This window comes from Strongylocentrotus purpuratus, unplaced genomic scaffold, assembly GCF_000002235.5.
Source record: "Strongylocentrotus purpuratus isolate Spur 01 unplaced genomic scaffold, Spur_5.0 spur5_scaffold_12, whole genome shotgun sequence".
NCBI classification, from domain to species: domain Eukaryota; kingdom Metazoa; phylum Echinodermata; class Echinoidea; order Camarodonta; family Strongylocentrotidae; genus Strongylocentrotus; species Strongylocentrotus purpuratus.
The window spans coordinates 33,352,656-33,625,241 of record NW_022145597.1 but is presented as its reverse complement, the minus strand read 5'-3'; the positions used below and the strand labels follow the sequence as shown (position 1 = coordinate 33,625,241).

The 272,586-nt window shown below is 37.3% G+C and overlaps 12 protein-coding genes and 1 long non-coding RNA gene across 20 annotated transcripts; 8 read left to right on the top strand and 5 right to left on the bottom strand.

Annotated features, from left to right (window-relative positions):
• Positions 1 to 32,090: 32,090 nt before the first annotated feature.
• On the top strand, positions 32,091 to 48,487 carry LOC587097 (DNA repair protein complementing XP-G cells homolog). Of its 3 annotated transcripts, none has more exons than XM_030982490.1 (16): positions 32,091 to 32,183; positions 32,868 to 33,086; positions 33,851 to 34,017; positions 34,488 to 34,603; positions 35,726 to 35,833; positions 36,773 to 36,986; positions 37,819 to 37,971; positions 38,512 to 40,105; positions 40,803 to 40,911; positions 41,513 to 41,567; positions 42,071 to 42,190; positions 42,810 to 43,023; positions 43,537 to 43,681; positions 45,135 to 45,323; positions 46,234 to 46,318; positions 46,976 to 48,487. In XM_030982490.1, the coding sequence occupies exons 2-16, from the start codon at positions 32,999 to 33,001 to the stop codon at positions 47,882 to 47,884; spliced, it is 4,266 nt and encodes a 1,421-aa protein (XP_030838350.1). In that variant the 5' UTR covers positions 32,091 to 32,183; positions 32,868 to 32,998; the 3' UTR covers positions 47,885 to 48,487. The 3 variants fall into 3 exon arrangements, with proteins under 3 accessions (XP_030838350.1, XP_011665118.1, XP_030838351.1); XM_011666816.2 differs by having other exon boundaries at positions 40,800 to 40,911; XM_030982491.1 differs by lacking the exons at positions 32,091 to 32,183; positions 32,868 to 33,086; positions 33,851 to 34,017; ... (1 more) ...; positions 35,726 to 35,833; positions 36,773 to 36,986 and adding an exon at positions 37,051 to 37,132 and having other exon boundaries at positions 40,800 to 40,911.
• Positions 48,488 to 51,275: 2,788 nt separating this feature from the next.
• Positions 51,276 to 75,708, top strand: LOC588791. Of its 2 annotated transcripts, none has more exons than XM_030982489.1 (14): positions 51,276 to 51,775; positions 61,296 to 61,495; positions 62,044 to 62,247; positions 62,621 to 62,672; positions 62,984 to 63,116; positions 64,461 to 64,614; positions 65,332 to 65,401; positions 68,929 to 69,064; positions 70,016 to 70,169; positions 71,013 to 71,056; positions 72,424 to 72,707; positions 73,218 to 73,303; positions 73,668 to 73,793; positions 74,121 to 75,708. In XM_030982489.1, exons 2-14 carry the CDS (start codon positions 61,316 to 61,318, stop codon positions 74,286 to 74,288), a joined length of 1,791 nt encoding a protein of 596 aa, XP_030838349.1. In that variant the 5' UTR covers positions 51,276 to 51,775; positions 61,296 to 61,315; the 3' UTR covers positions 74,289 to 75,708. The 2 variants fall into 2 exon arrangements, with proteins under 2 accessions (XP_030838349.1, XP_030838348.1); XM_030982488.1 differs by lacking the exon at positions 51,276 to 51,775 and adding an exon at positions 57,771 to 57,889.
• A 3,402-nt stretch (positions 75,709 to 79,110) lies between these two features.
• On the bottom strand, positions 79,111 to 85,071 carry LOC115922803 (adhesion G-protein coupled receptor G2-like). The gene is made up of 8 exons (XM_030982487.1): positions 84,859 to 85,071; positions 84,192 to 84,590; positions 83,760 to 83,948; positions 83,256 to 83,371; positions 82,518 to 82,801; positions 81,750 to 81,816; positions 80,620 to 80,878; positions 79,111 to 80,158 (listed from the first exon to the last, which is right to left on the bottom strand). The coding sequence occupies exons 3-8, from the start codon at positions 83,760 to 83,762 to the stop codon at positions 79,913 to 79,915; spliced, it is 975 nt and encodes a 324-aa protein (XP_030838347.1). The 5' UTR covers positions 83,763 to 83,948; positions 84,192 to 84,590; positions 84,859 to 85,071; the 3' UTR covers positions 79,111 to 79,912.
• Positions 84,141 to 91,815, bottom strand: LOC100893241. The gene is made up of 8 exons (XM_030981510.1): positions 91,592 to 91,815; positions 90,307 to 90,546; positions 89,928 to 90,158; positions 89,289 to 89,414; positions 87,941 to 88,057; positions 87,479 to 87,606; positions 84,859 to 85,035; positions 84,141 to 84,590 (listed from the first exon to the last, which is right to left on the bottom strand). The coding sequence occupies exons 1-8, from the start codon at positions 91,716 to 91,718 to the stop codon at positions 84,141 to 84,143; spliced, it is 1,596 nt and encodes a 531-aa protein (XP_030837370.1). The 5' UTR covers positions 91,719 to 91,815.
• Positions 91,816 to 102,235: 10,420 nt separating this feature from the next.
• Positions 102,236 to 129,471, top strand: LOC115922802. Its single transcript, XM_030982486.1, has 23 exons — positions 102,236 to 102,651; positions 112,018 to 112,068; positions 112,602 to 112,919; positions 113,198 to 113,530; positions 114,155 to 114,187; positions 114,569 to 114,601; positions 115,633 to 115,665; positions 116,045 to 116,077; positions 117,386 to 117,418; positions 117,835 to 118,074; positions 119,192 to 119,428; positions 121,759 to 121,887; positions 122,239 to 122,355; positions 122,696 to 122,823; positions 123,317 to 123,460; positions 123,835 to 124,011; positions 124,253 to 124,651; positions 124,895 to 125,086; positions 125,926 to 126,041; positions 126,524 to 126,807; positions 127,456 to 127,522; positions 128,364 to 128,622; positions 129,104 to 129,471. The coding sequence occupies exons 1-23, from the start codon at positions 102,465 to 102,467 to the stop codon at positions 129,341 to 129,343; spliced, it is 3,783 nt and encodes a 1,260-aa protein (XP_030838346.1). The 5' UTR covers positions 102,236 to 102,464; the 3' UTR covers positions 129,344 to 129,471.
• Positions 129,472 to 130,160: 689 nt separating this feature from the next.
• LOC115922801 lies at positions 130,161 to 133,262 on the top strand. The gene is made up of 2 exons (XR_004063625.1): positions 130,161 to 132,176; positions 132,581 to 133,262. It is a non-coding gene; the product is annotated as an uncharacterized LOC115922801 (long non-coding RNA).
• A 3,912-nt stretch (positions 133,263 to 137,174) lies between these two features.
• On the bottom strand, positions 137,175 to 144,860 carry LOC578296 (NF-kappa-B-activating protein). Of its 2 annotated transcripts, none has more exons than XM_030982485.1 (9): positions 144,790 to 144,860; positions 143,505 to 144,174; positions 142,962 to 143,042; positions 142,573 to 142,652; positions 141,647 to 141,728; positions 141,238 to 141,344; positions 140,444 to 140,519; positions 139,596 to 139,745; positions 137,175 to 138,538 (listed from the first exon to the last, which is right to left on the bottom strand). In XM_030982485.1, exons 2-9 carry the CDS (start codon positions 144,161 to 144,163, stop codon positions 138,370 to 138,372), a joined length of 1,404 nt encoding a protein of 467 aa, XP_030838345.1. In that variant the 5' UTR covers positions 144,164 to 144,174; positions 144,790 to 144,860; the 3' UTR covers positions 137,175 to 138,369. The 2 variants fall into 2 exon arrangements, with proteins under 2 accessions (XP_030838345.1, XP_030838344.1); XM_030982484.1 differs by having other exon boundaries at positions 144,704 to 144,798.
• A 134-nt stretch (positions 144,861 to 144,994) lies between these two features.
• On the top strand, positions 144,995 to 160,635 carry LOC115918547 (X-ray radiation resistance-associated protein 1-like). The gene is made up of 13 exons (XM_030982481.1): positions 144,995 to 145,288; positions 146,848 to 147,050; positions 148,055 to 148,199; positions 148,984 to 149,081; positions 151,758 to 151,903; positions 153,219 to 153,329; positions 153,819 to 154,057; positions 154,477 to 154,628; positions 155,257 to 155,469; positions 156,569 to 156,928; positions 157,533 to 157,853; positions 158,371 to 158,538; positions 159,546 to 160,635. The coding sequence occupies exons 1-13, from the start codon at positions 145,192 to 145,194 to the stop codon at positions 159,705 to 159,707; spliced, it is 2,415 nt and encodes an 804-aa protein (XP_030838341.1). The 5' UTR covers positions 144,995 to 145,191; the 3' UTR covers positions 159,708 to 160,635.
• Positions 160,636 to 164,449: 3,814 nt separating this feature from the next.
• Positions 164,450 to 209,758, bottom strand: LOC591674 (serine/threonine-protein kinase 25). Of its 2 annotated transcripts, none has more exons than XM_030982483.1 (9): positions 209,033 to 209,758; positions 200,797 to 201,027; positions 183,475 to 183,640; positions 182,197 to 182,354; positions 174,700 to 174,885; positions 173,924 to 174,069; positions 172,437 to 172,605; positions 171,694 to 171,821; positions 164,450 to 170,679 (listed from the first exon to the last, which is right to left on the bottom strand). In XM_030982483.1, the coding sequence occupies exons 1-9, from the start codon at positions 209,066 to 209,068 to the stop codon at positions 170,640 to 170,642; spliced, it is 1,260 nt and encodes a 419-aa protein (XP_030838343.1). In that variant the 5' UTR covers positions 209,069 to 209,758; the 3' UTR covers positions 164,450 to 170,639. The 2 variants fall into 2 exon arrangements, with proteins under 2 accessions (XP_030838343.1, XP_030838342.1); XM_030982482.1 differs by lacking the exon at positions 209,033 to 209,758 and adding an exon at positions 201,620 to 202,218.
• On the top strand, positions 202,912 to 217,918 carry LOC764645 (zinc finger HIT domain-containing protein 1). The gene is made up of 6 exons (XM_011666822.2): positions 202,912 to 203,327; positions 213,372 to 213,533; positions 214,667 to 214,834; positions 215,319 to 215,493; positions 216,072 to 216,152; positions 216,718 to 217,918. Exons 2-6 carry the CDS (start codon positions 213,413 to 213,415, stop codon positions 216,737 to 216,739), a joined length of 567 nt encoding a protein of 188 aa, XP_011665124.1. The 5' UTR covers positions 202,912 to 203,327; positions 213,372 to 213,412; the 3' UTR covers positions 216,740 to 217,918.
• Positions 217,919 to 220,137: 2,219 nt separating this feature from the next.
• On the bottom strand, positions 220,138 to 246,903 carry LOC764656 (GRIP and coiled-coil domain-containing protein 2). 3 transcript variants are annotated; one of them, XM_030982479.1, is made up of 29 exons: positions 246,810 to 246,903; positions 245,872 to 245,991; positions 245,474 to 245,558; positions 244,228 to 244,412; positions 242,686 to 242,790; positions 241,979 to 242,083; positions 239,707 to 241,350; positions 239,050 to 239,164; positions 238,572 to 238,840; positions 238,283 to 238,508; positions 237,099 to 237,328; positions 236,018 to 236,149; positions 235,307 to 235,376; positions 234,875 to 234,975; positions 233,273 to 233,392; positions 232,413 to 232,468; positions 231,945 to 231,993; positions 230,147 to 230,338; positions 229,717 to 229,809; positions 228,914 to 229,076; positions 227,882 to 228,108; positions 226,742 to 226,873; positions 226,042 to 226,298; positions 224,196 to 224,298; positions 223,011 to 223,229; positions 222,555 to 222,788; positions 221,570 to 221,713; positions 220,978 to 221,086; positions 220,138 to 220,613 (listed from the first exon to the last, which is right to left on the bottom strand). In XM_030982479.1, exons 2-29 carry the CDS (start codon positions 245,944 to 245,946, stop codon positions 220,540 to 220,542), a joined length of 5,514 nt encoding a protein of 1,837 aa, XP_030838339.1. In that variant the 5' UTR covers positions 245,947 to 245,991; positions 246,810 to 246,903; the 3' UTR covers positions 220,138 to 220,539. The 3 variants fall into 3 exon arrangements, with proteins under 3 accessions (XP_030838339.1, XP_030838340.1, XP_030838338.1); XM_030982480.1 differs by having other exon boundaries at positions 238,283 to 238,607; positions 238,734 to 238,840; XM_030982478.1 differs by having other exon boundaries at positions 238,283 to 238,840.
• A 547-nt stretch (positions 246,904 to 247,450) lies between these two features.
• LOC578025 (uncharacterized) lies at positions 247,451 to 253,149 on the top strand. Its single transcript, NM_001242689.1, is given in 8 exon segments — positions 247,451 to 247,531; positions 248,590 to 248,703; positions 249,370 to 249,528; positions 250,396 to 250,529; positions 250,890 to 250,989; positions 251,996 to 252,096; positions 252,400 to 252,722; positions 253,025 to 253,149. Coding segments are annotated over 8 exon segments (1,137 nt in total).
• A 5,723-nt stretch (positions 253,150 to 258,872) lies between these two features.
• LOC115922529 (5-hydroxytryptamine receptor 1-like) lies at positions 258,873 to 260,093 on the top strand. The gene has a single exon (XM_030981509.1). The coding sequence runs from the start codon at positions 258,873 to 258,875 to the stop codon at positions 260,091 to 260,093; it is 1,221 nt and encodes a 406-aa protein (XP_030837369.1).
• The last annotated feature ends 12,493 nt before the right edge of the window (positions 260,094 to 272,586 follow it).

Genomic DNA, 272,586 nt, shown 5'->3' with positions numbered 1-272,586 from the left:
TACATGCGTCATGGTTGACTAGAGCTCATGCCTGCAGACTGGAATCCCCTTATAGCTGGCTCAAAGTTTAATTTCTCCTGTCATTTTGGAAATGAAAGTTGTGGAGTGGGAGGGAGACGGGAAATGTTTTAAGGGTGTCGAGGGATATCCAATCAACTTCTAACAGGTGGGGTTGTGGGGAACACTAACTTGACCAACCTCTCCCATATGAGGGGGGGGGGGCAAGTGAATGTACCGACATAATAAAAAAAAAGGGGGGGGGGGCCTCTTGTGAACATTAATATTTTGCACAGAAAAATTATAAAATATTCCGGGGAAAATCTTAGAATAGGGAGGCAACTTCCTATCCCATATTTTGGCAATGCGTACGTAAGAATATGAGATGGGATTAGAGATGTGATGGTGGAGAGAAAGAGATGAGAAGGGGTGAGCTGAGAGAAGGGGAATAATGTGAGGAGCTGAGGGGGTGCTTGAATAGGAGGCAGGAGGGTGAGAGAGGAGGGGTGGGATGAGGAAGAGAGATAATAATGGAGATGATTGTGGCAACGAAAATGGGGGAGAGATAGTTTGGGTTAATAGAAAGGAAGAAGAAATGAGAGTGAGAGTGAGAGTAACAATGACAAAGAGGGAGAAGAAGAATAATGGAGATGGAAATAATAGCAAAAGGACCACAAAATATTAATTCATAATGTCAAGCAAGTCGAGAACAAGAAAAAAACGTTTCCCCCCCCCCCCCCTCTCTGTCCCTCTCTCATCCTCCCCTCTCCCTCCCTCTCTCATCCTCCCCTCTCTCACCCTCTCTCTTCCTCCCTCTCTCCCTCTTTTCGCTTGCCCCCTCTCTCTCTCTCTCTCTCTCTCTCCCTCACCACACAACTCTTCTTCCATTTCTTCGCGCAGGAAGAGAAACTTCAAATGAAAATATGAACAGCACTCTCAGCACACCAGTCCCACAAGGACGTATGAGAAACCCCGCGCGGAAAAAAGAGAGGAATAATGATGTCAACTCTTTCCTTCCTCTCACTCACCCATCTCAAAAGACGACTGCTCCTGCTAAGCCACAAGGATTACAAGCTTCACTCTCTCGGCATTCTCTTCTGGCAGACAGAAGAAAACATCTGATGCAAAGATCTTCCTCATCTTCTTCAAACTTGAGTGTATCAGCTGTTGGTATTTATCTGTTTCATTTTTTGATAGAATTGTTTCAGATGATGGCCAGACTAACAGGAAGACTTGAAGCTGTGACAAGAGCTCTTTGCTGTCCTATTCGACAAATTCTTTCATAAAGAATCTTTACTTTATAATAGCAAAGGATTAAGTGGAGACTGGACCTCACTACATCAATCATCTTATTTTCTTCTAATCCATACCTTGACACGATTAAACTACTCTTAGATATGTACTTGTCATGTTTGTGTGGGATTTGCTTGCTTGTACCCCCTTCGACGATGAATATGATTCCAAGCTTGGTGACATAATGTGGCAACAGAAACTTGGATTCTTCTAGCTATTGCTTAGGGACTGCTATGTTCTGATTTTATGTCATTGATTTAGCAAGGGAAAGACAGGAGCAATTATTTCTTTAAATGATTTGAAGATTCTTGATCATTCTTGAAATGATTTGAAGTCGAAAAGCGAAGTAGATCGGTACTACCTCTCGTGAAGTCGTAGAAATGAAATTGCACATCGCTCTCTAAACGCTGAATATTTAACATCTTTGGTGGTTTGAATGATCTGTAGATGTGAGGCTCAGTGAAACAATTCAACGTAAAGTAATCTTGATTTCATCTCTTCGACGAGAAACCGTGACTCAGTGAAAATAAAACAGGAAAAGGGAATGAGATACAAGTCTTAAACAATTTTTAAAAACTTGTCTTCTGTTTGTAATAAGCAAACATGTATTCAGCAATAAGAACTTTCATGGAGAGCACATTCAGTGGTTCTACGAGACATTTTCAGCCTCAGTCATATAAACGCTCCAGTGTTACCATGACAACACATCTTCTCTTCATCCTTACTCTCATCATCCTCACCTTGGTCTCGACGTCGACTTCGTACACGCCATCGTCCATACTCACGACATCGTCGAACGAACATCCGAAATGCGTGAGGTATTATCATACAGAGAGGATATCACATCCAAGAAAACCTTGCCAGTCGAAGGTAAATACTCAAATATCAATAAGCAAAGTATTAACCTTCCCGATACACCTTGCCAGTCGAAGGTAAATACTCAAATATCAATAAGCAACGTATTAACCTTCCGGATACAATCATATTCGACTTTATATATTATTTTACAAACAATTACATCGTGCGATAACCAAAAGAGAACCTTAAGAGAAATTAAGGGCGCTCTTATTCGTTTGAAAAATCCTGAAAACTCTGCCTACAAATTTACACAAAGAAGATTTTAAGCAAAAATTTGGTTTAAAAAAACAGTTACATTATATTCCTTAATATCTCATTGATAATGTTAGATAGTTGACCAGCATTGTAATTTTATCATTAAAAGGAAGGAAAAGTAAACAAAGTCATGTTTAAACGAACAATCATGACAATTACTGACAATAACGATTCATGTATTGGGGGAGGGTTTATAAAATGATACTATGAAGTAAATATATATTTATTATGAAAAGTTCAGGTAGCGAGAGAGAGAGAGGAGGGATTGTCGTTTATGTGATATAAAACTGTCTGACACCATATGTGTTACGAGAATGCATTTGATTACTTTGATGCTGTAAGTGATAATTTTACTCCTTTTTCTTTGGGTATTTTGAAATCCCAAAGTTTGGAGGAATATTTTTGTCTAAGTCAAACTCACATCAGGCGCCTAGCTTGGATTGCTTGGATGTCTTTCACAATGGTTTATTTTTCTAGAAAATAAAGAAATAAACTTATACTTTAGACAAATAAAGAGAGATACGTTACTCAAAGTTTGTTTGAAAGATACGTGGATCCCACCTTTCAATGATGTGCTGCTTGTTCAAAATTTCCTTCAAATTCTTGTCTTAGTTGGCTCTTTCCTCCAAAACAAATACATCACTCAGCACACCTCACTATAGCCCAGCCTTACCATAACAAAGTCATGTATCATCAAGGTGATATGTTTGGGGTTTCATCAAGCCCACTGGTGGCTTGTTATGTTACACACACTCTCCCCTATTCATCGTTTAAATCATTTTTTTGATTTTTTGTTGTTGTTGTTGTTGTTTGTTGTTGATTTGATTTGATTTATTTTCCACTCAAATATCCACAAATTAAATGACATAAACCGTACAGTAATACAATATAGATCAAATGAATTATACAAGTAACGTAATACTGACAAGTATGTTCGTATTCAAATAAGTTTACAGAGTACATTCAAGTTCGAGAACAAGACAAAATATTGTATATTGCTTGATTTAACTGAGAGGGGAAAAAAGGGAACCTCAGAAAAGCTATATATATAGGCTTGTTGAGCGAGATTCCCAGTATAAATTAAATAATGGACCATCAACAACGTGCATCAAATCCTGCACATGTCCGATCCCAGAGAGACCATAAAGTGGCATCCTCGATCAGTACTAAAGATGGAGCAGGTAAAATAACGGAATATCAATATTTGGTTGAAATACATTCTGCATACAGATAGACTGATGGAATGATATAAAAATGTTTCCAAAGAGTTAACATATTAGTTTAAAATCTGCATATTACAGGCCGAAAGCAATGTCAACAAAGTTAAATGACTCTGGTATATAAATCAATTAATAATTTATATCTTCTCCAGGTAAAAACTGTGCTGTCTTTTTTTGCACAAATGATATCTTTATTTAGTTTTTGCGTACGGTATCAACTCCTTCTTCCAATGAAGTACAGTCCTCAATGGTGTATTGTCGGACTTAACACCATCCTATCGTAAGCTCTTGAAGTTGCATCGTCTTTCATTATTTTTGTTAGAACATCGTAAAATGATCTGTATTATACAGAATGTAGTGGTAAAATTTAAATTTGGTAGCGAAGATGATACTCAAAACAAAATTCAGATTACGAAAAGTGAGACCCCATTCCCTCCTCTCACAACAGTGTACTGGAGTATCATTGAAACAAGGCTGTGCTCTTACACCAGATAGTAGGAGGGATGATCCATAAGTTGATTTTAGCGATGAGTAGTTGGTTTGTTCTGAAGTAGCACGACTTCCCCCTGTCGCCATTGTATGTTTCTGATTCCTAAATATGAAGAGACTCTGTAACAATTGACTTGCGATATAATTAGAAGAATACTGAAGAGAGTCAGTGTTAAAAAGTGAATTTGTAGGAATGTTATCGTTCCCCAGTGCCGTCGTTCAATTGTTAGAGGAGGAGGGGGGGGGGGGCGGGGTTGAGGCGAATGCATTAGTCGTATTTAAATACTCATGAGGGGAAACCCGTGCAAAGATCAACGCCACTTTTCTTTTCACAAATCTTGTTTCCATGCCATTTGCATGAGAATTATCATTGGTCATATTTTGTCGGTATATTCTGTATACTTCAACACCGAATGAAACAACAAAGGAAAGTACCACTTCAAGTACTTGATAAGACAGAATGGGGGAAATAGGAGCAAAATAGTTCAAAGTTTGTTCATGTCTAATGCTTCGATGTGAAGAAGGAAAAATGTTGGATGAAGCTGCTGTTTCAGCATGTTTCTACATGAAGGACCGGTGTCACAGGCAAGAATCCAAAAAAAAATACAACGGCGTTTTGAATCAAGGAGAAATAAAATAGATTCGTTGTACACAAAATAATGTCCATACAACATTGCAGGAAAAAAAGGATTTATGAAACATTGAATATTGGATATTCTCTGGGGAAATATTCAGAGTTTTGTAATCATAAGGGTAGTAGGTGAACAATGTTTAGGATCGGAAGGCCGCCCACATTACAGTTTTCATGGGTGATGATTTCTCCCCATCGCTCGTTAATTTGTTAATAAAACATAATGGGCTTTTACCAGATTTGAGGAGTCTCACCCCCCCCCCCCCTCTCTCTCTGTCTGTCTCTTCCTCTCTCTCTCTCTCTCTCTCTCTCTCTCGCTCTCTCTCTCTCTCTCTCTCTCTCTCTGTCTCTCTCTGTCTCTCTCTGTCACTCTCTTTCTCTCTCTCTCTCTCTCTCTCATATTGTGTTCTCTCTGCTCGATGCATGGAGAAATTAATTTTTGTTAAGGGCCCCTTTTTCTTCGATGCGCCCATGCCTATAGCCTAATGTTGCCCCTTTACAATTTCGGCCTTCTTCACTCTCTGCCCCTAATTGCTTAATAGTTTCCCATCCCCCCCCCCTCCCTTCCCTATCTCTCTCCCCTCTCCTCCCCTTCCTTCCCCTTCCTTCCCCTCTCCCCCTCCCTACCCTCCCCATCCCCTGCCTTCCCCTCTCCCTTCCCTTCCCACTCTCTCTCTATATATCTGTTATATCTCTCTGTGAAGTGATTTTGATTTACTTTGATGATCTTAATATAATGACTTATTATCAATCACAGCAATAAAGAAATAACTTATCAACACCCCCTTTCAATTTTTGTTTCAATTAAATTTAATTTCAACAAAGCTAAAGAATATAACCTACATGCATAGAACAATACATAAAGAGAATAAAATACATGTATATACATTGTTACAACAATATAGTTGGATGGCAGGTACCAGCCAGAAAGGAAGTGACCCTTTGCATAAGATATGCAAATCTTATAGATGGCCGATCTAAAGATATTTAATTAAAAGATATATATAAGTACCAGATTAATAATAATAATAATAATAATAGTGGGTTCTTGTATAGCGCTCATGTCAGTCAGATTTGACTCTCCTGGCGCTCCCGGCTATTACCCTAGCTTTTAGCACGGCTGCCATACGGCGCTCTAGCATTTCAAGGAATAAATTCCTACCAGGACATGACAAAGTAAAAGAAATCGCAGCTTTACTCGTGATCATGATTTAAGCAGTCCTCACTTCTCAACCCTTCTTGTCCCGTATACTATAGGTTATACAAAGATATGCAAATATAATGGCCTCCAGTGTATACCATGTAGTAAAATATTCTAAATTGTAAGTTTACATTCCAACCAGGGGCGTCGCTAGACCTTTCTCAGTGGGTAGGGGGGGGGGGGTGGGGATGTAGAGGCCACCGAGTACCGACAAAACTAGCCTCCAATTACCGACGACTATATAAATGCCAATGAACCAATATTTACAAATTTAACCCTATAAACCCGGGGGTTACGAACTATCAGGCGCGTGGCTAGGATTTTATTTTAGGGGGGCGGGGGGGGGGGGGCGGTAGTGAGCACGCAAAGCGTGCGAATCACTTACATAGCGCTCGAAGCGCGTTATAGGGGGGTTGCTTCAGGCCTTCAGGATGGGGTTGTTTTCCTTCTCCCGCGGGAGGCGCGGAAGCTTTGACTTCATTCATTTATTAGGGAAAGAAGACGATTCGTTGTACGGTTCTCAACTCTCAGTAATTCTTGTCTGAATATAGTTCCCCCCCCCCTCCCGCGCGAAGAGCGGAAGTTTTAACCTTTCATTGAAATAATGAAGCGCGGAGGCTTTGACGTTTCATTAAATTATTATAGAAAGATAACGATTCGTTGTACCGTTCTCGACTCTTAATCCTTGTCTGAATACAGTTTCCTCCCCTCTCACGCGAAGCGCGGAAGCTTTATCGTTTCACTAATTTATTAGGGAAAGAAGACGATTCGTTGTACTGTTCTCGACTCTAAATTTTTGTCAGAATTCAGTTTCTTTGACGTTTCATTAAATTATTAGAAAAAGAAAAAGATTCGTTGAACCGTTCTCGACTATTAATCCTTGTCTGAATTCAGTTTCCCCTTTTATGCGCGAAGCGCGGAAACTCGAACGTTCCATTAAGTTTTTAGAATAAGAAGACAATTCGTTGTCTCGACTCTTAGTCATTGTCTGAATTTTCAAAAATGTTTCTTTGTCTGATAAAAATTCACAGTTGGAAGGGAAAAAAAAATTTGCCGGCCGACCGACATAATTTATCTAACCGACTTCGAACTTCTGCATTGATAAGTACACGAGGATCGAGCAAGGATACCGACACAGCTGACCCGACACAGCAACATAATATCTATGCGATCTTTCTTGCTCCCTAGACGAGGCGACTCCACCAAACAATCCCCCTAACAATCCCCCTCTCTTTCTCTTACTCCAACCCCTCCTCTCTCAGGCTATTAATTACCCCCCCCCCCTCGCTCTCCTCTCTTTTATTCTCCGTTTCTTTTGTTTCCCTTTTCTCTATTTTTCTTTCTTTCCACTCCTTTCTCTTTCTTTCTTCTCTTCTCTTTCATTTCTTTCCTTTCTTTTCCTTTTTTTTTTTTTTTTTCTTTCCCTTCCCTCTCATTTTCCCCTCCCCTTTTCTCATTTTTCCCGACGGCAGCGCAATTTTACCGACAATATCCTGACAGATGGGTGTGGGGGGGGGCGTCGCATCCGACACCCCAGCCCCCCCCCCCCCTTAGCGACGCCCCTGATTCCAACATGCACTGTGCACTGCTTATGATCGTTACGATAATGGCTTTAAAAAATTGATATATTATGAATCATTCGCATGATGAATACCTATGCCATAATCATGATAATCAAATTCTATCCCGGTATCATTGCACTCATCAACTCTAACACAATTGTTGATACTTCAGGGAAATAAAAAAAAGTGATTGGTGAAAGGAATGATGTGTTTCCTTTCAATTTCATGCAATTTCCTGTGCTGAAATCATGCTAATATCTTTCTTTTGCATGCCATTCAAATTCCTTACTCCCAGAGTTCTCATAAAAAATAGAAGTGAATATAGACCATTTAAAGAAACTTCGTATGAGCGTAAATATCAAAATAATAAACTGATCACTGGAATTAGAGCAAAATCTGACAAATGATCAGTATTTAAATGTTGAGATTAATTTGGGAAACTCCCATTTTAAATACCATAATAGATGACACGGAGAGAGAGGAGAGGAGAAATTTCCGATCTGTTGTTTCAACATAAACACACAAAATTCCTCTTATTTATTTGCTGATAGATCAGACATTTTCCATGATATATTAAAGGTAAGATATCAAATTTCTAACATGTATGTATTCTGCAGGAAAATATGTGTATCATAGGTGTTTTATATAGCATAACTCTGAGTAATTTAGGAATGGGACAGTTCACCCTTTATGAGGGGAGGGGGCTGCCGGGAGTATCTTGTCATTGTGATGTAGATTTCTTTATCTTCATAAATCATTTTCTTCTCCTCCGCCTCTCTAGAATGATCATTCATCGTCACACGGTAATATCAATCAGGCGCGTAAACAGGGGAGGGGGTTAACCCCCCCCCCTTTGGTATTTTTGTGTGTGTAAACCCCCCCCCCCCTAAACCCCCCCTAAACCCCCCCCCCCCCTTTGGATTGTTTTGTTTTATTATTTAAAAAAAAAATATATATATATATATATATTCCCATGGCTGACCTAAAAAAGCTGACCTTACCCCCCCCCCCCCCCCCCCCCAACGGAGCAGAATGTCAAATTTTCAAATTTCGAGACCAAAAAGAAAGAAAAAAGTATTCAGAAAGTCATTTTTGTAAAGAATATTTGTTCGTTCTTCGCGCGGGAATAGTTCTGAATCAGTTCTGCCATTGAACTTACTGTACTTTAACCTTTTGCACTTTATTTCAAAAGTGCTAACCTTTTACAAAGAAGGGGCATCACTATTCCAAAAGTATGTCATATTCAAATGACACAATCGTAAAAGTTTAAACTATAAACATTCAAAGATGCTATAGATTAAACTTATTTTTAGAAAGGAGGCTTGTATAAGGAGAAAGAATAAAGCCAGAGACGTATTGTAGTGATAGCACTCAAATTGTTAGGTACAAGGTTTTATTCTTCTTCAACCATCAAAAACGGCACTTGATATCTGTATTCATAAAACGTCAACCACGATCTTCCCATGCACGCAAATTGCTAAAATACACGCCATTATGTAATTTCATAAAGAGCATGTACCCAATGTTCTGCCCGTACAATATCAGATCGTAAAAGTCTAAATTTGAAGGATAGAGAAAAGGGTTCGTTTCATTTGTCTTCATTTTGTGGTGGAGCGGATGTGATATTATTGAGATGAGGAAAGTGCTGAGAGATGGGCGGAGAAGGATTATCTTAATGCTGCATTTATTGATTTTCAAGTTTTATTGACATGTACTTTTGACGTCCTCATCTTTCGTCGAGTGTACACTCTTCAGTCTATGCTCACAGTCGTAAAATAGAATATAGTGCTGCTGATAGTCCAAATGCAAGCAAGAAGACACTTACATTTAAAAGTACATTTTGTTTAGTACATGATAAATAAACTAGAATAGAATAAAAAAAAATAATAACAAATAATAGAATTGAATAGAAAATAAACGAATAGAATAGAATAGAATAAAAGAAAACAAAAAAGAGAAATGAATAGCAAAGCATAAAATAGCAAAGCATAGCATAGAAAAGAATAGAATAGAAAATAAAGTAACATAATACTATAGAATAGAATAGAACAGCAATCAGAATAGAATATATTTCAATGCTTGGAAACGGATTAGACTGAGGTAGATTGTTCGATTATAAGTAGGGAGTGCATTATAGGTGCCGAAGGGAGGGGAGAGAAGAGGAGAGTGGAAATGAACAGTCTGATGACACAGGACGGGGGGAAGAGAAGGAGAAGGGAGAGTTGAGCAGAAACCAGGACAGGGGACTGAGATGGGAAAGGAACTATGACAGTGAACTTGTAGCGACATTTTAAACTCTTTGTAAAATCACCAAATTGAATCGAGTCACATAATTCAGATGTAAAGTCTGGCATAGGACGTATTACTCAAGGCATCTCATGGACTTGGGAGGAAATCAAAGGGGACTTGAGCATGTTTATTGTCGCCTATAGACCCGCCTCTATACCAGCTGTCTTTCCGCTTCTACAATTCAAATTGTCTGACAAGTAGAATTCGAATTGACATGTTTGGAAAGTACACGTACATGGAGATAAACTTTTAAAAAGCAATGTGTGAACATTTCGTCTCTTCGTAAGAATAAATTAAAGATGATTTGAGGGGGGGGGTGGTAGCAACATGTGCTGGCATGTTAGATGATCATGTCTGGACTATACCACACTACCCGGATATCAGACAGTGGTTATCCGGGTAATTGTTAGGGGAAGGGGGTGGGCCAGGCGCCCTACTCTCTAAAAAAAAGTCGAGTGATCACTGACGTGATTCCTCTGGAGAGTGAAAATGTCGTGAAAATAGAGTTAACATTAACTCTTTTCTTCTTAGAGAGCACTCTAAAATCGATCGATATTCACTCCTGATCACTGACGTGACTCCCAGGGGAGTGGAAATAGAGTGAACATCCCTTTTTTTTCTTAGAAAGTAGAGGTTCTTATCTATGGAGTACTTAAAACGGGTGATAGTCCAAAGATAGTTTTCTAATGGTTACTCATGTAGTAGATCGGGACAGTTTCGGGAGGGGGTTGTTGTCCGGGATAGTTTTCCATTGGTTACGCATGTAGTAGATCGGGACAGTTTTGGGAGGGGGTTGTTGTCCGGGATAGTTTTCCATTGGTTACGCATGTAGTAGATCGGGACAGTTTCGGGAGGGGTTGTTGTCCGGGATAGTTTTCTAATGTTTACTCATGTAGTAGATCGGGACAGTTACGGGAGGGGATTGTTGTCCGGGATAGAAGCCCGGGGGTATAGCCCAATCATCCCATGATCTCACAACCATTTAAGGAAGTATGATGAAAAATTAGGGGTAGTTTGAGATATCCAAACGGAATGATTATCTTGCATCATCAATCATGCACCATTTCAGAAGGAAACCTATTTGCCTTGATATACCGCTGTATTTGTCATTTTATCAGCATCGGGCAGGGACCTGAAGCGGCTAAGGATTACTTTACCTTAAATTGGTGAGAAAAACAGTGCATTTTGCATGAATTAATGAAAAAAGAAAAAGGAATACACTCAAAGATGTCAACAAAATGATTGACAAATCATTACTATATAGGAAGCAACAGATTCGAAACAGATTTGACGTTTGCTAAGAAATGAATCATAATTCCTTCATAGATGGAATGGCTGACACAATCATTATACCACATATTTCAGCATGACTAATTATCATTTATACGATTTATCCCGAAGCAATGGAAAAGGAATTCTTCAAAGACTTAGTGATATATGTTCAGTTAACAACTAAATTATTCATACCCTTACCAAGCCTTTTGGACTCATTTAAAGTTCCAACTACAATTTCTCACAATTTAATCAGTAACTTTCATATAGGCCCATCATATCCCCGTCAAAACGCTTCATTTAGAAACGGGTAAGCCCAATCTATTTATCCTTTCATGTCGACCTCAACAGTTTGATATAATGCAGTCATGCAGTTCATAGCCTTGTTAGATCTTGACTATGGACTTTGAATGAGTCCAAAAGACTTGTGGAAAGCAAGAGCTATCAGAGTCCGTGGAAGGTGATAATCAACACCTACAATAACATCTAAATTATTCATACCCCTTTTAAATTTGATGTTTTTGTGTTTTTCGTAACTCAAGAATAAAAGGTGGACTGTTTGTATTAGGGCCATTGTTGAAAAGTTTTAGATGTATGCTTAAAATAGGTCACATTCTCAAGAAAAATAAATCGGGACGAATCAATTGTTAACATATTAAAAACGAAATGCAAAACTTGGTTAGGGTATAGGATTGTTTTTGTTGTTAATTGTAAATATACAAAGAAAACACTTAAACAATCCATATAGGGTCTATAAATTAAATATCAAATATCAATCATTGTCTAAAAGTGTGTGATCTGAAATAACAAACTACATACCCTCGATCTTTTTTATCACGATTTTACCTTCAATAAAAACATTATACCCTAACTGATTTTTCTGATCTGAAACCCAAAACACCTTTCTAGTCCTTTGCCAAAAGAATAAATTCATAAAAACATTGGCTGAAACAATGTCCTAATAAATGTTACCCTTTTGTTCTTTTTTCTTCATTCTTTTCTACGAAACCTGATTACATCACTTCGTTGTCTATTGTTCATCAATTATGAAGCAAACATAATGTCACATATAATCATGATTCACTTCGTTGGAAGTCAAAGTGACAGCTTTGTGCATAAACTGAACGGATGCCAATTTTATTTGTTGATGTCAACCATTATGATGGGATGAAGAACGAGACATCTTTCTTTTGTATAATAATTTATGTTTATATCCGATAACTGTTCGCTGGTTTGTTGTATGTCAGTCTAACATAGGACTATGTAGATCCTGGCCGAGTTTGTAAATAACTTCCGTCCTCTCATTTGTTTAGTATTTCGCTATTGAAGAGACATAAAATCAGCTCAGATTAGACGCTATTTCCGCTAACTCAAAGAAATTTGACAAAGGGTTTGAAGGCTTTATTTGCTTATATCAAACTGTGCATGCAGCGGTTTTTAAAAATATACTTCTAACACGAATAAGATTCATAATCCAGCTATGTCACATTTTGTATATATCCAGAGATGTATCTATTAGAGTACACTTCCCTCAAACAATAGTCTGCCATGTTCAAGTTATTAGTCTTCCCGTCCGTGTACCTTTAATAAGATATGTTTGAAAATTCATCTTGGAAATTGATGGGGAACGTGAGTCTAAATGATAGTCAAGGTATAGGCTCGATTTAAAGGATGCAAGAACAAAACAAAACGCACTGAGCCAAAATAACACATGAGAGAAACATTATCGGTGAGCAATAAATCAGATCTCTAGACAGACAGGAATTGAAATATATGAGAGCAGGCGAAGAGTTGCTTTGATTTTTCATAAGCAACTGTTAAAGTACTATGCACTTTTCCACGTCACATTGAACAAAATGCGCAATTTCAAAATGGCTGGAATAAATAAATAAAATGTGCTGATGATATTTCCCCACGGCAAAACTCACTGATAGATAATCATAGTTTAGGAGTGTATAACCATCCTTCTTGGTATAAAAGGTTACCACAGTTTTTGTCATCTTATGACTTGATTATTCTTCTTTTTCGTGGTCTCTTTTGATACAATGCTGGTTTTCTGAACCATTATTTACAATACGCCTATGATTGCAAAGGCATTCGAGAAGTCTGCATTCGACAAATTAAATCAAGGGTAATTTCAATTCCCTTTTGGCCCGTAGATATCATACTCGAATTACGTAATGCGTAATTACAATGATCGCACATGACTGTCTCTAGGTGGTGAACAGGGATAGTGAAATTGCCGTAGGTTGATTTTGTTGAGAAAGTCGTTGCGATTGTATTGATTTTTCAATTATTTAATTTCTGATTTAACTCTTTCATCATTATAATTTTATTCATTTATTTTTGTTTTCGTCTTTAGAAGTATAGAAGCAAAAGGTAGAGAGATATTTCATTTGAAGTAAATATGAGAGGTCTTGTTTATCTCAGTTTGTTTTATATACTTATTTTTCTTTATCAATTTTTTTGCCCTAACATGCTGAACATTCCATCAAGTTTGTAATCACAGTTCCGTTCTGCTATTGAGAAGTGTTTCAAGGAATACTCCCGCTATCTTCCGCTCGTATTAATATCAGTCTCACTGTGGTATAGCTAGGATCATGCCGAGCTAATGGTTACAGTTTGTAACAGGTGTAATGAGGAAAGACTACCATCTCGTCTCTCGTGGTTACACCTACCCCCCCCCCCCCCCCTCCCCGCCTGCTTGCTTCTTCTACTCTCATCATAACATGACGAAATATTTTTCTGAGTACCTTTTCTTCTCATGGAACTATACAAGTATGTTATTGGCCTCTTTCCTTGTACTGCTCTTTCCCATTTTTTTCACGTTGTGGTGAAATAGCGTGACAATAAAAACGACTAAAATGTATTTCTCAATTCATAACCCATGGCAAGGAAATGCATTCCTTCATAATTTTATTAGTTTTAAAGACACGTGGCGTGCTTAACAACTTTTGCAAGAGAGAGAATGAGAGACAGAGAGAGAAAGATAGAGAAACAGAGAAAGAGAGAGAGAGAGCGAGAGAGAGAGAGAGAGAGAGAGAGAGAATGCCATAAAGGCAATTCATAAGGCTGATGAAATTAATTTGCAAAAATTACACGTATAACTGTGAAATTATACTCTGCACCCTCTCATTAAACTGCTCTGTTCACTGCTATTAAAATTTTGCTTATTTATTGGGGATTTAAGTCATTCATAGACACATTATTTGTACACGATCCTAACTAAATATTTTATGAGGTTCATTCTCATTTTGGTTTAAGATCGTGGCCTGTAGACGCCTCAGAAACAAGTTTTCACCAAAGCCATGACCTTGATTAAGATTTGTATTTCTTTTAAGATATGACACAACTTGATTGCTAGATGAGACTTTTGCTTTCGTTTAAACTTTCCGACAACGAAAACTTCATTAACGTCATTGCATTTCTTAAAAGTATTTAAAGTATCTAGTAGTGTGTAGAAAAAAGAAGAAAAATTGCTTTATCGGCTCTTTTCATTTTATACGAATTTTGATCATGTGCAAGCAAACATCTTTCTTCTTTTTGATGTTTTCTCTTTTCTCATGAAAAAAAGCATCTTAAAAACAAATGTCAAGAAAAAACTGTCTGGTGGTATCAATATGATGTCAATGGTCAAAGTAATAAACTGGTAATGCCAGTCATTCCTGTATCCTTTCGAAACTAAACTTCACACATACTACAGTGCATCTAGCGGTCAAAATCCCAGCCTTAAGAATCGACATGGAATCCAAACTCCATTCCCTAATCCTTCTGAGAATTCTACTATGACGCATTCAATCTCATTCAACATAATTTAAACGAAAATTTATAAATCAAAATTCTTTATATTACTTGCTCTTTATTTCAATTTCGGTTCATGTTAACGATCACATTACTAATACAGTCTGAATCCCAAATTAATGTAATCATTATTTCAAATGTGAGGAGCAAGAGTAGTTTTAGTGATGAAAATGTTTGCTGTACAGACACACAACTCAGACGTTTAGCTGAAATGCTGGAGGTAGGAAGCAATCATAATACTCATTGTATATTAAACAACGCTTTTCGCCTTTCGCTACTTTAAAATCACAACAATCGAATCCTCTTAAAAATATCATGTTTGCTGCAAGAATACATAGTTTACATGGTTGACCGGTGAGATTATATTAACAAACAAGAGAATTGAAGCCAACCGGGTGCGTAAACTCAAACAAATTGGATTTGATAGCTAGTCAATTTTCTAAATTCATCCCGTTCTTACGGTTGAGCAAATCTTGCCTGACATGAAGAGTAGCAAATTGAACATGACTCCGTAAATGATGGCTTATTTATCATTGGGATGATATTTGTGAACAGGTGTATGAGATGTGATGTTAAAGATGCAGTCTGATGCGTGTAAGGAGAGTTGAAGGTGAGCAACAAGATCAGAAGAATGGACTCTGTGTCATTCATATCTCATACAATCTCAAGTTTGAAGTGTGTAACAAGATAGAGAGAGAGAGAGAGAGAGAGAGAGAGACGGAGAGAGAGGGAGAGAGAGAGAGAGAGACTGGGAGAGAGACTGGGAGAGAGACTGGGAGAGAGAGATAGAGAGAGAGAGAGATAGAGGGAGAGAAAGAAAGAGAGAGAAGGGGGCACTGGTCCGTTCACATCGAAACCGGGCTGACCAAAACTTTAAAAAAAAGCAGAAACACGAAGTTGCAAACCATCCAGAGACTCCTAATAAATTGCATTACTGATTAATTAATTATATCATTACAAATCTTTATTCTCAGTTTTCTTATGTATAACTGATTTTCTTATAAAATTGAAGATATGGCGTATATATACCAACAACAACAACAACAACGTTCACATCGGTTTGGTGCAGTCTGATAGTTGAAGGTTCACATCAAGATGAGAGAAAGGACATGGGTACGTTCACATCAGGCAAAATTACAGATTATAAATCCTGTTGGATATACCATTGTTGCTTATTTAAAGCATGAATGATGATGATGATGATGATAACTTCTTGTATAGCGCCAGTGTCCCCCATTGCTGGGTGCTCACGGCGGTTACTCTTCAGTGTCTCACGAATTCAACGCTCTTAGTCAGTGTTTCAAAATAAGACCATTTTCCATTAGTAACGGTTGTTTAACCTCGCGTTTTAATATTAAAAGGGGTTGCCGACAAGGAGATCCGCTTTCTCCATATTTGTTTCTATTATGTGCAGAAATTTTAGGCATGTTGGTCAGAAAATCCCACAAGATAAAAGGTTTAGTTATAGAAAACAAGGAATATAGAATATTACAATACGCTGATGATACAGTGTTGTGTCTCGATAGTACAGAAAGCTTACATTATGCTCTGGAGCTATTGGAGTTCTTTTCTCAGTATTCAGGTTTAAATCTTAATATAAATAAGACACAGATATTGTGTATCGGTTCCTTGAAAAAAACTGTAAATATTGATTTACATCAGGTTCATGGGACTGACATATCGTTGGTTAACGGGGGATTCATAAGGTATTTGGGAATAGACTTTGGTATTGATTTAGAAAAGCTTCCGGATTTCAACTACGACAGAATATTTGATAAACTAAAAAGGCAAATGATATCTTGGTCGAAACGTAACATTTCTGTTTTTGGTCGCGTGGTCTTGGTGAAATCACTGCTAGTCTCGCAATTTAACCATTTATTTATGTCCATTCCTAACCCTTCTGAACATCTTTTAAAAGCAATAAATGTCTCTTTTTTTAAATTTATTTGGAAAGGGAAACCTGATAAGATTAGCAGAAAACAGATGGTTTGTTCTTACGAAAATGGTGGATTGAAAATGGTTGATGTTGTACAATTTTCTAGAGCTTTGAAACTGACCTGGATTAGAAGAATATTGTTGAACTCATGTGAAGACGTTACCCATTTAATGTACGCTTTCTTACGTCCACTATCATCATTGGAATGGGGTAAAGGTGATATATATTTCACTAAATTATCATTTATGCTAAGAAACTGTTTTTGGAAAGAACTTTTCCAAATACTAGCTTATTTTGTCCGCCAGGTTCAATGTACTACTACTCCTTTTTGGAAAGCTATTTCTATTTGGTATAATTCTGAGATTAAAATTGGAGGAAAGGGTATATTTTTAAAAGAATGGTGTGATAAAGGTATTCGATTTTTAAACGATTTACTAGATGATCAAGGACACATCTTAGCAAGAGAAGAGTGTGAAAAAAAGTTTTCAATCAAAATACAGTTTCTTCATTATTATGCACTCTGTCAAATAATTAAATGCAAATACAAGTCCCAATTGGAAAGTTGTAATATGAAGGTAAATGGACCATTGTGCCCTGCATATATTTCATGCTTGTTGAAAGATGAAAAAGGATGTAGACATATTTATCAAATTATGTTAAAAGAAAAGGATGAACATTTGAATAAATTATGTAATAAATGGCATGCAGATGGTGTATTATTTGATGATAAATATATGCAATATTATTTCAGGGTTATGTTTCGCTGTACAACGCATACAACAGTTCGGTACTTTCAGTACAGACTTTTGAATAAGATACTATATTTGAATAAAGATCTTGTGAAAATTAACATTATTTTAAATAAGAACTGTTCCCTTTGTGGAAGAGAAGAAGAAGATATGGTACACTTTTTTTACTCCTGTAACGTGACCAAATTGATTTGGAGTCGTTTGACTGACTGGTTAACTATTGTAACACGCTGTAGAATAAAACTGTCCTTAATACATGTTTTGTTAGGTTTCATTGAAAAAAGAAATGATGCTTTAAACTGTATAATAATTTGGACTAAACAACAATTATATTTTTCTCGAATACAAAAGTCTGTACCGTCCTTTCGGACAATAAAACAATATATCAAGAATAGTTACACAAATGAGAGGCAAGTTAGTATATTTGCTAACAAAACTGACAAATTCGATAAAAAATGGATAAATTTTGAGAGGATTTTGATCCTTTAATAGGAGTATATTGAATTTCCCATATCATTTTCAGTCATGATGTTGCATTATTATTTAATATTTGTTTTTCTTTCCCTTATCTACATGTATGTTCTGTATATACAGTATTATGGTTGATATTCGTTATGTATATCTTATTATGAAATATTGTATGATATTCATTGGAACATGTGTTCAAATAATTATGTTATCTTGAGATTGATTTTCAATAAATGGCCTGTTGGAGGGTCCAAAAAATGGAAAAAAAAAAAATTGTTCCATTAGTATCATTCTTGAGATGATGTCGTAGCTGGGAAGGCTGACATAAACGTTGACATAGACTCGGCGATCCTGATAGATTGTGGAAGGCTTTTCCACATCTTTGATCCAGAGAAGAACTTAGCTAGGCTTTGTCATCCCAAATGTAATATAGTATTGAGCATGTAGATGGGGGGGGGGGGAGGGATCTCCATTGCTTAATTTGGTGGGAGGGGGTGTTTTAGTGTAAAGGCTTTACGTCACAACGAATATCGTAATCGTAGTCTTAATTGCACTTGTTTGACGGAAGCGTAATACGAATTTACTCTTAATAAAAAAAAAAGGGTGAAAAATAAGTGATTAAAAAAAAATCGAATACAAATTGATATCGAAAATGTTCGCGATGTATATTCAGTAATATCAATTAATGAATTGAGTAGATCGGAGCGTTTGATGTTTATTGATTGAAAGAAAATTGCTTCGGTGACCACCTTTACGAAGGGCTTTACTTAGAATTACACGACCACATTTGTTTTATTCTATTGAAACCTGCACAAAGGAACCTGTCTATAAAGACCACTTTTATTATGTCCTTTGACCGGTCTTTATATAGGTTTTTACTGCATCTTGTCTTTTGCATGGGTATGACTTTAAAAGCAGTGAAAGACTATTCTTGCCATTTGATCGGACTGTGATGTGTAATGCTTGGCGGAAAGAAAATGCATTGTGACGTTTCTCCGTTACCGCAAACTGTGGCATCTCAAGGTTGGAGTAAAATAGGATAACTAATTAGGAAGTTATAAAAAAAAACTATGGAAAGCTATGGAACTTAGATAATCACTACACAAATTGCCAAGATGGTTATCAGTTTGTGACGTCATGTCCTCACTATTTATCAATTACTTTTTATATTTTTATCCCATTAATTTCATTTTTATCCCCCAAAGCTTGATTTCCCCATGCCTTTGCCCACGTTATATATATGATTTGTATCATATTGCGTGCATGACATTTCACAAAATCTTTTATGAACTTTGAAGAATTATACTATTTTCTGAATATTATATATTCATAATCATTGATTTTTTAATAAATAGTTTATCAAAATTCACATTTCCCATGATTTAACTGAAAGAAATTACTCTATATTAGTGCATCCACACAAAAATATATTACTATCAATATAGCTTGGATGCTGGTGTGAGGAATTTTTTAGGGGGATAATTGGAAATTAAAATTATCAATATAAAGAAAACAGTTAATGGATAGTGAGGCGATGACATCATAGACTCATAAGTGAGTTGCTAATTTGTTATGTGATTTTCAAAGTTTTTCATGTCATTAAAAATGTTTAACTTTCTTATTATAGTTATCCGATTTCGCTCAAACTTTGTTTTGATTGGTTTGTCTGATTTTTCTGCTTCTATTGAAAATATTTTATTTTTGAGTGGACTTGCCCTTTAAAAGCCTAAAGAGAAACCTCTTCTCCGTCCATCCTTTGCTTCTCTTCTTGATTTTCTTCTTACTGGTGTATATTGCAAAAATCTTCCCATATTTATCACTCCATCATTATCATCATCACCACCATCACCACCACCACCATCATAATACTTTACTGAGAAGTGTTTTACTTTTGTTTTAAGTGGCCCAAACATTGTGGAGCGTGTGTGCAGCGCTTTGTAACTGCAAGGAAAAGGCGCTATATCAAATATCTTTTGGATTGGATTGGATCATCATCATCATCAAAATTACCATATCATTACTATCAGCGTGTACTTTCTTAGATGGTAGGGAAGGGCCGGCTTTGTCCTTTTTAATACGCTATTGTTATCAACTATATTTTTACTCTGTTGGTGGAGAATACTCTTCAATTTCCATTCGTATTTTTGTGATAATTTGTCAATTTTTTTTTTTTTTTTTGCATTTATAATGTTTTGCTTTTCCTCATATATGTTCCTGCATATTTGATGATAATTCTTAAATGGGTTTTAGTATTACACATAATTTGGTTTGATTAGTATAGTTGATGGGGGTTTTACGGTACCCCAGGACCTCAAAAACTTGAAGATGTGTTTCTTTGTAAGCTAATCTGCGACAAGATTCTAAGTCTACTCAGTGCCCTGCGATATGTCATTGTGACATGTCATATTGAATGTCGCCCCCTGCTGGTTGATGTCTTCCAGGCATTGTTAGATAGCTGCAACCACTGGTCGCTCACTGGACGCGTGCGATCGAGGCGGCGCGCCGCGGCGCGTTGACGAGATGACGAAGAGTGACGAGATTCCGCTTAACCCCTTCATTACTTCAAAATACATGAACACCTGTTGAAAAAACGTCCTTCTATCGATGACTGTTATAAATCATTACAACGAGAAAGGGGAAATATTATTGTTTTAGTGAATAAATCATAGGATACGCATGACTTGTGTTTGATTATTTGCAATAGACAGTATAATGTTGCATCCAGCAACAATTGTCAGTTTTCTTATTCAAATTTTACAAAAATTGTATTCACATGTGATACATTCTTAAGAAATTAGACATCGCAGTAAAAAAATAGTTCAACAACAACAATACAAAATGAAACTTGTAATGACAATGTCTAGTTTAACATAATTATGTCGTCATTGTAATATTCAGAATACTTTATTTGATAGCCTACAATCATATCTCGGTTTTTTTCTTACTTGGCCAATCGATTTATTTGTTTTCATACTGCGAAACAAGTGTCCGATTGTGATGGCAACCTGCCTCTTCCATTAACTAATCAATGTCTGTTTAATCCCAACAATCCAACCTTAAAAGGCTCCTAAAGTCTATTTGACAGAATGAAGAAATCGGCATTCCTTCACGACTGACCTGAACGCAGAACAAAATTACATTATAACCAACACATTTAAATCTAATCTCCTTATACTGGCTGAAAATACAATCGGAAATTGGTTGTTCTCAGGCTAAATTATGAGCGTATTATTAGTACCTTGTGATGTGAGTTGTAAGAGAAGTACCAGAAACAAAACAAATGTCGGAGAGCGACATCGCCATCCGATTATCCCGGGGGCTCGTCGGCGTGTGGATGTCGCTATCGCCGCTTATCAAATTCTATTCGCTGCTGGATATATCGGGGGAGGGATGTTATTTGGGGGAATCTACAGTTACGAATTTCATGAGCATTTTTCTTACTGTCGGTATAAACAAAAAAGAATGATGGTCACCTGTCGAGTTTGTGCGCCTAGGGTAATGGAATGACCGTCAGCAGGAGCACCAAACTAAGAGATGCCGACGGTCTCTATTTTGTTTCTTAGCGGGAACTAAACTATCGTCTGTCTTGTTAGTAAGTGACCTCTGTGACCTCAGTCACGTGACTTGTCCTTTTATTTGAATGGATATGGTTATTCATGAATGACCGTAATGAAGTGTTCGGATTTCATTCAGTAGAGGCATCTGACCAATTGCTCCATGATAACTTCGAGATTTGTGATGTGAGATGTAAGCGAAGTATTAAAAACAAAACAAGTGTCTACAAGCGGCATTGCCATTTGTCGGCGAGCATCATAATAGTAGTAATGAGAGAGAAACAGGATTCCTATAACTTCATCATAGATGATGGACCCTACCTATTATTGTTACCAATAACTACATTTGAATCCAGTGCATTACTATCAACACTAAATTTGGATAAAGGAAAACAAAAATTGCTAATTGCTAGATAACAGCAATAATCGTAATAACATGGGATATTCTTTTGATAGTCTTCCTTCCCTTTTCTATTTTCTATGTGTCGTTTTCGTTTTCGTTTTTTTAAGGGGGCAGCCATTTGATGTGGGGGCGCATGTCCTCAATGCCGCCCCCTAGTTACACCTCTGCTATAAGAGATCCCAAGTCATAAGAGAACTACATGAATATGGCTATATGATTTCATTTATATATAAAGATAAACCTATTAACCAAAAATCTTTCAAATCTAGTGAAAACTTCATCACTAAAAATCCGGAAACATAGTTGAATAACTCGATTTTCTATGGATTGTTTGCTACGACACCCAGGGGAAATCCCCATCGCAGCCAGTGGGAGGTGCCACGTTCTCAAGAAACAAGGGTCATGGGAGCAGAGACATGACAGTAACGATTTAAAGAGACAAGAAACACACTATTTATCTTCTTTGGTGATCCAAGGCAAGACGGATAACACGCGCATTTTTTACCAAACCTGACAGATCAATGCGATGACATCTGATTCATTTCATATTATGAGACCTTGCATGTTTATTCAAATCGGAAGTATAAATCTTTGAAGCGTGGAGTGTGGAGGCGCGATAGCTCCGTCGGTAGAGCAGTGACCCGGTTCGAAACCAAGGCGATGTGCTAGTGCCCTTTGGTAAGGCATTAATCCTCATTACCAGGTCCCTCGGAGAGGACCTAAAGCCGTCGGCCGTCTGGTTGCTTACTTACAAGCATTTATGCTTTCTTAGCAGTCAGTTAAAATAGCCACCACCACCAAATCAAAGTGACAAGCAATAACAAGACAAATTGTCATTAATTGTCACCATGTAACTCGTTTTTTTTTTCCCTTGCAGATCATATTGATGTCACGATGTGCTGGTCAATGTGAGATGGCTTCATCAGCTGACCCTGTGGTCAGCTTCAAGAGTCATCTACGTCACCCATTCAAGTACCGATGTCAAAGCTGCCAGGACCACATCTCTATCATGAAAGCTGTTCTCCTCCGTTGCCAGGGTAACGAGCGAGTTTACGCCACCTACCGGTACATCCTGTCATGCGAGTGCGCAAGCTGTAAAAGATAGGTAGGCTATTCAGGCCCTGTCACATAATCAAGTTGATTATTTCCACCACACTACAGTGATATTATTATTTCCTGTATGTTAACTCAGTCACACCAACAAACCGACTCCAGACCGAATAAAAACCGACGAAATATTTGCTATTCAGGTAACATAACAATTTGTTGTGTCTCTTGTCTGTTTGATATCGATCTTGTCGGTGTGACTGACGTATCATATATTACTTTGTCGGGTATCTCCTTCTTTCCTCGAGACAGAAAGTGAGCCAGGACGACAACAATCAATGTTTGACAATCGTCTTGATTCGGGGATGCCTAATAGTCGAAACGCCTCCGTGAATCCAGACGCGACGCATATAATTTCCAAACCAAACCCCCCAAAACAAAACAAAACAAAAACAAATACAATTCAAAAGATTTCAAAGCAATTTTTGCAAGAGCCATATTGCAAGGGTTTGATTCAAGTTCTACCGCGAATATGAGAGGAGAAATAACAAAACAATATATCAAGACTGTCAACATGGTTGACTGAAAGAGATTGTCACAGTGGTTTTGGGTGCTAATTAAGAAATCCACTTAGTTAGAATAATGGTGACATTATGAGATCATAAAACTGTTACCGAAGGCCTGTATTTCTTGGAGAATCGACCTTTTTGTGAGCTTTCAAGAAAAGTTGATGCAATATCGGCATAGAGGTAGATGAAAATGGGGGGGGGGGGGGGGGGGAGGATACAAACTATGGAGAATATGAAAGCCAAAGTAATCGACTTTCAGTATGTGTTTGATGCCGGGTTCTGAAAGCATTTTGTGACTGTAATATCATCGAGTAAAAACGCTTAGGCCAATAGTAAATATGTTCATGTTTATTCAGGGCCCCATGGAAGACCACTTCTTGTTGGTGAATGGGCTACCCTGTCAAAAGATTAGAAATAAATAAATAAATAGTATTTCGTCGTTTTCTGCATGTTTCGATAAAATCTTATAATTTCACGCTTTCTACCGTTTTCATTTTCAGATACGCCATAAGAGAAACGGACGCCATTGGAGGATCAGTGCTATATGAACTTGGAAAGATTGAGTCCGTTACTCTACGCTTTGTTTGCTTCTTATTAACAATGATCCAGGCATCGTTATTGATATGAGCCCCCCTCTTTCTTTCGGTCTGCCTGTATATTCTCTCCTATTTCCATTCTCTCTTCCTTCCTCTCACTCGCTCTCTCTCTCTCTGTCCATCTCACCCATCCCTAATTCTCTCCACCAATATATATCTCCCTTCTTCTCTCAGCCATGTATACACCCCCTCCCCCTCTCTCTCTCTCTCTCTCTCTCTCTCCTCTCTCTCTCTCTCTCTGTATCTCTTCAAAGCATATCCTTCTTTTCTCCTGTCCACTTTCCACATCTCTTTGATTTTCATCTGCTGCCACCAATCCTCCCCGTAGCTAGGCCAATCATTCTCTCCGTCACTCAGTTCCTCTGATGCCCGTATCATTTTGTACAAAATCTTGGATTAAGTGACATACAAACATGTTATACGATATTCGTTTATGATATTATTGATATGATTCGTGGAACTTTATTTGACGTCAACCTGCCCTTTTACGATGTAATCGTCACCGCAGCGGAGATGGATGGACGAACGAGGCAATAGTGAACTTATTTGTCACATGACTGATAGTAACTATTTTTGCACTGATCATCGAAAGTGTGCTGAAGGAACATTTGAAGCAATGACAGAAGAGAAAAGAAGCGACATGAAGGACAACAATAACTTCATTATGTTTTGAGATGGGTTATCTGTGACGTCATGTTCGAATGTATGAAAACAACCGGGCAAGCCGACAAGAAACGAAAGGAGTTCTAAATGAGATATAAGTTGATATCTTCTGAATGCATATTAATACGTGATTATAATAAACAATGCATGCTAGATTTCAATAAAAATTCAACGTGTGTTTACAAACCATTTTATTAGTGTCGTGCCTGGCACAACTGAATATGGTTTATACAGCCGTTTCATGCATACTTATGTATATACTTGTATTGTATGTTTGTTTTTAAACAAACGGAAAATAATACTACTACTACTACTACATACGCATGTTTGGTAATGAAAAGTGAATTTATTATGTCATTGTTCCAATAGACGATCAAATCGATGTTTGTGTAGAAGTAAAATGTTGCTAGAGGCATGTGACCCAAGTCGAATGTCACCACCCCCCCCCCCCCCAAAAAAAGGGGGGGGGGGATACATAAGTGGATCGGCGAGAAGAGGATGACAAGCCCTCCCCTAATCGACGGCATTGTTAATTTGCATTTCATTCATCGAGCAAGACTGGTGCCCCTCCTTCCTTATACATTTTTAAAAATCAATAAAGTCCAGTTTTGGAGCACAATCATGATTTGATTTTTGTTTTCTGATCTTTGTTTTTTGTTTGCTTTGCTTTGATGTCTTTCTCCATGGTTCATTGGGATACAAATTTATTAGAATTGGCCATAACCGTAATGTAATCAAATTAAGTGCACAAATCTTTGTTAAAGTGCCTCGTTACAAATTATTTCATTCACCTGTTTACGAAACATTATATTTCAATAGTCAAAATTCGAATTGCATACATCAGGTGTTGCTAGGTAGAACAAACATTACGGATTGTCCTATCTAACAACACGTAATGTATGCAAATCGCATTCTAACTCTATAGTGTTGTCAAATTGTACTTATTCAGCTAGTTAAAGAGAAATACGAGTGTGTGCAAGTGTATGATGATGCTATGTCAGGGACAGTACCATACTCATACACACCCTCCTATCTCCCTAACAAGCTGAACCCGTGCAATGAACCTTGATAAACGTTACAGGCCGACAGTACAGTTCCCCAAACCAAGAGCCTATCAATGTGCAAAGAGACAGACAATGGACATTACAAATGGTTCTAATATACCATGTTAGAATTCAGCTCACTTCAACCCATCAGTGTTCTCACCTTGTCATGAATTTCAATGTCCCTCTGACAGGTATCTTGAAAAGACTACCCTGCATCTGGTCCCCATTTCACAAAACTTGTGATCAGTGACAAATGATTAGTTACCAGCAGATTTTTCACTGATTGTTGTCATTTGTCATTGAAAAAAGGGTTTGGAACCCCCCCCCCCCCCTCCCTGGACAGCGAAGGCCAACCACCCCCGGGGACAATCCCCCCCCCCCCCCCCCCCACCCGAAATTACCCCCTGTTCATTAAAGGGGAAGTCCACCCTGAAAATAAATCGGTTTTAACAAAAGCATAATTTTTTTCGGGAGGGAATTGTCCTCGGGGGGGGGGGGGAGGGGAAAGATAATAATTGTCCTAGGGTGTAATATTCCAGGGATAATTTTCTGGGGGTAATCTTGGAGGTTAATTGGCCGGGGTGATTGTCCAGCGGGTAGTTGTCTTAAAGCCGTCCATAAGCATTTTTTCTTTTTCTTCCCCAATTTGGGGTACCATTATAATATTCTTGCCTTACAGTGAAAATGAGGGTTAAGAAAGAAAAATTTACAAAAGAAGAGAGAGAGAGAGAGAGAGAGAAAGAGAGAGAAAGAGAGAGAGAGAGAGGGGGAGAGAGAGAGAGAGAGAGAGAGAAAGAGGGGGAGAGAAAGACAAATGCAGGCGCGCCGGAAGCAGTTTGGGATTGGGGGAGGTGGGGGCAAACATTCCAGGGGGCTCACCTTCCAGGGGCAGTGGCGTAATGAGCAAAAACGTTTGGAAGGGGGGGGGGGGGTAGAAGACAAAATCTGCATCACCACCACTCTTCCACGTTACACGCAGGCCCCGCGGAACGTTTTTCAAAGTGGAGTATGAACGTTCAGGTAGAACGTAAATTGGCGTGGGGTCCAGGGCCTGAGACCTAGACCCCGGAAGGTCAGGGTTTTTAGGCATTACATTACGGTCAGATAAGCATATTTTAGATACCTTATTGTGACACTGGCAGGTCACTAATTGGCGGGGAGTCCAGGGGGCAGAGCCCCCGGAAGCTTAGGGGTTTTAGGTATTCAATGACGGTTAGATGAGCATCCAGGGGCCCTTTTAAAGGCCATCATGGTCCAGCCCCCTGAAGCCCAGAGGTTTAAGATATTTAACTACGGTCATAATTTATTAGCATCCAGGGGCCGCCTTAGGGCCCTTGGTGGGGTCTAGGGGGCAGAACCCCCGAAAGCTCAGGGGTTTTGGGTATTTAATTACGGTCAGATGACCATCCAGGGGCCCGCCTTACAGGGCTCTTGGTAGGGTCCAGTGGGCAGAGCTTCCGGAAGCTCGAAGGTTTTAGGTATTTAGTATGGTCAGGTGAGCATCCAGAGGACCGCCTTAAAAAGGTATGACTTACAAAAAAATTACCGGAAAACCATGTCATTTCAGCAACACTTGTAAATCACTGGTATCGAATAAGAAATACCCCCCCCCCCCCCCCCCATCAGTACGCCAGCGTTCAGAGGCTCATGTCTTCTCACCCCTATAACAAAAAACACGCACGCTTTCCCACAGGCGCGGATCCAGGATTCCTAGGGGGGGGGGTGGCCCACTTTTTTTTGTTTTGGTCCAAAAAAAAAATCGCAACGACTCGGCCGTACGCGCCTGCTCGTCTGAATACAGTTTTTCCCCTCCCGCGCGAAGCACGGAAGCTTTTACGTTTCATTAAATCATTAGAGAAAGAAGACGATTCGTTGTACCGTTCTCGACTCTTAATCCTCGTCTGAATTCAGATCCCCCCCCCCCCCCCCCCCCCATCCGCGCGCGCGGAGCGCGGAAGCTTTTACGTTTCATTAAATCATTAGAGAAAGAAGACGATTCGTTGTACCGTTCTCGTCTCTTAATCCTTGTCTAAATTCAGTTACCCCACCTCCTGCGCAAAGCGCGGAAGCTTTGACATTTAATTTAATTATTAGAGAAACAAGACGATTCGTTGTACCGTTCTCGAAAATAATCCTCGTCTGAAATACATTCTTCCCCCTCCCGCTCGAATCGCGGAAGCTTTTACGTTTCATTAAATCATTAAGAGAAAGAAGACAATTCGTTGTACCGTTTTCGCCTCTTAATCCTTGTCTGAATATAAAAAATGTTTTTTATATGTTTTTTATATTAAATGTCAAAGCTTCCGCGCTTTGCGCAGGAGGTGGGGTAACTGAATTTAGACAAGGATTAAGAGACGAGAACGGTACAACGAATCGTCTTCTTTCTCTAATGATTTAATGAAACGTGTCTGCTCCTTTTTCTTCATATTTCCTTTTCCTTTTCTCTCCTCTCTTCTCTCATTTTTGGCCGGCGTTTTTTTTTTTTTTTGGGGGGGGGGGGGCCGCCACCACTGCCCCCCTGGCTACGCGCCTGCGGTCAGATGAACATCTTTTGATACCTTGTCCGCCCCCGGAAACTCATGGGTTGAAGGCAAATTACGGTCAGATAAGCATTCAGGGGCCCGCCTCAGGGCACCTGGTGGGGTCGAGGGTACGGAAACCCCTGAATCTCAGGGGTTTCAGGCATTATTTTGATTACGGTCAGATGAACATATTTTTATACCTTATTTGTGACATTGGCAGGACACTGATTGGCGTAAGGTCCAGCGGGCGGAGCCCCAGAAACTCAGGGGTTTGAGGCATTACATTACCGTCAGAATAGCATCCAGTGGGGTTCATGGGGCAGAGCCCCGGAAGCTCAGGGGTTTAGGCTTTTGATTACGGTCAGATGAACATATTTTTATACCTTATTTGTGACACTGGCAGGACACTGATTGGCGTGAGGTCCAGCGGGCGGAGCCCCCAGAAGATCAAGGGTTTTAGGCACTAAATTTCGGTCAGATGAGTATCAAGGGACCTGCCCAAGGGCCTTTGGTTGGGTACCGGGGGCAGAAGCTCAGGGGTCTTTATACCTTATTTTGTTGTGACACTGGAAGTTTACTATTTTTTCTTTCTTGCTCTCTTTCTTTCTATTTCTCTTTAAAATGCTCTTCCAAACAAAAATTGGGGGGGGGGGGGGAGCTGGAGGCTCCCGATCCCCGCCGTTCCGCGGGCCCTGACATGTAGGCATCTCAAGAAGCATATTTCTTGCCTGGCTGTTAATTTACAAACCCATAAAAAAGTATAGTTTACTAAAGAAAAATTCGGAAAATTATGTCATTTCAGCATTATGTGTAAACCGCCTTTATGGAATTAGAAATAAACCACGTTTAAATTTTATTTCCCCCGATCAATACGCCAGTGCCCCCCCCCCCCCCCCCGAGGCGACAGCCTAGGAGGCGAGGCTCTTTCGCCCCCCGATCATTTCTTCCCCCTTTTCTTTTCTACTTCCTCTTCTTTCTTTCCCTTTCTCTCCTATTTCCCTTCTTTTCCTTTTCTCTCTCTCTCTCTCTCTCTTTTTTTCCTACTTTTTTTTCCCCCTTCTTTTTTGGTCCTTCTTTTTTTTCCCCTTCTTTTTTGGTCCTCCTTTTTTTTTTCCTTCTTTTATTTCCCTTCTTTTTTCCCTTTTTTCCAGGGGGGGGGGGGCGGCCCCCCTCGATCCGTCACTGCTTTCCCATCCTCTCACAATATTTCCACGATATGCGCGTATCGCTATTATAAAAACCTCCATTTATAAATATAGGTGGAATTCGAAATGTTTAGGTAATTGAATTCTTGTTAACTTTCCTTTTCTTTGAATGGAATTTTATATGTGATTTAATTCAGGTTTTTTAATTTTGTTATGTTCTTTTGGGTTTAAAATACAAACCATTTTCACTCCTTTAGTGCTCTTTTGTGTTTGGAGGGGGGGGGGGGCGTTTTTTTTTTTTTTTTTTTTTTTTTTTTGGGGGGGGGGGGGCAAAAATGCGTTTCGCCCCCCCCCCCCCCACCCCTTCTGGCGCCTATCGACAAATGGATGTATGGAGATTGGAAATGAAGGGTTCGTTCGGTGAATCAGGTATTGGCACATGTGAGCCCCCTGTGCTCTCAAATCTTCTATTACAGAGAGTTTTTTTTTAAAATAAAAATTGATAGATTGGGTGGAGGAATAAAATCAAAGTATATCTATGTGATTTTATAAATGTTCCCTTTCCTCTAAACCGATAGATATCTTTTCGTAAAATTCAGAGTGGCAACTTTTACTTAAAGGACACTTCCGTGTTTCTGAGGACATTTTTTTTTTTTTTTTTTTTTTTTGGAGTCCCAAAAAAAAATCGCAACGACTCAGCCAGCCGAAAAGTCGCTCAGTGGGGGGGGGGGGGGGGGGGGGGGGGGGGGGGATAGTGAGCAAAAAAAAAAAAATTCGTCCTCGAAAATTTTAAAATTTGCACCCCCCCCCCCCCTTGAGCGCCAGGGGGGGGGCCCAACCCCCAAAAAAGGTAAAAATCGCGTGATTTTGCATGGCTTTTTTCTCAAGGGGGGGGGGGGGGGCCGGGCCCCCCGGGCCTCCCCCCTGGATCCGCCACTGGGGGCACCAAACTTTCTGAAGAAAAAAAGTGCACCTACAAAGGGAGATCTCAAAGCGAAATTATACAATTTTGTAGACATTTCAATATACCCCTTTATTGTGATTACATTATCAGGGATGATTTCAATGGTTGTTTCTCTCTTTTCTTCATACACGATATTGCTTAAGCATCATACTTTGCAGTTGGATGTTGTGGTCTGAATATTCATTTGCGAGGGAGCGAATGGAGCGAGAGAATATTTTTAGATTTGTGAGGTCGCAGTGCGAAAAATTACATCTCATAAAGAGGGGAAACAATCATGGGGGTATAAGCACAATCTCATTATAGAAGATTGAGAAGACCTTTAATAAGTAACATAATTATATCATCGATACATGCGAGTTAGTGTAGCGAGTGAGCTTTGGGGGGAATTGCTCTTAGTCGCTTTAAATTAGGGGCACGTTTACGAAGAAAAAGGGACACTTATCAATAGGGGATAAAGACACTTATTAGAAAAGAACATGAGCACGTGTCAAAGTACAAAGGGTAATCCTCAGAGGTGAAAATGGGGGCAGTTCTTGCACCGAAAAGGAGCACTCATTGGAGATGAAAAAAGGCACTTATGAGAATGGGAAATGGTCATTTCCTGACGGAAATGGGGCACTTATCATATTTTGTATAGGGGCATTTATCAGAGGCGAAATGGAGCATTTATGAGAATGGAAAGAGGGCACTTATCATAGACGAAAATGGGTAATTATGAGAAGGGGAAGGGGCACTCATCAAATTAAAAGGGGCACCGCTCAGATATGAATAGTGGCCGCATTATCAGAGGTGATGGGGGCATTTGTCAAAAGTGAAAAGGGGCACTTACTAGAGATTAAAAAGGGCACTTATGAGAATGGAAAATTGACACTTATTGCAAAGGGAAAGGGGCACGTGTCAAAATAAAAGGGGCAACTATATCAGAGATGAAAAGGGGCACTTCTTTCAATTAGGGGCACTTAATTGTCAAAGTTAAAGAGGCATTTTCCCATGATAAAAGGGGCAGCCCGGCTGCCTCCCGGGACTGCCTCTGCTGTGTGGTCTAGCTGCCTAGCTGACGCCCCTTCCTGATGGAAATGTAAGACAGTTTTCATTATTTGTGATCGTAATACATCCACACCCCCTAGTCAATCTGAATAGAAAAGATTTTGTCATAGACCAAAAACAAACAAATAAACGAACAAACAAACGAAATTCACTCGCCTTTCCCCCACAAAAAAAATATATAATATGGGTGCCAGAAAATACAAGATGCAATTGACACATGTCATAATTGTTTTATAAGTTTTATTGCGCAAGGAAGTGCAACATAAATTCTTGGCACCGTGTCAGGTACGATTGAGCGGGCGGCGGCTCTGCGGCTCAGCGGCTACGAATCGCAACATGCATACCGTACGTGCATACACATCAAAGAGTATTATTAGCAAAGACTAGTTACTCCCCAAACTAAGCGTGTGAGCATACTGTGGTACAAGCATCGAAGCGTAACACGTAAAACTCGTACTTTTTGTCTCTTATTCTCAGCAATCCTCGCCTGCCGCCCCGCGCCTTGAACCGGTACTTTGTACTACCGAAGTTAGTCAGAGTAGATTGTCTTGACTGTTAAGTTTTGTTGCCCCATTTGCCGCTGAGCTGACTTTCGTGAACCCACAGGTAAATAGATGCTAAATCTTTATTTACTGTTGTACGTTTTATTTGGATAATATAAACATTTTTTCTGAGCAAAATCAATGTGTAGCACCAAGTCTTCCTTGTTTGCATTATTTGCATGTCTAAATCTTTATGTTAAATCATGATATCGTCTACTCTGAAACCAACCACCACCACCACTCCATTGCCGTCTTCGTACCCCGCCCGAGCGGGCTGGAAGTCCAAACACAGTTACCGTTCAACGAGTTACTAGCCGTACGAATACGAATTACGATAGTAGACTAGACTACAAGCTTCTGTATTGCTATTAGCCTATTACTATTAGCTAACAGTAACTGTTAATTCTGGTGTAAACGTGTGTACTATCAGGTTATGCTGCAGTGTAGATTTCGTTTGAATATTTCATTTGAAAAGATTTTGGGGCCTAACTTTAAACAATGCAATATCAACACCATAATTTCTGCAGTCATTTACATGTACATGATGATTTGGCGATCAAGTTTTTTTGCTGTTTGGAGTGTCCATACGTAATAGAGTTTGTCATTTAATGAGATGTTGAACATGTTGACGGATGCTGAAAAGTTTCGACATAATCCCACATAGGTTTTGTCCTATGAGCGCTTATTCAAATTGTAACTGTAAAGCTTTTAAAGATGTTCTTATTTTCATATATATCTTTTCTTAAAGCAACTCCTTGGCCCGAGTTCCTTACCAACCCAGAGACTGTTTTAATGGCTGCTGGACGCTTCAAGAGACCGGTCCCAAAGAAGGCTCTAATCTAAGATACCCTACTCTAAGATACCATCAAGCCAGGCATCATGGGAGTGCAGGGATTGTGGAGATTGGTAGAGTCTACAGGACGACCTGTGAACCTGGAATCTCTAGAGGGCAAAGTGATTGCTGTTGGTATCCTTTCTCAGATGGCACAGGGGTTTGTTTTTTATAAGCCTGTTTAATCTGCACATGATCAGACAAGGGGCGTTTGTATCAACTTTGTGAAACCAAAGAAATTGATACTGATCAGTTACTGATTAAAGTTATGTAAGCATTATAATTTTTTATACTAAAGATGCATTCCATGTTACACAGGTTGAAGTGTTATTTTCAAAACTGCACAATTAATCATGAAGCATACCTTTCTCTTTGGTAGTGATTTTTTATAAATGTGCAAAGAAGCACCTCTCCATGTTTAATAGATCTGTGGATATTTGGAGCCATTTGTTCAATATGCAAAGTAGGAACTGCCGAACTGGTATATACATGTACAGACCATTGGTTTTACTCTATTTTGAATATTTCCTAACTGCATCCGTAACCTTAAGTTCACAAAAACTTCAAGTTTAATCAACAGCGTAATTAAAATAATGGGGGCTCATATGCCACATGGCACTGAAAAAACCCAGTGTTCAAACCTACATACCTGGCAAACAGTCGTAACTAGATTCCACACAAACCACAAGAGCGATGATGGTTTAAAAACATCAGGAGAACATATATGGAATATCAAGTGAACTTAAAGTTTTAAAACTACGAGTGCACCCACAAAATAAAGATAGCCTTTCAAGTTTAAGACCACAGGCTAAACTAAGTTCATCACTTTTCCTGTGTGAACGTACTTATATCAGTGTGAAGACCATGTTTATCTTTCCTTGACACACTGTTCCTGTCAGATGTGAGTATCTGGTTGAATCAAGCTGTTCTTGGTGTCCATGGTAACAGCCTTTCTAATCCTCATCTTCAGGTTTTGTTCAATCGTATCTGTAAACTCCTCTTCTATCGTATCAAACCAATCTTTGTCTTCGATGGTGCTCCACCTCAGCTCAAGAAACAAACATTGGTAAGAACTTTACTTACTTAATGCATGGATGAGAAGGTCTTGATGGTTTTAGTCTGCTACATGATATCCAGCTTTTTATTTTTGTTTATGTGCATAACGATGCAAGCTGGACAAATAAGTTTTAAAGGGTAACAGATTTAGCTTCAAATGAAGAAATTTCAGATAGTTCTAATAAAAATGAAACAAAATGAATTTGATTGAATTTAAGTGCTTTTTCTACTAAAAAATTAAAAAAAATATTAGCTGTCAGTGACGAAATTGCCATTAATTTTTCCAAATTTAAAATGCAATGCAATTATAAAGTAGTTACATAAATGATATATTGAAAGAAATTGTTTTGTTAATAGTAAATGAAACATTGAGCTAAAAAGAAATTGTAATGTATGGTTACATATGTAAATGCTAATTGTATCATGACTGCACACATATATTATAATACATGACATTCTTTAATTTGTTTGGACTATAAGGCTGCTAGACGTCAAAGGAAAAATCTTGCTGCCGCTAGGACGGAGAAGACGACTGAGAGGATCGTTAAGAACTACATGAAATCACATGCTATCCAGGCTGTGATAGGAGAGAATGGGTAAGGATTCATCATAAGTTACGTATGTGCACTAGAGACAAATTTATAATAAACATTACAGGCCAGCAGACCTGCCAACCAGTACGATTTAGTCGTATTTATTACGATTTTTAGAAGCAAATACGACAGTACGATTTTCCTTAATAAAATACGATTTTCAACAACAACAATTTTTTTTTTTTTTTTTTTTTTTTAAATTAATATTTTGTGTATGCGTCCGCCATTTTCAATGGCAAAATGTCCATTCTGTCCTGTAAAATATCCTACAAGCATCTCACGTCGGCAATTTGGGGATGTTCATTGGTTCATCGAACACACCAGTCATGACGAAATCATGCGTATTCAACCAATGATCAATAAAAAAAATTCTTCCTGTAGGTAGAAACTGTAAGAGGCATTGATCCGCATAACAATCCGTGTTTATTTTCAAGAATACAACTTTTGTCAGTAAAATACAACTTTTGGGACTAAAGAATAAAGTTTTTAAACTCCAGAGGTTGGCAGGTCTGGGCCAGGGCCTGTAAAACTAAGCTTAGCAATTGATCGTACAATCAAATTTTGTGATTGATTGCACATAGTGATCAATGCAATCAATTGCAAAAATCAATCATACGATCATTTGCTAAGCTTTGTGTAATGGGGCCCTCTTGCATAAAAGTCAAGTTGCGATTGATCAATTGCGATTGAAATCAATCACAACTCTTTATGCAATTGAATTGCAGTCAAACGCGAAGTTGCATTTTAATTTTAGGACTTGCGTTTGAATTTCAGAGTTGTGTTTAAACGCAACTCTTTATGCAAGAGGGCCCTGGTCCTATAAGTTGTGCCCATGTCTCTGTTATGTGAAAAAGATATATTATTGTTGCAGATTTCAATGCAATCACTTCAAGAAAATCAGATCTGAATGCACAGTTTCTACTCACTAGCATGAATCATGAAGGTTAGACGTGCAATCCTGACATCCAATAGCGTTTAGTTTTACCTATATACTTTTGAGACACTAATTTTTGAATAATTCATAGTTGTATTTTCTGTAATCATTATATGTCAAGTGGGACCGGACCAGCCCTTTACTCTGCTACCGCTAATTCATTTGTTTCTCTGTTTGTTTTGATACCGTAGTGAGGGAACCTCACAGGATCTTCCTCCCCTCTATATTCCAAGGAAGAATGAAACTGATTTATATGAACTTCCTCCATTACCATCAAATGATCTTCATGAGAACAACAGGTGAGTAGACAAGATTCTTTTTCATCTTCTTCTTCTTCTTCCAGTATAAGTGCTGCTTCAAGGTGATGAAGATAAACGCACTGATTGTGTGTGTATATGTGGAGACTTTCACATATCCTGTTATTCCACATTTTAACTTTTTGTTCTTGTTGTGCAGGTGCATATATACATGTGTAAGTAAAAACATTCCCCGGTCTTCTTCATGTTCGTTGTCTTCTTCCTCTTTACTTTTCTTCTTCCTTTTCCTCTTCTCCTTACTCTTCTTCCATTTCATGTTCTTGTTATTGTTATTGTTCATGTTCTTTTTGCCACCTCAACCCCATCTGACATACCTTCATGCTGTTACCCTGTAATACAATGCTTGGTAAACACTGTGTCCTCTCATGATGCAACTGAACAACAATTTACATAAATTCAAGCTAACGATCATGATCTATTCACCCCCCCCCCCCCCCCCCCCCCCCCCCACTTTATGTGGTCTTTATTACCACTATAAAGATCATGACCCAATGTTCGAACAACTCATATATGTGGTTTAAAGGGATCGTTTGGCAATGTTCAATCTGAGATGCACGGCCCTACGTGTTATCAGTGTTTGTGATATGGAGTTATATTGAAGCCCTAAAAAAAAATTGCGCTTCAAAATGATCAAGAAGTGCCTCAAAAAAGTAAAAACCTTTGAGTGACCAGTTTTACCATACTCGTTTTCCCCAACAGACTTTAGTGTTGTGAAAACTGTTTGGCAAACACAAAAATTGATTTCGATTTTCAATCATAAATATCTTGATAATCAGATAGGTGATCGACTTGTGAAAGTCATGGGGTTCCTGACTGACCTAAAGGTTTATAGTTATCATTGCAGCATGAGCTAAATCAAGGATTTTTTTTAAGACAAAGTTACTGGATCCCTTTAAGTTAATCACATTTTTCTATTCTCAGTGGATCAGAGGATGAGGAGGAAGAAGACCATATATCCATTGCCATGGCAGCTCATCAGGCCGAGATGGAATCGAGATATCAAGACTTGGGAGAGTTAGACATTGAGTCTGAATCATTCAAGGCTCTACCTGTGGAAGTCCAACATGAACTCATCACAGAGCTACAGGAATCATCCAAGAAAAACTCCTGGGCTAGGATGCATCAGCTACCTAAGGTAGGCTAACTTCTGGTCCTACAAGCCTAAACCTAATCCTAACCCTAACCCTAGGATGTATCAGCTACCTAAGGTAGGCTAACTTCTGGTCCTACAAGCCTAAACCTAATCCTAACCCTAACCCTAGGATGCATCAGCTACCTAAGGTAGGCTAACTTCTGGAGGGGGGGGGGGGGTGTTTCACAAAGATTCTAAGTCAAACTTAACTCTAAGTTGGACTTAAACATTATGGAGAGCCATTTGTAGCCTTAAAATAAAATATATTCAAAAGCAAAAAATTAAAGGATTTTAGACTTTTTTCTATAAATTCCTCATCAAGAACATGAAATCTCCTTGATAATAGAAGATAAGAATGATTTAAATCATCATTTTATGCCTTTTGAAATAACTTTTATAAAATATTTTCCTAGATGCTAACTGCTTTCCATAATTGTTAAGTCCATCTTAGGATCTTTGTGAAACACCCCCTAGTCCTGCAAGCTACATCATCTGAAGGGCTAGACTGTAGCAAATGCTTGGGACACATGGGTGGTTATCAAACTCAATGTCCTTACCCATAATTAATTTTAAAAAAGGCTGATAAATTTTATGTCTTATCAAATCAAGTCGCTGGGAAACAAAAAGCATTTTTGTAAAATATTCCCTTTGCATCTCTATCGATCTTCCTATGTATTGTAGAATAATTATTGATTCCATCATTGAGCATGCACACACAAAAATGTAATTGAAAACACATTTCATAATCCCATATATATGCATTGAGGTATGTACATGTTTAGTTACACCATCTGCTTCAATCTATTAACAAACCTATTCGTTTTTGTCCTTGAAGGTATCTCAAGATTTCTCCCAGTACCAACTCAAGAAGCTTCTTAATAAGGGCAAGCTGCGTTTGAGACTAGACAATCTCAGGAAAGAAATGAGAACTAAGATGTCACTCTCTATGACTGCTTTACTTGATGCTCAGAGTATGTCAGGTAGTCAGGTATGTGATAATTTGTTTTCTCTCTCTCTCTCTCCCTCTCTCCCCTACTCTTTATGACTGCCTTCCATAAGAGGTGTCATTGTCGAGTAGATACGTCGATGGACTGTCGATCTCAAGGTCCGCGGTTCGAGTCCCACCGCGGCACTAATGTTCTTTGGCAAGACATTGATCTACATTTGTCACACTCAACCCAGGTGTTGTAAATGGATACCTGGCAGGAAATAATTCCTAGAAATGCTAGAGCACCGTAATGGTTGCCTTGCTAAAGCCAGGGTAATAATCGGGGCAGCGCCAGGAGCGTCACAACGTGACAGACATGTGCACTATATAAGAAGCCACCATTATCATTATTATTATTATGAGAGAAGTTTTCTTCTGTTTTCTCTTTTACCCATCCATCATAGATTTTTATTCTGTTTTCATGTAATCCTTTATCTTTTCTTTTCCGTTTCCTTCATTTTTCTTTGTCCTTCTTGAATAACGAATCATATGTGAGTGAGTAATTAGTTGTTGTTATTGTTGTTTCTATGTTATTTATAGGTAGATGCAGGTCGAGTAGCATCAGAAGACACCCAGCACTACATCCTGATGAAGAAAGGAAACAAACCAGATGAAGAGTCTGAAGATGAGAGTGGTGATGACATCGTCGTTGCATCCTACGCCGAGAGGGCAGGCTTCGCAACCAGTATGGATCTTAAGATGCAGAAGGTGATGAGGAAACGAGGATCTGCTACCATGGCAACAACACCATCAACATCGTCAAAGGATGACATAGAGATTGTACTTCTTGAGGATGATTCCACCCCTGCTAGCAAGAAGAGGAGAAGAGACCTTGCGGGTCAGGACATGAATGAGAGTGAAGCAGTAAGATTGGATGACAAGGCAAGCAAGGATGAGGCAGTCAAAGCAGAATTGAAGAAGTTCTTTGATCAGCTCGATGCCAAGATATCACCATCACAGAAGCAAGCAGGTAGTTCATATGCACCCGTCCCTGATGATGTAGTGTGTCTTGACAGAGTACATACTTCAAATGCAGAAGCATTGTCAGAAACTGCAAAGAAACTAAACTCTGCCCAATCTTTGTCTGCAAGGAAAGTTCAGGGTGTAAGTACGTTAACGGACGTTGTGATCATGGACGATAGTTCCACAAAGCATGAGTTGACTGTGAATATAGAAACTGAGGAAGGAAATGAAAGTGAGCCTTTGAAGACTGAGATGGGTGATTCTATTGTCAGAGATCTTTTTGCTAAAGAACCCTCAAAGGCTACAGAAAATGATAGGACCACAAATGAAAAGCTCCAAACAAAAGAAGAGAAATGTGAAATGATCTCAGTGAGTGGTAAGAGTAGGACTAGGAGCTTGGAGCACGTTGGACGAACTGAAGAAAACATTACCAACATAGATCCAAAGACCGTAGAGAGAACTACCACAGATGATTCACCAACTGCTGTTGCAAGAAAGGTGTTCAAGGAAGAAGACAGGGCCATGACCCAGAGGCAAGATATTCTGAAGGAACTCTTGAAGAAGAAGGAGGATATGAAGATCATAGAGCCAAAGACTGTAGAGAGAACTACCACAGATGATCCATCAATTGCTGATGCAGGAAAGGTGGCGCAGGAAGATGACAGGGCCACAACCCAGAGGCAAGATATCCTGAAGGAACTTCAGAAGAAGAAGGAGGATATGAAGAACATGATGAAAGCCTTTGAGAGTCGGATGGACGACTTCGATATACTAGATGTTCCTGATGATGATTTAGCATTTGATGCTGAATTCACTTCAGGGATTGGCGCAGAAAGTGGTAATCCTGTAGAGATAAGTGCAGAGACTTCTGAAACAACATATGATGATACAGGTGTTGGCACAAAGACTCTTGATGATGAGGTTAAAGGCACTGAGATTGTTCCAGGTTCAGACTTTAGTGAAAAGAAAATTCCTGATGCAGAAGTTGGTGCAAATACTGTTCATGATGTGGACGTTGGTGCAAAGAATACTATTGATGCAATGATTGCTGCTAAGGCTGGTACTGATGCAGAGGTCAACGTGAAGAATGATGTTGATCCAGGAAAGAGGGTTGTTGTAGAGATCACTCTTGATGAGCCTATCCAGGTGAATGGACAGACAGCAGACTCTGGTGAGTGCATCAATAGATGAGGATACACACTTGATTTAATGACATTGAGAGAAACATTAATTTACCGTTACCTTAGACAGCCAATCAGCGCTCGTTATATTCGCCCCTTGTTCCTTTTAGTTTCCGTTTATATTGATCGATTTCGGCTTTCTGTTTCATTCTTGTGTTTTACTCTGATGAGTGCAAGTCAAAAAGCTTTGGTATGGCTCTTTTCAACGCTATTCTCCGAGAGAGAAACGTGTAACATGAATGAGCAGAATTGGATTTCTAGTGAAACTTAGCCATAGACACATTAAGGTAGATTACCATGATTGAATGGATGAGACTGAGGGATCATAGAAATCATTGACAATTAGAAATGTGAACAATTGAGACATTTAGAATTTGAAAAATGACTATTGAACAGATCGATGTAAAGCCTTTTTTACACCTGAATTGGTAAACTGCCAACCCCTCCCCCCCCCAAAAAAAAGGGGGGGGGTTAAAGAAGGAGAAGAAATGGTGATTAATGTCTTTAATGTTCACGATTTGCAAGAGGCTGATTTTACATCTTTTAAACAATTTACAAAATATACATTTTAGTGAATGGATCCCTTTTCTTAGCCTTTAATGTGTGCTCTCGCCGACATATATTATTGTGGTTCTGGAAATCTTTTGCAACTTAGCAACTGCTCTAATATCTTTCTTGATGCAGAAGATCCTGTTAATACATCTGACCTATCTTTCATGACACGAACTTCACTGGACTCTGAATGGACATCGACACCATACCAGGTCGATAGTGATGATGATGTCCAGCGTGTCTAGTGAGTAATTCTCTGCATTTTATCGTGCAGCGAAGTCTGTTTTGGGGATTGTTAAACTATTAAAAAGTAATGGTGATACATAGTTACTATATTTACTATAGGACTGCAGAAGTCAGGAAAGAAATAGTATGGAGGTAAAAGCATTGTTGAAAGACTGCCTTCATCCTTCTATCAATTTCTAACTTGTATGAAATCGGGGGGATGAATTTCAAATGTAAAATAAGTATCAATTTCTTGTCCTACATGACAATTCAAGATCACATTGTCGTACATGTACAGCCCAATTAAAAATGTCCATATTTATCACTCATGGCAAAAGAATGCTTCATTGACATGTGATCTTTCTTCATAATATAAATAGTTACAATAACTGGTCTTTGTTTTAATAGAAGTTTCACTGAAGTGGGGTATGCTGTATTTTGACATCAAAACGTTATGCACAAGCTTGCTGTCTCTGTTGACCCCTAGGCTAATATTAGCTGATAGTTTCTTGTCTTTATGTGCCTCCTATTCTTTGTTCAATTGTTATCATTTTGTGTTTCTGAAGATTGGAATTATTGTAAAAATGTTTCATATTAAAGATTATATTTTGTTTGTGTAGCATGCAAGAATCTGATCAAGAGCCTGAGATAGATGAATGGCATGGAGTATATGTAGTAAGTATTCAAGATTACACTATCATTTTATTCACTATGCAAAAAAAAAAAGAAGGGGGGGGGGGGTTCGTTATTAACTCAGTCACACCACAAGCGTGACTCATAACCGACCCAAAACCAAATCCAAGTCTACTGAACTGACTTATGGCCTTTTTTCGTATTGTCGTCTAGCGACAGTTTCATCAGTTTGACTAAGATATGAATGCTGCTGAGTCAATGAACTATGAGGACTTCATTTACAAAGTGTGACTGTGCCTATTTTTAATTTTAAATGGAACTCTTAATAACTGTGGACAAACTACTCGGAGTATTTGATCGCATTCAATATGTGTCATTGAATGAAGGATGTATTAGCACTCAGTATCTGCTAATATTCCTGCTACATTTCATTGAAAATGATATGTCACAACAAGGGTAGAGCATACTAATACGGGTATCTATTTGTCAAACGTATATTTCTGTACGTTTTCAACTTTTAGTGTTTTGTGTAATTCTTTTGGTAGGATAAGATGAATGAGATGGAAAAGAAGTTACATACAGAGAGACTTGCTTTGGAGAAAGAGAGGAGGAAGCAACAGAAGAAATCATATTCTATTACAGACACCATGTATGCAGACAGTAAGGTAAGAACAGTAAACAGTCAAGATGATTTGTGCTGTGGTAAACAGTCAAACCTGTCTGTAAAGGCCAAGCAAAGGAAATAGGAAAGGCGGCTATTGTAGACAGGTTGCCATACTAGACAGATGGACAGTTAGAGCACGTTCTTGCAAGACAGTGACAAGGAATGGGATAGATGGCCTTTGTATAATGGTGGAAATTGTTTGGTTTTACTGTATTTTTTTGAAAATGTATCAATTTATCATATGGGGTGTAATGCCTCAAAAGTGCTAAGGATAGACATTCATTCAATCCTATTCTGTAATGGATGAAGGTGAGCAGCATTAAACGTGAGACTTGATGGCTCAGAGAGAAAGTACATCCGTCAGTTTGGCGGACATGTAGTTTACTGCTTAAATATGTGTATTTTCTATTTTATTGTCTTATCCATATATTTGTAACATTTTTTAACCATATTCTTTGACTTTTCATGTTTTTTTATGAAGTTGGTGGATAGATTCAATTCAATTCTGTTAGTAATTTCTCTATCCTTTCATGATGCCACAAATGACTAAAATCAAGTGAGTCAAAATGTTGCGGCGAGCAAACTACAAAATGATATAATCGTAATGATTCTATGTACAGGAGATGCTACAGTGCTTCGGTATCCCTTACATAGAGAGCCCTCAGGAGGCTGAAGCTCAGTGCGCTTTCTTAGATCTGACCAATCAAGCGGAAGGTACCATAACAGATGACGGTGATATCTGGCTGTTTGGTGGCAGACGAGTCTTCAGACATTTCTTCTCTAAGAAGAAGGATCCAGAATACTTCAGGGTGGGAGACATTGAAAGACATCTGTGTGAGTAGCTTTCAAATTTATACAAATCTGGCATGCCCTGTACATGAGGGGAAAGGCATATGAAAAATGAGGAATAGTAAATACAGGTAAAATTCATTACATGCTCATTTTCATAAATTATATTAATAAAATATATGAAATTATTTGAAAAATAATTTAGATTAAGATCATCATTTTTTTTGCTTTTTTCAATGATGAAACACCTTTAGAGGTTCCTTCCTGGAATTATATGTGTTGATTTGTGACTTAATACTTTAGTGTTACTTTACTTAACTATAAGAAACTGTTCACTCATTTTTGTTTCTCTACAATCCTAGTCGATATGTATATTTGATTGTTAGAGTAATAAACCATAAGAAGCGAATGAACTTTGTGCATCGGTGCAAGCATTTTTGACATAAGAATTGATATTTGAATGTTGCAGTATTTGACTGGAGCAGACTAATGCACCTAACCTATATGTACAAGTATAGTTGATACTTGATAGTGACTCCATATTTTTGACTGTTACAGTATTGGACCGCAAGAAGCTGATCAACCTGGCCTATCTGGTCGGGAGTGATTACACCCTCGGTATCCAAGGCATAGGGTCAGTGGGTGCCATGGAGATACTAGCAGAGTTTAAAGGTCATGGGTTGAAGACACTCAAGGATTTCAAGTGAGTTAAGACCCTTTTAGTTTAGCCGTGCCTACGTAAACATGGTATTAGAAGCCACTTCAGGGATATCACTTGGTCAAATGACCCACAAATTACATCCACAGATATTTTACATTTGGAGACGTCTCACTTTGTGCATTTAAAAATAATCACTGCAAAGTGATGGAGGTGCTTCATGATTACCATTTGTTTGCCATTTTGCTTGTGGAAGAATACTTCCACCTGTGTATCATAGAATATACCGCCAGTGCGTAAATGAATAATGATTACATAACTTTCATGAACATGTATCTAGCAGTCGTCCCGATGGGTTTTTCAGTTTTGATCAAATAACCTTTATCTGCCCATGTTCAGATAGTATCTTGTCAGTGGCTAATTGCAAAGAAATATTGATACCACATTGATGTTTTTGTATTTATCACTACTGTAGCATCTCTATGCATGAGGAATGATAAATGACAGCCTTCTATCTATTTATCAGGCTTTAGTTCATCCAGACATTGGACAAAGCCCTCCTCATAACACTTCCATTCTCTTCTGTCTCTAGCTATCCCAGTCCAAGCGGCCATTCTCATGTATGATGTTAGGTCATCTCTCCATCTTCTCTTCTGCCTTCCTCTTCTTCTCTTTCCCATCCTTGGTTGCCATTCTGTTAAACGATTTGTCCATCTATTGTCCTGAAGTCTTGCTACATGCCCAGCCCATCTCCAGTTTGATTCTCTGACTTTCTCCATGATGTCTTAACCCTTTGTTTTCTGGTGTTTGACTTTGTGATTGAACGAATAAATAAGTAAGCTTGTAAGATTGAATACCTTGGATTCATTTTTTGAAAAATAATCAAGAAAGTGGATCAAAACCATGAGAATGAAAACCATTGGAGGAGCTTGCAGCTAATGGCAGAGCTTATTGTCCCTCTTTAAAGTTGACTTATCTCTTTGAAAGAATTTTTTTATTATTAACACAACAATTTAAATCCTCACTGTTAGGTCATGGTGGACACAGACCCAAACAGAATGAAGGCTAATAGAGGATCTTACAAAGGAGCTAAGCAGAGCATGTCAGCCCTCTTTTTAAGTTTTTCAATATCTTCGAAAGAATAAAATTAGTGTACACCTAACAATTTTGTCTGACAAACTTTCCCATATGACTTTGTTACTATTTTTTTTCCTCTTTACCTCTTAAGAGGGACTTCAAAATACATATAGACTATTTACAAAACAAGTAAAATGAAACATATAAATTATATACAAGATCAACATAATTTCTTAATATGATCATTATAACATTTCTAATACTTTCTTAACTTCTTCATTATCGCAGTATCGTATATTTTCTTTGTGTTTCAAATAACATTTCAATGATGAAATAAAATTATTTATTAACCTCTTTGGATTGGTTGGTACTTCCCCAAAGTTCCGCTTTACGTAATCTCTGTATATCTTTGTTACTATAGATCGTGGTGGTCTAGGACCCAGGACCAAGGTGTGCCATCATTGAATGCCACCAGGTCTAAATGGTGCAAGTTGGTCCTACCAGATGAATTTCCCAATCCCCTGATAGCCAAGGCCTACACGAATCCAGCCATCGATGAGTCTGAAGAAGGTTTCCAGTGGGGATTGCCTGATCTTGGTCTACTCAGAGAATATCCTTTCAAGTTTTCTCACAAAGAAAAGTAGAGAGTTACCCTTTAATTAGATTGTTTACAGATTTGACAGTCTATGCAAAAACGTTTTATAAAGCTTTTGTGAAAGGTTGGTTAAAGAGCAAAGAAACTTTTAGTGCAAAGTATCAGTGTTTTAGGTATCAAAGTCTGTTAGAACATTATTTGTATTAATATTATCTGTTTGACAAGTGCATGCAAAAACTGATGTGAAACTTGCTATTGCCTACAAATTTTACTAATCCTTGTTTTCATAGTTATTTTGCAGATTTGAATATTAAAGGTAAAGACCAGTTATGGTCATGCGATTGCATTGTGAAAGAAACGTTGTGGAATCGATCAGAAAAGGTTGATCATCTAGCATCTAGCATCTGCAAGGTTCTGGAATCATCAAAATGATAAGAAATTTGACCCATTCTTTGTAAAGTTACAAGCACTATACACAGAAAGATGTATATGGGACTACCCTATATCTCTCACAGACCATGAGAGAAACAAATTTACCAAATATATGAATTAGTAGGCGGTTTCCCGGCAAATTTTTTATCATCATGTATTAGTCAAAACATATTCTTTCACATGATTGGTAATGAGAGCTTCCATTTCATTTTTTGAAATTGGGGCGTTTCCAATACTGGTCTTTACCTTTTACTGTGCTTTTAGTTTTAAACACTTCTGTGACAACTAGCCCCCAAAACTATCACAGTGGACAACTACTCCAATCAGAAAACTATTTTTAGTCTGATTACCTCTAAAGTAGTTTTTAGGTAACGTTTAGGAGGTAGATTTTAGACTTATACTTAGAAAACAGATTAATGCAAAATGTCCAAACTCTGACAGCACTGTTATCTGTAGTAAATACAGTTTATATTCCTTGACTGTGACAATGTACGTTTGCTCGTGAGCGGTTCGGTTGGATGAAGACCAAGTTAGATGAGCAGCTTCTCCCGGTCTTGCAAAGGCTCAATGAGAAACAGGTAAGACATGTGTGTAAGAGAGAAATATCCAGTCACACTGGCTTTACCAACTACCTGTGTTGAAAGACCACCTGTTACAAAGATCACCTGTTACAAAGACCACCTGTAAAGCAGGGCTCCCACTTAGCCGAGTTGGAGCCTCGAGTTGTGGCGAGCTGGCTCGATCTGATATCACGAAATCGAATTCTTGATATCAAGAATTACCATTGCTTTACAACGTACAATTATTTCTTGATATCAAGAAATATGTTGTAAATATGAAACGGCTTGCCATATGATCGAACCAGCTCGCCACAACTCGAGGCTCCAACTCGGCTAAGTGGGAGCCCTGCTTTACAAAGACCACCTGTTACAAAGATCACCTGTTACAAAGACCACCTGTTACAAAGAACATTGTTTCTCATTGTAACAATGTTAAAGGAACCAATGCAAAAAGACCTGGCTTTGAACAGATGAAATCCTAACACACTGAAATGCCGGTATAAGGAATTCTTCTTGGAAATGCTTTCTGCCTGACATCTAGTTGTTTTCCTTGTCACGATGATAAACAAGTCATGGTTCATGTAAATGAGCCCACAGACAGCATATTGTGTATGTAGCCTACTAAGATGTGTTTCACATAGATGTTTAATCAATGTATTATTTTACTATTTCTAGGTCCAAAGCAAGATGACATCATTCTTTGGCGTTGCTCATCTTGGCAATAGGAAGAAGATTACCAGCAAACGAATGAGGAATGCGTTGATGCAGATGGAGAGATCATCGGATGAAGAGGAAGAAGAAAGCACGGAGGAGGAGGAAGAGAGCGAGGAGGAGGAAAGGCCAAGGAAAAAGAAAAGGGTTTCTACTGGTTCTGGGAAGAAGAGAGTGAGAAGGAAAAAGAAACTTGTGCAGAAACCTACCCAAGAAGGAGGAGAGGAAAAGAATAAATGTAAGCAGAAAGTGAAGAAGAGAGTAAAGAGGAAGAAGAAAGTGGTACTGAACCAGAACAATAATGACACACCACAAGAGCCCAAACAAGGAGCAGGACAGACAAAGAATGCTCCGAAGATTCAAATGAATGAAGAGGAGAGCGCTTTTGCAGAAAGGACTGAAGTCAAGAAAAGTAAGGCGCAGAATGGAAAACTGAAACCAAAACCCAACCCAAACAAGAGACAAAAGCGTAGAGTTCCTACGGTAGATTACGCTGCGATGATGGAGGACAATGATGAGGACATCCCTGATGAAGTTCTCTTGGATGTTGCGGAAGACATGGAGATGGCAGCATTGATGGAAGCAGGAAGCGGACATAACGTGACCCATGACCTCAGGAACATCAGCAGCTCCGGCTCACAACCAAAGACAGGATCTCACAACTCTAGCATAGATACAGACTTTGTAGAGGAGAGGAGGGGTAAAGGGAGGGGCGGGGTTGTACCTAGACTCGATGGTGGTGGTGGTGGTGGTGGTAGACAGAGAGGGAAAGGTAAGAGGGGAGGTACAAATAAGGGAAAAGCAATCATGAAGAAGAGACCAGGCCAGGGGGATGGGCCAAAATTGTCTTCCAGTGGAACTGACTCAGAGTGATTCCAATAGGATGGATATTCCTCTGAACATTTGATGAAATGCAGATTTCTTCTGTACAAAGGACCTATTTTTCAACAGCCTTTTATCAAACATACCTCAACATTCACCTTTCTGTGAAAACAATGTTCTTGCTGTCATTATACTCTTCTTTCTCTCTCTCTCTCTCTCTCTCTCTCTCTCTCTCTCTCTCTCTCTCTATCTATCTCTCTCTCTCTCCTCTCTCTCGACCTAGCATGCCTTTGTATTAGAATGAGTGTTAGATAGTTTATACAAAATACAGTACATCTATTGCACTCACTATTATCAATGTTATATTCAACATGAAATGATTTTTTTTTGTTCTCAAAATCATTGATACGCAGATAAAGAAAAGTAATGTAATAAACTGAGTTTTAAGTTAGAAAATCTAGTTATTTTGATATATCCTTACTCTACTTTATCTTCTCACTATATGTTTATTGTATGTATATAATTAAGATGAGAGAATGGAGAATGAATAATGGAGTGCAACTATATGTGAGAAAAATACTGCAGCTATATTTATATTCTATTATATGGAGAATTGTATGATATTTTAGCAATAAATTTGAATATGAAATATACTTCATTTATGTTTGGTGCATTATTTTTTGTATTCTTGCATTGATAAACTACTATGCACCCCTACTATATATTGTAGTAACTGAAGTATTTCGATAGATGAGGATTGTATCTCAGGAAGTTTTCATTCTTTTATTTTGACCCATTTCAGAAAATATGTCAACAGCACTACCAAATGTCAAGTTACTCCTTTATAAATGGCCTGTCAGAAAACGTCTTTCAGAAAAATTGCCTTAGCTTGAACGTGAGGTAGAGTGGAAGAGAGAGATTGAGAGAGAAAGGGGGTAAAAATGGGGAATAGTGTGTAGGATTTAGAAGAAGAGCGTGAGAGGGGAAAGAGAAGAGACAAGGAGAGAGGAAGTGGAAGATGGAAAGACAGAGAGGAGACAAGGAAGACAAACGAGGGTGAAGGAGAGAAAGGGTGTGAGAGGGGAGAAAAGGTGGGAGGGTAACAGAATATTCAGAGGAGAGGTTATGTGTATGCAGTTTAATTTGAAATACGAATCTCTCACTCACTCTCTCCCACCCCGTCCTTTCTTCCACCCTCTCTTTCTCTTTCTCTCTCAAAACACTTGATCTAAGTTCCTCATTCCCCTCTCTCGATAATTAAATCCTTCTATTCTCTCACCCATAAGCATTCTCGAATGTTCTCTTTCTTTAGCAACATATAAACTGAAATTGGAACATGGGATTAATGTGGCTTTCTAATCCTTCTTTGAGTACACTGTACATTATGTTGACACCCCGGTGGGCAGATATTCCCTACCTGGAGAGTCAGTCCTTTCATGCCTGTTAATGGATCTATTTAAGACCTCTAAACTCTCGACCCACTGCCGTTTGAATATGTTAATCGATTCTCCAACAATAGGGTTTTATCCTGGACTCGATTGTGCTGATCCTGATTCTCAATGAATGCGGGGTGGAAATCGTACAATGGCGCGTCGAGAGTTGTCAAGGAGACGCACTGGTGGATTCTAATCACAAAGTTTCAGATCAGACAGAAAGATTGATAGAGCTTGGTCAAAAATTGTATGAAATGTGTCTAGCCATTGAGGGGGCGCTGATGTCAGGAGGGGGGGGGGGGGGGAGGGGGGAGGTAAACTCTGTGAATGAAATGCAAAATAATAAGACTCGAGAGAGGGAAAGGGACATGTTCCGGGTATAATATCGTTTTCATTTCATATTGCTTTACTCTACTATACCCCGCCTCTTCTCTATCTCCCTCTCTTCCCTTAAATCTCCCCTCCCTCTATTTTTCTCTCAGTTTTTTTGCCTCTCTCTCTTAATTTTTCTTCAATGCGATGGGGGAGGAACTTATACTCCGTATACCCGCCCACTGCGAATTTCCTTCCTTTAAAAAAAGTGTTATTCTTTCGAGAACAAGGCAAGAGTCAATAAGCCAATGATGCATATAGTTTTAATGGGTGGATTCTAAACCTAATCACGGTCCGGCCTAGTCATGTTTCGGGTATCATATCGTTTTCCTTTCATATTGCTTTATACCCCGCCTCTTCTCTCTCTCTCTCTCTCTCTCTCTCTCTCTCTCTCTCTCTCTCTCTCTCTCTCTCTCTCTCTCTCTCTTCCCTTAAATCTCCTCCTTTCTCTATTTTCTCTCAGTTTCTTTTCCTCTCTCTCTCTCTTAATTTTCTTCAATTCGATGGGAGAGGAACATATACTCCTTACCATCCTACTGCAAATTGTCTTCCTTTAAAAAAAAGTGTTATTCTTTCGAGAACAAGGCAAGAGTCAATAAGCCAATGATGCATATTATTTTAATGGGTGTAACCTAATCACGGTCCTAGTCTTCTTTGAAGTTGGTTACATTATCGACCCGGAAGCAATGAAGAAAACTTTGGAAACACAATGAATATACATGTACCAGTAAAGGGAATGATCTGTAAAGAAAGAGGATTGACTAACAAGCCGTGTGAAAATATAATGTTACACTATATCTTATCGTTACTCAATAATACGAGTGTAAGCACAAGAAATCAAACTCGAATTTGCTTTAATTTGGTAGTCAACTTTATTTAACTGTATTGATCGTAAACTAAATGAATTCAATTTGTTCTGAAATGAAGGACTAAGATGAATGCTATCTTCAAAGTAATTGTTATACTGTCTGTACGATCGTACATACAGTTATAAATACATTGTTGCCCTTAAAGTTTGAGTAATTTTTCTTATCTTTTTTTTTTTCATGGAATGATTGAGACAATATGATTTATTTTTGGTAGACAAACTTTATATCTTATCAGAACTTTACAGATCAATGTCTGTGAATCTCGAGATTGATCAATAAAGTTCTAAGAACATGAAAAGTTTATTTATCAAGAATAAATCATATTGTCACAACCATTTCATGAAAGAAGGTATGCCTAATTATTCCAACTAAATGGGTAACAGTGTATATCTCAATGCAAAAAATTATCTTGAGCTTGTAAAAAAATAGCCAAGTAATAAAGCGCCTAAACTATATACCTTAAACATTTACATGAATCCGAAAGCCAAGTTGCCATGGGAATCATATATTTTATTATTTTACTATTATTACTTTATTGTCTCCAAAGCTTATTGGGCATAATAACTTTAGATGTAACGGTTGTTGTAATATATATATATATATATATGTATCCACCTAAAAATCGGACTCTACATTATTTAAAACTCACTTTTTGGTGTTTACGATCATGGGCTTTCCGTTTCTAAGGTATGATGTAATTTGTAAAAGGATTCTAAACTACCTACACTGTATATTCATAGGTCGATAAGTTCGATAGATGACACAATAACAACCAGACACGGGATAATCGGCTGACCGCACTCCAACTATAGCTTTGAAGGATGTAGTGGCTGTAGCAGAACAAATAATAAAAGTACTAGACATTTCAGTACAAACAGAAACTTATTTGTCCGTGTGTGCTCTATCATCAAAACAATTTCTCATACACAAATTTGTTTGCAAATGATTGACGTCTCTAATTATTGAAGTTTCTTTTGTGAAGATGTTGAAGTCTATACAGGATACTGTGTGAATGAAACGTGAATTCTCTTTCTCAAGAGAAGGAATGACACAAGGTCAATATTGTGGCTTGGACATTATTGAAAAGTTAATTGCTTGCGGCCAAGCTATACGTATAGTGGACATTACACATTGATTTCTTTGCTTCTGCATGATGATGTTCATCGTTTCGTCTTCTTCATGTTCTGGGAGCGATAATTCACAGATTATTCATCACTACTGATGTGACAGTTTGGGTTATTTCGTGGATATTTATCAAGTATTCTGAGGTAAGTAACTATGTCAGCAACTTCTGTAAATTGATTTAAGAACATACTAGACAAATACTGGTCTAAAAACCATGATCTTGTCTATTAGCCTGTATTATAGCTGTACAAGCTGTTAATCATTTAAGTATTTAATTTGAAATGATAATGTATAACCGCTTAAGAAGACATTACCGACCAAAGAACAGGCATAGTCCTATACCATCGCTGGAATAAAGTAAAGTAAGTATTGATGTCTAAGCAAACATTATGTGCAAATATTGTCAAACTAGCCATTCATTTCCACACTGAGCGGATAACGCTTGAATGTAACCACTTTCTAATCTTTCTAAACCTTCCCAAGTTTTAACTTCAATTCTGGACGCTTTAAAATAGGCTTGCGTTTAAATTTTGGAGGAGATGGTTGTTGTTGTTGCTGTTGGTAATAGTTCATTCAGTATTGCATATATACGCCATATCTTCATGGTACATGTGTATTTGTATTTTTATAAAACAATTCTTAATGTGACATAAAATCGTTGTTTATGTGTCAAAGATATAAACTGTATACTTATAGTATTTAAGATCCGCATTCCACGGATTGCTGAATCCGCCTCATATCGAAAACAGGTGTATAATGCCATATAATGTTTATGTATTAAAACCACATGATAAAAGACGTTTATGGCGAAAATTCGTGACCTAATAAAACTGTTGGTTTTGAAACATGAATTTCTTTTCTTCAATTTTTTGCATCATATTAAATTATGCCGTCACATGGACTTATTATCGGATATAATGAATGAATGTTTTAAAACAATATATATTTTAATAAATATTTAACGAGTCATTCGCTTTAGATCTTCACATTTGAGAAAGTAGAAGTTGATTTGACTAGAAATAGATTTTCGATACCTGATCCTCGATCGAAACGGCTGTCGAAAACAACCGCCCTGAGCTCCACGATACGCCACTGAATTAATGCCTAAATATTTTTATACAAAACTTGTTCTCTTCGCTATAATAATTAAATGCCACCGTCGGGTGTATTCTCGTACTCATTGTATGTGCTGTGCAGGTGTATAGATTGACTCAAAAAGGCCTACACAGAACTATATTACTTTGTTACCTATCACTATACTTGTTTATGAAGTAATCAAGATAGAATGTATTGTGCGGAATATAGATTCAAAGTTTCCTGACATCTAGTAATCAAGAATCATAATGCATTTTCCTAATTTATATTCACTCTATTATTGGGATAAATCCCCCCCCCCCCCACGACATGTTCCCGAAATCTCCGGTACAGAGGTACGACTTTTCACGCAACAAAGTGTGGCTCGTAATACACACAAAAATCGGCCCGTATTGACTTTACACACCGGACTTGGGGGTGCTTTCAAAAGGAGGGAAACATGCATAAATGCCGGGGATAAATCCCTGTCAAAAACAATGGGAGAGGAGACAAAATATATTATTTTATAAATCTGATTGCACTGTTTGCACAATCTAAAGGCTCTTGTTTCGTTGATGTTCAAGTCTTCATATCTTAAGATTCCGCTTTGTGATTCTTAAAATGCTAGATGTATCCGTTACAAAGTCCACAGGCAAAACAAATACGATGACAGATGATGAAGTCTGTGGATATTTTTATACAAAGTAAAGACTACTATTTTCCCCAGCCTACATCTGAAAAAATGGGGAAACTGTAAAGTTTTAAGGAGAGCGAGGTAATTGTAGAACGAAGTCAAAACTTAATTCGTTTCGATATTGTAAAGAAACCTGTCTCAGAATGCATTCCCTACCCACACAAATAGAAGGGAGGAGGAGGAGGGAAGGAGAGGGCGAGGGGGGGGGGGGGGGGGGGGGGGGTATGTCCAAGGAGTTAGAGAGGAGGACAGCAAGGGAGAGGATTTATGGGTAGATTGTGTTTTAATAAAAGAAAAATTGATAATTTAAATTCTGTATAATAATATGTTGAAAAATCTGAGACTCATTTTTTTAATTATTAAGTTGGGATGAAATAACTCTAGTGAGCACTAACACACACACACACACACACAAATCATTTTGCTCCCCCGAAATTTGAAAATTGCGCCGACCAATATTTCGGTCATGGAGGGGGGGGGGGGGGTAGGAAGCACTACAAAATAAATTGCCCCCGACATTTAAAAAATAAAATAAAAAATGGTTTACTGTTTTTTTTTTGGGGGGGGGGGGGAGGGGGTCAGCCCAAGTAGGGGGGGGGGTAAACCCCCTAACCCCCTCCCCTAGATCCGCCCATGCCCTGCTCAATCCAGAGAGTCATTACGTATTCTTTTAGATGAAGAATTGAAATGGTCTAAACAAATCGAAAACGTAAGTAAACTTACCCAGAAAAACATTAGCATGATAAAGAGAGCTTTTTCCCTAAAAAATTCTTCAAGTTACTTTATAACAGTCTATAGTGTTGCCATGATTAGATTACTGCTCTGTTGTATGCTCGAACAGATTTCATTCTCATACAACTAAGCTGCAACAAATTCAAAAGAGGGCCGCAAGAATAATATTCACCAAGACATATGACACACCGTCGGCTGATTTGTTCACAAGGATGACACTAGCTACCGGTAGACAAACGGTTTGAGTTAAGTCGCGTTATGGTGATATATAAGTGCGTTCATAACTTAGCACCTTAATACCTTCATAAGGCTTAATCAATCCTAATGATGTGCATGAGCGTCATACAAGGCAAATGGACAGTGGATGTTTACGTGTGCCTAGATTTCACACTGATTGTTATAAGTGTAGCCCAATATGTTTCTTCCATGTGCATGTTCTGTAATATTAACATGACTTATTCACATAATTGCGACTTAATCAATATTTTCCTATTGACATTACTGTTGAACTAGGTTAATGATAATGTTTATTTTGCAGACGAGTATTATTTTTTAACTGTTCTGTATAAACGTTATGCTTTTTGATGTAAATATGTTCATGTTTATTCAGGGCCCCATGGAAATGGAAGATCACTACTTATTGGTGAATGGGCTTCCCTGTCAAAAGATTAGAAATAAATAAATAAATAAAAATTCGGAACACTGGCGTAGAGTGGATCTAGACTAGACCATGGTTTTGATTTTGATTTGTGATTTTTTTTTTTTTTTGATTTTCTGTTGTTGATTTTTTGTTGATTTTTTTAATTTATTATTATTATTATTATTATTTGTTTTTATATATATATATTTTTTTTTTTTTTAATTTATTTATTTTTATTTATTTATTTATTTATTTTTATTTATTTATTTATTTATTTATTTATTTTTTTTGGGGGGGGAGGGGAGCACTTTCAGGGGGAAGGGATAAGGCAAATGTTGTTACTAGGTGGCCATATTAATGTGAATTGACAAGGTCATCATTATTGTGGGGAAAGGGGAACTATCATCTTTTCACGTTCCATTTAACACCTCTCCCTTTCTTTCAATATCTGTTTGATTTCTATTTCTCTTCTTGTTTCTTTCGCCAATTGACTGTGTATAAAGGGCACGTGCCTCCGTGCTCCCATGCCTCTTCGAACTGACTTTACCAGTGATTCTGATATAAGTCCTAGATCAGTCAACCAATTACCCCTTCGTTCCATACATGTAGGTTACTGCTCTGACTTAAAGGTAAATAGGTAATACAAAGTTTTGGGAACTTTTTAAAATTGGGTGGATAGTGATTCTTTACAATTTTGATATATTTGGATGCCTCCTTGGATGTATTATAAGCACTAGAAAATTTTGCCCCTAAAACACTTCTGCTTTCGAGGAAAATTGAATATAAAAATTTACCGGTGCTCCAGATAAATTTTGATAAATTTGAAATAGCGCCTACGGCCGTACAATGGTAGCTGCGACCATGAAAATTTCAGAATATGTAGTTGTGATATATAATTTCCAAACGGGAACAGCCAATCGGTCAAGAAACATTGCTTTATAGCTTAATTCATATCTTGACCTTGAGAGGGAGCTATACAGCATAAAGAGTTTATTATTTACAATTTCATAACTTTACACTCGATTTCAACCACGACAACGATCACTGAATATTGTAGGATCGCATATGCTTCCAATATGTTCATTTGAACCAAAATCATGACCCCATACCAAAACTTTGCATTACCTTTAAGGGGACGTAAAACGCCCTCGTGATCAATTTTAAAAATAACCACTATTCATTCAAAAACGTGTATACCCCACCTCCCGGTGAACATTTTTGTGGTTTTCGTCATTTTTCTTCTTCTTCTCCCTTTCCTCCTTTTTATTTACCTTCTTCTTCTTCTTCTTCTTCTTCTTCTTCTTCTTCTTCTTTTTCTTTCTTCTTCTTCTTTTTCTTCTTCTTTTTCTTCTTCTTCTTCTTTTTCTTCTTCTTCTCCTCTTCCTCCTTCTTCTTCTCTTTATTCTTTTACTTACTGTTTTCTTCTTCTTTTTTTATTTTGTTTTTAGCCTTGTTGTTGTTGTTTCTAGTTTTTGCTGAGCTATTGCTATTGGACATCGATCCCTCGTTTTTTATAGTTCCCCTGAGTAAACTGTATACTACGCACGTATGTACATCTTCAATTTGAATACAATCAAATAAGTAGCTCTTCATCGCTTGGATCTAACTTCTCATTGTTCTTCATTTTCTTTCAATGATGCAATCTAAAAGAAGATATCCCTTTCATTCTTACACCCTTTCCTGTCTAATCCGAACGTTAAACGAAAATATCGACGATTAGACAGCTACGCCACTTGAGGTGTCAGAACTTCAATAAATTTTATTCACCTACAAGAAACAAAACGTTTTTATATCTATTGATCTCTTCGACGTATAAAGACGTCATTGCGTTGTACATGTAGTAGCTTTATGACAGTAAATTGATCTTGTAAGGGAAGATGTACCTCGCAATGAAATACATTTTACAGCTCTTTGGTGTTACAGCTCAAAATTGTATAAAGAGAACTCTTTTTTATTTGCTGGACATATAACAAAAGAGGTAAAGTTGATATATGTAGAAATGGTGACCGTACCGATATTTGTAATATCTTGTATGTATTCATACAATGTACTACAATCCACAAGTACTTTTTTCATGGCACGCAAGTTAGCAAGTATATGTTTACAAGTAACATAGTTCTATAGCCATATGTCTTATTGAGGCACATCGACCGCATTACTTCCGTTAACATGTTTTAATGTAAGCCGGTCGGTGATTACACATTTTACATCACGTCATGAAATCGATATAAGATATAAAAGACAAGATAGGAAAATAAAAGTACAGCGTGCTATAAACAATGTTTTTGCCCCCGAAGCATAACGGGGGTGGGGGGGGGAGGGTCTGACGGTCGCCATGGGGACCCGATATGGCGCAGTCGACTCAGTGGGGGTAGTCCCTTTTTTTGGATGTTTCCTGCGGGCGTCGACTGGAGGAGCCTCTTCTCCCCATCTATATCTTTTTCTCTCTTTCAAGACACACACACGAATACACCACTTGTTTGGCTCTCCTTTTTTCATTTTTCGATGTCTCTTTGTCAACCTGTCTCTCTGTCTGCCTCTCTCTCTCTCTTTCTTTCTCTCACTCTCTCTCTCTCTCTCTCTCTCTCTCTCTACATCTCTCTCTCTACCTCCCCCTCTTCCTCGATCCATCCCTCCATCCACCCCTTTCTCTCATGTCTCTCGTGTTCACTGCAGTACGACTATGCGCTCTTCCTTTCAAAACGATGATTTGAAAAATAATATTATGGACCTAAATCCACCAATATTTAAGGTACTTACCTCATCCACATACCTCATCCCATAGAAAATATCCCTACCAGCTATATACCCCTCGGTGGAACTTTGTGTAATTTGGTATGACGTAAGCATATATGGCTTCATTCATTACTATAACTCGCACATGCGCACAATGAAGGCAAATATCGATGATTAGCAACAGCTTATAATCATAATGGGCCTATAACACCCTCTTCTATAGAAGCATTCGATCATAGTTACTTTGACTCGACTCATTGATGGATTTCTTATTGGAATATACGAGTACATGTGACTTTTATCAACGTTCTTTCGCGAGTGTTGCTGATTTGGTATTAGTATTTCTTAAGAGAGTGTGAAGGATTCGATTTGAAGCAATGGGTGAGTTGTGACTGATCTAGTCCATTTAATAGGTCGATTTTAAACGTTGAAACATCATCATCGTCATCATCAGCATCATCATCATCATCACAACTATCATCACTATCATCACAACCATCATCACCATCAAAATAATAATCATCACCACCATCATCATTATCAGCACCATCAACAAAATGGCTCGTCATGGTATTATGTTTACATAGATTTTAGTTTCATTTTTAATGATGAAGTCCTATCTAATCACAAATGATGATGAAACGGAAAATAATATCATTTTTCATAAAAACTAAATTATTATCTGATTACGAGATTAAAGGGATGAAACACTGATAATCATAGTTGGAAGAAGAAAAAAACAGGACCCTGATAAATTTTCAAATATTTGAATAGCCTCATCAGATATTGTTTCTTTGTTTTCGGCATATCACTTTCATGTTTTCATCTGAGCAATGTAAACAAATCTTAAGATATTTGGTTCTTTGACTGGCATTTACGAATATTATCGATAACTCTGTGCAATTTACGAAAAATGCTATTTCATTTCGTAGCCTTCGTTTGCTGATAAGTTTATTCATCATAACTATGTGTATCTTGTTCGAAGTGCAAATAATTGAGCATTATAAAGACCAAAGATCACTTATCATACATTATATTTATCAACCTGATCAAATAATGACTATTATCTTCAATTAGGGATCCGGTTGCTATCATTTTAACAGAACAATGTCACTGTGTAGGGATACAAGGGAGCTGGGGCTACTGCCCACTACTGAGGATTTTGAAATGTCCAATATTCGGGCAAACGTATTATAGAGCCATGTATTTCTTTGATGTTTTGCTATCTTATCTCATCAGGGTACAAATACAAAATAGAAAAAATTTGCTAGATCGCTCTCAGAATTTCTTAAATGGAAAGTTAAAATTGGGATAAGAACCAGTCTGGGAACACTGCGCCCTTTCGCCCACGGTAAAATATGAGGGAAAACAAATATTGAGCGTTCCTCGACAACGTACATAATCACAAGTGCATTTCGGCTACATAATTAGCTATAGAGATGAAAGTCTGAATCTTATAGACCTATCAAAATGTTAAATATACGTGTTAGCCTACATGAATATTTGTCACTGGTAGAGTTTGATTCCGGGCATCATTATATTCATAGCTTCCCTTTTAACTTGTGATTGAAGCGTTATGATGATATATGACGATAAATGTATCATGTGATCACATAAAAACGCGTGCCTTTTCAAACTGTCAAATCAAAATTTATAATCAGCTACAAAGACTGTTTAAACTCTAAACTGTATAGTTTCACTATTAAAAACGGATGTCTCCTGTCCGAAAAATTGCATATCTACCTTTTGTTTTTACACGCGTACTAAAATATATATGAAAAATGTGTAAGTTGTTTACTCTCATTATTCATATCAATATGAGTGTGTTACTTATCACTCCATTGATGTTCGTTGTCATGCATAACTTAAAAAGACTTAGTATATCTATCTATCGAAGTATCTTCTCCCGGTTCGGAGGTTGATTGCAACATCTCTCCATTTCATTGAATGATAATTGGCATGGCAAAGCCGATCTGCGCTAACTACAATGCAAAGTAAATGAATTCGAATGAAAAAATTCGCGAATTTCGCCGGGACGCATTATGTCTTATATTCATTCTGATTCTAATGTTTTCTTACTTTTTTCAAGATATTTTAATTTTTTTTCGGTCATAGTTTTCTATCTATCTATTTAAGTATCTTCTCCCGGTTCGGATGTTGATTGCAACATCTCTCCATTTCACTCTATCTTCTTCCATTCTGGTGCACTCTTGCAGTTTTAGTCCACTCCAGTTCTTGACATTCTCTTCCCAGTTGATTCTCGGTCTCCCTCTAGGTCTACTTCCTTCCACTCTTCCTTCCCATACATCCTTTAAGAGGTTTTGGTGCCTTTTAACATGACTAAAGTATTTGATTTTTCTCTCCTTAACTAATCCTGCTAGTGCACTTTGTTTACGCCCTGCCATATATGCAATATCTCTTTATTTGTTTTCATTCGTTTCCAGGATATTTTCATCATTCTTCTGTAGGTCAACATTTCAAAAGATGTTATTCTATTTTCCATGGCTAGCTTGTATATATAGACATGCATAATAATTATGAGTGGCTCGTTGCTTAAACACAGCGCCGATCACCTACATTATCATCTCAATTAGCGCTTCTCAAGTACGTACATTATTATCAAAAAACAAGTCTTGAGCAAAATCTTATAAACCACGTAGCAATTTATTCAGACAATAGAAATCAATCAAAAGGCACTGGACAATTTCTTTGTTCCCGTTAGGATTCGAGTATCTTTCGTAGATCGATAAAGGGATGAATAGTTTTTTATCCAGCACTTAGTAGCGAGGTTGTGATGATTCTATACGAAGCGCGTACGTTATAGAGGTGTGTATGTTTATAGAGGTGTCGAGATGGTTCAGTTTGGACTCGCTCTCGAGAATATTGATTTCACGAGCATGGTTTCATATAATTCAGATTGTAATCAACAACCTAATGTTTGTGACTTCGGGTGGACGTAATGAAAGTTGAGACGACATTTACGCCTGATGTCCAATATGCTTAACCATATAATGTTAATTGACAAAGTGAAACACTTATTGTTTTGTTTTATATACAACACATGCTCCCAGTGATAATGCTCCGCGCGGTCATACCCTAATTCCTATTTCATCTTCAAATCGTGACTATATACTATCGTAATTCAAACCTCAACTATACACACCTAATCTATAACTCACTTGCACTTCTAGCCCTAACCATTTATCTTTGACGCAACTTGACGTAAATTTTACTGCAGCAAATGTCTGCCAATTAACAATAAAGTTATCTCGTACACGACACCATTTGGGGGTAACACAAAATAACTCAGCTTAGTTATGCCTGTTTCTCGGAGAGTAATGGTGTAATATTGACTTTATTGTAGTTGTAATTTTTGAGGTAAATGTGGGGTAGTTGTCATACTTTTCTAGAGTACTGTTATCCCGGGTGATGATCGACAGTCGTGATATAGTCTTAGGATAGAGGTGGCTACTGGTTGCAGTGGCCGATCCAGGGAGGGGGGGGGGCGAATTTTCAAATTTTCGGGAGCAAACGCCCCCTTCCCCCCCCCCCCCCCCCCCCCCCCCCCCCCCCCCCCACTGAGTGAAATATCGGCCGGCACGATTTTCAAATTTCAGCACACTAAATTTCAAATTTATTTCAAATTTGGTCCCCCTAAGAAATCCTGGATCCGCGCCAGACTGGTTGTTCTGATTCGGGAAACATCTTGGATGGATGACTGCTGGAACTGGAATACTTTTACTCCTCAAAAAGTTAAATATATATATTTAACATATCAATTTTTCAGAAGACCAATTCGACGAAAAGATGACAAACGCGGACTACCAGGCGCTTCTCTTTTCTCGAGATCGTCTTTCTCTGCTGCAGAAAGGACTGACAGCTGTGATGAACGCTATGCAAGGTGTACTGGCTGTACAGGATGATCTAGCATCATCAGGAATGATGTCTATTAAAGCAGCTGAACATGCTAAGCAACTTGAACAGATCGTGAGTAGATGACGGAAAACGGGACGAAGGGAAATGCGGGATAATGAGCTCTTCAGTACATCCACATTGTAAAATATGCACATTTACATTAAAAAAGAAAATTACAAGAAACAATGGTAATTCATTGACATACATTAAAATAATGAGGTAATAATGCTGAAATGGACAACGAAAAAGGATTAAATGGGAGGAATATGGAAACAGGTATATAGATGAACAAAATATGAGGTTGGATCAATGTTGCGCGAACAATAACAATGAAAGGATAATCACAATAATGATAATATTTAGAAATGAAAAGATGAGAAAAGGAAGAAATGAGAAAAAGGAAGAAACGAAATGAAAAAATGAAGTCGCATTTAAGAGTAAGATCAGGAATGCATACTTTGTAAAGATAATATTTAACTACAACGGTCTCTATTTCTTTCGACTTAAAAAGATAAAAGTTGATCGAAATGGGATGAATGTGCGTCTCATTTGGCAGGTGAGTCGATACTTTAATCGAAATTTCTTTTAAATTAATTTCATGAAACCTTTCTCACAAACAGGATAAAGATTGTTGGGAAAGGATAAGAGTTGAACTCCTGGATGTTTACAAGTCCTTCCAGAAGAGAGCATCTCATCCTCCAGGGTTTGAGATCAATGGTAATGACCTAGCTGCGGACCGTAGCAAACAGTCTGCTGCCGAGTGTCTGCTCGGGCTTACAGAGCGGGTCGACGAGGTGAAGAAGGGACTCGATACCAGGTTAAAGGTGAATATCAATAAGGGAGGATCCAGGATTTATGTGAGGGGGGGGGGGGGGATTATGAAAAAATCTCTGAAAAGTAAGGGGAAATGTCACATTTTCGAGTGTCTTAGCTTCTGGCCGTTCTAGGTCTAGAAGTTAAAAGAACACAATGGAGAGAGTCACGCTTTTTCTTTTTCTTTAAAAAAAGATATATCTCGGATTGGGTTTTAAAAGAGGGGCATGGGCAAGCTGTTCCCCTCCCCTAATATACATATATTCATATATTGATATACATTACCCTGGCAAATTTATGTTTAGTCTAGGAGAAATATCTTTTTTTCTTGATAAAAACGTTATTACAAAATATATGATGATTTCATTCTATATTTCTTTTCAGGTGACGGCCAAACGAGAAGAAAATATGATAAAGGAAGTGAAGTTATTACAAGGTAAGAAAACAGAAACTAAGATCCAGTCTCTCTCTCTCTCTCTCTCTCTCTCTCTCCCTCCCTCCCTCCCTCCCCTCTCTCTTTCTCTCTTTCTCTTCTTTCCCTTCTCTTTCTTTCCTCCCCATCACCCTTCTCCGTCCTTCCCAACGTCTCTCCTTTAAAAATGATAATAATACATGTAGCACAATTAAGAAAATAAAAACGTTAACAAAAATCAGTGCAAGTCCAGTGACTGCATGAAAGGTTATACAAATATTTGTGAAACTTTCTACAGTAAATGATCGTTATATGGCAATCTATTTTCTTTTCAGAACAACTTTATGACGAAAGACAGCAAAGCGTAGAGCTGAAGTGGAAAGCTCAAGAAGCCACAGAAAATGCAGGGAAATACACAGTACCCGTCTTACAAAAACAGCTCAAAGAAAAACAAGAAGAAATTTCACAGTAAGAAAAAATAACTTAGATCAATATTTGTTTCAATTGGATGAAAAAAAGCTTTGCCGCGATGTATTAAATTTGGTATGAATCTCTACCAGGGGCGGGGGGAAGGGTGAAATGCGAGGGACGAGGGAGCATAGTGAACGAGAGGGGCGAAGGTACATGATAACGGTTCCAAGTGACTACCCCCTCATATGTTTTTGAAGTTTTGTTGTATTAAAAAATGACACTCCTTAGCAAAACTAAAGTATAAATACAAGCAACATACATTTTGCATACTTTACTTTTTTCTTTGCCGATAATTAGTGTGCAATCTGAAGGATCGTAAATGTTTAGTAAATACATTTTAGTTAGTAGGGAGCTTCGGAATGGATAGGATTTCTATTTCTCACTCTAGGCCTCTGTCATGTACATGTATATTAATATCGCTTTGGGGGTTGATATGGCAAATATATAGACTATGTGGTAGTGAACTATCAAAACCAACCAATATTACGGAATACCTGTAACATGCAAAATGACACTTTTGCCCCCCCCCCCAAACAAAAAAACCGACTGGTTTTTACATTTCTATAACTCTTAATCTTGTAAACATACAGTGTGAGCTGTGCTTACGTGATACCAACAGAATATAGATTTTCTATAATATTTACTATATATATTTTAAAGGATATTATGCGAGCGAAAAGATTTTTGCATTTTTATTAGTCTAAATGCTGCACTCTTGGGCCCTCCAGAGCCTAAAAGTGTGTTGCAGTCTTTATTCAGTATTTGCTATATATGTTTTGTTGCACTTTTTCAAATTTTCCGGGGTGATGATCCCCCCTAAAAAATTAAGGGGAGGGGACGTGTCCCCCTCCCCCATCTCCTGGGATCGCCGCCCCTGATCTCTACTAAAATAATGTTACTGCTGTAGAGTAGAATGATATATTCGTCTATAAAGAAACATATTTGAAAGTGTTCATTGCACTGTGAAAATAAACTCAGAATTGCATATTATTTAGCATGTACTTGGTATGGTATAAAAATTCAAATGTTAATAACGGCAAAGGAGCATGAATGATGTGAATAAAAAGACATTTAAAAATTCACTGATTTCCCTCAAAATGTCACTTAATAATGTATCTATATTCCAATATTAGATAGAGGAGCGCGGTTAGGGGCATAGGTTCCGGTTCAATTTTTATATTTTTATTTTTGTTTAAAAACTTGATAGGTGTATTGTATGCTTTTCAACAAAGTAAACAAATGGACACCCCCCCCCCCGACTGGATTTACCAAAGACTACCTCCATGTTTCTAGTGAGACATTATTGCATAATGATTCTGTTCTTGATTCGTATTTCTAAAGATTAAAACGGAACGGCACTGTTCAACTTTGGGATAAGGAGAAGACAAAGCTTATGGAAAGCTCCAAGCAGCGTGAAGAGAAACTTACCAAAGAATTAGCAGATACACAGAAGAGATTTGAAGACATGAAGCAGAAATTGACCGAAAAATTACGAGTAAGTATATCCAACCTTCGTAGCTCCCAGTTTGAATCATATTTTGTTTTAAATCTGTATAGATCAGTAGCGTGATCTTGAAAAGTTGGGTGTTAAAAAAAAGCGCACTTGCCTATCTGACGGAGTACTCTGATCCGGTTTCTTAAATTGAAATGCGAGCATCTTTTTTGTTGATGACAAGGATTGTAAGCCCGGTTGTTATCATTAATATTGTATAATTTGCAATGTGACCAGGGGAAACAAAATCTCAAACATTTACATTTAGTTTATGATCAAAATCAATGCATCCGTAGTATGCCTCTGTTCAGTATATGGCTTATAAAGAAAGTAAGAAATTAGCAATAGAAATGGACCCCAGTGTTTGTTTCATTGATTATTATTTATTTATCCTTATATACATCCTGCTCCGTTCTCATATAATAGAATATATCTGCTGGTTTGTTCTTATATACATCCTGCTCCGTTCTCACATAATAGAATATATCTGCTGGTTTGTTCTTTATACATCCTGCTCCGTTCTCACATAATAGAATATATCTGCTGGTTTGTCCTTATATACATCCTGCTCCGTTCTCACATAATATAATTATCTGCTGGTTTGTCCTTTATACATCCTGCTCCGTTCTCACATAATAGAATATATCTGCTGGTTTGTCCTTATATACAACCCGCCCCGTTCTCACATAATAGAATATATCGGCTGGTTTGTTCTTTTAGGAATCCGAAGAGAAGCTGAAAATACAGAAGATGAAAGACGTCCTCGATAAGAAAACCATCAACAAAAACGGTATGTATTTATCAAACTTCAAGAAGATTAAAACATATCACCTTGATCGCAGTTTTACATCATACATTATGATCATGATTGTGAAACCTTCTTTAGACGTTTCAATTGCAAACTTTTGGTTGTTGTGTCATCCAATCTACACACGTTGTATGCTTGGTTCATTCACTCATTCATTCATTCACTCATTCATTCATTCATTCATTCATTCATTCATTCATTCACGATGTTCCCCTAACTCATTTGCATTCATCCTCACATGAAGTATCATTCACCTTATTGGAAATCTTACCAATAAAATGTGTCATGTTTGTAAACGGCAATCTTGAGTTCTAATAATCTCGGGGAATAGATCTCACATAATCATTTGAAATTTGGTCTGTATGTTCGAAACTATATGCTCTGCAAAACAGTTTTGGTAGGAAATGGACAGTGGTATTACCTAATTAAAGCGTATTACCTAAATAAAGCGAAGGAAAGCAAGCTATAGCCCCGACTCACGTTGTGCTTTCAGTGAATGTGATTTGCTGCAAGTTTATGTCGATTTTCAAGTTTGCTAATTAAAACAAACCATCTCATGCATCGTAAATATAATTAGAATTCAATCAAACCATTCAACAATTTCCTTAACCAATGCTATGAGAAGTATGTTGATGCAAGAGCACCTTTTGGTGTAATATAAAGTAAGGATATCAATTTCTTTTTATATTTTTTTATGATGAATATGCCTACTTTTTTTGATTGAATTTCCCTAAGAAAGACGAATTCTAATTGGCTAGTTAGCAAAATCTATTTGATTGCTTTACTGACTGCTTAAAGTTTGATAACATGTCTTATGAATTTTGATTGTTTTTAATGTTAAATAGGTAGGATTAAATACGTATTGTGTTCAGTTTTCAATTATATTTTGGTTTAATGACATTCTAACCAATCGTCAGTTTTCAATGACATTTTTGCCATCCGTTCGATTAATCAATCATCAAACTTTAATTTCAATTCCAACCCAACTAGTTTCCAAATCAATGGCATCAATTAAATCATCGGCATCCGACAAGATTCGTCATGAAGGCAGGTTACACCTTAGGTGTTGGTGTCTGGTGTTTAGATTGGTGTCTAGTATTAGACAAGAGTGCAATCCCATTCGGTGCTTTCATCATAGAGGCACCGCTGCAAAATGTTAGTAATTTTGCAGTGGTGTATCTGTGTTTAAAATGATGTCACATGATAATGGGGATACACTTTTTTCACGATTCTAGTCTAATTACCCGTCTAGATTTGAAATCTAGCACTGAACACCAAACAACCTTGTCGGGTGATTCGATTGTTACACCCTTTTCTTGGTGTTATCTATCCGTTCTTGTATGAACTATATCTACATCTATATTTTCAGACCTTATCACGGAGGCCTCTACTATAGAATGTTTTCTTTTCAGATTTCTGTTAGTATTTTAGTGGTGATCTAAGCTATCTTTAGCTCGTGTTGTTGTCCAATTGATATTTGAACTTTTGTTGTTATACATGTAGTTTAGTTTTGTTGATTTGTATAGTGAAGATAGGAAGAGAGTGGAGAGGGAGAAGGATATAATGATACATAGATTATAGAGGGGAGTAAAAGAGAGTGAGAGATAAAGAGAGAGAGAGAGAGAGAGAGAGAGAGAGAGAAAGAAAGAGAGAGAGAGAGAGAGAGAGAGAGAGAGAGAAAGAGTAATAGAGATCTAATATATTGAATAGTGACATACAATATAACATAAAGGTAACACGTATATATAGATCGAAACGTATATACAGTGCGTCCCAGAAAAAACGAAACCAAGAATTATCGATGTTTTATCATAACTTAATCACAATTATAATTGATAAATGACACATATTTGTAATGCTTAGATCCTCTTCTTTCATTTGATGCAACTCATGTAATGCAAATTTGACGCATGAGTAATTCAAATGAATTTGAAGAGAGGAAAACAAAAAGTCATTTGGCGGACGGTATCTGAATTTCAAAGAGAAAATCACATTTCTAGAGAGTTGAGTTTCTGCCCTTTCATATGACGCCTCAGTCATGAAAAATGAGCTAGGAATCACAAAGTTTTGTTTGTTTAAAGTAGTGCTTGCATTTCCATAATTGTATTAAACGAGTTCGTTTTCACTGGCTGCCTGCCGTAGCAACAAACGGAATTTACAAAAGACTTCACTCCGTTTCGTTGACAATCAGCCGTACATGAAAGACTAAATGTGACTAAGTTATGATAAAACATCGATAACTCTCGTTTTCGTTTTGTTCTGGGACGCACTGTAGAATAACAAAAATTATATACATGTAGATAGAAAGAATAGAAAGAGATTTAGAAGATTTATTTGTAATTTGATAAGAATTTGACACCGTTTGTGACTTTCAGCCTTTAGTATGTATATCTGATCATTACATTTTGATAATATATGTTTATTTCAGTTTCTTATATCTTTCATTTTGTAGCATAGCACTCTTCAGAGGTCGACCTTTTCTGCCTTTACACCATTTTTATTCTCTCTTATTTCAAAGTTCTTTTTTCATTTCGCACGTTTACCTCGATAAAGTATCACCATGCAGATTTAGGATTCTTTTGTTAGCGTGGAGCATGCTGGCTGTCACATATTTAATATATGCAGTGCTAAGAGAGTGTGTCGCACGGTCACTACTGCCATTCTTTGTACTACTTTATCGTAGTATAATACTTTGTGTTATTTACATGTTTTTCCTTCAAACTATGATCAGTGTGTGTTCTTATACACAGTTGTGTGTTTATGTCTAGAACTTTTGCTATGTTGAATGATCAACCTATTAGTAATGCTTTATATTTTGTGTTATTTACATGTTTTTCCTTCAAACTATGATCAGTGTGTGTTCTTATACACAGTTGTGTGTTTATGTCTAGAACTTTTGCTATGTTGAATGATCAACCTATTAGTAATACTTTATATTATAATTAGTTTTCAACAATATGTTTAGTGATTATTATTTCATGTGTATTATTTTTCTTTCGTCGTCTCGAAAACTTGACAGGCTGATTTGTGATTAGTTTTAACAAATTCTGTGTTTCTTTAGTTTTTTATGAAGTTTGTGCTGTCGTTAATAGATTAATAATTGTCCTTTATCACGCCTCTATAACCCTCGAAAATGAAATCATAGCCATATTTTTTTAATGAATTCGTGGCAATTTATTTTCTTTGAAATGTACGAAGATAATTTCGGCTACAACAACTTGTGATGATGTGGATAGATTCATAAAATCATTTTTAAAACAATTCCATTTATGGTTTATAAAGTTTCTATAAACAGAATAACAACCATAAGGACAATTTGATCAAACCAATCCCTGATCATACATAGAATTCGATATGGTATTATTGACAGATATTGGATATCAAAGCAACGTATTTTTACAGGGTAATTGTTAGGCGTAGCTGTCCCTCAGGCTTAAACAGATCATAGAGAATGATCAAAGTATGTATTTACATAATTATAAATAAAGTGTGTTTTAATGGTTTTCTAGAATTGGAGTTAGAGATCGAAGGATTGAAAAGAAAGATCTACTCTAAGGAGAAAGACGTGGCTCGTATTGAGGAAGAGATTATCAACCAACAAAGATTGGCTGTCGGCTGCTTTAAAGGCATTCAGAAAGATTTCAAGTGAGTTGAAAGATTGATATATATAATCATTAACTTGATACCATAGGTTCAAATGATGATGTTGTTGATGATGGTAGGGGTTGTCGACTACCTCAAAAGCATCCAGAAAGATTTACATGAGTATTGATAAGTGAGTTTGAAGATTGGTGATGATAATGATGATACTTACGTGAGGTAGAAAATTATGTATCAGTAAGATGATGTCAATGATGAGAGTCCTTGGTGATAACATACCTTTTCAGGTAGGCCTATGCATGAAGACTTTAAAATGTTTGGAGCCAGTGGCGTAGATAAGAGAAAGGGAAGACTCTTTCATTAAAATTAAAGAGAGAAAAGAAAAAAGATAGAAAGAGAAAGAAGAGTAAAAAGGGGAAGGAAATGCGAGAAGGAAATGGTAAGAATTCATCCCATACCTTTCCCTCATTCTTTGGAAATGTTTTCATGACAAGTTTCTCGTTAGGTCGTAGAATATTACAGAAGCATGCAATTGAATGCTTTAACCGACACATTTCTCGTGCCCACCCCCCCCCCGGCAAAAAGCGGGTGATCCCATGTTTCTCCCCATGAAAAAAAAATATGGTTACGCCTCTGTTGTAAATATAAAGACTGTGAACTCATCTTTGTTTTAACATATGAAAATGTATGATATTTGTATTTTGATAAAAACGTGGAAATACTGTGAACTTTGAACATATAATTCTCTATACGTATCCGTCAAAAACATAACAGAACAAACAAAAGAATGTGGATGCTAAGAGATTGAACTTTGAACTTTGAACTTAGAATCCTATGTATCTGCCAAGAACAGAACAAACAAAAGAATGTGGATGCTAAGAGATTGAACTTTGAACTTTGGACCCGTATCTGCCAAGAACAGAACAAACAAAAGAATATGGATGCTTAGAGATTTAACTTAGAGATTTAACTTTGAACTTTGAACTTTGCACTTAGAATCCTATGTACCCGCCAAGAACAGAACAAGTATAAGAAGGTGGATGCTAAGAGATTTAAGAAGATACTCAACGCTATCTGTGTTGGAGCTAAGGATGGTCGACTCGACATCACTAAGGCAGATCTACCTCTCCAATACATCGCATTACCAGAGGTAAGTTTAAGCTTAAGGTTGCTTTCTTGTCTTTGTGTACTCTACTCATATTAGTATTCAACCAAAGAGTTACAACTTCAAAACTTTTTGTGGAAATAAATTTTGTATGCAAAACGTCATATACCTAAAACATATATAGGCCTAGTTTGAAATGTCTCACTTCATTTGAGTTAGATCAATCTCTTTTACCGTTAAAGGTATAGGGAAAGACACGTTGTGGAATCGGTCAGAAAAGGTTGATCATCTAGCATATCAGTATTCGTGTGTACTGCAAGGTTCTGGAATCATCAAAATGATAAGAAATTTGGCCCAGTCTTGGTAAAGTAACAAGCACTGTACACAAAAAGATGTATATGGGACTACGCGGTATCTATCTAGTACGGATAGATATAATAATTTACTAAATACATCAGTTGGCGGTTTCCCGGCATTTCATTTCATTTTTCGAGAGGGGGACGTTTCCAAAACTGGTTTATACCTTTAATATGTGAAAAGTGTGCATCGATAACGTTATTGCATGAAGTGTATTATATATAGAATAGAATACATGTAGAATAGTTTGTAGCTTATATATGTATTCAATAGTTATTCATATTAATTCATTATATTCTCATTTATTGCTGTGATACTTTTGTGTGTTAGTGATACCAGGCACGATTAGCATTAAATGCTATTTTTTGGTCCCAATCATCCTTTCAATGTTAACCATTCACATTTGATTGTTATATTGATGTACTTTTTGTTTTGGATAATAAACTTCAAACTCAAACTCAAACTCAAACTCATATATCTATATATTTAAAGTCATGGCATCTGTATCTTTCTTTTTTCACCATCATGCAGGATCTTACGGGTCACCCCATCAAGAGGAGCTCGGGCAAAGTGCTGTAAGTGAGAGCTTTGGCTCGCTAGATTATGATGAGGAGAAATAATAATGATAATGATGATAATAATAACAACAATAATGATAATAATGAGTGATAATGATAATAATGAAAATTATATATATATTTATAACGCGCACATATCCGTGATCTTTGATCAAGGCGCGACAAAAATGAATCTCCAAATTACTTAACGAACAGTTCGACAGGTAATCTACATGTACTGAAACTCGACTTTTAGATGAACAGATATGTTTTCACGTATGTTCGGTACTGTTCATATGAAACAGATAATTCAATTATTTAAAATTGAATAAGAATTACTAGATTCTTCAAATAACAATGTTTCGACCTTTTAAAAGAAAACACAAGTGAACCCAGACCGGTGAACCCATAGTTCGATCTCATAATTCATATAATCGTGGCTCGGTGGTCAGAAATATCGTTATGGAAATGGAAGGTCCATGATTCGATAGTCAGTGCATATAATGGTGCCCTAAAGTAAATAAATAGTCTTTTCCTCCGTGTCCTATAACTTACCCGATCTTGCTGTCAGCAGCTCAGTGTTTAGGAAATATATTAGAAAACGGTTAGTACTTGGGCCCAATATACAGCTATTTTCCTATAGCACCCAAGTCATTTCGATAGACTTCCAGCTCGCCGATGCTATCAAACAAAAACATTTATATTTTCCTGAAACATTGCGGGCCGCAGATTGATTTTTCTTGTCTTGTTTGTCAACCTTAGAGTGCGACAAACTGACTCAACACTTACCATCCCAATTATTGCATGGTGAATGCCCCGTATATATATTTTGCCCCTTCCCCCTAACCAGTGGCGGATCCAGGGGGGGGGGGGGGGCAAATTGAAATTTTGTTGAGGATCCAAAAAAAAAAAATGTGCTCACTACCCCCGCCCCCCCCCCCCCCCCCCCCCCCCACCCCCCCCCCCCCCCCCACCCCCCCCCCCCCCACCCCCCCCCCCCCCCCCCCCACTGCGCGAATTTTTGGCCGGCGCGTTTTTCAAATTTTCGGGAGCAAAAAAAAAAAAAAAGAAAAAAAAAAATTGTGCTCTGTACCCCCCCCCCCCCCCCCCCCCCCCCCCCCCCCCCCCACCACTGAGCGACTTTTCGGCCGGCGCGATTTTCAAATTTTCGGGAGCAAAAAAAAAAAAAGTTGGGCCCCCTCCCCTAAGAAATCCTGGATCCGCGCCTGCCCCTAACCCTAACATGGATTGGTGCCCCTACCCACTAGGCCCCGGGCCAGGCACGAACAGAAAATAAGGTTGAATATTTCACGAGTTCACCTCTTTTAATACATACCAAATTGTTCATACCTGCTATTTCCAACATTCTTCTTCTTAACCTACAGGGTTTCGAAGCAGGACATCCGACATCACCTGAGCCCTATAGGTAACGAGGCATCATCACCTCCATCATCACCGGACGCGAGCCCGTCATCAAGCCCGAAGTCGTCGAGGAAGAACATGAAGAACGGTGGTGAGCGGAAACTAGAGCCGATAGACGGATCAGAGGAGAATGAGAAAGAGGAGGCAAAGGATGTAATGGAAGAAGACCCGGGCATGGCATTCAGGAAAGCTACTAATGTCAGGAAACGAAGAGAGTCCAGAGCATCATTAACCTTTCAACATGTTCGTAAGTATACTTTTGTTATTTTGTTTTTTGTCATTGGGACACAGTGTACGTAGGAGGAGGGGTGTGCCCACCTGAAGACCAACTCAATATACGCGTTTAAAACTTTATATCCAGGCATGGTGAAGGGCGTATCCAGGATTGTTTAAGGGGAGGTGTTTTTTTTTGCATAATTCGTGAGAAAATATTTAGCGGCGAATCAGCCAGCCGGTGAATAAGGGGGGGGGGGGGGTAATTAGCACTCCTTTTTTCCACAACATCCACCCCACCCCTTGCCCCCTGAGCAAAACAAAATAAAAAATGAGGGCTTAGAAAAAACACAGATCAAGGGTATCTTTAAAATTCTACCCCCCCCCCCTTTATACGCCCTTGGGTATGGTTATAAAATATACCCATGTCGAGAAAACAATTCGAACAATGCTACATCTGCCCCTTTGCAAACAAAGTGTAAACTAACTCAGTATGCATGATATAATAATAATAATGGTATTGGTTTCATTTATTTATTTGCAGCACATCCAGACTTAGTCGACTTTAGCAATGCCCATCTGGACATCGAATTGGCATTAAAACAATTTCCAGAGCTTACCGAAACACAGGTAAGATCAATCTCATATTTTGGCTATTTTGGCTATTTTGGCGTAAAGTCTTGGTCAGTTCTGCTGGTATGAAAACCAGTATGATATAAAGTAAAACGTTTTGCTTTACAGAGACTTAAATTGCATCAAAAACGGTTGCCGTCGTTTTATTCTTCTATTAAACGTTATGTTCTATTTCAATGAAACAGTTGCGCAATCATTCCATCAATATTTAAGCAAAACAATAAAGTATGCTGTGACATCATGCAATAAAATGGTTTCATCTGTCATGTAGATGAAAGCGCGCGGGGGATAAAAGTAACCTTTCAGATTCTTCACAACTTATTTATACATTTCCTTTTTTTTTCCTTCTATTTGTGTCCAGATCAAGGACCATTACGATCAGTTCAGACGGTATGATACGAGTGGTGATCTTTTACTAGACTTCACGGAAGTGGTTCGAGCTATTCAGTCAACCGTTGGGAACTTTTATTCTCCAGCCCAAGTCAAGGTAAGCCGATCCAAGGGCTCATCAATAAATGTGTTTAAATGTTAGAAAAGGATGGTCATTTACGAAAAATCTGTACCAAGCAAAAACAGCCACAAACAAATCATCAATTTCCCCCAGTGTTTTATTGGGGGAGGGGGGGGGGGGGTAACATATATTTGGAAGAGGAACACTTTTCTTCTTCTTTTTTTTTTTTTTGCAAAAGCAAACGACTAAACAGAGAAATTGAAAGCAGGGCTTGGAATTATGAAAGGGAATAAACGTTCTATATCATTGTTTCCCATGCTGACAACTGATTTATAAATTTTCTTTTGTTCTTTATTTGAACAGGAAGCGATGGGTGAGATTGATAGTGATAATAATGATACTGTGGATTTCTCCGAGTATCTCACCATTGCGCTCATGGTCACGAACAAACGAGGCAGATCCGAAGTCTTCCGAAGTGGAATCGTCAAACATGGCGGACAGTCGGTTTCAAAATTATGTGTCATTCAGTGATGTTCTTGTCTATCAATGATTTTCTTATTTATTATCTTGATTATTTTATTTAAAGTTCGATCTTTTATTTAAAAAAATATAACCTTGAAAGCAGTTGCTTTAAATGAAAGTTTGAAAATCAGAGAAACAGATTTTTGAAAAAGTTTGATCGAATAAGAGATTTATTATTTTTAAAGATGAGTTCACTATAAATCATGCATATTTCAAATCGGCCAATTGGTTAATGGCATTCTAATGTATTTTTAACAGCCCTACCTTTTTGCTCCTACACTCGGAATTACTCAAATATAATGTTGTTGTTTTTTTTTTTTTTTTTTTAGCAGAGCAATATTGATGTAAAACATATAAATATATCATATCCATCATTTTTGTGAACAGTCCAAGGAGCAAAAAGAAATGTATATTTCGGTATCCAGTGATTTTAGTTTCGGCTTCAATTTTAGCTTATTGCTGCATGTTTACCACTGTGCGATACTACTTATAAAGTGAGTGCAGGTGTACAATATAAAGCATGATAATGGAACAGATTCGTTTCTAAATGCTTCATTGTCTGATGACCAATTTAACAGAATTAGATTTACATAATTTTATTTAGTGATCTCATCTAGGATAAGCAGATGGTATAAGTTATTAGGTCTAATCATGACCATTATCAGTATTGGACGATTTGTACAAAACATTTTTTTCATCAAATATGTGCCTTGTTTTTATATTCCACTCGCCAACTTTCACTATGTTATAAGACGAATATGAGTTCTGAACTGAGCGCTAGCTAGTCTGCTTCCTCATAGTAAACGTTGTTATATCACTGTCCTAAAAATACAACATAAAGGAATTCAAAAGAATTCTTAAATGTTTTTATTTGTCTCTTGTTTTCAACGAGCGTTTGTTATATATGTGCTTGTTATAATGCGGGGCAACTGTACCTCTTTTATAAGCCAGTACAACACAAAGTGGGATGAAAGTAGGACGAGTCCGGACCGGAGGACCTGGATCGACTAGACCCAGTAAGTCGGAGATCACGATACACTTGCAGGGAGGAGAGAGGGGTGCAAGAGGGGTGCAGGGGGGCTCTGGGGTGTATGTATGGCACCCTTATTTAGTTTAGTGAATGTGGAAATTGCCTTCTGGCATCCCTCTTATCCTAAAAGATATTTTGCCAAAATAAATTCAGAGAAATTCACCTTTATTTGTTATACTTCCCCCATTCCTCGTTTAAATTATTATTTTTTTAATGCAGATTTAATCAGAATAGTTGAATTGTTACTGTTATCTCAGAGGCTTTTTTGCAGTATTTGTATGCGTACTTAAAATTGCAAGTATTTTTTTGGTTTAAATATAATTTGTTGATTTACATTTGTATAGATTATGTGTAAATAAAGTAAATAAAGTATTATTAAATGTAGCTATATAGACCCTACGTCCCAAAGTATATTGATGTAATTATTAAGTTTAAACAAAAGAGTGTTTGGAGAGCGTTGATAGATAGGGAGAGAGAGGGAGAGAGAGAGAGAGAGAGAAAGAGAGAGAGAGAAAGAGAGGGGAGACAGGAAGACAGACAGAGAGAGAGAGAGAGAGACAGGGATATACAGACACACACACACACACACGCACACACACACACATAGAGTGATATACAGTGCGTAACCGAGAATTATCGATGTTTTATCATAACTTAATCACAATTATAATTAATAAATGACACATATTTGTAAAGCGAAGATCCTCCTCTTTTATTTGATGCAACTTTTATGATACATTCACGCATGAGTGATTAAAAACAATTTGAAGAGAGGAAACCAAAATGTCATTTGGTGGACGGTATCTGAATTTCAAAGAGAAATCACATTTTTAGAAAGTTCAATGTCTGGCCTTTCATATGACACCTCAGTCAGGAAAAATGAGCCAGGAATAACAAAGTTCTGTTTGTTAAAAGTAATGCTTGCATTTCCATAATTGGATTAATCGAGTTCGTTTTCACTAGCTGCCTGCCGTAGCAACAAACGGAGTTGACAAAAGACTTAACTCCGTTTCGTTGACGATCAGCCTTGCACAAAAAGACGAAAGACTTGATGCATGGCTGATCGTCAACGAAACGGAGTTAAGTCTTTTGTCAACTCCGTTTCATGTCAGCCTTGCAGGCTATTGAATAAATGGACAAATCTAGTTTAATTATAGAAATATCGGAGAAAGTACTTTTGGTATAGACATACATTTTGAGTGGATACCTGCGAATTGTGACCTACTGGGAAGCGAAAGACCGACAGTTTGGCTAAAAAAGCAACACAAAGAGAACACATAGATGTAACTGTACCACGGAATAGGTCTGAACTTACTAACCGCATGCGTCATTTTTATCAGCATATAAGGCAAAATCAATGGGAAACGATTATAGATAAAGGAAGATTCTTATTTCAGATCCATCCATATTATAACGAGACTTATCAAAGTATCTGGTTCTTGTAGAAAAGATGAAAGATTATCGCATCAAATGAGAATGGTCAAATGAAAATTAAACCTTTACAAATTCAGTATAAATAAACATGTAAATGGCCTTTGTATAATTATGAAGATCATCTGCACACTCTGTTGGCTTTCCTAAAAGCCATAGATAGATACCACGCATTATAGAATTATATCATAGAGATATATCTCTATGAATTATATACAGGTCTAAACGACAATGTCTACTTTGTCGTTTTTCACCTTCTCTCTCTCTTGGAGAGGAAGGGAAGGAAAGTATAGTTTAGCAGTGCACAGTTTACCTCTATTATTAATAAAATACTCGGACCCTGTTTATGGTCGACACCTAAATAAGTGCCCGCATCATCGAATGAACGGAAGCTGCATGTGATACCCACTGAATAAATCATCAAGCCTGAGAAAAAGAAACAGCGCCATCTAATCATCAGAAAAAACAATATGGCCAGGCGGAAAAAATCTTTTCAGATTGGACAGCCTTATAAACCCAACAACATCAATAATCTGTTTCATTCTTGCGTTTTACTCTGATGAGTGAAAGACGAAACATTAGATAGGAATAAAATAAATCTTGCAAAGGTATTCGAAACACAAGACTCATGTAGGCCTAAACTACAATCAAGACTGCTATACTGGGGCATTTACTTACAAGACTATTCGCCACACAATATATTATACGCCATGAAATATAATCATGTACCTAAGTCATCGCGGCCTCCAATAATACTAAATGGCAAATGTTTAATTGGGTTTTTGAATTGTAAATCTATGTAATAAACATTCTTGATTATTGTAACGTATTTTGCGAAGTGAACTATTATAGTATTGCTATTTCCTGTTAAGCTCAAAGAAAATTCTTTTACTGATAAAAAGGCGGGTATAAGTCGGTGTTGTGCTGTGTAGACGAGCGAGCAAAATGTTTTAGGTCTGTGAGTTCGCACTGAGAAAAATTACATCTTATAAAGAGGAAAAACACACAATCCAAATCATGAAAGACTGAAAAGATCTTTAATGAGAAACAAAAATATGTTAACATGAAATGCGAGCGTATCGCGACCAGGTAGTGTCAGGACGTTCAAACTGCATTCGAGCCGCATTTGAGCAGCAATCTAAAGGTTCCGACGGCATTCGAAGTGCATTCCAGTTGGATTATTTTGGTACCGAAAATAACGAAATAGATTCCGGCGGCAATCGAGATGCATTCTTGAATCCTAGTCGGGACGTTCCAACTGCAGTCGAGCCGTATTCGACTGGCAATCGAAAGATTCCGACGGCATTCGAAGTGCATTCCAGTTGGGTTCTTTTAGTACCGAAAATATCGAAATATATTCCGGGCGGCAATCGAAAGATACCGACGGCATTCGAAGTGCATTCCAGTTGGGTTCTTTTAGTACCGAAAATATCGAAATAGATTCCGGCGTCTATCGAGATTATATATATATATATATATATATATATATATATATATATATATAAATTATAAATACCGGTAGATTATATCATTTAAAAAAATGAAAAGATTCACAAATTATTTTCCCCAGCCTTTCATAGAACTCAGCCTTCTCTTTAACATGGAAAATGAATTAATGTAGGCGTACCATTACGGACATTGAGGCTTCAACTTCGAGGACAACCATCCTCGAAATAAATACCCCCCAAAACACAGAAAAACCTAAAAAGTGGTAATTTTACGACCCTGAATATAGCCTGCAATACAATAGGCTAAGGGAGGAAGTTACAGTGGGAGGGGGGGGGGTAGTGGAGCGCTTAGCTTTATGTATACTATGTACCTTGCAATGGTTTCCAAGTAAGTTCAACGTTACAATAAACGATGACGATTCTATAATGTAAAAGCATCTGTATTCTACATATCACTTTTTCAATATTTCATGATTATACAGTGCGTCCCAGAAAAAACGAAACCGAGAATTATCGATGTTTTATCATAACTTAATCACATTTATAATTGATGAATGGCACATATTTGGAAAGCTTAGATCCTCCGCATGAGTAATTTAAATTAATTTGAAGATAGGAAACCAAAAAGCCATTTGGCGGACGGTATCTGAATTTCAAGGAGAAAATCGCATTTTTAGAAAGTTGAGGTTCTGCCCTTTCATATGACACCTCAATCAGGAAAAATGAGTAAGGAATGACAACGTTCTGTTTGTTTAAAGTAGTGCTTGCATTCCCATAATTTTATCAAACGAATTCGTTTTCACTGGGTGCCTGCCGTAGCAACAAACATAGTTGACAAAAGACTTAATTCCATTTCGTCGACAATTAGCCGTAGACGAAAGAGTTCATGCATGGCTGATTGTCAACGAAACGGAGTTAAGTCTGTTGTCAACTCTGTTTGTTGCTATCTGAAGTCCATAATGAAATATATAAATGTTGGCCATTTTTGTATCCGAGCGTAAGATTCACAAATTCGGTTGTATTCATGGAAGTTTTTTTTTCTCCCAATAGCAAATTATAAAAGGAAATTGTACAGCTATATTGATAGCCCGACCTATATTGAGTCCAAATGGTAACTAAAGCAATTTACACACGTTTGTACATGGTGAGAATATTGGGAGAATGATTTATATTTATATATCTTTTTTCCAAGTGCATTGTATTTCATTTTTTATAACAAAAATGACGCAACAATTAAAATTGCACAACCTATGAAGTGAGATACAAATACACAAATCTAATTGAAATGAGCAGACGTAGGAAAAATCCTCATAAAAGGCAAGTACTTCTACTCATGGGACTCACATTTATGTGAATTAATTAAGAAAATAAGAAAGATGGTGAGCTTTTTGGGAAGGCTGAGACACATTTTAAATGAATCTTTTCTCAATCTAATTTATCAATCAATAGTCATTCCTCATTTTGATTATGCTGGCATTATATGGCAATCCTCACAAAAAACTATTTGGACTAACTTCAAATACTTCAAAATAGGGCTGGTAGGATAATCATTAAAGGGAGTCACTCGTCAGTTTCCATGTGCAGAAGGCCACAATTCGCTGACTCCAGACTTGGTGGAAACCCGTTGGCCAGTCAAGAATTCCCCCTAATCTCTCGGAGAATACTCGAGAGTCTTCGGTTGACGAAAAAGCAAAGCATTACATAAGGTCTAATGGTCATAAAACTCAAAGCATTACACTTCTCTCGTTGTTCTTCTCTTGCGGCTTCGTGCCCAAAGTAGTTGCTGCTGATAGGGACATAGATTCAGGGCTATGTGTGATATTCGATGTGGTAGCATCTTCTTGTCTCTTGACGCTATCAAGACAGGTCAGTCCCCACTGCTTACGAACCATTGGTTTACGAACACAGTAGAGCAGGAAAATGAAGAGTCCTTGAAATGAGTTCAGTATAATGAAGATAGGCTCAACCACCTGGATAACATGGAATAAAGATCATCATGACAAAAATATTGCGGTTGAAACTTTCATAACGTCTTTATACTCAAACGGTTCCCTGTTCAAACACACAACCTCGAGCACACATTCAGTTAACAACTAAATTATTCATACTCTTATCAAGTTTTGTAATTTTCAAAGTTTGTGAAAAATTGATTTGTCCAGATTTAGGTTTCTTGAGGATGTGACATATCAAAGCATAAATCTAAAAGCATTCACCAAAGGCCCTAATTCAACCAGTCCACCTTTCATTCGTGAGTTACAAAATACACCAAAAACATCAAATTTACCAGGGGTATGAATAATTCAATTGAGAACTGTATATCAACTTCAATGAAATTTCTTACGTTTCTGGTCACAGTATCCTATAAACTTTCACAATAGAAAAACGCAATAAATTTATGCTTCTCTTATGGATATTGTTTTTTCTACTTCACCTGACTGAATTCTCGGATCATCAGAAAGTATCCAGTGATCCATGTAAGACCAATCAGAAGGAGGATACAGATTGCATTTTGAACCCGTTCGATGTTCTCTCTACGTTCCACCTTGGCCTCTCTCTTGACCCGACCAGCGAGATTAGAAGACTTCATTAGTTGACGGACGACGAGGGCAAAGATGACGACGTTGAACAGGAGAATGATTGTCATGGGAATAAGGAGACCACCGATTTGAGCCCACAATTGGAGAAAACATCTAGAGATCCAGTAGAAATTGTGAAAAAAAGAAAATATGTAGAAAGAAAAATGAAAATCATTTATCACTCTCAAAATAACCTTGTCCCCATTGTCAAAATGTCACAATACACTAACATTCGGTACACCCCAAATATTATTACTGTTAAGTATTTGGCATCACCTATGCCTGGCAGGCAGAAAGCGATCTGAATCACTTTAATCCGTGGGTCTCATCTAATTGGGAGTGTGAAGGTGGACCACAACACCGGGGTTTCCCCTATTCAAACACGAATAGTGCGGTGGGTTCTTAACGTGCAAAGGTGGTGACTCTCCTGTACAGGGGCCTCCATTTAACGTCCAACCCGAGGGACTGTAACATGGCATGCGTCTATGAAATAGGGGAGGGGCTAGTTAACTTACAACGCCCGCTTCAGTCACCCGCCTCTGGGTCGGACTCGAACCCATGATCTTTGGTACTACAAGCAGATGGTTTGCTGACTGAGCCAACTCACCTCCTCATAATGTACACAGGTATTTGAAATAATGTGGTATGTGTTTTTGTTCGAAAGTAAAAAAAAAACAATATAATTTCCTTTTTTGATTAAGTGAACCATACACGACTGAGACGGTTTTGTGAAGCGAAATTTTTATAGAAGGAGATGAAATGCTGTATGGAATTTAAATTTGCTTCAATCATTTGGTTCATAAATATAAACAAGAAATTTTCCTAGCACTATGCTCCGTCCTGTTGTCGTGATATGGCTCTATTTTTGTTTACTCTTACCTTGTCACTTAAAGGCCCAACTGATCATGTTATAAAAAACTGCAAAACATTGTAAATATATTTCGGTTTGGAGATTATGATATTAACAGGTTCGCAGACTACTCACATATCTCCGTGCGCATATTTGTCTTTGGCAATGGCTCCAGTTACAATGACAATCATTGCAGGAATACCTTGAATTAAAAAAAAAAGGGGGGGGGGAGACAATTATGATTAATTATATTTTCACGTGTCAATTGACAGTTTTAAGGCCTTTCCCTAAAAGGAGAATAAGAGAAAATGTTCACAATTGCCATTGTGTGATTTAAGCAAAGTGAAAGGAAAGGATGAAGATGGCGATTAACAGTACAATCGCTTACATGACATAGCAACGGCAGTCATGAATGCGGCATGCATACATACAGGCATTCACTTAAGAAGTAGATAGATCTCCTTGTATTTTTTCTCCTTCTAGAAAACAACTTTATGATCAATTTGTGGATCACTCGAGAGATCTTTGTACGATTTTATTTAAATGGAAAACTGTTTTGAACAGTAGACAACAAAACATATCTTGCCTATTAATCCTGTTAAAGGGAAATTAAGTATCAATAGTGTTGGCAAAATTTCCCTTCCCTTCTCAGATAATCATTTGTCTGCCCCGAAATGTCGCATATTTTGATAAAGATGGTGATGAAAGCCTTTCACGAAGAAGAAATCATGCATATTGCTCTCTTTCAAATGCTGGCAATTTAATCTTATGGTGGTTGATGTTTATTTTACATGTATTAATTATATAAATCATTCGAAATTATAAATATTCTTTATAGAAAAACGCATTATCTTTTAATGATCAATTTCGATACTACTGATAACAATTTTGAAATGGTTGTACCCCAAGCAACGGCACCAGCTTTGACCATGAACCGTGGAATGTAGGTATCAAAGATCTTGACGATGATGAGATAAGTATTGTATCCCTCCACACCCATCCAAGTGAGCGAAGATAGAACGAAGTAGTGAACGAGCGCCGTAATGAACCCGCATGGACCTGCCTTTACTTGGTATTGACGTTTGGCGCTGTCCAGTGACATCATGACAATGAACGATAGGTAGAGACAGAGTAACGTCAGGCACAGGCAAATGAAGATCTGGTTGGTCTGTTTTCCCCTCAGAACTCTTTCAGTTTAATAACAAAAATGTAACATAAATTTGTATTTGATTAATACATTTATAAATGTAGTGCATATATCATTATTTAGCAATACAAATGTTGGTGCTAGGGTTTATAGATTAATTAAGGCGGTAGCAATATATTCAGCATGTCAAATTTGAATATTTCCCGTGCACTAGCTTGATTTAACCTTAGATCAAATGATAGTATTAATAAATCAGTACATGCTGTGAACTAGGCTGTTACTCATTCGAACAGAGACAATGCCATCATTTGGCAAAATATTGTTTTTTCATTCAGTTATCAAATGGATATTCAAATGAAATTCCTGACTCAATGTGATCACGTATCTGAGTTTACAAAACATCTGAAGGAATTTCATGATCTATGTGCTCTAATATAATCTAGTAGTTTTATGAGATGGATAATTATAAAAATTGAGATAAACAGGACTCTTACCTGTTTGATATATATGTTGCGAGGGTGACAAGTAGGCATACTACTGAAATACCACATCCTATGTACGTTAGAACTTCGTATGCCTGCTCAGAAGACCCATCCTCCCTGGAAATATCCTACAAATAGAATAAATTCATCACAAATTTGTTATCCAGCTCATTCTTCACCCAACCAAAACATAGAGCTGTATGAAAACATAACATGTATGTGTGAGCTCTGGTAAGTTTGGATTGCTGTCATTAATTTTTCGCCGAAGATAGACACATATTATAATACATTCATGAGAATGCATAGTGAGTGTGTTATTCAACTTGCCTGGAGTTAGTCATCATGTGAGCAGCCCCCCACCCTCCCCCCAAATAAAAGAAAAAAGTTCCACTCCTAAAATTAAAAACAAGAGAAAAGAACAAGGAAAAGATAAGAGAGAAAAATACAAGGAACAGGACCAGGCGACGTGCTCTGAAAATAAAAGACATACTACTAAAAAAGAAAGAAAGATCTTACCATAAGGACGGCAAAGTTGGTGAGATGGTTACATCCACAAACGATCTCCTCCTTCTCATCAGATGGAGGATCCCAGTTGTTATCATTTGATGAGCTAATGCCAGATGATGAAAGAAGCTGACACCCTTCTTGAGACCAGTCGCTAAAGCCAATATCCCAGTATGAACACGACGGGTTCGTCAGATCAGTCTTGTGAGAAAATTCAAATTGAGAACATAGTGCATACGACTATAGTTGTTTTCATAGGTGGTCAAATAATGCTAATAACATGTCCTTGTCTGATACACTGTATATAGTGAAATTGATTATAAAACAGAAATAATTATAACACATTGGAAATAATACTCAAAGATGACAATTAAGATGCACAGTTTTGTACATTTATTTATATTTATGCAGTAACTTTGAAAATGAAATTCCTTTAGGGCCTACCTCTATCGGGGTAAAAGTGAAATTGATGGGTTCTGTCAGATCTTCTATTTTCTCGTCCCCGATACTCAGTGATATAACAGGTGTTTTAGCAGATCGGTTGGTTCCTACACTTGTGTTCTTCAATGATTTAGAAATGAAAAGGGCTGGTGTGGAAAAGACACTGAAAATCACGCGAACAAAGCCGTTAGTATTAGAACTTCCTCCAGATATCAACGGTAAAGCGGAAGAAATCGCAGATGGTATGTTGACAACAGCAATGGTATCTGGTTTTGTAGCTTCAGCTTGATTTTCATTTGAAGTTTGGATGTTGGTGTCAAATTTCGTCAGACCAGAATTGCTGTCTCCTACTAACGAGAGGACTAGACCATTTGAGATGACATCGGTAGGTACGCTTTGGACCTGAAAAGTTCAGAAAAACAGAATTGGTAAAACAGTCAAATAAGAACGTTGCCTCGGTCATGAAGAGGCATAGTATACTACTGTGGAAATGAATTTCATCTTTGCACGGGTCATTAACAGATATCTTATTTTGAGGAGCGTTAGTAAATGTCAACTATAATGACAGTTACTATTACATAAATGTTGGTCTTTGCTGCCCTGCCAAGCGGGAAAAATTCGGATATAATCGGCATTTTATTCAACAAAGAATATCAAAACTTCTACGTACCTGCACGGCAATATTTGGTTGTTGAAAGCTAAAATTTTCACCGTCCTCTACAGGTACACTTTTGATCTGCTGCTCAAATACTTTAACGACATCACTAACAGAGGCTGATGCTGATTCAAGTGTTTCTGTGTCAACATCAGCGATGTTACTTACTATGGCAACGATGGATGCAGTAACCTGTTATTCAAAATCAAGTAAATACATTCACTTACATATTCTGAAAGCAGTAGCATAGTATGAAATAAGAACTTCAAATACAGGTGTGATTTGGGATAAAATTTGGACAGTCGGATTTGAAAAGATCTTTAAAAAATGGCAAATACTATTTTCACAATGAATTGACCTACAATTAAATGGTCTTTATTTTAGTAATATAGCCGGATTCAGTTGGCCAGTGAAAAGTTAAACACTTAAGTCGTAATAATAATTGTATATGTACGAATTTACTGGACACGTTTCACAACAAATAAGGGAGTTTACAAATACAATCTGCGCATGGGCAGATAAAGGTCATTTGTACCAAAAAGGTAAAACCCACAGAGATGAATACTGGATATGCGCTCATGAAAGTTATGTAACATTATTCATTTATGCAACAACGGTACATTCTATGATACGCAGGTGGAAGTATTCTTTTCAAGAGGGCAAACAAAAGGTATTCATGAAGCACATCTAGGACTTTGGCAGTTATTATGTTATGCTCAAAGTGGAACTTCTCCACGTGTAAAAGATCTGTGGATATTTGGGGGTCATTTGTACCATGTGCTATCTGTAAACTCCCTTGTTGAATTAAAACTAAGAGACAAATTACATAAGATATTTTTGGAAAGTGTTGTATTCGCGAGACTAAATTAAGAAACATACCTTTTCACTGTAGTTTGTTCGAGCACTTATATTTGAAATTATATTTGCAATCGAAAAAATGTCATCAGAGGAAATATCACCAGTGTTACTTGTCACCAAACTGACGTCTTCACTGAGCTTAGCAACATTCTCATCTGAAACGATAACCTTGGAACAAACGATTTGAATATCAGTGTTTGTTTTTATTGTTTTATAGAGTCATTCAAACAAAATGGATGTTATAGATTTTTTTACAACCATCTGCTTTCTACGTGACCAGGGGTGTCCACTTTTATGGCAGGATCTACTTTTAATCTATAAATATAATTGCTCACAAGAGAGGCTAGGTACATGCTGCCTTCATTTTAATAGAGAAATTCCCAGGTAAAAAAAAACAAACAGTTGAAACCAGTTGGATATTCAACTGGGTATCAACTGGAATATGTGCCAGTTTATTCTACTTGTTTCAACTGGATTCAACGGGTACCAGTTGAAACCAGTTGACACAACTGGTAAACTTCACATGCACCAGTATATCCCAGTTAAAACACATTGGCCCGAATTCACAAAGGAGGTTTGTCAACCGAGGTTTGTCGACAAACCTCCTTTTGTTATTTACAAACCAAGGTTTGTAAAAGCGCGTCGAAACGCGTCTCACATAAACCTCGGTTTGTCGACAAACCTCCTTTGTGAATTCGGGCCACTGGCTCTACTGGCATGCTGAAGACAACCAATTGATTCCAGTTGAAACCAATTAACCATACTGGTATTAGATTGTTACACCAGTTGATACCAGTTAAAAGCAATAGGCCTTACTGGTATATCTGCCTGTTGATTCCAGTTTAAAACCAATAAAACCAAAGTGGACCATTTGAGACCATTTGTTTCCAGTTGGAACATACTGAAATCCAATGGGTGTAGTTTACCAGTGGATTCCATTTGAAAGGAATAAAATTCAAAGCTACATTGAAATAGGCTTGATGAAAATTGCAATTTCAATTCAATTTCAAATTTATTCATGTTTCCAACAAAACATTACAAATCAATTAAAAGCGTTTAAAACAAATGTAAGAAATACATCTTGGAAACAGAGGGGTTCACTAAAAAGCAATGCTTGTACAAGTGTGAATACCTCAAATGATACTTAGGAATAATGAGTAATTAAATTAACTAATTCATAACTAAAAAAGGAACTACAAAATAAGGGGGAAAAGGGTGATGCCAACAGAGACGAGAAAGGGACAAGACAATGCTTTACACGACAAAGATAAAAGGCACGGTCATAATACAAAGAGTAGACAATGACAAAAAGAAGTGAGAGATTGAGGGTACAGAAAATAATACAAAATGGTGACCTGCATGTGGGGTTGAAAAGAAGATAAGGAAAGAGAAATGCGCGTTAGAAAAGAAATTAGCATGAGAAGGCACAATATAATATATCAAATTACATTTTGAGTCAGCGAATGGAGAATGATCTTGTATTAAACTAAAGCAACAACGGCATATAATTCAATGAGATATATATATGATTGTAATAAAAACAATTTTAATTTTATCTTAAAAGTATTAATCGATGGAGCATTTTTTGTTTCACTACTTAATGAATTCCAAAACTTTGGACCTTCATATATAAATGTTTTTTGAGCTGAGAAGGCCCGCAAAAGAGGTAAATGAAAATCATCTGAATGTCTTGTTGGGTAATTATGAACTGAGCTATTTTTAATTCAAGAAAAGTTTCTTGAAGCGGCTGAAATAGATATCTCAATATTGAAATTACCTTTGAAAGCTGGCCAAGTAAATCTCCGACATTTCTGAATTGTCCACAGTTATCCGTGGGATTGGGAAGCCACGTACTCTGTGAAATCAGATCACCGACGCATATAGCACGCCCGATTGGTTGGTCAGCTGTCAGACAAATTCACAACAATTGAAATTCATGAAATAATTATTTGATTATTTTTGTTAATGGGAAATGTCTTGATAAAATCATATGACTAATGGTGGCAAAAGTGTATAATTAGAAAATCAAATGTATAGCTGTAGGAACTGAAATCCTCTAATGTTCATAGCCTGTAGATTAATGTATATTCCCACCTTACGATTTAGGGGAATACGTCTTCTAGAGTGGCCCATTGGTTTATTTAAGTCAATTAGAATCAGAATATCTAATTAGATTTAAATTTTTCAGAAGGGAGAGATAGAGGCAGGTAGAACGTGCATTAGAAGCATCCTAATTTACCGTTTGCTGTGTTGAATGGACATACTTCAGTTGAGTTCGCCCACGTTCCGTTCTCACCCTCGAGGAAACTGATTAGTCCAAAACGCGATGACATCCATGTCGTAGTCTTACAGATCGCTGGGATTCATGAATATTTAAAAAATAAATAAAAGGAGCACTTTACGTAACACCATTTTCTTTTCTGATGAAATGAGACAATTTTGAGTTCCGATGATGGTCTTGCATTTCTATTAAAAACTGGATTAAGTCATTCTAGAATACAGCAACTCTTATATACGATTTTTTTAAATACAGGCTCATTCACTCACAATCATGTTTAAAAAAGGCATATTTCTTTTGCTCATTTCCTATGACAATCGTAAATGCAGTCAATAATTATGTGTAATCTTTAACCGTTGTAAATTGATTCTGTGCCAATCTATTTTGTTGTTATTAGTCTGTTACTAGAAGTTAAGATTGACTTCTAATAAACTTATAATCTTTTCGTATTGTTTTTAAATGAATCTTTCAAAATTGAGTCGCCTTGAGATAAAATACAATCCTTCAATACCGTATACATCGCATGAAAAGTATACCTATTGGGTCTTCGGATAGAGATATATCTTGATATAGATTTGTTAGCAAGTATCCAATTGGCTGAAAATGTGTCACCTGACACAACGATCTGTGATATATGTGTACCAAATATACAAATAATACATAGGTGTGAGTGCATTATGTCGATGCAACGCATGTGGGTATATATTCATTATAAATGTAGAGGTGTCGTGGTCGAGTATACATCGACGGACTGTCGGTCACAAGGTCCGTGGTTCGAGTCCCGCCGCGGCACTAATGTCCTTTGGCAAGACATTGATTTACATTCGCCACACTCAACCCAGGTTGTGTAAATGAGTACCTGGCAAGAATTAATTCCTTGAAATGCTGGAGCGCTGTAATGGCAGATATAGGCTAAAGCCGGGGTAAAAATAAATGCGCCTCAGAATAGAATTTAGATAGACGGCGCTATAGAAATGTCTATTATTATTATGATGATTATACGGCGCAATAGAATTCACGAGGCGTAGCCGAGTGTATTTTGTGCCATTGTGAATACCCGAATAGCGCTGCATCGCCATAACGTCACGAACGAAAACCTGGGCATTATTTGTTTCTCGATCCCAACCTAGAACAAAAACACCGAATCTGACTTCCATGTTATTATTATTTACTGGCACCCGCTATTTAAACCTGCCACGTCCAATAGGTAATCGACCAATTACAAAATTCAATATGTTATTGAATGGATTTCATTCAATTACATTTTTACTTGATAGACACAATATTTTGAAAACTAGTAAAGACTCACGAGTGGGATGAGGGATGACATCACAATGAGTTCCCTCGTATTGATCATAGCAGTCACATTGGTATTGTCCTGATCCTATATAGCTACATTCACCATTGATACACGGATCATGAACCATACAAGGGTCTGTAGATTTTTTATCCAGAGAAAGGGAGAGAGAGATTTAAAGATTAACGTAGGCATATGAATCAGAAATGGAGATGAGGGAGTGGAGAGCTACAGCCCCCCCCCCCAAGAATCAAGAAACAACCAAAATTCGGTCAAACATCAGCTTCTCATCGGGTAACGGTAAGCGATGAGGAAATCACAATGGCTGTAGAGGGTTAAAAATCCATGACCTTTTCAGAAAGAAGATACAGGTATTTGTATACCCAGGGATATCTTCTGGAACTTACTCCATCTTTCGCCATGGAGATATTGGTTAGGTAAGAACAAACATTTCACAAATATCAAATTGGTTCATGTACATGATGATAGTGCCTATGAGCATGATTATTTTGTTGGTTACATTGCGCTGATCTGCTGAATGTATGCACGAATGAGGTAATAGTAATAATACAATTAATAACAATATTATTTTGATAGAATTAGTATCCATGTATGGATACATGTACAAAGCCTGGTCGCACAGGTCCTTACCTTGTACAGTAAACATAAAAGTACAGACGGCAATGTTTCCAGAAGTATCTTTAGCTTCACATGTGATGCTAGTGTCTCCAAGATGAGAAAGATCAATGGATGTGTGAGAGCAGTTAATGGACGGATTGGGATCTACGTTGTCTGACACAGATGAGATGAAAGCAATGCTAGCAAGGTCTTGATCCGCGATGGATGTTTGGTCACGGCATTCCCAGCGAGGAGGCTCGTTGTCTGCGAAAACAAGTCAAAACTAAAACATTAGAACTTATTGTGTACGTAGCATCTTAAATCCTTACTGAATGTTTAGTTAAACTTCCTCGTTTTGCTTATTTATTCACGGTACCTGAAAGAACGTATATCATTGAAAGTTGTATCATACCTTGTACTGTAACCACGAACATACACCTGCCAATGTTTCCTGATTCATCCGTAGCATTACAGGTAACATTGGTATCTCCAAACTGGAAGACATCACTGGATGTATGAGAGCAGATCACAGGCAGACTAAGATCAGTAATGTCTGATGCATGAGGGTTGATGGTGACGTGGGAGGATGTAGGAAGACCTTGGTCCGTGGTGGAAGTTACGTCAGGGCAGTCCAAACGGGGAGGGTCGCCATCTTGAAATACAAATTTTGGGACAACCAAAAATAAAGTGAGTGGTGGCCTAATACATGGGGCACAAAGGTAATGTAAAGATGTAAAGGTGAGAAGGTCACACAAAAAAGGAGAAACGGCCAAGCTCAAAGTATTTTTTAAACAAAGGTTAAACCTCCCCTGTCAGATATCCTCTAAATTTAGTCGTGTTCTCTTGCATTACATAATTACCGGTGCATCCGGGGGGGGGGGGGGGTACTCACATATTAGGACATACGGGGGTGTGCTGCTCTAATGGGTCACTTTTTACAAAAAATCCCTAAAACATGTAAGAGCGAGAGAGAGAGAGAGAGAGAGAGAAAGAGAAAAAGGAAAGGGAAGAAGTGAGATGAGGAGTGAAGAGAGAGATATGGGGGAGACATATAATGGAAAAAACAAGACTTACATAATACAGTCATATAAAGACTTTTCGAAGTTCACAAACAGGGTTACATCATACCATACCTGTACAGATGACACCAGCATCTTCGCTGTGATCACAATTATTGTCTCCAAGTACAATATTAAAGGTAATACAAAGTTTTGGGGAATTTTCAAAATTGGGTGGATAGTGATTCTTTACAATTTTGATATATCTGGATGCCCCTTTGGATGTATTATTTGCACTAGAAAACTTAATTCCTGAAACACTTCTGCTTTCGAGAAAAAATTGAATATAAAAATTTACCGGTGCTCCCGGTAAATTTTGATAAATTGCAAATAGCGCTTATGGCCGTACAATGATAGCTGCGACCATGAAAATATCAGAGTATGTAGTTGTGATATATAATATCCAAACAGAAATAGCTAATCGGTTGATTTTAGTCAAGAAACATTGTTTTATAGCTTAATTAATCTATTGACCTTGAGAGGGAGCTATACAACATAAAGAGTGTATTATTTAAAATTTCATATCTTTGGACTCGGTTTCAACCGTGACAACGATCACTGAATATTGTAGGATCGCATATGCTTCCAATATGTTCACTTGAACCAAATTCATGACCCCATACCAAAACTTTGGATTACCTTTAATGCGGTCATCGAGGCTACTTTTTGATCCAGTACATTCAAATACATCAAGAAGAATTTTTCCAGAACCCGCACCATATTCAGCCTTGACTGGTGCACGTGACGCTTTGTTGTACCCTGTCATCCTGCATAAGCCATGGGCGTCGTTCAAATCCAATCCATTGTCACATACACTGTTGCACCATACCTCGATTCGACCATCACCCACACGAACGTCAAGATTGCCCCCTAAATCAGGAGTAAACAGGACATTTTAATAGAGGCTTGTTGATTTTTGTGTGTGCTCAATTCAAGACAGTGTTTGACTACGGTTGCACTCGGGATCCAAACGTTTGTATGAAGGACTTCACCCTACTTTCAGGAAAAGGTTTAGTTTTAATCGTTGGAGAACAATTTGCACTTGATGAGAGACAATTTTTTTCTTCTTCTTCAAAACAACATTTATTTAATATTGATCCGACCAAATATGACATCGGCTGTGTTGTTGACTTCTCCAATTTGTGTATAATTACTAAAATTGTTGAAATTTGCTACAGGAAAGAATTATACATGACTATGTAATGTCAAAAAGAATATTTGATTAGAAATAGATACACTGTTGGTCATAAAGGTGGAATCATTATTTTTACCCTAATGTATGGAATGATTTTGGCAATGATTTATTCCTAATAGATCTAAATAATAGTATACTTTCTCAGATTTTATTGAATAAAGGTACTTCGCCGCCCCCACAAATACAAAAAAACAAAGAAAATGCAATCAATTATCAATAATTCATTGCATTTTCCCCCGGTCCCCAACAGGAAAAATTCCTCTGTAGGGCCATGCATTATGGTTCGGAAAAAACGAGGCCTTCTGATTGGTTAGAAGTTAGAGAAAAGTGATCAGTCACGTCGTGACACGTTGTATATGCTTCGTTGCTGCACAATGCACAAAGACGGTGGTCAGGTACTTCACCAGTAGTACTCGCAAAAATTATCTCGAGTGTATAAACTGTGTTGTTATCAGGGGCGTCGCTAGACCTATTTCAGTGGGGGATTGGTGGGGGGGGGGGGTGAGAGTGTAGATCAAGGCCCCCGATTAATGACAAAACTAGCCACCAATTACCAACAAATATATCAATACCAATGTCCCAATTTCCACAAATTTAACCCTATAAACCCGGAGCCAGGAACTAAGTTATTTTTCAGTTTCCCCCTCCCGCGCTTTGTGCGGAATCTTTGACACTTCATTAAATTATTAGAGAAAGAAGACAAGTACCGTTCTGCGACTCTTAATTCTTGTTTCGCCCCTCCCGTGCGAAGCGCAGAAGCTATTTTTTCTTTTTTTTTTCTCTTTCCCTCTTAGAGGCGTTTATTCAATATTGATACAATAACTATTTCATAAGCTCAATGTATTAAGCCTATCCGATATTTGTCAGCTACAAACTGGTATGTTCATGTATAAATGTAAAAATCGCTTATTCCCTCCTTATATTACTGATCTATTTCCTATAAATGCAAGTATTCACTCTTATCAAACTCGGTCTTCTAATGATTTTCATTTCCCCAAAATACGTACATCCTATGCAAAATCTACTTTATTTTTTACCGGCCCAAAACTGTGGAATTCTTTACCAAATGAAATAAAAAACTCAGTGTCACTCCAATCTTTCAAACGCAAACTAAAAAAACACTTGATAAATTCATACCGTAATCAACTCCAACGTTAGTAGAGCTTCTTAACCCGTCCTTTCTTTCTTTATATACAAATTTACTTTGCTTTTTTTTTTAACGCAATTATTCAATTATTATTTAATGTATTAAGATTATATTTAATTGATCATGATGGGTGCCAACTTACTTAAGACTATTTTCCTGTCTTCCAGTTGGCTCCCTCCGCAATAATAACATGTTCTATATCATTACACTTTAATCAATCACTTATGCTCATTTTCCTCTTTGTCAATGTTACTGTAAATGTTCACATTTTGTTTTGGTATTTGTTGCTGTTATTGTATATACATGTATATATCTGTTATATGTAATGTACATCTTTGTAATTTTATTATTGTGGAAAATAAATGAATTGATGAATTGATGATGATAACATAATTTTGCTTACAATTTAGCAAACAATGAACATCAATAATACACACATTATTTTTTCAAATATAACTAAGCGAATTCGCAGGAAATTTCATATTTTGTACTTACAAATGTTCGTTTATTTTTATTCTGTTAGTCATTCCCTTTCGTAAATAAATAAATCAAATTAAAATCTCTATTATCTTAACCATACTTATTACGAAAAATAATCATTTTATAAATAGACCAAAAAGCAATCGTTATTATCAAATCGAGGTTCGGTTTCCGAATTCATTTTGAGTAATAAAACAATATATATCTATATTTTAAGATTGAAAGCATGTAAAACTAATTAAATTATCAAAGGAGGTTTCGTTTGCCTTACATGAAATAAAAGCATGAAGAACATCTTCAATCTCTTTGCATTTTTAACAAAGGTCATCGTATAAAAGACCCAACTAGAACAGATTTTTACGAACTAGCAACTTAGCATATTATAGAAAAGCTTGAAATTAAATTCACGTAGACGAAATTCTTTGATCCCAATCAAATTCCTATTGAAAATAGAGGACCATTTAATGTCCTTCTGCAAGACATTTTCCCAATACAAACAACATTTATTTATTTTAATTTGTTTAAAAGTTATCATATAATACCAATGTTTATTACTCAAAAGACTAGCAGGCTTAACTTATATTCCAAATGCAATGTGGGGGATAAAGAAATTATGATCTTTGAAATCCCAAAACAAGATAACGACCATTGTTGACATTCGTTTCGTTACATTATTAGAGAAAGAAGACGATTTGTTGTATTTGCCCTTGTGTAATTTCCGCCCCCCCCCCTCCAGCGCGAAGCGCGAAAGCCTTGACGTTTCAATAAATTATTAATCTTAATCCTTGTCTGAATTCATTTTCGCCCATCCCGCGCGTAGCGCGGAAGCTTTCACGTTTCATTAAATTATAGAGAATGACGAAGATGCATTGTAACGTTCTCTACTCTTAATTCTAGTCTGAATTCAGATTCCCATGATGTACGTATGGAACGTTTGTTCGCAAATCTGTGCATGCACAGTCCGAGTAGTGGGTAGCATGTTATCTCCCCGAGTGTGCTTGTCTCAGTAGCTTCAGGAAAAGACATTTCTCTTAGTGTTACTGTTAGTGGCCACTAATTAGGCCCATTAGTGACTTTAAAAAACATATGCTCTTCCTGGCTATTTAGGAATGTGTCAGTTTGCAACAGAAATGGGTGAACGCGCGTTGTGTTGTAAATCATGTGATATCACGAACATTTATAAATCACTTGAATGGAATTGAAAATTAGTAATTTTATTTGTGTGTGTGGGGTGGGGGGGGGGTTCTAGCGCCCGCAAGCCCCCCCCCCCCCCACCACCAGTACGCCTCTGATCGTATTCAATTTAAATTCACACATTTTTGGATCAAAAGGTACCTTCATAGCAATTGTAGGTTCTAAAAAGGCACTAGAAATGTCATGAATAAGAATTAGAGTGATAATTATGCACTTTAAAGGCATTTGCGGTCTTCAAGTTCTCGATAATTTCACATAATATAGTTGCCGCCGCATACAATATGACGTTATTGACAGCTGATTGGCTATAATTTGGTAGTGACGTCGAACGAGCTATGTTTGTGTTGGCAGTGGTCCAGCGAGCGAGAATGGAACTCCCGGAGCAATGAGTGTAATATATTTTCCTTATATATTTTCCCGTTTACTTGAACAGGCACAAACAAGAAGAAAAAAAAAGGGGAGGGGATCGATGTTGATTTTTTATTTTAAATAAATAGTGCTCCTTACTCCCCCCCCCCCCTCCTACCCGCTTATTCGCCGGCTGGCTGATTCGGCTTTAAATATTTTCTCACAAATTGCCCCCCCCCCCCCTTGCCGCCTGCTGGATCCGCCCCTGGACTTTAACATTCCTCTTGTAAACAAGATTGTCAACAATATTTTGTTGACTTTTTGTAGAGTCAAGATACTCAACGACAGAAAAAAGCTTTGGCAGTGTTGTAGGCATGTGAGAAATTTCACATTTACTTATACTGGATTGACTTTGAACTTGTAACAGACCATTACCCGCTAGATAAGAGGTATTATATGATACAAATCGCGGCAAAGGCTAATAAAGCGAGAATAATTGAGCGCTGGGTACTCAAATTGATTCCCTACACTTAAACAATAGCGTACCGCCCAGGGAAACACAACATTGCAAATGCTCTATCACAACTCACTATGACGTCTACTAAGTCAAGCACAGAAAAGGTAACGGAACAGTGCGTTCAATTTGTGGCGAAAGCTAGAATCTACACCAAACGCGATGACAACCCAAGAGGTTGAATAGGCATCAGAGGAGGATATAGAATTGATAGAGGTTAGAAGATTCTTAGATGAGGGAGATTGGGGCAAAACAACTGCATATTACACAACGAAATTAGTTAAGCTAGTAAACTAGGCAACGTACATGTAGTTAGGGCACAAGATTAGTTATTCCCAAGGAGTTGAGAGGGAATTGCATAGAATGAGCTCAAAGAGGCCATTAGGGCATAGTAGGAACAAAACAGAGACTACGGACAAAAGTATGGTGGCCAAATATGGAAAAGTACGTAGAAAAATATGTGCGATCATGTCATAGTTGCCAAATAACAGGCTCTACACCTAACTCAGAACCTACTACATATACACAAATGCCGACTAAACCATGGTAAGATCTGGCAATTGATTTGTTAGGGTACCTTATATCTGGACATGTCTTTTAGTTGTGGTAGACTATTATAATCGATACTATGAAGTTGAAATAATCAAGGACAAAACTAGTGAACACATTATATAGATGTTTTGGGAAATGTGTTTTGTAGATTTTTAGTACCTGCGTCAGTCACATCTGACAATGGCCCCCAATTTAGATCTGAGGTGTTCAAAAGTATATGAATGAAAACGGTATACAATCACCGTCGGACAATATCCCCTGCATCCCGCAGCAAATGTGGAAGTAGAGCGGGAAAATTGTTCATTAACGGTTGCATTATTAGGGACTTTCAGATTTGCGTGGACTGATACATGTGACGTCCTTTCAAGGCAGTGCATTAAAAGGACGTCGATCGTAGCAATCCACGTTGTCGTTGTGCGAATCTAAAAGTCCCTATTATGTTGAAGGCAAAGATTGGAACAAGGAAGTGCGTTCCTACTTGTTCGCGTATCGCACAATTCAGCACAATACTACCAGATTTTACGATTTGGTCATGTACCAGTGAAGTAAAAAAAAGAAAACAAAACAAAACACAAACTTGATGTGTGTGCCAAAATAATAAGTTTATCACACCTTTAATGTTTACATCAAATATTGTAATGGAACAATAATTCTGTTATTTTTTTTAAATTATTGATTTGTATGCATTATTTTAAGTACTAATACATAATATGGGGATACATGTTCTCGATATTTTGTTCATGTACAGGTTGATGAACAGATGAAGTATTGTCATGTTAACATACACACATAAATGTTGTATGTCATAGTTGATATGTGAAGGGTTAATAGTGCTTGATAAGTTGACACCATGCAGACTTAAAACGAAAGTATGTAAACATTAAAACATGTGTGTCTTGAATGCTTGAATGCTGTCACACGAGTGAGAATACTTGAAGAAGGTATGCTAACAATGGAACTACCATTAAAACTAATACGCCTTGTATGCTATGCTTACCTATGTGAATTGCCCTCGAGCTCGGTGGGAGTACAATGATGGACAAAATCAATCGAAACGAGACAATTTTCCAATTAGCCATCGTTGGATTACGAGGAGAGAGAGAGAATAATTATGCTGTATGTAGTGATCCGGCTGTGAGCATTGTGTCACTTTCAGGGTCGAAGGTTTATCCCACATCGAACACCGTGCGATACACAAAGAAGTGTGACTCCCTACACAAGTGTCAATTGTTATAAAGAAGCAAAGTGCCGGGAGTGGAATTAAAACAGTATGTTATTAATTATTGTCTTTAGGTTTAGCCTTATTTGCATCTGGCTCGAAACTTGCTTGGTTATTTGGTATTGGTGGATTTCCATGAATAAAATATGGGATTTTCCGGCCAAATTCGCGAGTTTGTCATTTAAATTAATTTGTCTTGCGTTCAAATTCGACGGTTTTAGTGCTGTCAAATATATCTTGGGTTAATATTCCTTCTTCTAGTTTTCAAATCTATGAAGTTTTCGTTAGATTCTGTATATGTTTCATTCAAGTTAATGAATACTGTGCTTCTTTCGCTATTTGGTCATTCGATTTGGTGCAACACGATTTCTGGCATCGCGAAGATGTACTTTTAGCATTCGTATTCATTTGTAGCATTCAAATTAGCACTTTGTGCACTTAAATTGATGGTCAATATACATTTCTCGTTTATTACACACTTTTTATAGCTCATTCTCTTTCTTTCAAGATTGTTTTTTGCATGTGTATTTCATCATATTCTTTATTTATACACTTTATGTACTTTTAGTGTGTGTTGCATTTCTTCCCCCTAACTTGAATAAACATAATTCGAATACGAATGACAGGCGTAAATTTGAATGATAAAAATGACGCATCGACAAGTGACGATTAATTTTAATGCTAGTTGAGCAGTTTCTAAATTAAATGACCGATTAATGAAACCCTTCGACCAAAATTTTAAATTGAGTACCAAAACGGGAAAATTGAATGATAATTGGCATGGCAAAGCCGATCTGCGCTAACTACAATGCAAAGTAAATAAATTCGAATGAAAAAAATCGCGAATTTCGCCGGGACGCATTATGTCTTATATTCATTCTGATTCTAATGTTTTCTTACTTTTTTCAAGATATTTTAATTTTTTTCGGTCGTAGTTTTCTATCTATCTATTTAAGTATCTTCTCCTGGTTTGGAGGTTGATTGCAACATCTCTCCATTTCACTCTATCTTCTGCCATTCTGGTGCACTCTTGCAGTTTTAGTCCACTCCAGCTCTTGACATTCTCTTCCCAGTTGATCTGGGTCTCCCTCTAGGTCTACTTCCTTCCACTCTTCCTTCCAATACATCCTTTAAAGCAGGGCTCCCACTTAGCCGAGTTGGAGCCTCAAGTTGTGGCGAGCTGGCGCGAGCTTATGGCTAGCCGTTTTATCATTAATACATATTTCTTGATATCAAGAATTCAATTCTTGATATCACGCAATCGAATTCTCAATATCACGCAATCGAATTCTCAATATCACGCAATCGAATTCTCAATATCACGCAATCGAATTCTTGATATTAAGAATTACCATTGCGTTACAACGTAAAATCATTTCATGATATTAAGAATCGATATCGATAATCGAATGTGATTTTCCAAATCATTCTCCAAATCAGACATATCGCTGAAATCGGATCCCGATGTGCCGTCTTCGTTGTCGGACGAAGAAGCCATTGTTAAATTTGGATATATAATAATACTAAAAGGAAGGTCTAGAGTCTACTACTACTGGTTTGAATTCTGACTCACTCTGATGGATGTACACGAAGTTCTACCGCCAACACACACACTTTCAGCTTTCTGGAAAGCCGGCATTCTGTGTATGACGTCACATGACGTAATCGATCGATGGACCGATTTTCCAAATTTTTAGGGGCGTTCCCAATTATTTTTTTCTTTTCAAGTTTAAAGATTAACGAATTTAATTCAAATAATTAGCTTTAAAAATCTAGATTCACAGCATAAAAGTCATATAGTTCAAATATACTAGTATTTCCGTAATAGTGGTCCTTTAAAAAGCATTCATGTCAGGGCCTGCAGTACGGCGGGCTCGGGGCTCGAACACCCCCCCCCCCTCACTTTTTTGTTAAGAAAGAGAGAAAGAAAGAAAGAGTGACCTGCAAGTGTCACAAATAAGTGTTCGTTCTGACGTTCCGAGGTGCATTCGGGACATTCTTGCATCCTAGTTGGAAGTTCCAACTGGATTCGAGCCGTATTCGAGCGGCAATCGAAAGATTCCGACAGCATTCGAAGTGCATTCCAGTCGGGTTCTTTTAGTAACGAAAATATCCGACGGCACTCGGAGTGCGTTCGAGGTGCATTCGGGACGTTCTTGCATCCTAGTTGGAAGTTCCAACTGCATTCGAGCCGCACTTGAGCGGCAATCTAAAGATTCCGGCGGCAATCGAGATGAATTCTTGCACCCTAGTCGGGACGTTCCAATTGTATTCGAGCCGCATTTGAGCGGTAATCTAAAGATTCCGACAGCACTCGAAGTGCATTCAAGTTGGATTCTTTAAGTTCCCTAAAATATCGAAATAGATTCCGACGGCAATCGAGATGAATTCTTGCATCCTAGTCGGAACATTCCAACTGCATTCGAGCCGTATTCGGGCGGCAATCGAAAGATTTCGACGGCATTCGAAGTGCATTCCAGTTGGGTTTTTTTTAGTACCCAAAATATCGAAATAGATTCCGACGGTAAACAAAGGAACATCCCTTCACTGCCATTAAGTAAAAAGGTGAATATTCATGTGACACCTGTTTTACATAATAGCAGTGAAGGATGTTTCTTTGTCTACCTGAGGAACTGTATATTTTGTCCGCTTTCTTTGTCAGTCATGTTCATAGTGCCAGCCACATTTGATTTGTTTTAATTGTTTATATATCATTTCTGGCAGTTTATATGCACTAGTAACAATTCATATGACCTATTTTAATTTGAAGTATATATACAGAACTCTTGTTTGGACACTCATGATTATTGTTATTCATATAAATAGACTTTTTCGGCAGTACTATTTTATCGTTATTTTTTTAGATATTTATCTTGATTATTTCTTGTTTGTTGTAAATATGTCATTTGATGTACCATTATCATTTTTTATGTTCATTCGATGTATTTACATTGTTTCACACGGCCCCAATGGAAATCAGCCTTGTAACTGTTTGGGCTTTTTGAACCGTGTATAAATAAAGATATCAATTCAATTAAAAAAAAGATTCTTTTAGTAACCAAAATATCGAAATAGATTCCGGCGGCAATCGAGATGAATTCTTGTACCCTAGTCGGGACGTTCCAATTGTATTCGAGCCGCATTTGAGCGGTAATCTAAAGATTCCGACAGCATTCGAAGTGCATTCAAGTTGTATTCTTTTAATACCGATAATATCGAAATAGATTCCGACGGCAATCGAGATGCATTCGAGGTGCATTCGGGACATTCTTGCATCCTAGTCGGGACGTTCCAACTGCATTCGAGCCGCATGCGAGCGGCAATCAAAAGAATCCGACGGCACTCGAAGTGCATTCGAGGTGCATTCGGGTCATTATTGCATCCTTGTTGAAAGTTCCAACTGCATTCGAGCCTCATTCGAGCGGCAATCGAAAGATTCCAAAGGCATTCGAAGTGCAATCAGGTTAGTTCCTTCTATTACCGAAATAATCGAAATAGATTCCGATGGCAATCGAGATGCATTTGAGGTGCATTCGGGACGTTTTTGCATCTTAGTTGGAAGTTTCCAACTGCATTCGAGCCGCAATCTAAAGGTTCCGAAGGAGTTCGAATTGCCTTCCGGTCGGATTCTTTTATTTAAAAAAAAATAATACAATTAACTTTAAAATAAGTTCGAATAAGATTCCGGCGGCAATCAAGACGTACCTATCACACATTTTAAAGTTAACATCTATAGATTGTTATAAATGGCTTTGAAAACTTTGACGAAAAATGCTTAATGTTCTATTTCACTGAATACTTTATCCATGAAAGATGGCCAGTGCTTGAAAAACATCCCTTTCTTAGGAAAACGTCGACGACGTGGTATAGCTGAAAAAGACATTCTTTCGACGCTTTATTCCAGCCAATGCCAATGTCGGCTTTTTATTGGCTTGTTTCGTGTTGGTTATAATACGCACAAACAGCCGGCCTGTGTATTATTATTAACGGTCACCGTATTTTTTGTTATATATAAAGTGGAGCTAAATTGGTATGATCGGATTTAATCTAATTTCGCACATTTGGGGTCTAGAATTACCTTAATAGCAATTTTAAGTCCTAAAAGGGCACTAGAAATGTCATAAATAAGAATAAGAGCAATAACCATGCACTTTAAAGGCATTTTGCAGTCTTAAACAAGAATTCAATTGTCCCTTTAAGATCGCGTGCTCGATCTTGTAATTGAAAACGGGTCAGAAAAGAATCTTAGAACCAGTGAGATCTAATGAGTGCAAGCATAGACGTAATAGAATGGTGCAAGCAAGAAATTTCAAACAACAATTGAAACTTCTCCCAGGAAGCCTGACACTAAGACATTTTGTTTATTCAAATAGCATTGTGGGACGATGAACAAATAAGAATAATAATATTACATCATCATCAATGGTGGGGAAGATCACTTCTACCCCTCTCTACTTATTCCTGCGAACAGTGAAATAAACCGAGTGGAATCAACTGTTTAACAAATTTGTCATGAGTCCCGAAATATATTTATTTGCTACTGGCTGTCATTATAAAAAGCAGCAATCGACGTATTGTGTCTTAATTTATTCATTCTAATTCTAATGTTTTCTGACTGTTGTCTAGACAATATCAATTTTTTCGGTCATAGTGTTATCTAGCTTTATTTCTCATGGTATATTTTAATGTACTGGTGGATTTCCATGGATAAAATAATACTGGTGGATTTATACGCTGTGAGCATTGTTTCACTTTCAGGGTCGTTATTATGATGCATACAGTATAGGGAGTAGGGAGTCATGTTTCTGTGTGTTGATGTTCAATGTGATGTGGGTAAAACCCTTCGACCCTGAATGAGACACAATGCTCACAGCCGGATCACTACATACAGCCTCTGTCTCTCTTCGTGATCCAACAATGGCTAATTGGGAAATTGTCTCGTTTCGATTGATATTGTTCATCATTCTTCTGCCACATATTAATGGTGTATTAAATATAGATTCAGATCAAGAGGACTATGACACAGGGAGCTCGAGTTTTATTGACATAGGTAAGCATATCACAAAAGGCGTATTAGTTTTAATGGTAGTTCCATTGTTAGCATATCTTATAATTGTAGCATTCTCACTCATGTGACAGCATTCAAGCATTTAAGCCACACTTAACAAAGTAATGCTAGTTTGAGATGGATGTGAAAGGTATGTCTTCACTTTATTGAGGTTCAATCAAGACTGCTTTACAAACAGGGTCCTCTCTCTATATAACATTGAGAGTGATATATAGTACATGACAGGTGTAGACACTATTATGACACCTATTATTGCCCATTATGAACATTAAAGGATTAGGGTTTGTGCCAGGCTGCCCGCCATTAACATTTAGAGTTGGTCTCCTCCCCTCTTTAGATTAAACATTCAGTAAAATACCTGTGTACAATCACTTGGCACTTTTCTTCAAGATACAAGACTTGATTATAAGTGGTCTCGTCTCTACATGAACATAATACTAATAATGAGTTTCAACACTCTATTCAAAGGTTTGTTTTCACCTTACTGTTGGCATTTACTGAAATTGTAAACCCTTCTAATCCTCCCTTTTTTTCCTCTTTTCTTTTAAACAATGAGTATCTTTTGAACAAACTATAATGGTACATTATGCTGTAATTAGTATCGGTTCTCTATCACGAGTGTTTATTTTCCGACCATTTAATGTTTAAATACTTTCGGTTTAAGTCTGCATGGTGTCAACTTATCAAGCACTATTAACCCTTTACATATCAACTATGACATAAAACATTTGTGTATGCATGTTAACACGACAATACTATATCTCCTTCATCTAAGAATCTTCTAACCGCTATCAATTCTATACCTCTCTGAAGCCTTTTTAACCTCTTGGGTTGTCATCGCGTTTGGAGTGGATTCTTTTGCAACAAATTATACTGTTCTGTTACCCTTAGTAGATGTCATAGTGAGACGTGAAAGAGCATTTGCAATATTGTGTTTCCCTGGGCGGTGCACTATTGTGTAAGTGTAGTACAGTAACGGTACACCGCAGGCCGCGATTGTGTATCATATAATGCCTCTAGCGGATTTATATTGTCTGTTACAAGTTCAAAGTCTACCCCGTACAAGTAAATGTGAGACTTCTCACATGCCCACAACTATGGAGCGCCAAAGGGGCCAATATCAACAGTCACAAAAACAAACAAAGATGCATACAAACAAACAAAGAAGCATACAAACAAACAAAGGACAGAGCAAAATAGACAAAGTACCCAGAAGAAAGGACCAATTAACAAAGAATAAATCAAAGGTCAGAGCAAAATAGACAAAGTACAGGTCAGAAGAAACAGAGGGCGTTTTGGTTTACGGTAAGCAAATAGACATCAGGCACGAAAACGAGAAAGGACAAACTCAAAAGGACATCACCTCAGCTACGAAGTGACCCTCAAAGGACAACAGAGGGCGTTTTGGTTTACGGTAAGCAAATAGACATCAAGCACGAAAACGAGAAAGGACAAACTCAAAAGGACATCAGCTCAGCTACGAAGTGACCCTCAAAGGACAACAGAGGGCGTTTCGGTTTACGGTAAGCAAATAGACATCAAGCACGAAAACGAGAAAGGACAAACTCAAAAGGACATCAGCTCAGCTACGAAGTGACCCTCAAAGGACAACAGAGGGCGTTTTGGTTTACGGTATTAAAGCAAATAGACATCAAGCACGAAAACGAGAAAGGACAAACTCAAAAGGACATCAGCTCAGCTACGAAGTGACCCTCAAAGGACAACAGAGGGCGTCCTCGAGGTTTTTTTCTTTTTAATCTAGGGCCTACTCCAATATAATACGCTGTAGGTCAATACAACAAATATGGGCTTTCATCGAAAGGGTGCGGTGCGGTGCGGCGCGGTGTGGTGTGCTCAACGCACCCATTCGATAAAAGAGGGGGGCCTTTTCTCGAAAGGGTGCGTTGAGAGCGGAGTACCATTTTAACACACCCTTTCGATGAAAGCGGGGGGGGGGGGGGGAGGGGGGGGGGGGGCTTTTCTCGAAAGGGTGCGTCGACTAGTCTTTCGCATCAGTCGTTTAAAATGAGGATCTCGGACAGAAGGTAATAGTTGCCAATTTAAGTATATCGAAAATGTATTAAGTGAAATGGAATGGTCTTGATTACAGAGTGGTCTCTTTGATGGGGGAGACAGAGAGAAGGAAAAAAGGGAAAGGGAAGATAAAAGGAAAGAAAGAAGAGGAAGAAGAAGAAGAAAAGAGGGAAACGGGGGCGAAAGGCTCTTGCCTCCCCCCCCCCCCCCGCCAAAAAATAAATAAGAGAGAAAGAGAGAAGGGAAAGGGAAAGGGAAAGAGAATAAAAAAGGAAAGGAAGAAGAATATGAAGAAAAGAGGGGCTCTTGCCTCCTCCTCCTCCCCCCGCCAAAAGATAAGTAAGAGAGAGAAGGGAAAGGGAAAGAGAAAGAGAAGATAAAAGGAAAGAAAGAAGAGGAAAAAGAAGGAAACGGAGGCGAAGGGCTCTTGCCTCCTAGCCCTTCTTCCCCTCCTCCCCCCCCCCCCCCGCCAAAAAAAATAAATAAGAGAGAGAGAGAAGGGAAAGGGAAAGAGAAGATAAAAGGAAAGAAAGAAGAGGAAGAAGAAGAAAAGAGGGTAACGGGGGCAAAGGGCTCTTGCCTCCTTTCTTTCCTATTCTCCCGCTTTTTTGTTTTTCTCTTTCTTTCTTTTCTTTCTTCTCTTTTCTTTCCTTTCTTTTCTTTTTTCTTTTCTTTTTCTTTTTTTCTTTTCTTTCCCTTTTACTCTCTTTTCCCCCTCCCCCTTTTCTCTTTTTCCCGACGGCAGCGCACTTTTACCGACAATATCCTGACAGGTGGGGGGGGGGGGGTGTCGCACCCCCACACCCCCTTTGGAGACGCCCCTGCCTTCGCCACTGTTGGCGACCACAAGGCTATCAATACAAATTAAGACATATTAATGAAGATTCTTTTTTAATGTTGCAGAGAGATAAGTATTTTCTCTATGAACTTGTTTAATGGAAAATAAATAATATTAAAAACATGAATACTATAGCGGTATAATGATGAGAGAGATGATTTAAGTCATACTTTTTTTCAATGTGATTGGAGTGGACTTGAGGGTGGGGGGGGGGGGTCCTCCTAAGATCTCGGCCGTTTCACAGCCGATCGCCGCGAAAATGCATATTTATGGTAATTTATGCAAACAAGGTCAGAGAATTCACATTTTTACCCATAAATCATATATAATTCATATTCGAGCGTTCTTTTTCACTTCATATATTCGTTAGAATAATAATACGACAACAAAGTTGGAAGAGCCAGTTTATCCCTATGTTATCTCTTGTTTTGATTATTTGTATTTATGTATTATATTATTTTGTTATTTCATTTCATTTCTAACCACAATTCAACTATTTTTACCCAAAATCAAACAAATTTACTTGAAACAAGACCAAATAACCAATGTTTTCTCTCTTTTTTAAAAGAATAAATGGTATTTCCATATGTTTGGTACATAAATCACAAAAATGAGCGATTTTAGATTTTTTTGACATGCAAAAACAAAAGGTCACGTGACTCCGCAATTATACGTCCGATTTTCAACAAAAAAATGTTTCAAAAGATGCGTAAGACTCGAAAGAAAAAAGTCATGAAAGAAAAACTGCCGCGGTTCCGGAGTAGTCGCGAAATTACTAGAAAGCACTAATCTTTTTTGGGGCCCTCAAAAATTTGAAAAATCGTACCCCCCCCCCCCCTTGAACGCCAGGGGGGGGGGGGTATCTCCCAAAAACGGTAAAAATTAACGTGTTTTTTTTACACGTTTTTTTCACAGGGCGGAGCCCTCAGAAGCTCAGGGGTATTAAACATCAAAATTAACGTCGGATGAGCATAATTTTATACCTTATTTGTGACAGTGGCAGGACACAATTTGGTGTTGGGTCCAGGGGGCGGAGCCCCCAGAAGCTCAGGAGTTTTGTCCATTAAATAATTATTATTTTATACCTTATTTGTGACACAGGGGTCACGAATTGGCGTGGGGTCCAGGGGGTGGAGCACCCAGAAGCTCAGGGGTTTTGGGCAATAAATAACGGTCAGATGAGCATATTTTTATATCTATTTGTGAGACTGGAAGGACACAAATTGGTGTTGGATCCAAGGGGCGGAGCCCCAAGAAGGTGAGGGGTTTTATACATCAAATTATCGTCAGATGAGCATATTTATATATCTATTTGTGACACTGGCAGAACACAAATTCTTCTTCCTCTTCCTCTTCTTTCTTTCCTTTTATCTTCTCTTTCCCTCTCCTTCTCCAACATAAGATGCAAGACGGATATATATCGACTCACCTTCTTTCCAAGAACCATAAGGGCCTGGAATTTACTTTCCCCCCCCCCCAGCATCTTTGCCTGCGACGCAGTCGAAACCTTCAAAGCCGGACTCTTATGGGAAGCCATCCAAGGGGGTAATATAATCATAGTCCCTCCCCACAACTGCAATTTGATGGGACTTAATTCTAAAATGTTCTAGAAGCAACAAACACTCTCTCTCGAACGATAACGTTCTTATTGGTCATCTTTATATCCCTCTTGAGGATCAGGACCAGGATCAGAACAGATTCTCTCTCTCTCTCTTATTTATTTTTTGGCGGGGGGGGGGGGGGAGGGAGGAGGCAAGAGCACTTCGCCCCTGTTTCCCTCTTTTCTTATTCTTTTTCCTCTTCTTTCTTTCCTTTTATATTTTCTTTCCCTTTCCCTTCACTCTCTTTCTCTCTCTTATTTATTTTGTTGGCAGGGGGGGGGGGGCAAGAGCCCTTCGCCCTTCCCCCGTTTCCCTCTTTCCTTCTTATTCCTCTTCTTACTTTCCTCTTATATTTTCTTTCCCTCTCCCTTCTCTCTCTCTTATTTATTTTTGGCGGGGGGGGGGGGGGGGAGGGCAAGAGCCCTTCGCCCCCGTTTCCCTCTTTTCTTCTTCTTCTTCCTCTTCTTTCTTTCCTTTTATCTCCTCTTTCCCTTTCCCTTCTCTCTCTCTCTTATTTATTTTGTTGGCAAGAGCCCTTCGCCCCCTTTCCCTCTTTTCTTATTATGCTTCTTTCTTTCCTTTTATCTTCTCTTTCCTTTTCCCTTTCCCTTCTCTCTCTCTCCTATTTATTTGTTGGCGGGGGGGGGGGGGGAGAGGCAAAAGCCCTTTGCCCCCGTTTACCTCTTTTCTTCTTCTTCTTCTTCTTTCTTTCCTTTTATCATCTTTCCCTTTCCCTTCTCTTTCTCTCTCTCTCTGATTTATTTTTTGGCGGGGGGGGGGGGGCAAGAGTCCTTCGCCCCCACCTTATTCCCTCTTCTCTTCTTATTCTTCTTTCTTTCCTTTTATCTTCCCTTTCCCTTTTTTCCTTCTCTCTGTCTCCCCCATCAAAGAGACCACTCTGTAATCAAGACCATTCCATTTCACTTAATACATTTTCGATATACTTAAATTGGCAACTATTACCTTCTGTCCGAGATCCTCATTTTAAACGACTGATGCGAAAGACTAGTCGACGCACCCTTTCGAGAAAAGCCCCCCCCCCCCCTCCCCCCCCCCCGCTTTCATCGAAAGGGTGTGTTAAAATGGTACTCCGCTCTCAACGCACCCTTTCGAGAAAAGGCCCCCCTCTTTTATCGAATGGGTGCGTTGAGCACACCACACCGCGCCGCACCGCACCGCACCCTTTCGATGAAAGCCCATATTTGTTGTATTGACCTACAGCGTATTATATTGGAGTAGGCCCTAGATTAAAAAGAAAAAAACCTCGAGGACGCCCTCTGTTGTCCTTTGAGGGTCACTTCGTAGCTGAGCTGATGTCCTTTTGAGTTTGTCCTTTCTCGTTTTCGTGCTTGATGTCTATTTGCTTTAATACCGTAAACCAAAACGCCCTCTGTTGTCCTTTGAGGGTCACTTCGTAGCTGAGCTGATGTCCTTTTGAGTTTGTCCTTTCTCGTTTTCGTGCTTGATGTCTATTTGCTTACCGTAAACCGAAACGCCCTCTGTTGTCCTTTGAGGGTCACTTCGTAGCTGAGCTGATGTCCTTTTGAGTTTGTCCTTTCTCGTTTTCGTGCTTGATGTCTATTTGCTTACCGTAAACCAAAACGCCCTCTGTTGTCCTTTGAGGGTCACTTCGTAGCTGAGGTGATGTCCTTTTGAGTTTGTCCTTTCTCGTTTTCGTGCTTGATGTCTATTTGCTTACCGTAAACCAAAACGCCCTCTGTTGTCCTTTGAGGGTCACTTCGTAGCTGAGGTGATGTCCTTTTGAGTTTGTCCTTTCTCGTTTTCGTGCCTGATGTCTATTTGCTTACCGTAAACCAAAACGCCCTCTGTTTCTTCTGACCTGTACTTTGTCTATTTTGCTCTGACCTTTGATTTATTCTTTGTTAATTGGTCCTTTCTTCTGGGTACTTTGTCTATTTTGCTCTGTCCTTTGTTTGTTTGTATGCTTCTTTGTTTGTTTGTATGCATCTTTGTTTGTTTTTGTGACTGTTGATATTGGCCCCTTTGGCGCTCCATACACAACACTCCCAAAGCTTTTTTTATTGAGTATCTTGATTCTACAATCAACAGTCATGTTTACAAGAGGAATGTTTAACGGAAAGAGCTATATTGTGTTCAAGTCCAGGGGCGGAACCAGCCGGCGGCAAAAAAGGGGGGGGGGGGGGCAAATTCGTGAGAAAATATTTAGCGCCGCCTCAGCCAGCCGGTGAATAAGCGGGAGGGGGGGGGGGGTAAGGAGCACGATTAAAAAAAAAACTCAACATCCATCCCCGCCCTTATTTTTTTCTTTGTCAACGGGAAAAAATATAAGGAAAAAGAAATTACACTTATATTGCTCTGAGGGGGGGGGGGGGGGTATTGAGCACTATATTTTTTTAATTTGGCCCCCTAAAAAAAAAATCATTTTGCCTCCGACATTTAAAAAAAAAAAAAAAAAAGTGTTTGACTTTTTTTTTTTTTTGGGGGGGGGGTCGCCCAAGGGGGGGGGGGTTATCCCCCCCGTAAATCCGCCCCTGAAAATGTGTAAATTAAATCTTTGAATGCTCATGAGCTCTTTTCTACTTATTATAAGCATAATATCGCCATGAAAAAATGACAATACGCGTAACTATCGACAGAATAGTACTGGGGCGCGGGCGCGGCCGGACCATAATTATATTGACCCGAACTAAAATAAACCTGATTAAAAGGATAAACTTGGGCGGATAACTTCACTGTCACCAGGATAGAGGATGGAAAGTACATTTCAAACAAATAACAAAATATTGTCCCCCCCCCTCCTCTTCAGTAACATTTCAATCCAGGGGGATGTTTCACAAAGACTAAGACAGGGCTGTCAACTTTGGGGAACTGCTTCGAGGGAGATCGTATGCATTTTTTTTTGCTCATTGGGGGGGGGGGGGGGGGGTTGGTGTTGTTGAATTGAAAAATATATACAAACAAAGTTTACAAAAGACTTAACTCCGTTTCGTTGATGATCAGCATGAATCTAGTCTTTCGTATTCTTTGAGCATGGCTGATCGTCAACATAACGGAGTTAAGTCTTTTGTCGACTCTGTGTGTTGCTACGGCAGGCAGTGAAAACGAACTCGTTTAACCGAATCAAACCAACAGAACTTTGTTATTCCTGGCTCATTTTTCCTGATTGAGGTGTCATATGAAAGGGCGGAAATTGAACTTTCTAGAAATGTGATTTTCTCCTTGAAATTCAGATACCGCCCGCCAAATGACTTTTTGGTTTCCTCTCTTCAAATTGCTTTTAATCACTCATGCGTGGAATATGCATCATATGAGTTGGATCAAATGAAAGAGGAGGATCTAAGCTTTATAACATTGAGAGATATATATACATGACAGGTGTAGACACTATCAGGACACTTATTGCCCATTGTGACCATTAAAGGTTAATTAGGTTTGGTGCCAGGCTGCCCGCCAGTAACGTTTAGATAGAGTTGGCCAAGAGTGTCAAGACATTACACTTCTCTACTACTACACATATATTTAACAAGAGAGAGTGCCATATTTATTTATTTTTTTCAAACTTGGCATAGTTTCAAGTTTATTTCACATTTCACAAATAAAAAGAATTTACATAACTGACAAAAATAGAACATAATATGAAATATACTAAAAGTGTCACATTATATAATCAATTCTTTGAAAAGACGTCGAAATTAATTGTAATGAAATACAGAGTGAAATGTGAGGAACCTATTAAAAAGCTTAGCTTGTAGATTATAGGTTCCCATAAATAAAACTAACATTTGATTGAAGTAGTTGTAATGGTAGAGGACGTAACAGTAATAATAGGTGGGCAAGAAGCCTTAACATAAGATGATTATACAACGTGAAACAAGCAAAAATAGCAAAAATAGCAAATACAGCAAGCAAATTAATTTGTAAACAAAGAGATGAGACAATAGTCACTTTAAAATATCGAGGTCGTTAGGTCATTGAACGAGGTCACCCGAGCGAGGCAGTAGACATGAACAATCATGTTATAGTAGTGTATACAATAATGTAGACCGTAGCCCAGACACAATCCTGTTTCCAAAATGCATTCGAATCCACGCACGTCTGCTCCCAGAGAGCCCCAAGGCACGCAAACGCATTCACCCGCTCCACGCCCCATGCCTCCCCGCAGTATCACCTGCACGACTGTTTTTTTTTTCTTCTCTCGACTGCTTTTTTTTTTTTTTCTCGACTGCTTTTTTTTTTTTCTCGACTGCTTTTTTTTTTTCTCGACTGCTTTTTTTTTTTTCTCGACTGCTTTTTTTTTTTTTCTCGACTGCTTTTTTTTTTTTCTCGACTGCTTTTTTGGAAACTCGACTGCCTTTTTGTAAACTCGTTTGCTTTTTTGTAAAGTCGATTGCTTTTTTGTAAACTCGATTGCTTTTTTGTAAAGTCGACTGCTTTTTTGTAAACTCGACCAATTATGACGGCTGTGGCGTGCCATAGCAATGACCGATTCATGCCGACGACCCCAGCAAGAAAAACAAGGACGCGGCACATCTAGGCAAGCACGTAATGCCCGAGGGCCCCCGAGAACAGGCGCGCATGCATAAGAACATAAGTATAGGAGAAGGCCGGAATGTACAATGTATAGAATATCATATTAATTGAATTTCAAAGTAAAATTTGGTCATATGAATTTAAAAAACAACTGTTTAAGCTTACAAATTAACGACGGGGATTCTGTATGTCCCAATTAGCGGTTTAAAATGAAATTACGCCTCCCCAGTCGAATCTTATCTATTCATACAATCAAACCAGGTTTATTATCGCTTTTAATTTAGAACTTATGCCACAATATGAAATGATACACTTAGCCAGACATTACGACTGTCGTTTAACATTTCAATATTTCGACTATAGATTGGACAGCTATCCGACCTCACATTTGGATCCCGAGTACAACAAACATTGGTAAGAATTTTCCCTCTTTAAATTAAAAAAATTGTAGTAAACTATAATTCTACTCATTTTGTATAAAATGTCAATATTTATTTCACAGACTTTCTCTCTTACATCATTATGAATCGCCATATATATTTTTATTTATCTACATTACCCATTTATCTTCATTAATGTCATCCCCACTCCCTTGGCCCATTTGACAAGTTGTGATATATTTATAGCCAATGTTATCCTGCCGCATCAGCCCGGAAATTGAAGGAACGGGGCACAAAGCCGATAAGAGATAGTACTGGGGTTTATGTCTGGGTGGTAATGCTAGCTTGGAATAAGAAATGAAACAGCTACAAAAATTGATCGGATAAACAGAGACTTTAACGATATGTTTGGCAATGATAATGATTTTTTTTTTTAAATCCACATATCGGGAAATAACCCGTCAAGACATGAGGGCGCTTGGTAACCGTAGTTAATTACACTTGACTTGAGCACACACAAAAGTCAACGAACCTCTATTAAAATGTCCTCCCTTACTCCTGATGTAGGGAGCCATCTTGACGTTCGTGTGGTTGATGGACCAAACAATGCTACAGGTCGAGTCGAGGTATGGTACAAAGGTGCTTGGGGAACAGTATGTGATGATGGATGGGATTTGAACGACGCCAATGTCGTATGCAGAATGCTAGGGTTCTTCAAAGCGTCAAGTGCACCAGTCAGGGCTGAATATGGTGCTGGCTCTGGAGACATTCTTCTTGATGAAGTTGATTGTACTGGATCAGAAATTAGCCTCGAAGACTGCATCAAGAGTGAATTTGGAGTCAATAATTGTGATCACAGCGAAGATGCTGGTGTCATCTGTACAGGTATGATGTAACCCTGTTTGTGAAATTCGAAAAGTCTTTATATGTATTACGTAAGTCTTGTTTTTTTTCTCCATTATATGACTTCTCCATATCCCTCTTTTCACTCCTCATCTCACTTCTTCCCTTTCCTTTCTCTCTCCCCCCCCCTCTCTCTCTCTCTCGCTCTTACTCTATCTAATCGTTTCTCTTCTTTTATATCTGCGTCTTTGTCTGATAGTGATACCCTTGTTCTCTTCCATACTCAAAACCTGAATTCATAATATATCATTGTATTTCAGATCCTATCTCTCTTGATGTTCGTCTTGTCGATGGTCCAAATAACAACTCGGGAAGAGTTGAAGTGCAAGAAAATGGATCTTGGGGAACTATCTGTGACGATGGCTGGGATGCAAAAGACGCTAATGTTGTATGCAGAATGCTGGGGTTCTTCGGTGCAGCATATGCATCTGTGCAAGCTACATACGGTGAAGGGGTAGGAGACATCTCACTCCGTAATGTGGATTGTATTGGGACGGAAAGCAACTTGGGAACATGCTTCCACGACAGACCTGAATCTTTTGACTGTGCTCATGGCGAAGATGCCGGTGCTGCCTGCTTGGTTCTTATCCAAGGTATAATGTGAAACGAATATAATAGTCCTTAAATCTATCAATATGCAAATGTGTACTGCTCTTATAGTTTGAACAAATGTGACTAAAAATATACATGATACATATCTGAAGATAATTTTTAAACAATGTAAGACATATTTGTTTTGCTCGGTTCACCCGGTTTTTGTAATCCCCTCGCCGACTAGCAAATGATAGACGGCGCTATATAAATGCCTATTATTATTATTATTTATATATAGCGCCGTCTATCATTTGCTATTCCGAGGCGCACAAGAAAAATAGAAAGAATGGGGAGTTTGGATGAGTGCCAAGTACAGGTGTTGTTAGAAAAGATAAGATTTCAGCTTGGATTTAAAAGGAAGTTATGATTCTCAAATTAAATGGTAAATTATTCCAAAAAGCTGAAAAGGCCCTCTCACCGCAGGCTACTCGTGTCTTGAGGATCTTAAGAAGATGCTGATGTACGAGCTGGCCGGATATTAGGCATAACAAGGTCTTGTAAACAGTTTGGTGCCAAACTGTTTACAGTCTTCCAGGATTTTGAATTATAGGCGCTTGCAGATTGTTTGTTTTGGCTTGGTTCACCTATATTTTAACACTTCTCTTTCGTTGTAATGTGAACAGATGATTCTGGAAGCGGGGCATCGTCCGTGGATGGTAAGTAAAAAGTAAAAAGAAAATCGAATAGCTGATGATAGCGCTCAACATTTTACCTTTTAACAAATTGATGACACAAGAGCTTTGATTTCATGATAATCAACAGTGATAAGCATGAATCTGTGATAGGAAAGACTTGTCTAGTTTAGCCATAAAAGTATGATTATATAAATATCAAAGATTCCAGAGAGAACGGGACCGGGGGGGGGGGAGGGAGAAGTCACATTGGCCAACTGATACATCAGGCATGCATACTGCTTTCTTAAAGAATGACAATATATATATTTTTCGAATCATAGTCTATTTGTTTTGGCTTGGTTCACCTATTTGGGTTTTAGTTACATATATGTTAACACTTCTCTTACATTGCAATTTGAACAGGTGATTTTGGAAGCGGAGAATCGTCCGGGGATGGTAAGTAAAGAGAGAAAAAGACACTCGAATAGCTGATAGCGAGATGCCCGCTCACCATCTTACCTTTTAACAATTATTGATGCCGATACAAGAGCTTTGGTTTCATGACAATCAGCAGTGATAAGTGGGAATCTATTTTCTAGGATAGACTTGCAGTTGAGCCGTAAAAGCGTCATATATATATATATATATATACATATTAAAGATTCCAGAAAAAACGGGACAGGGGGGACGGAAAGAAGTCACATTTGCTTCGTTCGCCTATTTGGATTTGTGTTACATAATAGTAACACTTTTCTTACATTGCAATTTGAAAAGATGATTCTGGAAGCGGGGAATCGTCCAGGGATGGTAAGAAAAAATAAAATAAGATAATCGAATAACTGATAGCGAAATGCCCGCACAACATCTTACTTTTAAAAAAAATGATGATACAAGAGCTTTGATATCATGACATTCAACAGTGATCAGCAGGAATCTGTGTTCTATAGGATAGACTTGTCTAGTTTAGCCATAAACGTATGATTATATAAATGAGTTAAGTCTTTTGTCAACTCCGTTTGTTGCGACGGCAGGCAGCCAGTAAAAACGAATTTGTTTAATCAAATGATGGAAATGCAAGCAAATACTTTAAACAGAAATTTGTTATTCCTTTCTCATTTTTCCTGATTGAGGTGTCATAATTATGAAAGGGCAGAAAATGAACTTTCTAGAAATGTGATTTTTCTCTTTGAAATTCTGATACCGCCCTAAAAATGACTTGTTGGTACCCTATCTTTAAATTGTTTTTAATCACTCATGCGTGAAATGTATGCATCATATGAGTTGCATCTACTGAAAGAAGAGGATCTAAGCTTTACAAATATGTGTCATTTATTAATTATAATTGTGATTAAACTATGATAAAACATCGATAATTCTCGGTTTCATTTTTCTGGGACGCACTGTATATATTTCTTCGAACCATAGTTATTTGTTTTGGCTAGGTTCACCTATATTTTAACACTTCTCTTACATTGTAATTTGAACAGATGATTCTGTGAGCTCGTTATCATCCTGGAATGGTAAGTAAAAAGAGAAAAAGAGAATCGAATAGTTGATAGATGCCCGCTCTACATCTTACCTTTTAACAAATTGATGATACAAGAGCTTTGATTCATGATAATCCAACAGTGATAAGCATGAATCTGTGATAGGAAAGACGTGTCTAGTCGGAGCCATACAAGTACGATTATAGAGATATCAAAGATTCCAGAGAGAACGGGACAGGGGGCGGGAGGAAGTCACATTGTCAACTGATACATCAGGCATGCATACTGCTTTCTTAAAGAATGACAATATATATATTTTTTCGAATCATAGTCTATTTGTTTGGCTTGGTTCACCTCTTTGGATTTTTGTTACATATATTTTAACACTTCCTTTTCATTGTAATTTGAACAGATAATTCAGTGAGCTGGGCATCATCCTGGAATGGTAAGTAAAAAGAGAAAAAGATAATCGAATAGCTGATAGCGTGATGCCCGCTCAACATCTTACCTTTTAACAAATTGACGATACAAGAGCTTTGATTTCATGATAATCAACAGTGATAAGTGGGAATCTGTTTTCTAGGATAGACTTGTCTAGTTAAACAATAAAAGTATCATATATACATATCAAAGATTCCAGAAAGAACAGGACAGGGGGGGGGGGGGGCGGCAAGAATGCTCAGTTGTAGATCATCTATAGTAATATATCATATTTGTTTTTCTTCTCTTTTTTAATAATATTGGAGTTATTGTTTTGTTACTTTGTTTAATTCAACTCAAGATCGATCCAAAATTGAGTGCTCTTCATTTTTCTTATGAAGTTGTTCTTAAACCACCGTGTATAATTCTGCTGCAATAACATGATTGTAACTCAACTCCAATTTAAAATTTAATGTGGAAACTCAACAATTATGAGAATTTGTGTATGCTCATGGGCACTATACATCACTTTATATGAAATGCTTTAATGATATATTCTTAATGTAATAATTATATTCAACATAATTTGACCTTACCTGTCACACAACAGACACACCTGCATGTATAATTTTTCAGTCTATGGATCTCATGTTAACAATTGCAATATAATAATTTCCTCTCTCTCTCTCTCTCTCCCTCTATATATTATGTATATATATTTTTTAAATAGCTGTTAAATTTAAAGATTATTTGTACTTGCAATAACTGGTCAACATTTATTATCATCCATCTATTATCATTTATTTATATATGTATATAACTTTAGGTATGAGCAATAATTTTAACTTTATCTTTTATCATTTTTATTGTACATTTATATGATCATTCCTGTTTTTATGCACATTTTATGTAAACATTGCATTATTGGTCCCTGGACTACTGCATTGTACATTGTATATGTTGATATTAATAAACCGAAATTGAATTGAATTGAAAGAAGAAAATGAACTTTCTAGAAAAGTGATTTTCTCTATGAAATTCAGATACCGCCCTAAAAATGACTTTTTGGTACCCTCTCTTCAAATTTTCAACCACTCATGCGTGAAAAATGCATCATATGAGATGCATCAACTGAAGAGGAGGATCTAAGCTTTACAAATATGTGTCATTTATTAATTATAATTGTGACTAAACTATAATAAAACATCGATAATTCTCAGTTTCGTTTTTTTCTGGGACGCACTGTATATATTTCTTCGAATCATAGTCTGATATTTGTTTTGGCTTGGTTCGCCTTTATTTTAACACTTTTCTTACTTTTTAATTTTAACAGATGATTCTGGAAGCGGGGCATCGTCCGGGGATGGTAAGTAAAAAGAAAAAAAAGAAAATCGAATAGCTGATGATAGCGCTCAACACCTTACCTTTTAGCAAATTGATGATAAAAGAGCTTTGATTCATGACATTCAACATTGATAAGCAGGAATCTGTGTATAGAGCCTACTAGGATAGACTGTCTGGTTGAACAATAAAAGTATCATATCAAAGATTCCAGAGAGAACGGGACAGGGGGAGGGGGAAGGGGGGGGGGGGAGAAGTCATATTTGCCAACTTATACATTAGGCACGCATACTGCTTTCTTAAGGAATAATAATTCTCTTTTTCGAACCCTAGTGTGTGTATATTATGAATTATGAGCTCATACTATCTGTATCAAGAGATAAAACTAATCAGTATACTGTAATTTAAATGTTGATCTTCACATTGATTATGAAAATGAAGGAACAATGTTCGGGCTACAATGTCCAGACCTCGTATCAAGCACGGATAAAGGTCTTACTACATCATCTACTGTCATCATATCCCCACACGTGCATGGTTCCGTTGACAATCGTAACTTCTCTGTGGGCTGTACGTATACTTCACATGATGTATTTTACTATGGAGACACTTGGGTTGCCTGTGCTGCACGAGATGATCTAGGAAACTACTTGACATGCGATTTCACGGTCACCGTCACAGGTATGTAACAAAAAAGAGAGAATTACAACAACCATGTCAGAAAATTGTGTTAGCAATTCAGTCTGACCGTGTTATTATAGAGTTTTTCAGGAATCGAAGAACATTATGTTATGGTTTAGACCGAAAGCTTGCAGTCTCTGATAGTATGGGGAATGTCGACAAAATGTCAGTTTTATAAAAGAATGACCCATACCAGACGGTTATTTCTGTCTAGTTATGGTTATACAAAAATAGGGTCTATACTTTCTCAATGTTCGAACTCCGTTTCATGTGAATGAAAATTCCTGAATCATAATTGCCAGTGCTGCAAAGTTTACAGTTCAGTTGATTTAAATATTTTATTTGCAAAATATTTCGTTGAATTAATTCCTCTACCTTTAATCCAAAATCCATTATCAACTTTATGATTATTTCATGTTTGTTTGCAATGTTGAGGTCTGTAATTAGTAAAGATATTTTAAGATCCAGTCAGTTACACTACGTTGCCACCCCCCCCCCCCCCCCCCCCAACAAAAAAAAAAAAAATTCCCAATTTCAGTAGTGTTGGGTGGTTCAGCCATTGAGAGGAGTCACTGACATCATGGGTAGGGGAGGGTGCACCACCCGGGGGGGGGGGGGGGTACTCAGATTTGGTTTCGACGGGGTGTGCCGCTCAAGCCTCGTAATCCCTACACATTATAAGGGGTCATTTGGAGCATATTTCTCGTAAAAAGACCCATTTCCCACAATTTCCAGGTATTTTTCCGGTGTGGAATGGCAAACACCCGAAAAATTTGGAAATTTAAAGAAATTTTGAAAAAACGGACCCATTTTTAATGGTATTTTTGTTACAAGTGGGACCCATGTTTAGGGATTTTTGGGTGTAAAAATGACCCATTAGAGCGGCACACCCTGCATTTCCTAATATGTGAGTACACCCCCCCCCCCGGGTGCACCGGTAATTGAGTAATGCAAGAGAACACAATCAAATTTAGAGGATATGTGACAGGGGTTGTTAACCCTTTTTTTTAATACATTGAGCTTGGCCGTTTCTCCTTTTTTATGTGACCTTCTCATCTTTGTGCCTCATGGCCACCACTCACTTTATTGTTGGTTGTCCCAAAATTTGTATTTCAAGATGGTGAACCTCCCCATTTGGACTGCCCTGACATAATTTCCACCACGGACCAAGGTCTTCCTACATCTTCTCGCTTCCCCAACCCTCAGGCATCAGACAATACTGATCCTAGTCCGTCTGTGATCTGCTCTCGTACATCGAGTGATGTCTTCCAGTTTGGAGATACCAATGTTACCTGTCATGCTACGGATGAATCAGGAAACGTTGGCAGGTGTGTGTTCGTGGTTACAGTACAAGGTATGATACAACTTTCAATGAAATATGTTCGTTCAGGTCAGTGGCGGATCCAGGGGCCGGGGGGCCGGGGGGCGAATTTGCGATTCCCAAACCATTCAGCTATGGGAAACATTTTGAGCAACATGATTGGTTAAAAAAGTTATAAAGACACGCCTACATCGACGCGAGCCATCTCATCATGGCGGTGCGAATGTGTCTGGGGCCAAGTCCGAGTGAACCATCAAATCTTCAAAATGATTTTCCAAATCTGCATGTAAGTAGATATTTAGACCCTGTATTTAATTATTTTATTATAAAGTCGCCATGATTTGATCTGTGTCTATGACTTTTGGAATGATGTTTGCATGAATGGGCTGCACATAAACAATGGATAACAGTGGGCCTGTATGTGCCTGTAGCTAGCTCGCGTGTGAGTGCATTGTACCTAACCACATAGCGTATGTGCAGTCCTGAGTGTTTTGTTGAGACTAGCCTAGCCATGACTAATATTGTGAGTGTTTGTGTGTCTGTGCCAGCTGTGAGCGAGCCCGAGCGTGCAGTAAATGACGTAATATTTATTTCTTCTCTCGACCAATCACGTTGCTCATAAAGTCTCCCATAGCGGAATGGTTTGGGAATCGCAAATTCGCGGCCGGGGGCCCGGCCCCCCACCCCTGGCAAAAAAAAGGGAAAAAAGGGGAAAGATTTTTTTTTAATAAATTAAAAAATTGCTCATAATGACCGTGATTAAATGCCCTGAGCTTCCGGGGGCTCTGCCCGCTGGATTTCACCTTAACCCAAAGTCAGGCACCTGGATGCTCATCCGACCGTAATTTAATGTCTAAAACCCCTGAGCTCCTAGGGGCTCTGCCCCTGGACCCCACACCAATAAGTGACCTACCAGTGCCAGAAATAAGGTATCAAAATATGCTCATCTGACCGTAATTAAATGCCTAAAACCCCTTGACTTCCAGTGGCTCTACCCCCGGATGCGTTATTTTTTTCTGCGGCACAGCTTGGGGTTAGGTGCGTGTTGAGCCTATGGGAAAGTTTAGGGTTAGGGTTAAATCAAGACTTCTTTTTTAAAAAAAAAACTCAATCTGTGCCGCAGAAAAAATGACGCCCCCCGGACCCAAATCTAGGGCCCTAAAGCGGATGCGTTGATGCTAATCTGACGGTGATTTAATGCTTAAAACCCCTGAGCTTTTGGGGTTTTGGCCCCCTCCCCTGGACCTCACGCCAATTAGTGTCCTACCAGTGTCACAAATAAGGTGTCAAAATATTTTTATCTGACCGTAAAACCCCTAAGTTTCCGAGGCTCCACCCCCTCGACCTTAGGGGGCTCCGCCCCCTGGACCCCACGCCAATTTGTGTCCTGCTAGTGTCACAAATAAGGTATAAAAAAAAATGCTCATCTGAACGTAATTTATCGCCCAAAACCCCTGAGCTTCCGGGGGCTCCGCCCCCTGGACCCAACGCCGATTCGTGACCTGCCAGTGTCACAAAATATGTTATGCTGATCTGACGATTATTTGATGTATAAAACCCCAGAGCTTCTGAGGGCTCCGCCCCCTGGACTCAACACAAATTTGTGTCCTGCCAGTGTCACAAATAAGGTTTCAAAATATGCTCATCTGGTCGTAATTTAATGCCCAAAACCCCTGAACTTCCGGGGGCTTCGTCCCCTGGACCCCACGTCAATTCGTGACCTGCCAGTGTCACAAATAAGGTATCAAAATAATGCTCATCTGACGGTAATTTAATGTATAAAACCCCTGAGCTTCTGAGGGCTCCACCCTTGACCCCCGCCGAGAAATGTTCAGTGGGGCCTGCATGTAAGAATGGGGTGATGGGAATTTGATTTGGGATAAAACACTCTTTCATAAGATGTATAATAATTTTCTGTTCATACATGATCTTTCAAATAATTAGCAATTGTCTAGGTGTAAACTTTTTTTGACTCACTCGGTATAACTTCTAATGTTGTAGTTTTGTCTTGTTTTATAATAAACCAATCTGATATTTGTGAAATGTTTGTTCTTACCTAACCAATATCTCCATGGCAGAAGATGGAGTATAAGTACGTTCTAGAAGACACTATTGGCTAAAAATACCTGTATCTGTTTTTCTTCTTATAAGGTCATTGGCTTGTCACTTTTTTGTGATTTCCTTATTGATTATCACTACCTAAAAGGAAGCTGATGATTGACCGAATTTTGGTTGTCTCTTGATTCTTGGGGGGGGGGGGGGGGCTGTAGCTCTCCACTCCCTCATCTCCATTCCTGCTTTATATGCCTACGTTAATTTTTTTTATCTCTCTTTCTCCCTTTCTCTAGATAAAAAATCTACAGACCCTTGTATGGTTCATGATCCGTGTATCAATGGTGAATGTAGCTACTATATCGGATCAGGACAATACCAATGTGACTGCTATGATCAATACGAGGGTACTCATTGTGATGTCATCCCTCACCCCACTCGTGAGTCTTTACTACTTTTCAAAATATTGTGTCTATCAAGTAAAAATGTAATAGAATGAAATCCATTCAATAACATTTTGAATTTTGTAATTGATCAATTACCTATTGGACGTGGCAGGTTTAAAATGGCGGGTTCCAGTAAATAATAATAACATGGGAGTCATATTCGGTTGTTTTGTTCTAGGTTGGATCGAGAAACAAATAATACACACGTTTTCGTTTCATTTGCTGTATTCTAGAATGATTTAATCCAGTTTTTTGATAGAAATGCAAGACCATCATCAGAACTCAAAACTGTCTCATTTCATCAGTAACAATTTCTTTTGTTTTTCTTATATTCATGGATCCCAGCGATCTGTAAGAATACGACATGGATGTCATCGCGTTTTGGATTAATCAGTTTCCTAGAGGGTGAGAACGGAACGTGGGCGAACTCAACTGAAGTATGTCCATTCAACACAACAAACGGTAAATTAGGATACTTTCCATGCACGTTCTACCTGCATCTATCTATCTATCTCTATTTAAATGAAATTAGTTATTCTGATTCTGATTGACTTAAATAAACCAATGGGCCACTCTAGAAGACGTATCCCCCTAAATCACACAGCAGGGATTTGCATTAATATATAGGCTATGAACATTAGAGGATCTAAGTTTTTACAGCTAGACATTTGATTTTCTAATTATACGCTCTTGCCATCATTATCCACATGCTTTTTTCAAGACATTTCCCATAAATTATAATTATTTCATGAAATTCAATAATGGTACGGGGATAGTAAATTGTTGTGAATTTGTTTGATAGCTGATCAACCAATCGGTCGTGCCATATGCGTCGGTGATCTGATTTCACAGAGTACATGGCTTCCCGATCCCACGGATAACTGTGGACAATTCAGAAATGCTGGAGATTTACTTGGCCAGCTTTCAAAGGTAATTTCAATGTTGAGATTTCTATTTCAGCCGCTTCAAGAAACTTTTCTTGAATTGTCAAAACACAGTCACGAGACCACTCATTATGAATTGTCAGGGACTGAACACCATCAATTTCCATCAAGCCTATTTCAATGTTATAGCTTTGAATTTTATTATTTATTGGACACATCCTAGAAATAAAATAGCAATTGTAACATCCCAATGAATGAAATAGAAATGAACATTCTGTGATAAGTTGTTATGCTCAGAAATGAAAACAGATGGGCTAATACTTTCTCTAATAAAATGAAGGCAAAATGTATCTAGGCTGTCTTGTGAGCAATATTTAGAGATTAAAAAGTAGATCCTGCCATAAAAGTGGACACCCCTGGTCCCGTAGAAAGGAGACGGTTGTAGAGACATCTATACTATCCATTATGTTTGAATGACTCTAGTATAGAACAATAAAAGCAAACACAATCTGACTGATATTCAAATCGTTTGTTTCAAGGTTATCGTTTCAGATGAAAATGTTGCTAAGCTCAGTGAAGACGTCAGTTTGGTGACAAGTAACACTGGTGATATCTCATCTGATGACATTTTTTCGATTGCAAATATAATTTCAAATATAAGTGCTCGAACGAACAGTGAAAAGGTATGTTTCTTAATTTAGTCTCGCGAATACAACACTTTCCAAAAATATCTAATGTAATTCGTCTCTTAAAGTTTTAATTCAATTTGTTGTGAAACGTGTCCAGTAAATTCATACATATACAATTATTACGACTTAAGTGTTTATCTTTTTACTGGCCAAGCGAATCCGGCTATATTACTAAAACAAAGACCATTTAATTGTAGGTCAATTCATTGTGAAAATAGTATTTGCCATTTTTTTTAAAGATCTTGTCAAATCCGACTGTCCAAATGTTATCCCAAATCACACCTGTATTTAAAGTTTTTATTTCATACTAATACTGCTATGCTTTCGGAATATGTAAGTGAATGAATTTACTTGATTTTGAATAACAGGTTACTGCATCTATTGTTGCCATAGTGAGTAACATCGCTGATGTTGACACAGAAACACTTGAATCAGCATCAGCCTCTGTTATTGATGTCGTTAAAGTATTTGAGCGGCAGATCAAAAGTGTACCTATAGAGGACGGTGACAATTTCAGCATTCAACAGAAAAATATTGCCGTGCAGGTACGTTGAAGTTTTGATATTCTATGTCGAATAAAATGCTGATTATATCCGAATTTTCCCATTGGCAGGGCAGCAAAGACCAAAATTTATGTACTTACTGTGAATATAGTTGACAAGTACTAGCGCTCCTCAAAATAAGATATCTGTCAATGACACGTGCAAAGAATACTATGCCTCTTCATGACCAAAGCAACGTTCTTATTTGGCTGTTTTTCCAATTCTGTTTTTCTGAACTTTTCAGGTCCAAAGCGTACCTACCGATGTCATCTCAAATGGTTTAGTCATCTCATTAGCAGGAGACACCAATTCGGATCTGAAGAAATTTGACACCAACATCCAAACTTCAAATGAAAATCAAGCTGAAGCTACAAAACCAGATACCATTGCTATTGTCAACATACCATCTGCGATTTCTTCCGCTTTACCGTTGATATCTGGAGGAAGTTCTAATACTAACGGCTTTGTTCGCGTGATCTTCAGTGTCTTTTCCACACCAGCCCTTTTCATTTCTAAATCATTGAAGAACACAAGTGTAGGAACCAACCGATCTGCTAACACGCCTGTTATATCACTGAGCATCGGGGACGAGAAAATAGAAGATCTGACAGAACCCATCAATTTCACTTTTACCACGATAGAGGTAGGCCCTAAAGGAATGTCATTTTCAAAGTTACTTCATAGATATAAATAAATGTGCATGACTGTGCATCTTAATTGTCATCTTTGAGTATTATTTCCAATGTGTTATAATTATTTCTGTTTTATAATCAATTTCACTATATACAGTGTATCAGACAAGGACATGTTATTAGCATTGTTTGACCACCTATTAAAACAACTATAGTCGTATTCACTATGTTCTCAATTTGAATTTTCTCACAAGTCTGGTCTGACAAACCCGTCGTGTTCATACTGGGATATTGGCTATAGCGACTGGTCACAAGAAGGGTGTCAGCTTCTTTCAACATCTGGCATTAGCTCATCCAATGATAACAACTGGGATCCTCCTCCATCTAATGAGAAGGAGAAGATCGTTTGTGGATGTAACCATCTCACCAACTTTGCCGTCCTTATGGTAAGATCTTTCTTTCTTTTATAGTAGGATGTCTTTTATTTTCAAAGCACGTCGCCTGGGAATCACATGGGATTGCATATGTTTTTGTTCTTCTTCAGTTGTAGCTAATTGATATAGTTTACATGTTATCTCTCCCCCATTTGAAATACTTCGATATCTATTGTTGGAAGCTGCAGTAAGAGACTTCCCCCATTTAACCAAAGATCCCCATCTTTGGGAAAGACCCGCTCTTATCTCACTATACCAAAGATCTTGTAAAGACAATGTAATCTCTGTCTATGTAATTTTCTACAGTTCTTCTTTAATGTTAAGGATAAAGCATGTAGCGACCGATTGAAGTGATTCCATTTGTGAATAATAAGAGCATTTTCTGTCCTGTTCCTTGTATTTTTCTCTCTTATCTTTTTCCTCGGTCTTTTCCCTTTCTTGTTTTTAATCTTAGAAGTGGAACTTTTTTTGGGGGGTGGGGGCTGCTCACATGGTGACTATAACTCCAGGCAAGTCGAATAACACACTCACTATGCATACTCATGAATGTATTATAATATGTCGGCGACAAATTAATGACAGCAATATCACCAGGCGCGTAGCCACGGGGGGGCACGGGGGGCACGTGCCCCCCCTAAAATTTCCAGGATCGGTTGAAATTTTGTAGACCCCTTTTTTTGACCTCGATCGATTACATGTATGTGCCCCCCCAAACATCAAACTCTGGCTACGCGCCTGAATATCACCAGAGCTCACACACACATGTTAGGTTTTCATATAGCTCTATATGTTATGGTTAAGTGTAGAATGAGCTGGATAATAAATTTGTGATGAATTTATTCTATTTGTAGGATATTTCCAGAGAGGAAGGGTCTTTTGAGCAAGCATACACAGTTCTAACGTACATAGGATGTGGTATTTCAATAGTTAGCCTACTTGTCACCCTCGCAACATATCTATCAAACAGGTAGAGTCATGTTTATCTCAATTTTTATGATTATCCATCTCATAAAACTACTAGATTATATTAAAGCATATAGATCATGAAATTCCTTCAGATGTTTTGTAAACATGATACGTGATCACATTGTGTCAGGAATTTCATTTGAATATCCATTTGATAACTGAATGAAAAAACAAGTATTTTGCCAAATGATGGCATTGTCTCTGCTCGTATGAGTAACAGCCTCGTTCACAGTATGTACTGTTTTATTAATACTATCATTTGATCTAAGTTAAATCAAGCTAGTGCAGCTAGATCCTGGGATCGTTTGTTTGATGAATTGGAAATATTCAAATTTGACATGCTGAATATATTGCTACCGCCTTAATTAATCTATAAACCCTAGCACCAACATTTGTATTGCTAAATAATGATATATGCACTACATTTATACATGTATTAATCAAATACAAATTTATGTTACATTTTTGTTATTAAACTGAAAGAGTTCTGAGGGGAAAACAGACCAACCAGATATTCATTTGCCTGTGCCTGACGTTACTCTGTCTCTACCTATCGTTCATTGTCATGATGTCACTGGACAGCGCAAAACGTCAATACCAAGTAAAGGCAGGTCCATGCGGGTTCATTACGGCGCTCGTTCACTACTTCGTTCTATCTTCGCTCACTTGGATGGGTGTGGAGGGATACAATACTTATCTCATCATCGTCAAGATCTTTGATACCTACATTCCACGGTTCATGCTCAAAGCTGGTGGCGTTGCTTGGGGTACAACCATTTCAAAATTGTTATCAGTGTATCGAAATTGATCCTTAAAAAATAATGCGTTTTTCTAATAGATAAAGAATATTTATAATCTCGAATGATTTATACAATTAATACATGTAAAATAAACATCAACCACCATAAGATTACATTGCCAGCATTTAATAGAGTGCAATATGAAAGGGTAAATGTTGCCAACACTATCGATATTTAATTTCCAATTAACATGGTTTTACAAGGTAAATATTTAAGCTGCATGGTTGCATCTTGGGCAGGATATTTTGTTGTCTACTTTTCAAAACAGTATTCCATCTAAAAAAGATCTATACAAAGATCTCTCGAGTGATTCACAAATTGATCGTAAAATTGTTTTCTAGAAGGAGAAAAAATACAAGGAGATCTACTTCTTAAGTGAATGCCTGTATGTATGCATGCCGCATTCATGACCGCCGTTGCTATGTCATTTTCGCGATTGTAATATCAATCGCCACCTTCATCCTTTCCTTTCACTTTGCTTAAATCACACAATGGCAATTGTGAACATTTTCTCTTATTCTCCTTTTAGGGAAAGGCTTTAAAACTGTCAATTGACACGTGAAAATATAATTAATCATAATAATTGTCTTCCCCTTTTTAAAAAATAAATTCAAGGTATTCCTGCACTGATTGTCATTGTAACTGGAGCCATTGCCGAGGACAAATATGCGCACGGAGATGTGTGAGTAGTCTGTTAACCTGTTAATATCATAATCTCCAAACCGAAATATATTTACAATGTTTTGTAGTTTTTTATAACATGATCAGTTGGGCCTTTAGGTGACAAGTTAAGGGTAAACAAAAATAGAGCCATAATTGTTTATATTTTTGAACCAAAATATTTAAGCAAATTTAATTTTCATACAGCATTTCATCTCCTTTTATAGAAATTTCGCTTCACAAAACCGTCTCAGTCTTGTATGGTTCACTTAATCAAGAAAGTAAATTACATGTATTTTAATTTCGAACAAAAATACATGCCACATTACTTCAAATACCTGTGTATGCGGAGGTGAGTTGGCTCAGTCAGCAAAGCATCTGCTTGTAGTACCAAAGATCATGGGTTCGAGACAAACCCAGAGGCGGATGACTGAAGCCTGTGTTGTAAGTTAACGAGCCCCTCCCCTATTTCATAGACGCATGCTATGTTACAGTGGAGAACACTCCGTCCCTCGGGTTGGACGTTAAATGGAGGCCCCTGTACAGGAGAGTCACCACCTTTGCACGTTAAGAACCCACCGCACTATTCGTATTTGAATATGGGAAACCCCGGTGTAGTGGTCCGCCTTCACACTCCCAATTAGATGAGACCCACGGATTAAAGTGATTCAGTTCGCTTTTTGCATGCCAGGCATAGGTGATGCCAAATACTTAACAGTAATAATATTTGGGGTGTACCGAATGTTAGTGTATTATGACATTTTGACACTGGGGGCACGTTTATTTTGGAAGTGGTTAATGATTTCCATTTTTTTCCCTACATATTTTCTTTTTTTTCTTCACAATTTCTACCGGATCTCTAGATGTTTTCTCGAATTGTGGGCTCAAATCGGTGGTCTCCTTATTCCCATGACAATTATTCTCCTGTTCAACGTCGTCATCTTTGCCCTCATCGTCCGTCAACTTATGAAGTCTTCTAATCTCGCTGGTCGGGTGAAGAAAGAGGCCAAGGTGGAACGTAGAGAGAACATCAAACGGGTTCAAAATGCAATCTGTATCCTCCTTCTGCTTGGTCTTACATGGATCACTGGATACTTCCTCATGATCCGAGAATTCAGTCAGGTGCAGTAGAAAGAACAATATCTATATTAGAGAAACATAACGTAATTGCATTTTTCTATTGTGAAACTTGTGAAAGTTTATAGGATACTGTGACCAGACACGTAAGAAATGTCATTGAAGTTAATATACGTGTATATCATATACAGTTAACCATTTAGTTATTCATACCCCATTTTGATGTTCATGTGTATTTTGTAACTCACGAATGAAAGGTGGACTGGTTGAATTAGAGCCTTTGGTGAATACTTTTAGATTTATGCTTTGATATGTCTCATTCTCAAGAAACATAAATTGGGACAAATCAATTTTTCACAAACTTCGAAAATTACAAAGCTTGGTAGGGTATGAATAATTTAGTTGTTAACTGAATGTGTGCTCGAGGTTGTGTGTTTGAACAGGGAACCGTTTGAGTATAAAGACGTTATGAAAGTTTCAACCGCAACATTTTTGTTATGATTATCTTTATTCTATGTTATCCCAGGTGGTTGAGCCCATCTTCATTATACTGAACTCATTTCAAGGACTCTTCATCTTTCTGCTCTACTGTGTTCGTAAACCAATGGTTCGTAAGCAGTGGGGACTGACCTGTCTGGATAGAGTCAAGAGACAACAAGACGCTACCACATCGAATATCACACATAGCCCTGAATCTAGGCCCCTATCAACTTCTTTGGACGCGAAGCCGCAAGAGAAGAACAACGAGACAAGTGCCATGCTTTGAGTTTGAGTATTCTCATTTCAATAAGATTTGTGTATTTGTATCTCACTTTATAGGTTATGTAATTTTAATTGTTGTGTCATTTGTGTTATATGGGAAATGAAATACAGTGCACTTGGAAAAAAGATACATAAAAAGAAATTCTCCAAATATTCTCACCATGTACAAAGGTGTGTAACTTGCTTTAGTTACCATTTTGACTCAATATAGGTTGGGATATCAATCCAGCTGTACAATTACTTTTTATAATTTGATATTGGGAGAAAAAAAGAAAAAAACTTCCATGAATACAACCGAATTTGCGAATCTTACGCTCGGATACAAAAATGGCCAACATGTATATATTTCATAATTGGGCGAATCAACAATTTCATCGAAAATGGATGTATATACCTACATTCCAAACATATCAACAATGAACATATGATTTATTCAAACGTGTTCCAGAGTAAACTTTTTAGAGAGCATTCCCCCCTCATAAATGGATATAAAAATTATTATAAAACCGGAAGAAATCTATGTTTGATAATAATAATAATACATGAGATTTATATAGCGCCATTATCCATTTTAATTAAATGCTCAAGGCGCTTCAAAATATTAGGAACACATTACATCATGACAAAGAATCGGTACATTTACATAAGAAAGAAAATGCAAAAATGAAAGAATGAATGAATGAATGAATGTCTGTCTTCAAAACGCGAAATTAACAAATGGGATTTAAGGTTGCTCTTAAAAGATGTTGAAGAGTCGGAGTTCTTCAGCTCCTGTGGAAGTGAATTCCACAGGGCTGGTCCGGCATGAGCAAAAGTCGTTCCCCCCAAGATTTCTTTGAAAGCGGTATGTGTAGAAGACCAGAGTTGGAAGATCGGAGGGTACGTGTGGGTTGGTAGAGGTGAACTAAAGACTGGTTGTATTCAGGAGCTGTTTTGTTCATGATTTGATGAACTAAAAGAAGGATTTTGAAAATTATACGTTCTTTTACAGGCAACCAATGGAGATTTTGTAAGATAGGAGTAATGTGACTATGTTTGCTTGACAGAGTAATGATGCGTGCAGCTGCATTTTGTAGTTTTTGTAACTGTGCAATTTGTGAATTTGGTAAATTATAGAGTAAACTGTTGCCGAAATCCAAACGTGAAGAAATAAGTGAGTGAACAAGTTTCTCTGTTGCCGAACGAGTCAGATATTTCCGTATGAAGCCAATATTGCGCAATTGATAGCGAACTGATCTGGAAATGCTTGTGATTTGTTTGGACATAGACATTAAGCCCGAGGTCTCTGTCTTTTTGTTGTCATATAACTCTATCCCTATAGACCCTGTACAATACCTTGTATCTAGTGGTACCATGGATGGAACGTTTTAATTTAACAAACTAACATCAATCCTTTAAATAGATTATGTAATGTAACAATTCCAAAATATTATATTTATTACCTGTAAGTATTAAAAAAGTGGGATATATCATTATGGACTGTTTGTTTTAACCCTCCTTATGCTTTCAAGGGACAAATAATAGCTTGGTCGTGGGAAGTGTTCCTGGTGAGGTATAAATGATATGTTTAAGCCCAGAAATTATCCCCAAAGAAATGTACATGCATTAGGTTAGACTAGGTTTAATGTTTCACTCTTTCGTCTTCACTGAACTTATTAATGGTAAATTATATAGCTAGTTGTTAAGTTTTTTTGTTGGATGTTTTCTTGTCCAAAATTTCAAATATGAAAAAATAATCATTTTGCACAGTACTTCATGAAATATTGAAAATGTGATATGTAGAATACAGATGCTTTTACATTATAGAATCGTCATCGTTTATTTTAATGTTGAACTTACTTGGAAACCATTGTAAGGTACATAGTATACATACAGCTAAGTGCTCCACTACCCCCTTGTAACTTCCTCCCTTAGAATATTAACATTAGCCGATTGTATTGCAGGCTAGGGTCGTAAAATTTCCACTTTTCGTTTTTTCTGGGGTTTTGGGGGTAAATATTTCGAGGATAGTTATCCTCGAAGTCGAGGCCTTATTTAAAAGATAAGGTGTAACTTGCTTTTGTTCTTTATATCTATTCTTATATTTTTAAAAGTGTCCACAATGGTACATTAATAAATTTTCCTTGTTAAAGAGAAGGATGAGTTCTGGGAAAGGCTGGGGAAAATAATTCGTGAACCTTTTCATTCTTTTTTATGATATAATGCATTTATAATTTTTTATATATATATATATATATAGCTACACTATATACAGATGAAATATACAGATACAGTTACCGCACGAGAAAAAAATATACATGATGTACACTTTTTAAAGAGGTTAAAAAAAGACAAATTAGGGAGTAGATTAAATAAGAAAGAATACAGTATAAAGTATCCAACAAGTGATTAAAACCTTTCTAAAGTTACGGTTTGTTATATCTAAGGAAATCCATATTTTCCTGTGAAAAACATAGATTTGCTATAAAAAAACAACACAACCGTTCTACTTTTTGGCAAGTGATAATCATTGAATTGTCTAGTTTTGTATGTAAGTAATGTATTGTGTTTTTTTTGTTTTTTTTACTTCTTCAAGACAAAAGGTATGATATTCTTATCAAGTTTGTATTAAATTGATATAACTGTAATGGATAATGGTCTTTTATCTTAGGAATGTGATTTTGGCGAAATAAAATATCAGCTAGTGCTCTAAAGGAGGTATTACACTTTATTCCCGAAACTAATTTCTGGAGCAGTATAATAATCCTGACATCAGATGGTTCAACGTCGAATAAACAAATTAGTTGTAAGAAATACCTTGACAAAAATGTAAATTCACATGTTGATGTTTATACTAGGTTACTTGTTACTTGTAGAGATAATCCCGATGGCAGCTATCATACAGCTAAACTGGGATGTCCGTGCAACGTGCTGGCATAGTGACAGTGCATGAAGTAATTCAAAACAGTGAATGATGTCTATTATTTACAATAAAGCGGTGGACGTGCAAGTAAAAACCAAGACGTGGAGTCTACAGTAGCTTGGACCCAACAGGAGGAGGCAACGCTCTGATGATGGGTAGAGCAGCCTCCTGGAAGATGGTCACTGTTGGAGATATTACCGCAGCAGCTGATAGGTGGTTCCACGTCCAGATGGTGCGAGGATAGAAGGAGTACTTGAAGCTATCAATGGAAGCTGGGGGTACTGCATACTTCAGAGGGTGATCATTTCTGCCCAGATATGTAGCTGGGATAATGTAAAGGTACCCTTTTACCCTCTCCCCCCCCCCTCTCTCTCTCTCTCTCTCTCTCTCTCTCTTTATCTTATCTCATATCTTTTCTTCTTTCTTCTATACTATCTCTCCTTTCTATGGTGCCATCAATGTGAATATGTCTTGTAGCACTTTCTCTCATTTGTCTTTCATATATTTAAATATACATTTAAATATACATTTAAATATACATTTTATGTAAATAATTGTTAAGGTATTAAATATTTTGTAATTGTAATGTTATTGCATTTTTAAAAAAATATTTCTTTTTGAAATACTGTTTGTATATACAACCTTGTGTTATCTTTTTGTATGTCTATGTCTATGTCTTTATTGAATTTGATTTTTGTACCTTGCAAGAGTTTTCAACTCCAGCTGATTGTGACAGTGATCATGGTCCTATAGAAGCATACTAATCACCAGATGAATATAAACAATATGTGTCACTTACATACTCACCAAATAGCATTGCTAAAAGGTGTTCATGTTTTCATGTTAACTGTAGCAGCCTATGTCGTAACTTTGATAACTTTTTGTTTTGTTAGTTCTTTGTCAATGCAACCTTCTGTTATTGGTATATCTGAAACATGAAATAACGATCAATCTCCGTTATCTCTGTATAATCTTGAAAATTATGACTATGTAAATAATAATATTATATATAGAAAGAACACGCATGGATGAAGTGTTGGTAGTTTTATTTGGACTGACATCAGTTACAAACAACGTCCCGATTTAGATTTGAACACACCTTTTATTTAAAGTCTGCTTATTAACATTCAAAATTGTAACACTTCTATATTACTCGGTGTCATTTGTAGACCTCCTATTTAACAAACAGATGTTTTTTTTTTCATCTCTAGTTACTGATGTATTTGAGATAGTAATTAGAGAGAAAAGTATTTTTGTTTATTCATGAAAACACATATGACACAATAATAAAGATATGACATAAAACCCAGGACAGGGATTTGAATTGCATTGGATGCATCTCAGGCAGGGTTACAATGACAATACACAATAACAATGACGGAAAAGAAAACATTATAAAATCAGTTTTTAAACTAAAAACATTGAGACTTCCTAACTAATAACAGTATCATAATCAATGCAAACTCCAGAATAAACCCTATTAAATTACACGTATTTATATATGATAGCAATAAAATTGAGAAAGAAAGAGAGCAATAGAGTAGTAGTTAAAGAAAGAGTGGAAGTAAGAATGAGAGCAAGGAAGACGCAGATAGAGAGAGGGAGTGAGAGAGAAAGAAAGGAAGACAGAGAGAGAGAGAGAGAGAGAAGGTAAGAGAGAGTAAAGAGAAATCAGAACTCCCGGTATAAACATAATTATGCCTACCAACTTAAACTTAAACTTAAACTAAATAAATACTCCTCCAGGCATATTTACGATGGCTGATTTTAATATATATATGCATGTTGGCAAGGTTCGCATTGTAACAGAAGTTTTAGAAATGTTAATGCTTTACTCAATCTGCCTCTGTACTTGATGATATAATAACTAATGAGGCAATGATACTTGTGCGCAGGCGCGTACGCAGGGGGGGGGGGGGGTGGAGGTTGAACCCCCACCCCCCTTTCATTTTTTTTATGTGTGTTTTGGTGGAAACCCCCCCCCCCTTTCATTAAAAAAAAAAAAAAAAAAAAAATAATATATATATATATATATATATATATATATATATATGACCCCAAAAAGCTGACCGTACCTCCCCCCCCCCCCCCCCCCCCTAACGAAAGAAAAATCGAACGGCCAAATTTTCAAATTTTGGGACAAAAAAAATATATGAATGTCCTCTTAGGTTGCATTAAGAAAACATTAAATGTTATAAAGTTTCCCACGGCCATGATAGAGATAAGGTGAGCCCCCTTCGTTGGTAAAGTGGAGGCATTATGACTGGATACTCTTGTGTTTGACCTTACTATTGGGATACTCTCTGTAATCAACCCTAATATCATTAGATTTTTTTACCATAGCGTGACATCTACATGCATAGCATAGATCAAGGGACCACCTGATATTGTTAATGTCGATGTTTAACCCTCAAGTAGGTATATTATTTCATGATAGACAACAACCTGACTTGTAATTCTAAATGTGTATGTATCGGGAAAGCATCATTGAAAATAAGATAAGATTAAAGATAAGATAATTTAATGCGTTTCCACAATATCTCATTTTACAAAGAGTGTAACAACATATTGAAGAATGATTATAATATAGGCCTAGATGTATACAATACTGGTACACACTATTCTGAAAATCGTCCTTCAATATTTTGAACTTAAGAGATGTAGCGGTGGAGCCTATGGGGGAAGCAGAGCATGTTGTGGATAGGCTCCTTAAACTACAAATGACATAATTAACCAAAGAAAAGTTTATAAAATACAAAATACACGCTAAAACAGGGAAAGGGAGATTACAGGGATACATGAACGGATACTCACAATTAACTACAAAAGACAAGGGAAAGGGAAGGGAATATATCTTAGCATAAGAAAAAAAGGATCAGGGGGGACCAACATGCACCGTTTAGCCATCGTTTTCTATATAGAGGGAGCAGGTAGCTACAAGTAGTACAGTGGGGCTTTAAAGAGCTAATATTGATTGAGTGGTTGAAATTATTTTTGCCCTCCCCGCCCCTCTCTCTATCCTTCTGTCTATCTCTCTCTATCCCTCACCCCCCCCCTCTCTCTCTCTGCCTCCCCCTCTCTATCTCTCCCCCCTCTCTTTATCAAAATTGTAACTGATATATGCTATTACTCTCATAACAGTATTAAAGCAATGAGAATGAGATAAAAGCATTCAATGATGTCTGCATTGGGCCAAGGATGTTTTCACAATTTCAATCATAACAGCAATACATGTACATCATAAAATACTGAACATAACACACTGTATTTCTCATTTTTATGTTTTTTATTTTTTTATTTACAGACCATGAAGAAAAATAATAAACAGCAATATCTTTACCCAACTACAGCAACACCTGTAACACTATGTCAAAACTGCTTAAGAGGAGCAGTCTGTATATGCAGGTGGTTTTTATGTACAACCTAATTTAACAAAGGTTCCAGTGAATGAACAAAAAAGTGCAGGGAAGCAACAAATCTAGTCTTTATAGACTTCTCTTGCTTACAGGTCGTTGTCAAAGCTGGGTTGGTTGTCCTTTTATTTCTAATTTTCATTTACACTGTCTTTGACGGATATATCAGACAAAAGAAAACAGCATGTATACAAATAGCAGCCAGCCAGAGACTGGTACAATCATGTACCTCTTGATTTACAATTAAAAAACTTTCTCCATCTGAGTTTATTTTCTAAAGGTGATATAGACGCATTTCGTCGCTGTTTTCACGAAGTGACGGTAGTGAAAAAAAATTGCATTCCCTTTGCGTTACGATTTTCCTCGCTACCGTCACTTCGTGAAAACAAGGACGATTTGTTGCAATGTCCTTTTCACTTGCTGGAGGAAGATTCAAATCCCATTAATGTTCCTTTCTTGATAAATTGTGAATTCCAAATCACATACACTAGATTTCAATAAAACATGAAGACATTGCAGTTCTATCAGATATAAATACTGGTACATATTCAGACAGAAAAGAGGTCTATTAAAAAAAACTAAAAAACATATACAATATGATGATAAAATAGCATTTTATGAGAATAAACAGACAAAAGGCACAGAATCCTGGTATAATATGTCTGTATACCTGTTGCTAGACGTGAATGGGTACTCTCAACAGGACTGTACTGTATACAACTGCTACACAATTTAAAAAAAAAAGGATGACATACCAACCTTTTACAGACTAAAATGTGTAAACTTACTTTAAAGGGATAGTTGAGTTTTGTTGCAGAGGGCGCTACTCAAAATATTTTTTTTGGTGAGATAATGAAAAACTGAGTATTAAATTTAAAAGAACATATAATTTAAATGAAAAAAAAATCATCTTTGTTTGATAAAAATCAGCTCAGAGATGATTTCTGATATTTGTTGTGCCCCACAAATATTTGATAATTCGAACCAGCTGTTGAAAAAAAAAATTGAGTTAGCTCTTATACCTTTTATTCCAACCAATGCTGATGTTGGCTCTTTGTTGGCTTTATTGTGTTGGTTATAATATGCACAACCAGCCGGCCCATGTATTGTTGTTATCAATTAATCAATTAATTAAAGGTCACCATATTTTTTTGACATTGGAGCTGAATTGGTACGATCGTATTGGCTAAATCTCACACATTTTGGGGACTAAAATTACCTTCATAGCAATTTTAGGTCCTAAGAGAGCATTAGAAATGTCATAACAATAATAATAATAATATTTAATTTTTATATAGCGCTTAATACAAATGTCTCTAAGCGCTTTACAAATATACTAATACCGCGGTCATTGGATTCAGTGCTTGCCCGCACACAATGTGTGCACAATCTCCACTCCCTGGGGAGCATTCCAGCTAGGGGTTACTTGACGCTCACAAGCTGTCTGACCAACAATGACGGCCGCATCCTACCGGGTACCCATTTGACACCTGGGTGGAGAGTAGCAAGTGCAGTTAATATCTTGCCAAAGGATATTAGTGCCATGTGAGGATTCAAACCCTCGACCTTCGCATCTCCAGTCAAGCGCCTTAAACCACTCGACCACGGCAATAACCATACACTCTGAAGGCATTTGCTGTCTGAAACAGGAACTCAACTATCCCTTTAATAACACACCCTTAATACATGGTCAGTCAATTGTGCATAGGTAGAAATAATAAGCAAAGCTCTAATGTGCACATAAAATTTGCAATTTACAATCGAATGTAGCAGAATTAAATTCTAAAGTACAGGAAATCATGTACATGAACAATATGTATGCAGAAATTAAGCGTACCATTTCATTTGCTAACCATTTTATTATTTGATGCAAACATATGAAAAATGATTTTGTGGACAGTAGTTCTTAATACATCATAATTTGCTAAAGATCTTTTTAAAATTCTGCCAAATTCTTGTCTTTCATTTTCCATCTATTGTCATAGTGACAGCCTATGGCAAATACAATCCCAATACCTTTCAACATCATACTAGGTCTCATTCCTGGGTATGGAGTGGCAACTGAACATCAATACCTTTCCATTGGAGAGTAGTACTGCAGGAGCAGGAGTCGAATCAAAGACATACATATCGCAAGTAACAGATAAAGACCAGTTCTGTGCGATTACATTGTCAAAGAAACCTTTGGAGCGATTGCAAAAGGTTGGTTATGCAGCACATAAAAGTTGGTGTATACTGCGAGGTTTAAGAATCACCGAAATGAAAAGATTATGGAGAAGTTTTCCTAAAGGTCATACGCACTCTACACAGAAATGAGTATATGGGACTGACTCAAACGTGAAAGTTGTGGTCCGTGTGTAGCAGTTACTTGTCAGATGTCGAATATGAGTGCATTTGAAAAGCCATCCTTTTCATGGGACTCTTCCACAAAAACATAAAAAGAATTAAAAAGTTCACATACTATTTGTTCACCTTTCTCAGAACTCAATGTTCTCTTTGAAGCCTTTCTGCACTAGTTTGGCCAGGAGGGATTAGACCTCCCTGCATGGTCACTGACAGGTAGTTATCTCATCAAATCAGCTCTTAATTAACATAAGACAAAGTGGACCATGGGGAATCACCGGGTACCGCTTAGGCATTGTTGGCTGTATAGTCCCGCTTTAAATCATCCAAGCAGTCGACTATGCCTGGTTGAGCTATACCATGTCTCTACATTTACTTAGACTTAGTCGTCTTTTTGTGCACCATATCCTTGAAGTCTGATAGGATCTTAGTCTCCCTCTTGCCGCGTTCCTCTTTGTTGAATGACAGGAGAGCCCTCTTCTCATCCGCACTGTAGATCTGGTTTTCCTTCCTCAGACGAACAGCTTCCATACGTCGATGTCTGAATAATAACACACACAGACAGGGATGTATTAGAGTGATAGTGAGGAAAATTACGATATTCAAAAATAATGATGTACATAGTACCAAAGCAGTGCACAACATCATCATTTATTAAAGTCAGCATTTCACTTCTTACAAGGGTTTACTGACTTTTGCGCCTAGAAGACACTCCCTCCATCTACTACCTGTCTTGAGCATCCTCCTCATTTAGACCAAACTTACAGCTTTCTTTCTCCACCATATCTTTCCATGAAATCTTCGGTCTTCCTTTCCCTTTTATGCGATCCACTTCTCGATTCCAAGCTCTTTTCAAAGGTTCATCATCTTCCCTTTCCAACACACAACCCATCCAGCTCAATTCACTTTTCATTACATTAAAATATCAGCTTCTCATATTACCCTGTCTTAAGAGAAATTGCAAAATCTATCACTTTAAACAAAGGGGCACCTGTACGTTGATGCAGCAGTGTGTCAGCATTTTATGTAATTCCTTTGTTTTCCTTCATGTTTTTAAAATGTTCAGCCATAGAATGCCAAGTAGAGATATATTTAGTTGATCTGGGCCCCGTCTTATAAAGAGTTGACATTAATTGCAACTTATTTGTGAGTGATATCAATGACAACTATGTGCATAAGAGACAGGAGATTGCAAACTTGCGATTGATTTGGATCAATAAGATGGGGCCCTTGGGGGTGTTTCACGAAGATCCTAAGTCGAACTTAACTCTAAGTTGGACTTTGGAGAGACATGTGTAGCCTTAAAAAAGAATATATTCAAAAGTGATAATTGAAGTATTTTAGACTTTTCATAAATTCCTCATCAAGAACATGATATCTCCTTGATAAAAGAAAATATGAATGATTTGAATCAACATTTTATGCCTTTTAAAATGACTTTTACAAAATATCTTCAAAGATGCTAACGGCTTTCCATAATTTTTAAGTCCAACTTAGACATAAGTTCAACTTAGGATCTTTGTGAAACACCCCCCTGGTTTACATGAATTATTGCAGAATGAAAGTAAGATTCTTGGGTAAGGATGATGAAGACTAACCTGCTACCGCTCATGACGTAGCCAACATCCTCATAGCTTGAGATCTCACAACTAGTCAGACCAATCTCACCACGGCGAGGGATTCTCTTACCATCCTGAACAAAGGCAGCCATAGCAGCACCTTCACCAGGTAGCAGGGCTTTACCAAAGCTACACAGAGAGAGAGAGAAGAGGTGGGCAAAGAAAATTACTCAGGGGTGATAGTAAGCACTAAAAAACCATGCCCTCCTTGAGTAAAAAAAAAAAAAAAAGAGGAAAAAATGGCATCTAACAACATTCCCCCCCCCCCCCCTTGGAGTAAGAAAAATTTGGAAATAATAGGGAAATAATAGGGAAAAATAGGGAAGAATTGAGAAAATAAGGGAAAAATTGGGAAAATCAAATATAAAATTGGGATAAAATTGGGGGAAAAAAAAAAAATCTGGAAAAAATCTGGAAACCGATTTAAATCAGGTTTTTTTTTAATCAGGTTTTTATCAGGCCTGATTACTCAAGATCTTGCTCAAGGCATACTCAAATAAATGCCATAAAACTCAGGTATTCAATCCTCCTCTTTGGTCATGTCTATCCAGTCATTGCCCAATAATATCATGCCCCCACCACCAGCCTCCCTTGTTTAATGTATGCTGGCACAATTCATGTTGTTGACTTAGGAAAAGAGGATACAACCTATTCATGATAACTTTATGAATCAGAGCAATATAACACTGAGCTCCTATAGGAAATCTATTCATTCAGATGGTCATATCTTAGCCAATACTTCACATTTTCAACTGGTTTTTGACATTTGCACATTATTTGTTATGCTCTTTCGGAAAATGTCACAGCTTCCGTACTCTAATACTTACTCCATGTAACTTGCTGCTGAGAATGAAGCGCTGGCCGGCATAGGACCAATCATCTCACTGTCTCCTTGTCTCCCTGCTACAAAACAAAATGAATAACATTCAACACACTGCCTATGGTAACTACATGTACGGGGTCCCTCTACTAATGTGAACCGCTAAACATTGTTGAAAGTTGATAACAAAAACTGTGTAATTTTGTTTGAAATGTTACTTATTATATTTCTTCTACTGTACTTACCCTCTAACATGAAAAAAATCCTGAGAAAATTCTCAAACCACAAAGCAATTTATGGTTTTCTTTTAAGGTGTCAATGTGTGACCCCTTTAACAGTAAATTCTCCCAACCAGTTTTAGAATTTTCCAAACCATTTTTCCATGAAAATAATACATAAAACAGGCTTTTAATTTATTTCATCCATTCAAAGAGAAGCTTAAGTTCTGGTCATGATGAAAAAGAAATCTTAGCTTCATCATTCTTTATATGTCCATTTGGAAGAATATCAAAGGAGAAATGTCCCCTGGGAGGACTGGCATATTGTTCATAGGAAACACAACCACATATTTTTTCATTACAATGATATGTTGGCTATTGTAAGCAACTTACTCTACACTTTTTGATGCGCTGATGATATTTACAATAAAACTGTAAAAGTTCTAAAAACACAATTATAGGCATTGGTTACAATTATTGAAGTTACATTCATCATTTTTTCTATAATATCCACTACTGACCAACAAACAGCAATGCTTGAGCAAGATGAAAATTGAGGATTTAACACAATTTGATATCTTACTTTTGGAAACTTCGACCCACTGCTCCTCATCGTCTTCAGCTTTGTCAGAATCGTCTGAATCTGAGTCATCCTCATCATCACTAGTGGCTTTCTTCTTCATCTTCTTACTGTGTATAGAAACAATACATACATACATCAAATAGCTTACAGTTCTAAGTCAACCTGTGCGAAACGTCGAGCCATTTCCGCCACCCATCCTCTCCACGTGCTATAGTTCTCCTTAGAACTATAAGCTAAGAAAGATAACCAACAGTCTTTTTCAAGACTACACCAACAGTCCTTTTCAGGACTACACACCCTCAAGAAAGATTACCGAGAATCCTTTTCAGGACTCCTCAATCCTCCCACTCTATCACATGGTGCATCCGCAAGCCTACTGTATAATTAATTGCTTGTTCGTTAAACATACCTCTTCTTTGATTTCTTCTTCTTTTTCTTTTCCTTTGCTCTCCTCTTCCTTTTCCTTTCCTTTCTCTTTCTTCGTTTCTCCTCTGGAAAAAAAAGTAAAGTACATATCAGTAAATAGAAGGGAAGCTTTCTTTACATGTTGGTTGTCCCAGTCCTGGTAAAAGTAACAAGCACTGTACACAGAAAAATTTATATGGGACTACACAAAGATGTGATAAGAATGTTGTCCTCATTTTTAAGCTGTTACATGTCATATTTAGAATATATGAAGGCATTTGAAGAGCCATACTTTTCAGGAAACATTTTTTCTAATTTTTGTTGTTGTATACGATATGTAATCCTGTTAATTCATGCGTATTTAAATCTTTAGATTAATCATGTAATTCATTGTATAATTGATTGTTGTAAAGCACATAGAGAATTTATTATTATGCGCTATATAAAAATGACTTTATTATTATTATTATTATTATTATGTTCTTCCACACTTGCATAATAACAATGAAAACGCTCACAAATTCTTTTTTCACCTCTTCACAGAACTCAACCTCCTCTTTAAGATTCAGAAGTCATTTAAGTGATCACCATTTATAAACATCTATAAGTGTTATATCATGTTCCATACTTTTAGTTTGTCTCTATAAAAAAAATGCTGCTATCATCCAAAGCGACAACGTATAAGGTTTACTTGTTGTTTCAATCTGCCGCTTCCTCTAATGAAGGTCCACGAGGAGATTGGAGAATACAGTAATAAAAACTATTAGCTACATTTATACTGCATACATATCAATCCAAGAGGATGCTTAAGAGCATTCACAAAGTATTACCAATACCCTGGCTGCATCTAAGCTGCCAAAAGGTGCTGCAAGCATTAAATAAACTACTTCCAACACCTGGGTTGAGAGTGGCACGTATATAGAAACTAACCTTCGCTATCAGCTTCACTCCCGCTGCTCCCTGAACCCTCCTCCTGCCCTGCTTCCTCTTGTTCAGCTGCTGCATCAGAACTTAATAACAACAAAAGGTCAGGTAAATATCATTTCTCTTTCTGAAAAGAATATATCTACTTGTGAATCAAAGAAAAACAATCATATTCTGGTATAGTGCATGTCACATTCGGATATAACTTTGCTATGTGCTTCCAAAGAGCTTTGAACATTATTCCTCTGAGTTTAGCTGTTGCTGTAATGAGCATGTTATCAATTATTTTGCCTCAGAGGGTTTTGCCACTGTGAAAGAAAAAAAAACCTTTGTTGACAAGAACATAGACTGTATTTACCATCATACTTATCATTAACTTATTTGTAAATGCTTACTCGTCCTCTGGTTTCTCTGGAGATGCACCCCATACCTCAAGCATTCCCATGGCTGATATCTTCTGTCGCTCTTGCCCTCTCCTGAAAGTAAAGAATATATCCTGGTGAATGCTTTGCTTTCTAAGACACTATTTTAAATGGATATCTTACATGTACATCATCATCATCGATACACAGGAGTGAGGTAGTCCTGTACATGTAGGTCTCCCGGTCGTCTTCCAAGATATAAGTTCAAATGTCAGTTTGCGACTTAAGACGTAGTGCAGAACGTGTGGATGTCAGGTTATATGAAATTGTTTAACAGGCCAGTCTTACAGTCATACAGAGAAAAAACAAGATGCTTAATACTTAATAATAAATTTATGAAACATACAGACATGTAAAATATAATTCCTTCCGTTATTCACCACCTGATACATAAGTTAATTTAGTTTCTTAGAGTAAAAATAGTCCAACATAATTGTCTGTAGAAAGCAAATTTGCATTTCCATAAGAAGCGTTTGCCAGCACTATTAGAACATCTCTGATCTCTTACAACCTCACCTCTCAAAGAAAAGATTTAGCTGATCATTGTTGTCATCACGTCTGCGGTGGTGTCCATTCTGATGTGAAGCGTTATCAGCTTTACCCCCGTTTTGATTGATGTCGTCCCTGTACTTTGCGATTTTGGAGTTGAGATCCTTTTCAAACTGTTCTCTATCAAATCCCTTGTCGAATCTTGATTCTCGCTTCCTGCCCCCTTCACCTCTGTGTGAATCTCTTCTATCTCTGCTATTATCATTCACTGATTGTGTCCTTCGAGGTGGGGATCTGTTTCTCCCGTATGAGTTCTGTACAGGACTGTCTCTTCTGTACCTTTCCCTTGCTGGTGATCTAGCGTCTCCAGGACTGTCTCTTCTATACCTTTCCCTTGGTGGTGGTGATCTAGAGTCTCGAGAACTGTCCGAACTGTCGCTATTTGAGGATGATCTCCTTCGTTCTCTGCTACGCCTTCTTTCTCTGGACTTGGACCTAGATCTGTTTCTAGCTCTGCTGGATTTATACCTGTCTCCATTTGAACGGTCTCTTGAATCTGATCTAGACCTGCTCCTGTGGTGTCTTGACTCCTCTCGTCTCGTCTTCTTGCTAGACTTGCGGTCTGGACTGTAGCTTCTTTCTCTGCCCCTGCTGTGAGAATGGGAGTCCTTGATTCCTGGCCCCATTCTTGTAGTGACTACAAGAATGAAAATGAATTTATAGGGGGGAAACGTGAGATCTAGATCTACATGATACTGATTGATAGACTGATGATAGAGTCTCATTTCTTTTCCAAGACAGTGGAAGGGCGCATGCATGAAGTTAAAGACCCTTATGATGATCTGAGATTACAGTGGCTAACTTCACACTATGGTACTACACAGCGGTTTGCCGTGAATCTGTGACTGTGTCTGTGAGTGTGCACGTGAGAAAGTGCACATTATGTTTTTGCTTCAAGGAAAAATACTTCAAAGAAGATAAGGAAATTGACACGAAACAAGTAAGAAACATAACAACTTTTAAATCATGATTATTATTTGAACAATTGATGAAGATTTGGTCGATTTTTGGTATGTTTTAGTAGGGTATCTCCACGCCAGAGTTACGGGTCAAAGCCCGGTGGCAAAGCGCAAATTTGGAAACTGCAATGACGCGCCGCGACAGCTCTAAAATCACACGTCGTCAGAGAGCGCTTTCATACTAAATTGTTTAAAAATAAAACTTACTAAACTGTTCTTCAATTACTTATAAACATGTTCTACTAGATATTCAGTATGATGATAAAAGTAAAGAAGCAGCATTGCAAACTCACTGCGTAGATCTTATTATGTTATTGATTCGTCTTGATCACTCTCGATCTCGCCTATCGTAACCTCAATCTTATGGAATGAACCGGAAGTAAAATGGTACGAATTCGGTTCAAGGTTCACGGTGACACGGATTGCAAATAAGACCCTTTCGGTTAATTGATCAGTTCGGATAGATGTTGTGTTTGTTTCCTGGTTACATGAGAAAATAAGTGGATGAAACACCCTATCAGAAAATTGTTAAAAGGAATACCACTAAAGACCACCCGTAAAGTTACTATTATTTGAAATTATTCTTTCATATCATAAACTACGCAGGGGATACTCTTTGACAATACCGGTTATTTTCATGTAAACAATGGCAATGTTGTCATGACAATAAACCAAGGGAAGAGCAATGTCGCAATATGGCTGTGCCTGCTGGCATCAAACTAGAGGAAGGGAGCAGTCATTTTGTTTCTAACAGCTTTCCTGTTCGACAGATATTTGGATCGTCTGATAGTGGTGAGAATATATGATCATGTTTTTCCATATTATGGCAAAATAGTACAAATTTGACGATGTTGTGCGTTTTCTAATGTCGGCTACTTTTGTAAACAAGAGTGCACGCACTGAATCCGGAAAGAGTTGGGATGCATGCATGCACGGCTGAGCTAGCTGAGCTGAGTGAATTAATCGCAGTGAGTGCAGTACGTGCGATGAAGAAAGTGGAATGTTGATGAAATGTTGCTGGTGCCTGGCAGATAATGCTTTATCATCATTGCATGACCCAATGGAAAAGACATTGCCAAACATTTTTAGTATTTATCACTCGTGCTTATTTTACTAATAAAAAAAAAAAAAAATTCTGCATTCTTGTCTTTCAATTGGTTCTTGGTTGGTTGGTCGGTCCTCCAAAATACTCGTCAGAGTTTTTAACTGGAGGCCGGTGTGGGTAGGGAATGAAAAGTTGCATACAAAATCACTGAAAATGGACAGAAACTTAAGTTAGTCGAAGTCTTAACCATTACATGTATAAATATACCCAGATGTTGTGAGTCTGACGTCTGGGCTGCGTCTCACGAAACCATCATAAGTACAAGTTCGGCGACACCCCATTGACATGCGTGTACTAAGTTTAACACGCGCTTCAATGGGATGTCGCTGAACTTGTACTTAGACTCTATGATGGTTTTATGAAACGCTGCCCTGGTCCCCCTGACAAATTGTGTATCCAGAGACCAGACAGTTGAATTAAAATGGTAGATTTGAAGATTCCAAACACAGCACTTACAATTAAGCTGTAATTGCTTCCTTTGTAACCCAGGGCCATACATCCACTAGATTCTACTGGTGGGCAGCCAGGAATGGGGGTGGGTCTGGCACTTTCCCTAACCTAGAATTTAACTAGTTTTCAAAAGAAGTAGACATGATAGTCAATGTGCCAAGCAAACATTGATTTTTTCAAACATTTGATGCATTAAAATGCAACATTTATGGAGAAAAGGTACTGAAATTAAAAATTGATGTGAGATCTTTTTCTTTGATAGTGCTAGATAGCATCAAATAAATTGTTGTGACGAAAAAGATCTTTATAACTTAAGCTTTGTTCAAAATTAAAAGAAGCAGATTTTATGCATGTCCCCATTACCGGAAAACCTGCATTCAAAGGCTCTGTAATTCCATCGCAACTTCTAAATTTATGTTCAAGAATGCAAAATCTACATGTACAGACTACAGTGTAGTTTCTTGTTTCGCTCAAGAGTGTATACAGAATCTTAATTTTCCTTAAAAGTCAATATATCAAACACTTTTAATTACATTTCATGTTACAAACATGAAATTCTATCTGCACTACATGTATTTTAGCCAGGAGGGATTAGACCTCCCTGCATAGTCACTGACAGGTGGTTATCTCATCAAATCAGCTCTCAATTAACACAAGTAAAAGAGGATCATGGGGGACCAACGGATACCGCACTTAGGCATTGCCGAATAGAGGGCGCAAGTAGCTTGAAGTATTGCAGTCCCGCTTTCAGGTTTGCGTTTCGACTTATAGTTTACTATTTTGTATCTTTGTTCAGCTGGAGCATGGTTGGTTGCTCATAGGACAGAACAAATCCGACACTTAACCCATCAACCCACTGCAGAACCTAAGACATACGCACAGCTCAAGTATGAGCGCAAGCAGAAGGAGAAAGAAGAAAGAAGAGCAAACAGGGACGGAATCAAACAAGATGAAGAAGAGGAGAGCACAACTCCTGGAGTTTTGGATGGATTCTTTTTGGTGAGATTTTACTCATTTACTCAAACAAACTTTTGTTGATCGAAACTGTAGATAATGTGAGCGATATACTCACATCTCTATGTTAAAGGTTGAATGTATTTGGAATACGTTGGCAAATTGTGGGTCCTTACAATATCTTTGAAAGTATTTAAGTTTTGTTAATAGAAGGATTTTGTGAAAAATATGAGATGATGATAGAATGGACAAATCATTCATTTAGGAAAATCATTGGATACTCATGTGTCTTAAATTGCCTCAGATTCTAAAACAAAATCCTGGATTTAGCTCATGCTGCAATCATAATTATAAACCTTTAGGTCAGTCAGAAATCCCATGACTTTTACAAGCCGATCGCCTGTCTGATTATCAAGATATTTTTGATTGGAAATCGAAATTTCATTTTTCGTTTTCCTAACAGATTTTATAACACTAAAGTCTATAGGGATTCAGGGAAAAATGAGTACCTTTAATGGAAAAACCGGTCACTCAAAGATGTTTACTTATTTGAGGCACTTCATGATCATTTTAAGGCGCAATTTGTTTTTGGCTTCAATATTACATCATATCACAGACACTGATAACATAGGGCCATGCATCTCAGATTTAACAATGCCTTTGAGTAAAAAAGTTGAAGGAGTGGAAATGAAACAAAAATATTGAACAATTGGTAAATTAATATGGGTATTGACTTGACGGAGAAATTTACTTTGTTGAAACAGTATACCGGTATTGGTAATAGTGTAGCATTTTTCTCTTTTTTTTCATGCAATTATTTGCCAAATCAAATCATAATAATCCATGATATTGCAGTAATATTCAATAGTGCAATTTCAATACTAATCTTACTTAAATTATCAATCTTCCCCCCCCCCCCTCTCTCTCTCTCTCTCCCTTCCTCCCCTTTTCCTCACTGTCCCTTCCTCCCTACCCCTCTCTCCCTCCCTCCCTCCCCCTCTCCCCCTTTCTATTTCTGTCCCATACCATCTTCATATCTGTACATGTAGCTGACACACTGTTGCGTTGAAGACCCAACCGATCTGTGCTCCATCAATATATCTGGACAGGATTTGACTGAGGTCAAGCAAGAAGATTTTGAACTCTTCATTAATGTTGCGTACGTCAATGCTGGTGAAAACCTGCTACCATTTGGTAAGTTGAATCTTAATCCATCCTTAAATATTGAATCAGGAGGAAACAAATATATCCTGTGCACAAATGTACATGCATGTACTCTCTAACAATAATAAGGATAATGCCTTTACAAAAAAATTGTAAATTGAAAGTGAGTTTTGATGTGTCAAGCTTTAAGAAGTAATAATATGAAAAATAAAACCTCTTAAGGAGGCGTGATGGCTCAGTGGTAGAGCAGTGGTCTCCTAACCGGGAGGTCCAGGGTTCAAAACCAATTTGATGCACTAGTGCCCTTCGGTAAGGCATTAACCCTTGCTACCAAGTCCTTCAGGGGGGATTTAAAGCTGTTGGTCCCCTGGTTGCTTACCTATAAGCATACACATGATTTCTTAGTAGTCATGCAAGTAAAACAAACCAACCAGCCAACCAATGTTGAATGATGCCATGTCATATCATTGACCTGTTTTATAGAAATTCCTGTTCGAGTGATCAAGAAGATTGTGAAATGGAGATTTGATTTTCTTTCTCAAAATAGAAGTTCATTTGAAATGAAAGAAAGAAACTGCATGCAGTTACTATTTATTACATTAACATAGTTTATACATCCTTTACTTATTTTCTGTGATGGTTTGAAATATGTTTGAAATGTAGTTTTAAAATGAATTGCTCTAAATGAAACAAGGTTGTGTTTGAAATGTACAGATTGTAATTGGCAAAAAACGGGAAGCAACTCTTATAAAATGCTAACATTATCAAATATTGAAATTCAATTTCTCTTTATCTCTGTTTTGATTGTTCACAGATGCCTTCAACCATTTCCCAATCATACGTGAGCTAGAGCTACCTCTCAATGGCTTGAGAGGTATTCATTTAGACTACAACCATTTCCCTTATCTGGAGGTAAGTTTGATATTCTCACTCAAGAGATCTTGTCTAAATGTAGATAAAGTAAATTGAAAGTCGCTCTACCCTTGCGATAATTTGGTTTGAATAAATCCAAAATAAATTAGAGATGCATGCATGCTTGAGTCACTGTTAGAGGAGAAAGTGCATGGTGCAACGTTGTTCTAAATATCAATTCTTTATTTCAAATCAAGGAACTTTTGTCTCTTACTGGACGCCTAACATAGGTCATGCTTCTTACACCATGATAACATGATTCACATGTGTGTAGAGAAATATGAGCTTTGAAGTATGGAAGATCTCTATGCATCATAAGCTACTGTGTGATTTCCTTTGTGAGAGGCTACAGGTATTCATTTGTTTTGGGTGGAAAATTTTCAAACATGTCCATGAAATTACTCAAGTTTTGATAAAGGATTGGATTTGTTTCATATGTGGGGAACAAATGTTTTTGCATACATTGTGGGCATGTGTTAACAGAGAGAGAGAGAGAGAGAGAGAGAGAGAAGAGAGAAAGAAAGAGAGAGAGAGGGGAAGAGAGAGAAAGAGAAAGAGAGAAAGAGAGAGAAAATGGTTGTTCAGGAAAGTTTCATTTGGTCCGAATGACATGGGCTTGTGGTCTATGCACTGAATTAGCACAAAGAGCTAGCCAATGTTACCCCATTTTCAATTTGATCGGTTATCAGCTAGCCCAGTTGAGTGAATGTAGGGCAGTTTTGCCGCCTAGCTTTTCCATTCATTGATCTAGTAACTAATTGTCATGCTTGAATTGTTTGCTTCATTGGTTCGAATGAAAGCATTTTTGGTTGGGCTGTATTGATTTCTATCAAATATAGAATAGAATTATCGATAGTATCAAATATCAGAACAGTATAATATTCTCTCGTATTCAATACAGAGCTTTAATGTGTAGTCCACTTGAGATACTTTTTGAAGGATATTGAAGAATAAACCACAAGAATTGTCGTTTTCTCAGTCTTTGTGGTATTCAAATATTCACAAGGCTTGAATGTGCAAGTCTCTACTTGTGATGTTCTCAATATGTGTAGTTTCTATGGGATTAAGAAATACTACAGGTTGCCAACAAATATTGCCTATTGATTGCTCTGTTATGAATTTCCCGCCATTTACGTCTGCTATTTCATTGTCACAAGTCAATAAGTTTTATGGCTTGCACTTGTTGCTATTTTCAGCATTCGATATTTGAAAAGATACATGTACTAATTGAATTTTTTATTTTTTGTGTCTCACAATATATCCTTTTGTATGATCTTTATAAAATGGTAGTATTGTGATACCATTATTCAATGTTGTGCTTGACAACAAGAAGACGCTTACTGCATAGCAACTCTGAAAATGCTTCCCGGCCATCAAAGGCTGTAAAGGCTACCTCCCCCACAAAGGTATAAAATCCAAAATAACATTGCAAATAAGAGATCTGTACAAGAATGTAAAATCATGAAGGAAATCTCCCAAAATATAAAATTTAGAACAAGTATCTTGTCCCTGTGCACTAGCTCTATAGAGACATGTTTGAATGTTTCCATTGCTGTTTGCAAGTAGCCATTGTTAGTTGTTGAATCCATTGTCAAGGGTACAGCGTCCCTTCTCTCTAGGGGGTATTGCGCGCCATTTCGAGCCTCCTTTGTGCCCTTGTCTCCAGGGGACCAATCCAACCCTCCTAGCTCCCCTACCAAGTACAGACTACACACCTGAGTACACCTACAACTATTGTGTGCTTTATGCCTCATGAATAGGGGTCTAGGAAGGGGTTTTCCATTGCTATTGTTTTTTATGATGATCTTCTTACTTTATGAATTTCATATTCATTCCCTCTCCCCCACCAAGGTGGTGTAGGTGTATAAGTAAAGCATCCCACCCAACATTAGAAATCTGAAGTAGCTCTTTGCAAAGCATACTCTTCTATATAAGATGTGGAAGAGAGGAAGGTGTACCTACTTCACTCTTTCATCTAACTTGTTGGATAGCTGATAATCAATTACCTTGATGGTTCTCATCGGAAAAGGACATAACATCTGGTGTGATCCAACTTCATGTGCTTGAAAACGTTATAGGTTTGTTATCCGGCTTGCATATTGAGATCTTGAATTGTTCTTCAATTCTTAATATGAGATCATATTAGAAAGAATTTGTGGTACAACAGATTTAATTAAGTCTTGATGTCTGTCTGAATTGTGTGAACACCAATGCTATATTAAAGATTGGTCATCTTTTTTTCTTTTGATTGTAGGCCTGGAAGCATCCAGGGGATGTTCTGATTTATCCCAGGGACTTGGTATTGATGATGATGAATGCCTTTCCAAAGGGTACATTGTCATTGTTTCATACCTGGAACCTCAAGGTTACAAGACTGCTCTACCACTGAGCAATCTTGCCGCCTCATTCTTTCATTATTTGGTGCTGTTTATCCTGATAGCTCAGTTGGTAGAGCAGTGATCTCGTAATCCGGTGATCTGGGTTCAAAACCAAGGCGATGCGCTAGTGCCCTTTGGTAAGGTATTGATCCTCATTACCAGGTCCCTCGGAGAGGACCTAAAGCCTTCGGCCGTCTGGTTGCTTACTTACAAGCATTTATGCTTTTTTAGCAGTCAGGTAAAATAACCACCACCACCATTCCATTTTCTGTTCCCATTCTTTTGACTGTCTGTCTAGGTATTGGATCTATCACACAACAATCTGTCTAAGGATGATGTGGGTAATCTTGGTCTGCTCACCAGCCTCAAGGTGCTGTACCTCACAGGAAACCAGCTTCGATCATTACCTCCTGAGATGGGCAAACCGTTCAAAATACAAATAAGGTAAGAGCTCTAGCTTCCAGGCTGTTAACCAGGCCTGATAATTACCCAATTTAAATCGGTTTCCCGATTTTTTTTCTTCCAAGATTTTTTTTTAAAAACAATTTTTTACTGATTTTTTTTCTTCCTGATTTTTTTTTTTCTTTCTTCCTGATTTTTACTGATTTTTTCCCAATTTTTAAAAAATATTTCTTACTCAAAAGGAGGAATGTTGTTAAATGCAATTTGTTTATTCCCCAATCCTTTTTTTTTTTTTTAACCAAAGGTTGAGTGATCTATCTTTTTATCCATGCTGGTACCTATGTGGGGAGAATTACCAAACCTGTTATTCTCTGCAAAGAAGATATCTACAGTCAGTATGTGTGTAAATGACTGCTGTATAACTAACTAAATAATTGTGTAAATTACTGGCTTGTCACTTAAAAGTATTTCTACTAGCTCCACTTAATATACCACCTCAAAAATGCATTCTATGGAAAAAAAGACTTCTTTGTAGTAACATTTTGGGTAAAAACATGTGGGTGGGACGTATCAGGAAAGGTCTGCTTGGTACATGAAGGCTTCTCATGCAAGGAGCTTTGCGGAAGCTGTACGTCCTGTATAGCACCGAGGACTCCCTCACTTCAACCATCTCAATGGTGACCTAGCTAGCTTAGAATGGACAGTGGGACAGCTAGTGTCTTCCATGCTCTCATGGTACACCAGCAAGGGCTGGTTTCTCCAGTAATTTGTATCTTCATCATAGCATCAATTACTGTTGATGTCAGCCCCTTGCTGGTATACTGCCCTCTACAATCCTGATGTGGCCAAGCTGAATGTGAGAGAACAGAAGAGTTGAACTACAGAGAATAATCTACATCAGCCATCATTAATTTTATTTTACTTCAAGCATACTTTATTTTAGCTCTATATTTTCATTTGTGCAATTGATTTAAAATGTGTTTACAGTAAGGGTTGTGTATGCTATTCATTTAGGGTATATATTATTTTAATGTTTACATCTTAATATTTTCCTTGTTTTTCTCCCATTATAAAATAACTTTTCCAGTTGCCAGAATAGAGGATTTTAGAAGTTGATAATATTGTTCCTGCTATTTAGAATCAACTCATGTTCAAATTCAAAATGTCCATCTCACTTTCTGTTTGACTCTCTCTCTCTCTCTCTCTCTCTCTTTCTCCCACTTGGAGTCTCCCTCCCTCCCTCTCCCCCTCTCATCTTCACTGCCTGTATACATCTCTCTATGTATTTGTATCCCTGTATATATACCTCCTGTGTATCCTTTGTTTAATAACAAAATTTTAACATTTTCTTTTTCAGTGAGTCTGAGTCCAGTCGAATGCCAAGGTTCTCTAAGCTAGAGATCCTGAACCTAGATGACAATGCCTTACATGATCTTGCCATATTCACCAGTCTAGCTGGACTTAGAAAGTGAGTAGGAATATTTTATCAAGTACCTCATATCAAGTACATGTCATATTTCATGAGGATACTTTTAGATTTTGTATGGAAATATATGTGCTCTTATAAAGTTCTTATTATTATAGCAATATAACTAACACAAATTATTCAGATAGTTATATGTTATGTAACAAACGTATTATGTAAAGGGAACCTTAATTACAAGCATAATGCTTCCAAGGTTTCCTCCTCATTACTGCAGATTATTGTTAGCATTATTTGTATTTAATGACTTGCCATTAAATTGTTTTTTTTTACTGTTGTATCTATCGAATATTATGTACATGTTTTGTTACCTTGTATATGCCTTACTTTGTAAATTCTTTTCATATGCAGTTAATGTGGAAATAAAACCCAAATAAAAAGATAAATAGTAATACTTCAGCAGATATGAATATATTCCTAATGTGTGCTCTCTCTCTCTCTCTCTCTCTCTCTCCCCCCCCCCCTCTCTATTAGGCTGCGACAACTCAACCTTGATAAGAATGAGATTGTGTCTGTGCCGTATCTAAAAGCTTTGAGTGGTCGTCTAGTGGCTGTAGACAGTACATCAGACTCCACTCTACGCAAGGGGCGACCCCGGTCCGGAAAGGGAAAGAAGAAGAGTGGGGGTAGCAAGGAGCTAGACCAGGAGGAGAGGAGTGAGGGGACCACACCAAAGGGCAGTCCACGGGGCACCCCACAGGACAGTGAGCTAGGTACAATCTTTTATTTCTCTTTTTATAGGATGTATTTGGGGTTTGATTAGTTGTCATTCTAACATTAATACAAAGTATGTAACTACTCATATCTAAGCATCAAAGAGACTTTGATACAGCTTGAGTGAACTCTCAATTGTGTCATCATTGTATTTGGCAAAGATATGAGAAACATGATTATGATGATGATTATGATTATAATTATGATTATAATGTTGATGATGGTGATGATGATGATGATGTTGGTGACAATGACGATGATGATGATGATGGTGATAATGATTATGATGATTATAGTTATTATATCCCAATCCAATCCAATATTATTGAAATAATGGGTTTATAACAATGATAATGATAACAATGATGAAGAAAGAGATGATAATTCTAATTGTATTATCCATCTTTGATTTTTATAGAAAAAGGTGCTGCCTCTGAGATGTCCAACCTTCTTGATGACATTGAGGAGGAGGGTGATCTCTTCGATGCTTCTCATGTCTTAGACGGCGAGATGAACAAACTTCTTCCACCGTTCCCTGAGCTTACATCTCTCAGTCTGGCTTATAATAAGGTAGGATGGCATGGTCAGTGATAATGGTGATACTGGTGATGGAGGTCTTGGTAGTGGTGATACTGGTGATGGAGGTCATGGTAGTGGTGATAATGATGAGAATGACATTGATGATGATGATGATGATGGTGGTTGGGATTGTTATGATGATGGTTGTGAGGATGTCGTGGACAAGTGTCGTGGCCGAGTGGATATGTCACCGGACGGTGGATCACAAGGTCTGCGGCACTTATGTCCTTTGGCAAGACATTGATCTACATTTGCCACTCTCCACCCAGGTGTTAAATGGGTACCCGTTAGGATGTGAAAGCTGATGTGCTTGATGAGCAAGTGTGCGCTTGTAAAAATGACGCCTGGCTGGAATGCTCCCTAGGGAGTGGAGAATGTGCATACATTGTGTGCGGGTAAGCCTGAATCTGTTGACCGGGGTAATAATATATATATCTGTAAATCTCTTTGAGAGGGCCTTCAGTCCTGAAAAGCGCTATATAAGAACTAGCTATTATTATTATTATAATGTTGAAAACTGAGATCTAAAGATAGTGATCATTGAGATGATGATGTTTTAATGTTATGTTTAGCTGGTATTGAGTATCTATAGATAGACCATCTTTTCCTTTGCTTGTAGATATCTGAGGAGGAGGGACTTCTAGGAGTAGCAGGCTGGCCCATGCTTCAGGAGCTAATCATCCATAACAACCCCCTCACCACCCGTAACAGCGGTGACCCTCCTCTTCTCAAGCGGTACCTAACCAGTAGGCTTGGTATCCGTATGGTCAGGAAGAAGCCCAGCATGGTACCCAAGCCACCGGTTGTGGTACCAAACAAACCCCATAGAAAGGTGAGTCTGGAAGTGGTGGTGGTTATTTTACCTAGCTGCTAAGAAAGTATAAAGCTTGTTAGTAAGCTTCAGGTCCTCTCCGAGGGACCTGATAGTAAGCAAATAACTACCGTTGGTGAAGGTGATGGGACAACTTATCACCTCCGAGGCGATCTGGATGTAGCTATCTTTCCGAAGCGAAGCTGAGGAAAGATAGCGTATATACATCCTGATCGACGAGGAAGTGATAGTTTGCCATCGCCTGAAACCAAAAGGTGATTATTTGCTTTATATTCCACATCTAAAACAATTTAACTACAAAAAGAAAAGGATGTGTATGCATCTACATAAAGGACACCATGCCCAAATTCACACCAAAAAAGTTTAACAGTTTAACCCAACCCCTTGAGGGTAGGGTGCGCGCATGTTTTTGGTTTAATTGCGCTCATTGGTAATGCACGCTTAATTACGCCTGTTTTGGTGGGCTTTTGGATAATCTTCAGTGATAGTGCGTTGCCCTGTGTAGATAGTACCTCTATCTTCAGTGAAAGTGCATTGCACTGTGTAGATAATAGTACTATCTACACAGTGTAACAAACTTTTTGCTTCTCTCATAAATAATGGGCGAACTATCTTTTATCACGTGATTTACTTTTGACCAATCGTAGAGCAAGATTCTTAGTATGTGAAATATAATGAGGATTAATGCCTTACCATAGGGCGCTAGTGCATCGACTTGGTTTTGAATCCGGTTCACACTGCTCTACCAACTGAGCTATCGCGCCTCCTCTTCAAGATGATCGGATAATTCTTTCGGGGACATGTGGACTGGCTTTATTTTCTTGAAAATAGGGTTAGGGTAGGGTTATTGAGCAAGGCCAAGGTATATGGTCATTTAGTGTCACGTAAGGCACCAAGTCTAATGGTATTATGAACATGTATTAACTACAGAAGAATAGTGTCACTTGTCAATAATGCCAAGTTCTAGTAGGGCTTGCAAATTAATACAAGCATCAATTGTTCTAAAATTTTAGATGTTAGTATCAATGTATGAACAAAATAGCTTGGATTTTCCTTGTTGTATTGTTATTGATTTGTTGTTATTTCTGTGTTGATGCAGGTAGCAGAAATAGTTCCACCCATTCCCAAGAAACCACTGCAGCTGATGCTTGAAGGTCCTACCCTAGACTCCAGACCAGCCCTTCCATCCACATCCCAAACCCCTCCACCAAAACAATCAAAACACCCCTCCAGGGAGGAATCGACTCGTCCATCCTCACAGCCTCTACCACCCATACAGAACAACCAAGATGGGACCGATCCATTGCCTGATAGGGAGGATCAAGAGGAGCGGATGGAGAGGACTAAGACATGGACTGAGGAGAGCTTTGGTGAATCAGATGTTGAAGATGAGTCCAGACCTGAGCCCAAGGCCAAGCCCAAAGACAAGACTGCTGATGAACCTGTATTCCTAACACAGGTAAATATCTTTTAGGGTAGAAGAAGTTGAAAGTTCTTATTGCATATTATGCATACCTGCCAAACCTTACGAAACATTTGGAATATTCTGTTTTTCTGGATTTCTAGGACCTGAAAATCCGGAATATTCTGATTTTTCAAAATTCTGATTTTACTTGTAGGTCTGGTCGTTGGTGAATGGTTTTGTTGCCATCAGGGTGATTTCATTCATGATATGCTAGAGGATTGGTCTAGAATTGTACAGTCACAGGAGAAGTGAAAGATTGTGACCTATAAATGGCTCACCATTTACTATCCTATGCAGTACGTTACAAGAGACTTTAATATAAATCGTGAATTGAATCAGACAGCTATTTTTGCCTTGATATTGCACATATTTATCTATTTACAGACTGCATCAATTTGTAGTTGGGTATTTGGCATTGAGCAGCTTTCATGTGTAGTCATCCATGCTGTCATCCTGAACAATTATAAGAAAAGTTTCTTTGTGGATAGGTAGCTTGTTTAGGTGACCAGTAAAGTAGATTTGACCATAACTTCAGCTCTAATTTATGAATACAATTTCTGTAGTTCTTACAATTTTCCTTCCTTGATGTTCTCCCTAGGTGGATGAACACCCCGAGGACGAGACCCCAAAACAAGAGAAACATGCACCAAAGCCCCCCTCTCAGGCCCCTAGACCCCCAGGCAAACCCAAGACCCGGAAACACAGGGTGGACAGCGCCGTATACTCCATCAACGTCCCTCAGAAGTTCAAAGGTTACGAGATGTTCTATGATGCACCGGATGATCCGGAGGTGTATACTGCCCCTGATATCCAGAGCAACCTGAGGTCACTGCGCCTTGCATTGAAGCATTCTACCGTTTATGGAGAGAACAAGGTGGATCTACAGAGGCTACAGAAGCCATTCAAACCATATCAAAAGGTAAGGGCTGGAGGATTTTTACGTCATAAATGGTTGATGAGACATTTGCTCCAAAAAAGCATTGGCTCATAAGTTTATTTTAAAGTTGCATTCAGGTTTTAGGGTCGGGTTTAGGAAAGTATGCGTATTGTAGTGTTAAATTCAGAGATGAAAGAATTGACAGTAGAACTGGAGACTTTGCCTCAGTATTGATAATTGGGATCCTGGCATAGAAATTCCAACTACTACAGGACCAACTACCCCAAATAAGAGGTTATTTTAAGATCAAGTACTATAAGAATTACTGTAAGTCCAGTTCAGTGAAAGAGCATGAAAGACAGAATTGTTTATTTTGTTAAAGCTCAGAGTTAACTTTTTTGTAAACCAGACTTAATACACTATCTATTGTCACAAGTCACTTTCCTTGCAGTTGGAAAGTAATTCATTTATGTGATATATATGACATTGTTTGTGCAGTATAGAAATGAATACTATCAGTATCCTCGTGACTGTTATTCTGACTTGTTTTTTCTTTCAGAGCAAAGTTGCTGAGAAGCCTGCACACCCGACCAAAGCAGAGAAGCTGAGTGATATCCTGGAGGTGATGAAGAGTAGAGAGACGTATGTAGAGCAGAACCTTGGTGAGATCCTAGCCGATAGAGACAAGATGAAAGACTTCCCTCAGGTCACTAGACTTCTTCAAGAGGTAAAATAAATCTGCATTATAATTCTTACTTTTCTTTAAAGGCCCACTGCACTACTTGTAGTTACTTGCGCCCTCTATATAACAAACAATGACTAATCGGTGACCATTTATCCCCCATGATCCTCTTTTTCTTATGTTAACTGAGAGCTGAGTTGATGGGATAACCACCTGTCCAGTGACTTTGCAGGGCGGTCTAATCCCTCCTGTAAACTAGTACAGATAAGCTTTAAAGAGAGGGTCGAGTTCTGGAAAGAGGTGCACAAAAATTTGTGAGCGTTATCATTGTATTGTGCAATTGTGGAAGAACATCAGATAAAAAATGTTCCCTGAAAAGCATAGCTCTTCAAATGCCTTAATATATTAAATATGGCATGTAACATCATAACAATCAGGACGGATTTTTATGCCACATGTTTGTGTAGTCTCATATACATCTTTCTGTGTACAGTGCTTGTAACTTTACCAAGACTGCATGGGCTAAATTTCTTATCATTTTGATGATTCCAGAACCTTGCAGTACATGCCAACACTTAAATGCTAGATGATCAACCTTTTCTGATCGATTCCACAACGTTTCTTTCACAGTGCAATCGCATGGCCAGAACTCTACTTTTTCTTTAAGTTTCTCTGTCTATAGTTACTGAAAAAACAACTTGCATTACATTTACTTCAAAGAAACTATAGAACACCATGGTTAAAGATATATATATATATATGGGTGTACTTTATGGGTCATTAATTCCTGAGTTGTAATGGCTGCTAAATACCAGAGTTCTCTAGCTTTTGATTTAAGAATTTGCTTGTAATCATTCAAATGCTATGATTTTAGTAGCTCATATCAATGATTGTAAGTTGGTACTGGTGTAAGTTTCCTGAAGCAGGCCTACATGTTTTCTCACTTCTATTTGAAAGGGTTTTTAAATAAGAAGGATTTCGTCATGTAATGATAAGTGGTATCTATTTTGAGTGAAGTGCATTCATTAATTTTATTTTGTTTCCCTTTACAGATTCAGAACAAATACAGCGCAGTGCGCAATGCATCCATGAAGGATAAACAGGAAGAGGATGAACAGATAGACCTGATGATACAGGACCTGGAACAACTTGAAACGACTATGAAGTCAGCCCAGTCCTCTAGACAACCGTCTAGGGAGGTGGTTGCAGAATAGATCCGTTCTTAGTCCAACCTGTATAGAGTACCGAAGCTGTGACATCATGACAATTTATTTCTAGAACTTCTCAATTTTTTCTTCATTTTCCGAAAGAGCATCAAAAACAATGTCTAAATGTTGAAAACAAATTGAATATCTTAAGTATTGACTGAGATATGACCATCTGATTAAAAAGATTGCCTATGACTGAAAATGAAGCAAATAACACTGAGCTCCTATGGGGAGTATATTTATTCAGATGGTCATATCTCAGCCAATACTTAACATATTCAATTGGTCTTCGACGTTCGGACATTATTTTTTATGCTCTTTCGGAAAATGAAGAACAAATTGAGAAATTCTAAAAATAGATTTTTGATGACGTCACACTTCACCACTCTATAACAGGCTTTAGCCCACCCTAGAGATCAGTTCATAATCCTGCCTTTAGGATGGTTCATAATCAAACATGTAAAACAGGTCTTCGTTCCAAGTATAGAATAGTTCTTTTTCCAAATTAGAGAACAGTTCCTAGTCCATCCTGCAGAACAGTGTTTAGCCTATTATTTAGAACTGTTCTGAAGCCTACTTGTAGGACGGTTCTTATAGTCCAATGTTTGATGCAGTTCTCGGTTTGAATAGTTTCTCATCTTCCTAAGCAGTTCTTAGTCTAATCCATAGAATGGGTCTTGGTCCTACCTGTGAAAGCAGATTGTGATGTACCATTTGTGCTTTCTGAACACTACTTCACCTTGATTGTACTATTGTAATAGATGACCAATATTTCTAATTTTATACATGTGTAAAGCTCATTATCAAACTTTGTTTTTGTATAATTTAGTTTGAATTGTAAGTGTAAGTTTGTGATCTCAACCATTGTTATATTTGCAAAGTTCAACTTCAAAGTGTGTAAGTGCTCTCTGCTGTGAAGACAATTAATTGATGAGAAATTACAAATTCTAAATATTTTGTTAATTATTATATGGAATGCATATTGAAAGTCTATGCTCTGCAGATTCATATCATCTTGCAAAATTCCCTGAAAAACCTTCGAGTTAGGTACTCTGTACTTCAATGCTTTCCAGAAAAATTGGGTGGTTCTGAGCAGATTATGAATTCACAAGGGATATACAATTCCTGGCATACTACTTTTAGAAGCTGATTGCTAAGTCTTTCTCCTGAGAACCACAGGGCCATTAACTCATATAATAATAATAATAATAGCTAGTTCTTATATAGCGCTTTTCAAGACCGAAGGCCCTCTCAAAGCGCTTTACAGATATATATATTATTACCCCGGTCATAGGATTCAGGCTTACCCGCACACAATGTATGCACATTCTCCACTCCCTGGGGAGCATTCCAGCCAGGCGTCTTTTTTACGAGCGCACACTTGCTAATCTAACCACATTAGCTTTCGCATCCTACCGGGTACCCATTTAACACCTGGGTGGAGAGTGGCAAATGTAGATCAATGTCTTGCCAAAGGACATTAGTGCCGCGGTGGGACTTGAACCGCGAACCTTATGATCCACAGTCCGGTGACATATCCACTCGTCCACGACACCTCTACAATATTTGGTTATTCTGTTGATAACATTTTGCACAAGATTTGAGTTGATAGGAGTTTTAGCCTAGTATTTAGCTCTAAAATAGCTGATTTAAAACCCTTGTGATACAAGATAAATGACAAAATCTTGACTGTCAATTCTGAGTTCTGAACGGGGAAGTATATTTAGATATTAAATATCCATCATCCAAGAGAAAAGATGAAGATATCTGTTCAGTGTTTCAATACTGCCATATACCACACCGAGTAAAGGCCTTTCTGGTTTGTGTTAGATTATGATCATCTACTTTAATACAGCATGCATTTATCAGTGCACCTTATACATGTGTGTGATTTGTTATCTATGAAAGAGAATAATGAATAACGGGTCAGTTTTGTGGTAGAAGCCGTCCAAAATGTACCATGTACTTATTAAGAAGAGTAGAACATTATTCATAATTTGTGCTATCGCTATTTAGAAGAAAAAAAATTGTTGTCTGCATATCATTGTGTTTCATGTACTTCTAGTAATATCTATATCTAGATAGAAACCTTAAGCTATACATCATTCAGTGTATTGACTGATAGTACTTTGGCAGCACTGTATAGGCTAATGTGCATGTGCAAGTATATTACTACTGGCTGATCGTGTATTATACATGGATGTGTACGAATGGAGTAGATCACTTAGGTATGCTGGGGCCTGATTATTGAGACACTTGTAAGTGAGAGTTCAGGTCTTATTACCAACACGAAGATCAGTGATGAGAGGGGAGAGGGGAGACATGGACAAATTTAGGTTTACAATGAATGAACCGTGCTGCTTTATTTTGTATCATATATGCTTGAGTGTAAAAACTAAAGTTGAATCGCAACCACATTGTATGTAGAAGGATGAATACTGGGAGAGCACGAGCTGTCCAGTTATATTTTGAATTACTTTACGTTAACTGACAAAAGCCTTCTGATCAACTTACACTATGAAGAGAATAATATATTTGGTATTTGCCTCTATGCAACGAGTTGTAAATATGTGTAGATAGATAATACTGTGCTGTGTAGAAATCACAGTAGTCTAGTGCCTATATATTTGACAAGTTTACAGTAATGTGTGAACAGTGGATATGTGCGATATATTATATATGTAAATAAAACTTCCTTGAGAACTTATCAAATATGTCTTGGTCTGACGGGTTTACATCGGTTATGTGTTTGAACGAGTGTGCGACTTGATTTTTGCATAGAGTATGTTTTAATGATATAAATATCAACTGTGTGATAGCTTTTCATCAGACTTCGGATCAAATCATACTTCTGTTTTGGTGGTTTCATCAACTTGAATCATATTGTAATGACATTAACAGTAGCCATAACAGCTACTACCAGCAGCTAAAACATGTCACTTTATACCAGTAGCCACATCAGAATCAACCCATTCACTACTGTATACTCTCATTCCCATAGGCTTTAATACAGGCCCCACTCAGTTCCAGGAGGCAATTGGATATTAAATTTAGATACTCTTCTCCCTGCTATCCTACTATAGAGTGGTGAAGTGTGACGTCATCAAAAGTCTATTTTGAGAATTTCTCAATTTTTTCTTCATTTTCCGAAAGAGCATCAAAAATAATGTCCAAATGTCGAAAACCAATTGAATATGTTGAGTATTGTCTGAGATATGACCATCTGAATGAATATATTTCCTATAGTAACTCGGTGTTATATGCTCTGGCTCCTAATCATTAGGAGCCAGAGCAAAAATAGCACTAGCTGATGTTCCTTCGATGCGAATAGTTTGAGCTTGATCCTCGAGTGTCATTGTATAATTGTATAATATGTCATTAAATTCAAGATTTTTATTAAAATGTCCAAGGTATTCTTTAGCAAAAATTGTCGGTCCTTGATAGCATGAAATAATAGAGCAATCTTTCAATACACTTTCACACAACACAAAGACAAGAGACGCAAAGACAGGTAGTACTTTCATCGTCAGTTCTTCATTTGTACATAACCATTTTGACAAAAAATAATTACAATGGTTTTCTTTCAACTACGTTTTGATTTGTATGAAAACAAGACAGAAGAAAGAAAACAGAATCATCGAGCAAAGCAAAAAACAAATACTGATTTAAAAAAAAGAGAAATTTTGTTTCTTTCTATAATATTACAAAGTCAAGATGACAGGTATTAGTCACACTAAGTAAATATAAATGGTTGTCTATTGGTTGATATTTGGCATAAACTACACCAGGAAAAGTATCATGAGCAAAACATTTGTTCCATTTTCTTCTAGGTTAATATAAACTTTTGCTCTTTTTAAATCCCATTATGAAATTTGGGGTTCCACCTCCACATGTTCATATTGTATCAGAAGTTCCAAGATTTGTTTAACCCTGGGCTAAATATCTATGGTATAACATGAAAGGGTGTCAACTTAAAAGAAAAGAGAGCACAGTATTAGGTCCCCATGCTAACCATGTCACCCTTTGATACACACAGACTGAGGACAGTCCAATGTCTATTGAAAGCCAGAAGGGTGTTACAGCAACTCATGTCCTCACACTGATTCAGAGCTGCCAACCTCCAGAACAGAAAATCAGTAATCACAAGGCTCAAAATCAGTAATTTGGGGTATAAATCAGTAATTTCTTATGCGGCGCTATGAATCTAAAAAAACGGCACGCCAACACTGCGCGGACGCATGATTATCTGAAATTTTTGGTGATTTTACTCACACAAAGATGTTAAATATTGAATTTCAGGTCATCACAACACAGTTTATCATGAAACATGGCTTCTATTCACAGCACTCGCTACGATAAATCATATTTAATTTATTTATTTTTTTAAATTATAAAAAAAAAAAAAAAAAAAAAAAAATTAAATCCGTAATTTGAGACAACATTCCGTAATGGTCGTTAATTTCCGTACCAATTACGGGAAATCCGTACTAGTTGGCAGCTCTGCTGATTACCAAACACCCTCTTGGCTTCGAGCCAACATTATTTTTTAAATATTTTGAGCCAAAAATATTTCTTGTTTGAATTTTGAGCAGACAATATCATGGATTATAAACTCATTTTCCTAGGGAGCATTTATGAAATGCATTCAAAAAGAAACCTAACTCTTTATATACGTTTATAAAGTACAATCACGATCTTTGTAATTGTACTCGAATGTATTAGACCTGTACTGTTCATTGTGTGACAGAATTTGCATGATTACCTTCTCAATTTCATAGCAAGTTCAACTAAAGTCCATTAGGAGAGGCGTCATCCACAAGAAGGATCATATTCGTTTCACATCCACATCTAAACTGCAAATAAAAATTCTCTCTCATGAGGACAAACCGGTACTTGTACATGTGTGCATGTTACAAATCAATAATTGTTCATGTTTAAAAAATCATACTTCCTAATCATAGGAAATATGCTTTGTTTCAATTTATAAAAAAAAGTAACACTCTACAAATCTACAAGTTTTACCACCACCCCTATTCACAATTGTATATCATCTTGCTATAATAATGGAAACAAATAAATAAAGAGTATTTTAAAAGCTTTACAATTTAAGAAAGAAATCCCAGATAAACAAGCATATGTCTTACTTGACAGATAATTATCTATTTATAAGAGACATTTGTTGTATCAATGCTCTTAAATCTCATTGAAAAAAAGGTTGTTTTTCCAAGTTAAACATTCCAAACATACAGGTATAAAGACTAATCACTATCAAGTAAGAGAAAAATACAAAAAATTGATAAATCTGCAACCATGCAAGCAAGTATGTAATTAGTAAATATTATTAATTAAAAAAAGGACCAACCTATATGTAAAACAAAAGTCAGACTATAACAAGAAAAAATACTTCCTTCTCTCAACTGTACAATGAGATCTGTATGAGGAAACCCATTTTCTGGTACAACTATAAATACCACAAAAACAATGTTACATGTGGCATGGACAATCCTCATGGTCCTAGAAATACAAAATAGATTCAATCACATAAGCTGAAATACATATCAAAATATCTAATGACCTAGAGATAAATACCATCAAAATTACTCGGTACAAAATAGGCTTCATTTGGACCAAATTCTGTCAGTAGAATTAGAAAATGTACAAACTCATTTGCATACAAGTTACATATCATCATGTTATAGAATATCAGATAATTAGTCAAACATTGAAGGGACATTATGTTCTTCATTGTAAGTTTTTTAAAATGAGAGAATTTAATACATGGTAATAAATGACATGCAACATCACATCAAATATGTTACATAAAAGGATTATTATCAATTCATACTCCAATAAGAAGATGAATATTAATGACCATTGGAAGGAGATAGTTTGCACACAGAAATGAAGAAATAATATATGTTGAGAATGATGAATATTCAGAGAGCTCTGTAAATTAGACACTTAAAGATAAAGTTGAGTTCTGGGAAGAGGTGAACAATAATTTGTGAGCATGGTCATTGTTATTATGCAAGTGTGGAAGAACATCAGATAAATCATGTTCCCTGAAAAGCATGGCTCTTCAAATGCTTTCATATTCTAGATATGGCATGTAACATCGTAAAAATCGGGACAGATTTTTACACCACTTGTTTGTGTAGTCCCATATACATCTTTCTGTGTACAGTGCTTTTAACTTTACCAAGACTGGGCCAGATTTCTTATCATTTTAATGATTCCAGAACCTTGCAATACATACAAATACTTATATGCTAGCTAATCAACCTTTTCTGATCGATTCCACACCGTTTCTTTCACAATGCAATCGGATGACCAGAACTCAACTTTATCTTTAAAGAAACAGAATGTGTTACCAAATTCAAACCTGTTGCAGCACTCTGAATAATTTGTGCAAAGAAAATAATACAAACTGAATTTCAAACACAAAAATAATAGCTATGATTCAAAGAATGTACATAAACTCTCTCATAATTTAACAAATCAAGCCTTCAAGGGGCCTACTGCTTCTGAGCGAATCAGTAAAAACACAACCATATAACTTTAATCCTATCTTCAAGATAATGCTGCTTCAAATTTGGTTACTCTATTCCGCTGCGACACAGCTTCATGCAAAGTAAATTCAGTTGAAGCCTTTTACAATTCACTACTTCTTTCTCTCTGTTCAATAAGGCATTATACTGCTTGACTAAATCACATGATGAATGTTGAGGGCCATAAGGGTGTTAACTTTTGTACTTAAAATGCAGATAATTTGCAAGAGTCATCTAGACTCTCAGCTGCTGAAAAACGTTTTGCAGTAGCTGCATAAGAGACTTGGAACAGCATCCCTCTTTCCATAAGGGAAATTACCTGTCTTGCCACCTTCAAAAGATCCCTCAAAACTCACTTTTCCCCCCAATGATCTATGTGATATACTTCCTGTACTGTACATTTTTGTCCTTTTTTCATATGTTTGTATTTGTAAGCGCTATGGTACTTACCGGTATTGTTTTTAGCGCTCCTAAATATTCAATATTATTATAATTATTATGGAAAATACATAGTATGTTAACGACACAGGATTGAGATTGGGATTATGCATTGCATGGGCTACATTGTAAGTCAGCACCCCAAAGTGACTCTGTGACTGAGTAGGTTCAATGTCAGATGGTAATACAGTGTGTGGAGCTTGAAGAGTGTTCACTTTCATACTTCAACACACAATAAAGGCCCTTCTGGATCTGAACGTCAGATGACATGTCCTTAAGCAAGACATATTAGTCTACATACGCCACTCTCCACCCAGGTAAAGCTAATAGGTTCCGGGTAGGAAAAAATTCATTGAATGCTTCATTGCCTCCCTCTCTAGGGTATCTCAGCTAAAGCCAACTTTGGAACAAACTTCCCCATAAAATACACGAGTCCCAACTTTAGAAAACTTCAAGATTAAACTTAAAACTTATCTGTTCAATATGTAATCAAATTATATTTTGTTTGTTTATTTATAAAGTGCTATGTAAAGATCAATTATTATCATTATTATTATATACATTGTTATTAGAATTATGTATCCTGTATAATATTGTTGTAGGTTAACATTACTTTGTATTTTTGTTGAGTGCTTAGAAACATTGTATTAAGTGATTTATATAATAATAAAATGTAATATATTATTATTATTATTATCAGGTATTATTCATCACTTTGTATCATTAAGAAGAATGCTTCATTGTATGGCCATGTGGGCATGAGTGTGTCCTTGTTTCAAAACCAATGTGATGACATGGATCACATGACTTCTATGATTGCAGGTCACATGATCACATGATTGCAGGTTTCTGATGAGAAGTAGTGAATTGGAAGAGGACAAGTCTCTTTGACCTTTGACCTTAACACGTGGAGAAGTAACATGCTCTCATCTTACAGTAGTTTGTAACAGTCCCAAACAGAATGAAATATATATACATGGAGAGTGTGATTCTGTAGCTCATTCATTTGGTATCATTACGTAGTAAAGATCATGGAAGTTGATTCAGAACTGTATCGCACACAACTGATTATTGCATATTGTGAGGTGTGCAATTCAAATGACAAAATCCTGATAACTGGGCTTTTCAGGACAGCTTTTATCATCATACTTGATTTTTTTTAAAAAACAGCCATCCTATTTTAGTTCGTATTGTCAAGCAAATTACTTCAACAATTGTTTTAAATTATAACAATGATGGAATTGCTTCTGGGATATCAGAAAGCACGTAATCTCAAAACAATCTAGCCCTCAAATGATTCATAAATACACAGATTGGACTTGAAGATGAAGCAGGCCTTTTATGATTCTGAAATGATATCAATAGCACAGAAGTGAAAATATGTTCTTACCTTCAGAAAGGCCTTAAAAACACATCTTTTTTGCAATTTGTAGTTTTTTCTAATTATATGTATTTATGTAATTTTAACTTTCATTCACTGTAAGCGCTTTGGGCCTTATGGGAAAAGCGCGGTATAAGTAATAATAATAATAATAAGAATAATGTTATAGGTGCTGTATGAATAAGACTCTGCTTGAGATTAACTTTGAGAAGAAACAAATTAGAATAAAAGCATCTTGACATTGGGTTACGAACCTCAAACATGTTTCCATCAAAGACTTATTGCATCTGAGAGGTCAGAGGTCAATATGCAAACGATAAACCTACATCCATGAAATTCATCTAATATGAAATTATATTCAGTCTATAATACCAAAATCTGATTGACACAAGGAATAAATACAACCATATACAACATCTGTTCCTTCTTTACAACACACATACATGGAGAAGGAAAAAAAAAATCATAATATGATGACAGACCATTTCAAACTCATTATCAAATTGACGAAAGCGAGACTGGAACCAACCAGTGACAACATGGAAGCCTAAATCTACATGTACATCATAAGCACATCTCAAATATTACTATCATCCTCAACAAACCTGAGGGGCATTTCACAAAACTTGTCATCAGTGACAAATGACAGTTTTTGTTATAAGCTACTGAAATCTTTACTTCTGATTGGTCATCAGCAGATTTGTCACTAATTTTTGTCATTTGTCATTGAAAAAAGGCTTTGTGAAACAGGTCCCTGGCCACAGGTTTACCCCAACAGTGTTTGTCTGTGTTAGTCTGTGTGTGTCTGTGTGTGAGTGTGTGTCTGTGTGTGAGTGTGTTCATTTCTAAGGAAGGGGATTCCCCCCTGCCCATCAGCAGCTCTTCTGTCTAATCATTGCCCAATACATGTTCAGAATACTCATAAAACATACAGGTAGACCAAATAATTTTGAATTCAGGTTGTCTGATCACTAGGGTTTACAAAGTTTAGATAGTACAACAAAGTTGAATCCTGGGGGGTGTTTCACAAAGCCTTTTTTCAATGACAAATGACAAAAATCAGTGACAAATCCGTTGATAACCAATCAGGAGCAAGGATTTTAGTAGCTTATAACAAAGACTGTCTTTTGTCACTGATGACAAGTTTTGTGAAACACCCCCCTGGTGTCAAATACCTTGAGTATGTTGATGCCATTGTACATCAAGGAAAACAGAATTGTCTTTTGTTTTTGTTAACACCCTCTATAATCGTTAATTGTGTATATTATGATGTAAATTCAGAATATTCTGTTTAAAAATGAACCCGGAAAATGATGAGAAACTTGCTTTCATTTAAACACTGTTAGGGCATCTCCCTATGGCCATACAATAATATTGGGGTTATATGAGAGATAGAAATAGTATGCAAAAATATATATATATTTATATGTCAAAATGAGTATATTACACTGATGATTATCTATCAGATGTATTAGTGTAAGTAAGATTATGTTGAAGATCAAACTAGGGTCTGTGTTACAGTGAGGAAAAGAGAAGAATTAATGGATGTATTACCCTATACAAGAGCTAGAGTGTAAATGTATGGTTACTCAGTAACACTGTATCATATTAAATTGTAGCGAGACAGAGATAAGCAGTATAGTTGCATTGTAACAGGGATATTACAATCTTATAGCATACAACCCGAAAATGTAGATAAGGGTTCCTCGCAAAAGCAAAGGTTGCGGGATGATCCTTTCTTTCATGAACATGCACAAATTCGCAGAAGGGTTTTTCCGCAAGTGTTTGTCATAACGACTCTCCATGAAGCCGAGTCTACAAGCATCAAATGTAATGAAAATCCAGCCAGATACATATACTATTTCTACTGTCATTACTGTAGACTGGAACAAGAGAGTGTTATGATGTTAATAATGTCTGTCTGAAGGCTATTTCTTGTGACTCCGTTCTTAGCAGTACCAATGGAGGGAGACACGTCTACATGCTGTACTAGAACTGGAGTAAGGCATTTCTACTAATCATCTCTCACTCTGGCTGTAACTCTTCTATGAAAGCGAATGGACACATCAATCAATCACTTCTGTCTCCTTTAAACAAGAAACTTCTTTCTCTCAAATGCTGACAAATCCTGAAAAGATTAGCCATTAACCGGTTGACTACTGAATTCATACATTGTCATAGGCTTTATACAGGAGCCACACGGTTCCAGTAAGCAATGGGTTAAGCATCTCAAAGCACACACTCTACCGCTTGATAATCATCACACATCCTTCTTTACAGCTTGGTATCGATGATACGCCCTTTCTGAAAAATGCCCTTCTCTGTTGATATCATCAATGACATCCTAATCTCTTCCTTGCCATCTAGCATCTGAACCTGTACAATGACACGAATGCCTGCCGCAAAGAAGTCACCACCGATGAGGACACAATGGTGTCTTGTGCCGCATCATTGACCGTGCTCATCATTGTTCATACAGTCTTGGCTTGCTTGCTCATGCTTGGCTGCTGGTACAGTTCTGTTCACGAGCATGACACGATGGCTGCTGGTGGGTGGGGGTGTGATGATTGGTTAATGTTGACCTGATCTTGACACTGATGGTCTTGGAGGACTGAGGGGAACAAAATGAGAAGATATGCAATTAATAATTGAATTATTCATACCCTTACCAAGTTTTATAATGTTTAATTATGTGCCAAACTGATGTTGTCCCGATTGATGTGTCTTGAGAATGTGATATCTCAAAGCTTACATCTTCAAGTATTCAACAAAGGCCCTAATTCAGTCAGTCCAACTTTCATTCTTGAGAAATGAAAAACACAAAAACATCAAATTTGCAATGGGTATGGATCATTCAGGTGTTAACGCTTTTACCTTGAACTCTGGTATGGGAATCGTATTTTGAGAGAAAATTGCTATGCAGTAAATGGGTTGTTTAAACCAGTGAAATAAAAACTTACTGGGCATCATCTTCAATAAAACTTCCATTTGCACACAGTGACCTTTGTTAAGCACATGGCCTACTTACCCAGATTTCCTTATCTTTCTAAGTTCATATCTCAGCCACTATACATTTTCTACCTAAATTGTTTGGCACATGTCATTTATTTTTAATCTCTGACATTCAGTGTTAGTTTCGATGGATTCTGTGAGAATTTATATTCTATATTTACTAGAACTCAAGTTTATAGCTAGGACAAAGTTGAGAGTGTTTTACATGATTGACAAAACTTTAAAAAATGAAGAGATATATTAAGAGCTGCATTCACAGTATAGTTTGGATTCTTAGCTTTGTTGTTTCACGGCCATTGATCAGTATGATTCAACCATCTTCAGGAGAACAACTAGCAAACTTGCCTATGAAACAATCCAATGTGTAGATCACTCTTTTAAAGATGTGATTATTTTGTAGACTGGACCCCTTTATAGGCAACAAGTAGCATCAATTTTCTTCCATTCAACAAAGTAACACTTTATAACACCACTATAACACTGGTTTTGATGCTGCTTGTAAGTATCGGCTTGCATGGTGATGTAGATATACAGAAGGCTTGCGGATGCATCATGTGAGAGAGAAAGAGTACTCCTCAATCCCCCCTCTCTGTATATCACTGGTTTTGTTTACCTTTCTACTCTAGAGACAACCTGACTGACTAATCTATCACAGATTCCTGGACTCGACTCTTCTGCCATATCAAAGCTGTTCTGTAGCTCATCGATGGCACCGGATAAACCCTCATTCTTGCGCTTGAGCTGAAGTCAAAACAAACAGAGCATTATTTGAAATAATAATAATAATAATAATAATAATAATAATAAAAATAATAATAGTTCATTCTTTTATAGCGCATTTCAGGACCGAAGGCCCTCTAAAAGCACTTTACAATGTACGTTTACATAACAATTACTCGAAGCATTCATCAAAAAGGTGAGTTTTCAGCGCTCTCTAAATCAGTCATGGAGCGTAGCGACACTGGGAGAGCCTTCCAAAGCTGTAATATCCGCAGATAGTTTGGATAATTTTTAAATTCATAATAATGTTATAGAAATACTAAGTTCGTTATTATATGTGAATATGAAAATTACATTTTGACATGAACTTATTGTTTGTATATTTCTACTAAATCTTACATATATGTGTTCTTTGTTATTCAGTTATTGTATTTGGAAAAATGCAGAAATCAAATTGATTCAAATCAAATAGGGTTAATACTTTCTTTTAAAATGTAAGATAAATACAGCACATCAAAAAAAAATATATTGACAAGTGGCTGAAAGAACTTGGAAAATTCATTAAAAGGGACAATTCAGGAAAGGTCAAGAGACTGTAAAACTTTCCACCACCACCGCCTACTACCTGCTACTTACATCTCTGAGTATAGGACCAAGGAGGGACTGAATGCATTCTGATTTAGGTTGTCTTCTAGGGATAGATTCAACCGGTTCAGGTTGAGGAGGCTCAGGAATGTACTGTGGTCCCCTGATCGTGTTCCCGTAGTCAAAATCAGGTAAGTTATTCTGAAGCGACTCATTAGGGCTGCAAAAACAAATACAAAGAAATAAGAGTTACATCTACTTGTAAATACAACTTAATAACTACAGTTCTAGCAGCCAGTAAGTAAGCCCTGACCTGTACAAGGTTTTATTACCCCTAGCTTTCTTTAGCAGACAAGCTACTAAGGCTGTGCATAAGCGTGTTATTGGGTAGTCGTGTACACGTCCAGACATACGATCGTATACAGGTGTACACGGCCGCCATGTTATTGTTTTTTTGTTCTTCTTCAAATCCACTAATTCCTAGCCTTTTTGGGGGGTGGTTTTATTCACACAAAGTTGCTGAATATTGATTTTCAAGTCATCACAACACAGCAGTTTTCCATGAAATCACTGCTAAAAATAGTTAAAATGAATTTTGTGAATCACTTTCTACAAAACCATGTTTTTGCTTCCTTCCTAAGGACCAAGAACCCCATCTCAATATTACAAAATATAAAAAAACCCAAGACAATGGAGGCAAAACTAGCAACACCCACTCTTCACTATTCTTCTTTGGTTTCACTTTCCAATGTCTATCATTCTACTTGTGGCTAATTATCATTACTTTAATCCAGTTTCCCAGGCGACAACAAACATGAAAGTATGAGGGAAACAGAACTGCTCATTAACTGTCAATTGAGATTTACAGCTACACATAACTGGAAATAACCACATTTAAAGAGGAGAGACCTTGCCATTATCTTCAGTTTCTTCATTCTTCATCGTAGATTAATCCAAAAAAGAAATCAGAAGTTCATATTATCAGTATTTCATAGGCCCCCCTCCCCACCCCGAGAAAACTTTTTGACACAAAAAAGCGATTTTGTGTGTGTGTGGTTGCTTCACATATATTGAGATGGCAGCTGTGACCAAACAGTCCCTTTAACAGCCAATATACAATATACGCTCCTACATAGCTTCAATTCCTTAAAGGTATAGACCCGTTCTGGTCATGCGATTGCATTGTGAGAGAAACGTCGTGGAATCGATCAGAAATGGTTGACCGTCTAGAATATAAGTATTGGTGTGTACTGCAAGGTTCTGGAATCATCAAGCACTGTACACAGAAAGATGTATATGGGACTACTCTGAATCTATTCAGTCCAGATAGATATAATAATTTACCAAATATATCAATCAGTAGGCGGTTTCCCAGCAAAATTTGTATCATCATGTATTAGTCAAAACATATTCTTTCACATGATTGGTGTTAAGAGTTTTCATTTCAAAACTGGTCTTTACCTTTAAATTTTACAGAAAAAATATTTAAATGAAAGTATTTTGAGCCCCTGGAGGAGAGCTCCTAGACGAAAACTTACAATTCATTATCCTCTGGGTCTGAGTCCGGTGAGTCGTTACCCTCTGCCTTCCACCTCTTATAACGCTCAATCAGCTCTGTCAGGTAGGAGGTTCTCTTTGCTTGCTTAATGAAGCGGTGTTTTAGTAGCTCCTTGGCTGTCGGCCGCTGGAAGATACAAGATAACACAAGGATTAGAAAGTACAAATACCTGTACAACAGTCACAAATGCATTGGGAATCAGATGAGATATTATTGACAAATAACTGCTTGTGTAGCCTCATTATTAAAAGTTTTGTTATTGATGATAATATCGGTATACTATTTTTACTTGTAATAAAACTTGTATTTAATGCTATGGAATAGATTTTAGATTTGAAGATGGAATTTGAGATTTCTTTGTGTTCAATATATTCTGCATGACTCTTCTACAATTCTACCATTTCATGAATAAATGCAGAGGTTATAAGAATTGTTTGCATGACTAAGTTGCTCCAAGGTCAAACATGGTTTACACTTACGCATCCAACTGAACAGATTAAAGTTGATATAAAACCATAAGCTTTTGGGGGGTTAAACCCACTGTGGAAGTTAGAAATTTTCTGTATTTGCAATACATTCAGACTGTGAAAACAGATGCACAATTCACAGACGTCATACACAATTTAAAAAAAATTGGGGTTATGTGATACGTGACAACCAGATGCTGGTCATTGTATGTCACGGACAGATACAGATACCATGGACCTACTTTATAGTGATACATGGAATTTGATGTTTGAAAGATGTTGAACTTACATGCCGTGGGTCTTTGTTTAAACAGACTTCTACAAAGTCCTTGAAGTTCTTGGTATAGCTGCCTTCTAGCTTGGGTGGGTTGTTCTTTGGGATGAGGAAGAGGACTCTCATGGGGTGAAGATCAGAGTTAGGGGGTTCCCCTTTAGCCAGCTCGATAGCTGTGATGCCTAAGGACCACATGTCAGCCTGAAAGAGAAACAAATAGACATGTATACATGTATATGTGTAAGACATTATATCATAATGTGTAAGACATTATATCATAATGTGTGATATACACTATACAAGAACGGCATATCAATAATATCATCACTATTATTATCATAATTGAAAAAAGAACCCTCAATAGACTGATTGAACATCTGAGTAGGTAGGGGGTTCCCCCTTAGTCAGCTTGATGGTTAACTGGAAGAGAGGCATATACAATGTATAAGGCAGAGCTCCGCAGTCACAGACTCTGTTCAGTGGGAGTCAGGGCCGGTATTCAATTCAATACTAAACATAAGTAAGAAATTTACTTATCTCGTATTCAAATTGCATTTTAGACTTATACTTACGTAAGACAAAATCTAAGTAAAATACTTACTGATATACATACGGTCAATCAAAAGTTATGGGCAATTGATGCATTGCAATAAATGCTCGCTAAAAAATTGTGCGCAGGTTATAATACTCTGTAAGAAAACCATATGCCTGCCAATCAAGGCATCCAAATAATTGGCTTAAGTCTGGTAAGTCTGGCTTAGATTTAGAGTTAAATACTTAGCCAAAAGTGTGAATTGAATACCTAAATTGGCTAAGTATTTTATCTAAGCCAAATACTAAGTAAAAAGCTTGCATTTTGTACTTAAAGACTGTCAATACTACTGGGCCAGAAGGGATTGGACCACACAGCAAGGTCACTGACAGGTGGCTATCTCATTAACTCAGCTCTCAACTAACATAAGAAAAAGAGGATCATGGGGGACCAACTGGCACCGATTGGGGAAGTTTTCTATATATAGAGGGAGCAAGTAGCTACAAGTAGGACAGTGGGGCTTTAACTTTAAGTATTGAATTGAATACGGGACCAGGAGTGTGCACAGGGCCTCTCATTACTCTCCAAAATCTAAGTGGTCTGAAGGGCTGTATGCACTGGGTGCCTATGTTATAATGCCATTTTGTTTTTGATTCTGGGTTTTTACATACCGTATATGAAAAATTATACTTTTTACAATATTTTCTTCCACTTCCCTTTTTTTAACTCATCATACACTTTCTAGCTAGTGAATATTAATGTTGTGTTTGAAAAAGCCCTCTGCTCAATCATGTTTAAAGGTAAAGACCAGTTTTGGAAACGCCCCTATTTCAAAAAATGAAATGGAAACTCCTATTACCAATGATGTGAAAGAATATGTTTTAACTAATACATGATGATAACAATTTTCCTGGGAAACCGCCTACATGTACTAATTGATATATTTGGTAAATTAGTTTATCTATTGTTATGTGAGAGATAAACGCATGAGTCGCGCACATGTGCATAGTCCCATATACATCTTTCTGGGTACAGTGTTTGTAACTTTACCAAGACTGGGCCAAATTTCTTATCATTTTGATGATTCCAGAACCTTGCAGTACACACCCAATACTTATATGCTAGATGATTAACCTTTTCTGATCTATTGCACAACGTTTCTTTCACAATGCCATCGCATGACAAGAACTGGTCTTTATCTTTAAACATACACAAACTTGTACACATCCCAAACACATATGTATGCGTGACAGACGATGTAATCCTAAAATCCCTTCCTTAGTCAGATAATACACCAGGATGTAGATTGAATAAACTATAATAAAGATCTCCAAGACAGAAAGGTTAATTATAGAATATGTTGAGATTTATTTAACGCCATTTCAAAAAGGGATTTTCCCCTTTTTCCACGGAATTGTCATTCCATACAATTATAAATCTTCCCAGTTTGTAAATGAGAAAAGAGACAAAAGATGCTACAGATCACTGGATATCTTTATGTACTCGACGCCTATACACTGATTGCCTCAACGAGCATGTACAGTACAATTTCTGTATCGGAAGACTAGCACGTAAATCCTGGGGGGGGGGGGTACTCACATGTTAGGACATACAAGGGTATGCCGCTCTTAAGGGTCACTTTTTCACACAAAAATTGCTAAACATGGGTCTGTTTTTTTTAATTTTCAAATATTTGCAAAATGACAAGCACTCAAAAATTGTGAAAAATGGGTCTTTTTCAAGAAAAATCCCCCAAAATGACCCCTAATAATGGGTAGGGGCTTGGAAGCTTTAGCGGCACACCATAAGTTACATAATAATATTAATATGAGCATTCCTTGTACCTCATGAAAGGTACAATCGTACATATATGTATGTATATATTGGTATGACCCCAACATTAAATTTTTCTCATATTTCTAATTCTAGTACGGTAACCAACAGGACAATTCCACCATTAGGAAGTGGAAGAAGAAGTGGAAGAAGAAGTGGCAATACAACATCTTTTTCTTTTAGGCCTAACGGCCATGACTCAACAAGATTTACATCTACATCTACATGTAGACATGTCCTTGTACATGATCTGCTCACACCCAGAAGGACCTTTGCTCTATGTATGAATCAATGCCTTTCTAGCTCTTACTAGAGGATACATAGCAACATTTTATCTATCGACTTTCGGGTGTCAACATAAAAATAATGTTCGTCCAGGTACAAAGCCCACATTATCTCTTTAATAACTAAATTGTGAATGCTTTCAGTTTCAACTGACTAAGTTCTGAACAGCAAACCACAGCTCATGTACACATGTATTGGCCTACATTTCATGTCCACCAGGTTCAGATTTTAAACAGAATTACATGTATATGCTTACGTAAATTTATCTTAAAATACTTGGGTACAATGTACATACAGGTATGTATGAATATTGTTCATGTTTACAAGGTCTTCTTTAATCAAGGATCATTCAATACCAACAAAAATTATATAAATGAATCTCAAGAAAGGTGCAGGTACCTTGTGAATATGTATTTTATTTATACATGTAAGTGCGTGACTGGTGAACAACAACGTTACATGCAGCCAGCTCATAGGCCTACATGTCAGGTATAATGCGTCATATGCACGGTGGATATCCTCTACTCACTAACTGCAATTATTCTCAAACTATCCACTGTGCCAATATTTGTATGGATGTTATTATTATTCTAAAACCAATACAGGAAGCAAGTCTGGACATTAATTATCCAGTTGTGATATTCATGTAAACAACAATACAGTAACTACATGTACATTCTATGATTTCTATCGCTGCAGTCTGCACCTTGTACTTGTATTAAAGGGATTGTGTATCTTTGCCTCAGATTCTCTAAAAAATCCTGGATTTAGCTCATGCTGTAATCTAAATCATAATTATAAACCTTTAGGTAAGTCAGGAATCACATGACTTTTACAAGCCTGTCTGATTATTAAGATATTTATGATTGGAATAAGATATTTCAAAACCATTTTCCCAACACTTTTTATAACACTACAGTCCATTAGGGAAAAGGAGTATGATAAAACCGGTTACTCAAGATATTTACTTTTTTGAAGCGCCTTTTTTTTTAGGGCTTCAATAATACACCAAATCGCAGACACTGATACACATAGGGCCATGCATCTCAAATTTGTATAACTGGAAACAATGTTAAACAATGCCTTCAATACAAATTTCATGAAGGTACTTCTGTCATGAACTTTGTTTACTTTACAGGCGTTTTCTTTAAAAATACATTTATTTTGGAACACCGGAGCACAATGCAAATATACACATGAGTAATCGTCCATACAGAATTGTCAACCTACTCTTACCAAAGAATCTCAAGCCAGGCGGTCATTTCTCTTTCAATATGAAGCAATCACAACAACAAAAACACACACAAACAAAAGAGATAAATAGAGAGGGAGGGGGAGGGGGATGACATATTTTACCAGTAATGTTTTTGTTTAATTAGACGGCCTAGAAACTTGACAAGAACGATGATTAATAGCAAATATATTGATTCTTTCGCCTACCTATACCATTGTATACTTCAGTATAACTTGTAGGCCCTACCAGTACTTTTTTCACAAGGGTACAAATTGAGATTTTATGGTCTGTTTGAATTTAGAAAATCTTTAAATTTATCAATTGAGAAGGGGGGTCCTCAGCTCTGGGCCCCTGGAAAATGTCAAGCCCTAGCATATGGATGCAAAGTATGAATACAACAAGTATACAGTTAATTAAATTGCATTATTTAAAGTTCTTAATAAAACTATCAGTACAGGTATATGTGCATGTATTATCTACCTATTTGTAATTAGCATTTCAATGGCAGAAGCTGAATGTGTACACGAATATGTACTGTACACATAGGGCGCGTTTATCAAGGCTTGCCACTAGATATGTACATATCGTACCCCACATCAAACCCCACTATCGAACCTCACTATACAATCGTGATTTGCGGGATGTCGCATTTATCGTCCCTTCACGATTCAAAATAAAGGCCTTGTGTCTGCCCAGCTGTTTTGACCCGGGAAGCAGACAGTTTCTCGGAGGTCATCTTCACACACATGCTTGTACACAACACCTGGGGGGTCCTATTTGTATGTGAGGTTCTAAACGGCTTTGCGTTTATCGATCTCTCAGAAACATGATTCTCGCTGTATGTCACATTCAAAACGCACCTTTTTGCGTATTTAGATATGCCCATATCTAAAGACGTTTGAAAAAGGCTTTGCGTTTATCAACTTCTAAATTTGCCTGAAAGACGTTTGAGAAACCTGATTCTAGCCAAAAATTTGCTAGATAAACGCAACCAAAGACTTACACAACTACGCAGCCTAGAAAGTTGATGAAAGCAACCTTCAAAATAAGAAAAAAGTTCATGGATGCAAGTTTTACAACCTTCTTCTACTACTATCGCCAGTACCCTTCACCAACCAAAGATAACAGGATGCTCCACAAAAGTGCAATGTTCTCAGCCTTTCAATCTAGATACATATCTCAGGTGCATAACACTGATATCCAGGGAGGGTCTATTACCCTTAGGCGCGTCTTCATCATCTCGAGATTGCCAAATAGCCCGCTATTTCTGATTTGGGAAATAATTCCGAAGTTACAAATCGCGTCTCCATCAGCTCAAGATTCGACGTAGAAACTTCAAACTCGACCTTGAGTAATTAGCTCAAGATATTTTGCTCAGCGTTCGCGCATAGTGCAAGTCTTCAGTCTGGTGAAAATGCACCGGACAAATAGCTGGTTATTTTGCAAACTATCCCAAGATATCTTGGGATGACAATCCCGTCCAAATATCCCGTTAATTGCAACTTTGGGCTGATGAAGATGCAAATTAGCTGGATAGTTTGCGATCTGGATAGTTCAAATAGAGGTATATTTGGCAATCTCGAGCTAGTGAAGACAGGCCTTGTGAAAATGACGAGGACAAGAGCAGATGACATTACAATATGCAAGGTTATCAAGGAGTGCAATGCACTTTACTACATGACACACCCACAATAAGGTTTCAATCATTCTACAAGGTTTTGTGGAGTTCAGTTTGTTCTTCTCCTTCTTCTTCAAGATAATCTGCCTCCTTCAATACTGAAGATTCTTGCAGATGCCATATATATTCGGCCTGATGTGGGCGTGCTGGTGGATCACTACAACTCTTATACGAATAGTGCAGTGGGTTCTTAACGTGCAATGGTGGTGACTCTCCTCTACACGGGGCAGTTTAGATTTACATGGAGATGGATTCAAAAGTACTCAGATTATACAAACTCAAAATTCTTGTCACATTTAATCTATAAAATTGTAAGAATTAAGGCCAAAATGCTAAGATTTTGAGAGATAAAGTGCAGGTAACCTGCATGTGAGATACCGTTTGCATGAACATGTAGTCTGGTATTATCTACTACCAGTATACACACACTTCTTTCACAAAAAAAGTTTGGATCAGATAATGGTACTGTAAGTTCTAATGATAAAAATATTCAGTGCACACTGTAAATCTAGTTTAGACTGTGTATACATGTACATGAAACAACAACAACAACAACATTACCATTCATCTGTGCTTGTAATCAATACATCATCTTCTGAGGATGATGGAGGCATATGGGTTTCCCATCTAACGGTATGAGGTGTGATATTTTCTTAGGTACACTCCCTCGCACCCAGACATTCAATCTCCTTGATAGACAGCTGGTAATAAGATTGGCTTGTAATCTAGGCTCACCCCCATCCCCAGCCATCCTGCCTGGCCACACCTGATGGACTGGTATGAATCTCAAGCATGCATGGCTCAATATAAACAAGGCTATAGATAGATCAGCAACGGGATGCCCTCCTTCATCCCTACCGTTCTCTCTACATCCTCTCTTAAAGATATCTTTGGATTCTAGTGATGAATATGATCAAAGACAAATTCATACCAGATCCATCATACTCATCACCTAGTATTTGTCTGTTTGGAGCCAGAAGGGCATTAAAGATACTTGTTAGAATATTTGATATTCTTCAAGAATAAAAAACACTTTATGCTTGCATTTAATTCTGATACTGTAACCTGTTGAATATATTTTCAAAGAAAACTACAAACAAGTAAAAGATATAATTCCTAATAGTAAGGTCTTATGAAAAAGAGATAATTGCATAAATATTTTATAACATCCCTTCCCAAACATTTACTTCTTATCAAGGAATTTGACACAACAAACATACACATGAACCCTTATCTCATTTATCAAGCTATTTTATAGAGCTCAAACAACTTACAAATCAAAGGTTAGAAGACTATTTGACGCCCTGCCAGATCGCGCAGCTATATTAATCTTTGCTGATATTAAAATTAATAGCATGGTAAACAAACGGATGCATTTGTGAGGGCCTACCACTGCAACAGGAGATCCAGTATAAACATGAACTAGCCTAGCCAAATAATCATGAGGCCACTGATCTGCACATGTGTTTGATGAAGGAAGTTCAATGCTTTGAAGGATTTGTGAACAAGTACCCCCAAGACAAGTCTCCTTTGCCTCCATCTCACCCTGGTTAGAAACATATAGGGTATGATACTAACAGGGGTCTGTCTGGTGCCTGGTCCCCCCATTCAGTGTTAATAAGGGTACGCATGCATGTTCCCTCCCTTGAAAAACACCCCCCTAAGTCCGGTGTGTAAAGTCAATACGGGCCGGATTTTTGTGTATTACGAGCCAGACTTTGTTGCATGAATAGTACCCCTTTACCGGACATTTTTGGGAACATGAAAGTGGTCCCTCCGACCCCGGAGTGGGGGAAGGGGGCGGGTGCACATGAGCCACAAAACATAGCACTTAAATAGGGAAGCAGGGATGCATGCATACAGACCCTTACAATTACAATCCAGACCCCCTCCGACCACCCCCTCCGACCACCCCCTCCCCATAGCCTTGCCCCTACATGAGTCTCTTACCTTTGAGTCGTAAGCTGACTGTTTAATGACTTCAGGAGCCATCCAGAACGGTGTACCAACGAACGTATTTCTCTTTATCTGTGTCTCTGTGAGTTGACCGGCTACACCAAAGTCAGCCAGTTTGACATCGCCATTCTCAGACAGTAATACATTTGCAGCTGATCGATTGGAATAGAAAGAGAGACAGACAGAAAATCAATTTCAATCATTTTAATGTTAGATTTCAAGACATTGACATTTACGTTCTCGTAAGAACAGTCTGACTGTAAGATCTTTTGACAATATTATTGCCTCAGCCATTGAGTTAGGAACTTGAGAAAAGATATAAATTGACCACAGAATGTTTGTCATTGGATCAAACTGAAATGTTCTTGATCTTTTGCTCTTAATTTCTTTTCATCTTCCAGATGGTACAAGGAGGCCTGAAGAAATCTTAAATTAAAAAAAAAATTATATATATATATTTATGTTGGTTGGCGATAAGAAGGTAGTTACTAGTAATATCATTGACAATGCATAGCTATTAAGACCTCCTCACAGACAGCCAACGTTCCTCTGAATAACCTGGACCCTGTTACACAAAGGTTAGTAATCAATCGCATAATGACAATGACCAATCAAGATCATGGTTGCATGCACATATATTGTTCAAAGACCGACTATCGACCAATCAGAATCGTCATTTTAAATTTGAAACTGACTGCAAACCTCTGTGTTACGAAGCCCTGGTCTGGATCATTACCGTATGTCAAAGTATTTCATGGAAAGATCTGGGGGGCATTTCACAAAGATCCTAAGTTGAACTTATCTCTAAGTTGGACTTAACAATTTATGGAAAGCCGTTAGCATCTATGAAAACATTTTGTAAAAGTTATTTTAAAAGGCATAAAATGTTGATTCAAATCATTCATATTTTCTTTTATCATGGAGATTTCATGTTCTTGATGTGGAATTTATAAAAAGTCTAAAATACTTGAATTTTGCTTTTGAATGTATTTTATTTTAAGGCTACAAATAGCTCTCCATAATATTTAAGTCCAACTTAGAGTTAAGTCTAACTTGGGATCTTTGTGAAACACCCCCCTGGTTAAGAAAGAAAGCAGCAAGGTTAGTCTAAATGAGGAGGATGCTCGAGACATGAAGTAGTGGAGGAAGAGAGTGTTATCATGGTGTGAAAGTCATTAACACCTTGTTAGAGGGAAAATGCCGACTTTAATAAATGATGATGATGATGATGATGATGATGATGAGACAGTAGTGTTTCGATGTTGAGATTACCTTTGATATCTCTATGTATCTTCCTCTCACAGTGCAGATAATCTAATCCCTTGATGACTTCACGTAGGATGGTTGCAATGTAGATCTCATCCATCGCACCTGACTTGAGAAGATCTAAGGCGGACCCTCCTCCCAGGTACTCCATGATGATCCATAACTTGGTGCCCTGAAAACATCAACAATAGAAAAATGACATTTAGGATAGATGAATTTATAAAGTGGGAATACTAATCACATTACTATACAGTAGGCTTGCGGATGCACCATGTGACAGAGAGAGGGAGGATTGGGGTGTCCTGAAAAGGACTCACTGTAATCTTTTTTGAGGGTGTGTAGTCCTGAAAAGGACTGTTTGTGTAGTCTTGAAATAGACTGTTGGTTATCATTCTTAGCTTATAGTTCTAATGAGAACTATAGCGCCAATTGGAGAGGATGGATGGTGAGAATACTAATCACATTACACTTTACTGCAAATAAGCACAAATTTTCATCCACCACGAGCCAAACTTCCATGATAAGATTTTCATGGATTCAAGATTTTCTTCCTACTTACCGTAAACCTCTGTGTATAAGACGCACCCCCTGACTTTCATTTGTTTTCAGCGGCCAAAAAGTGCATCTTATACACAGATATTTACGGTATGTGCTTCACATGGGTCACGAGTGGCAAATGTAGATCACTGTCATGCTGAAAAGACCTAATATTGGAGTGGCAATCGTACCATGTATATGTATATGCGTTTGCATGAAAGTCTTTATGTAATAAATTGTACACACACATAAGAAAATACATTTATCAAATCTATTTTGTGGTATGTATTATTTTGTTCATCAAATTGTTTTGATATTTTCACTAATTATTGATTTTTCCTCCTTTGATTTTCAAGACAGATTGATGAATAATGTAACCAATGTTCTATGTCCTCACAGTACTATTCAAAAGAAAAGAATATGTTTTTTTTTCTACTTGTTGTTTTACTGCTTTGACACTGTGCAATGCCTGTAATGTAATTGTCAACATCTTCATGCCAGAATGCTTATCAAACAGCAGACAAATTCCATGATCACAAATGTCCATGAACTTTAATGTACATGTATTTGCTTTTGAAGCATGCATACACATGCTCATTTTCTCAAGGGCAATAATATGCATCCATATATAGTGGTATAATCACAACTTGACTCAAATATTGGAATATCATAATCTGTAAGCCAGTAGTAAAATTAATAATGCATGCTATGTACTAACATACAATGACAAAACAATCAACGACCAGTGAATCATGGCTGCATGATTACCTGCATAGTTGCCCCCAATGTCATGGCCATGAGGCTATAACTACACATGCACATTATAGCACTGGAGATTGCATTCTAGCTCAGAATTGGATGACATGTTTTCTGTCGAGAGCCAGAGTCAGAAGGGCATTTTAAAACGTGTACAGTGGCTTCAATAAAAGCATAAAAGTGAATAATTAAAACAGATCCATGAGCAAAAGAGTGAGGAAAAATCCAATTAAATAAGGTAGAAAGTTCTACAATGTATAAACCTGTAATAAATCAATCAAACACAAGTTTTGTATTTAACTGTAATGATGACAGCAGAGAGGGTTTGATATTTATTTGTCACATCAGATTGTAGAGAAACAGAAAGTAGATCATGTAGGCCTACAAACATAGCATGAACACTTCAGAGTCTCAACGGCTCTTGACATTAAAGGGATCGTTTAACAATGTTAAATCTGAGATGCACGGCCCTACGTGTTATCAGTGTCTGTGATATGGTGTAATATTGAAGCCCTAAAAAATTGCGCTTCAAAATGATCATGAAGTGCCTCAAAAAAGTAAAAATCTTTGAGTGACTGGTTTTACCATACTCGTTTTCCCCAATAGACTGTAGTGTATGAAAACCGTGTGGCAAACGCAAAATTTGATTTCGATTTCCAATCATAAATATCTTGATAATCAGAAAGGCGAAGTCCTGGGATTACTGACTGACCTAAAGATTTATAATTATCATTGCAGCATGAGCTAAATCCAGGATTTTGTTTCAGAATTTGAGGCAATGTTACTGAGTCACTTTAAGCTACAAGATGTATTTGCTAATCTCAGAACTTCTTTTCAGTTTAGATTTTGTTTTGACTGTTTTCCAGACACCCATTGTCATTTGAATACCATACATACAATACAGCTACACATATTGGAAGTCAGCACTGTAGGAAATAAAAATGAAAAATGCTGAGTAATTAAATAGTAAGCAAAGCAACTTCTTCTGGCATTGCAGATTGAACTTTAACCCCGTTTAATCAGAGCATTCATTTCTGTATTATAAAATGCTCATCCGACCATTCTGAATATCATGCTATACACGTATATCCTTCTGATTTCACAAACAATGAGAACAATAAACTCTAGCTCTGGAATCTGGGTCACATCCAAACATATTCAATTAGGTCTGTATTTATCATTTCCAACTGAAATCCTCATCATTGTATTATGACGGTTTTATGACTTGATGTTTTGCAAACTAGTCAAAGATTGGGGCTCTTCAATTCAACTTGATGATTCTCTTCCAGGGACAGTTTTCATTCAATATTGTTGTTGTTGTTTTAGTTTATAGGCGTTTGTCATTCAGAAGTGGATATTTACGCCTGTTCTCTTAGGATTTTTATTCATTTAAAAGGATGGATGGATGAGCATTTCATAATACAGAAATGAATGCTCTGATTAAATGGGGTTAAAGTTCAATCTGCAATACCAGAAGAAGTTGCTTTGTTTACTATTTAATTACTTAGCATTTTTCATTTTCATTTCCTAAATTCCTATAGATGCTTTTGAAGGTACCGTAATCTTAATTTCAGGGATGATGAATTTCTCTGAAATATGCAAAAAAATTGGTAATTAATTTCTAAGCCACAAATATATACCCTACAGTATTGATAAAAATATGTAACACTTCAAAAATGAAGTGAAATACAAAACAAGAAAAACAGTTTAAAGGTAAAGACCAGTTATGGTCATGCGATTGCATTGTGAAAGAAACGTTGTGGAATCGATCAGAAAAGGTTGATCATCTAGCATCTAGCATCTGCGAGGTTCTGGAATCATCAAAATGATAAGAAATTTGGCGCATTCTTCGTAAAGTTACAAGCACTATACACAGAAAGATGTATATGGGACTACCCTATATATCTCACAGACCATGAGAGAAACAAATTTACCGAATATATGAATTAGTAGGCGGTTTCCCGGCAAATTTGTTATCATCATGTATTAGTCAAAACATATTCTTTCACATGATTGGTAATGAGAGCTTCCATTTCATTTTTTGAAATTGGGGCGTTTCCAATACTGGTCTTTACCTTTAATATCTGAATTATAACACATATAGAGTCTGGTGATAGACCACAGTTGCATGTTATTTTGCAGTGAAAGGAAACATCACTGCAACTTGTGTAAAAGTTTGTTCACATTTTGTAGTTACAACAATTGGTTTGTTTGTTTGACTGCTAAGAAAGCATGTGCATGCTCCAAGCAAGCGACCAGGTGACTTAAAGCCCGTCTGCACTAGTTTGGCCAGGGGGATTAGATCTACCTGTAAGGTCACTGACAGGTGGTTATCCCATCAAATCAGTTCTCAATTAACATAAGAAAAAGAGGATCATGGGGACCAATAGGCACCGATTAGGCATTGTTTGCTATATAGAGGGCGCAAGTAGCTACAAGTATAAGTAGTGCGGTGGGGCTTTAAGTCCTCTTCCAGGTTAACATTTTGCTGGTTCAAATAAAATCATTCGCTGCATACCTGTACATGATAAATATTCTGGTATCGGTATGACTTCTGCAAAACAACAGTTTCCTAGAGCTTAAGATTGTGCATATATCCACAAATCATACTCATAATAACAGAAAACGCTAAAATAAAAGAAATTCAAGCATGGAAATTGCATTTATTCTTTAGTGTCCAGTCATCATCTTGAACAAACATGTAAATCGAATGATAAAGGTAGTCAAACAAAATACTTGTCAACCGTTTGACCTGTATATAGAGTTGTTGGGTCATTCAAACAGACATTGTTTGTATTCCGCCTTTGAATAATGAGTAGTCTCCAAAGACAGACTTTATTAAAAACAGCAAGTTATACAACACCTGCTGAGTGCTCTCAATTTAAAATTAAAGTCTGTTTAATAAAAACTACTTATTTTAATTCATAAGCAAATAATTGAACACATAAAAACACTTTTATCATATTTCAACTCCAATCATTTTCATGCTTTTAATAAATAAGCAATATCTCTGTTTTGCAGAGTTACATGTATCTCTCAGTATAAATCAGTGAAACACAAGCTCCTATCTACATGTCAACCAATTACTGTCAATGGCATTGATTTGTTTGGTTTCGTACCTGAGTATTAATGTACACATGCTTTGCCAAGTGCAATCATATTTGTCACCTCCTTCCTCTTACTTTGTTTCTTCCTAGTTCCCACACATATCCTTTACAGGTTAATAATAATAATAATAATAATAATAATAATAGCCTAATAGTCCACTCCAAATTTTATTAAACCGAAACGGAAATTCTTTTTGCCCAATTAATCGTGAGCCCGGCAGCCACTGAGCAGCGCCAGATCGACGTTGCTCTATCCCTTATTGTTGAAAGCCAAACAAGGTAGCAACAACTCCCATCTTTTAACGTCTTTTGGTATGACGCGGCCGGGGTTCGAACCCACGACCTCCCGGTTGTGAGGCGGACGCTCTACTGACTGAGCCAACACTCCGGTACAGTACCTACTACAGTTAAACCTACTTTAGTGACCACCTGTCTACAAAAACCAAATTTGTTGTTTGCCTAGAAAATAGTTTCTCATTGAAACATGTACTAAAGCAACCTGTCTACAAAGACTATATTTCCCAATTGTGCACAGGGTTTTAGGGCTGAACCTTGAGACTGAATTGCTCATAACATGCTCATAATATGATCTCCCTTTAGGGTGTGGTCATACCCCCATATGTCCCTATCACTTGACATGAAAAGGGGAAGTCCGGATTCACACAAGCTACCCAGAACAGTTTCCTGTATGAAGCCTTTAAAGGGAAGGTTCACTTCTGCGAGAGGTGAATTCAAAGAACGGTTGATTTTTTTCATTTTTTCTATCTACATTGTAAGTATGGAAGAATATTATAGAAATACTGTCCCCTGTGAAAATGCCTCTTCAAATTCCCTCAAATTCAAAATATGCAAATTAATAGCCATGGTTGTGAACCACACTTTCATACCACATTTGAATGTACACATAGTCCCATATAAGCATTCCTGTGTATATTGCATGTGACTTTAAGCATGATTGCCAAAATTCCTTTTCATTTTATCCCAACCTCAGTGTACACAAATACTGAAGTGCTACATGATCAACCTTTTCCAATCTCTTCCAAACGTACACAGTTTCTTTCCCAGTGCAATCATGTGACCAAAACTCAACTCTATCTACTGTACATGTATTAAAAAGGATGTTAAAGCTCATCTGTAATGTATGCGGGCATGATCGGATCGGATGACGGGGTAATTGTAATAGAATTGACAAAAATTACAGATGTAATACGTGTACCTGTAGGTGCTATATAAATCAAGAATAATGTTATTATTGTCTGTTTTTCTAACGCGTACATTAAGGCTGCCACGAGTACTCGCACTGTTGACAACTACTCGACTCTGTAGGCAGTAAGCCAGGTCCATGTTTGAAAACCAATGCGGGGAAGGACCTTCATTTTACAGCGAGGCGCAGTTGAAAGCGCCGAGTTGTGCTTGTGAATTTCTCACAAATAATAGTAACAATGTTGCTTTTAAAACTATAAGATGACAGACAAATTGTCCTTGTAGTCCAAACAGAAATCTGGACATAGTGTGTTTCTAGTGTCCGAGTTGTGAGTTACCACCCTGTGTATGACTGAGCTGAGAGACATTGCCAGGAACAGTGCCAGGTGGAGGGGCATAAATAAAATTTTAACAATTATTATTTAAAAAAATATTGTTCCTGTATATAAGACGCACCCATGACTTTCAAATTTTTGTCGGCGGGAAAAAAGTGCGTCTTATACACAGAGATTTACGGTACTCATTCCTATATTTTTGGAGCCATCCAACTTCCCAACTATTACAATGATGTTATATTTTTTTGTTGGCATGACAGACTGAATGCTACATGTAAGTAATTCTATGAATAATCTGACATATTGATGCGCTGCATTGAAAGGCCAGAGTATCAAGTATCATGCAAGGTACATAGTCCTTATGCAAGCTGAGATGCATGGAAGATGATTCTAAAGAAGGCCTCCAGGCAAAATGTTCCATTAGGAACCCACCAGCCTGAAACATCAACTATATCTGCTCATCATAGCAGCCAACCTGCTGTCTGTCTTGAAATACATCTACATGTATACTGTTTTCACACTGGCAAAATTTTGCTTAACCTCGTACTATTTTTTTTAGGCTCCCCACATTTTACATTGTTCTACCTAGCCTGTTATATATATATACATATTTCGAAATTTCGAACTTATTTTCCGTACATTATACTTGATTTGAAATCTTTAATTTTCTTTTTCTTATGTGAAATATATTCTTATAATAATAATAATATACGCCTGTATAAAAAAGGAAAGAATATAAACTGTTTTTCTATGTAAAATGTGGAATAAATAAAACTTCAAACTTCGAACTATAGGTGGGGTTAAAGGGGATCTTAGCCCCACCTATAGTCCAGGGTTAAGCTTATTCCACTTAAACCTAGTCTGTACCGGTCTGTACCTGTCGCATGCAGTATGAACAATTATAACTGAAATTGAAACTGAAACCATTAGCAAACTATCCCATCATATGAGCTAACATCTCTATTTATTTATTGTCATATGATTGAAGTCTCTTCAATTATCTGGAGTGCATCATTTCCTTATTTCACTTGGTTTTGACACAATTTATTTTCAATTACAGAGATGGTATTATGTGTAGAGAGTATTTCTCGTAGTTATACTGATTTATTTTACAAATTCAATATATCATGTTATGCTATGTTATATATTAACTTATGTGTTATTAATTTTGTTTGTAAACTTTTGTAATTCAGCTAAACGCCGCAATGAAAGTTTTATTTGAAATAAACCATTTTAAATTGAATTGAATTGAATTGAGTAATGTGTAGTTAGCTTGTATATTTGCTGCATATTAAAGATAAAGTCGCGTTCTGGTCATGCAATTGTTTTGTGAAAGAAACGGTGTGGAATCGATCAGAAAAGGTTGATGCACATGTACTGCAAGCTTCTGGAATCATCAAAATGATAAGAAATTTGGCCTAGTCTTGGTAAAGTTACAAGCACTGTACACAGAAAGATGTATATGGGGCTACACAAACATGTGCCATAAAAATCTGACCTGATTATTATGTCGTTACATGCCATATTTAGAATATGAAATAATTTCAAGAGCCATGCTTTTGAGGGAACATTTTTTCCTCTGATGTTCTTCCACATTTGCATAATAACAATGATAATGCTCACATATTATTTTTTCACCTGTTCCCAGAACTCAACCTTCTCTTTACAGCAGCCATTGCAAGTTGTAAATCAAGCTATCACATCCCTTGAAATTTATTGCAAAATTCTTTTGCCTTCTACCGTACTCCAAATGTACAATGTATTTCCTCATTTATACTGCAATCAATGTATATTGTTCCGTTTCCAATGTAACAATCATTTTCAGAATGTTATTATGTTTGTGACGATGTACATTTCCTATTATTGTATTATGTATATGTACAATGACTGTAAAACCAGTGAAAAAAGAATTTCCTGAAAGGGACAATAAATTTCAATTCAATTCAATTCAGTTTCACCCCCCCCCCCCCCCCCCTCCAAAGAAGAAACCCTGTTTATGGGTGGTTTTTCAATGAGCCATTATTTCCCAAAACCCCGCTTGACCTCAATTCATCATATTCTATAACTAATCAACAGTTGTACTAACATCATCAAACCGTGATTGCCTTTAAAAAAAACTCATTATAGAGTAAATGGCCAAAAAGTTGTCTTGTTGCCATTGTAAACACCGGTACAACATTGTAACTAGATCAGTTAGATTTTCAACTGAAAGGGAAAGACTTATTCTTGAGTATTTTCATGCTCTCACTTTTCTTTTGTTTCGTGAGCACATTAGTCATGTGGAGTTTCTGCATTATAAATACAGATTTCAAATAGAAATGAGTTCAAAAATTTAACTGTAGCCTTTGTGTTCCTCAGGCTCATTTCTATGCATATAATGAGAAACATGTTCATTAATAGCAGTGTTCATATCCATAGTTGACCCATACCTGTACTAGTAGCAGTACATGCATACAATGGAAACCATGCAGAGACTTGTTTTGTTTTGTTATTATTGTAAATGTGAACTGTGAGAAACTACAACTGCATATAGCGTATGGACAATACATATCATTACACTGGTACAGGGTATGACATCATCTGTTTGGAGCCAGAGAGCTTTAACTCTGTGTTAAACGTTTATAGCTTACAAGTGAACCCCCTTCTGGCTCCAAACAGAAGATACATTCATGTACTACACTCTGTGTGTATCCTCATGTATTCAAATACAAGCTAGTCTGCAAGTCCAGACTTTATTTGATATCGACACAACATTTACTATGGTTTGAACTCCAACAAACTTCATCACTACATGTACATGTGTGTTTAAAGGTACTATGTCCCATTTGCAGGCCAAAAAAGGAAAAAGTTAAATTCTAACTGCATTTGAAAGATAATACTAATTTAGAACTTCCCTAAAAAAAGGTGGGGCTTGAAAATGTCTTCAAGTGGGAAAATAACGACTATTAGTTGTCAAATCGACTTTAGGGCTATAGAGCCCAAAAGTAATAGTCTTGATTTTCAGACAATTTTGCCAAATGGTCATACGTTTTATGCTGCGCAAAGATTCAATCAGTTTAATCTTGGCCATCACAAGAAGTGGGTTATTGATGTAGACAAATGCTCATGTACCCTTTACAACTCTTTTCATGTATGTTATTACCAAAGAAGAAGAAAAGCCAGTCAGTCACTCAATAGTGTCTGACAGTGAAGTCTAGCAAGTAAACAGGTTTCCTTGCATAATTTGAATATGAGGACACTGCTAACGTTTAAATTTCACAGTTTAGGACATATATGACATACTTATAATTCCTGCAAAGTTCTACAGAATTTGAGGTTGGCTGCAAAAGGGACATAGTACCTTTAAAAGGTGGCGCAAGTGAGATCTGGCAGTCTTGTAAAGATTGTATGATGTTCAGTCATGCATGCAGAGATTCAAATGAAAATGGTACCTAAATGTACTAGGAGGATAACTCTATCAAGACATATCATGAAACCCATGATTAAATATTCATACTTCAAACAATACAACTTTTAAAAAGTGGGACATTTTTTCTGACTCACTCTGTATAATGATTTGCCAGTAAACGACCTGTATAAAAGTGTAAGTCTGTACAGCCCAGCACTAGTTGCTACCGTGTTAAACTGAGAAGGGTTTGCGACTGTACGCTAGCAAAGTCTGGAAGGAGACAAACATCCCTTCCCTCAAGCTAAGCTGATCATTTCATTCAACCCCACCCCTTCCCAACCCCAATGAATACAATAGGATCGAATAGAGTAGAAGGGTTGATAATAAATAAGCACAGACAATTGTCATTCAAAAGAGCTGAAGGTATAAAGAGAGAGAGAGAGAGAGAGAGAGAGAGAGGCCTCTCTATCTCTCTTCTGATGCATGAGTCAGCAGTGTACATGTAGAACTTTACACATTACAATACACATCAGTGAATTGATCTCTCTCACTCACTGCCCTACCGTGCAATGTACATTGTGCGCAAACACTATATGCATTCACAAACCCTTTTTGTCAATCTGTCGCTTATGTTCCGCCCAGAAAATCACCGCTTTAAAACTACTCACATGATATTTACTCATTGTGATCGTAAAAATCACAGGGCTTTTATCGGCTAAAATGGGTCTGTTTGAGTGATATTCTATTTACCTATTACAACTTAGCTCATCTTGGGTCCTCATACATGTACATGTAGTATAGGCCTACAGTGTACATGTACATGTATGCAATTTTAAAGAATCTGTCTGAAAGTGTTTCAAAATTCTTGATCATGGAGCATAGGGGTTGCTTGTCCTGGCAAGAAATGTAAATAAATTTATGAAAACATGTTGAAAATCTCATTTATTAAAACATGTATTTGTAATTATGCACGTTTAAAGTGCATGGAAAATGCCATGTATATATGTAGCTTAATTTCAATATCTCTTTTTATCATAACAGAGCTATAATAGTTTCTATCAAAATGTAAGTCATTTCACTTTTATTTGCAATCTTTAATATTCATTTTACATTTTACATTTTCTATGAGAATCCCTTATTGATCATTATCTGAACTGCCTCTAAATAACTGCGCTATGACACACCATGGCACCACCTATTAAAACATCAGTTGCTTCTATTCAAAACCCCTTAATATTTTGTTTTGTAAGGAATATTCTCAAAAAGCACATCCCACTTTAGAAAGTTACAGAGCCAACAAGCATGTATGGTGATTGTGCAAGGAAATGCTCTGTCTGAAAAACAGGTTTCTTGTCCTAGATTTGATGTTTCTCTATCTCGGAGAAGTGAATGAATATCCGGTGAGAACAAATTTCTTTTAAGAGTGCTTGAGCGTGGTGCCTGACGTACATGAAGCCAAAGCCAGGATAAAGTTGTGGCTAACAACCATGACGCCTTGTTCATACATTTGCATGACACCTCAAAGAAAACCACCATGGGAAAGAACAACATTTTTTGATGCAGTTCACATTCACACAGTTGAGTAAACACACTTTAAAGGCATCATTTAACAATGTTAAATCTGAGATGCATGGCCCTACATGTACATGTACGTGTTATCAGTGTCTGTGATATGGTGTAATATTGAAGCCCTAAATAAATTGCGCTTCAAAATGATCATGAAGTGCCTCAAAAAAGTAAAAATCTTTGAGTGACCGGTTTTATCATACTCATTTTCCCCAATAAACTGTAGTGTTATAAAAACTGTTAGAAAATCAAAAAATTTTGTTTCAATTTCCAATCATAAATATCTTTATAATCAGACAGGCTTGTAAAAGTCATGGGATTCCTGACTGACCTAAAGGTTTATAATTATGATTGCAGCATGAGCTAAATCCAGGATTCAGAATCTGAGGCAATGTTACCGATTTTACTGAGTCACTTTAATTACACTTGGGATAGGTGAATTTTAAAAAAAATTGCATGCAACTACGGTATCCTTTTCCTCCCAAACTTGCCATTCATTCACATGTACAATGTACCATGTTTTTATTAGCAAAACTTTGTTTTCCCTTTTCTTTTTTTGTTGTTGATTTACTACATACAAGCAGGAAAAAAAATGATAAACAAATTTTGGGGGCTTTTTTCAAGCTAGCTTGCATGAAAATAACACTATTTAATTTGTTTTGCATTGAACTCTATGCAAATTTTTGGGGCTCTTTTTTGCATTTCCGGGGCTACTTCGCCCCGAGCCCCTGTGTATTTTTTCCCCTGCACACAAGTGTACAAGTGAACATGGGTGTAACAGGTGTAATAATTGAGACTAGTCTCGCTTGGTGAGTAGTGAATGAGACCTGTTTGTGTTGTCTAGAGATGACCACACCCATCTTAGTAGAGAGAGGCTCTATACATACTGACAAGCCTAATCATCATCAATGCATCAATGTGACTGACTGACATGCTACCCTGCACATGTATGCATGCAAGCCATCACATTCTATCAATTATAAAGCCAGTGTTATATTACACGATATTATACTGTACACAGGGGGGGGGGGGGGGGGTTGTAGTTTGGAAGACAACAAAAAAGAGAGAAAAGGGAAATGTTACTTGTGCTGTTGTACATGTACATGTACATTACACAGTCTTGCAAACATCCATGCAGATTTTCTTATCATTTTCCAACACAAGAAATAGCAATAGACACTTAACGATGGACCTAAGCACCTCGTGAAATTACAGGCATGTAAAGAAGGTACATGTATACATGAAAAGTATATTTAAAGATGAAGTTGAGTTCCGGTCATGCGATTGCATTGTGAAAGAAACAGTGTGGAATCGACCAGAAAAAGGTTGATCATCTAGCATAAGAATTTGTGTGTATTGCAAGGTTCTGGAATCATTAAAATGATAAGAAATTTGGCCAAGTCTTGGTAAAGTTACAAACACTGTACACAGAAAGATGTATATGGGACTACACGAACACGTGGCATAAAAATCCTACCCTGGATTTTTACGATGTTACATGACATATGGAGAATATGAAGGCATTTGAAGAGCCATGCTTTTCAGGGAACATGTCTTATCTGATGTTCTTCCACACTTGCATAATAAGAATGATAACTCTCACAAATTATTTTTCACCTCTTCCCAGAACTCAACCTTCTCTTTAAACAAATATTGGTGTATAAACTATTTTGTATACCAGAGCTAATTTTCAGACTTGTAGTCTAGCGCTGATATGGCACTGAGATTTGTTTCTTACAGTAATACCTCCAGGCAATGATATGCCATTATTAATACAAATCTCTTTTCATAAGCAACTTTCACCACAAATGGGCAATTATTTGAAATGCAAACATCAATTATTAACCACTGATTGATTTCTTTTCAGGCTAGCAGCAAGTGCAAGATGCAATGGAGTGCAAAGTAATCACTGAGTTACGTCCATTCTGGGCTGAAGGCTTGCAGAACAACAAGAACCTACAATGTATATCATGCTCTTTTTAATGTTTGGTTGGAATACATGCTACATTGTACGTACTGTACATGTCATAAAACAACAGGATATTGAAGCAGCACCTACATTTGTACATGCACATGTACAGTACATGTACAACTACAATCCCATTTCCCAGGACCTTTGTACAGAGTAGTGCTGTGATCAAATGTTTAACTGTCTGGTATTTGACCGTCCATGGCACTTTCTGTTTTGAATTTGATGGTTTCGTTTACCCGATTTTATGGCTTCGGGGGCTCATTTGGGCATTTCGGGGGCTATTTGTCTTTATTTAGTTGATTGCCACTGTTTTTCTTACCTTATCTATGTTACTTTTGTATTTTTGCTTTTTCTTCTAATTTAATTCTACGGGTTATAGTCTTCTCTTAATCAGAACACTGTGCGCTTAGAAACATCAGTATTAAGCGCCTAATAAATGTTATGTATTATTATTATTATTATTTACTTCGCCTGAGCCCCCGTGTATTTTTTTCTCACTGCTATTCTGCCTGCTTACCCACTGTGTCTGTATACAAACACCCACAGGTCTATGCACCATAAGCAGCCCTTGACTTTCAGCTAGAGCACCAAGCTTGGTGCATGACTCATGAATGCAGAGAAAGAGATCTCAAACACATAATTGAAGGGCACCCCCGACTGATCTAATAATGTGAAATTGCTAACCAAAATGGTTCTATTTTTAAAACTACAAGTAAAAGTAAGATTTTATTTCTAGCCCTTTTTTTCCTTCTCACTCTCGGCTCTGGCAAGATGTCAAGACTGCCCATCCTTAAATCTGTGAGTGCCTCGTGAGTCATCAAATCAGCAACCCCTCTCGTATCGTGCAAGGTTTCAGAAACGTGAAGGCCGGTATCAAAATTCAAATACAAATTCAATTACTCCTGGCTAGCCAGACATTAAAGACTGCATGCTCTTTGTTAACAATAGCTATCCTACTGATGGATAATGGCACTAACGTTATAAATGAATCTATCCAAGGTTCGTTTACACGTGATGCAGTACATGTAAACCACTGCAGGGAAAATAGAAACTAATAACTCTTTTAAATGCCATTGGAATATAACCTTTTTAAATGTTTGGCCTGCAAATGGGACATCCATGTAGTAAAAAAGTAGTTTATTGCATCGGCAGCATCGTACATACTCCTGTATTAGGGGATTATATTTCTAAAAACGCTGCAGGAACCATGCAGAGTTGCAACCAATATTGATCAAAACAGGAAAAATATCAGAAATAAGATTAGAAATTTGAAGAAAGCAGCACTTGACACTAAAAATCAGGGGGAAAAATTGCATGAAAATAATATTCTTTAATTTGTTTTGCATTGAACTCTATGCAAATTTTTTTTGGCTCTTTTATGACTTTCGGGGGCTAATTCTCCAGCTCGTAACAAAAGAAAAAGGTCTACCCAAATTGACTTTACACACAGGACTTTTGCTGAAAAAGGGGGGGGGGGTTGCTGGAAACATGCATATGCGTACCTTAAATAACACTGAGGGGGGGGGGGGCAAGGAGTCACTAGGAGAGTCTAGTCACTCCTTGGTATGGTTAAGTCCAGTTTGCAGGAACATACCCTTGTCAGTTGTTATGCATAACACGAGGCTGAACTGTGAGACTATACATACATGTAGACAGTATACCATAGGCTTTGTACTCTGGTTTGATACTGCCAGAGACCGTCAGGTTAGGTTAGCCTCAAGAATTCATGGAATGACGTTCAAGTATATTTATATCAAGTATGAATCTGCAGACTAGCCTGCCTGGACAAACTACTCTGCAACACATACACTGTACTCTACTGTACTACAGTATGTATCAAGGGGCAAACTAAACTGCTTCTTGAAATGGGCACAGCTGGTTGTCTGGCTGGGTCTAGTCAGTCTGGGATGAGTTTCAATCAAGTATACATCTGAATGGACTTGACAAATTCTCTCAAGTCTGCTGAGGTCTACTCTTCCTGTCTGAGGCATATATGACTTCCACAATCAGACTCATACGATAGTCTCAAAACACAGACTCTTTACACCTGTCCTCATCAGCTCCAGATTGCCAAATATCCCGCTATTTGAACTATCCCGATCGCAAATTATCCAGCTAATTTGCGTCTCCATCAGCCCGAAATAGCAATTAGCGGGATACTTGGTCGGGATACTATCCCCAGAAAGCTTGGTCTAGTTTGCAAAATATCCCACTATTTCCCAAATAGCGGGATAGTTTGCGCCGTCTTCATCAGACTGAAATACGGAGTCAAATGTCCAGATCCCATCATGCACAACAATTTCCGTTTTCCATGTTTGAAAATAAACTAGCTTGTAGCACATGCTCTAACCCATGCTGCATGCATGCACAGCCGATTCTTGTTTACGTCTTACAGCGCGGGTAAAATCTTAAATCTGCATTCTGGTCGTACAGTCGGTCTCTGAAGTGTGCATGCATCAATCTCAAGATTATTTTTCTAGCTAGTTTGTGATGAGTGTAGGCTATCGGTTTGGTGAAGATGCGATTTTGAGCATCAGGATAATATCCCGAGTTCCGAAAATAGCGGGATATTTGGCAATCTCGAGCTGATGAGGACAGGCCTTTTGGAAACGCCCCCCTTTCAAAAAATGAAATGGAAGCTCTTATTACCAATCATGTGAAAGAATATGTTTTGAATAATACGCGATACAAATTTTGCCAAAAAACCGCCTACTAATTGATATATTTGGTAAATTATTATATCTATTTGGACCTGATAGATATAACGCATGTGTCATAGTAGTCACATATTCATGTGTACATCTTTCTGTGTACAGTGCTTGTCATTTTGATGATCCCAGAACCTTGCAGTACACACCAATACTTTATGTGCTAGATGATCAACCTTTTCTGATCGATTCCACAACGTTTCTTTCACAATGAAATCGCATGACCAGAATTGGTCTTTATCTTTAAGAGACTGTCATGTATCTGTTGCTCTACATCACACCATAGGAGTTCCAATCATGGACATACATGTACATGAATAGGCCCAGCAGGGATGGTGGATGACATTTCATGGCTTACTTCAAATAATCCCGTCCGGTCGGGTGGTCGCCATACACGACCTTTCGGGAAACGGAAACGGAAGATCATGCAACCTTTCGTAGATTTGCCGTAGGGATTTCACAAAGAGTAGGGTAAATTGGGCCTGTCCATTGGTAAATGTAGATGGGAGGGGTTGTTTCACAAACATTCCCCTGACATTTTGTGAATAAAAAATGTTTTCACAAAAGGTTAGATAATGTGACTACCTGACCTGATGGATAATCTGATGATTTGAAGTAAGCCCATTTCATTGATGTACCTGTACTTTGTGCATTCATATTTCATTACGTGAACATATCATAGAAGCCTCTGTTACAAGCGTTTGGCAGTCACGTAGGCAGGCACAGAAATGATTCCCCATTCGCCCATGTGTCGCAATCGCAAACATGACCATGTTTCGTTTGAGAAGAAAAATGTTCACAAGTATTCACTGACTGACTCTTAAAAACAGGAACTTATCAATATATTATAGACTAATTGAAATATGAACATGACTAATATCCTTCATCAGTGAATAAATAGTGGCATGAGATTTCTATTCACCTACAAGTAGTGTCAAGAGGGAGATTTTATTTGCTCATTCCATTTGTTTAGAAATGGACAAAATATTTTGCAAAGTCTATATTAAAATGGATGTATGTTTCTACAAGTTCTATTCATTGGTGAATGGCAGTTTGATTGGTGCAAGGCAGTCCAGCTAAAGCTTTATCAAATGTGTTATGACTCGGGTATTTTACTATCATATCATTATCAATAATTGGTACACTATACAAACACATGTTCATGTGTCGACCTATGTCAACAGTGAAATCAGCTGGGCTTACATTATATGTGTATAACTGAATCTCATTGAGTCAGGATAGTTATCTCTTGCTATATGTCTTCAATCTCCTCTTCAGCTTCCTCTAGATCAATTACATTTAGATCAGTGAAAAAAATACACGGGTGCTCAGGGCTAATTAGCCCCCAAAATGCTAAAAATACCCTGAAAGTCATAAAAGAGCCCCTCAAAATTGCATAGAGTTCAATGCAAAACAAAATAAAGAGTGTTATTTTCATGCAAGCAAGCTTGAAAAGTAGCCCCCGAAATTTATAAAGTATTTTTTCCCCTGATATTGGTATTGATAACCCTAACACTTACCCTAACCCTAAACATAATCCAAAGCCAATTTACAACTCTAAACTGTACATGTACAATATAGTTTGTAATGATGAAATTACACCTGAAGCAATTGTTGCAGGAGCAAATTCAATTCAATTCAAATGAGGTTTTATTGAAGACTTGTCAAAAACTAAAAATGCAAGTTTACATCAAAAATACAATCATCATATAAAAAAAGCTTTCAAAAACATATCACCAAAATGTGTTGGACTTACCTTGAGGTATGAGCCATGGTACTTTGTGACATAAATCGAATCACATTGACTGAGGACGGTGATCTCTTGCTGAATGTCTTCAATCTCATCTTCAGCCTCCTCTAGATCAATGATCTTGATGGCTACGATCTCCTTGCAGATGTTGTCTATGCCCTTGTAGACCTCGCCGAAGGAACCCTTGCCGATACGCTCTAGCTTCGTGTAGAGCTTCTCTGGGTCCGCCTTCATATTCTAAGGAGGTACAAATGAAAAAGGATAAAAATAATAAAAGTTGATAAAATAATTACATGTATGTAAATGTACACAATTTCATGGACTTTCTCTAAGCACTCACACACATGTAAAGACAAGCGAGAACTGTAATGTTTTCTAGACAAGGTTCTATGTGGTAAAAGGTCTACTTTAAAACCAAATTGAACTTGACAAATTGTACTCTACAAAACACTGACCGAAATCACCTTCATGCATCTGTTATTTTATCATAGTTTTTAAAGAGCTTTATGCTGTCTTCTTTTTTCCTCACTGATATACAAAGTAAAGTTTTTAAAGAACTCTGACCTCTGGCTACACCACACCCCCCCCCCCCCCCCTCGAGTAAAAAAAAAAGAAGAGAATTTTTTTTTTTTTTGGGGGGGGGGGAAGGTATCTAACAACATCCCCCCCCCCTTCTGAATAAGAAAATTGGGAACAATAGGAAAAATACGGAATAAAGATAAATAAGGTAAAAATCTGGATAAAATCAGGAAAAAACAAAAATCAGGAAAAAAAATTAGAAAACCGATTTAAATCGGTTAATTATCAGGCCTGCTACAAACTGCAATACCTGTTGCCTTGATTTTGAATGGCCATTGCGATCCCACGGCAGTGTATTAGATGGTTTCTCATTCTCCTTGATCCGCAACGAATCAATGCCCACTGAACAACAGAGGGCGCTGTAACGCTTGTGCATCGAAATTCACAAATTTAACCACGACTACAGAGAAGTGAACTCTAAGTAAGGTCTATCAAACTGCTATAAAAAGTTTGACATCCTTCATATTATAAACTTGCAGAGAACAAGTGAAATCCATAGACATGTACGTAATATAGACATGTACAGATCTACAAGTACAATATTGCACAAAAGTTCTATCAAACTGATCCTGAATACAGTTGTCTGTCTGTTATTGCACTATCCTCATCACAACATAACTCCTCATGGCAATCTAGATTCACATTAAATCCAAGGTTTTGAGTATATCCAAAGAATATTAAATCCAAGATCATGAGTAAAACTCCATGCGCCACTGATTCAGAGCAACAAAAATCACAATTTTGACGCTCTGTCAACAATCAAATCATCAACGCCAAAAACATGTAACAGGACATGTACAGTCAGCTAGTAAGATCCACCCTGTATGAAGCTATGCAAGTTTATGCAAGGAGTTTGGTGCTTATCTAGGGCAGAACTACAGTGTAAGAGAAAATCCCTCTTCTCTATAACACTTTCAAGAAAACTTTTGAAAAGGGGGAGTTGAGAGACAAAATCCTGGTCGTCAACAATCAATAGTCCCAAACAATTACTCTTTTCACATATTATTCCTTTTCAAATCCTCTCTGCTCACTGCAAATCACATACCCTAACCAAAGTAACTTGCTACAAGTGGTTTCCAAAACCTATACACAAACAAGGTGGATTTATCCCTGGCCCTGGCCAAGTCGACAAAGGCCAAGAATATGCAGGCACACACACTGGGTAAATCTGTCAGAAAATCAGCAGCAAATCATTCAACCGAGAGACAGAGCAGCCCTGTCTATTCCTGACTTTCAATCATGGCTCAGAATGAATGGTCCAAACAAACTAAACTATTTGCACGATGATCTATCAGAAAAAAAAGGTTGATCCCCCTTGCTCGTTGACGATCCTCATGATCTCATTAACATAAAATTGCTACTCCCTTGGCTAAGTCTCTGATTAGTTTAACTGACTCTATCCTAAATCTTAAGCGGTTGCGTGACGGTGACTAAGTCAAGATCACTTTGCGCATGTCCCCCTCCCAATAGCTTGTGTCATTATCTCCTGCAGCCAGGTCTCTTGCCCCCCCTCCCTCTCGCACAGTTCATGACAGGTAAAGGCCGGCTGCCTGAACTTTCCCTAACATGACGCGAATAGACCCGGGTAGATTGACGAAACCACCTTCCACGTACAGTACAGTAGGTCTTGACAAACAACCTTCATATAAGAAGGCTGAACTCAAACTTGTTTCAAAACAAATTTTGTGTACATGAACTTGAGCTGTGAATAACAGGATACATGATTTTACAGCATGAGAAACCCTCTCTGCCTGTAGGCCTTGTTGAGACACCAGACGAAGAGAGGAAAACCTTTCAGAGAGGGGGAAAAAGAGGTGTTTTGACTTGATTGGGCCAGGGGAAGGAGACAAGGTCCTAATTGCAGGCTTCCCATATTACCGATCATCACGTAATAGAAAGTGCAGTAAACATGGGATCATAACAAGCTGAGATTAGATTCACAGGCTTCTTCAACTAAGGTGAGTGAAACAATTCAGTTTTCCTCTTATTTGAAAGAAAATAATAGCACAGGCCTGCCACAGGGTATGATACAAATCAATTAGGCCAAATAAAACCAAAAAAACATGATTTGCGTCCTGCCTTTTTGAAAAATAGGAAGGAGGAGGCCCTTTTTTTTCTTCTTTTTTATCTTCAAAATGACCGCTCAAAATGGCCGCTCGGTACATTTTTCTTGACAGTCAGGCTATTTTTCAAGATGGTCGTCGGCATTTTTTTTCTGTGTGTGTGTAAAATCAGAAATAGATAATTTTAGCAGAATGTTATTCATGTTTTTTACTTTAAAAAAGGGGCCCCCAAAACGGAAGCGGGCGGGGACGCTAAACATAATATTTTTTTGTAATAGCCTCATCTTTCTTGTTGTCAATTTTCAACAAAGAATGATACCTTGGAAGGCAAAAAATAATATTTACATGTACATGTTCAGTAGTCATTGTTATAAACAATGTTAACAAGCTTATTCCTAAAAACAAACAGTACCGGTAGTAATTTTTGCGCAAACAGCTTTCTGTTGCTACAAGTTTTTTCAATACAGCCCTTTTGTTTCTATCTCGGTTGTTCTGCCAAGGGCAGGTACAGATAACAGAGCCCTCTTGAGTTCTTTATTTGTTCTGTCTTCATCCCTCTCTATTGTCTTCCTCTTCTGTTTTGAATGTACGCCCAATATTTATGTACATGTACAGTAAGTTACATAACTGAATCACTAAGAAATGCATTGTGTCTTTGGAGATAGGCCATACAGTATGTACAGTACATGGACATGTACATGTACCTTATACCCTGCTGATAAAAAAAAAATTTAAACAATGTCTAATTTTTTATATTTTCTTGAAAACAAAGATGCTCATGATGACAGCAACTTCAGCAAGGTTACTTGTAGTTTACAGTCCATGTACAGTACAGTAGTACTGTAGGCCTATTGTTTTTTGCCCCATTGATAAAGCAAATACCTACACTGTACCTACCGGTACATGTACATTTGTACATGTTAAGAACTAATGTTTCTATCAGGTTATCATAGAGGATACATGTACATTGCAAGCAAGAATTGTTGATTTTTCTCATTTTCTGGTGTTTCATTTTGGCAAAGCAACTACTGGTACATGTACATCTAACTGCAAACATGACAAAAAACTGAAATCGCAAATATACACAGGTCTCCTGGGTGTGTTTGTTAACAACACCTGCCAAAATCTGTGAATTTTGTTTTAAACACCTGCCAAAACTTCACAGATTTCGTGCTCTCAAAACTTCTGGTATTTCGTCATGTGACTTTCCTCGTTTCTGTGAGATCGTATGCAGAGCAGCGACAAGTCGTGTACATGTACATGCACTACTCAACAACTGGAAGGAGCAAACATTGATGTTTTTTAATGGGTTTTTCCAGTAATATAAATTGCAGTCCAAAAATCAATGATTTCCAAAATGGTGTTTGGGCTGTGTAAATTGACCTTATATAGTATTTGACTTTTTGTACCTCAAAAACATCATTAGCAGACAGAGCCTCTCACTATGAAGTGAAAAATATAAATTAAAGTTCTGAATTTGGGAGTTAATGAATTCGGTATCATGCAACCCCATTTGTGAGACCTCGCCAAGAGAAAAATGACAATGAATGTAAAATAACATCACTGTTGGTGAATAGTTCAGAGAGGGGCAAAAAACGAATACCGGGACAATCAAATATCAGACTAGGCATCTGTGATGTAACACATTAGCCTATTATAACAGACTCTAGTATATTGTACGAAACTGTTGTTGTTTTTGTCCATTGCTCAACATACACTCCACAGTGGTTTGAGAGTGATTTTGCACATTGAATAGGTGGCTCAAGATGGTCAGTGGTAGAGCAGTGGTCTTGTAACTCCTGCCCTTTGGTAAGGCATTAAATCCTCATTACCCGGGGAGAGGACTTGAAGCCATCAGTCCCCTGGCTGCTTCAACTTTATATATACAGCACATGCTTTCTAATAGCAGGTAGATAAACAATCATCTTCAAATTTGTACATACTGTACATACTGTACATGTACAATGTATGTAACCAGGGAAGTGTGATATGAGGCTTATGAAGGTTGTGGATGTGACATGATACTGTACAGATACCACAAACTTGATTGTTTGCTTGTTTTGGGGGCGGGGTGTCCAGTGGTCTCAATGGCAGACTATTCATTGTCAGGTGCTTGTACTATAGACTTGGACTTTGGACCTAGGAGGTAACCAGTACTGGCCCTATTTAGCGTGTCATTATCTCTACACAAATACACAGCGTAAAATAGTTGTGTTGAATTCATGCCAACTAGTCTAACGCTGGCATTCCAACCAAGCATGAGTGATCATAAATTTCCAGTTATTCTCCACAAATATGTACCTGTACAATGTACCTGTAAGCATGAAATCATGATCTTGGAGTTGGCGGTTTACACACACCTGGCTCTCCACAATTACCTCAGCTTAAAGCTTGGCTGCCATTATGGCACTCAAGCATATACATGTACATGTAAGTGTAATCAATTCCTGCCAGGTACGCCTCAACTTGTAAATATAACTCCTTTACATACAGTATACATGTAATGTATACTGTACTTTTAGACAGGTCTGCAAATTGCTTTTGTTTTCCCCTTGTCACGCTCCTATTAAAGGCATCGTTTAACAACGTTAAATCTGAGATACACGGCCCTACGTGTTATCAGTGTCTATGATATGGTGTAATATTGAAGCCCTAAAAAAATTGCGCTTCAAAATGATCAAGAAGTACCTCAAAAAAGTAAAAATCTTTGAGTGACCGGTTTTACCATACTCATTTTCCCCAATAGACTGTAGTGTTATGAAAACCGTCAGGCGAACGGTTTTCAAAATTTGTAATTCCAATCATAAATATCTTGATAATCAGACAGGCGATCGGCTTGTAAAAGTCATGGGGTTCCTGACTGACCTAAAGGTTTATAATTATCATTGCATCATGAGCTAAATCCAGAATTTTATTTCAGAATCTGAGACAAAGTTACCGGATCCCTTTAAAGATGCTGTGAGACCATACATATTTGGGCCAGGGGTAAACCCATTTCCTGCTAAGAAGCCTGAGTTTTCTCAACTGTTTAACAGTTTTTTGTGCCATGGGTGGCAAAACTGGCAATTTCACCCCCAAAATGGCAGAATCCAAGTGTTGAAGAATGTGCTGGGAAAAGAAGATGTCTCCTCTTTAAAGAAGGCTTCTTCAACAGTAGATACACGTATATCAAAGTCAGTTAATCAAGGGAACAACACACCTTTTTTTCCTTCAAATTGTATTTCTGAAAATGCATTTATCATGACATATCAATGTCTGGCACAAGACTACAAGAGTTCAGAAGCTTAATGAGACCTGTTAACGCCCAATGAGTGTCATGCAATGAATGTCATTAAATGATCACCATGAAATCAACAACATCAGGTGATTCCTCATTCAATAAAACAACCAATTTGACCAGACATAAAAACGAGTACAATTGTCAGACTCTACAGTAGACATTTTTATTTTTTTTGTTTTGTTGGGGGGGGGGGGACAAAAGTACAAGGGAATGGTGAGCAGTGCAGCTCTGGGAAGCTAAAATGAACTACTTGTATAAATAGGGCTTTGTCTTTATGCCTACATGTACAATGTACATGTACTGTACGGTACATGTATTGTACAGCATGAAAGTTGCCTCTGAAAATAAAAATCCAAAAAGAGTGACTGTGAACAAGGACAGTTATTATTATCAAATATTGTGTAGATTGAATTAGTTGTACATATTGTTTTAACAGTTGTCTCTGTAAAACGAGCAGAAATTATTAAATTATACCAGTGTTTTGGCAAGAAATAGCAACTCCTTGTCCTATTTATTATAGTTGTTTTCTATGTGATACATTTATATATTGGTATGTACATGTACATGTATATGTACATGTACATGTACATGTACATGTACAAACATGTAAGCATCATGCAGTACTGCATGTTGGCCTACTGTAAACGTAGGCCTTACTAGTACATGTACATGTACTCATATATTAGTGTAATTTAATTAAATATCAAAAAGTTATTGTGTGTCTTTTTAAAAATAACTATGTACCTGACTACTTGTAGTCTTGTATACATGGTTCACTGGGGTTCTGGTATTTAGCACATTCTTTGTGCATTACATTCTTTTTTAACAAAGGCATGGTACGCAGTACTATCAAATGGAATAAATTTCTTTAGAATTAGTAACAGAAAGCATCAAAGCAGGTCATATTATGATGGCAGTTCCTCTTACATGTACATGTATATACAAAAATTGTCACCTGTTTTACTTGTACCTTTGTGTACAAAACTACATGTTCATGTACATTCTAAGCACCAACTGCTTTAAATTACATGTACATAATTTAATTGTGTACATTAAGTGCTGAATATAAATTACATACATGTACATGTATACTGTACAATGTAAACAAGCTTAAAATCTCATTATGAATAGGAAATAGGGATCTCTGTAAGGTATCCTTGCCAAAACACTCTGATATTTTTCCTTAATTATCTGTCATGAGAGAAAATCCAAAATACCAAGTCCGAGTCATTATATGGGATGCCTTATCAGGCAGAGTAGGAAACAAATAATTACAGTAGCCTATGTACATGTGTACCGTAAGCCACAAATATGTTCAAACTATTAAGTATAGCCTACATGTACCAGTATGCACATCTGATACTGATTAACCCATACAATTATGGACTGCTAGAAGGGGAAGTACATGTAATCCAAAATAATTTTGGACACATCAGCCAATATTGGTCATGAACCATAATCTAGAGCTATTGAAAACATGTACTTTTCTAAATGCAGGGGCTTACATGTACATGTGAGTGTACATGTACATACCTATTGGTCAAATATGTTTAGTGAGTCCTTTAATTAAGTGTTCTTACATTATTTTTATTCTTTCTTAGTTTCTTTCATTATCATTTTCCTGAAAACAGGAGGGTATTCAAATATTTAAATAGTCTTTGATTGCATTCCCCCACCCCTGCATACATGTTGTACAGTACATGTACATGTACCGTAAATGTATGCTGTACATGTACTCTACATCTACAGTACGTAAGTCTAGTAAGTAAGTCTACTGGCAAACTCTCAATTCAATATACTGTATAACAATCATCATGAAAATCTTCTTTTTTTTAAATAAAAAACTACACTATTAAATATATTCTGTAATTAATAAAAACTGTCATAGCAATGAACATGAAATAATATTGAAACTAATCTAGGCATAAAATGTAAATTTGTATATCTGTAGTATACATGATAGATATAAAATAAATCAGCTGTGTTACAAGCTCATCTCAATAATTTCTAAATCCATTCTCAGTTCACAATATTAATTAGTAAATCAAAATGGCAATCATAGAAAGAGAAGAAAAGCAGATAATTAAACTCAAAGTCACTTCTCAAAAAAAAGTGTGTGTGGAGGGCTCCCTCAACAAAATTTCCATGAAGTCAATGAAAAAATCCATACAAACTTTCTAAAATTACAAATTGACACTAATACTTCGCCTTTACTTTCTTGAAAATATCGTTCTAAAATTTGAAAATTTCCTTTAACCCTCATGTAGACTCTAGTCTACATCATTTTTTTGAACAAAACTTAGAGAGTAAGTACACTAACCTTCGTTAAACTGTGATGTGCATTTCTGCTACTCATTTTGATGTCTTGATGTTTTGCTACCGAATGTCGAAAATATCCTTCATCCCTGATGTCCACAAAGCACCTCTTAAAATTGTCACTGTCTTCGATTTGAATAAGATCCACAAATATATTCCAGAGGACTGGTAAACGATTGATTGAAATGCAGTCTATTATTCTTCACAATATGCAAACAAGAACAGTGCGATATGAGACTTAAAAATCCAAAGTTGAAGAAAAATTTAAATTGACCGCAGGTTTAGCAGCACATGCAGACAAATCAATCGGAGTCAAGGACTCAGAAGTCAGAATCTCAATGTTCGAGTTGTTGAGGTACATGTACATGTAGTAGCTGTCAGACAATAATAAAGATGCTCTATATATTCCATGTGACAATACAGTCTTCGACTTTGTTATTTAGTTAGATTTTATGTCTGATACACGCAGGTTCACACATGAGTGTGTACATGTATACCAGTGCCGTACTACCACCACCGCAGGCCGCACCACCAGCACAGCACGCCAGAGGATGAGCGTAGGAAATGATTGCACAACGCGTCACTGGTCCTGCTGCTTCATTGGCTGCACAAAATAGTCAAAAAATGTTCGACGTGGATCCTTTGTCGTTAGGTTTATCTCACAAAATTCCCTTATTGATGGCAGGTATTTATCCAGAATAGCACCTCAAAATCTCGTATACAAGTTCAGAGGTAAAATACCAACAGCTTCTACGAGAGTATTGGTCTTCCAGTTTGATTTGTTATCTGCTTTCTCCGGATCGTCGATGCAATATCATCCGCCATTTTCATGGGATGCACTATATAGTTGCCAAATTGAAGCTGAAATGGTAGAATGATTTCCGCAGACCATTACGATGCAATGGTGGCCGTGGTGCGGTATATAGGGAGTTCCCTCTTTGAGCAAAGGCTGGATAAAGGTCGTGTCCGCTAGTGACTCAAAATGAACATCGACGCCTAGAAACTATTCTAGTGTTCTTTGGTTCTTTTTCTCTAGGTTTCTCTTTTATCTATTACTTAGCATCTTGTTGCTTTCTCTCTTCGGCGGTTATTCTTTTAGGCCCTATTACTTTATTTCCAACTATTTTTCCTCCACTCATCATGATCACATCTCCACTTCAAGTTCTCGGTTCTTCTTCTTCGTCTTCATCTTCTTCTTCTCAATAGTTTTAAAAGAAAATTTAAACTGTAGGCCAATACTCAAAAGTGCAAAAACCTCTATTCTTAATGTTCATCAGACTGAAAAGAGTGTGTTGGTGTGTGGGAGAGAGTCCATGTGAATGCAAATTATTTCCTTTTTTCTTCCTTTAATAACAAATAAGAAATTTAAATAATATACTTAGTTTTTATACAATTACTGGAGACAGACTTTTACATAAGGCCCGGCCTTCCTGTCTAGTCTCCAAATACTCATTAATGTACATGTTTAGAAGTTTTCCCCTTGTTCCTCAGGTCTTCTCCACTTGTGTTACTCTCATGTTATATATTGATACATGTATTATATTTTAACTTTTATAAGTTTGTTTTCCTTTGTATATTTTTAATGAAAGTATTGAATAAAGTGAACTTGAACTTGAACTTGAACTTCTTCTTCTTCCTCCTCCTCTTCTTCTTCTTCTTCTTCTTCTTCTTCTTCTTCTTCTTCTTCTTCTTCTTCTTCTTCTTCTTCTCTCTTTATTTCTGTTATTGATATCTCATTCTCTCTTTTATTCTCTCATGTGTTCATAATGATATCTCATTCTCTCTTTTATTCTCTTAGCTGTTTATAATGATATCTTTTTTACTTCTGATTTTTCTGTACCATTTTCTATTTTTCTTAATCCCCTCTGGTCCGGCATCCCAGTCTCTTTCAACCTGAGGCCAGAAGAGTAACAAAAAAAAAATCACACAATGACAAGCTTCTACCATAAAGCAAATCTTGAGCCCTGGTACGGAATCGTATTTTTGAGAGAAATTGCTATGATTTATTCTGCAGTAGCTTGGTTGTTTGAACTATAGTAAAATAAAAATTACTCACAAAAAGATACTGGGCATCATCTTCGATAAATACCACAACTCCCATAATGATGTCGGGCCAACATGTACTTACCCGGATTTCCTTATCTTTCTATGGTCATTAATTAGCCACTATACATTTTTCACCAAAATTGTTTGGCACATGTCATTTATTTGTATAATCTTGAACTATCAGTGTAAGTTTCGTTTGTCAGTTTCGTGTAAACTTATTTTCTACATTTACGAGAAATAACGTTTATGTTTAATAATACAACAAAAGAATATTTGCGAGATCGCATTCCGACCAATAATTATATATAGTAATATAGGAGGAAATATAAATCCTGATGAATCTCATCATGAAAGACCGAAAAGACCTTTAATAAGTTACAAAATAACATCAACTATAATGTGGACAAGCGATCTTTTGGGGAATTAAAAAACAAAGTTGTTCTTATATAGTCGCTTTAAATTAGGGGCCCACTGTCTTATGGAGGAAGAAAAGGGGGCGCTTATCACAGGGGGAAAGGACACTAACTTATTAGAAAATAGAAATAATCCGTATCAAATTTAAAAGGGCAACTATCCGAGGTGAAACGTCTCGTTCCTGTAAAAGGGGAAAGGGGACACTTATCAAAAAGGGGCCGCATCAGATTTTAATAAGGATAGTTATCAGAGGTGAAATGGGGGCACTTATTAAAAAGGAAATGGGGGCAGGAGTCAAAATAAAAAGGGTAATTATCACTTGGAGGTGAAAGGGGACATTAATTATTATTAATACAAAGGAAATGAGGCTCTTGTCAAAGTAAAAGGGAGGCATGCACTTAGGCCTATAACAATGTGGAACGGGCACCTAAAAAGGGCCTAATCTGAAGTAAAAGAGGTACATTTCCCATGTAAATAGGAGCAGTTTTGACAAAGTGGGGTGGTATATACTGAGTCCCCCCCCCCCCCCCCCCTTGCCCACGGGAGCCATGCCTCTGGGTTGGACATTTAATTTCACTGTTGAACCAGGATTGTGATCATTATTTTTGTCGATGAAGTCTTTGAAACAAGGGATTAAATTATCAACCGTTGACATTTATTGGATCACCATTTAGGTTTAGGCCTACCTCACTGTCTTGGGTGAAGTGTTAATGTATCATGTATTGACAAAGGATATAGTATAGTCCTATATCATCATCCAATAACGAGTGATGCTGTCAATGCCAATGTCAATGCTTGTACTAGACCCATATAATGGCCCAGTCTAATTTATTAACGCCCCATCATCTTGTGATCATGGCAGAAAATTCAAATTATTAATAGGTATATGCTCCCATGAAGGGCGCTTAACATGTAGCCATTTTGTTGTTTCGACTTTTGTTTTTTGTTTCAATAGGCCATTTTCGTAATGTAACCAAATTAAGTGCATAAGTATATGTGAAGTACCTCAATATATATTATTTCAGTCACCTGATAAGACTGACAATAGTATTTCAATAGTCAGAACGCAAACTGCATATTGCTAGGTATATAGGTCATTAGGTCAAGCCATAATGTTTGTCCTACCTGGCAACAATAATGTATGCAGTTCGGATTATGTCTATTGAATTTGAAATACTATTATTCTTATCAGGTGAATGAAATAATTTGTATTGAGGCACTTCACAAAGACTAGTGCATTAAATTTGGTTACATTATACGAAAATAGCCTAGGCCTATTGCATTACCGGCACTAAAGTTTCCACTGATGCCCTCATTAACAGGTCAAGTGATGCACAGTGAGAGAGAGAGAGAGAGAGAGAGAGAGAGAGAGAGAGAGAGAGAGAGAGAGAGAGAGAGAGAGAGAGAGAGAGAGAATAACAAAATATTAATTGAAACGAGTTAGAACATCTATAAAGCTTTATACAAACTATACCAAACAACGACAAACTTTTCAGGAAGCACGCCTTTCGGTATGTTTTCGTCGAGGGGAGGGGGCTCCATCTCTTCGTGCACTTGAGATGTATGATAATTTTTTTTTCTTCTTTTTTTCAATGATATTTTATTTTCTCCGTTGCTTTTCACAAACAATAACAAAAAAAAAAAACGGGTTTTGCTGGAAAAAATGAGAGAGGGGAGAGGGCGAGTGCCCAGCAAAAGAGGGCAAGTTGTTGTTTTGCTTTAGCAATTAGCATGGTTTACGCTTTTCACTTTTTTTCTTTTTCTTTTTCGTTTACTATTTGTAAATTCATACTTTCCATAAATCTCAAGTTTTTGTTAATGTTTTTTTCTTTTTCTTCTTCCTTTTCCCCTTCTTCCTTTTCCTTTTTTAAATATAATCTCAGATCCACTGGTCCACGAAAACTCAGCAGCCAGAGAAAAATTTATGGTAACCTGCCCTCTCTCGACAAGTTATACACATTGTGTTGATCTTGACCGTGTTGTGTGTGGCTGGTACTGGTGTGAAATCATGAAAATGCCGGCGAAAGAGCAAACGAGGGAATCTGGTAAGAAACCAATAAATTCTTTTTGGCTCTAGAGAAAACCTAATAGTCTTAATAAAACTGAATCTGTTGGGATTTTTCTTTACGATAAGTAACAATTAGGCTATGTACGGGGCTATTTACTACTCCTAGTCCTACGTACAGGCCAAACTCCAGGGAGCTCCGACGCCGATGCCGAAGGCGTTGGACAATTGTTGTTGCCTGTTAATTGGACTCTTGGAGCTGACTCCAGAGCCCCGTTTATGAAAACGATTCATTCAAACAGCGTGTTAGTTTACATTTTTTTCGCAATGTAAAGAGCTAGTAATTACAATTTTGACTTACAATGTTTTTCCACTCGTCTGGGCATCTTTCCAACCACTTGAAATTATAATTTGAAGAAGTCTTCGAAGGGAAAAAGGGTGATTCTTCAGCCTTGTTCAGAATCAGATGCCTAGCTAGATCTATCTAAAATTTGACCCGTTACTCCGGCGTAGAGACACCCTACTAAAAACGTACCCAACATGAAGTAAATATTCATTAAATGTCCAAATAAAGATCATGAGTTAAAAGTCGTTTATTGCCTGAACATGTGAAAATATATTGCACACACACACATAGCTTAGGAGCATCACTATGACCTGGGCAGCGTTTCTCGAAACCGTCATAACTACAAGTTCACCGACATCCCACTGAAACGCGTGTTAAACTTAATACACGCATGTCAATGGGATGTCGGTGAACTTGTTCTTATGACGGTTTCGAGAAACGCTGCCCTGGCTGTGTATTAAAAGCTGTGCTTTTGATTCTCAACATTTCAAACACCACTGTACAAAACTCAACTGATTTCACTAAAAATCAGTACTTTAGTTACAATTGATGACACCTAAATTAAATAGCAGTAAAATACAACTTCTTCAACTTACTGATGTTAAAAAGAATAATTTAAAAATTGAAGTTGTAAGTCTAGTGTCAAATTTGCTGATCAGTCCAATCATTCCTAGTATTGTGTGCAGTCTATGCAATAGTGTGTGTATTTGTGTATAATACCTGCCTCTCAGCAAGTATGCAGTGCTTGAGGTCAATATGCATAAGCATTGACTCTATGCTTTGCTGGAGTGATGTGAAGTATAATCTCTATCTTTTCTTATCCACAGGTCGACAGAAGGAGCTAGCTCAGAGGAGAGTTCTTGACTCCTTCACCCGAGCCAAGCGATTACGACGACAGCTAGAAGCCCTTGAACAAGACAACTTTCAAGAAGACCCTCACGCAAACCTGGTCCTTCTCAAGAAGAAACTTCCTCAGTTTGATTCCAATGAAGACAGTAAGTATGTCTGCGTCTACCAATCATGGAAGAGGCGAGTTGGCTCAGTCGATAAAGCGTCTGCCTGCCAAACCAAAGATCCCAGGTTCGAATCCCACCCAGACGGATGACTGAAGCCTGCGTTGTGTGTTAACGCGCCCCTCCCCTTGTTCATAGACGCAGGCTATGTTAAATGGAAAACACTCCGGATAGGACATTAAATGGAGGCCCCGTGTAGAGAAGAGTCACTTCCTTTGCATGTTAAGAACCCACTGCACTATTCGTATAAGAGTAGGGGGAAACCCCGGTGTAGTGGTCCACCTGCACACACCCTGTTATAGTAAAGTACTCTGTAAAGAGGTATGTACTCAAAATGGAAGAAGAGAAGAAGAATCAAGGGTACCAGCTATCCTGGAAATCACAGAAAACAAGTTCCCCCCTTTTTTCCCCAATCAGGGATGCTACAAACTCATGCAATCTGTTTTCTTTCTTTGTCCTTATGAAGCCCCTACCACTAAGAAGAGAAAGAAGAGAGGAGATCATTTCAAGCAGAGGTTTAGAAAGACATTTCACATGTTGGTAGAGGAAGAACAGCTGAGTATGAATGAACCTCCAAACTACTTGACCTGCTGTATGCCACACTCACCAGCTCCGCAGAGGAAGTTCTGTGCTGTCTGTGGATATCCTTTAATTGATTTGATGTCATTTAAATCCTTGCATTTTAGGCATTTGAAAGCTACATCCATTATGTAACCTAGATAATCATCATCCATATCAGTTGGATTTAAAAATTTAATTTAATGTTTTTTTTTTTTTGGGGGGGGGGGGTATTTTTTATTTATTTATTTATTGATTGATTGATTGATTTATTATTCTTCTTGTTATTTTTTAAAATTATTATTATTATTTTATTTTTTAAAATATTTTTTCGGGGAGGCTTACGTAATTGATTCACCTGCATGATGATGCAATGCAAAATAATAAAACATGGTGGGGGGGGGGGGGGATCAGAATATGTTTTGTGTAAGTAAGATGAAAATAAACGAAAGAAAGCAGTAATCTGGTACTAATGTAAATGCTATCACACAAGGGACAAAAAGGTTAAACATGTAGGTAAAGTACAATCAGTACATATAGTGTTCCTGCAGTGGAATGCTTATGAAACATACCGTTATCTGCTGTGTAGAAGTATTGATGCATTGTATTTTACTTCCTGTACTTGTGTATTTTTTATGCATTTCTCCTTAACTTTTCACACGTTCCCATCTAACTATACCTGTGTGGCTTGTGGAGCTCGATACTGCTGTACTAAGTGTCTAGGGACTCATTTGGACACCAGGTAAGCACACTGTCTACAACTCTAGATGCAAATTTAAAAGCAATAAGATTCTGTTTGTATACAAAAACAATGGCTCTTCCAGTTGAAAAGGGAGGATGCAGGAATTCACTTACTTGAGATTGAAGGAGTGGATCTATTTATTCCATATGAAATGATTATAATTTTGATAAAATTATGGCCTTGAATTTTTAGAAGTAATGTTGGTATTTTGTATGTCTAAACCAAATTTTAAAGTTACTTGGACTTGAACCTGTATGATTGTTCCTTAAAGCTGAGGCGAATTCGGCCTCAAAATCTTTGTATTAAAAAGATAATTCTAATAAAGCAGAACTTATTAAAAATATTATAGATTATTTACATTGTCATACTCAAATACAGATTTATTCATATGTATTCATAATTATCAACATGCAGCTGAAATATCAATTCAGATTGTTGAGTTAGGGTACTGATGATTCATTCTTGCATTCCCCGCCCCTCAACTCTTATTGCTGATATCCCTAGTACATGTGCTCACCTTGCTTCATAATACATTTTGTCTGTGCCCTCTTTTATTTCACTGCAGGTGTCTGAAGTGGACTGCATGATGTAAGCAAACAGAAACATACTTTGAAGACATCTAACCGAGGTTGGTTGAAGGGATCATGTCTGCTCAGGCGTGCAAAATCAAGATATGAACAGATAGGCTACCCTCATTGTTGGGATATTCTCCTCCCGTTGCTATGTTAGGAAGAGAACATTGAAGGATGGGGGTGATACTTGATACAGACTATCTATATGAGACCAGGAAGCAACCTCCAAGATGGAACATACTACCCTCAGATCATGGGAGAACTCTAGAAGGGACGTTAGACTTGTTTCTACAAAGCTAAATACAATCATTGCACCCTTACGAAAGAAGTCAGACTGCACCCTTATGAAAGAAGTCAGACTGCACCCTTATGTTACTACATCTATTTAAGGAGAAGGTTAAGAATCTGAGAGAAGGATCCGACATTGCCACAGTGAAGCTCCAGGCTTCTACCGTTTCAAATAAATGAGTAAGGAAGAACTGCGATGGGTGTGTTCAACCTGTCAATCAATCATTGCTCCGTTGCCAAGGAAGTCCTGCAGCTGGACATTAGGGACTTTTAGATTCGCACGAAGACAATAGGTCTATGCTACGATCGACGTCCTTATAAAGCACTGCCTTGAATGGAAGTACCACGTATCAATTCACGCAAATCTAAAAGTCCCTATTATCAACCCTTTGCCTACTGACTATTCTCATTCCCATAGGCTTAATACAGGCACCACTCAGTTCCAGTAGGCAAGGGGTTAAAAGTGAAGATTAAGTTTTGCCTTGTGTTTCAAAATTTCATTTCTTATTTTGTAAGAGATATAGGCTAGAGTTACAATTTATTTTTAGATTGTTTATGGTTTGGGCTAGGATTAAGGTCAAGGCCAGAATTGAAGTTTAGAATACTAGTGATAGAAAATGGCTGGGGAGCAATTGTCATAATATGTCATGCAATGCTGGAGATTGAAGCCCCAAAGTGTATGGAATGTTTCTTGGTTCAAACCCTGAACATTACAGTTTCAAGTACCCTCTTTTAACCACTTTGCCTCATCCCATGCTACTTGGTTCAAACCCTGAACATTACATTTTCAAGTCGTGTCTTTTAACCACTGTGCCCCATCCCATGTAGATTGATTAGATCATCCTGTTCATGGCTAATAGTTCATTTTGTTCAGAGAATATTTTTCTAATAAAATCTTGAAAATCACTGCCTTTGTGTCACTGTATCCCTTGTGCTTGGTTCTCTTATAAATTACTATTTAACCTATTAAGAATTACAATGGAATTTCTATTCGATATTACCCATGAAAACAAACAGTCAATACTAAACTTTTAAGTAATTTGGGCATTTAAAATAAAGCATTACAAAGAATTACTAAAGATACACATACACAAAGAATTAAAAGCCATTAAAGGATTCTCCTTTCTAATTGAAATCATCTTTTTACTGAAAAGATTAAACTATCGGAATTTTCAAATATAATTTTTTTTAGACAAGTTCTCATTTTACTAGATTACAATTTATATTTTTGTTAATTCCTTTTGATGGCCTTCTATAGTTCACACCCTAACACGCACTACAGACAGCAAAGAAATACATCAACAATATCATTTCACATGAGTCTTTTATTTCAGTAGAAAGAAATTGATAGAAAAATAGTTCTCCTTTTCACTGGGAAAGTTTCTTAAATCTAGAGAAATTAGGACGAGTCATTTGAAATATTTTTTTTAATGTTTAAGGTAATACATTTACATGTACACAAGAGTAAAACCAGAACAATATAACACTGAGTTTCTATAGGAAATATTTATTCAGATGGTCATATCTCAGCCAATACCTAACATATTACATTGGTTTTCGACATTTGGTCATTATTTTTCATGCTCTTTCGGAAAATGAAGAAAAAAATTGAGACATTCTGAAAATAGATTTTTAGGATATCACAGCTTTTGTACTCTATACCTTCTAACCAAGGGACTATTGGCTAACTAAATTATTCATAAAGCGTTCTTGTACTTCATCCTAATCAATCAGGCACTTCTTAGTAAGTGTAACTGAAAACAAAATGTGAAATATTAGCTGCTTGAACGATATTATTTAACACATGAGAACATACATGCATGTACATATTGATAAGTCTTCTATAATAAATCGTAAAGCAAATGACCCTCTACTAACAAGGGTCATTACTCCAACCCTGAAACAACTGCTTCACAATTGGTCAAAGAGAACACCTGCTTTCGACAACAAATCTACAACCTGTAATTTAAACTTTCATGTAACAAAAAAATCTCAACATAGGAATTGGTATCGGAATGTCAAAGTCATTATTGTAATAAATATGATACAAACATGAACTGTAACCAACACCCCTATGATATGTACATGTAGGCAGGCTTTTTATTTTGAAATTCATGGTTGTTAAGGACATTTGGGCGAGTCAAAGATATCTGGTAATCTTGCATTCAATATGATACCTGGTGTCATAGAATACTGAACATAACATTGAAATTAAAAGCAAATGTACCAGTCAGTGTTTCCATTCAGATAATATACCAGATCTACTGACAGTCAGTGAGAGCAGTCTTGTGATATCACTATCATCTCTGACTGGGAGGCTCACAATTTACTGCAGTTTCGATATTACTATAAATGACAGTTTGGGATGTTAATTGGGAAAAATTTGCAGTTCTGAAGATTTTTTTTTTCTTCTACATTTATTTCAATATCTTTGTCTGTCAATGTTGTAAGGTTTGTTTGTGGTGGCCTATAGCAACTTTGGTTCATTGGAATATTCTTGGGTTCTTACAGTAAGAAGCACCAGGACCCTGTTTCATAAAACTTGATATCAATATTAAGTTACAAGCTACTGAAAACAAGGCATCTGATTGGCCGAGAGCAAATTTATCATAGAAATTAAGCATTTGTTATACCGGTAGATAAAAAGTTTTATGAAATGGGACCGTGGACAGTCAAGAGGCACATACATACATGTACAAACACCACAATTAAGCATAACTTACTGCACAAAATAAATATGTGATATAAAAAAAAAATCAGAAGTCTACAATCTATCCCTTCACATGTCACATGATCATCGGAACTAGTAGAGGAGATCTAGCTACATGAAACAATAGCTTCAAATGAGAATGCATGTTAAAATTCATTGCTAACATCCATAGACACATTTTTATGTATCATAATAATAACTTATCTTGTATAGCGCACATATCTGTCAGACTTGACACTGGCCTTAGCCCGGCTGCCATATGGCCCTCTAGCATTTCAAGGAATAAATTCCTGCCAGGTACCCATTTTCATCACCTGGGTTGAGTGTGGCAAATGTACATCAATGTCTTGCCAAAGGACATTAGTGCCGCAACGGGACTCGAACCGCGGACCTTGTGATCGACAGTCCGTTGACGTATCCACTCGACCACGACACCTCTCTATATAAAATACAAACCTGAAGGTTTTTTCTTCTGTTTATTAAATCATTCCCCATTACTATCACTATGTACACAAATAATGTATAATTCAAATGAAGTTTGATGATACGTAGAAGAACTATACATGTAATTTTGTTCTTTAAGTTATGAACACAACTATTTACCTTTCTATGAAATTTAAAAGCAGAAAGCCCAGTGGCACAATCATAAAATCTCAACACGTATCATTACAGTATACAAATTCATGTGACACAAAGTAAAATAAAGGTATTCATCTTGGTGGATATATTTCTAATGCACTTTAAAATTGAGATTCAACAGTCAAACATGTCTATAACAGATTTGCCCCCTTCTTAAGGTTAATGGTGTTCATGGTGCCTATAAGAGGCCACCTGACCATCGATGAAGATAGGAGCCAGCTGGGGATCCAGACTTCTGTGTCGCATCATCACCTGAACATGAAAATGAGAGAGAAACAAATTAAATAGGTAGATATAGTACAGATTAATTTATATAGTGCATATCAAACTATAGTCTCTCTATGTGCTTAATGTAAATAAACAAACACAAAATACAACCTTAGGCTAATGGCATACTCAAAACTGTAAATATATAAAAGCTCACTGAATCTGTATAATTTACCCCTTTTACGAAGTGGTAAATAGGTCAATAATACTTTTCACATAGTGTTATGTATTCATTTCACAACATGTTTGCAATTAGCCTCCATAGACAGGTTTGACTGTGTATGAGTTAATGCCCTCCTGGCTCCAAACAAACAACACATAATTGAGATGATGAGATTTGAATATATACCTTGGGCAATAGTAGCTAAGTGCTTGATCTCTGTATCACTGAGTTTCAACATGGTCTTCAGCACTGGTAGAAGACGCCCCTTCTCATCTCCTTGAGGAAGAGATACAAACTGATGCAAAGAGAAGAAGAAAGTAATATATAAATAATCACCTAAAACTTATTTTTTCTCTCTTTTTTCTTCTTCTTCTTCCTGTATGTGCGTATTTAAAGGGATTGGGTATCTTTGTCTCAGATTCTGAAACAAAATCATTGATTTAGCTCATGCTGCAATGATAATTATAAACCTTTAGGTCAGTCAGTAACTCCATGACTTTTACAAGCCGATCGCCTGTCTGATTATCAAGATATTTATGATTGGAAATCGAAACCAAATTTTGGGTTTGCCAAACGGTTTTCATAACACTACAGTCTATTAGGGTTAACACAGGATGCCTGGCTTGGATTTGAAGCCAATATCTTTGGTTTTCAAGACAGAACATGCTAATGTCTGAGTCAACTTGCCTGCTCTTTTTAAAGTCACACACTCTGTTAAATATTGGAATCTCAGAGGCGAATCAGGCTCACGCCACAAGTAACTCTAAACAGTTCTCACCTTGAGTACAACATTTTTCAAGTATTCCATGTTTGAGATTGCATTTTCCCTGGCTTGGTTTCTTTCTAATCGTCTGATCTCTTCCTTTAAGACCTTTGCTTGCTCTGTCAACCTCAGGATAGCTGCTTCATTCTCTCCAGTGATCTACGGTTTAGCAGAAAAGAGGCATAGAAACAAGTGACCTTAAAGATAAAGATCAGTTCTGGTCATGTGATTGCATTGTGAAAGAAACGTTGCGGAATCAATCAGAAAAGGTTGATCATCTAGCATATAAGTATTGGTGTGTTAAAGCAAGGTTCTGCAATCATCAAAATTATAAGAAATTAGGCCCAGTCTTGGTAAAGTTACAAGCACTGTACACAGAAAGATGTATATGGGACTACGCGACACGTGCACGATATCTATCAGGTCCAAATAGATATAATAATTTACCAAATATATCAGATTTGTATCATCACGTATTAGTAAAAACATATTCTTTCACATGGTTGGTAATAAGAGCCTCCATTTCATTTTTAGAGGGGGGGGGGGGCGTTTCCAAAACTGGTCTTTACCTTTTAACTGTCTTCTTCTAATCTTTACATGCTTGGGATAAGATAAGGGTACATTGCTTTAGCCATTACTGTACAGAAAAGACTGTTTGAGTGAGACACAAAAAGATCCTAAGGAATCGCTAAAGAATTCCTTGAATGATGTGAGCGCCGAAATCGGTAGCCTAGCAGAGCCGGGTAATATTCAAAGCACCTGGAGCACCTTGCATGGTGGATATATGCGCCATATAAATATCAGATATTATTTATTATTAGGATTTTAAAGCTTATTTTCCTTTTTTTTAATTCCTGGCATCACATGCAATATAGTCATGAAACCAAAATGGATCCTGGCAGTGTGAGCAGAAATTATTGCCCTTTCTTCTCATGCGTGTGGTATATTTGTTAGGACTCCAAATTAAATGTGAACGAGTCAAACCAGAAGATAAACATACCTCTGTGAAATGGTCAATTCTATGCTGAGCAGCAGTCAACTGGCTTTTAAGCTGCTCCTCTTCGGCCGTAGAGCTGACCGCGCTGAAGATGCTCTGTCTGTCATCGGTCGGTGAGGAGAGGAGCTGTGCGAAGGGTACAGAGGGCGGGGCTTGGGTGGGGCTCTGTGTGCTGATTGGTGGAAGAGTGGGGCGGAGCTTGCTTTTGGGTATCTCTGTATCTGTATGCTCCATACCCTGTACAAATGATCAACATGTGAGAGCGTTATTGTATAATAACATACATCAATTGTTGGTTAGAGTACGATGGTTCCTCAGCAGAAATTGTTTATATGTGCTTTACTATATAAAGCCTGTAAGGCCTGTATTGGGGAGTGTCAGGGTTTGAAACCACTTAACAGAATTCAAACTGGGTTCCCTAGCTGTTATGGGGCATAGGACAGTTTCATATCCACTTACTTCAGCCTGTTCTCTCTCCCCAGGCACTGTCCTAATGGCTGACTCTAGAGGGCTCTCTTTACTAGACTCCACTGGAGTGCGTGTTGGGATGACGACCATGCTGTTATTCCTCTGTATCTCCTGCTGCGCACGGTAAAGCTGGTTCTCGGTGGACTCTAGCTGGCGCTGTAAGCTGTCCATCGTTCGGTGATGATCATCCTGCAGTTGCCTCATTTGAATCTAATCACAAAAATAAAACACTCAAATTAGATTTCTAGAACTTGATAATGACTAGAAAAAACATCTCTATTTCCAGAAATTCATTCATTGCTTTCGGCAAACTTCATTACCAAAAGCTGGCTAAAACAAGGACTGAATTTTTTTTTTTTTCACAGAAACGGCACTGAATTTATAGCTAATTTATAATTCACTTAAGTTGCAGGTTGCAAAGGTATCTGGTTTTAAAGAAGCACACACAAAAAAGAAAATAGATTAATTATGTTTTATGACATGATGTTTGTTCTATTTTTGTTATTCTTGAATTTTTAAACCACTGTGGTCTATGTACCCTGATTATCATCTGGTCTTCGTATAATTTTACCATTTGAAACTTGCTTGTAAAATGTGAACAATTCAGCCATTGGCTGCTAATCACATTTTGTATTATACTATGAATAAATTTGAAGAAGAATTAAAAAAAAAAAAAAATGATATTGTTATATATTTATTAACATTTGTTAGTTTTGGACAAGTATGTTCAAGGCTAGGGTTAAAGGGATCCGGTAACTTTGTCTTAGATCCTTTAAAAAAAAATCCTTGATTTAGCTCATGCTGCAATGATAATTATAAACCTTAAGGTCAGTCAGGAATCACATGACTTTTACAAGCTGATCACTGTCTGATTATCAAGATATTTATGATTGAAAATCAAAATCATATTTTGCATTTGCCAAACGGTTTTCATAACACTAGTCTATTGGGGAAAACGAGTATGGTAAAACCGGTCACTCAAAGGTTTTTACTTTTTTGAGGCACTTCTTGGTAATTTTGAAGCGCAATTTTATTAGGGCTGCAATATAAAACCATATCACAGACACTGATACCACGTAGGACTGTGCATCTCAGATTTAACATTGTTAAACAATGCCTTTAATCGTCTAGTGAATAGTTCCAGGGGGAGGGAAGTCACTGATCACAACAGCTTACCTTGAATGAGGACGTCAAGGCCTCATTCTGTGCTGTCAATTCTTTGATGGATTCAGTATGCTCTATGTTCCTGCTGTGGCTCTCAATACGAAGCTTCTCCAACCTAACAAAGATAATAACATAAAGTTAAAGTTAAAGATAAAGTTGAGTTCTGGGGGGCGTTTCACATAACTTGTCATCAGTGTCAAATGACAGTTTTTGTTATAAGCTACTGAAATCCATGCTTCTGATTGGTTATCAGCAGACTTGTCACTGATTTATATCACTTGTCATTGAAAAAAAGGCTTTGTGAAACGGGCCCCTGGTCATGCGATAAATAATGATAATAATAATGGGTTCTTGTATAGTGCTCATGTCTGTAAGACTTGACACTCCTGACACTCCTGTGAAAGAATTGTTGTGGGATCGATCAGAAAAGGTTGATCATCTAGCATGTAAGTATTGGTGTGTACTGCAAGGTTCTGGAGTAATCAAAATAATAAGAAATTGGCCAAGTCTTGGTAAATTTACAAGCACTGTACACAGAAACATGTATATGGGACTACACCAACATGTGGCATAAAATCTGTCCCGGTTTTTATGATGTTACATGCCATATTTAGAATATGAAGGAATTTGAAGAGACATGCTTTGTGATGTGATGTTCTTCCACACTTGCTTACAATGATAATGCTCACAAATTATTTTTCACCTCTTCCCTCTTCTCTTTATTGAAGCATGATAGTGATTTACAACGTATTTGCATGAAGAGGAAACTATAAACACATTGCCTACTGGAACCTGGTGGTTTATGTATTAACCCTATGGGGATATGAGAACTCAGTAGTCAATTGGTTAAGTAGAAATCAGTGATTTGATATCTAAAATTACTCTGTGTGATAACTTCCCCAGTTCTGCTTTTGGTTGCGACAGACTCTATTTTTGGAAATATCAGGATATTATCATGATTCTTATGGGCACGTGCACCCATTTGACTACTGAATCCTCTAACTCACATAGGCTTAATACAGGGACAACTTGGATCCCATAGGCAATGAGTTAACATTACAGGCCTATGACTGAATTGAACAGTATACAAATAATGAATGGTTATGAGTTCAATAGTGCAAATATTTTCATGAGTTGAAAGATTAACATTCTATTCAACGAGGCGTCAGCCGAGTTGAATAGAATTAACGTTAATCTTTCAACGAATGAAAATATTTGCACTATTGAACGAATGAAAAACATTCATTATTTGTTTTATACAACATCGAAGAAGATCTAATAGAACGTTAATCAACAAATTATGCTTTACTCCTTATATTAAAAATAAATTAAAGTTGGAGTCAAGCCTTCTCGATTACATTGAGATTGCCTTCGCGTCAGATACACGCAGGGATACGCGCGCGCACGACTGAGAGGTACGCAGTCTGCATATAACCAAAAATGCACGGCGCATATAACCAAAAATGCACGGCGCATATAACCAAAAATGCACGACCGTGCAATATACCATCTATTGAATATCATGTGACCAACAATCGTCCAATCAAATGACAAGGATCCACGTAGGTGTTGTATAATATCTGATAGTTAACTCATAGCCTGCCATAAGGCTACATGCACGCTACCGTTATAGTGCTTTGTACATGCCAGTGAGCCATTGCTTCGCTGCCTTGTGCATGCTTGCACCATTCGTAATAGCAGTTATTGTTCATGATCATTGCACTGTGCTGTTCGTTCCGCACACGCTATTCATAGAACCACGTGTTAATCAGATTATCTCAAAATAAACTTGGCACAGGGGGATTTGGGGCTTGGCACAATGGGGATTAGCCCTGTGGCATGATAAAATTTAAGATACCTTTCTCTTGCAAGTGCTTCTTTAGCCTCCATATCTTGTATGACCTCACTGTGTCTCGCTGACAAACGATCATGCTCTCCTTGTAACAGCTCATGCTCTGCCCTCAAAGCAACCATCTTATCTCCCGTCTCATTCAGTTTACTCCTCAAGGCTTGCATCATCTGCTCTGACTCCTCTCTCTCCCTTGCATCCATTGCCATGGCAACAGGATTGGTCTCCCTGGTCTTCTGTTGCTTGAGGACGCTATGAACTCTGACCTGAGGTGGGAGAAAGAGAGGGAGGGAGGGAGGGGAGAGAATGTTGAAAAACAAAACCTGTACGATGATGATGACCCATAGCAATTTACCCATGCTACTACGTTACCCTTTCATCCATGCCTACCTTCCGAAATTTATAATAGCCTTCTTCTACTATCCCTCTTTTTTCTATTACAAAATTGATGCATGTCGTTCTAATGCTATTCAGAGCTCCTAACCGGTTGGATTTACTCATTTACTTTATTTGGACTCCAGGAATCTCCAAAATAGTGGAGGGATCAAATAAGAAGAAGAAGAAGGTTCTGTAGGCTCCTCTGTCTAGCTTACATGCAGACATACCCAAGCTTGCTGTCTTGCACTCATCAGGGTAAAGTGCATGAATGCACAGAAAATTTAAGAATGAATTTGACAACTGTCTAGTATGCACATGTTTTCCATTATACCTTATAGCTCTCAAACTCAGCCTGGCAGCCAGTGAGTTCTCTGTTGGCTAGGTCTAGGTCCTCCTGGAGCAGAGTAGCCTTCTGTTCCAGACTCCTTACCGCCCTCATGTTAGACTCGTTGGATGTACGCATCTGAGAAATACAAACAGAGACATTACCAGAGTGTGTAGCTCATTGTATGCTCTGTATAGTCAAACCTGCTTTAGCGACCACCTGTCTACAAAGACCACATGTGTTGCTTCCCTTGAAAATGGTTTCTCATTGAAACATGTACTAAAGGAACCTGTACATAAAGACCACCTGCCTATAAAGACCACTTTTCTTGTCTCCCTTGCGTGGTCTGATCTGTGCATTTTCATAAAATTGTCTCTTGTGAGGTTTTGGAATCAACAATCTTGCTTTTAAAATAACATCCAGTGAGAAGCAAGGCACTCTCACATATGGATACTGTACATGGGACTATGCGTACATATTGCATCACTATTATATAACTCACTTTAGAAATCTAGCCATCTGATTGGTCGTAATTGGAGTTGTGATTTTAGCCATGCCCAGCCTACCAGTTAATAGTCTTTTGAAAAGTGCCCTCATACCCGCCTATCAGTCAATAGTCTTTCAAAAAATGCCCTTAATGCTGCGATCCCCATTGGTTTACATGTTAAAATTGTCTTTGTGCGAGCGCGGACACCATACAGTGCTTTTTGTCTGCGATTCCCAAATGATTGAAACTTTCAGTCATTTTTCCAGCAAAGATTAACAGACAGTGTCTCAGATTTTCCGTGATGTTTTAACCAATCTTTACTCAATAAAAGGATAAGGTAAGAATTTCTTGGTAGATTTTTGTCTCAATTCGGCATATAAAAGACATATCGACTGCTTTAATATTCGAGGTCTGGCTCTCAAAGCATTCGATATCTCTATACAGTCACACCTTTCTATAGCAACCGTCCAAGGGACACACAAAAAGTGGCCTTTGTAGACAGGTGTTCTTTGTAGACAGGTTCCTTTAGTACATGATTCGATGAGAAGCTATTTTCAAGGGAAACAACAAGTGGTAAATACACACAACAATTAGTATCTGTTACATATTTTGTAGAGGTTACATGTATGTCACTTCTGAAAAATAATGAAAAAACCAACCTGGTCTTTGAGTTTCTGATTGTCTGCGGCCATCTTAGCTTGCTCCATCTTGCCATCCTCGGCCTGCTGAGTGAGATACTCCACCTGGCCATAGAGGGCAGCCTCTGCACTTCTCTGCTCGCTCTCCGTCTTCTTCAGATCAGAGAGCTCCTTCTTAGCTTTCATCAACATCCCCTTGATTTTGTTTGCTCTCTCCTCCGCCTGGTCACGCTGGTTACCTACCGCAGCTGCACATCAAGGTCAAAGGTCAAAATAAGAAAATCCGGTCCGTTTTAATATCAGTTTTATTTTTCCATACCGTAAATTTCCATGTATAAGACGCACCCCTATTTTGGGGTCAAGAAAAAAAAAAAAAAAAAAATTGTACCTGTGTATAAGACGCAACCCCCGACTTTCAATTTTTTTCGGCGGTGTCTTATACACGGAGATTTACGGTACATGTTTGTAGTTTTTACACAAACAAATTAAGATATTTATGTAAGCAACAAATTTCATTATGTTATACATGTTCCTCACAGAATCAACATAATTCAGGAGTCCTTAACAGAATCAAATGCCATTTAAACACAAAGATACCAACTGAAGGGTAATCTTGATGCAACAATGTATTGCCTTGGTTTGGAACTATGCCTCATCAACTTGCGTGCTTCTGGTTCCTTCATCTACTCTTTATAATTAATTTTCATTTAGCTTAAGATTGACAATTTCAAACTCTTCTTCTTCTTCTTTCAATTCTTCTTCTTCTTCCAAGGAAAGTGCTTCAAGGCCTTGAAGATTGCGTACTATGTGTGCCTGTGAGGAGCCTGTGTGAGCCTGCTGGTCAGGATCCTTGTGCATATATGTACAGGATGCGAGTAAAAGCTTTCAATCCCGTGAGGGCAGTTAGGGGTGCATCTTCCCCAGTGAGAACTTAAATGCCTCAAGGGAGAGTGAGCAGGCTGGATCTACTGGAAGGTTGTTCCAGTCCTTGGTAGTTCTGGGGAAGAAAGCAATTTTTAAAAACGTAATTACTGCAAGAACATTCCATCTTACCGACTTCATTCTGCATTGCATCTAGTCTCTTCTCCAGACTGTCCACCTCCGTTGTGAGGTTAGTAATCTTGGTGTCTCTCTCATCGATAGTTGCGTTCAGACTTGATACCGTTTTCTCATAGTCTGCTATTTCCAGATCCATAAGATTGCTCTGACTGGCTTCCTACAAACAAACAAAGTTAGATTCACACAAGGTTAGTAAACTTCATGCATCTCTCATCGATGGTTATATTCAGAATACTGTATTTTGCTTAGTTGTCATCTAATAAAACTGGTAGTTAACTTTGACATTGGTTCACCAGTACATTTCTGATGAAGATGTCTTGATCATAGAAGGTAAAACTGTCAAAGGTTAATAATGTTTGGATGTATCAAAGAACCAATTCATAATAGTTGTTCAATAAAGTCTGAAGACTCATGAGATGTGAAACAGGTCCCCGATTGGCTTCCTTCATAGCAAAGAGAGGTAGATGCATGGAATGTTCATTGGAACTGTTCCTGTAAATATGATCACATTGCACGAGGTTCAGCCCATTTTGCAGCATTTCATATTTACATAAGCATCCTATACATCACAAAGGTACCCGTAAAATTAGTGTATACTGTCACATGAAGCACAATTGTTCTGTGAAAAATCTTATAAAATTTGTTTGTGAAAATATAAAAAATGTATAAAAGTGACAACATGAAATTATAAAAATCTGACTCAAATATCGATTGCTGATTGATAAATGGCGAATTTATTATAGTTCTCTCCATGTTCTGTATTGATATGTTCATAAGTATAAAAAGACTCAACTTACTTGAAGAGCAGCTCCTAGTTTCCTAGTGGTGTTATCATGTGTTGTCTTCTGTTCGTTCAAGGATTTCTCAAGGATGACAACTCTCTCATTTGCCTGTAAATAATAATAATAGGTCCATTTATATTGCGCAGCTACTATATGAATATACTCTAATGTGCTAAATACAAAGTACCATATTATTACCCCGGGTGTAGCTGAGCCGCCATCATGACAATATATACAAAGATAAAATATGGAATTTCATAACAGATAACAAAATCAAAGTTACATATAAATTGACAGAAAATATGAAAGTATAAACCATAGTACAAATGGACAATGGTGCATCCGTAAAAAGCCAATAAGGCTTGACAATTGAATGCACCAGGCGCAGAAGTAATAATAACATATACTTGGAAGAAGAAAAAATAAATTCAAATAGAATTCTGACCTGTTGCAGTTGTTGCTCTTTCTCTGTCTTCTCTGTCCTCTCAGCATCCCTCTCCTCCTCGGCAACCGTCGCCCTGCTCCTCATCTCGGCCACGCCCCTCTCTAAAGTCTTAATCTCCTTGTCTTGACCGTCAAGTCTCTGGACTAGCTCTTCCTTCAATTGCTTCGTCTGAGTACACTCCATCGAGAGATTCTAGGATGTAGAGAATTCATTCATCTTATTAAGAAAGGCTATCCTCAGCTTCAAACGACGATTATCCAACCTGGGGCGTGTTTCACAAAGACTAAGATCAACTTTAAGTTGGACTTAACTATGACAGGCCATTCATGCGACTGGTTGCTCTCACTATTGGTCTCTCAATTATGATCTTTAGATAATATTTTTTCCTTCAATAATGAACTATCAAAAACGTATATTCTGTAGATTTGTGACCACGATTTAAAAGTCCCTGGAGACACCAATACCAGTAGATGGTGAGAGCAAACAGTAGCATGAATGGCCTGTCATAGTTACGTCTAACTTAAAGTCGATCTTAGTCTTTGTGAAACACCCCCCAGGGTTTTTAAATGGGTCCAATGGGACCCCCTTAACCCTGCCACACCACACTATCTACTGGATCTTCATCACCACGATGGCGAGGTGTGGCCCTCAAGGTATATTCAAGGTATGGGGGTCATATCAAGTGAATATCTATCTCAGTACATGTAGATTTCAAACAAAATGTGTACATCTAAGAAACACACCTGTCTAGGAATTTGATCTACCGGTACTTGCCTTTCTGGGTACACTCCACTGAGATTCTAGTGTGTTTAGATGTAATGTATGAATTCATTGTATTCATAGAAATGAGCTTTGGGGAAGTGTATTGTAAGTGAATAGGTATCTCACTATATACACTGTAGCATCCATGCATCCCTGTCTAGAACCTTGATACGTTTGTCTTGTCCTTCTGATCCTTCAGTTACTTGGTTTGAGTATGTTCTTATGTTAAGACTTTTCATGGTGACACTTTTTTTTACTCTGATCATGCATGATAGTAAGTTTTAGTATGTTTTTTGTTTTTGTTCTGTTCTTTTGTTCTTGTGTTCCTGTATGTGTGTTTTTAGGGGTAGGCTTTTATATAAGGAATCCCTCCTTTCTGCCTATCCCAAATGCTCTTAAATTGCCATTGTTTTTGTTATCACTTTCTTGTTTTTGTTATAACTCCATTCTGTATTTGTATGTTTTAAATGTTTTTATGAAGAGTGTTGAATAAACTTTGAATGTGAACTTTGAATTAAGTAGGATTTCAATTTATTTACATCCAAGTTACACTAATGAGACCATCAACATGTCAACAAGAAACTCAACAAAATATTACGTTATCCAAATGGGCATGTTATCGTTGGAGTCCGTTTGGTGTTGTGACTGAAGAACAAAACCAGGGCGGTGTTTCTCAAAGACTAAGATCGACTTTAAGTTGGACTTAACTATGGCAGGGCATTCATGCCACTGTTTGCTCTCATCATTTAGTGGCAATGGTCTATCGAAGGACGTACAAATCATGGTAAAAAATCTACAGAATTTACATTTTTTGATAATTCATTATTGAAGGAAAAAAAGGTATCTAAAGATTATAATGGTGAGAGCAAACAGTGGCATGAACGGCCTGCCAAATTTAAGTCCAACTTAAAGTCGATCTTAGTCTTTGTGAAACACCCCCTGGTGTTGAGGGAGTTAACATGTCTGTAATTTAAAAAAAATTGTTCCTAATTTAGAGCGGGAGAAGTATAAGTTTGATCAATAAAATACCACTTACATTCAAGTCTTGCTGTGTTTCTGAAATCTGCTTCTCCAATTCTTTTATCCTTCAAATAAAACATGAAAAAGAAAAAGAAAATGGAATGTTACACAAGTATAATGAAACTGTGATATGGAAACAGATTCAACTGAATTATGTGAAGACCAATAATATACTTATTTATATATAAGTAATTATTGTACAACACCATAACAAGTGTATTCTTGCCTCTTTATTGGACTACCGGTAAATTAAAATAATTTTCACATTTTTTGTCTTCTGTTCACAAGTTTATCAGTATGGTTTAAATGATCAGGAATAAGTTCTGTGATACATCACAAGGGTACATGTATTAACCTGTGACAGTTACCTCAAATGTGTTCTGGCACGCTGAATTTAGCTGCCAGTTTTTTATAGCCACAAGACATAGTTTGGGCTATCCCCAATGTATCATAGAACTTATTCTTAATGATTTGTTAAATTTACCTCTCAGTTTTTGCCTCCAATTCATCTTGAAGCTTCTCATACTCATTGTGTAGACTCTGAAATTTTGAAAGGAGAAAGTATATATATATTAATGATCTAATTACCCAAATCTTTGAGTTTGCATATATGACTGTGCCTCTTCATTAGTGTTACACCTAAGAACCTTTATATTGTGATTTTGTTCTTCCAATTAAAATGTCTCTCGCTGAAAACAAAAACAGCATACCATCCTCGTTATTTAGGAAGATGATAATGAGAGAGGAAGCACAATAATTATGACAATACAGTCAAACCTGCTTTAGTGACCACCTGTCTACAAAGACCACTTGTCTACAAACGCCACATTTGTTGTTTCCGTTGAAAATGGATTCTCATTGAATCATGTAATAAAGGAACCTGTCTACAAAGACCACCTGTCTACTAAGGCCACTTTTTGTGTTTCCCTTGGGTGGTCGCTATAGTAAGGTTTGACTGTATTTATAAAGTACACATATCCATCATTATGGATGCTCAAGTCACCAAAGAATAATTACAAATAAATGCTATTACAAGGAAATCAATCAGTTATGAATTGAAGTATATAAAATGAGGAATAACTGTAGGCAGTAAGCAGTGATACTGACAGGAAATATTCAAGGAAAGAGAAAGAGAAGCAGAGGGAGACAGCCCATCAAATACATGGATAAGTTCATTGGGCTGACTGGTAACAGAAGTAACGTCACATTACAAAGAACCAGAGATAGAAATAGATGGAAAGCCTTGATGGCCAATGTCTGGAACAGACAAGGCATCTAGCGAGCATGTAAGTAGTAGTCAGAAGAGGCGAAAGAGAACAAAAAAGAGAAGTGAATTTGACAAACCTGATAGTTCTCCACATGTTGGTGACTCCCGGAGAGCCTAGCTTCCAGTGATTCATATCTCTTACTCATAGTCTGCAGCTCAGACTGTGTCTGTTCCTTCTGTTGTGAAATAGCTACCATCTGATAAAGAGAATTCATTTACACTCATCAGTGACCCAAGGAGGAGTACACTAATAATAATAATAATATTACATTCATATAAGGCATTACATTATATATTTCAAAGCTCCAATAATACTAAGCCCAGGCTTTACTTCATCAATATATTGGGTAGGGGATAAGGATTAAAATCACCTTTAAGTTAATTAGTATTTGGTCTTGGATTGAAGTTCCTAAAGGCAATAGACAGCAGAGCATGAGTTGTAGAATGTTCTGATCATTTACTTCAAAACATGCATAACCTGGAAACAAACATTTGTGTACCAATTTGTATCTGGTACTAGTTATAACGTATATTTATCAACCCAAACGTATGGTTCTCGTGCTTTTTCAACAGCAGCGTCTGTCTTGTGAAACCAACTTCCTGACCAGCTTCGAGTGGTTGGGGCACTGACAGCTTTGGAAGAGCCCTAAAAACCTTTTGGTTTCAAGGGTTTCCTAGAGCTGCTTTGTCCTTTTGCTGGTCAGGAAGTTGGTTCGAGATAATGGGTTTCTGTTTGTTTGTTGAATTTGTATAAACGTAATGTCAAATATTTTTACTTAGATGTAATTATAGGTGAATTGGTTTATTTTCCCATAAATATTTTTTTTTGTCATTTGCTTATCTGCTTTGTTATTTATTATGTTTATATATTCAAATTTGTCATGATTATAAAGTGCATAGAGAAATTTTCAATTTATTATGTGCTTAATAAATATTCTCTATACTTATTATTATGTGCATGGGTCTCGTGCTGCTTTTCTCTTGATTAGAGGTTTACTGACAGATAGCTTATAGAAGGCTGTGTTTTTTGGATCCCGGTTCCTGTATTCTTGAGCATTATAGAACTAAAAATGAAATACCCCTCAAGGTAAAAACAAGCTCTCGGTGGTCTTGCCTGCATTACGCAATTCGATATGATGAAAAATTGAGGTCGAGACATTATTTATAGGCAGGGTGGCCCATTAGCAGCCCCCCAAAAATGGAATCCTCTGAATATAATCAGCATTTTGAAGTGAATATTGGCTAAGAATCATCAGAACAATTATTTACTATAATTTGTACCAAGATTGATAACTTTCATGAAATATGAACAATTAACAAAAATTGATTTATTAATTCTCATTAAGTTGTGAAAATATAATCCAAGTCTACTGACCTAAACTGACCTAGAATTTGTGTCATGTGATTCGTGATACATAATTGTACCTCATAATCAACTGTTGACATGACATGATGAGTAAAAAACACAAGGAACAGGCTCAAGTAAGAAATGGCCGCGACTGAATAACACGTCACTCAATCAACTATGCCGATCTTTTGGAAATATTACTCTTTGAACCAAGTTTCATGAAATAAGAAGTTATACTTTCAATATTATATCAACGTCACCGGAAAACAGGCGATGTCTTGCTTTTTGCTATGCAGGTGAGACAAAAACTGGCATGAAAGCTGAATCTCACCTGTTTCTTGTTAAGGTCAAGCTCCTTCTTAGCTTTCAGAGCAACTGCTTTCATCTTCTGGACTTTCTCTTCAGATTCTCTCACTGATTTCTTCAAAGAAACTGTAATCAAAGACAAACACAAAATACTACAGCTAAACACACAAGACACAGTGTATACGAAAAGTCAAATCCATGAACAGAAATCAACATTTGCCTCTGTCCTTTGCCCAGACAATCATCTACAAGCAACATACTTGACCCATGTGAGGCAAATAGGTACCTGGAAATATACTTCCTTGATATTCCCCATGCACTGATAGCAATTTCTGAGTTTAAGCTGGAGTAATAATTTGCAAAGCTCTTTCTCAAAGCACATAGGTGTGTTATGTCAGATTTTGATGAGCTACTTGAGAATAGAATATTAATCATAAAGGCCCAATGAGAATCTTACCTATTTCTTGTTGGGTCCCTTCATTGTGACAGGCTGATCTCTGCAGGGACTCTTCTTCCAACTGTCCTTTCTATAGAGACAAGGCAGGTTTGAAATAATTATGTATTCATATAGCACACAATCCACCTGTTACACAAAGCATATTAGGAGAGCACTGTCCTTGATTTTATAGCCATACGGCATATGGTGAAGAAATCAAGTTAAAAAGATACCTAGCTCATAAATATTCATACCAGTAAAGACTTCTGTACACATTACGACCTGACTAGGAAGGTAAATTGTACAGAATTTGACAGAGGTCCTGAATACTGATAATACATGTTAATAAATATTGCACGGTATCTCAGTAAGCCTTGTAGTGAGAAGTCAGAGGATTGAAGTGCTACTGGTCTGATGTCACTATAATTTGCTGCTAATCAGGCATTTTTTCTAGATAGAAGAATCAAAACACTTAGCAATTTAAATAACACTATTTAGAGGAGGCGCGATAGCTCAGACGGTAGAGCAGTGGTCTCGTAATCCGGTGACCCGGGTTCGAAACCAAGGCCATGCGCTAGTGCCCTTTGGTAAGGCATTAATCCTCATTACCAGGTCCCTCCGAGAGGACCTAAAGCCTAAAGCATTTGTGCTTTCCTATCAGTCGTAAAATAACCACCACCACCAACCACCACCACTATTTATGTAACAATTCAGGATCTTACATAGACTCACCTTTGCATTGAGTTCAGCTACTGTTTCTCTGAGTTGAGTCATCTGGTTAGTGACATCATCTTTCTGAGATCTTAACTCCTCCACGGTTGATTTCAGACTCTCATTCTCAGTAATATGCCCATCTAGTTTGGACTATTTGAGATAATAGGAAGAAAATATTTACCTAAAATCAAATTATAACTTGGATTCAAGAAATCATCCATTAAAAAAAGAAAATATATGTACATGTATTATGCATAAAATCATCTTTCTGATGGCAAATGGCACTCAAGAATAGCTACATACTCCTTATTTCCAAACAAATAGCTTCCCCAGTTTTCAGTTCAGAATGATTTGGGAAGTAAATACTTTGACAACTTATGAAACATGAAATATATCCTTGAAGCAGTATAAAGAGTTAAATATTTTTTGGCAAGAGAACCCAAGTATAATCGTCAAATGTCAAGCATATCTCTTTGGAATAATTTACCATTTAATTTGAGAATCATAACTTCCTTAGAGACCTTTAAATCCAAGCTGAAATCTTATCTTTTTTAACAATACCTGTACTTGGCACGATGACACTCATCCAAACTCTCTCATTCTTTCTATTTTTCTTGTGCGCCTCGGAATAGAATTGTCTAGATAGACGGCACTATATAAATGCCAATTATTATCATTATTCTTATGTTATTTTTGGTAGCTGATATAATTCACTAATGCAGTCAAATCTTTGGAACATTTATTATATATATAAATGCACATCCATTCTACATGAATCACATGCACTATGAATATGACGGACAAAGAAAGAGGACAAAATATACAGTTCCTCATTCTACCCTCAACAATTGGTGTGGTAGACAAAGAAACATCCCTTCACTGCTATTATGTAAACATGCGTAGAACAGGTGTCACATGCATATTCACCTGTTCTACACATTTTTACATAATAGCAGTGAAGGGATGTTCCTTTGTCTACCAAAGCAATTGTTGAGGGTAGAATGAGGAACTGTATATTTTGTCCTCTTTCTTTGTCCGTCATGTTCATAGTGATGCATTCTTCTGCTGGGCACACAAGACACTATAGAGGAGTACAAACCTGCATAGTTTGCATTTGACCAATCAGCTTCTGCCGAGTGACCTCTAGGTCATTGACCTGATGAGTAATGTCACTTTCCTTCTGACCCATGACCTCGTTCTGATGCATGGCTGTCTCCAAGTCGGCATAGAGGGCATTCTTCTCCGACAATAATTCATCCAGTCTGGACTGAAGGCTGTCATTGGCATCTTGGAGTTGAGTGACGGTATCACTCAGTGAACTTATTTTATCTGTTTATAAAACAATAGAATTCCTTCTTTTAATGATTAGTAAAGATGACTATCGTAAAATTTGAAAATATTTCTTTAAAGGTAAAGATCAGTTCTGGTCAATTTTTGCATTGTGAAAGAAACGTTGTGGAATCGATCAGAAAAGGTTGATGATCTAGCATACATGTATAAGTATTGGTGTGTACTGCAAGGTTCTGGAATCATCAAAATGATAAGAAATTTTGCCCTGTCTTGGAGTTACAAGCACTGTACACAGAAAGATGTATATGGGACTACGCGACACGTGCATGACACATGCGCGATATCTATGAGGTCCAAATAGATATAATAATTTACCAAATATATCAATTAGTAGGCGTTTTCCCGGCAAAATTTGTATCATCACGTATTAGTCAAAACATATTCTTTCCCATTATTGGTAATTAGAGCTTCCATTTCAGTTTTTGAGAGGGGAGCGTTTCCAAAACTGGTCTTTCCCTTTAAATCAAGGCACAGACCATGAAGCCCATCAATGAAGACCTCTCAAGGGCAACTAGAAAAGGTAACAATAAAGACAGGTGCTCTTAGAACATATTTCAATAAGAAATACAGTTCAAGGGAAAACAAACTATATGCTCCTTATAGACAGGTGGTCGCTTTAGCAAGTTTGACTATCACATCTGTGCATGGGATGTTTCAATAACTATAACAAAAATATTTATAATAATAATAATAATACTACTCAGTTTTTATATAGCACAAATTACAGTTAAGTCTTGAAGCCGCAGCGCTATGGAAATAGAAACAATTCAAGAAGTGAATACAGAAGAAATGAAATGATAAGAATATAATAGCATGATGAAAATCCTAACTGGAAACAACATGTACATGTATAAATAGTTAAAGTTAAGATCGTTATGAATGGTGTAGGCAGAGACTACACTGGGAAGCTAGTCTATCAGGTTTCATGTATACCTTGAAGTTGTACTAGCTGTGTCTCCTTGTTGTTGTCTCCTTGCTCCCTGGAGCTCCTCAGCTCCTTGATCTGCTCCTGCAGCTCCTGGACCTTAGCCGTGCTTGCTTTCTTCAGCTTCTCAAAGTTAGATGCATACTTCTCCTTGCTTCCCTCTAGCTCCAGGATCTTCTCCTCCAATCTCCTACGTTCCTGAACAGCTCCCTGCTCCAGCTCCTTCAGACTGGCCTGGTACGTCTCCTTCTCCTGCTCATGTAAGGTCATCTGGTCTTGAAGCTCCTTCAGACTGGCCTGGTACGTCTCCTTCTCCTGCTCATGTAAGGTCATCTGGTCTTGAAGCTCCTGCAGACGGGCCTGGTATGTCTCCTTCTCCTGCTCATGTAAGGTCATCTGGTCTAGAAGCTCCTGCAGACTGGCCTGGTACGTCTCCTTCTCCTGCTCATGTAAGGTCATCTGGTCTTGAAGCTCCTTCATGGTGGAGCTCATCTCTGTTTCAAGTTTGGTGATGCAAGCTTGGAGCTGCTCCTTCTGCTCTTGCAATTCTTCGATGATTTTCTTACCTACATATTAAAGGGTAAAACCAAAGAGTCCACAATAAAAACTTGATTATAAGACAACTACCCCTGGAGTAACCTACATTGGATAACTTTTTTTAAGACAACTACTCCTGGACAACTACATGCACCCCATAGGAAAACAAGCTTCTGGCACCACAACCCCCAAGGACAAATTTCACAGACAAAGATGTAGTTCAAAACAATTTTTTTACCTTGATCTACCTCTTTCTGCAATGCTGTAACTTTCTTCTCTATTTCCCCTTTCTCCTGCTCCAGTTCAGCTTTTTTGGATTCCAGCTTACTTGCTCTTATATCATCTCCTTTACTCTGTCAAAGGAAAAACAAAATATATAAAAGAATGGAGAACATTTACATTTTTAAATTCTGAGCATTATATTTTCCTTGTTTCTATCTGTAATCTGTATTCTGAATAATCAATCAGGTAATAAATGAGAGTTCATAAAATGTAAAATAAATCATGAAAATTAAGGACAACAAATTTGAATGGTTGTTTTGTAAGTTTGGATGCCTAAACTCATTTTGGTGGATTCACAGCTATCATTCAACTTCCATCAAATTCTTTTGGCTGATGAATTCATTTAAATTTATGTATTTTTGTGTATTTCTTATAACTTCATAAACCTCCCTATTTCAATGGACACAGAGTTCATAACATTTTAAGGCTTTTTTCTTTCAACATAATTAGCTGTAAGTTTTTGTTTGTTGTTGTTTAAAAAAAACTGTACCAAACATCCCTTTTCCGCTTTTATGCAAAGAGTAAATGTATTCATATTCATCTAGATCATGGTGAAATAGAATGCATGTGATGGTCAATTTTGCATGATTCCTACAAGGCCAACTATACTCACTGTAGAGCTCTGTGTCTTCTGAAGGGTCTCCACTTGTTGTTGGTATTCTGAGCTTTGCTGCATGCTTTCAAGATGAGCCATTCTGATCAGCATCAATTGTTCCTTCACTACATCCATCTCTTCCTTCAACTCTTTCATCTCCTCTTCCTTCTTTTGAGCATCTTCTTTTGCAGTTCCCAGGGCTAATTGTAATTCTTCTTCTTTACGGCACATCTCCTCTATCTTCTCATTATCTCCTTTCATCATAGTGTGTTTCAGAGCTGTCAATTCCTTTTCTAGATCTTCCACCAACTGCGCCTTCTTTCGTTTCTCCTCTCTGGATGACTCTAAAGCGCCCTCAACTTCTTCAAGTTTCTCTTTTAAATCTTTCATCTCTTCATCCTTTCTGACGACATCTTCTTTCATTTCCTTGATGATTTTCTCAAGTTCTCCCTTGGCGTTGGTGAGGTCCTCCACCTTTTTGTTTTCCTCGCTTGACACACCTTCCCCGACACTCTTCAATTCTTCTTTCATCCTCTCAGCATCTTCTTTTGCAGAGTCAAGAGATTGTTGCAGCGAACCTTCAATCTTGGTCATTTCTTCTTCCTTCTTCAATTTGTCTTCTTGTAATTTCTCAAGTTGTTGCTCTTTTTCTCCAACTGATCTCTTTATCTCTTCAAGTTCAGCCTCTTTTGCAGTAGCTTCCTTCTGAAGGCACCCATAACTCAGCTCAAGCTCTTGAAGATTCTTTTTAAGACTGTTCTTCTCTTTTGTGGTATCATCAAGTTGCTTCTGGAGAACCTGATTCAAATCAGTCTGACCTGATTTCAAAGACTCAAGTTCTTCTGACAGATGTGTTCTTTCCTCTGCAGTCTCTCTCATGCTTGCTGTTAATCTAGAATTGTCTTCAGACAATCTCTCCCCTTCAGTTTTTAGGCTGTCCTTTTCTGCACCAAGCTTTGTCAGTTGATCCTTAAGAGTGTTCAGCTCTTCCACCTGGACTTTGAGACGTGACATATCCTCTTCATATTCCTCCATCTTCGTCTGTTCTCGTTCCTTCTCTCTCTCCCATTCATGAGCTTTCTCCTCCAAGGCATTAGCTCTGGCATTAGCCTCATCTTTGGTTATGATGAGATCTTCCTTCTCTTGAAGTAGTCTGGCTAGGTCTTCGTTCATCGTCTTCAGTTCTTCTCGCAGCTGTTGTGCACAACCGGAAGCTTCCTCTGAAGTCTGCATCAGGGTCTCAAGGCGTGTCTTATATCCCTCTTCTGCATCTGCAAGTTGATTCTGGAGATTCTCTACCTGTTCCTGTAACTCTACCCCAGCCTTCATCATCACTTGCTTTTCCTCCTCCATGATCTTCAATCCCTCCTCTGCCTCCTCACTTGCCTTTCTTGAAACGTCCGTTATTTCCTTCTTCTCCTCGTTGACACTCTTCAGCTCTGACTTCAAAGAATCCATCTCCTGCAACATGGTCACCTGATCTTCCTGGAGACAAGAAATCTTCTGGGCAAGCTCATTTTTCTCTGAGATGACTTCATCTAACCGTCTCTTGGTCTCGTCATCCTTGCTTGATTCTGACGACATAGATTGTTTCAAGGCTTTTAAGGATTCAATGGTCTGATCTCTAGCTTCAGTCAGGATTGTGATTTGCTCTTTCAGGCTCTGTCAACAAAAAGTAAGAAAAAGTAGATGGCATCAATATTATAAAAGAAAATGTTTTCTATGAGCATGTATAGTTGCTCTCAATAGTGCATATACAGTTAACTAAATTATTCATACCACATGAAAATTGATTTTGTTTTGTTGTTTTTCGTAATTAAGGAATAAAAGGTGGACTGGTTGATTTAAGACCTTGCTAAATACTTTATAGATGTAAGTTTTAATACGCTACATGGTTAAGAAACATAAATCTAGACAAATACATTTTTCACATACTTACGATTTTTAAAACGTGGTATTGGTATGGATTACACGTGATCAGGCCTAAAAAAAAAAATGTTGCATTGCCCTTTGTGACCGACCCAAAAATCTTGAAATCTATGGTTTTTAAACCATTTTTTTAGAAGAAAAAAATGTATTAAAGCATTCAAGACAGAGAAATATCAGCACAAAGAGGGAGTAAAAAAAAATGACCCATGTTTTGGCACCTAAAGGGCAATGCAGCAACTTTTTTTTTAAAGCCTCATAGAAAAAAACATTAGCAGTTTTTCTGCTTCTCAGAATACAAGCCAATGAAAATTTGTATAATTTAATCTAATTCTGAAAATACAGGACAATGGTTATAACTCACCTTATTCTCGTTTGTGATTGCTTGTTGATCTTCTTGTAAACATTGGAATGTAGTTCGCATGGTCTCTTCTTTCATCTCCATGCACTGAATCTGTTCCTCCAAACCCTGCATCAAATAGAATATAGTTGAAAATTTCATGAAATGTTATGTTTTGTATAATTACTGTATGTACCATTAAATGTGGAAGAGGGAATTTGAATCGCTTAGTTTTTTCCATTATAATTGCTTCAATTCCACAGGTTTATCTTTAAAAAGAAATTAAAAAACCTATTATACTGAATATTTATGTATACTTTCTATTTCACAACTTTAAACCATGTAAAATGTATCATATTATTGAATGTTGAATTGTATATCTGATTTCTTGTCAAAATTACTGTTCTGTTGGAAATGAAAAATAAAAACTGAAACTGAAACTAAAATATCCTGAGTTTGATGGTAATCTGTCCATAGGTTCTAATGATAATGCAATCACAAGCTATTTTTGCATACATAATGAGCCATGTGACCTAAAATCTAATCAGCTCATTGGCTCAACAATATACATACATGACCCAAATTTGGCGAGAAGTATGGTCGGACACACAACCCGAAAAAATGCCTCTGTCTACTTCGTTGCGGAGGCATAAAAACCTCAAGCCATATACATCCACAATAAATTTCTGAGTATGTCTATTCATAAAGAGGTTTATGATAGAAGTAATCACCTTCATCTTGGAGTTAGCCTTCTCTAGTTGAGCTACAGCAGCTTGCTGTTGTTTCTCAGCTTCACTCCTCTGGTCCGATGCGGCATTCAGAGCCTCTTGCAGAGTCTACAGAGCATCAAAACAAAAGAAAAGTTTGTTAACTTTTTTTCCCCCTCAACCACGCCCCCCCCCCCCCCTTGAGTAAAAAAAAAGAAAAAAAAAAAGAGGATTTGGGGGGGGGGGAATGGCATCTAACAACATTCTCTCTTTTGAGTAAGAAAAATTGGGAAAAGTTGGGAAAACATAGGAAAAAATAGAGAAAATAAGGGAAAAATCAGGAAAAAATCAAATAAATTCAGGAAACTGATTTAAATTGGGGTAATTATCGGGCCTGTGCCACTAAGTGATTCGTTTTGTGTACAAAGGCGCGTGCAGGGAGTTCACTGTATTAAACAACACTACCAGAATATGCCTTTTAATACAAATCGCTCTCTTAAAATTGACATAAAGTTGACACCCCGAAATCAGCCTTTTTGGTACACCAATCTATACTTGTGTTCCTGGCAATGATCAACATCGCGAACTCTCCGCAGTGGAAAATGTTTGTGTAATGTAAATCACACATTAATTCATTATCATCAGTAACATGTGGAAGGTTAGCAAAGCTGCATCACTCCAGTAACAAATTTCCCCATTTTTCATTTAAATTCTTGGCCGATACCAAGTGTGTTGCACGAGACGAAGCAGAGTCCCTCAGTGCACTCAAAGATAATTTGCAAGGTTTGTTGTGTTTGGGAATGATAACATGGATCGACATTTGAGGTTTTCTTTACATGGCTCTGTAGTTCACACAAACAAATGCATGCTTACTAAGGCTTGGTGACATCAATATCATATTTCATGGATCACCATGCCCTCAAGGCTAATCTCTTGCATGCCATATACACCCGGCCCCCCCATTCAGTGTTATTTAGGGTACGCATATGCATGTTCCAACCGACCCCCCCTTTTCAGCAAAAGTCCGGTGTGTAAAGTCAATACGGCTCAACCTTTTTCTTTTGTTACTTTTGTTGGCAACACGCATGGGGTCCGTCCGTTCTTGGAGTGGGGGGGGGGGCGGGCATATACACAACTGCTCTCTGCTGGATCATCATACATTAAACAAACAACCACCATCATACCACTCCAGCAAAGCATAGAGAGTCAATGCTAATGCGTATCGACTTCTAGCACTGCACTACGTGTTAATAGGCAGCATTTGAATACATGAATAGTCGATACACTCATAACACACAAATGCACGCAATCATGCCGATGTGGATGATCGGCAAGTTTGACAGTGCACTCACCATTTGAATTTTTAAATTATTCTTTCTAACATCGGAAAGTTGAAAAAATTGTATTTTACTGCTATTTAGGTGTCATCAGTCATTACTAAAGTACAGATTTTGAGTGAAATCAGTTGAGTTTTGTACAGTGGTGTTTGAAATGTTGAGAATCAATAGCACAGCTTTTAATACACAGCCCGGATAGTAATGCACCTATGTGAGCATCATACCATACCTCTTGTACTTCTGCTGCCTGAGCTAGCTGTTGCTGGACGGCATTATATGCTGCTTGCACTCCCTCATTCTCTTCTCTCAATTCTTTCAGCTCTTCCTCCATCTTACTCGTCTTCCCATCTGACGCCGCTGATGTAGGGCTACTTTTCTTCTCACTCTGAAGCTCTGCGTTCTTCTTTGCCAAATCTATGAGGTAACAAATAAATAGTACATACAGTATCAGTCACACAGGATTAATTAATACTTGGGAGTTATGACAAAATCGCTGCCACATGCAGGTCTGAGAAACCACAGTTATATTGGTGCCATTACAAAAGCTTTGTTGCAATAAATGGCCATTCAAATGACAACTTTTGAATTCTTTGTCTTTGTCTTGTTTTTTCTGGGACACACTGTATTGATGAATAGGAATTCTACTTGTGAACAGCTGTATCAATATAAACACTAGGACTGGAATTTACCGAGTACTACCACAGAAATGACAATTTACATTCTTCTCTTTACATAGCAGTGAGTAAACACTTTGCCAGCTGTCTAGACAGAAGTCTGTTATTCCTTGAGCTGCATTCATGTACAGTCAAACCTGCTTTGACGACCACCTCTATAGAAAGACCACCTGTCTACAATGACCACATTTTTTGTTTCCAATGAAAATGGTTTCTCATTGTAACTTGTACTAAAGGAACCTGTACATAAAGACCACCTTTCTTGTCTCCCTTGGGTAGTCTTTATTGACAGGTTTCACAATATTATGTAGAAATTCAAACCATCTGCCCATAGGTTTTGCACTCCATCTGGCAAGTTTTTGTGTTGTGTCTAGAAATGTTTATTCTTGCACAGTACATCAAAGCATGTGTAATAGACCATTTTTGTAAACAAATCAAATTAAATGCACAAAACTTTAAGTGTATTGTTTCAAATTATTTCATTGAACTGTTACTTGAGAATACTTGTATTTCAATTGTCAGAATGCAAATTGCGTACATTAGTTGTTGTTAGGTAGGACAAGCCATAATGTTAGTTGTACAATTAATGAATGCAATTCGTATTCTGACTATTGAAAAACAATTATTTGTAACAGGTGAATGAAATAATTTGTAACAAGGCACTTAACAAAGATTTGTGCATTAAATTTGATTCATTATGAAAATGGTCAATTGCCATTTTGAAAGTCAAGGAGGATACAACTTGCAATGTAAGCAACTTACATGTACACCCCTTGTCCTTTGTACTGTATATGAGCCTACCTTCACATTTAGCTTTCATCTTCTGAACCTGCATGGCTTGTTTCTTGACATACTTGATTAGATCTTCTTTAGGTAGACTCTCCAGCTGATAATAAAGAAAATTAAAAGAATTAAAAAGCTCAACACTAGCATATTATAGCATGATTATACACCCTCACCCAACAATAACCTATAGAGCCACTATATTGAACAGATGATAGAGATTAATCACCTAACTTTGTAATATTGTAAAGAGAAGAAACTTAGCTGTATCCAGAATAATACAGTACCGACATACATTGGAAATTGATACAACTTGCAATGGGTGTACGAGACATGAGCTAAATCAAGGATTTTTATAAAGGATCTAAGTCAAAGTTACCGGATCCCTTTAAAGTTTCTGTTGTTTGACTACTCACCTTGCCAGCCTTGGGGGCAGGGGACTGTTTAGTGTCCCCTCCCTCCTGTGCACTGGGTGATGCAGCCTGAGACATCTCAGCAGGCTTGGCTACAACTGATCACAAGTATGGCACCATCACCTACACAAGGAGATCAACAAAAACAACATACACATTCAGAACAATAATAACTTCCAACATAAAAGTAAATTTACAGGAAAGCTATTTGAACAAATGGGTTGGAGGCTTTTTGTGAACATTCTACACATGAAATATTACCACTTTCCGGCGTGTGACTATGGTATGATGACAAAATGTGGTTTTATAAGTCTGTTTTTTAAAACAAACTTGCTTCAAATTTAAGTAAGAGAGGGCCTTCTTAACTTAGCTCTTAAGCGCAACTTAAGTTCAATGGAAATGTCAATACGTAATATTATGTCACACCATGGAGATTTTGACATGCCATACTTTAAACAGGTAACGCACTTCACACATAACTGACGCAGACAACATAAAATAGACAAATCAATGAACATTTCAGAATAAATTTCCAGTTTGTACCTTAAATATGACGAAAATGAGAATTTTTCAAACTTAAATATAGTTACATAAGACTTAAACTTAAGTGAAATACTTAACAAGTGAACAACTGTCGATATCAGAGACTTGAGCTTTCGGTCTAAGCCAACGCTTACCCCGAGCCAAAGGAGGCCTGCGCTGCGCGCCAGCCCGCCGGGCTGGTCGGCTTGAAGGATCGTTATTCATATCGCATCAACACAAGCTAGGCGCGGCGCAATAACAATCACTCTAGTCTAGTCTCACTACTGACTCAGCATCTCCACACTATGTTTACTCAATACATACTTCACCACCAGTTAAAATAATCAAATGACATCTCACATCAAGCGATAATGAATTATCAGAGTAAGATTAGAAATAAGTATATGAAATTAAAGTACCTGATCTGAAAATTGGCAAAACGACTTCCTAGCTACGTCATACGTGGCTTAATTTTGGCCATAGAGTCTACATGTAGCTTATTTTCATATTTACTCTCAGTTGTTCTACGGCAAGCCAAGTTACCAAGTTTGAGAATGGTTGTGGCAATAATGACAGTATATGACCGATATATGTTGTAAAGTGTCACTCTGATTGATGTTTTAAATCTAAAAATGATTAAAATGATGATTTAGATAAAATTTTGACAATCCTCAACTATTACTGTACTTATTAAATAATTCTTAATTTAATTTGCCTCCGCCTTATTTGGCATTTCATAACTAAGTTGGTGCCATAAAAGTTATATCTTCTTCAAAAGACTTTATCCTCCCATTTTTACAGAGTAATAGTTTAATAAAAACGAATTAAACAACCATTTTGATTCCGGACTTTGCTTCCAAGCTATTTACTTATCGACGATAAAGTTTCTCTGCACGAGAAGTCTTCCAGTTTCACGGCCCAGATGACCAAAGTTTTAGGCAAATTCTTACTCCTAAGTCCCACACGTAGACTTTATTGTTGCCTACCAGTGCCTACATTAGCAGGGCATTCAAATACAAATCTAAACTCACGATCACGACTTTTTTCATCGGGAGCAACCATGGCCGATTTCCCTCTTAAGTCTTACTCTGCAGCGCCATGGATGGAGGAATTGAAGCATATTCCAAGGCATAGACTCGAGGTGGGTGTGGGGGAGTGCAAGTAAAGTAGATTTTTTTCAAACTTCAATATCGAACTTTCATTTTTTCAAAGAGGAAAATGAAAATGAGTTGTCAGTCCTGCACATTTCATGAATGTTGCACAATCTTTATGAATTCAATTATGAAATATGAAGTCTGTGCTTTTACTAGTTTTACAAGTACAATTATTGTCTAGAATCTATGATGAAATGGAATTGTGTAAAAGTTGTCCTTTCTTCAACTAGTTTGTAATTGTATTGTGCCTGAAATTTGAAAGACTGTGAGTATGATTTTATCTTAATAAAGACTAGACCCTAATTATTTTTGCAAAAAAAATATTTAAAATGCCCTTCACCTTTTCATAGCAATGACAACTAATTAGTAATTACATTACTTCATAGTGTATTCCAGGCAATTTAATGGATGGACAAGTAAATTTCATCTTTGGTAGATGTAAACCTAGTCTATTCTCATTTTTTTTTCTTTCAAAAGCATTCTACTCACATCTGTCATTTGTGTTAGTATTTTGTTGTTGTGTGTGTCTGATTTATATTCTTCAATCTTCAGTGCAATACAATGCATCTAATAATTGAATATTTGAAGTAAATCATGATTTTGATAACTGTACGTCACTAATGATCATATCCATTTATTTGTTATTATAAGAACCCTTCAACATACAGATTGCAATGTTCCTAAAAAATATTTTAGAAAGAATGATGATTTTTTGTTGATTAAAACTACAATGTACATCTTACTTCCAGGACCCAACAGTTGGAATATTATTTGTTTCAACACAATATTTGTTGATAATGCTTGTAGTGTAGTTTATATGAAAGGGTATTCTATGTCTTATATTATTGTGAGTGATTGGTCTAAATCAAGTGCTGATAACTATGAGTCAAACTGACCTTGAAAAAGTGTTTTGATTGAAGACAACTCCTCTCTAACTGTCTTAAGATTATTGATTCTGATTTGAACATTTATAATTTACTACCTATTTCATGTGAACAATATCTGCTTTACTCAAAAGGGTTATTTCTTATTTCTCCCTTACTAGCTTGCCATGCTGAACAATCCCATACACAGATGGAATCTTCCTGGAACACCAGCAAACTTTGACGTTTTCATCAAGAGAGATGACATGACAGGCAGCTCATTGTCAGGAAATAAGGTTCGCACATGCTACATATTTTTTGTGATGATGCTGATATCGTACAATTTGTATTACTATATTAGATTTTTACAAAACACTTACAATTTCTTGCCTTATATCATGCCAAAAAAGTGCTATTAGAAGATATGCCACAATGATCAAGAGCTAAGAGAGAATAATACCATCTAGCTGTATTTATCTATTCATTTTTGCAATGACTTGCTCTTTGCCCATATTTTGATTTCGGATGTTTCATTAGTTTGAGGCTAAAGTGGATGTTGACTAATTATCGTTTTTGACGTTGATCTGTAGTAGTTATAGTTAAATGTGTATCATGCGTTTATTGTGACAGTTGATAAGATTGGATGAATACAAAAGCAGAGAGACCTCTAAGGAAGGAGAGAAGATGAAGAGAAAGAAAGAGATAGAGGGAGGGAGAGAGTGAGAGACAAACAGACAGACTTGGAAAGACAGTAAGTGCTAGGAGAGACAGAAAGAGAAAGTAATGGAGAGTGATAGAGAGAGGGAGAGAGAGAGAGAGAGAGAGAGAGAGAGAAGGGGGAAGAATAAGGAAAACCATGAGAATAATGTTCTTGAAAGCAATACATTCTCATTTATTTTAATATAGTTTAAAAAGAACTATAATAGATGTTGATTATGAATGCCCTTTTCTTCTCTCTGTAGATTCGTAAGCTTGAATTCTTGTTAGCAGACGCAGTAAGCCAGGGTTGTGATACAGTGATAACTTGTGGAGGAGTAAGATCCAACCACTGTAGAACCACAGCCGTAGCAACCAGACAACTTGGTATGGACTGCCATCTTCTTCTCAGATCAGAGGCAACAGTGAGTAGAAACAAAACATCAAGAAATGAAATCGTTGCCTGATCTAGTTGCTTTTGCCTTTAAACAGACTCTTACAACCCTTGTTGAAACCAAGTTGTGTCTATTTGAAGGTGACATTAAAGCTTGGTTCCCAGGGTTATTTTCCCAACTACACAAAAATACATGTATTTAGGCGAGGCGTCAAAAATAAATATACCAGCCAGCGGCAGCTAACTGCACTTGTGCGTCCTGGCTGCATTTTTTAAATTAGCTCAGCCGGCTACCGCTGGCGGTAGGACCCTCAATTAACTCATGATGTCATCATAATGGTCTCCGAACAAAAGCATGCGCCGGCTGCCGCCTTTCGAATGGAAACCGAGCCTCAGATCCCAGCCTGGCGCAAGCCGGCTGGGCTAATAAGTGCAAAATAATTGCCCCAGCCAGGCTTCGGCCGTAATTGCAGCCTCGATGCGCCAATACGTGAGGCGGCAGCCTGCTGGTATCGATATTTTTGACGCCTCGCCTTACTGGAAAGAGGCATATAAAGGGTTCACTCTTAACTCTTTTACTCTGTATCCCCCAGTACAACATTGATGATCTCACATCCTAATCATGTAGAATGTTATATTTGTTTTATTTCTTTTTATAAGAAGAAGATATACCAACTACATTTGTCAAAGTTGTCATTTTGCTTTAGATTCCATTTGGTTATCACAAAAAGACAAATAAAGCACCGTTGTTCTGACTTATCACCCTTAGTTTTGGTTATTTTGATTTGATTTGATTCAAGATTAAGGATACATGTCTGGGTATCTCCAGTTGAATTACGTAGTATATTGCTTCTTTCTGTTTCTTCTCTCTCCCTATCTCTCTCAAATTTTACCACAGAACCTAGATGGATCATTCACAGGCAACACATTGTTAGACAGTATGGTTGGATGTAGTTTCTATCTCATACCCAAGAAATCTCAGTACAACTCACACATCTATCCCAGAATGCAACAGCTTGTAGAGTATCTAAGGCAAGTGATGATGACTCAATTTGTTTAAACTTCTTATCTGAAGTGAATTGAGCTTTGAATTATGCGGGATATATGATGGGACTGTGTAAGAGTAAGCTTCTGAAAATGTTGCCAAAAATATTTCTAGAGGAGAAACAGAGGAGGGGCATATGGAGGGGAATATATAATTTACTTGCACTTAATTCAGACTATACTCAATGGCTTGAAGTTATTTTCAGCTATCAGTGAGTGTCTGCTGATTTCTTACATTAACTAAGTTGTTAATGTTTGGTGATGCCATTATTCACCTTTATAGAAAATAAGAATGCCAGTAACATTGCAAGAGAGAAAATATTTGCCTTCTTTCTTTTCTGTTTTTAGAGATTCTCTAGGAAAGAAAGCCTACCCAATCCCAATAGGTGGATCTAACTCAGTAGGAGTCTTTGGATACCTGGAATGCTTCAGAGAACTCCTCCAGCAGGTATTTAGCAAAATACTTTCAAAATAGCTCTCAACATAGCTCAGAGTTTTGGCATGTCTCTTATTCCTTACTTACACAAACTCTATTATACTTGTTTCTAAAAGTTACTGTAGGTCATGTTTATTTACAGCGATATATGTTGTCTACTTTAGCTTGCTGCAGCTGAATTCTTGAATGATTTACCACACTTTGTTAAAGAGCTAGATCGATGGTTGATCAATATAGAAGTATGTTTAATAAAACACAATTTCATTCAGTTTTTGAAGTTCACTAGGAGTACTAGGCTACTATCCAGTAGCATTTCTAATTGAATATAATTTTGTGGGGTTTTGTTGTTGTTGTTATTTTTAAAACTTTTGTTTCTGTCTCATATTAGTAATCGATGCTCTCTCCCTATTAATGCCATTATCAATGGTATCAAAGGAATTTGTTATGATTATACACTGTCTAGATTAATCTTTCTTGCTAATATGCTTGTATGTTGCCCTCTTAGATGACTTAAAGTCAATTTGATAATGTCCTTGAATTAAATTGGGATGATAACCCTCAATAGCCAAGTGAGCTGGATGTGATATTAAAGCCCATTTGCACTAGTTTGGCCAAGAGGGATTAGACCACCAAGCGTGGTCACTGACAGGTGGCTATCTCATCAACTCAGCTCTCAATTAACATAAGAAAAAGAGGATCATGTGGGACCAACAGGCACCGCTTAGGCATTGTTGTCTATATAGAGGGAGCAAGTACCTATGCGTAGTAAGGTGGGGCTTAAAAGGAAGAGACATTTGAAAATAATGAAGAAATTCATATTTTTTTAAAACAAACAAGCCATTATAACCCCCTAAAATGACAACTACTTTTTATATATATATATACATATATATATATATATATATTGTAAAGCGCATTGACATTTCAACAGACATGAAATCGCTATGAAAGAACAAAGTATTATTATTACAACTAATGCAAACTATAATTGTGATTCACTTTTGTCATGTGATTGTAGGATGTTCAGGAGAGGTTCAGCGATATTGTCATAACATCAGGCAGCAGTGGATCACTAGCTGGTCTTGCAATCGGCAACTATCTGACAGGAAGCAAACTCAGGTTTGTTCCATGAGCTTTAATATCCAGGATCATGAATTGGTACTCCTGATACCACAAAATTGCCCAAGACTAGACGAACATAGCACCAGGTGATATAAACAGGGTGAATTGCAGTCATTTAGTTGGCAGGAAATAAAGGAAGGACCAGCATGAATACTGGTATAAATGACTTTAATAAATAAACATCTTGTGTTTTGGACCCCGGGAGTTATACTTCTTGGCACTTCTATTAATTAACAGTGTGTTTATATTGTTTTTGTGTGACATGGTCCATTTTCATTCCATCTTATTCTATTCTTACAGGATTCATGGAATGGCAATATGTGATGACGCAAAATATTTTCATGGAGAAATCAACAAGGTTTTACGTGAACTTGGCATGCAGGAAGGTCAAGGGTCATCAGGGGTCAGGTCAGAGGACATTGTAGATGTCGTGGAAGGGGTCAGAGGGCTCGGGTATGGTTTATCTCAGCCTGAAGAACTTGAATGCATTAACCAAGTAGCCAGGACCACTGGTATCTTTGTTGACCCAGTCTATACTGGTAAGGCAACCTTTCACCTCATGCGTCTGATGAAGGAGGAACCAGACAGATTCCAAGGATCCAAGATTCTCTTCATTCATACAGGTAAATACGACAGTTGCTCAGGAGACATTCTCTCCAGGCTTCATTTTGTCAAATATAAGGATGTGTCTTTCCTGGGGACCTAGTGACGGGTTATTCCATGAACTGTTATTAATAAATGAACTACAATATTTGGAATCTAGCCTGCATATATTACTTTTTGCTATGTAGGGCAAGCCTTTGGCATGCTTTCAGGCTGTCAAGAACAACTTTTGTTTAAATATTATGCATAAAATTTAAATCTATTGATGGTAGATTTTGCAGAATGAATTCACTCTTGATATTTCTCTGTTTTGCTCTGACAGGAGGAGTGTTTGATCTGTTCAGTGGTGCCATGGGTTCTATGGCTGATAAAAGGACTTCATCAGAGAAGAAGGTTTATGATTGGATGGAAATGACTGAAAAAACACCCCTCTGCCAATCAGGATGAATCTTGTATGAAAAATTACTTCATCAGAGAAGAAAGCTTTTGATTGGATGGAAATTACTAACCAAAGACAACTAAGCCAATGAGGATAAATCTTGTCTTAGGATCCAAGGGGTTCTTCAGCAAAGACACTTTTGATTGGTTCTAATTAAATCTATCAAGAATCAAGGTGAAATATATTGTGGGAGTGATGTTGCTTCAATAGTTATGATATCTTCCTTTTCATATTCACATACATGGTTCTTCATTGGTTCATGTGGATGGCCAACTTAAAACAAAACCTTGTTGAAAACTTATAAACCAGTAGAGCTTGAAGTGTGAGCCTTGCTGTCATTCATTAAAAAAAAAAGTATTTAAACGTAAGACAATGAAATTAATAGCTTCTTATAGGAATTGTGTTCCTTTCTTCTTGGTATAAACATCAGCAAAATGTATTTTTGTATTTTTTTCTTAGTATTGTGTTTATAGTACTGTAGTTTTTATTCTATTGAATAATACCAAATATTGTATTTGAACTGAAATAATGGAGGAAAAAAAAATCAATATTTGAAAGAAAAATAGTGTTTCTAAAATGCTGTCCTAATACCTCATTTAAACAAAACGAATTCAGGGAATTAATTTTGCATTTAGTGATAGCACAAAGTATGTACCTTGTCCTAAATTTCCTTCAAGAGATATTCATACTTTGTGATTGAATGCTGTATAAATTTGATTTGTCTGCTATGAGCCAAAAGGGCATCGATTTACCTTTGTATGCCTTTTGTATGCTAGACAATACTCTTATATTCTTCTTCAGATGTAATGGCATTATACTCTTGATATTTACCTATTTGGGGCTAACAGTTCCAATATTTCTGCATTTCTTTTCTTTTTTTTTTTTTTTTTCATCCTTCAAATGATATCTAATGATTATATTTTGCAATTTTGTCTCCTTTCATATTATTTAGTACATTTTTTGCTTCATGACAATGAAATGGGCTACATCATATTGTATGTTTGTTGAAATGTAGATGTCCGTATGTCAGTGAATGGTCTGTAATTACTGATGAGATTTTAGGAGACATGTTTATATTTGTGTTGCAGCCATATTTACAGTATTGTTACTATTTTATATTTTAGGATTGACATAAGCCTTGCATGATTACATTATTGTTTGAATTTTCAAAGAAAAATAGATAAATTGTATGTAATTTATTACAAAGAAATAGAAATATATTGAAATGGGATATATTATATATTGTTTGTACTTTTAAATTTTTTACTATTGTAATTTAAATGATTGAATAATTGAAATTATATGCTCTAAACTCATTAGCTGTTTTTTGTTTCATTTTTTAAATACAATATTAAGCTATGTATATAAGGCGCATTGTTACTGTCCATTATAATATATGTATCCATTTAATCTCCACAAAATAACAACTTTAAAATATGAGAGATATATAGTGCGACCCAGAAAAGAACGAAACCGTTTAAAGTGATGCTTGCATTTCCATAATTTGTTTTAAAAAGTTTGTTTTCACTGGCTGCCTGTCGTAGCAACAAACAGAATTGACAAAAGACTTAACTTCGTTTCGTTGACGATGAGACATAGACGAAAGACTTCATGCATGGCTGATTGTCAATGAAACAGAGTTTAGTCTTTTGTCAATTCTGCTTGTTGCTACGGCAGGCAGCCAGTAAAAACGAACTTTTAAAATCAAATCATGGAAATGCAAGCATCACTTTAAACGAACAAAACTTTGTTATTCCTTGCTCATTTTTCCCGATTGAGGTGTCATATGAAAGGACAGAAACTGAACTTTCTAGAAATGTGAATTTTTCTTCGAAATTCAGATACTGCCCGCCAAATGACTTTTTGGTTTCCATCTGTCAAATATGCATCATATGAGTTCATCAAATGAAAGAGGAGGATCTAAGCTTTACAGGTATGTGTCATTTATTAATTATAATTGTGATTAAGTTATGATAAAACATCGATAATTCTCGGTTTCGTTTTTTCTGGGTCGCACTGTGTAGTTTAAACACGGGCATTTTATTCAAGATGAAAATTTGAATGGATTGTGCAAGACTCCCACGGTAAATACCATTTAAAAGATACATATGTTGGCCAGTGGTGTGTGTGTAAGATATAGAGAGACAGATAGGCAGGGAGACAGACAGAGAGATAGAGAAATGGGGAAGAAGGAATGAGGAAAGGTATACAGAGAAAAAGGAATAGGAGACTGAGAGAGATTGGTAGAAAGAGGGGGAAAAGAGGCGACCCCGACCAGGAGAGTTCAAGAGAGAGATTAAGTGATTGAGATGTTTGAGCACTTGACTGGAAATGCAAAGGTCGTGGGTTCGATCTCGACTAGTGTCCTTTGGCTAGACATTAATCTAGATTTGCCACTCCATACCCAGGAGAGAAGTGGTGACCTGCATGGTAGCATGACGAAGCCTTTGTGATAGTAATTGCCATTATGCATTTGCGGTGACCATACGGTAGCAACACTCCCCAGGTATATTTAACTTTGTGGCATGAAGAAAGTAACAATCATGTACGGCATGTGACGGTAAAATAAAATAACATAATTCAAGTTCATTCATCAAGCATAATAACTTATAGAATGATTGCATGTATGTTGAACTTTGTGACATAAAGAAAATAACAACCATGTACGGCATGTAACGGTAAAATAAAATAACATAATTAACACTATTATGCATGAGTTAATCCAACAGTGGTAATAATAATCTGTAAAGCGCTCAGAGACATCAAGCGTTAAATAAATCCAGATTCATGATTTATTATTCGTCAATCCATTTATTCTGACAATTCTGGATCTGTCCTGAGCGTATACCCCCCCCCCCTCCGAATCATGCATCAGCGATCCAAATATGCATCTTACAAATCAATCACCAATCCACGGTGAGCACTTACTTCCACATCCGACTTTCCCACCTTCCTTCATAATTATATAAAACTGATTAAGAGAATGCCCACAATAGATACCCGGGCACGGTGGCGAAGCCCCGGGGTGACATGATCGAGGGGCACGTGTCCCGGGACACAATAATAACAAAAAGACACAACATTTTTTAAAAGAAAAGAAAGAAAAAGAGAGGGGTTCGAAATCAACATGAATATAAGATAATACCACCCCTTCCATACCGCCCCTTTCTATGACCGTGTCCTCTCTCATCCCATCCACTAGGCTTAAACAAAAAATGTTGTATCGCCCTTTGCGACCGACCCCCAAATCTTGAAATCTACGGTCGGCGTTTTTTTTAAAACCGTTTTTTAGAGAACAAAAATATTAAATCGTTCAAAACAGAGAAATATCAGCTCAAAGAGGAAGGAAAAAAAATAGTTTAAAATTAAAAAATAAACAAAAAATTCTGACCGACCGACCCATGTTTTTGCACCTAAAGGGCAATACAACATATTTTTTTTTTTGTTAGCCCAATGATGCCCCCTCCCACTTAGACCCCGGTGCCCCTTAATGACTTGACCCATGTATATGCCACTGCTTACATAAGCGTACTTGTATTGACATTCTGAAGTGTGTCAGGCGTAGGACGTGACGGAAACAATCGATGGTGAGATGGGAATATAAATCACAGCACTCAATAGAAATAGAACAACAAACATTATTGAAAAGAACGCAACCATGTTATACTCTCACTGGCTCCTATTTGTTTCAAGAGCTGTTCGCATTGACCGAAATCACTTGCTTGCTTATTGTTATGTCGATTTGGCCATATAAATTCGAATGCTATCAAAATGATTTTTGTTTTGGGAGTAGCATTTATAGAGCTATCACAAAGATTTTTGATATCAGGCCTATATGATTCTTTTCGAAATATTTGAGAAATCAATATAATGATATCGTACGTGTATATTGTTGAGAAGATTAAAGGAATTTATTCAAAGTGGAACTGGAAGAAAGAAGAAAAAAAAATCATATAAATAAGTTGTTCAGGACGGTATAATGGAAGAAGAAAAAGCAATAGAAGATATTAGAAAAAAAGAAGAACAATTAAAATAATTGAGTAGGAGGAGGCCTATAGGATGAGGAAAAAAAATAAAAGAAAGGAAACGAGGAATACAAAGTGAGAAGACGTGGAGAAAAATAATAAAATTAACGTCTCTTAGAAAAAGAGGAAACAGAATAGAAAAAAAGGAAAGCACGAAAAAACAGGGTTTAAAATTATGATTGGCATATGTAAACATACGAGTATGGTTCTATATATATATATATGCGTTTCTTTTAAACCAATATTCATTATGCTGACAAAGAGAAACAGCCCTACTTGAAAGCAAATGCAATTAAAACCATAAATTATTAGGTATTAGATGCGATCCAATAACCGCGATGAAACACCTGAAGTGTGTTTTTCGATCCACTTTCACCTCATCCCACAGACAAATCGATCACCATTGTGTTGCCCACTGTTGCGTATGAGAAGAAGCAGTCTCTAGCTGCCCCCTCCCCTTCCCTCTCCCTCATCTCCATACCCATTTTGAGTTTCACTGCTTTCTCGCATCTCAGAGAAAAAACGTTTATTTTCAGGAGAATGTTTGGTTACTATATGTTGAGATCTGGAAAAAACGCGGTTGCTTGGAGATTTGAGACGATGTAAAGGTGAACTCGCTCGTGCCGCTCTTTACCCAAATAATATGTCATGCGTAACTCCATCAGATGGCGTTTCAACCGTCTGATGATGAATGCTTCAAAGCCTTCAATGCTAACAAATCGCGTTGACAAGTATCTCCAACCTCAGGAAAAACATCGAAATAAATATAGCAAGAGAATACCGTCGCAAAATGCCTTGAAGTTCAAAGATGATATCCCATCGACAGTACTCTATCGGATCATCGGATGGCAATTAATAGTTAGACGACGACAGATTAAAGATAAACTTTAGTACTGGTAATGCGATTGAATTGTGAAAGAAAATGTGTGGAAAGGATCAGAAACAGTTGATCATGTAGCATGTAAGTATTGGTGTGCACTGCAAGGTTCGGGAGTCATCAAAATCATAATAAATTTGACCGAGTCTTTGTAAAGTAACAAGCACTCACATAGAAAGCTATATATGGGACAACACACATGGTGTCGGGGCTAGTACTACCTTGATTTCCTTGTCTTTCTATGCTCATTACTCAGCCAGTATACATTTTCTTCCAAAATTGTTTGGCACATGTCATTTATTTGTAATCTTGAACATTCAGTGTAAGTTTCGTTTGATTCTGTGAGAATTATTATTTTTTTTTTTACCAGTACTGGAGTTTATCTTTAAGTGTTAACGATTCGGGTCGACAAAAATCTTTCGTTATCAAAGGCAAACAAATAAAATATGCTGCAAAATGTTGTTTCACATCGCTTGTTCGTGTTGTGAAGTTTCAAACTTAAACATTTATATGATATTTCGTCGACAGGACTATAATATATAGTGGATGGTGATTGAGCGGTTTGACGACGGAAGATTTAATAATCTTAACAAATCGGGTCGAGAAGCATCTCTCGTAAACAAAGGCAAAACTGATGCTGCGATCGAAATGCCTCTTCACTGCTTCTTCATGTTGTGATTTTCCAAAAAATTAACAATAATGTCTAATATATTGGAAGGCGATTCAACCAGTTGATGAGGAATGTTAACAAACCGCTGAGACACATATCTCTCGTAAAAAATATTGACGGAACAAAATCAAGTTTTAACGGTCTCATCGTGTTGTGAAGATGAGCATTAACGATTCGATTTCACAATGGAACCTGACATGGAAGTCGTTACAATCTAAGGATCCTTACATTTACCGAGATCCTGACGGTGAGCGGGATGTTTTAGATGCAGAGATCGACGTTGGTCGCGTCTTCCAGCTCATCCTCGGTTCCATTGGCTTTGTAGGAAACCTTCTCTGCCTCATCGTCCTTCTCACAAAATCGTTAAGGAACTACACAAATTTTCTGATTGTCACGCAAACCGTCGCCGACTTCATCGCTTCAGCGTTCCTCATCCTCGTCGCAAGCCTACGTCTGATGGGCTACGGCGACCGACGTCGCGAAATCCAATCGGAGCGCTTTGGTGCATTCTATTGCTATTTCTTGTACTCGCATCTTCCTATCTTCGCATTCTTCGCCATCTCGACTTACAACTTGACGGTGATCTCAATAGAGAGGTATCTAGCCGTTGTCAAACCGATGTGGTATATCGCTAAATTCAAACGAAGATGGTTGTACATACTGACAGGAGCAGCATGGTGCTTAGCCCCTCTCATGCAAATCGTCTTATCTTTAGATGTGCAGTATGACGATGGTGTTTGTATCACTGTGAAATATTTCTCGTCCAGCATATATGTTGGAATAGCAATTTTCATTTGGGAGTATTTTGTACCAGCTACCGTCATGCTGTTTTCGTTTGCATGCGTAGCGCATAAGTTACGGAAATTAAACCGAATATCCGTAGCATGGTTACGGGATCGCGACCACGTACATGTTGTCGACATTCCTGGTGATTCCTCGGCGACGCACTCGAAGAAGTCGCGATCAGGAGCGTCGGAGCCTGAAGCGAAGCTAGCCTCGACAAATCAGACGACACCATCGCCCCAAAACGTGGCTGCTCCGACGTCCTCTTCATTACCGACATCATTGCAAAAACCCGTGGTCAATGACCGCTGGCCGCCGCGTGTGATCAGACCAGCGATTATCAGGCGTAAGAAAACGACAAAGGTCCTCTTCGTGATCGTTCTGGTTTATATGGTTTGCTGGTCGCCTAACCAATGGGCCTTCTTCTATCATAACCTTGGTGGTCATTTCCTGATTGATGGGAAACTGCATCTAGCAACCATTGTCATGGCTACCTGTAATACCTGTGTTAACCCTTTCATTCTTGCCTTCAGGTATAAGGTCTATCAGCGAGGATTGGTAGACTTACTAAGACGATCATTTAGGAATGGTAGATAAAACTGTATCTAATAATAATATTGTAGTACAGAGACTTCTTTTGATGAAGATGAAGAGTACATGTATACATTTCAAAGACTTCTTTGGAAGAAGCATTGTCTAAAATAGTATTTGATTGGCTTTTTCTGAGATACCTTTAGATCAACAAACTGATGAAGTCAATTGCCTTTTCAAAGTCCTAACGTCATCTGCTTTGGACAAAGCTCTGTCTAAAATGCGATATAATACTGCATGGGCTTTCCTGAAAAGGCTCATTTTCATGACTCTTTCGACAGTTACCATGGCTACTGTAGTACTGTCTGTACTATTTGCATGATCAGGCGCGTACGCAGGGAGGGGGGGGGGGGGGGTTGAACCCTCCCTTTAACCTATTTTATGTGTGTGTTTGGGAGGGAAAAAACAACCCCTTTGATTTTTTTTTAATTAAAAAAAAAAAAAAAAAAACAACAAACAATTGTGGTAACAGGCGACCCCAAAAAGAAAATGTCCTCTTCCCCCCTATTATATACGCCTACAAACGTATGAAATATATTCTTTTCAGGACCATGATAATTATCAAGGAATAAAGTCAACAACACTGTAGTGATAAAGAATGTTTTGTGTAATGAATTTAGGGGCACGATTTACAGGAGGATGCTACGGTCCCCTGCCCCGATACCAACGTTCCAACTTTCTAAAGTTTCTAAAATTTATGAAGTAAAGAGAGGATATATTGAGATTTCACTCAAGATGTATTTTGTATCGAAAGATAAATTTTTCATGTAATACATCATTAAATTATATTAAAATAGTGTGGCAAAGACTTTTGACAAATCAAATGGGTGATGGTCAGTTCTATTGAAATTGCCTCAAATTCACTTTTCGAAGGCCTTGCGATCGTGTATAATAAAGAATATGAAAAGATTCAAGATTCAATATTTTACTGTCCATATATAATAAAGAAATTTGTTTTCCATTGGTGTAACATGTAATATGTAAAACATAAGACAAAAACAAGGTGTCGTGTGCAGAAGGCCAGAAGGGCGTCACAACTCTATAAAAGAAAAGTCTATGAGCAGGTACGGTCCTCCGGCTTTCAGCACAAAACATGACAAGACAGTTACAATGTATGACTTATAAATAGCAAGAATATTAAATACAATTCTGAATCACATCATGAATAAATTTAGGTATGAATATAAATGTGAATATGAAAGTAGAATAGGAGCAGCATCACAATCGAAATACGAGCAGAAAGAGAAAGAAAAGGAGAGCTCAAGCTCGAAGGACTGATAAAAGAGAGAAATATAGGGAGAGTTGGTAGGGGTCCAAAGGGAAAGGGCAGAGATAGAAAAGGAGAGATGGCATAATTTTCAATCAGAAAATCAGAAAATGATTTGAAATAGACCATCTCAATTTTCAACATAACAGAGTTTCATAAACGAAATTACATTGTGACAGTCTACAGTTATTCTAACAAATTGTATTTCGTTTTGTCTATATTGATTTTATTTTAAATCGTTTTCAGCATAAACTTTTTACAGAAAATAAAACGATTTGACAAAAATTACGTTTCCAATCAAACATGAAGTTCGGATTAATCATACGTTATATAGAATCGTAGATTCGCACGACTATCATCTCCATTTTTAAAATTGTCCATAATCTGCTTTTAGTATATACTATTTCTTTATATTTCGTTTGAGTTTGTCCGACTTTCACTCATTGCATTGAAAAACAAAATGTAATTGGAAGGTAGAGTTAATTAGTTGAGTGTTGGTCAATATTCACTTTAGCGAACGAAACTATGATCTAAACATAAAAAACATTAATGTCTCAGAATGATGGAAGGAGATATAACAAATTTATACAATAAAAAAAGGGGGGGGGGGGTGCTCCATCCTTTGCTGGATATGCCATTGTGATTGTTGATCCAATCCAATGTTCTTTTGTGAACAACTAAAGTCATGTACGGTGACCCGACATTACTCTCGATCCTTGCTCCGGTATTTATTTCGTCAAAGGTTTAGGGTTAGGATTATGTTTTACGTTTGGGTTTAGGGTGAGAGAATCCCGAGTCCGCCACGGTTCTCAATCAATATACTGTTTTTACCAGACCTGCCAACCTCTGGAGTTCAAAAACTGTATTCTTTAATCCAAAAAGTTGTATTTTACTGACAAAAGTTGTATTTTTAAAAAATAAACACGGACTGTTACGCGGATCAATGCCTCTTACAGTTCCTATACATACAAGAAGAATTTTTTTATGGACCATTTGTTGAATATGCATAATTTCGTCACGACTGTTGTGTTCGATGATGAACATCCCCAAATCGCCAATGTGAGATGCATGTAGGATACCTTTTTTTTTTTACTTTACTTTTTTGTTTTGTTGTTGAAAATCGTATTCAGGAAAATCGTACTGTCGTATTTGCTTCTAAAAATCGTACGAAATACGAGTAAGCTATCATACTGGTTGGCAGGTCTGTTTTGCACTTGACAGCTTGGTCAGGGTTTGACCGCCTACTTGTTTTGGTCGACTTAAAAGTGACCCATATATTGATTTTTACCCGCCCTACTTTTGCCCCTTTCACGTCTCTTGTCGACCAGACGTGACTTATTACGTTAATGGCTTGTCAAACAGTGTTAGATATACCTCTTTACTCGCTACCCAAATGGGGCGACTGCAAACACTTGTCCAAGACTGAATTGTGGTTGCTCCGAATTCTCACTGGCCATCCCTCTTTTGAGATATATGCACTGGCTACCAGCCCCCCCCCCCCCCCCCACTCTGGGGTCGGAGACCGCATGCGCGTTCCCAAAATCTTCGGTAAAGGGGTACTTATTCGCGCGACAAAATCTGGCCTGTATTAACTTTACACACAGAGATAGCGGGTGCTTTAAAAGGGACTCGGAACGAGCAGGGATTGATTGATTGATTGATTTTTTTTATTCGCCAAGCTTCCAACATACAACAATACACAAGAATTTGATGTTATTATTCCCCTATTTGCTATAGTTGAGATCGATTTTTCTACCTCCCCTTCGCCTGCCCCTATTACTTTGTAAAGTGCCCCTTTTCACCTCTGAAAAGTGCCCCATTTAATTTGACACGTGCCCCTTTTCCTGTTAGGGATCGGTCATACATGTAAATATACATGAGTGAAAATCTACTTTTTTTTGGGGATTCATATTAGAGACCACTACTTTTGGAGTGGAAATTCACTCTCAAAATAGTGGAATAAACTCCAATAACAATGACTGAAACACTACCTTGGAGTGAATTCCACTATAATTTGGAGTGTACTTGTTATTGGGTAACACCCGAATAATGTCGAATTCCCCATGAGAGCCCACTACTATGCGTCTTTAAAAAAAGTGGAGTTTTCTTTTTAGCTCTACATTGAATAAGGGAGTACGTTGTTCATTTCAATCATGTTTTGGAATACTGGATGAGATGCGCTTTGTAGGGGTATTCCTGCATGACAGTAGGAGAACAGATGTTTGCTCGGATAGAAATATAGACGTTATGCTTCAGTGTGGTTTGTCCTCACCCATGCACACAAATCAACCAGGCCGTGCGTGCTGATACGGTTACCTCAAGAAGCAAAGAAGGGTGGGTACACTAATTAATGGAGTCGCCTGCAGGAGATGATTCTTGACGTCCTATATCTCTGATTTCCTTGATATTTGGTTTTAAACACTAAAGGAAAGGACCCTCCATGGAGGAATACTTTTACTGTAGTCTTCATGTTAATGGCGTAGCTATGGGAACACGGAGAAATTGTGCTCCCCGCCCCCATCGTATGGCACAGAAAAAAGAGAAAAGACAATGGAAAAGAGAGAGAAAGAGAAACAGATATATGTATATATATATATATATATATATATATATATATATATATATATATATACAGTGCGTCCCAGAAAAAACAAAACCGAGAATTATCAATGTTTTATCATAACTTAATCACAATTATAATTAATAAATGACACATATTTGTAAAGCTTAGATCCTCCTCTTACTTAATGGATGGTATACAAAGTCACAAGGCTATCGATGAGGGACGTTTTGGACAGGGTCCCATTATGTTTTTTCCCCACGTTCCTCCCCTTTTCGGTATCCCTCCTTTTTCGTCTTTACATTTTTGCCATTCGATGGAGAGGGGGGGGGGGGGGGGGGGACCCGGGATAGTGCCCTCAAGCTACGCCACTTAAGCATTGTGTTAAGATGATAGAATCGTTGAGATAACTGTGTTATTCTTAGTTTATTTAATAAAAGCAACACAATCTGATAATGGAATAGACTAATAGAGCATATTGATACTAATCATTCCTCTATAAATCCAGCACATTTGGGGGAATTCGCTCGCTCTGGTTACATCGAAGATTAACTTTTCATGTAATTTCATCCTTTATTGTCTGTGTAATGATGCTTTATGTTCTCGTATTTACGCATGCACGTGTATCTATTTACTTGATTGATACGTTGGTCAATTTGGTGCTATGAATATCACATTCTGTTCGCATGGAAAATGCTTCAGGGAGTATGTGTGTGGATGAGTCTAAAAATTGCTATGTATATTGGTTATTGGTTTAAGTACATGTAATTAGATAAATGCTACTGACTAAAACCAATGTTCCTATTTTCAAAGATTTTGAATAACACATGATGATGATGATGATAGCAGTGGCGGATCCAGGGGGTGGGGGCCTTAAAAATCATGTAAAAACACGTGATTTTTTAGCTTTTGGGGGATGCCCCCCCCTGGCGCTCAAGGGGGGGGGGGGGATGCAAATTTTCGAGGGCCAACAAAAAAATGGGCTCAGTACCCTCCCCCCCCCCCCACTGAGCGACTTTTCGGCCGGTGCGATTTTCAAATTGTCGGGAGCAAAAAAAGAAGAAAAGAAATTGGGTCCCCTCCCCTGAGAAATCCTGGATCTGCGCCTGGTTGATACAATACTACTACTACTTCTACAACTAATAATACTTTACAAATAAAATGAAGATATGACAGATCGATGGTGATGATGATGGTGGTCATGATGCTGCTGCTGATGTTCATGATAATGATAATGATGATGATAATTATGATGATGGTGATGGAAGTGATGACGATGATGATGATGTTCATGATGATGATATCAGATCAGATGGTCACGATGATGACGATTATGATGATAATAATGACGACGATGATGATAATAATGGTGATGATGATGGTGATGATGATCAGACGGTCCTGGTCATGATGATGATGATGATGATGGTAATGATGGTGATGATGATGATGATGATGATAATGACGGTGATGATGATGATGATGATGATGGTGTTGGTGATGATGATGATGGTAATGATGGTGATGATGATGATGGTGATGATGATAATAATAATGATAATGATGATGTTGAAAACAATGCTAACAGTAAAAAGGACACTGTAGTAAAGAGGACATGAAGAGTATCAGGAAAAAACAATGTATTTTAACTTTCCCTATGCATGCCCTATATTACACAGTGCCTGTGGTCATCTAAACTAATTATTCTCTCAAGTTCCATGAATTAAAGTGATTGCCTCTCACAACGCGGTGCTATATTTGGTTACACCATCCAGAAAGAAAACATATCCTATAGCTGAATAGCCTGGTTGATTTCCCTTGGTAGGCCTACACGCCTACACAGATCATATCAGAGTTTGTAAACATCTGCAGGTGGTGGAGTTGTATAAATTGTATTTTTGTCCATATTTTATTTTAAAAGAAAAGACTAGAAAGCCCACCTCATTATGTTTGTACTTTTACTAATTACAATCATAATGGTGTGACTCTATTCCAAATGTACTCTTGTTTTGTATTCAATGTTTTTCTTTGTTTTTGCCGAATAAATAATGATAATAATAATAATAATAATAATAATAATCTATATGTATATAGCGCGTACTCCACAGTGTTTTACAGCGCTTTACATGCAATAGGTCTACATAATAATAATAAGAGTATTTGTAACGCGCCAACTCCACATAAATAATGTGTTCGAGACGCTTGGAGAAGAAAAACTATAAGTACACAAAAATACACACAAAAAGGAACAACATGATTGTTATACATCAAATGATCTTAAAAGTCTTCAACGTCACTTTCAAAATTGGATTACTGCTTTTGCCTAGAGGGTTATAACTGAATTTCCAATTTATTTGTCAAATTTTCTTCCTAAAGGTCTGAAGTCCCTACGTACAGGGATGCAAGCTGTGTTTTGTTACAGGGACATAACAGTAATAGCATTGCAGAAGTGCATACCGGTATATACCTTAAATGCACTAAATATATCAAGGTTTTACAAATAAAATGGTGAAGATTTTCGTCAGAAGTTGGAGGGGTGAGGGGGGGGGGGGGGGGGTTTAGAGGGGTGTATCGAGTGTGCATTCTTGTTGTTTTGGCAGAAAAAATGTAGGGTAAGAGAATTGCTGATAACACAATATTTTTGCAATTCTCCTGCCAAATATTTACCATGTGAATTTCTAACATATTTAATTTACATGCACCGTAGTGTATTTAGTACAATACTTGCTTACATCGTTATACCTTCCATAAACATACACATACTGTAGAGTACATGTATCATAATAAATGACATTCTATGTAGAAAACAATATGTATGTTTTGCAGGCCATAGGCCTACTCCAATACGATTAATCTTCCCCCTACTATTAGTGTGTGATAAATGCACTGATTTCACCAAGCTGAGTACTGTATATACACCAAACACGAGAAACACCTGTTGTGGGTTTTTAAGACGTTTTTATTTCTAATCCAATCATTCAATTTACATACTTACAATGCATACAGAGATGTACATATAATCAATAATAATTAATCATAATAGTTCTCTATTTATAAACTAGACTGATGAGATTGACAGACACATGATGGTAAGAAAACAAACATTCAAAATACAAACACCTTATCTCCTAGGGAGACCGCTCAAAAGAATACAAAAATATTGAATAGAACGTACTTCAGAGAAAACAAGCCAAAGAAGCAGAAGGATGCAGGATACACACGCCTTCTTGCTCTCAACTCTCATTACAAAACTAGGCTCCTCCAACGAAGGAAGTCATTCTAGTTGGTTGATCAATGCCTCTTAATTACTGGCACTTCTCTCTCACTAGGCCTGTCCTCATTAGCTTGAGATTGCCAAATATCCTGCTATTTTAACTATCCCGATCGCAAATTATCCAATTAATTTGCGTCTTCATCAGCCGGAAGTTGCAATTAGCGGGATGTTTGGTCGAGATAATCATCCCAAGATATCTTGGGCTAGTTTGCAAAATATCCTACTATTTGTCCGGTGCATCTTCACCAGCCCGAAGACTTGCACTATGCGCAGAGGCTGAGCAAAATATCTGGAGCTAATTTCTTGAGCTCAATTTTCAAGTTTTGAGGTCGAGTCTCGAGCTGATGAGGTCTCGAGCTGATGAGGACACGATTTGTAACTTCGAGATTATTTCCCAAATCAGAAATAGCAGGCTATTTGGCAATCTCGAGCTGATGAAGACAAACTACAAACTGCCTCAAAAAACCAAAGCGGCAAAATAAATTCCACACATCCATCAGTTCAAACTATGGGAGACAGAATCTAGAAATTAAATTCTCAAAAAAGACATATGATGTTATTATGCTAGCTGTATATAAATTTAAGATGGGAAAATAACTGAATGTATGGATTATGAACATTTCAATTTGAATATTAACCTTTCTAAAATTGGATGTTTTTAAGTCATAGAGAATTGTCATAATATATGCATATTCACAGGATAACTTCTTCGTCATATTATTTTACTATTCAATTTTATAACCCATCTTTTCCTTTTACTTGAGATCCAGTTCTTTTGTTGAAATATGATTCTGACATTAAATGATTATCATTAAGCAATACAAAACCAAACTAGAATACTTATGCTATCACATAGCTAGTGACAATACTACGATATGTGATGTAATCGCGATGAGGGCGACACAGAATGGAAATGGTCTTAATACAGGAGTTGAAAACAAGATTGGACACATATCCCTCTTAAAGTCTGATTCTAAAAAAAATACAAAAACCTAGAACTCTAATTCGTTAAATAATAACCTTTATGCTAATAGCAACAAGTAAACAACAAAATCTTAAATATTGGTTATAACAATCGAAGAATTCCAATTGAAATAACCTTGGGTATGAGTTTTAGAGCTCTTCAATGATGAATTAAACAAAAAGTTGATATGGTTATGTATTTACCTTTCAACTGCTTTTAAATATTCCTTCTCATTTAATCAGATTTATCTTTTTATTCTATTGTTCTGTATACAAAATAAACATGGAAGAGTCAATATAAAATTCATGTCAACGTCAATAATGTGCTTGTATATATAGGAGCCTGAATAGAAACACAAATTACTATCAGTATGAATTTTCAATTAAAAAGACAAGGGGGGTGTTTCACAAAGATCATAAGTTGAACTTAACTCTAAGTTGGACTTAAACATTACGGAGAGCCATTTGTAGCTCTAAAATAAAATATATTCAAAAGCATTTTTTAAAAGACTTTTTATAAATTCCACATCAAGAACATAGAAATCTCCTTGATAATAGAAAATATGAATGTTTTGAATCAACATTTTATGTCTTGTAAAATAACTTTTACAAAATATTTTCAAAGATGCTAACAGCTTTCCATAATTGTTAAGTCCAACTTAGAGATTAAGTTTAACCTAGGATCTTTGTGAAGCACCCCCAAGGAGAGGTAGAGACATAAAAGCATCTCATATTGTCTGTTGAGAGCCAGAAGGATGTTAACTCCATGATAACATCCCTCTGGCACCAAACTGATCACAAACCACCCTTATAATATAGATTAGATGCACTTCTAAATTGGTGTTATAAATCTAGATTTCTTGATGGTAACAGGATTAACCCTTAAAATCTTACATGTATTTCTCAACAGAGAGCAACAGTGGCATCAACTCATAATATCCATTCTAACTCTCAACAGAGCATGTTTTTAGCAGCGTTGCTAAATTTTTGGTTATAAATCTGAAATTCTAGATATCACCAGGATTAATTTCATAAAATCATCATCCTACGTACGTAGACATGATTAACTCATATTTTACATATTATTCATTCTCAACAAACAATAATGTGAGACTATTGGTGAGAATTCACTATCAACAAGTTATGTTTGATGAGATCAATCTTTGCTACACAAGCCAACCCTAACAAGAAACTTTAATTTGACCTAACAGGTATCAAACATGATAAATACATGTACAATGGTACCCTTAATTGTAACCCATTTTGCAAATTAAATGGCAAACATTAACTGCATGCTCCTGCATTTATACGGCTGCAGTAATAACTGTTCCCCTGACAACTGAAGAGAGTTCTGTTTGTTCACATGGACAGATAATCATCTCCCCCATACCAGTCACGTCATTCATCATCAAGCTACTCAATTTTCATTAAATGATCTATTCAGCTCAACTGTTTGCATTGCAGTTAATCATCACATTAGCAGCCATGCAAACTGAGACAAAAAAACGCAGCCACGAAATGAAGAAAAGATGACGGATGAGGGAAATGTGTATATTGATTACGATCAGAACACTATCAGAGAAATGTAATTAAAGATACATGTCTTATTTCTTATAAATCAAAACAAATTTAATATCACTGCCATTTTAAACTAATCATCTATGAAAAGAATAAAACAAACAAACTTATTTCTCAGTAAGGAATTCTGTATTAGTTCCAATCTCACTCCTATACATGAAGATAATATTTAAATAGCAAAATACTTAATAGGATTCACCTGGAGAGGGCAGTATATCAGAATACTTGTACACCACACTAATAACTGATGACTGATAAACATGAATGATATTACTGTGAATCACACAGAGGTTGTCGATTACTGGTTTTGGAGTTAGTTTGATGATGGGCACCAGCAGAGTTAATTTCATCATTAAGCAAAAAATTCTCTTTAAAATAGCTTACATTTTAACACATACTGTTAAAAACCCTACCAAATACTGTTCTCAAGTGGAGTAAAATTAGGACAAAAAAGACATATCATAATGGCCACCTCTCTATAGTGGCCACATATAGGAAGAATTGTGTGTTGTAGATCCACCATGTAAAGGCCATAGTGATCACCTTCATGTATCATGTCTCCCTGTGTTCACTGTAGAACCTGTCTAGAAAGGTCACCTGTCTATGACGCATGGCCAATGTTTTCATACATCCTTTCTGTGGTCTTAATACGTATAAATAACGATGAAGTACACTTCATTACAAGAACACGTGCCTCTCTTTTTAAACCTTATTCCACACACACACACAAAAATATGTTTGCGTATTCACGATGGTTTCATATACGCAGGGTAGCATTGACTGCCATTGAAAACAAGCCCTTTACAGCCTCATACAGACTGAGTTGAATAGAAGTAGAATACTTTAATACAAGTAATTGTAAATAAATTAAATAATAGCCTCTTACAGACAATAAATAGCACCTACAGTACATACAGATAAAAATAATACTAGCATGGCTAACGGTAACCCACAAACCAATGTGTCTAATACTGGTATTTAATGGTTTGTCATGAGATAAAAGTTGATAAGAAAGGCAAGACAGTTCTGAGTGCTCCCCCCCCCCTCCCCCATGTAACCCACATGATTAGCGTTGCTCAACACTAACAGGCGCATCAGACACACGCATGGGTGCCCAACAATTGCATTTTTCTTTTTTAAACATAGGGCTCATGCATACAGAACTTTAAAAGTTCATTCTGTAACTCCTTCCGAAAGGTGAATGTGGAGTCCTGTATTAGGTATATCCTTGTCAGCAAATACTTTAGCTCTTCAAATTTCATTTCACTTTTAATTTTAAAATCGCAATACCGTTATGATCTTTGATAGCAAGTAAAAGATGTTATCAACATTTGTTAAAGTGCACAAATTTTACACAAGACTAATTAAATGTGCAGTGTAATGCAATATATAAAAACTACATTTTAGTCCTTTATACATCTCATTTCAATTTGTCATGCATGTATGCAGCAATGTATTAGCTAGACAGAAATTATTGCCTTTACTGCAGCAGAAACCAAAGCTGTAATGCCAATAAGGATGATAATTCTATAAGCACTGGATAGAAAGTATCTTCAAATTTGTTGCAGGCATTTTGTATAGATTGTTTTTGAAACAAATGATTGACTTGATAATGATAATTCACCGTAATTAGAATACAGATAAGAATTCTAAGTGGACTGTGATGACATAAAAGGTAGAGCTCTCTCTGTATTTCCTTGGTCCTTCTTCTTGATATTATCTTCTTCTCATAGTCTTCTATTCCTGCAAGTCATTTAATCTATTTAGTACAGTCAAACCTGCTTTAGTGACCACCTGTCTACAAAGACCACCTGTCTACAAGGACCACATTTTTTGCTTCCCTTGAAAATGGTTTCTCATTGAAACATGTACTTAAGGAACCTGTCTACAAAGACCACCTGTCTTCAAAGGCCACTTTTTGTGTTTCCCTTGGGCGGTCGCTATAGACAGGTTTGACTGTATTATCTTCTACCGGCTTCAGTTGCGATAAACAATATATATTTGTACGATGGACATTTACTTATTGCGATAACCATTATTGAAAAGTCACCTACATATGCAGTACAGTGCAAAAGTCTACGAAGTCACCCTCAGCTTGAAATTTGGAGGAATAATAAAATCTCTCATAACACAGCTCAATGTAATTACTAATCGGTGCTTGGAGGACCATTAACCCAAGAGCTAAAAACGCCTGATAACTCACACCCTATGACAGCTACTCCTACCCCCCCCCCCCAATCCCTTGCACAACAGTTACACCCCTTTTCCAAGGCCAAAACACTCACAGGGAAATCCCCCAATAACAATCCCGATGGCTACCCCAACATCTAGGCCTTTACCTAGACCCCAAGACAGGACTATCTCTGTAAAAAATTAAAAAAAAAAAAATCAATTATGAGATACAATGTATGCCCTCGGGGAAGGTGCATGAGGGAAAAAAGGGGGGGGGGGTGGGGGTTATTGGCTAGATGTAATTGTCCAGAGGGCAGTTTTTAAGTTGTAGTCATATCTGTATGTAGGGTGACCCATGACTTATGAAGTATGAAATTGTATGAAATTGCCACCTATTCTCTTTCCTCTTATGAAACAAACATTAGAACTGAGATGAAAGATTCTAGAGTTGCTTGCTTAGCTACAAAAAAAAAAAAGTACTGCAAAATACATTATAAAAACATCTACATGTACGAAAAAGCCTCTAAACGTACTTCATGAGTTACTGGCAACAGTATTGATAAATCACATATTAATTATGAATATGAATACAGAAATATCAGGAAAAGAATAAGTCTGCCTCCAAATACCAACATGTTCCTATTACATATATGTAAATATGATATTTCCCCATCTCTGTATGTAC

Excerpts from the sequence above, each read along its gene's own strand:
- LOC587097 (XM_011666816.2), top strand. The coding sequence starts at position 32,999 with ATGGGAGTGCAGGGATTGTGGAGATTGGTAGAGTCTACAGGACGACCT. Across the intron at positions 37,972-38,511 it reads AGAGTATGTCAGGTAGTCAG|GTAGATGCAGGTCGAGTAGC; the intron begins GTATGTGATAAT and ends TGTTATTTATAG. Across the intron at positions 40,106-40,799 it reads TGGACAGACAGCAGACTCTG|AAGATCCTGTTAATACATCT; the intron begins GTGAGTGCATCA and ends TTCTTGATGCAG.
- LOC588791 (XM_030982488.1), top strand. Across the intron at positions 62,248-62,620 it reads GACTCGATACCAGGTTAAAG|GTGACGGCCAAACGAGAAGA; the intron begins GTGAATATCAAT and ends ATTTCTTTTCAG. Across the intron at positions 65,402-68,928 it reads GAAAACCATCAACAAAAACG|AATTGGAGTTAGAGATCGAA; the intron begins GTATGTATTTAT and ends ATGGTTTTCTAG.
- LOC115922803 (XM_030982487.1), bottom strand. Across the intron at positions 82,802-83,255 it reads GCAACATATATATCAAACAG|AGTTCTGAGGGGAAAACAGA; the intron begins GTAAGAGTCCTG and ends TTAAACTGAAAG. Across the intron at positions 80,159-80,619 it reads TGATCCGAGAATTCAGTCAG|GTGGTTGAGCCTATCTTCAT; the intron begins GTGAAGTAGAAA and ends CATGTTATCCAG.
- LOC100893241 (XM_030981510.1), bottom strand. The coding sequence starts at position 91,718 with ATGACAGGGTACAACAAAGCGTCACGTGCACCAGTCAAGGCTGAATAT. Across the intron at positions 88,058-89,288 it reads TGTCATCCCTCATCCCACTC|CGATCTGTAAGACTACGACA; the intron begins GTGAGTCTTTAC and ends CATGAATCCCAG. Across the intron at positions 87,607-87,940 it reads TCCATTCAACACAGCAAACG|CTGACCAACCAATCGGGCGT; the intron begins GTAAATTAGGAT and ends TTTGTCTGACAG.
- LOC115922802 (XM_030982486.1), top strand. The coding sequence starts at position 102,465 with ATGCTCACAGCCGGATCACTACATACAGCCTCTGTCTCTCTTCGTGAT. Across the intron at positions 112,069-112,601 it reads CCCGAGTACAACAAACATTG|GGAGCCATCTTGACGTTCGT; the intron begins GTAAGAATTTTC and ends CTCCTGATGTAG. Across the intron at positions 119,429-121,758 it reads GTTCGTGGTTACAGTACAAG|ACCCTTGTATGGTTCATGAT; the intron begins GTATGATACAAC and ends AAAAATCTACAG.
- LOC578296 (XM_030982485.1), bottom strand. The coding sequence starts at position 144,163 with ATGGGGCCAGGAATCAAGGACTCCCATTCTCACAGCAGGGGCAGAGAA. Across the intron at positions 141,345-141,646 it reads AAGAAGAAATCAAAGAAGAG|TAAGAAGATGAAGAAGAAAG; the intron begins GTATGTTTAACG and ends TTCTATACACAG. Across the intron at positions 138,539-139,595 it reads TACGTCATGAGCGGTAGCAG|ACATCGACGTATGGAAGCTG; the intron begins GTTAGTCTTCAT and ends GTTATTATTCAG.
- LOC115918547 (XM_030982481.1), top strand. The coding sequence starts at position 145,192 with ATGGCTGTGCCTGCTGGCATCAAACTAGAGGAAGGGAGCAGTCATTTT. Across the intron at positions 148,200-148,983 it reads TGAAAACCTGCTACCATTTG|ATGCCTTCAACCATTTCCCA; the intron begins GTAAGTTGAATC and ends GATTGTTCACAG. Across the intron at positions 154,629-155,256 it reads TCAGTCTGGCTTATAATAAG|ATATCTGAGGAGGAGGGACT; the intron begins GTAGGATGGCAT and ends CTTTGCTTGTAG.
- LOC591674 (XM_030982482.1), bottom strand. The coding sequence starts at position 201,745 with ATGCACAAGCGTTACAGCGCCCTCTGTTGTTCAGTGGGCATTGATTCG. Across the intron at positions 174,070-174,699 it reads TAAACAAAGACCCACGGCAT|CGGCCGACAGCCAAGGAGCT; the intron begins GTAAGTTCAACA and ends TGTATCTTCCAG. Across the intron at positions 171,822-172,436 it reads TTGGTCCTATACTCAGAGAT|CTCAAGCGCAAGAATGAGGG; the intron begins GTAAGTAGCAGG and ends TTTTGACTTCAG.
- LOC764645 (XM_011666822.2), top strand. The coding sequence starts at position 213,413 with ATGGTAACCTGCCCTCTCTCGACAAGTTATACACATTGTGTTGATCTT. Across the intron at positions 213,534-214,666 it reads AGAGCAAACGAGGGAATCTG|GTCGACAGAAGGAGCTAGCT; the intron begins GTAAGAAACCAA and ends TCTTATCCACAG. Across the intron at positions 216,153-216,717 it reads GGGACTCATTTGGACACCAG|GTGTCTGAAGTGGACTGCAT; the intron begins GTAAGCACACTG and ends ATTTCACTGCAG.
- LOC764656 (XM_030982478.1), bottom strand. The coding sequence starts at position 245,946 with ATGTCTCAGGCTGCATCACCCAGTGCACAGGAGGGAGGGGACACTAAA. Across the intron at positions 232,469-233,272 it reads AACATGTGGAGAACTATCAG|AGTCTACACAATGAGTATGA; the intron begins GTTTGTCAAATT and ends TCAAAATTTCAG. Across the intron at positions 221,087-221,569 it reads TGAAAAATGTTGTACTCAAG|TTTGTATCTCTTCCTCAAGG; the intron begins GTGAGAACTGTT and ends TCTTTGCATCAG.
- LOC115922529 (XM_030981509.1), top strand. The coding sequence starts at position 258,873 with ATGAGCATTAACGATTCGATTTCACAATGGAACCTGACATGGAAGTCG.